At 35.7% G+C, this 210,108-nt stretch overlaps 17 protein-coding genes, 1 long non-coding RNA gene and 4 other non-coding genes across 58 annotated transcripts; 10 read left to right on the top strand and 12 right to left on the bottom strand.

Moving 5' to 3' along the window:
- Positions 1-1,577: 1,577 nt before the first annotated feature.
- Positions 1,578-5,456, bottom strand: LOC136412603 (cytochrome P450 6k1-like). Its single transcript, XM_066395717.1, has 7 exons — positions 5,398-5,456; positions 4,729-5,342; positions 3,862-3,891; positions 3,570-3,796; positions 3,245-3,460; positions 2,944-3,195; positions 1,578-2,884 (listed from the first exon to the last, which is right to left on the bottom strand). The coding sequence occupies exons 1-7, from the start codon at positions 5,398-5,400 to the stop codon at positions 2,715-2,717; spliced, it is 1,512 nt and encodes a 503-aa protein (XP_066251814.1). The 5' UTR covers positions 5,401-5,456; the 3' UTR covers positions 1,578-2,714.
- LOC136412413 (uncharacterized protein CG43867) lies at positions 1,604-52,038 on the top strand. 13 transcript variants are annotated; one of them, XM_066395491.1, is made up of 18 exons: positions 1,606-2,027; positions 2,182-2,422; positions 41,306-41,368; positions 45,013-45,135; positions 45,282-45,464; positions 45,565-45,710; positions 45,888-46,089; positions 46,142-46,330; positions 46,382-46,496; positions 46,957-47,121; positions 47,179-47,402; positions 47,542-47,718; positions 47,771-47,932; positions 47,983-48,201; positions 48,290-48,520; positions 49,058-49,415; positions 49,725-50,629; positions 50,737-52,038. In XM_066395491.1, the coding sequence occupies exons 1-18, from the start codon at positions 1,960-1,962 to the stop codon at positions 51,199-51,201; spliced, it is 4,236 nt and encodes a 1,411-aa protein (XP_066251588.1). In that variant the 5' UTR covers positions 1,606-1,959; the 3' UTR covers positions 51,202-52,038. The 13 variants fall into 13 exon arrangements, with proteins under 13 accessions (XP_066251570.1, XP_066251588.1, XP_066251603.1 ...); XM_066395506.1 differs by having other exon boundaries at positions 45,282-45,479; positions 48,290-48,490; positions 49,163-49,415; XM_066395496.1 differs by having other exon boundaries at positions 45,282-45,479; positions 48,290-48,490.
- On the bottom strand, positions 15,755-17,014 carry LOC136412669 (cathepsin B-like). The gene is made up of 3 exons (XM_066395813.1): positions 16,625-17,014; positions 16,050-16,521; positions 15,755-15,993 (listed from the first exon to the last, which is right to left on the bottom strand). Exons 1-3 carry the CDS (start codon positions 16,961-16,963, stop codon positions 15,788-15,790), a joined length of 1,017 nt encoding a protein of 338 aa, XP_066251910.1. The 5' UTR covers positions 16,964-17,014; the 3' UTR covers positions 15,755-15,787.
- LOC136412581 (probable cytochrome P450 6a14) lies at positions 21,311-23,225 on the top strand. The gene is made up of 3 exons (XM_066395684.1): positions 21,311-22,499; positions 22,551-22,802; positions 22,879-23,225. Exons 1-3 carry the CDS (start codon positions 21,380-21,382, stop codon positions 23,046-23,048), a joined length of 1,542 nt encoding a protein of 513 aa, XP_066251781.1. The 5' UTR covers positions 21,311-21,379; the 3' UTR covers positions 23,049-23,225.
- Positions 52,039-52,480: 442 nt separating the features above from the next.
- On the top strand, positions 52,481-53,494 carry LOC136412718 (uncharacterized). Its single transcript, XM_066395891.1, has 3 exons — positions 52,481-52,734; positions 53,039-53,157; positions 53,212-53,494. The coding sequence occupies exons 1-3, from the start codon at positions 52,704-52,706 to the stop codon at positions 53,455-53,457; spliced, it is 396 nt and encodes a 131-aa protein (XP_066251988.1). The 5' UTR covers positions 52,481-52,703; the 3' UTR covers positions 53,458-53,494.
- A 41-nt stretch (positions 53,495-53,535) lies between these two features.
- On the bottom strand, positions 53,536-56,622 carry ArfGAP3 (ADP-ribosylation factor GTPase activating protein 3). 2 transcript variants are annotated; one of them, XM_066395696.1, is made up of 10 exons: positions 56,434-56,622; positions 56,074-56,265; positions 55,893-56,021; positions 55,619-55,732; positions 55,367-55,501; positions 55,115-55,308; positions 54,927-55,062; positions 54,500-54,853; positions 54,090-54,269; positions 53,536-53,879 (listed from the first exon to the last, which is right to left on the bottom strand). In XM_066395696.1, the coding sequence occupies exons 1-10, from the start codon at positions 56,503-56,505 to the stop codon at positions 53,862-53,864; spliced, it is 1,524 nt and encodes a 507-aa protein (XP_066251793.1). In that variant the 5' UTR covers positions 56,506-56,622; the 3' UTR covers positions 53,536-53,861. The 2 variants fall into 2 exon arrangements, with proteins under 2 accessions (XP_066251793.1, XP_066251801.1); XM_066395704.1 differs by lacking the exon at positions 55,619-55,732 and having other exon boundaries at positions 56,434-56,621.
- Positions 56,623-58,344: 1,722 nt separating this feature from the next.
- On the bottom strand, positions 58,345-61,416 carry ImpL1 (Ecdysone-inducible gene L1). Its single transcript, XM_066405364.1, has 3 exons — positions 61,263-61,416; positions 60,277-60,446; positions 58,345-59,572 (listed from the first exon to the last, which is right to left on the bottom strand). The coding sequence occupies exons 1-3, from the start codon at positions 61,286-61,288 to the stop codon at positions 59,430-59,432; spliced, it is 339 nt and encodes a 112-aa protein (XP_066261461.1). The 5' UTR covers positions 61,289-61,416; the 3' UTR covers positions 58,345-59,429.
- Positions 61,417-62,638: 1,222 nt separating this feature from the next.
- On the top strand, positions 62,639-68,182 carry Pka-C1 (Protein kinase, cAMP-dependent, catalytic subunit 1). The gene is made up of 2 exons (XM_066399002.1): positions 62,639-64,099; positions 65,271-68,182. The coding sequence occupies exon 1, from the start codon at positions 63,022-63,024 to the stop codon at positions 64,081-64,083; it is 1,062 nt and encodes a 353-aa protein (XP_066255099.1). The 5' UTR covers positions 62,639-63,021; the 3' UTR covers positions 64,084-64,099; positions 65,271-68,182.
- An 11,002-nt stretch (positions 68,183-79,184) lies between these two features.
- LOC136412692 (uncharacterized) lies at positions 79,185-97,528 on the bottom strand. Its single transcript, XM_066395860.1, has 6 exons — positions 97,369-97,528; positions 84,621-84,730; positions 82,791-82,907; positions 79,737-79,871; positions 79,562-79,684; positions 79,185-79,443 (listed from the first exon to the last, which is right to left on the bottom strand). Exons 2-6 carry the CDS (start codon positions 84,725-84,727, stop codon positions 79,278-79,280), a joined length of 648 nt encoding a protein of 215 aa, XP_066251957.1. The 5' UTR covers positions 84,728-84,730; positions 97,369-97,528; the 3' UTR covers positions 79,185-79,277.
- Positions 97,529-100,483: 2,955 nt separating this feature from the next.
- On the bottom strand, positions 100,484-102,689 carry fsd (fates-shifted). Its single transcript, XM_066395802.1, has 5 exons — positions 102,486-102,689; positions 101,584-101,727; positions 101,309-101,534; positions 100,843-101,258; positions 100,484-100,761 (listed from the first exon to the last, which is right to left on the bottom strand). The coding sequence occupies exons 1-5, from the start codon at positions 102,526-102,528 to the stop codon at positions 100,544-100,546; spliced, it is 1,047 nt and encodes a 348-aa protein (XP_066251899.1). The 5' UTR covers positions 102,529-102,689; the 3' UTR covers positions 100,484-100,543.
- A 268-nt stretch (positions 102,690-102,957) lies between these two features.
- Positions 102,958-153,249, top strand: Liprin-alpha (PTPRF interacting protein alpha). Of its 11 annotated transcripts, none has more exons than XM_066395580.1 (21): positions 102,958-103,487; positions 137,723-137,824; positions 140,046-140,210; positions 140,263-140,337; positions 140,395-140,511; positions 140,717-140,809; positions 140,916-141,203; positions 141,835-141,972; positions 142,456-142,847; positions 142,905-143,165; positions 143,412-143,700; positions 144,624-144,713; positions 146,668-146,822; positions 146,886-146,921; positions 147,260-147,461; positions 147,517-147,671; positions 147,722-147,924; positions 148,313-148,583; positions 148,789-148,945; positions 148,995-149,111; positions 149,171-153,249. In XM_066395580.1, exons 1-21 carry the CDS (start codon positions 103,239-103,241, stop codon positions 149,249-149,251), a joined length of 3,636 nt encoding a protein of 1,211 aa, XP_066251677.1. In that variant the 5' UTR covers positions 102,958-103,238; the 3' UTR covers positions 149,252-153,249. The 11 variants fall into 11 exon arrangements, with proteins under 11 accessions (XP_066251677.1, XP_066251715.1, XP_066251711.1 ...); XM_066395577.1 differs by lacking the exon at positions 102,958-103,487 and adding an exon at positions 120,148-120,471 and having other exon boundaries at positions 141,835-141,960; XM_066395587.1 differs by lacking the exon at positions 102,958-103,487 and adding an exon at positions 120,148-120,471 and having other exon boundaries at positions 147,314-147,461.
- Positions 115,762-115,834, bottom strand: TRNAA-AGC (transfer RNA alanine (anticodon AGC)). The gene has a single exon. It is a non-coding gene; the product is annotated as a tRNA-Ala (tRNA).
- On the bottom strand, positions 119,113-119,185 carry TRNAA-AGC (transfer RNA alanine (anticodon AGC)). Its single transcript has one exon. It is a non-coding gene; the product is annotated as a tRNA-Ala (tRNA).
- TRNAA-AGC (transfer RNA alanine (anticodon AGC)) lies at positions 121,381-121,453 on the bottom strand. The gene has a single exon. It is a non-coding gene; the product is annotated as a tRNA-Ala (tRNA).
- TRNAA-AGC (transfer RNA alanine (anticodon AGC)) lies at positions 139,576-139,648 on the top strand. The gene has a single exon. It is a non-coding gene; the product is annotated as a tRNA-Ala (tRNA).
- Positions 153,016-154,140, bottom strand: LOC136412710 (acireductone dioxygenase-like). The gene is made up of 3 exons (XM_066395885.1): positions 153,833-154,140; positions 153,498-153,779; positions 153,016-153,443 (listed from the first exon to the last, which is right to left on the bottom strand). Exons 1-3 carry the CDS (start codon positions 153,929-153,931, stop codon positions 153,318-153,320), a joined length of 507 nt encoding a protein of 168 aa, XP_066251982.1. The 5' UTR covers positions 153,932-154,140; the 3' UTR covers positions 153,016-153,317.
- Positions 154,141-154,669: 529 nt separating this feature from the next.
- Positions 154,670-155,595, top strand: Adi1 (acireductone dioxygenase 1). The gene is made up of 3 exons (XM_066395873.1): positions 154,670-155,021; positions 155,072-155,377; positions 155,432-155,595. The coding sequence occupies exons 1-3, from the start codon at positions 154,899-154,901 to the stop codon at positions 155,576-155,578; spliced, it is 576 nt and encodes a 191-aa protein (XP_066251970.1). The 5' UTR covers positions 154,670-154,898; the 3' UTR covers positions 155,579-155,595.
- A 471-nt stretch (positions 155,596-156,066) lies between these two features.
- Positions 156,067-157,718, top strand: LOC136412647 (methionine aminopeptidase 1). 2 transcript variants are annotated; one of them, XM_066395789.1, is made up of 4 exons: positions 156,067-156,285; positions 156,477-156,695; positions 156,749-157,267; positions 157,318-157,718. In XM_066395789.1, the coding sequence occupies exons 1-4, from the start codon at positions 156,123-156,125 to the stop codon at positions 157,548-157,550; spliced, it is 1,134 nt and encodes a 377-aa protein (XP_066251886.1). In that variant the 5' UTR covers positions 156,067-156,122; the 3' UTR covers positions 157,551-157,718. The 2 variants fall into 2 exon arrangements, with proteins under 2 accessions (XP_066251886.1, XP_066251890.1); XM_066395793.1 differs by having other exon boundaries at positions 156,170-156,299.
- An 18-nt stretch (positions 157,719-157,736) lies between these two features.
- cyp33 (cyclophilin-33) lies at positions 157,737-158,786 on the bottom strand. The gene has a single exon (XM_066395847.1). The coding sequence runs from the start codon at positions 158,670-158,672 to the stop codon at positions 157,767-157,769; it is 906 nt and encodes a 301-aa protein (XP_066251944.1). The 5' UTR covers positions 158,673-158,786; the 3' UTR covers positions 157,737-157,766.
- Positions 158,787-158,906: 120 nt separating this feature from the next.
- Positions 158,907-165,597, top strand: drosha (ribonuclease 3 drosha). 2 transcript variants are annotated; one of them, XM_066395566.1, is made up of 14 exons: positions 158,907-159,296; positions 159,473-159,653; positions 159,744-159,976; positions 160,043-161,352; positions 162,277-162,471; positions 162,530-162,799; positions 162,851-163,028; positions 163,076-163,307; positions 164,016-164,312; positions 164,367-164,528; positions 164,578-164,738; positions 164,793-164,938; positions 164,989-165,169; positions 165,230-165,597. In XM_066395566.1, the coding sequence occupies exons 1-14, from the start codon at positions 159,031-159,033 to the stop codon at positions 165,486-165,488; spliced, it is 4,071 nt and encodes a 1,356-aa protein (XP_066251663.1). In that variant the 5' UTR covers positions 158,907-159,030; the 3' UTR covers positions 165,489-165,597. The 2 variants fall into 2 exon arrangements, with proteins under 2 accessions (XP_066251663.1, XP_066251656.1); XM_066395559.1 differs by having other exon boundaries at positions 158,909-159,296; positions 165,227-165,595.
- Positions 165,598-166,515: 918 nt separating this feature from the next.
- Men (Malic enzyme) lies at positions 166,516-174,004 on the bottom strand. Of its 2 annotated transcripts, none has more exons than XM_066395650.1 (11): positions 173,754-174,004; positions 172,001-172,181; positions 169,318-169,476; positions 169,073-169,254; positions 168,781-169,013; positions 168,404-168,564; positions 168,208-168,355; positions 167,219-167,538; positions 166,992-167,162; positions 166,811-166,934; positions 166,516-166,758 (listed from the first exon to the last, which is right to left on the bottom strand). In XM_066395650.1, exons 1-11 carry the CDS (start codon positions 173,942-173,944, stop codon positions 166,643-166,645), a joined length of 1,986 nt encoding a protein of 661 aa, XP_066251747.1. In that variant the 5' UTR covers positions 173,945-174,004; the 3' UTR covers positions 166,516-166,642. The 2 variants fall into 2 exon arrangements, with proteins under 2 accessions (XP_066251747.1, XP_066251755.1); XM_066395658.1 differs by lacking the exon at positions 173,754-174,004 and adding an exon at positions 173,008-173,230.
- Positions 174,005-175,410: 1,406 nt separating this feature from the next.
- LOC136412725 (uncharacterized) lies at positions 175,411-203,801 on the top strand. 11 transcript variants are annotated; one of them, XR_010752425.1, is made up of 13 exons: positions 175,411-175,545; positions 175,860-175,968; positions 177,560-177,687; positions 179,422-179,558; positions 181,771-181,936; positions 181,990-182,160; positions 182,213-182,415; positions 185,820-185,956; positions 196,631-196,763; positions 199,077-199,242; positions 199,311-199,471; positions 199,524-199,729; positions 202,936-203,801. It is a non-coding gene; the product is annotated as an uncharacterized lncRNA (long non-coding RNA). The 11 variants fall into 11 exon arrangements; XR_010752429.1 differs by lacking the exons at positions 175,411-175,545; positions 175,860-175,968 and adding an exon at positions 177,085-177,232 and having other exon boundaries at positions 202,936-203,475; positions 203,506-203,801; XR_010752428.1 differs by lacking the exons at positions 175,411-175,545; positions 175,860-175,968 and adding an exon at positions 177,085-177,232 and having other exon boundaries at positions 182,006-182,160.
- Positions 203,802-210,108: the final 6,307 nt, after the last annotated feature.

Genomic DNA, 210,108 nt, shown 5'->3' with positions numbered 1-210,108 from the left:
CGTATATTTTGTGGAAAGAAGCTAACAAAAATGCGTAATTTGATGGTAAAATACGTTTGATAGCACGCACCTCATTATCGAACCATGTATTAGAAAGGGCCATAAGTGATTAAATTATTCAAGATACGTTCTTCACATCCATCTCACCGTTTTACACATCAGGTGTCTTGAGGGGTGCATATTTGTATTATCACCATATCATCAAAAAGTCTTTTCAGGTTATTCAAAAGGCTTCCCATCTGCCGATTTAGGATACTTCAAATATCTAAGAAAAGATTATTCGATTTATTATTTCAAGCATAAAATGATCATTGTATGCTCAAGATAAGAACTTCCAATTGACGGATGAACATTAGTGTTTCTTGGTCTTCAACGCTGCTTATCAAGGCTCACAATACCGGAATTTTCATTTTTAGCAAAGTTTTTCTTTTCTATTTTGATCTCTTGAAGAATAATGGTATTTCTTCCTGCTTTCCCGCAGCTCAATTCCTCAACCTATTTCTTGAAATTTAATTCAAATCTGACAATCCGAATATTCGAACGCCACTCGAAGAATAAAGCCCGAAATTCGGGGGGTAAGCCTTTTGCTCGGAAATATTCAATATGCCCTAAACGGTTCGGCGCGATTCCTATTATAAATCGCCGGCCTTAAAAGGTTTCTTTAAAGGAACAATGCCCCTGCGTTTTTCAATCGGGTGAACCCCTAAATGCTTAATTAAATTTGAATATTCACAATATTTGCAAAAAGGAGATAGATCTCATTTTCATTTCTCCTCAATCAATCTCTTTCCTTTGAAGCCTTTCTTTCAATATACTTGTCATAGCACATGATAATTAATGGTTTGCACCGATTTTTGACGATCTGATGGAAGAAACTTAAAGGTTTGGTTGAGTGCTAGCCTTTACTTTATAGTGGAAGTTATTTGTCTAGTAACGATTTTTTAATGTAATGATTCGGAATTTTGACAATTTGATGAATGAATTTGTGAGGTTTTGAGTCCGTGATCGTGAAATTTCCCGAATTTCCAACTAACACATTTCGATAAAGGGCTCCCTAAATATGTCCTTTAAATTGCACTCAAACTCGTTCAATGTTTTCCCATCCTCTGGGGGTTTAAAGGCATCTTGGGCCACTTATTCCATAAAACGATAAAGATTTCTCCGACCGATATATGTGTTTATAGCGTTCCGGAAATGTGGAACGTTCTGTATAAATAAATAAGGACCCTATCTGTCCCTCATGGCGCATAAGAATGTGTATAAGATATGCAAACTGGTCTTTTGTCACATCGATTTTCATAAATTTCGGTTGAGAGACGCACCTTTTATCGTTAGGCATGTATTTGGAAAAAAGTGTTCGGTTTTTATCGTTTCAAAGGAGATTTTGAAGGTTTGGCCATATACAGAGCAATTGGGTAATTGAGTGATTAAAGGGCTATTAATTTTTCGGGTAGGGTGAAAGGAAATGAAACTGGAATTGGGCCTATACAGGATATATAATCGACGTCCCTTCGGGAATATCAGGGAAGTGCAGGAACTTAATTTCCGAATGGACGCCGGAATTTAATGGAAAAATATTCTAACAAGGTTTTCTGATTGTTGCAGATCATTCAAGAACATGTGATTAAAATCCAATATCTACAAATGAAAGTAAAACCATGGAGGCCTTCGTACTACTACTGTTTCTCATGCATCAAATGTAAGCGGGTCATTGGCCATGCACTATGGTACTACCGATCTAAAGATGTGTGCACGCCGGTATATGAACTCTTAATGAAAACGTTACGTTCGACACTTAAGATTCTAAAGATACTCATCCATTCATCGAAGAAAAGACGTGCGATATTTTCTTCCTGCTGTCAGCATTTTTCTATTCGTAGTCCGTTAACGAAACGTGTAGTGTGAAATGCCTTCCGCTGGTGTTTCTAATGATTTTCAAATGATTTGGAGGTGACAAATATGGATCCAGCGAAGAAAAGACATAGTGGAGGGTACGACCCCTTAACTAGGCTTGGAGAGATTACTAGGTAATGCGCAGACTATATGCAGTGAAAAGTTTTGAAATTTTAACATTCACAAACGAAACATTTACGTAAACTTTTTGTCTCATTTTGATTTTCGCATTTACGCTCTGTATAGAAAATTTACAAGTATACCTAAACCACAGCAATTCCTTCTCAGGCTATCCCAATCGACTCCCTCGTCTCCAAGACTTCTCCCGCGTCGCGTTCGGGATTCTACCGGATCTGGTGGCGTATCTAGTTCAGTACTTCGTTCCGATGTTTTATTAGATGAACTGACCGCAGGACCTAGCGATGCTGCTGGCGAAATCAACTGGAAAGAGAGATGCCTCAAATTGCAATTTGAGCTGCATAGAAACAGGACACAGGCCACTAGAACCAGAGATATGTTGCGAGAAAAGGTAAGTCTTTGTACTTCGTAAATTAACAATGAGTGCTCATTTTAAAAAAATGTATAAACACACTAATTGTGAAAATGTGTTGACAGTTTTCAAGTCATAGTCTCGTGCGGGATTAAATTACGCGGAAATCGATAAAAATAACTAGGAAAGTGTATTAAGGAATTGTCCCTTGTAATTGGTGAACAAAACGTTATTTAGAACGTTGCTACGCGTTGAATAATTGACTTCTAACATATCAAAACTAAATATAAATTATCACATTAAAGGGCATTTCGGCCATTAATAGCATTTTTTAGTGCGTCAAGGGCTCAAATTGGAGAGGTATCCCTACTTTCGACTGCAAAATCAACGATTTCACCTCGAATTTTATTGGAATTGGAGTCTTGTCAGTGGGCACCACCCTGTATTTTGAGAGTATCGAAGATAGGCCTGTTTTCACCGCCAGTAACCCGAATCTATTGCCTGCAAAATAAAATGTAAATTAACCATTTTAACGTCCCTGGATTCATTTGTACACTTACCGATACAAATCCTAGGACCTTCTCCGAAGGGAATATAAACCAATCCATCAGAATTGATTTTAGATTTGTTTTCAAATCTTTCAGGAATGTATTTTTCCGGTTCAGGGTAGTACTCAGGATTGTAATGCAATCCAAACAAGGATATGTAGACTACAGTGCCCTTTTCTATTACTAAATCCGAGTCTGGTAGTTTGTAATTCGCAGAACATCGTCTATCCAGGAAGGGCAGCGTTGGGTACTTGCGCATGGTTTCTGGATCATCAACAATTATCCCTTGATTTTTGAAATCATTGCAGCTTACCACACACACACATATCCATATATTTCATTTCACTCACTCCCTCGTATGTCAATTCGCCGTTATATTTTTCCATGTTTTCAAGGATTTCCCTTCGCAAATGTTCCTGGATTTCTGGCTGGATGCTCAACTCATAGAGGGTGAAACTTAGCACGGAGCTAACTGTTTCAAACCCAGCAAAAAATAACTGTACAGCTTGTCCCGCCATTACGGTATCATCTGTGAAATTTCTTTCCTCAGATTCAAAATGTTCAAGTGCTGCTAGCAAATTTAACAGGGCGATAAAGACCCTGTTAATTTTACTAGTACTTAATTTTGCCCTTAGTACCAATGTCTATATGCGTTCCCTTTCTGGCAATTTTCACGATGATGTCTATCATGTCGTTGCGCTTAAGGGTAGGATCTAGTGCATCAGAAGCAATTTTGGTGTGCAGGACTTCCTTAAAAATGTCGTGGAATCGTTTGACGATTGTGGGGTCAATAAAGGGTATTCGTAGAAAGTTGGCGAATTTCGGGGTTAAAAAGTTTGTAAATTGTCTTATGGCGTTTGAGAGCCTAAAAGCATAAATGATCATTTATCTAGAAGCATGCCTCTGCTTTGAATATTGCCATTACTTTACCTAAAGTCGAACAATTTCCTTCCAAGATTCCTGCAAAACGAAAATCTTGATTATGCTCATTGATTAATAATTAATTTTGCGTTAAATTCGTGCAACCGTAGTAAAGTTTATATGTGAACAAGTAAAACGCTCAATAATTCTCATGAAGTTCTATCATGACTTCAATGGACTTTCATCAAAACAAAACTAACATTTTTCAGAATTGATCTAATCGCAATTTAATGGGGAAACAGCAGCTATGTGCTTATATTTTGTCACAAAAACAAAGTTTATGTTAACGCAATAGTTTGAGTAACTAGGCGGATGAAGATATTGGGATCGTAGCCAGCAAGATAGTGCATTGTTGACAAAAATCAAAAGAAATGCCAAGCTTAAATAAGATTATTATGAAGACGACTAATTAAAAAAAAACGCACAATATCTATTACTTTGGAGATTGATATTTCAACTATGTATTTCTTTCGATATTTGGCAACATCTCACATTTTTCCCGGCTGTGAATAATACATATATCCCCTGCTGCTCCTATTCAGGACATTGCGCCAATGACTAACACTGTTAATTAACGTGCTGTTGTTATTTACATGTAAGTGTAGGATTTTCCGAAATGATTTGCCTGTGAAGAATTTTTCGTTTAAATTTTACAATCCTTATAGTTTTCGAATTATAAGGTGTCCCATAAAAGAATGGACAGGAAGGCCTCAAGTAAAAATATGCTTATTTCTGTAGGTTTTTCTGATCAAATAAGTAGACATATGGATGGGGCACCCATCCTCATGTTATACTACCGATTTCAAATAAAATCTGACTTCTATTGATTAATATTGATGATATGTGCATTTTTTGAAACTCTCAACAAACTCTTACCTGAATTCTGCGTCTTCACTCTCAAATGACTTGGCATCTACCGCAAATGTTGATATGGCAATAATATTCGTCGAATATTTTGCACAAATCTCCTTGGACTCCATGTTCGGAACATTTTCAATTCGACTCAAATATCGGCACAGTTCTTTCCCCTCATTTAGGAACAAAGGGAACATTTTCTTGAGCTTTCCAGAGCTGAACACCGGGCTCGCGCTGTTTCTTAATTCCTTCCATTTGGGATTAGTAGCGAAAAACAAGAAGTTCGACATGACGGGATGGTGAAGACAGGGTGATACGGACCTATCTTGGAAATAGGAAGAATCCTTCTGCATAATCGCTTTTATGTATTTGGGGGATTTGATCACCAACACCGGCTGGTCGAAGACAAACACACCGAAGTAATCTTTGTTGACTTTCTTGGTCAGATCTGCTAACCATTCTGCCAGGATTTGTTTCATGCGAAAGACCGGTAGAAGGTTTCCGAAGAGAGGAATTGGCTTGATGTAGTAGACATTGCGTTTTTTCCAGTAATCAAAGTTTCGAGTAAGGAAGAGGTAAGGCAAAATTAAGGTGAGAGCCAGTAAGGCCAATGTGAGAAGTGAAAAATTCTCCATCTAAAAATGTTTAAATATTCTCAACGTTTTATTACCTAATATTCAATAACCTTACCATTTACGTGATTGTCTCAAAGGAGAATAATGTACTAAATTTCGTTTGATCATACGTGACCCCAAATATATACTTTTCCTATATTATCTTTGTATCAGAAAAATGGATGATTGTGAAAAAATTGAAGGGATCGATGTAAACAATGTCTAAGGTCAAAACAGAACCGGAGAAGTTTTTTTGTGTTTTTGCTAACATGATGAGAAACTATGAAAGTGAAATAGTCACTATTGCGGTTCTGTGCTTGGGGCATTTAAGCGGTATTAAGATCATATATAATTAAGTGATTTTCACAGAAAGATTCACGTTTATTTACAAATACATGTAATATTGTACATACTGCAAATTGTCTAATTATGCTCTGATACAAATCTACGTCACTAGCGAGGCTACTAATTAGTATTGATAAACAGTAGCTAGTCATGTTCTTAATTAATGGAATATTTCTCATCCATGTGCGAAGGTTCGTTTTTATATCACTCTTGTTTTATTTTATTTTATTTAGTTACTTTGGATTTGATAGATTCATTCTAAATGTTTACCGCTTTGACTAAAGAATTTCTAAAATCGTGATAACTTTCATGTGATCACTATTTTCGTGTCTGCTCTAGTGCTGTTACGATATTTTGGTCTTAATAGTTCCATCTCGACCTAGCAAGCTAAGAATATTTAATCAAAACTTACCTCCGAAGGGCCACGGGGGATGCGTAGTTCCTTAAAGACCGCATTAAGGTTCGACCGCATCCTTTTCAACCCCATTTACCAGACATATCCCAACTGTTAATTACAGGACCGAAAACGGGTACATACATTATTTGCCCTCTGGACATTTTATATGTTCCTGTAGGAGAACTATCAAACACGTCATTACAGACTGTATATTAAATAATTCATCCCCCTTTCACCCCCAAACGGCTTTTGACTAATTTCGCCCACGTGCGTCAAACGGCCGAAATCTACTGCGAATATGCACAGAATCGGGCGATTTACGCCACTTGGGCCAGTTTATGTTCCAATGCGGCAAAAGTTTTCTAATAACCCTCCGATAATTTGTTGCGGCACAAGAGTTCTAACGTAGGGCTAAATGGATATGTAATTGTCGATTTCCGCTCTTTTTTCCAGTAGTTTTTTATTCGTTGCAAAGTTAAATAATTATGGACATTTGAATGCAACTCCTTTTGGTCAGGAAAAAGATGAAAAAACTTAATTTTTTATTTTACTCGTTCATTTGATGTTATGTATCTTGCAAACTAGTTAGGCGGTTGGATAAAGATTTAGACATACCGTACAAAAGGCATAGACACAAGTTATCATAAATTTTTCCCATGAATTAGAAATGTTATAAAACATTCAGGCGGTTCCATGTATAGACGTATAATTTAAAATATCCACCTTTGAGAAATACCCCAATTTGTTAGTTTGCAGTCAATTTTTCTTTGAACCTCTATATGTTTTTCCGCCTTTCTTCATCTCAAAAACTGATTTTTGAGTGGTTTTTGAATGGCTCAATTTTATCTTCTGTCGCTGTGACTGATCAAATCGCTCCGAATGTTTTATTCCCGAACTCATCCAGCACGTTCTGGATACACCTAATTTTAACGCTCGCATGGTTTTGTTAGTTGCACTTCACATTCGAAAGGTGTTTTTGAATACGAATGTGCTCGTAGTGCCATTGGGGTTCTGATGTTGGCAATGTCATATATACGGATGGCGATAATGTAAAATAATTTCCAACCCTTCCTTGCACGGTTTTAAAAGGTGTGTCACATTACATCACTATCAGTATCGATTTCCTCGGGTTTCTTTCCCAACTTAAAGTACTCCTAGGTCCTCTAAATCCGAAAGTTTAAGACGGAGTACTTATTACTGCGGTTCACACCCCCGCCCTCGTTATTTATTACGGGGTATTTCCAGAAAGTCGCCCCCTTTATCTCGCGCAGTATATTTCGGCAGCAGTTATTCCTCCTCTAATGTTTTACGGCCTTCAGCTTGCTTGTTCCGTTCTTTTACTACCAACTGCTCCGGTGATATTTTCCCTAGGAGAAGTAATTTGAACGGTGACTTTACAAGCTCCGGTTATTGTTCTGGGAACAATCAGCGTAATGAACCAGTTCATAACTCGCGGTTTGTCTTGGAAACTTTGGAAATTTTCCATCTGGATAACTGCTCTGAAAGGAAATGCGCAAATCCATCATTATTAAAACGCTAACGATTCATAATCGCCTCGGCCCAGAATTTTACATGGAGGAACAAAACGTATTCATAATAGAGATAAATAGACGTTGCACGGGGGCTGTTTGCGTCCTTTTTTTCGGACAACGTCCATCAATCATCCTTTTCTCCGGAGATATTGCACGTGTCGACTTTAATCACTTAGCAGCTTAGATTCGACGATTTATCCACCAGCACAATTCCTGAAGAACAGCCGGAAATTATATAAATTTGGGGGATGTCGAAAATATGGATTGATGGATTTGTTATTGGTCCAAGATGTTGAGCAATACATCAAGGTAGAAGTGCATTTTCTGCAGGCTGACTATATTCAAATTACCACTAAGTTCTTTGATATTGGTAAATATATCACCAAATTTCGCAATATCAATCGCAAATTCAATTTTAATAGTCAAAGGTAATTAATCACTTGACTCGGAAAAAATAAGGGATGAAATTACAAATTCATCTCTCTGGTAGGGGTGAGTTGGCAAACCCAATATAACTGTCGTTTAGTGTGTACTTACTAGGGTTTATGTCCTACCAGGGCCCTATTAGATTTGCTTATCTTGGTCCAGGGACGGATTATCGTGCCCGCGCATAAGCCGCCTTCATTATTTGCAGCCCCAACGTTATTCTGCATAAAGAGCGCATTCGAGAGTTTTTGACGTTTTCAATTCCAATTACGGCTTCCCAAAAGTAAGTTTTCCAACATTACCAAAGTGGAAGGGGGGAGGGGTACAAAGCCTTATAAATGCTAAGGAAACTAAGCATTTGTTTTGAACATTAAAAGGTAAAAAAACTCCTATACAGGGTGCACATAAAGTATGGAATAAATCCCTTCTCTAGGTGTGAAAATAAAATAATAAAAAATGCTTGGAGAAGTGGACTTTAGTTTACAATTCCGCATATTTTGATTGGACAATATTTACTGTGACGTCATCGTTGTTCCAAATATGACGTCAGTGTTAATTTTTTTAAATGGTAACCCCTGTTTTTGATCATTTTACGTGAAAGGACACTTTTTTATGTACAGGACAAATTTTTTGATAAATTCTCAAAAACATATTTTTTCACGGTAACAGGAAAATACATTTTAACGAAACATAGTATTTAATAAGTAGGAATAATAAATATTTACTAAATTAAATATTCAAATTGAAACTCTTCTTGCGCCTGGCAGTATTCCAAATGGTGGATAAATTTATGCTGAACCCTATTTATTGTTTCTTGATTAATATTAGAGCATTCTTTTTTGATTCTAGTTTTTAAGTTGTCAATTGTTTCAGGTCTAGTTTTTTACACAACATTTTTCAAGTAGCCAAATAAAAAATAATCCAGAGGATTAAGATCTGGAGACCTTGATAGCCATTCAATAAATCCACATCTTCCAACCCGTATGTTGGGAAATGCTATATCGTTGAAATATTGCCTATCCTGAACTACATAATGCGGTAGTGCACCATTTTACTCGAACCATACATTTTCATCATGTGTCATTGGGTTATTCGGGCTGAGAAATAAAGTTCTTAAAATGGGGATTAAGTGTTCTAAAAATTTAAGGTATCTTGGATCGTTCAAAGTTTCTTCAAAAAACCCAACGATCTGATTTTTGACAATCCCGGCCCAAACATTAATTTTTCCAGAATATTGGGTGTATTCTCCTCCATCTGGAATTTTCCTTTGCCCAATAGCGACACTTTTGTCTATTCATTTCTCCGGTTGAGTCATTTGAAAATATATAAGGGTTATAAATAAGTTTCCGCCGTTTGATATTAAAAATTAGGAATTTATTGTGAAAGAACGATGCATTATGTTTTATTCAAAGTATTGTCCATCACTAGCCACTACTTTTTCCCATCTTTCTGGCAGCATTCGAATACCACGTGGGAAGAACTCTTCATCTGTTGAGATCATCCATGAATCGACCCAATCTTTGGTATCTTCGTATGATGTAAAGCGCTGCTCAGACAGAGCATGTGCCATCGACTGGAATAAGTGATAGTCAGATGGGGCAAGGTCTGGTGAATATGGCGAGTGGGGTAGAATTTCCCAACTAAGTGTTTCCGAATAGGTGTTTTGACCGGCACCGCAACGTGCGGACGAGCTTTATCATGTAGGAGAATAATTTTGTCGTGTCTGGAGTAGTAATGGACGCCTTTTTTCCTTGAATGCTCGGCTCAATCTCATTAATTGTGTTCGATAGAGAGTTCCAGTAATGGTTGTGTTCATTTTGAGCAACTCATAATATATGACACCAAGCTGATCCCACCAAATACACAACGTGAGTTTTTTTCCATGAATATTTGGTTTGGCTGTCGATGTTGAAGCATGGGTTATCATAATGGATCCATTTTTTATCGTCAGTGACTACTCGATGCAGAAAACCCTTTTTTTATGCCTGGCAAGCAGCATTTCACTCGTGCGAAATCGGCGTTCGACGTCTCTCGGCTTCAATTCATAAGGAACCCAATTCCCAGCTCTTTTAAATGATGCGAAATTGCTGGTTGAGTCACTTCTAATGTGAGTGCGCAAGTTCTTTTTGCGTTTGAGACGAATCTTCCTCCGATAAGACTTCCAATTCCGTATCTTCGTCCACTTTAGGTCTTCCACTGCATTCTTTGTCTTCCACGTGAAATTGACCATTTTTAAATTTGTGAAACCACTCGCGACAACTTCTCTCACTTGAAGCAGCCTCACTATATGCTTCTACAAGCAATCGATGCGCCTAAGCTGCAGATTTCTTCAAGTTAAAGAAGTAAATTAAAAGTTCCCGCAAAATGACGCTTATTCAGTGCAAAACTTGACACTATTGAACGAAACAAATTATGTGATGCTGATAAGGAGTCACTAATATTTCAAAGTGATGTTGTTACTAGATGACCAAACTTGCGATAGTACGTTTTACATCTGATAATTTCAAGATAATCTCCTGTTGGGGCCATGTTTTGTCAAATGGCGGAAACTTATTTGTGTTATGCCAACGTTCACATCTTGCTAGACGCGGAATAAGATATTCGGCGTATCAATTGTATGGTTTATATTATTTTTTCCCGGTAACGAATCGGCTCTCCAAAAGGGTCAGAATTGATTCGGTATCCTTTGCGACCAGACACCTTGTATCATTTTTTTTTGTCATTAAAATCTCATTACCGAGCCGTTAATTTCAATTTTAAAAATTACCGAAAATTAAACCTACATTCAACATAACTTTCGTACACTTTATAATATTTTCAACTTCGCGAGGGTAATTATGGCACATACCCATTAGGGTTCGATAGAATTGCTTTCGTCGGTCTGGGTCATCTTCATTTTACTTTTTTTAACTTTCATTTAACATTTTCTAGGAATGACACTTTAGATTTTAAAACCTTATGTACAGGCGAAATAGGAAAATCATAATCGCGACCAAGTTGCCGAATGCTACTACATGGATTTCCTTGTACAGTTAGTAAAACATTAAATTTTTTGTTCTTACTAATCGCATAATATGTAAGCCTCCGGTTTACCTTTCACAAAACCTGTATCTCGAAACTTTCTCTCAATTTTGCCGACTATTAATTGGTTTATTTTTCTATCCGGATATTTGTTGTTAAATAAAACATACCCCTCCTGTTGTGTTCGCACTTTATCACCATAGCCAATTATAAGAATTTCAATTTTTTGTGTTATAGATAAACGCGTCGCACAACTTTTATTTGAAATTAAACCTTTACAAAGTCTAACCAAAACTAACACACATGAAAATGTTGTGTATTAAACGAATAAAAATAACTTTCTATGAAAATGAATAAACGAACCTACCAAATAAATCAACAAAACTCCGATTCGTTCAGTGGTTGTCTATCTTTTATCGTTATGTATCAACAAATTTATTATGTAACGTAATAAAAATGTTTATGTCCTGTACATAGAAAAGTGTGCCCTTTCACATAAAAGGGTCATAAACGGGGATTACCGTTTAAAAAAATTAACACTGACGTCACATCTGGAACAATGATGACGTCGCGGTGAATATTGTCCAACCAAAATGTAATATGTGGAATTGTAAACTAAAGTCGATGTGTCCATACTTTATGTACACCTGTGTGTACCTATATATATTTAAGTGATATTTTATTATAGCGATAGTTAATAGTTGCTATATTTGAGGGAAATAACCATAAATATTCAGCCTAATTACGTTTAATTGCACAATAACGCTGAATTTGCATTCGAAAATGTCTATTCAAATGTCAAGTTTATTATGGAGCTGTCAAATTTATGTGTTTTCGGAACATGATGACATAGTTCAGTAATCGCGCACTGGATGCGAGTGTAATTAATGTCTGAGCGACTCAAGATAACATCGGCGAGTTCAAAGCTACTAAGCGCTTCATAGCGATTGCAGGGAACGATAAATAAAATGATAAAAGCAATAAAAATCGGTCACCACGTTGAAAGCTGAACAAGTAATTTTCATAAAAGCTTCTTTCGTTGATCATCTGTACAAGATGTGTCCTAAACATACGGCGTAAACTTAAAGAGGTATTTCTTGGGTAAAAATGTTTTTTTTTTTAATTAACAGGTACGCTATAAGTGAACATTAAGTCCAAAATTGCCTTAAAATCTTACCCGTAAGTGTTTGACTTCATTGCACCTTCTTAATTATCAGTCGGCAATGTAATACTTTCCAGTAATAACTATCAATTTTCCTTGAATAAACCATATAACAACATGCTTCAACGTTTACTAACATGTTGTTGTTAAACCGGTGTATAACATACCTACGTAAGTTTAAATTATTCTGGAGCATAACACGATCAGTCTTCCCACTTGCTGGTCTGAAGAGTTTAGTATCATCTGAAACCTCAATCCCGCGGAGCTCTTCAAAGACTATGGTACATCATTAATAATAATCTTAAAAAAATAGAAGGCTAAGAAGGCTGTCCGGGGGTAGACCGAAGTTATCAATGTAGCACCGAGATAAAGAGAAACTTGCCGTGACTCTTGGATTCGCTCCTCACGTACGAGTTTATGAACATCACTGACCTGCCGGAGATCCCGTCTCCACGTTAAAATTCCACGATCGCCTTTTTCAAGAACTTGTGGACAATCAGGGTAAATAATATCTAATTGTTCGTTATTTAGGAATGTATTTTTCGCATATTCTGAGAAAAGAGATCAGTTTAAGGCTGTCGATTTACGAGATATTAAGCCATGCATGTATCTTCAAATTCAAATACGGATTTATACGTAATTCTCTCAAAAACCTTGTAGAAAAAGTTCACGTAAAAGATGCGTATATGTTCCGGACGGTTCCGGAAGCGGTTCATTTCCGAAATGCAGGGTATTGAAATTTAGAAAGGTTCATAAGAACTTTGTTTCTTATTTTGACTTAAAGGAGTGTCCCGTTAAATCTGCGCCGTATGATTAGAAAACGCCCTATATAAACATAGAGAGGGTGCAAAAATTAATGATAACACCAGGAAGCATATTTCGCAAAGACAAAGTCCTCGATGCGATGGCATGCGTCACGTCCAACTGAGATGAACGATGACATAAGTGAAATGTCAACGGGCCTAAGTAAACTTATTCGTCGCCTGTCCCCCTCTCCCCTGTTTTCCAGGGGTTTTCCAGGGCCCAGGTGTTTTCGCGGCAGGCATCTCGTCCCGGTTACTTTTGATGGGGGTTGAAAATATCCATCAGTCAACGGGGGGCTGTTCCGTCCTCTTGAGCGTTTCAGCAAATTTATTCCCATCATTCGCTGTGTTTCTCCATAGGAAAAATGTTCATAGTTGGCTTGACAATTCTCCAATTTGTTTTTTCATTGTAATTTCTAATTTAATCAGCATTATTTTGCATGCAAATCCCCTCCTTCCGGCGACATCAACGAATAATTCAATTTGAGCTACAACAAAAATAAACCATAAACAAAACATCGAAGGGGTGTTTTATATTCCGTAGCACTCCCTTCGATGCTTTTTACACTTTTTAGTAAATCCATTCTCTCTCGTGTCTACAACTGGAGCGTAAAGAGGAAAAATATCTCTAAGAAACGAGAGCTGTTATGACTCGGAGCTTCAAATTTTAATACCTTCCTCGTTTCGTAAATAATGTATCATTTTTGCCTCAAAGTTGGAGGTTTCAGACACATTTATTGTTTATTTCGATCCCATTTGCGAGCCAAGAAATGCGTTTTGAGGGACGTTATACTTAATATAAAAACTTTCACAGGTCTAATATGAAAATTCCCGAGATATCGAATAAATATAGACGAGAATTTTCATATTGCCAAAAGATACAGAGGGCCCCAGAAACATTGGCCAGATAAGTATAGCGTGCTAGCGGATAGAACAGAGCGATTCAGCTAAATGTGCCTTATAAAATACTCACTTGGTTTCATTCCACAAGATGTGTAAGTATTTTTTTATCGTCTAAGTGAGGAATAAATCTAGTAGTTTCTGATTTACTGGCTTTAAATTGCTTTAGGGAGGTTTTTAGGTATGATAAAGTCATTTGAAAAGCTATTTTTACTGATGTTTACTATATCCATAATTAGTCACAACTGCATATATTAATGAACAGATTGTTTCATTAGTGTGATAAGTAAATCGCGTTATACTTTCACGAATGCCTCGACACAATGTGATGACGAAACGTTGAGGTGAGAAATATGGTTTTTGTTTATGTGCAAACAAATTTTAAAAGTCGCGCGGCTGAGAGTACCTGGAACTTTATCACAATAATAAATAATTAAATCAGAACCTTTGAATGACATTGCAATAAACTGGGTGAACTCATTCAGTTCGTTCAAAACCGCATAGTGGAAGGTAAAAAATTCTCACGACAGATCAAGAAGGAGAAATCTCCCTCAAAGTCGTTCCCCTTGAAGCTCGTAAAGGGTATGGAATTTAATTTTTGGCCACTGTTTATGAATCATCCTGTATGCCAAACGAACGTAAATCTTTCATTCGTGGAATTCAAAAGGCACACAAGACATTGAAGAAGAAAATATTTACCGAACTATTTATACAAATGACTGCTTGTTAGTGCCCCAGATAAAGTAGTTTAAAAGATGTACGTTTGATTACATTTCTGGCTTTTTTTCCATTTATGTGCATGTACTAAAGAATTTAAGATAAAAGAGAGTGTTAAACTCTATTAAAAAGTGAGTGGGAAACGGAAATTACTTGTTGAAATTTAATACTAAATACATCAAATTATCTTAATCAAATTGAAAACAATACGATTTTCAATATGCCTACTATAGTTCTCCAAATCATCTTAAATGAATTTACTCATCAAATAAAAAACAGTAAGCGTCACAATATGGAATTACATATTCTCTTTTTCCAATAAATGGTTTAATTGAGATTCAATCGAGATTGGATATGCATTTTTAGGAACCCTCATTTGAACAGAGACGAATTTGCAAATAAATCTCAAGCAGTCTCTATAGCACTTAACCTCAAATTATAGGCCAAATTGCTCAATTGCAGTTAATCTAACCGGTGGAATTGTTCGAGTGAAATATTTCATGAATATTTGATTATCTTATTGTGCTTTTCAGTAACTTCAATGGACTCTCCAGGTTTAATGGCCGCGGAAATTGAAATAAATTCTAGCGTTGCATAATGGTACTCGAAATTAATGTCTTTGTTTCGCGATTTATGCCTTGAATATGCTTTTTTACTTCAAGAAGAAACCCCGTTTTCTTTCCTCTTGGATGGAGTAATGGTAGTTTTTATCACCCCTAAAATGAAAGCTATTAGAATCTAATTTAGGTGAACCCACACGATCAATCGAGGCAGAAAATTACTGTGTCGTAGACCCAAATCCTTTTTTCTTAATAATTCCTGCCCTAAAGACCGATATCCTGCATTATTCATGAGTTTTGGCCGGAGCGGGATTAAATTAATTCTACAAATCTGCTCGATTCATTTACTTTAAATGTATCGGCGCTTCCATTTGGATGTTTGCTTCATTAATGGAAACCGTTTAATGGGATATTTATTGCAGGCTTTGTGGGCTGGATTATTGGACAATATTTCGTAACATCGAGGAAGTAGAAACAATGTACTCTATTCGCAACGAAAAGGGAGTCACTTCTTCATATAATAAGCACATAGAGAAGTGACTCCTTTTTCGTTTTAAATAGTATATAATATAAATACATGAATCAAATTTATTCAAGATAAATTTATAAACGGGGCAAACTGGCAGCAACGTTGCTTTCAATTCCGCAATGATCCTCTCCTCTGAAAAATTTAACGTATCCATTATCACCCCAATCGGAATCCCAGGAATTCGCGATCAACCAATAGTTGGTGCCCTTTTCAACCCCCCACCCAAGGATCTTGATAGCATGGGCTCCTACCTCCTTGTTGCTGGTTGCTTGGTAAACCCCTGAAAAAGAGAACTAATTTTGAGACGTACTTTTTCGAGCGAGTTTCCGCTCTTACCAGATTTGTAACTCAGAAAATCATCATAAACAATAAACGCAGCTTCCACAGGACCATTCTTGTAAATTTCCAATTGCATTTGTTTCTCATTGGAAAACGTATTAATCTGATCTTGGCCGAATGTGAGAGAATCTTTGTAGTCCAAAGAAGAGTCGTAGCAAGATCTGACACATTCAGGGGTGTCAAAGTCTAGGGAATCGCACTGGGGCTTCGTACCATCTACGTGATGCTCGCAAGGTTCCAGGGAGTAGTCTTTGCATCCTTGGGAAGCATTGTACAATCCTCCGGTGACGATACCGTCGGTGTGCCAATAGTGCCAGGGAGCGTCGACATAACCACCATTGCACCCTAATCCGCATTCGGTCTCTCCATAGCAGCAAGAGTTGAGATCCTCAGCTGACACATACACTTGATTAGCTTGATCTGAGTGGATACAGAGTCGGTCTGACATGGCTTCAACAGCAGCGAAAGCCTAAGCATATTGTATACTATCAAAAAAATTTGCATAATGTACGGGATGGTCTAGATTAAAATTTCAATGCTAGCCTTTAAGCGATAATTTCGATACAACTCACCCAACATGATCCACAACTGGACTGATCTCTGATCTGCTTCAGAGAATCGCACTTGCTCCACTGCTCACGAGCATCGAACTCTTCAGGCACATCCTCACTCTCATCGTGAGGGTTTTCTGAATCAATATTGGTGTGTAACCTCTTGCTGGGCAGCACACCATTGGCGATTTTCTTAACCCTTTCCCAATCGTGGACCTCGAAATTCTTGCCCGCCTTCCAGGTGGTAGCTTTGTTGTTGATTTGGGCGATGTATTCCTCTGAAAGGGGATGGAGGTCTGCCTCCGCGTAGCACCAAGAGACCACGGAGGAGAAAAGGAGAAAAGCTGCCAGAAATTTCATTTTTGCTAGAAAAAAAACTGTCCAAGGCTTTAATTGTTTGGTGGAGCGGGATGTTATGGGTTGCTTACCTCCTGACTGTTAGCCAAGCAGAGATTGCACAGTAATTTATACTTAAAGTTGCTGGCGCAGTTGGATAAATATCAGGATTGATTATCAAAAGCACTTTAACTAAAGACGATTGACTACTTTAGATTGAAGTAACGATATACAACATGCAGATAAGGGTGATAAGATTTACTGTGTGAAATGTGGGAAATATTTTTCAAAGTTGGGTCATTTATAAGTGGAGGATCAAAGAAAAACAGGATTGATGATGGCTATTAAAGTGTGTCTAATGAGAATTGTAATTATAATAGACAAAACCTTGTCAGGTTATCAAAGAGGTGATTGACCTGCAAATTGAGAATTAATTTCAGGGTTGTAAGGTTGTACCATCAGATTCTTCGCTTAATGAGGATTTTTTTTGTGGATTCATCATAAAATTTAATTGAAATTTCTACTATTATGTATCATAAATTTACAACAGGCACTTTAGCCCTATCTTATCCATCCACTTTCACGTTAATATTGCAAGAACATGGAAAACCCTCTCCAAAAATCACTTAAATGACTCTCAAAAATGATCGACAATTGCTTAACTTTGCTTGATATTTTTTAGCCTCAGCAAAATGAATTATCCGCCAGAAAATCTTGCTTCAGCTTAGTTAGTTACTGCCTGGATATTGCCAGGGAGCAGGCAATTTAATAATGGATCCCCATTAGAGTACATTAGACGAAATCCTTTGAGGCCTTATCTCCGGAAGCAGAGGAGATATTAAAATTGCCTCGCTTATTTGCTAATGAACGCACAAAGGAGAGTATACAATTTAAAGGAACTCTCCCGTTCCTACCAGACAATACATCACTTTCAGACAATCAGAGAGGGAAGTTTTCGTCTTAAAAGCCTTAATTTGAAAACGCATAAAACAATCATAAATATATGACATTTTGCCACCATATGTCGCCCTTAAAACGGCAATAAAAGGGATATCAAAACTTTCCCGGTCAATTTTATTTTATGTGACACTATCGAGAGTCGTTTTAGAGAGATTCTCCATCAGGAACCGTAAAACTAACATCATATACGTATAGGAGGAAATCCTGGAATATTAGAATGTATTAAATCTGGCTGCAATATCCCGGAAAATCTCGGATATGCTAATGCAAAGGTAACGGTCCTCTTTGCATTTGAATGCGTCCGGACTTTATTATTTTCATGTGGAGCTTCGTACGTTCAAATGATCGTAAAACTTTATACGTACTTAGTTTTAGATTGAGATTTTCTGCTCAAAATTGTGATGGAGATAAGAGCAAGAATGGGTTTACGGACGCAATTGAAATTAAGCTAAAAAGGTAGAAAGAGCGAAGGAAGAGGAAAAAGTTTGGACTTGGCAACATCACGACCCTCGTTTATTTTCAAACATGTCGCTTCATTTGTTTATGTTTCTCAGGGCCTTCAACAGCAGCTAAGCTAACATTGGTGTTGAATGGAAAACACCATTAACCCTAAAATGCTACTCGGGGTACACCTGTACCCCAGAAAGGAAAAAATATTCTACTATTTTTTGCTAGCTAGTAACACTGATTTGTCCTTCACAGTAGTTTCATATCACCGGTATCCCGTCTTGACGCGGGCTTCGTTGGTTTGATTCGTTTGTTTATACTTTAAGTGTAGATTGTTTGGAGTACACTGGAACCCCAGGGTGCTCTTTGTATACTAAAAAATATGGGTAGCGTTCTAGGGTTAAAAAATGTCGTTCAATAAGACTGCCTGTCGCTTAACGACCTGTCAAATTTGTTATTTTTGCCAAAGCTCTTCAAGTTTCGTAAGATATGCCAATCAAGAATTCCATTTTTACTAGCACATATGAATGTCTATATCATCGTTATCTTAAAGCTCTCTTTCCATCTCATCTGGTAAATAATTCAGTGATTGATCGACACGTGTAAGATCGGAATTTCTGCGAGGGGGAGCTCAGACAAAGTGAAACAAATTCCAGCGGCGTGAGAAGTCATAAATATCCTAAATGCATTGCTGCATTTAGATAATCCGTCCCAAAGGCCAAACTGACGGCCACCACGACGATAAATCCAATATAAACCCCCTCATGTCAGAATCAGTGTTTGTCAATTGCCTACTTACCACTGAGTCATTGTTTAGGGGTAAGCAATGGGGGGGTGAGAACTTAGGAAGTGTACGGTTTTATTGAGAGATTTAGTACTAAAGATCACAGGTGGATTATTGAGAAAACCTAAAAAATTTGCAAGTTTTTTCAGGATTTTGAGGTTTATTGGCAATTACGACTTCAACGGTGATAAAAATACACTCCATAAACTATCACTTTTACGCCTTTTATTATATGTATAAAACCTTCTCAGCTCTTTATTCTTCCACCCATTTACGCTTTATTAAACAATAAATTTTTATATCAAGTGAGAAAATGCTTGAATTTGAAAAAGTTTTCGTTAATAATACATAAACTTGTTATGTAAGGGCATAAACATGGGACTTGCTTATACCTTTCGGAATCGGCTTCTGTACGATTTTTAATTTAAAAAAGCAATACCCTCAAACTAGCAACTTCAAAAACTCAATTTGCTCCCGCGGATTAAAGTAACGCTACGTTATTTTCTTACTGACGTTTCGGATCGTAAAATAAATTGGTTGTATATCAGCGGATATATCCAACTAGTTTTATTGTTCCTGGATAAATCCGCGTAAATATATAAATAAATGTCGAAAGGGATGTAGCTAAAATGTCTTGAAAGACAAAGAGAAATCGAAATCTAAAAAAAATAAATAAATAAGCAACTGATGGATATAGTGATCTCAAATGGCCTTTCGTTGTACTCTGAAAACTCTTAAGTCTTCTCAAAAGGGTCCTGTTTGATGTTTTGATCGTCTTATTTTATGGATTGTAAAAACTTCCATTTAGTCACATATCGTTCTTGATTTGTGCTTGAGGTATCAAATACCTTTGAACCTGTATTTTAGTGAGTTGATTAATTTTTCATCAAGCAATAATTGGAGTTTGTGAAAAACAACAAAGAACGAATTTCTTCCTCGTAAAGAGCACTTCATCTCGAGTATTGGGCCCTAAGCAAGATAAATTCAATCAATATTTCCAGCAACAATAAACACTGTTTTCCTACGATTCCGAGATAATTAAACGGGGAATTTATTTTCGATTAGGTACCGCAAATACCCCACCGATAACAGTCCCTTTTCTTCGCAATGAACAAAGAGTGAACAGAATTTTCCAGCAATTGTTGTTTTTTCTTCGATTGAAAACTAAATTTCTGATTCCAATGACAAGCGGCCGAAAAGGCACTCGATGTGTACTTTGAATTAGTCGAATGGGTCCCGAGACACGGGCGAAAATTCCGGCCCTTTGCCCTTGCGTCAGCCCCTTTGCTTTGCTTTCGCTCTGATCACCTTATTTCACGGTTCGCAAAATTCCAATTGCCCATCTTTGCTCCTACCTTGTATACATATATTTCCGGGCTCGGGTAGAAATAATAAGAGAGACTCCAGCTGAAAGCACCCCTAGCTGCCTACTACAATCAGCTGACATACTTCAAATTTTCCGTATTGTAGAAAATATTCCCGAGACTATTTCTGGAAGGAATGGCGGAGGCGCCTATAATCTTGTTTGTTACGGGTAGGGAATGAGATTGAATGAAGAATGTCTGAATTTAAGAAATCTTCCAGTGTATGGGGTTAAGCGGTCTTAAGGCGGAGTCGAAACACCTTCGAAAATAAATCAAACTTCCACCGGGTTTCCAGAATTTCCAAAAAAAGGTTCCAGGGAGATCTTTCAAATAGTCTGAAATTTCTACATAATTCTAACATAACGAAATGTTGAAAAATCACCTTATAATTGAGATTCTGCCTTAACTAGTTCATTAACAATGTGTATAAAAAATCATCAATTGCGTCTGGGGCTCAATGATTACAGTATTGTAAACTGAATATTTTCTTGTATATGACCGTAATTTGTCTAAAAACAAAGCGATTAATTATGAAAAACATACTAAAACTAATTATTTATTCGTTGTTTATAGGGTATACCAAATATACAACCATTTTAAATTGTATCACCATCCACCCGTTCTATCATACCCTATGCGCCTCTGTATGAAAACTGACATCATAAGAGTGTCTTTAATCTTATTGTGAAGGGTTCGAAAGTCAGATTAAATGTTTAATATTTTTATTTTAGAAATAAACCACTTTATAGAAATATATCTGGATATGCTCTCATTAATCTGCTTTATTACAGTGTTGTTCGAAGCGGTTATATTTAACAAAGCTCAACTTGACTGTGGACATTTCAAAAAAGTGTGTGAATCAGTGATCATATCCTAATTCCAGCAATGGAGCTTCATGAAACAAAATTGATTCTAATAGCCCTCGTATTATTTATTCTAGCAGCTATAGCAGCTTTTTACAAACATCATTTCTCCTATTGGAAAAGACGGGGCGTAAAGTACCTAAAACCAATTTTTCCATTTGGAAATGCCTCAAATTTCTTCCTGGGAAAAGTCAGCTTTGGGGAGATTTTTCAGGAGTGGTACTTGGATATGCAACGTAAAGGATGGACTTTTGGGGGGGCCTATTTTTGTGCCAAACCTGTTTTCATCCCCCTGGACCAAGAGCTGGTAAAGAAAATCATGATTTCCGACTTTATGGTATTTCCCAATCATGGAATGTACGTTAATGAGAAGAACGACCCGTTTTCTGGACATATTTTCAATTTGATGGATTATAAATGGAGAAACTTGAGGGCTCGCTTTCCGGCTGCCTTCACTACATCTAGAATGAAGAGAAATGTCCTGATCATGGAGAGGATTAGCAGAGAATTTGTCTCTTTAATGGAGCAGCTTAGTTTGAAGAACAAATCTGTGGATGTCAAAAATGTCTTAAGTAAATTCACCATTGATGTTATCAGCGCTTGTGGATTTGGCATGGAAAGCAACACCCTCAAAAACGAGAACATCGAGCTCACAAAGCAGGCGAGACCCTTTTTCGATAATCAATGGAGTCGCATCTCAAATACTCTAGTCATGCTCATCCCAGTGCCCATTCTATATCTGTTTAATTTTAAACTCTTCCCAGTGAAAACCACTGAGTATTTCATGAAATTGTTCAAGGAAATCAAGGAACATCGCGAGAAAGAGAGCATAAAGAGAAACGATTTGGCGGACTTATTGATTGATTTATGTGACGAAACAAAAGATCATCCGGATTTCAGTGGCAAGGGAAAAATGGCCCCGCTGACTTTTAACGAGTTTGCCTCGCAGATGTATGTATTTTTCGAGGCGGGATTCGAAACTTCTTCTTCCACCCAGACATTCGCTTTATATGAATTAGCTGTCAATCCGAAAGTTCAGGAAAGATTGCGAAGAGAGATCGATACGGTGCTGGAGAAGTTTGGAGGGCGCATTGGGTACGATTCGATTAGCGAGATGAAGTACTTAGATATGGTCATCGATGGTAAAGCATATTTTGGTTAAGATCTTCATAAGCTCAAAGGAATACTTACAGAAACTTTGAGGAAATATCCGATATTTCCGATCCTGCCCAGGAAGTCGATCAGGGATTACCAGATTCCGGGCACGGACATTGTGATTGAAGACGATACCTTGGTGATGATCACCAATTTCGGAATTCACTATGACCCGGAGTATTATCCAGATCCCTTGAAATTCGATCCGGACCGCTTTTTACCTGAAAATAAGGCCACTCGACCGCATTGCGCTTTTCTACCATTTGGTGAAGGACCAAGAATTTGTGTTGGTAAGACACAATGAAATGAATACAATGAAAAGTTCCAACGTGGCAATTTTTGATCATTACATTTTGTGTCTTTCAGGCAAACGTTTTGGTATTTGGCAGTCAAAAATAGGTTTAGTAAGCATAATCAAGAATTTCGAATTCACGTTAAGCAAAAAAATGAAGATGCCCTTTAGTTTCGACAAGTCCGGGCTTATCTTGAATGCCAATGGAGGAGTGTGGTTGGACTTTAAGAAAATTAACCAATAGGAAAATTTCATTGCAAAAACAATTTCATATTCAGGGAAAAATTCAACTTTCCAACAAGTCCGCAAATTTTTAGATACTTTGGCTCTACACGGCGAGAAAATGAAAAAAGTTCTTGGTATAAATTTGTTTGTATGCTAATTTATTAAAATTGCTATCATAAAGTGAGGTGAAAAATTATGGCTGTTTTTTTTTTAGTTTTTGGAGAGGCTGGAAATAAGGTTTCGCATCAGAGTTACGAATCCGCATTGCGTAATTAGTTGTTGTTGCCCATATTACATTCATAATATTATGTATTTATTCTGAATAATATTTCTGTTTAAGAAAGGTCAGATATTGATAGCTGACTATAGCTGACAAATATTCGGGTTATAACAAAACATAATATTTCTTTTCATGTTTCTTTATTATTCAAATTGGGGCGTTTTTCGAAAGAGATAAATTTTTGGGTCTTAAGTGCAAAGGTTATTAACCGTAAGAAACTAGATAATACAAGTATAACAGAATAAAATAATGAAAACAAAATTTTACGTAACTCCGTCATGATTATAAGTTAAAAAAAAAACAAAAACTTTAGTAACTATTCCTATTCATATATTTTATCCATTTCATCAAACATACAGGCTAACGACTATAATAACAAAATGCAATTTGAGAAAGATCTTTAATTAAAAAATACTTTCGAAATTACGAAAATAGGTATCAAAGTGACTATATTTTTGAATCAAAAAGAGACATTGCAACGCTCCGTTTTCAGACTTGTTTCTTGGAGCAATTCCTCCACAGATTTTCAAGACATCGACGCTCGCATTTTGAAAAATACGTAGATACCTCCCCCTTTGGAAATTATCTAACCCAAATTTTTGACATACTGTTTATCAGTCTAACTCTCCGATATGAATGTTATATTGAAGCCGAACATCAATTCATCAAAAGAATAATCTGAACGTGTTTTTAAGCAATTGAGGGTCTGCAGCCATGAAAATACAGTTTTCCATCGAGCTAGCGGTAAAGTTCCAATTTATAGAAAAATAGTTTGAAAAAGATGGGATCAATCCGGTCCACATAATCGCGTCCAAAAAAGCCTAATGCAATTGCTTTCGCAATCGCATTATTATTACGAACAGGTGTCTCAAAGCTGAAAATCAAATGGGGAAACTTTATCAATCGAAAGAGGTTGTTTTTGATCCTTAATAGTGTTGGACCTAACGTACATTTTTAAATTAAGAATAACAGTGCCCTCCTATTTCATCCTTAGAAAAGAATTATGAGGGCACGTAAACAGGGGAAGCTTTTTCAATTAAACCCAAGGGCTAGCTAATGGCTTCTGTAAGAGGGAGGGACTTTTCTATGCCATTTTTTATTCCCAATATTTCTCCCTTTCTTCATGTCCACACATTAAACATAATTCTCGATATAAGAGAGTTTATTTCATAATATGCTTTTTCGCAGAAGAGAAACGTTTTTGATGGAACCGGTGATAAAAAGGGACCGAATAACTCGATGTTGAAACCTCCCTCTAAATGAACCCTTCTGCAAACTGTATCAGCACATTACAAGGCAGAAGCAATGTAATTAATTAGCTTTTAATGTACATACCTGAACTGGGAAACGCATTGCGGATGTTCGTTTTATGCGTGTGTGGGAGGCGGGAGCGGAGGGCTCTAAAGTATGGAGACGAATATTTGGAAATTGCGAAGTATATATATATATATATATATAGATATAGTATATGGCAGATACGTCGAAATGTGTTTGTGTCGTGTTTAATGGGAGACTTTATAATTAATTCTTGTAAATACAAAAAATCTATATCACAGTTTGAAAATTTCTTCAGGATTCTTGACCCGATGGTGAAGGTTTATTGAATTTTTGATGTTGAATTAACACGTGGAAGCGAAGTAACGTTTTTCAAAGCAAAACAGGCACGTACCCAGTAAAAATTCCCCTATCCCAAAACGTCGAGTAAACGTGCCGTCTCTCTGAATGATCAATCAGCATTTCCTAATCCATAAATAGATATATTATTATCGGGAAGATCCCGGTGAAAGGATGATAACACGTTGTGAATGAGACGTGTTTTAAAATAAATTTGTCAATACACAGAAAGGTAAATCGAATTTTTCATCCAAATGTATAGCGTTCTACGTGACATTTTTATGAAAGGAAAACGTATAGTGCTAATTTTCCTGTTTCGTTCGTTCCCGAATGCTCTAGTTACACGAAAAACGGTAATTTGTCCGTTTCAGACGTGCGCCCCTATTGGAACCGGACTAGAATTAGTTTTTCGGGAACAATCAGACAATATGGGGAATGGTTTTTAATTAATTTCGTTGCAGCTGTTTATTCCCTGAAGTTATTCTTTGCGTCATCCTTAAAAAGTAAGTCCCTTTATTCCAAGACAGTTTCCTTTCCGGAAAGCTTTCCAGTTTATTATTTTCGATAAGCCGCTTACCCGGGGAACTTTCCGAACTGTTTTAGTGTGCGTAAAGGTTATTCCCGAATAAATCCCTTAATCTCTTTATGATTTCTTGGAGCGCACTCCAACGCTCCCATGGGCAACTTTAATGCGCCCGTTAGTTTTGCATAGGTATGGGGATTTTTATATGCGGAAGAGCCATCGAAGTTTGCCTTCAAAGTAAATAATTTCAGGCCTATGAGTCTTCAAGAGGCACAGAAATTTACTACGAACTTTCATTTTGGGCCGCTTTTAAAATCGTGAAGTCTTTAATTGCAGTGTCCGTATACATGTGTGTACGTCAGAAAGTAAATGGGACATTTATTACTTAAAAGAAAGATTTATGTATGCCAATAGGCCTCGTCGAGATGATATGTTGAGCACCATGGCAGATACTGATATTGGTTTCAGATTTGCTTCCTAAAGCCACCTCAGACACCGGTGTCTGCTGGTGTTTTTGTGATGCCAGGTCGCACGGTTGAATCTGTAAAACATATTATGGTGTCTGCCATGACCTATACCCGGATGGTGCAAAACATTATTGTAAAGTTTTATTATTATCGCGACTGCTCTTGAGACTGTTCCAGCCCTGTAACTAACTTTTTCCCTCGAACTCATTATAAAGCTTTAGTCCAGCTCTCCTAATTGAAAATTCTACGATAGGGCCACGGCAGTGTCTATTACCCACTTTATTAGGCGGTCCTCAGACCGAATTCTCAATATTGGCTCTGGCCCTGAATGGCTGACCATTCCTTCGCTTCTATTCTTCTCCTCACTTATAAAGTGCTGTACGAAATGGTGTGTATCATACATTCTTAAATTATGAAGCCTTGATTTTAATTCTTTCATACTAGCTCTAAACAACACTTTTCGGTCCCTGTAATATAATAAATTATTAAAAACAGCGTAGGAAACCTCATTAAACGTTCGGCCATAGTGCTCCATACCTTCAGGCATAATTTCCTTTGTTCCCGTAAACGAGCAAACTTCCCTACAAGAAAATTTTTAATCTGGTCTTTATTTGCTTCCTGTTTAGGCCGACTTGAAAGCAGGGATACAGTGAAATTAAAATTTAATTTCCCCTTCAAAGCTTACAATTCGGCAGATATTTTGGCATCACTCCTCGATATTATAAATTCTCATTGGGGACTCTGCTCGGCGGAATGTCATCAACAATTTAATAGGACCGGAATTAAGTTTCTGACAGTTTTCGCGAATGGCTTATTGAAAACTTTTATACACTCGGGGGGAGGTCTTTGAAACTTCGAACACGTATTGTCATTTTTGAGCTCTTTCCGGGCAAGTTCTGGAGTAGTTAAACACCCACTTTCCAACGTCAGGTAAAGCAGTCGTTTGCTTCGCTTTTGCAGTGAATTTGTCATTAAATTAGACAGGTCATGAATAAATTCCGAAGGTTAATTTATCCCCCTTTTTTAGACAGAAAAGGGTGCAATTTAGTCTGCAAGTCCTTGATATTGTGTTTCTGAATAATTCATCAAGATATTTCTTCTTGCATCAAATGAACTCATTAATCACTTAACCCAGCTTTTGCTGATACGGCTAGGAAATCCATGCAAGATTTCTATGTACTTAACGCGATTGGAAAGTTTGCTCTCGAAACTTGGAAGTATTTATCGCCTGAAAGTACATTTATCGAGACATAAATCGGGAATCTGGTTTACTCAATGAAAGCAAACCCAATTAATTGCACCCTCAAGCAAGGCGTGTCTGGGAATTAAACTTCCCCCGATACAATTCAACTGCAGAAATCGAATTTTTTAACTTGAGATTATATCGGACCCCAATTTTGGCGTTTTGTTCCGGGTTTGTTTCAGTTAATTTAGTTGGTCCGTGCAGGCAAAAGTTCTCAAATGGACAACATCGAACTGTCCTCCATGGGCATGTTCCTCGATATGAATTTTGCTCGTGAATTATTCAGAGGGTTGTAAATAACATGGGAATTGCCAACTTTGACGGGGAATTAAATTTTAATGTTCTAGGTCCGCTCTGGAGGCTCTGGATTGAAACGGAGAAGTGTATAAAGGTGAATGATGAAGAAATCGAGATTTTTCATCATTTTACACATCTGGAAAGTTCTCACTTCCTCCATTGAAAACAACATGCAATTTTCTTTAACCCCAATTTTCAGTAGTATCATGCTCGCTTCAGTCGGCTATTTTGTGACATTTTCATAAATAAAATGCAAAAAACAGTGACATGAGCAATTTATATTGTACGTTTTGTAGGGACAAAATGGCATTTTTGGGAGAATATTCACAAAAAAGAGGAATTAACTCTCTAAAAAATATGATATTAAGGGGTAACCCTGTTTTGAAAAAACTTAAAAATATCAAGTAATCCACGATGTTATGCATATTTTAGGAGCAAAATGATCAGATCAGATCAAAATCAGGTTAGAAAAAAGATGTCGGCAAAGTGCTAAAAAGCGAGCCTATAAAAAAATTTAAATTTCTGACATGTTCGTTTTTCACTCAATTCGTTTGATTTAGATCTTATTGTACAATGTACGTAGACCTATAGAATGATGTCCTGAGGCCCTGAAAATGCTGTCATCTGCAAACATCTTCATTTTTCCAAATTAATGTTTCTGGATAAATCTGGGATGCCCTGCCAGATATTTTTTGCCATGCTCTCCCACAAAATAGAATTGTCCGCTGTATTATCCCATTCGTATTATTTTTCATTGTATATCGAAGACCCTTCTTCCATAGAAAACCAATCCATCAGACCCTTCGTCTGTTCTCAGCACCGCGTCAAAAACACAGACGTTATCAATTACCGCACTATCCCCCGGATAAATTTTTGCAATAACCGTCTACCTGTTTACAGGATGATAAGTGCACATGATATGATGTTATAGATTAGATTCGGTAAAGCGCGCATGTCACTTTATATACGGCAGCAGCTTTCATCCAGAGTTTCGGCATTAAGCTGCCGGCTTGCGCTATCCACAGTCCGCTTTCCGTTCACGATCCAGAAACCGAGCTTTTCCGCGTTTGTTCCTTCTCTCTCTCACTCTCTGGCTCTAACCCGGTTCTGGATGTTTGTCAATCGTTAGGTTTTGATTTCGTGTTGACGTGCATAAGCGGCTTTTGGACGATGAGTGAAGTGCTGTGCTTCGTTAGGGTTGATGATGATGGGCTGATCGGAAGGAGGGAATGGTAAATTGGGGCTAAACTCTGGCATTGTTGCAATAATTTTAAGTGAATTATTTTGTAAAGAATCACGAACAAGAATAAATTTACGTAGGGTCAAATGCATTTTTGGTTGGCACCGTGGGAACAGGACCACATTAGGGGCATCAAACTACACGGATGGGTCTAGAACTTAATGGATCAAAACTGCATAAAAATATGGTTTTGAGCTTCCTTTGAAGTTCAAATGTTTTTCTTACCCCACCGCCACTGCATTTTCTAAATATTGATTAGACCGACCCATATTCTTCCCCGTCGGATCCCGTTTGTGTTGATGGCCCGCCACCCACGGTGTCAGTGGGCCAATGCTTTTTGCTTTCTACCAATTTATTAAATCGCAACTCGTCAGGTTGAAGTCTCGAAATTTCGTTCCCCTTAACAAAAAATGAGTCCTACATACATTAGAGGCGAAATGGCGCCTATATCGCCTTGAGTGGGAGTTTAGCACACCAAATTTAAGATAACCATAATACGCTAATTAGATGAGAACAAATTACTAGTTAGCCAAAGTTTCATTTCAGTGAACCCTTCTCAATCGTTATTCAACATTGAGGTAAGCTTGTCACATCAATCAACCTCTTGGTTAATTCGAATCTTAATCTGGTGTTATGGTGGAAATGTCGGATATTACCTCTCAGGTTTGTTGCATAAGAATTATTTTTGATAATAGCAATCAAAAGAAAATCATTAGAGAAAAAAGACAAAAATTGCATGTGCAATTTAAGAATCAATGCATATGGGAAAACATAGCTGAACCCCAGTAGCAGATATGCATAACATGCATTTTAGGGGAATACGCCATTGATGGAAGGTACACCAAGCAATGTAAACGTTCTCTATATAAAATTTGAATTTTTCACTTAATTCGTAGTAAACGCAATAGCATAAGAATCAAACGCAACTTTCCTGACGGTCTTTGACCATTCTGATATGTAACGACAATAACTGTCAATGGGACAATTCGGTGCTGCGCCCCTTGCCTTTATATCCGCTACTGCTAGAACCATTGCATCCACATTTATAACCAATTTTGAAACTTTGAAAACGTCCATTGTAACTTACAAGTTTCTTATCGATGTTTTCCGTCTCTCTCGTGTACGGTTATGTCACATAAATCGCGCTTTATTTTTAGCGCCTTAATGCAAAGAGCGACAAACAATAAAACATTTACGGGGGACGGTTTATACTATGCACTAGGCTGATTATTGTTTTTTTATTACTTTATCTACAGTTATACTCATTATTACTTAATTAATACCATTTTTGTCATTAATTCCTCTAGATTTTTTACTTTAAATAAACTAACTTCTGCCTCGGAGCACTCACTTACATTAGGACTTTAACGCGCCACTTCCCGATTCGTTGTAGGGTGCATGGAACACATCCGACACTTCAACGTGGGGCGAGTGATGTACATTTTTATCTCTGCAGAGGAAATTGGATGATACTCGTCCACATTCGTATTCCCCGCTAAGATACGAGGTGTTTTATTGGCAAACTAAGCGCCACGAGAGTTTCGTTTGATGTAATGGCCCGAACGCATTTATCAAATTAAACGTAAACTGTTTGAGGAGGATCGAAGAAACTCTGAACCTTAATTTAAAACCACGCGGCTTAAATTAGCGCCTAACTCGAACGTATGGTGGTGTGGTCCTGAACAGCTTTGCAATTACCAACAACTATTCGGGGAAATAACTAGCCAAGGTGGCATGCCTAATGCGATTATAACTTAGATTGAGCTTGGGGGAAACTGCATGCAACTGTGCGCAAATAACTCCGCAAAAACAAGTTAAATTGCAGAGAGCCTTGGTTGGGTGCCAACAAAGTCAAAGGACTAATTATTGTATTTTGGATGATTAAAGGCTGATCTGAGAAACAATCGAATTTCTAGTAAATGTTTGGAGTTTGCTTAACACGTTTGCATATTGCCAAAGTTTGAAATTTAGAGTGCAATTTATTTGGAGTTATTAGTCTTAACTTTGATGAAAAGTTCGTGTAATGAGGGAATTAATCCCCTTATTCCTTTAACAACTGAGAAATCAGAATCTTTCTAAATTTGATGATAAAATTTGAAATTAAACGAGCAACCATTTATAAAACTTGGAAAAATTTTTAAGTTTGAAAGACCCCTCGTAGTTATCGTATCGAATATTCTGGACACCATTTTATTTTCTGTCTCACTTGTCGACAGCAGCATCATATATAGCCGTCCTTCTTCTCGCCTCATGCTTACCACGAGCCCGCACGGAGCGGTACCTTATATGCGAGGCGCTTGTAATGTACACACAACTTGATATTTAAAAAAAAATCAATATTACTGACGAATTTAATCACTGCCATGAAATTTAAAATCAATTTAACAGCTTAAACTTTTCCAATCAAGTGTCATTTATTCGGAGGATGAGTTGACATTATTTGCTGGAAACTCAAATAAATCGCGACGGCCAACCCTTTTCTCCTCCAAGTCGTATCATGAATATTGAATTTAAAACTTCCTGAGCGGGCGAAAGTTTTCTAAAGTCTTTTCGCTCGTTTTTTCCTACTTCTGTTGGCCAATTTAAATAAAATCTGAGGGGAAACTACGGGGAGAAAATTGCTTTTATTAATGATGTTTACCGCCACAAAAAAGGTTTGATCCACGAGGGAAAAGGATTTTCGAGCAAACTTTGTTTATCTTTTTAAAATTTTTCCCTATTTATTAAATAAGATGGAGTCTCCCTTTAATGATTTTTTAAGCGCCAAAATGAGGTATTTTCATAAAAAAAATTTCCTAAGTTCTACCTACTTATGCCGCCTCATTCATCTAATCCTGGAGCTCACTACTTCCCAAGCAATCTCAGCTGTCTTAAATTATATATTAACACTTGGATGAGGTCCAAGTTTTAATTTATTGAAGGAAATTATAAAACACTGCTTCCACTTCATGGATAGTTTTTAATGTGGTTGTTTACCTGTTTGTAGATAGCGGAAACGTCTACTCATCGAATAAATACTCTTTTTTCGGAGCGGAAGTTTCTAATTTTGTAGAGACTTGATTGCTCCAAAACGAGTCAAATTTTAGTTAGGCAAATTGTACGCGAAGCTCCATTTGGCTCGCCACTGAGGCATCATTATTCAAACATTTCAAAGGGCGGGTTAAGTGCAACACCGTGTAAGCTGGAAAGGACACAAAAATCATAGGTCATTAATTATTTAAGTAAACCTTTGGGGAACAGCCATTTATTACCGTTGAAAGGGAGAGGGCGGTTGGGTAATGCGTTTTGAAAGCCGCAAATAATGAATGAACACTGGATAAATTGGCATAATTTTGAGTGAATATAAAATGGTAAAAAGTTAGTTTTCCAGGCCGGAATTTAAGATGATCAATAAATGAATCATTCTGAAAAATTGGATGCCTGTTTCTCAAAGCTTAAGATGTACAGAATGCTTATATACAAGCTCCTACAATTTTTTAACTATTTTATACTATATTAAGGCTTAGACAAATAGGAATCCAATTCGCTACCCCTAGATTACCTTACGCTTTGAGTCTGTCAGCCAGTTGGTTAAGGTAGATAAGAGAATATTTGCGTAAAACTAGATTTTAGATAACCGAATTTTTGACTTATTTATAGAGATCATAGGTAATAATTCAGGACCGTAATGAAAGATCGTGACACCAATATTTTTTGTGAATAGAAACATCAAAATTCCACAAATCAAATGCAATTTAGCAAGTTCGATGGAAACATATTACGTGGCATAATTTAACTTGAGAACCCTGCAAAGGACGGCAATGTGCTCACCCCCATTTGTTTTACAAATCGTATTACTTCTCCCTTTGAACCTAATAGACCCTAATAAATTAATCATAACTTCGTTTTACTGGAAAAGCCTGCTTTTAGCTCCTGTTTAGCAGAAATTGGGATTTGAAGACGGTTCGTATTTAAGTAAATTTCCTCCCTTTTTCGATACACTTCGTGATGTATCACTTCAATAGCAGCTCAGGCGGTCTCCCTTATTAAATATTTCAATGTATTAGAAAAATCTGCGCGATGACCTATTTTTCAGGTTTTTCCCTTTGTTTGCCAAACACGTTACAAATGAATTTAAAGGTCGCGAACAAACGGGGCAACAAAATGGGGCTTTCATTGGGGATTCCATGGTAAATTTAAATACGCTACGAAAGGTACGAGATAAAAGACAACATTGCCAGTAGCTATTCTATGTCAGAAGTTAATTAAGCTGTTTAAATTATCTGCCTTCTTCGTTATGGCTCCCCCAGCAAAATTCTAATTGGGTTCAAGACGAACGGAAAATTAAATTTTTCATGGTGCCCGGCGAAGTGATATTCTTGAGCAATTATCGTACCTGCTGATGTAAATTTTCATTTATGTCTTTCAAGGGGAATTGTCTGCTAAAGCACCGATTTAAAATTGCATTTAAGGGCCTTGATGTAGTCGAGTTTTATTCAGACAGTCTTAATCGGCTTTACTGCAAGTTTAGTTAACCGATAGCAAACATTTTAAATGAAATGCAAACAGCTTTGGATTTAGCAGAAGCGACGGAAACGGATTTTCCATAGCAAGAGGTTTTTTTTTTCATTCAAATGATTACTGTTTAGCCATATAAATTCGATAGTTGAATTTCAGATGCTTATTAATTTTTTTGGCTAGTTCAATTTGTGCAGTTAATAATTTGCTGCACGCTAAAACCACAAAAGAATTGATTAAAATTTAAGCCTCGCGGCGTAAAACGTTTGTTTAAAACTCGATACATGTACGTATGCAGTTCCTACTCAAAAATTGATGAACTACCATTGTATTTCAATTTTAAAGCCATACGTTAGCCTTATGAGAGCTATATGTCACAATTTACTGTTTTGAATTAATCACTGTTGCCAGGATAAATTGTGGTATCCACCAGGATAAATGAATGGGTTCGTTGTTTATACGGGATCATTCAAGATTCATCAAAAACCTCGTTAAAAAATAGCCTGTGGCAACTGCAGTTTTGAATCGTTGAAAATTTGAAGCTGCCCCTTGTATGTTTATAGTCAATGTTAGTGCTAGGTTTCGATATACTTTTGCTTTCTGTCTCACTCGCGTGCAATAGCGAAAGGGGTATAGTCTTGCTTCGTTCCACTACACGCTTAGCGCGTAACTTACAATCCACAATACATTATACAGGGAAAGATTCGTGAACATACAAAGCTGATATGGGTTTGCAAGAGGATAGGATGTCAATTGTCCGATTGGAAAGTTACCACAGAAATATTGGACCAAACGGACAAGTCATATTGAATTTGTCTGGAGATTTTTGAATTTGACCGTCAACTTCAATAATGACAGAATGAATGGCATATATGACGCAAATGGTAATGACAGTTGACATTTTTGATATAGAACATAAAATTGACCAGTAATTCACTAGAAAAATATATGAGTCAATAACATATATTTTCTTGACCGAACATTCTACAATAATAGTATATAATGACATAATAACCTGAAAATGAATCACAGAATATACCATATAAAGATAATCTGAAGTGCTCCGTGGAGGGAATGATATGGATTTGTTTATTTTGGATCCAGGATGTTTTAACCAAGTTGTCAAAAAAACTTATTAAAAAATAATTAAACAGTAACAGCCTTGATGAATATGCCCATGGTTCAGATACTTTATTCGACAAAAATATCTCAACGGTGATATGTGAATAGTAATATGTGTCTTGGCATTTAGTTGTCACTTGATGGGAGTCATCTATTCAAAATTCTGTGTGTCATACAGGCCCATGAATTGCTTTGGTAAATTTTGGAATGTTCCCATGCTTCATCAAGTTTTAGGTGACTCAAACGATTAAAATCATAAACAAAAAATCCACAAAAGTCGCATTATTGTAACTTGAAATATGGCCCTATCGTGACTAGTCGAGATTAACAAACCCCTACAATAAGCATCGGGGTGGTTTTTTTTCGGTCAACGTAAATACCGATACACATGCATGGTTTGCATCAAATATGTAAATTAAGCGTAAGACAAGTATAATGGAGGGGTTGGTTAGCTTAATTTCGGATGCATTTCACGGAAGGGTTGAAACTATGTGGGGCAGCTTAATTAATATTAATGAAAGAGCAATTTAGGCTGACACGAACGGTTAGACGCCGCTATCTATATATGGTTAAATACCTTCGCGGAAATTATGGCTTTCGAGTGAGGTGATGGGTGGATGCTGTTCAAGTCAGGGTGGAACAATCAGGCTTTAGATGAAATGAAACAATCATATTTTTGAATATTGCAAACGTAAATTCCCCACATCAGCTGGTGCGGGTTGATTCGCACGGCACAGAAATTTGAACGCCTGTTTATAATTATCATGTATTATTCAAAATCCTCTTTCCGGACAATTCCAAAATTAGGAAAATTCCACATTTTAAAACATTGTAATTGTCACAAATCAGGAAAGTAATAAATGAGTAACTTACATGTACATATTCTAAGAATTCATTCGCCGGTACCACTGATGCCTAATTCTACTGCATTTTGAAATGTGGGGTATATAAGCTCAATTTCTGTTTTTTTTTGGACCTGAAATGTGTAATAAAAATTCATCTCAAAATAACGATCTCCACACATTCACCTCGTATAAATGCGTATTTTGATTGGCTCTGTGTCCTCATTGTCGGCACTTAAGCCTCCTTTATTGCCGGCGGCACATAATAAAAAACTTAGCGGAAGAAGAAATTTAAATATAGAGCGGCACTAATTTTAAATTTGTGAGTAACTAAAAATAATGTCAGTCAGTCACCGATATCACTCAGTTATTCTTTGAATGCGCATATTTATCTGGTATTTACGGAAGAATCCAGTTAACAAACTTAATTAGCAACTACGTTTAGAAATCAATTTATCAGAGCGGTAAACTTTTCAACTCCCTGGGCGAACCATTAGGGGTATTAGAAATGAATGGATGGTGTTTTGTTTCCTTTAGTGGTGTGAAATATTAACATCTTATGGGAATAATAAAATTATTACGCCGGGGCGTTTCTGAGGCAGAAATAGCAGCTTTTCATTAGGTTAAAACCAAACGAGCAGCATCAAATTTCAGACGATAAAAACATCTCGATTTGCTCCACCATCGTCACCAACCCCCGAAAAAGGGCAGTGATTCGTGTTTACAAAAGTGTGTGAAATGAGAAAGTGCGGAAAATACGGCCGAACTACCCCATAGAGGTGGCGTAATCGAGCGTGCATGCAAAACAGGGCGTCGAGGGCTTATCTACACATGGTGCAGCCGAGCAACAACAACAACGGAGGCTCCGACATGGACTCGCTCGAGGACATGCTGCGGAAGGTAAATATTGTCCCTGTTTTTAGCTTCTCCTTTGACCCTTTCGTGAGCTCACATCGCAGCAAAACCTTAAAAAACATATTAAGAAAAATGCGTGATCCTTGCCCCTCATATTACAACATAAATATGTTAGATTAACATCAAACACGGTCGACTACACGAGCCTCGAGGTACGCAATAATGGGTCATTTACATGGACATGGGCCTGTTTATGTTTTCCGACGAATAATGCCACCCCCCACGGCACTATAAATTTTCGCCTGGATCCAATTTCTTGGGGATATGGTCGTGATCTACTACGTGTCAATTGCAACAAATGCTTGACAAAACCCACACGTTTCCCCCTTCGATATATGGGAATGTTTTGAGTTTTGGCAGCATGAATATATAACTCATGTTTAGATAAAATTGTTGACTTTCGGATGTAAGTTCGTGACGTGTATTTTTAAAGTTTGGCATCAAGTTAAAGCCCAAGTAATAAAGGGTGATCATAAAAATATCCTCAAGTACGCGTTGAAATATCAGAGTATTGGATAACTCATTTTGTTAATCTGTTGTCAGTCAGACGATTTAATGATCACCCATTATAAGCTTACGCGTAATTAATGATAGCATTCACACACGTTGAATAATAAATTTTGCATCGCAAACAAACTTTGAAAAATAGTCAAACCATTGCGGTTTGTAATTTCAGTTGAGAATTCTTTCAAGTTTGGAAACGACCCTCGTAGCATCGTGATTCCTGAGAGTACGAATATCGAGCCATACTTTTAGTTTCCATTTCATTCATAAAACTACAATTGGGTATAGCCATCCTTGTTCTTGTGACACGCTTAGCGCGTAGCTCGCATCTCTCAATACTTAAGTACAGGGGGCACTTGATGAATTCACTTAGTTGGTATGTAAATGTTCAAGTTTTCATTACCTATCCATCGTTTCATAGGTTAGTGAATTCACTGTTGTTTTAATCGTACTACGTGAATTGCCTACAGAAATTGGACGTTCAAATTCTCACATCAATATTGCTTACATTAGATAAATTCAATTAATTTATGCAGCATTAATCCAAACGTATGAAAATACCATTGAAGCAGTAATAACGGGTAAATTGACACGCTATTTATTTTTATTGATACATCAAGGGTTGATAAATGATTATTGGGTTAGGATTAGTCCCGAGGGAGCAAACTCTGATGCTGGAGCCCCTTGATAATGGTCCCTTATTATTTGTTTCCAGTGCTTGTGCTATTGAATCAAATATTTAGGGCGCAATGGCAATATTTCAATGTCTGATTGAATCGGGGGCCCGTACAATACAGTGCCAGCCCATTGTGGCTCTTTGCCAAATTAATAGATTTATTTGAATTTCTTATTTGCGGTATTTGGGGGATTTAATGCCGCTTTACACGCTCAGAACATTTTTTGTTTACCCCTGTGCAAAGAAAGGACATTGTTGTTGAGATGAGTGTGAGGGGTTTTATCATGTCATCCATGCCATTAAGATGCAATAATTTATTCTTTTATTGTTTGCAAAATGTCTTGAAAAATATGCCAATAAAGAAGGATTTTAATTGATATGTGTTCGCTTCCATTATCTAAATGCTTCTGTAAATACGATCCCTGCTCAGCCTTAAAAGCTCTTGGATTAGATTATATTTGATGTATTTTCCATGGAGAAATTTCATGAAGGGTGGTTCATATGAATAGTATAGTAAGTTAATTTAAACGGAAAGCTTCCCTTTGATTGACTGCGATCTCTCACGCCATGAGGTGTTGCAAACGTAACAAAAGTCGAACATTCCATGATGAAAAAGCTTAAAATTAATCCAGAAGAATAGGTCTATTTGCGCTAAACGCGATGCAAAAACGCATTTTGCATGCTGTGTGATGCAGGATACAGATAAGGGTTAATTTATTTAAATTGCCCCGCAGGTAGTCGGAAAGTAGCAAGTTTTTTAAATTTAATAAATGAGTGTGATTTCGCATATGCGATAGATTGTATTTGTAGAATATTCAATATTACTTCTAGAAATATGTCGATGTTGAATCTTGACAATATGGCAAAGAAAGTTATTTCTTAGTTATTGTTTTTTATGGCTTTTTCTGTATTGATGAAATATGGATTATTCAACGCGAAAATTACAGTTATGTAAACTACCTAAACAGCTTAAAAATATTTTCCATGAAAATTCACAATCTATTCGTCACAGTTTTTGTACTGACTTATTCAGTTTCTTCCATTATGTATGAAAACCATCTCTATTGATTTCTCATCAAGCCATTTATCTCGATCTCTCCCACCCCGACAAAAAAAGGAGCACATTTTCAAATTTAAGCAGAAGGGTCCATTATATTTGATTCGAGTCAGCAAGATGTTTCCACCAAGGCCATTGTTTACGTTTACCCGAAGAGCCCCATTGGAAATCTCGACGCTTAAAAGTAATAATAAATCAAACGAAATGGGTTGCAGTAGATTCCACCAAATATATATTGCAGCCTTCTGTTGACCGTAAAGATCTTCCGTCCGAATATACGAGCGATATAAAGTGTCTGATCGAATAAGTTTCCAGGGATACTTTGTAAGGGCTGCAATTCGGCCTTAAGTTGCATGTGTAATTTTAGTCGCTTTTGCCGGAACAAATCGGGAGTAATTTTTTTATTAAAGCGGCACGGTGCTTTTCTATTATCGTCTTGGAACAGGCGAGGTCAGAATACACCAGGGGGTGGCTTATATCTCCTACGTGACAGGAAATTTAAGACGTTTTGATTGCTAAACAAGCGCAACACGTGGCATTGCATTTATCTATAGTTTCGGTTAACGCAATTTTATAACTTATGAAACGAGTTTAAATAAAGTTACTAAAATAGCTTAGAGGTGAAAAATTGCCCTTGTTTAAGCTCTCCAAGATAATTGATTTTATGTTAAAAATTGCCATTTACACCTCGATGTTTAGTCTACAAATAACTCATGAACAGCTAAGTGTTCTGGAACACTAACAGAAAAAGCACATCCTGTAATTAGGGTCCGAAGCTCTTAATTATGGGGGGATGAAAATATGTTTCGAATTTAATTGAGATGGGTAGTAACTGGCTGAACAATAGGGACATAAAATGATCCCTTTTAATCCAAGGGTATTTATTGGAAAATCTTGAACTTTAAGCAGAAATCGGTAATGTGTATGTAATCTAGCGTTAACTGATTTATCGTCCTGATGCGGCAAAATGTATTTCCAAATCTTTTAGAGCAAATGTAAACAACAGTCTCTAGGGTGAATCTAGCAAACTCGCGTAAAATTTAACAGTCGCTCTCTTGCCTTCAAGAGCTTTTACGATTTGGGTGTACGGCGGCGGACATAAATTCCAAACCTTATTAAATGGACTTGAGAGCTGGAATAGTTTCAAGTTTACGGGTATGTGATGTTGGCGAATTTAGAGATAAACATTCTTGTATTTTCCACAAGTTTTAATTCCGAACTATGAAATGTCTTTCTTGATAATTCGGCGAGGAAAATTCTGTTCTTCGTTACATATTAATAAACAAGTCTCTGTTTATCTTTATGTTTCTAAACCCTCAAGCTGTGAATCCTCTCTGTTTAAACAGCGTGTGAAATCTTATCATCCATCCAGTAAGCGGAAATAATACGCTCCAGAGTGCCATAGTTCTCCGTGCCTAGTCAAACTTTCCGGCCAAATTCCGGGCTATTCAAACACACGGGATAACAACTCGGATCACTAAATATTGTTAAATATACACCCCTAGGCGTGCGATACGAAAGCCGGAAATTGAGCACTGGTTTATGGGGATTTTCTTTATGCAGAGGAGTTTTTTAAAATTGAGAAAAATCCGTTATATTAGCGGATATTTAGGTGAAAAAATAACAAAACATTATGCTGGGGTTATACCGCGCACAACGCAGAACATAATGCATAAGAATTGCACAAAAAGTTAAAGGATTTAATATGTATATAATACTTACATATGCGCTATAAAAAATATAATAGATATCACCATAAAGCCACCTTTCTATTATGTTATGCTTTATACTGTGGTAAACCGGGCTTAACAAAAATCCCACTGAAATTTAATATCTCTCAAAATTTTTACCAAAAAATGTCACTGAAAACACGGAACGAAACGTATTGTCATAAAAATTGTAAGAAGTGTCCATGTATAATCCTGAAATTCTATGCCTGGCGCCCTCGCATATTTGAAGTTTCAAGCTTGAATCTCGCCAGTGCGCCTAGAGATGGCGACAGAAGTTATAATGAATTTTGATTTGAAATTGCATTGATTGTAGCTAGAATTTAATTATTCAGAATCCAAAATCGTGTTTAGGAGCAATTTAGACCTTTTAAGAACTAATATTTTTTACAAAACTTTATTTATGATTGTATAGTATACAAATTTATAAAGCCACATACTTAGTTTGACTTTATAAGAAATATGAAATACTGAATTACACATAGCAATTTTTGACTTAATACAAAGTGTATTCATCCCTAAATTTGAGAACTGAATAATTCAGGACTCTGAAATTGATTCAAGGAATTCTGTGCCTTTCGACAATATTAGGGAACGAAAATGGCAATAGCTCCAATTAAAAGCCTTAAAGAATTCATTACCAAATTCAAGACTTCAAAGTGCGTTTGGAAAATTTATTCTCATCTAAAAAAAGTCAAGACAATTAGGCGAGGTATATTTTAAAGTTTTATGTTCATATTTCGAAAATTCCTGGCAGTTCTAACAATCGAAATATAGCAAAACTGGGGATTCAATTATTTAAAACCTCGAAAAAATATAAAGACCTGAGGTGCCTTAAACTTACCTGCGGTATTCAGGAACTATCTGAAAATGAGTTGCACTACAAGGAAGTAAACGTACTGCAATTGTATTGCGAAATTGGCTGGACGCAATGAACGAACACAGGGCAGAAACGGTTGAGATATGCAACCAGGGATGTCGCTGCCATAGACAACATTTACACCTCAGTTGTTTTAACAGTTTTAATTAAACTCCACCTTCATGTGCGTACGTTATTAAGCGATTATCTCGAAATCTAAGGGTGTTCCCTTCAAGATGATAATCTCCCATTTAATCTTAATAAACGTGGCGGTTTCACAGGATTTCATCAGAATGAATTCCTGCAGCGTGCCCTTAATTAAATTCGGCTACCATTTGACGGCAATTTAGTTTAATGAGGAGATAAAGCCTAGAGAGTTGACAAAACTAATACATATTCTATGTTTGTTTCAGCTTTCCGAGCTGGAACAAAGAGTACTGGAGGCTGAAGGGAGAGCGGAAGAGGCGGAAGATAAGGTAAGAACCAACGTTATTCTTGTAGCCAAAGTACCATTAAAGAAGGTATTCCAAATTCGAGGGTGAACATTGCATGCGATGTTCAACCATAAAAGATACGGGGTTGGTTTTACCTCCCGACAAAATGCAATTCGGGTCTTGTGATAATTCCCAGTGGTTCCTGAGTTTGTTTTACATTCTGTCTTAGTTTAAAAAGGCATTTAAAAAATTATATCACATTGGCACTTTTAATCGTCTACTCAATAGTATAATTAGATGGCTATCAATTTCTTGCGGTTGCTGACATGTTGCAAGAGATGTAGGTCACCTTGTATAAGAGCAATAATATTTAGCGTCTATAAAATTGAGATATCCTGTACATGGAAAGGGTACTTTTACTTCACCATAGTGTCAAGATATTTGCCACATTCCTAATGTACAAAAATATACTGGAAAAATAAGAAAATAAACACATTTTCTCTGCTTCTCTTTAAAATCGCCCTTTTTTTTCAATTATAATGGGCATCGGTTAAAAATGACAATCAGAGCCAGCTTAAACGCACGTGCAAAAAAATATCACTTCATTATATGGGGGCCACCCCTAAATACGTTCAGCGTGTAGAGGGATGAAATCGGCCCGAGGGTTGCCTAGCGACCGTTTCTAACTTTCGCTATCGCTCTTTTATTGATTATTTTTCGTCTCGACGTCCGCGACGCCGTTGTCGGCAATGGCGTCTTTCAGCTGACAGAAAAACATAAGAAATTCGCGTTTGGTTTTCATTTTGCGGGTTCAGTTTTTCGGTTCTGTTTGTGGGGGTTATTTTCAGTTGGATGGAGGCTTTTGTAATGTAAGTAGGTAGTTTTCTATCATTGTTCTATAAGTTTAAAAAGAGGATGCAATGTGTAGAAGTTTTCTCTCTCTATATTCGAATGTATCTAAGAATAAATAATTGCTAAACAAATTAAAGAGATATAAACAATAATAAACTCAAACAGATTCAGTTAAAATTGCCGCAAATGGAGATTTTGTTTTGGAATGTATTGATTAGATAACTGACCTCCATATTTCCGTGATAAGTTATTTATAGGCGGGTGTCGGGGAGCGTTGAAGTGAACGTTGAGAAATGATACATAGATCAAAACAGCAAAGAGATTTGCACGAAGAAATAACCATCGTTAAGAGATGACTCTGATAGAAACTCTTCTAATCAATTTCCTGCTGAAAATAGAACTGTCATTAGTGCCCAAGTTTAAGGGCCTCTATAACTTGGAGTTGTGCCAAACTGCGGTTTTCTTTGTTTAGGCTGTAAATGCACTTTATGAGCTTGATAATTTACGTAAAGTTGTCTTTTTAGACACATTATTTTGGCTTGCTTTTGCTATTAATTTGGCAACAGGGAAAGCTCCCCAGTGACCCCTTTTAGTGCACCGATAACAACGAATGAGCAATGACTAATACGGACAACCCTATTTCATTTTTTCCCTACCAACTCACCCTCCATATTCGACATATGATGCAAGCAACTTTCACCAATGGTCCTTATTTAATATCCCATATTATGCATAAATCCTACCCATTATCACTGTCTATTGTTCGCGTAAATTTTCCTAATTAAACCATTATTTTTTGGTGATAATCGTCAGAATCATGGACTCAAATATTCATGACGCATTCTTCTCAACCCGTGGAGCAAAATCCACGTGTTGCCGCTTATGGCGCTCCTTGTGAAGTACACACAAACAATCCCAACCAAAGAGGCGATGACCGATGCCTACAGAAAGTTGGGGTTCTCTCGGGGAAGTTTTGTGACAGCAGCGCCGAAACGTCGCCGTCGGGACGCTCCTGCCGCATCTCAAATCTCGATTTAGTTCTACAGTTTCGCACCACGAGAAGAGGAAATAGGATTTTACTGCTTTTGTGTGTATGCGTGCGTGTGTGTGCTCATAACCATGGGGTTTTTAGCCGAAAAAAACCCGATGTGTCTCGGTAAGCCTTCTATCTACATTCAGTAATAACCAAAAGAAACACTCTGTATATGTATTTTAATTTGATTTTCTTTTCTGTAAAAGAAAAAAAATAAAACGGGAAATTTGGGTTTGGAAAATTCCAAAGTATTAAAATATTGTGATACGCCAATGACGTACTGCGTATTAAGCATTTTAAGCAGTAACGAACGTATAGTACCTGTGGGGTAAGGTCCACGCGAACATAAATTATATCCATAAACATTTTAACACATATCTCCGATTTAATCAGCAAACTCTGCATTCGCCATTTTATCCAGAATATGATACATTTTTCTGCCAATTTAACCATTATTATAAGATAAAAATTAATTACGACGTTGACATTTTCATGAGTTATGGGCCCTATAGATTGATCTAACCATTAATCCTTTAATTGGCCCACGACTTTTAACCTATGAGTAAAAAAAAATTCCTATCAAACTTACTATTCGCAAAAAAAAACACTCTTAAAGCTGGTGAGCTACAAACTTTTTTGCCTCAAATTTAATGGTGGAGATCAAAAGAATAGTGTTTATTGCAGTCAATAATTTTAATTAACGTTCTTTAATTGAATTTAACAACATGTGTGTGCGTGACAGCCGGATTCGTATAGGAGCAAAGAAGACTAATTCCGATTGCTCATAACTGGAGTTTATGGGTCATTACACTAAGTGCCGTACGTCTGGATTATTTTAAGAGCTCGCCTCTCCGCTTTTTTCCGTCTGGATGAATAAAATCTTCCTGGCAATAAGTTCTATATTCGACAAGAATATGTGCATTTTAAATGTTAATAAAGAAAAGAAGTATGGTTGGAATTTACTTCAGGTATTATTGAGCTTTACATGAAAATGCTCTTTCCCAATTTCAATAAAAATTCGGTGAATATTGCCGGTTTATTTCCCATTTGCACAACATAACCGTTTAAAAGCACATAAAAGCACGCTGTTCTCGATTTTAGAGTTTACTACGCTTGGTTTGGCTAAGTGATGTCTAAGTCTAAGGCCCTTAAACTCTCTTCAGATCAATACCTCCACGAGTGGAGCACAATAATAAATCTTCTACAATTGCTTTTGTGCATGGCAAATCTCTAAACCTTTAGTCGCAGGGAACTTTTAATAAATTCTCATGAAATTTACAAACTAAAACGGATTTGACATGGATATTTCCAGCTCTAGGGATGTTATCATATATTACTTTTATCTCACCGCGGTATTTACACAATCGAAAAAATGACAAATCAATTAATGTACTGTAGACAAACAGTCTTATTCTGACATGAATCAGTGGAGAAACGTGAATAAACCACAATGATAAAAAATATAAACAGCTACTTATTGGTATCCTCAATCATCTCATTTATCAGTTCATTGATGAAGTGTACGAATCTACTACAACAAAACTGTGCTTATTATTTTTTTCGGTAAGTCACACTCAGAACTGATTGTAAACACTTCTTTGACCCTTTAAGGACATTACATTAACATTTCACATGCAGATCTCGTATCTGTGTGGTGTGGCAGATGTTCAAGTTATACGACCGTTGGGGGAAGAACTCGTGGTGGTAATGTCATGAATAACTCCGAAATTCGTATTTTTTTAAGGAGGATTTTGCAATGTTTTTTTTATAGTTGTTTCAATAATGTGTATGTTGGTTGCAGGTACGAATAATGGAACAGAAGCTGGCATGGTCCTCTCAGAGTGACGCCGGCAGTGCGCAAATTCATCGACTGGAAGGAGAAGTAGAAGAGCAGCGACAGCTGCGGTTGCAGGACGCCAGACAGGTTGGTTTTGTAACCCGAACTAATTCAATTTTCTTCACAATAACAAATTCAAATAACAAATAACTGGGCGGAATATTTCTACCCTAAATTTTACTTACAAGATTTGCAACATTATAATTGCTTAGCGTATGGTTGTTCCTATATAGGTGGAAGCAAAGGCTGCTCGCATCAAAGAATGGGTTACCAATAAACTCCGAGAGTTGGAGCAGCAGAACCAACACCTCAGGGAACAGAACATCAAATGCAATCAACAGCTCGAGCTCCTAAAGAACCATTTGGCTCTGGCCGATAGGCGACGTTCCGAAAGTGGATCGCCAGAACCGCGTCAGGTAAATAAGAAAAAGGTACCTATATGCAGCTATTTTGAGCAGTGTTTGTGTTGGTATTGAAATTCGACGAAGCATTGATGAGGTATAATTAAATTTTTAGTTACCACTGTCGACCACTTCCACCTATAGCAGCACCAAGCACAGAAGGCATCAGTCTGTTTGTATATCAACAAATACCAATTTTGAGCCTGCAGTGCCGAGTACTCTTGTAACCAGTGTTAATTTTGGTACTACTAATAATTCTAGGTAAGAATTAGCCTACAATGTACAAGCAGTAAGGTACGAACTCGAATTTAATAAAACGACATCTGTTGGATATTATCCATATTTATTAAAACAATTAAAGATAACTATAGACAGTGTGATGCTAATACCACTCTGATTTCTAAATTAAAGGAAAATATGTAATATTCTGTTGCTTAGCATGGATCCACTGGCAGACGAATTGAGGGCTGCGGTGGATAATCTGAGCATCGCCAGGATTCCTAGTAGTAGCGCTAGTGATCCCGATTTGGCCCATGATTATGCGGAAATCTACACCCCAAGCAGGGAGAAAGTCCCATGGCCTAGAGCCCCTACTCCCCCCCTACATAGATTTCCCAGTTGGGAAGATCGAATATACCAAGTAAGGCTCATTTTTACTGTTATTAGAAAATGTATAACTTCTCTCGATTAAGGTGGCAGCTGATGGTCTGACCCTAACAGGAACAACTCCAAGCGATATAGGTCCAGAACAAGCAGGTTATCAAGACATCCCCGTCCCTGTGTACGCTACCGTGAAGGGTAGGGCTAGTCAGATTCGCTCTATGCCCTTTACGGGCGATTCTTCCGATGACTCTAGTGATGGGGAGGGAAATAATACGCAAGTGAGATTTGAAGACTGCAAAGTTTTTGTAGATTTTAAATTGGTATTACAGGCAGTAGATGGAACTAATACTCATAGCAGGAGTTCAGGGGAAACCTCAGCTTCAAGTCCAGGAAAGAGGACTGGGTCTAGTAGCAGTGGCTCTCCTAGCAAAAGCAAGACTAGAGGTAGGAACTGATTTTTTTCTTGTATTGCGTATTGTGTAAGAATTAGAAGTTAAATCGGCTTAAAATGACGCGAATTCCTTCGACAGATTCTTGAGAGTATCTGAACCAAACAAATTCTTTTTCGCCAGGTTTTGACTCAAGTAAACACTAACCAATCTGATTCACACGTAATAATTTGCCATTTTTGACGTTATAAAAACGCTCATTTGTTGGAGAAATAAGGAACAGTCACACAAGATAAATTAGGAAACTCGCCGTCTTTATCACTCTAATATTCTTCATAAGGTGCTCTCTCCCACGGTTCAATGTTTTTTTTTTAAATAACACTTTTTGAATTACAAGTTAGGCATTGATTCCATTTATGAGTAAAGAATTGTGTAGAGACGTTGGAAATTGTCTAATTTTTAAATGGGTTTTTTTGAGATTCTAAATGTGAATTTTTGGCATCCTAAACTTTCAGATATATCTTTCGAGTCTGGATTATCGGACGATTACGCCGTGCCTCCAGATGCGCTCAGTTGTGATACAGTTAGTTTAGAGTCCTCAATGATGCTCAGAGCTTCCTATTTCGACAGTCCAAAGAGAATTGAAAGTTTAGAGAAGTGCGGGTCTCTAGCCAAATTAGGTAAGAAAAAACAACTTTCCTGACGTAGTATTTTTGCACAACATTTTTCTTTGCAAGGTGGGAAACTGAAAACGTGGCGGAAAAAATGGTTCGTGTTAAAAAATGGAGTATTAACTTACTACAAGAGTCAGAGCGACATCAATAGGAAACCCCAAGGGCAGATCGTTTTAGACGAAGTGTGCCGGATCACGAGGGCGGAGGGCTCGAACACCTTCGAAATTGACACTGGGAAGAAGACGTATTACTTAACGGCCGATACGATTACGGCCATGGAAGACTGGGTAAGGGTCGAACTTAATTAAAAAAATCCCTTGTGATTGATGGCTGCAGGAGCGATTAGGCTAATGTTCTCCGAAGTTGGGTTATCTTTCTTTGCTGACATTTTGGAAAAAGTACCTCCTTAAATCAATTTTTGTTTAGGTGAGATTACTCCAGAACGTGCAACGAAGAAACGCTACGAAAATACTGCTTAGTAAAGAAGAAAATAAACCTTCGGTGCAGGGATGGGTGACCAAAGTAAAAAACGGGCACGCGAAGCGCTGCTGGTGTGTTTTAATTGGGAAGATGTTTTTGTACTTCAAATCTCCTTCAGACACCGTAATTACTCGCAAATTAATTAGATATAAAATTAATAACAGTAATTTTTTAGACTCCGCATGGGCAAATCAACATGAGAGAAGCTCGAGTTGAAGAAGTGGAGCATTTATCAGACTCAGATTCTGAGGAGAGGGACTCGGAACAGCCAGATTTAACCATAGGAATTTTTCCCAATAACACTGGGCCCACATATTTACTATGTCCAGGGAAACAGGTATATGCAGTTCTTTTAAGCAGAAACCAGAAAGTAAAGTTAAATGTCAGGAAAGAGACGCTTGGCTGTATCACCTCACAGTGGCAAGCGGCGGAGGTCCGAATACGGGAACTCAATATGAGCAGCTCATTCACAAACTCATGGAGGTTGATGGGGAGCCTAATTGCGTCCTCTGGAGACACCCAGTTCTACTGCATGTGCCTTGCACTAAAGATGGTGCCGTACCGTCCTATTTTCCATTAACCAGCCTTCCGACTGAGGCATTACAAGTAAGAATTCGTAGTCAATAAATACCTTACTAAAAAGAACTCGGATAAAAATTTTTAACATCTAACCAACGAGGTGATTTTCCTACAGACTGAAGCAATAAAACTGTTCAAAAGCCTCCAGCTCTTCCTCTCAGCTGCTGTGGACCAGGCGGGAATCGATTACCACGTGGTTCTGGCTCAGAACGCCCTACAACTCTGTCTGGACATGCCGGAACTGCAGGCAGAGCTCATTTGCGCCCTCATCAAGCAAACTAGCAAGAGCGCCCCATTACCCAAGTTAGGAGTGCAGGTACCCACACAAAAATTGTTTAAGAAAGGCGTAAGTCGAGCTTTTTTTCTTTACGTTGATATTCAATTTTCCGAGTGATTATGTAGCAGTTTGGTATTATTTGCAGTAGTACAGGAATGCTGTAGATTTTAAAATGTAATATACAGGGTATAGTCACTGAAATGTCTGAATCGCCACAGGTACCATGCATGTACATCCTAAAATTTCAAAGTAAATTAGATTGTTGAGAAAGTTTTAGAACATTATGTTTTTGCATGATTGTAAATTAAAATTTCAATGTGCTAGATCTGAAATGTTTTCATCTACTCTTTTCTCATAAAGAATGTTGGTGTTTCTTTTTATTCTATTATTTTCCTTATCTCCATGCTTCTCTCTCCTAGTCATTAGAAGATGCAGTTAATCTATGTTATTCATCGTTCAGCTTACAATCACACTTGATCGCAGCAAGGACAAGCAACAAACATCACACGTATCCCACATTTTCTCATTATCTGTGCCTTGTTAGCATTTTGCATCCGTTCTAGTTTTTCTGTGCCCCCCGAAACGAAACACCAATAATCTTTTCAGCAACTGCTGCTTTGCGCCACGCAAAGTCTGTTCTCGTGCGAAACGAACACTCCAAGCATAAACAGTACAGCGTCTGATGATCAAATCGCATTGTCCAATATACAGGCGGCGCAAGAAGAGAAGTTCCGGGAGCACAAGGAGTGTTTTAAGGAGCACAAGGACTCGAAGGGTCCTCCAATGTACACGTTGATGCAGGGCTGGCAGTTACTAGCATTGGCCGTCAGCCTGTTTGTGCCCAAATCCTCCAGGTTGTTGTGGTTTTTGAAGCTGCATTTACAGAGGAATGCCGATAACAAGACCGAGTGCGGGAAGTATGCTTCATATTGCGAGAGGGCGTTGGAGAGGACCATTGTTGCAGGTAATAAGTTATAAGAAAAGATATTCAACCGAGTAAATTCTACGAATTTTTTTGTCAAATTTCGTCGCACCTAACAAAACTTAAGGCCTCTTGTACCAATCTGAACCATGACTGCTTGCGTCACTTCCCTTAATTATCTTACCAGCCTTGATCAATTTTAAACAAAAGAATATTGTAGTATTGCCATTTTTACAGATTGGGTTCAGTGCGTATAACTCGAAATTTTAAAAATCCACTAAAAATAGATTTGTCCCTTTAGTATCCTCTAACAGGTTAGTTCAGGTAATATACATAAAACTACTGCTGTAGGTGGCCGAGAACTTAAACCGAGTCGCATGGAAGTCCTAAGCATTTTAATGAAAAATCCCCAACACCACTCTCTGCCTCACTCCATGCCTGTGCACTTACTCAACGGCACTTACCACATTACCAGCTTCGATGGTTCCACAACGATCAAGGAGTTCCAGGACACTCTAGCTCATGAAATTGGCTGTAGAATGAATAATGGTTTTTCCCTCTTTAGCGATGATCCTATAGAGAAGGATTTGGAGCACACTTTAGATCCCAATGCCAAGCTTTGCGACTTAATTTCCAAATGGGAAATCGCTCTAAGGGAAAAGGGGCTGGGAAAATTTGAAAATAGTAAAGTAATTAGGATGACCTATAAAAATCGGCTTTGGTGGAAGAATAGCGCGCGATTGGAAACTGATAAAGAACGGCTGCTGCTTTGCTACCAGATTAACAAACAAATTGTAGCCGGAAGATTTCCTTTGAGCAGGGATTTGGCACTGGAACTGGCAGCGCTAATGGCGCAATTGGACGTGGGAGACTGTCCTTTAGGAAGTGCAAAAGCGGCAAGTGCCAACAACACCCTCAATGCCCAGGCAACTACTTCAACCGTTAAATCAACCCCTAAAGCTACCGTGAACGGGACTTTTAGCCCTCCAGCGAATCTGCACACTTCGTCCACTTTAAGCGCCCTGAATAATGTCCACGGGATCTTGACCGCCCATTCCAATCAGGCACTTAACGCCATTGATAAGTTTTATCCGTACCGGTACAGGGACCAGTTAAATCCAGATGGGCTGGCGGAATTGCAAGCGAAGCTTTTAGCCAAATGGAGAGCGCTCAAAGGGAGAACTCAGCTGGATTGCGTGAGGATCTATTTGACTTGCACCAGGAAATGGCCCTATTTCGGAGCAACATTATTTCAGGTAATAATAACCGAATGCAGAGCGATTATGAATAAACTATAAATAAGATTTGTTTCCAACTTGTTACGTATTGAAACTCTTTATTTAACAAGAAAATATGTCTTTAGGCCAAACTAAGACAGCAAGACTCTCCAATGCTATGGCTTGCAGTCAATGAGGACTCAATAACCGCCCTAGATTTGGCCACCATGCAGCAGCGTCACCGCTACCCCTACACCAACGTGCTCACATTCGGAGGTTGCCAAGAAGACTTCATGCTAGTCGTCACCCAAAACGATCAGCAACCGTCCCAAAAACTCATTTTCACCCTCAGTAAACCGAAGATTCTCGAATTGACGCTTTTGATTGCCGACTACATGAATTTACTGATTACCAACCCGGGTACTCCGTTATTAGGGACCCTCAGCAGGGGCACAATGGTGTCAGTTAATCAATCGGTGGTCAATCAATCAATTATCAGTCAGACTTTGGTTAATCAATCGCAGCCGGACATTTTGAAATCGACCCCTGATCATGGAGTGCAGCGCGCAGAATCGAAACGTCGCACGCACGTCGATTCCGGACTTGCGTGATACTCGGTCGAACACTTGGCGTGTAAACGGTTGTAAGTATGAGTTCGTTGCGAGAATACAACAATAGTGGTTTTATTTAAATGGTGATTCTGTTGAGCTACACAACCAACGCTAATCTGCTAGCAATTATAACGTCACAAACATTTAAGGAATATTGCATAAACAATGCTATAACTGCTATTAATTTAAAGACAACTTGATTACTAATTTCTATGGTAATTATGTGTTATCACAGTACAAAAACACCGAAACTACATATATAGCAGTCAAGTTAAATACTATAGCTTTAACTAATAGATAGGTTAGGATATGCATAAACTCGTGTTTTAATGAGACATCACATGTTTAATTACTTTAAACGGGGACTGTTCCATGGATAAAATGTATCGAAATATCTAGTCCTATTTATTAATAAACTAGTGAGCATGTAGGTATCCAGTGCGATACTCTATGAATGATAGATTATTAGTTATATGCGAGAATGTGTTTGACAATATTTTTGAAGTTGTGGACTTAATTTTTGCGTTCAGTTTTTTTGCTTTCAAGTGCGTGCTTAAGTAAAATTCGCTCTATAGACCTCTCTTACAATTTTTAATTACGGTTCTGAAAATAATTACCTACCAATTAGTAGTTTCTGACGAGTTGGTGAATATACAGATACGTGTTTATTTGCTTGACTGATTAAACGACTCATTTCTGTAAAATACTCACCATCTGTGTACTCTTTTACCTATAGTGTAACTCGAAAATTTTAGATCGAATTTTATATAACAAACCTCGTTTGATATGGAATATCAACGTGTAAGTTACCTTTTATAAATATACATGTTAATTTTAGGTGGGGTGGTTTTACTTGTCTCTCCACAAAAATTGACCTCGGTGCTGCGAAAACCATAGATCCTAATTGAACAATAAGTGGAACAAGTACCGTACGTTTACCACGAAACATTGACACTCTGTATTATAGCTCGGAAAAATACCCAAAATTATAAGTTAGTGTCAACGCTGTACTGCTTCAACAGTAACATTCTTTGCCTCTAGTTGGCTGAAATGGACATCATGTGACTGCTACATCTGTTTACAGTGTTGTCACAATGAATAGAAAATCTTTCGTCGATAAGTTGATCAAAAACTATGCATTTCAATTGCCGTATTGAAATGTTCGTACATTTCCTAAGTAATTTGAACTAGCGAAGACAACACGTAGCCTGACGTCTTCCTCGCTGATAAACACACGTAGCGTGGGTATATACAAATTAAAGGATGCGCTTGGAAAATGTTTTCAGCATCAATTTTCCGAACTATTTTGAATACAAGGGTCGCGAGCTTGCTCGAAGCGAGACGGACGTCTTACTTAAAATTAGCGGCGAGTTTTACGGTTTATGAACAAAGCGCTTACTGTCCAAGTATCGCCTTGGCTCTAAAGCCAGCTAAAGTGAAAATATCGCGTGCCGAGTGTGCTTGTAACTTATACCGATTATTTGGTCTTTCACACAAACAAAATGCCCTCGGGATCTAATTCCAACCTGTCAAGTAAGTCACCTGAGCCTTGACCTATTTTAAACTGGAATAGGGGTATAAATAGATATTTAATAGTGCAGTTTAGAGACTTTTGTATTGCCCACGTAGAGAAATCGATAATAGTGTCTTGGCCTAAAACTTCGCCGATTAAAAATAAATGAGATTAAAATAACTGTTTTGCTTAATTTTCCTGGGAAGGCGAGTTTAACGCACTAACAGCGCGTGTTTTCAACTTGTCTTTGTTTAATAACAAATCGTTGTTTGGACAATAATACAAAGCAGAGTGGGCGAAAGGAATTAATGTGGTTAATTTCAGGCACAGACACTGTATATCCAGAACATTTATCCAGATTACATAGGAGAGTGGTACCGAAGAAACGCAAAGGGGGGTCGTCGAGGTATCGCACCCAGCCTGTGACCTTTTCAGAGATAAAAGTGAGTTATGGTTGTATTCACATATTCACAAACTACTAAAATATGCGATTTTAGGAGGTAGATGAAGATAACTATGACAATGAAGAAACGTCTTCATGCCGAACTGCATCTTCACAAGAGTTAAGGCACTTGAATGAAAAATTTGAGCTCTTTAGAAGGGCTAGTGACTTGGCATTTCCCACTTGTAAAGAAGATCCCTCGGAGTTGATCCTGAAGAACAAATCGACGAAATCTAGTTCAAAATCTTCTTTAGAGATAATTTCCCAAATTCAGCAAATTCAGTATAAAGATAAAATTTAATTAGTTTTCATAGGTATTAGAATGTTACGTATTTTTATATGATTAAAAGGACAAACACTTTGAATAGCAATTAAAGACTTATCTCTTCCACCTCTGTATATTTACAATAATCATTGCTAATATTTATTTACATGTCATTATTTCTAGGAAGCTTTAACACATTGGATATAGATAACGTAGGAAAAATTATACGGAAAACTACTTAATCAAGCTTAAAAAGTCCTAAAAGAAGGCTTGTCAGATTTTTTATTCTTGTTCCAGAAGATAAAATATATTATTAAATTCCGTATAAACTACACTTTTATAAAACCTAAATTAACCAAAATTAATAAAGTTACAAAATAATGTCCGCAGGGCCTTTGTTTACATCAAGTAATGGCTGTTTTAAGCCAAGTCGGCTGTTGCTAATATCCGTAGCGGTCCTGCAACACAGGAAATCACGAATGGTGGAGGGAAAAGAAAGAAGAATAAAATGGACAAAGTACTAGACAAGAATGAGGCAAATGTTGGGAAAAAGTGAACAAGTTCTGAAACAAAATATTGCCTCTAGGCTCAGAAATATCAAGGCAACTCACAGTAGGAGCTAACGCCGAAATCACCTTGCGCTTAATCAAACCTTCAACTGGACTTACCTGTATTGAAGAAACTAACCCATTGGCCAATGACCCCAGTCTGCCGGCCACCCTGGTGACTCCTTGACGTACACTTTCCTTGACGTCTTCCAAGTCATAAGCGGGCATGTGCATTGAAGAACCGGCTCTGGATTCTTCGTTTCGTCCAAAGAATTCGGCAGAGGAAATGCTGTTTGATCCCTATATAAATAAATGGAAAAGATTAAATTATGCCAGATTGTTGTCGGAATGTATACATTTTCGTTCCATATTTTATATCGTCCGCAGGATATTTAAAAAGTACAGACACATATTATTGATAGAGTGGTATCAAACGAGTTTGCTTTCTACCTGACATTTTTCGATTTCAAAACGACTCCTTCAAATTTGCCAAAAATTTACATTTAAAGCATTTTCAAAGTCACCCTTACCTGGAATCTATTAAGGGTGGATTTCGCCTCTGAGTCCGTCTCTTCATCCCCGAAAAACTGGGCCGAAGATATCGCTTTAGCGTTTCCGAATTTTCTCTGAGCCTCATCAGTGCTCACATCAGGGATTTGGTTCCTTGGGGGGCGGTTGCGAGATTTTTCTGTGACAGTTTCAATCGGAGACCTGCGCCCACGTTCTGGAGGATCGTCTACTACGACCCAACTATCTTTGTTGCTCAATGATGAGGAGGAATAGACACCGGAGCCATTAATGTAGTCGTCAAAGTAGTCGGGTCCGTCGCTTAGGGTCAATCGTCCTAGGGTGTCTATTGTTTTGGAGGCTGAAGCTGGTTTCTCCTTTTATTAATTATTTAAGAAAAATGATTGTGTTTATGAAGACAATTTTCTGTAATTAAAAATTCCTATCTACCTGTTCGATGACTTGCATATCCCCAATTGCTGAATGAGACACTCCTCCTCTTGATCCTTTAGAAACACCCATTCCCAATCTCTCCACTTGGGCCGCCTTTTCTGCAGATACATTTTTAGCTGTTTCTTCCCTCTCCCTTAAAACAGAGAGTATCAAATACTGTCTGGCAATTTTTGACTCTCATATACTTATAGGCCAGCCTCAATGCAGCTTCAGTCCTCTCTGCCTCTTCTATTGCTGTCTTTGTCGCTTTTTCCAGTGCAATTCTGCCTTTTTCTTCCTCCTCTGCAGCTAGTTCTGCTTTTTTTTCTATTGCTGCAAAGTCAGTTTTGACTTTTGTTGCCCCCAAACCGCCTCCTAAACCACTGCGTTTAGCACCGAGCTAAAGAAACAAAATGCAATAGGAATTTTTCCTTTGATTCCTTGTTCTTATCACTTACAGTGGATTTTTTAGCTGCTGGTTTTTTGGCTCCAAGAGTAGACTTTCTAGGCTCTAGCCCACTGCTTGGAGAACTTAAATTTTCCCCAGCGGAATTTGGAGTATAGGCTGGTTTGGACTTAACTGAGTCATTTAACTATAGAAAATACAATTTTAGCATAAACATATTATTATTTTGTGTGTACTTAGATAAGTATAAATTAAACAACAAACATGCATTTTATTTTTAAAAAAAGTAGTGATAAAAGATTACTTTTACTCCCTGTGTATTGTCAGAAAAATTAATGGTTCCAAAATCCTCATGTTCAGCAAAAAAGTCTGGTTGTGACTTAACTGTAGGTTCTTCCTTTTCATGATGGAAATGCAGCTGAAATGTAATTTGCAAAATAATGCACAACTGTTACCTTGCCATTCCTGTTATTAGATTAAAAACAAATCACAATAATTAAGAAAAAAGGTGAGTATTGATTAATTTCACATGTTAAGCAGTGAATATTTTTCAAAGATTCAAACAAATTACACATTACCTGATCATTTGTCTTTAATGAATCCAATGCAGCTTTATGTAGTTTCTCTCGATAAAGCTGTGCAGCTCTGGAATTGTATTTCTTTTGACTATCATTGGTGTTGCAATTATGAAGGTTGAAAAATTGCGTCTGTATAGAGCATTATTACTAGAGAGCAAAAGAAATCTTTAATTAATCTTACTGCTGCTGTATTTCCACCTAGCTGCATCTGTCTTATCTGTAATGGGGTCCAGTTTGTGTCCAGTTGAGTGGAACGTACGAAGCTCAAGTGAACTCCCAAACTCCGGTGCACAGCAGAACAATCCAGACATATAAATATACCATAAGTAACACTGGACCATGTTGGATTGTTTACTCCACAGTCAAAGCAAACCTACAGGGATTTAAGATTTTAGTTTTTAAGTTTAATGATAAGACAAACGTTTGTTTAAAATATAAGGAAGTTTACCTTTCTTGGGGAGTTTGAATTTCTATGGTAAAAAAGACACGTCATGGAAAAGAGATCATCTCCAGATTTTTTTTCATTTTTACAAAAACTCACCTTGTTGGCAGGAATTGTCCTTAATCTATGGAAAACCGCTTCGATGTCTTCTTTTGATAGTTGAGTAGTCATTTTATATTATACAAATTAATCAAAATTTAATTAACAATTTTCTGTTTTCACTTCTCCAGAGTTTCTTGCAAATTCTTACCTTTCTCCAACCTCTCCAACTTGGCAAAACATCAGTTTTGACACCTATCATTGTCAACAAAAAAAATCATATTAAGATTATAGAGTCCTTTACATGTGCCATAGAGATAGTACGTCATCCAGTATGCGGAAAACTTGAATGTTAATGAATAAACAATAACTACACTTAATTCCCAGTTTGACTAGTCATCCTTTGATGGCGCCAAATCTTCAGTTTTTTTCGAATAATACATTTTCGAAAATCTCCTACATAAACATCAAATTTACTTTCGTCGTTATGGATAACTTTGCTCCTATTATTTTTCGTCCACATTACCTTCGATTTAGCCTAAATGTAACGGTTTTTTATTTAATTAGCCATTAATTTATTTTATTATATATATGTATATATTATATATGTATTATCTTTGGCCTACAAAATTGTACATTTGCACGAAAATTAATATCAATCTTACTTTATAGAAGTTTAAAACACCTTTGTAGATGTAATTTCGATTGCATTCTCTAGAAACGTTCATACCAGTTCCATTGTTCCATCTTGCAGTAATTTCTCGAAAGGTGTTTCTCCTGCAAGATTTACATATTTTAATCAATTGTCTCGAATTCCTATCAGATACAATTTTTGGCTCACCTGAACTCTTACCACAAATATGAATGTTTGCTGTAACTATATTAAAAACAGTGGTCGTTCCTAGAAACAATTCCGCAGCTATTTCACGTAGTTTTGCTTTTATGGTAATAATCAATTATAATTGCTCTCAATTTTTGAGTAGTAGATTTTCTATGCAACATTATTATGATTAACTTTATGAATAACTATTTCTTATTTGACGTATTGCCAACCAAATTTGGTTTGTGCTGTTAGCTATGTTGTTAGCAATATTGCTTATTAATCGGCATTCATCTAATTCTTAACCAAAATGCAAACAAAAGCAACACTTGTTACACTGTTCCAATATTTAGTTGTCACGATTATTCAATAAAGGTACATATTTAAATGTATGACTCGAAGAAATCTTCAAGCAAAAACAATTCAAAACCGTTTTTAAAACGTCAATAATTATATTTTTCCACTTTAACAAATTGAATTTACAAAAAATTTCAATTTAGATTACTTCAAAAAATAATTGCTTGTTCTAAAAATATCGTAGCCCTTAAGGTCAAGTATCAAATTATGGTTGTATAGGGATAATTTTAAACTTTCACAAGTTTAGTTACTAGCTATTACAAGTTAATTATTAGTTTGGTTTATACCTAGCGCCACGATTCAATAAAAAACCGGAAAACGACGGCAACCTAATGCATTTTTTTTTAGTCAAAATAATAGTTCTTTTTTAGCCGTAGCCAGAATCAATTGAAATTAAATATGAAAAGATTCACATTACCTGAAAAACAATGAAATTAGAACTGTCTATTTAAATTATCGGCAAAAGCAATTTAAATAAAAAAACAATCATCTTAGCTACTGCTGATCGACATCGTTTACGTTTCGAACCCTAATGATTTTGAAACCAGAGTAACTGAACTTTTTTTGGTAATTTTTTTTATAATTTTTACTATCATTTGGTCTTTAATAAGCCAATAGCGTACATGACAATTTTGCACTAAAAATATGAAGTAAAAATTGAGTGCCTTGATTTCAGCGAGATTGGGTTCCACAGTAGGCGTACAATACAGTATAGATATGCCGCGGTCAAAAACGTTTAAACGAATTTCCGATAAATCGACGCTACTCCGATCAACCAAATAAAACCACAAAACTGGAAATAAACCCTTTATTGCCATACCACTACGAAAATACAATTCTGCTTTGTACTTTGTGGCTACCGCAACTACGGAAAATGTAAGAACGATATAACTAATATAGAAAATACTGACGTCTAATAACTATTTAATTTTTCTAGTAATAAAATTGTTAAGTTATACAATACAAAAAATTCGTTAGTCAGTTCAGGCAATTCTAGCTGGAAACTGCACTTTATGGTGTACTTTAATTATTTTTAGCCACAAAAAATTCAGACATTTTACAAGTAGAATTACCATCATCTGGGTTTAAATTGCCGAGTTTCCACGTTTATGTACGAGAGCAAGAATAGAAAATTAAACTGCAGGTGGTAAAAAAATTAGTCCTATCTTACAATTTGATATGAACACATATTTAGAAACCTGTTAGTGAGGTTATGGCAGAGCTGGCTTCGAGATTCACCGTACTTTTACTTTATCGACGAAACTATTTGAACACTCTTCTAAAGAGAGACTCATGGACACCAACCACTACTGCACCCATGAGCAGCGCTTTACACATTAAACGTATTCACAACACAATACTTAAATCTTATATGAGAAACACCTTCCGTTTGTCGGTTAGGGGACTATATTAAACGAATAAGTACAAGCGCACCACTAGACCAATAATCATCGGACAATGCCGACAAACAACAGAAAAACAACCTGGAATATTAACACCCTTTTGTCAAGAAATACCTAAACGTAAATGCAATATTTGTTAAGAAAAATAAACACATACTGTGGGTCAATTTAGGACCATTTTGGGTCCAGCCAGAAACTGCCTTTGATTCGCACTTGATATTCGAGAACTTTTTGTTACATTTTTTGCAAATTTCTGCCTCGCCCCAAAGTGGACAGCAATTGCAATTATCCTTAAGCTAAATCCTATTATTACATGTAATTTTTGAACTTAAAGTACACACGGAATTAGATCTGGCTTTGCGATACAATTTATATTTTTGTGTGTATGTCATTTAAAAGGAATTACGAATCAAATGACAGCTAAAATACAAGAAAACAGTCCGTACTGTTTCCTTGTATTTTTGCTCCTGTGAGAATTAAGCGGCCGCTTCCGCTTCCGTTACTTCACCGTTCGCCTCCGCTTCAGCGGGTGCGTCGACTTTCGCCTTCTTTTCCGGCGTGGACTCGGCTTTGCCGTCTACGCCATCACCGGTAGATTTCCTTTTGATGGAACACTTCTCTGAAATATGGTTAATTTTAATGAAAATTTATGACAATATGGTGGATTTAAGGGAAAAAAAATCAGAAAAAAATATTCATTGACATTTAAATTTTGAATCGCTATTCGTGACAATGTGAAATTTCAGTACATCCACAAATACATCAATGTCAGAGAAAACAAATTAATTATTTATTTCACACATTCTACCTAAGAAATGAGCAATCACATATTCTGGCTTTTCAAAATGACATAATATTTATATTTAAGATGATAAGTGAAGGAAAACTAATATTGTTTGCAGATCTTAATTGAAGGTAAATAAACTGACTAAAAATGCAAATAATGTAACTCAACGGCACTTTAATCTGAACTTAAAATCGCCCATGTTTTATTAATAGAAGCAAACTTTCAGATTACTTGGATACTCAAAAATAAGGTCAATATTTGCAGTTATAAATATCTAGATTTGTGCAGTTTGGCAAATCCCTCAGCTCTCATAATCTTGCGCACAGAGGGCCACTAACTTTGCAAGTATGACAAATGAGGAATCATTTGTTTGGTTTCTGCCAACACTAGCAAAGCTCTTCCCTAGCGGTTTAGTTCACATCATCAGGAAATGAAAAACTGACACATAAAAATATATAACAGGTAAAATTGTGACAAGTTTGCAACAAACCAATTATACTTATCAATTCCAGCAATTGTCAATAGATATTTCTAACCTGTGATAGGTTCCTCCTCCTTTTCTTCAGAATCTTTTGTGGATTCCTCTTTTGAATCACCATTCTCGGTCTTTTCTCCATTTTCCTCAGCTTTAGCTTCATCAGCTGCAGGTTTCTCGGCTATTTTTTCCTTCTCCTCAACTTTCTTCTCTTCAATGATTTCTTCAATACTATATATAAACAGTTGACATTGTTAAATTATGACTTTACTTGACCATTATTAATGTTTAAAGAAATATATTATCCAGGGGCAAATCATTGAAATATTTTGATGTATACTCTAGAGATATTTCAAACTATTTTAGTGTGCAAAAATTGATCAGCGATTTACCTCTCATGCATTGTTGTCACACTAATAGCAATCTGAGATCACCTTGTTTAGTTATTTCTAAATATTATCTTGGTCATTACACATTCCATCATTTTTTTATTCAATAAATAATTTCAATTTTTAGAAGTAGATAGATTTTAACGAAGCATTCACCCACAAGTCTAAGGGACTAAGAATCGGAAAAATCAAATTAAAAATAAAACATTTCTATCAGTATAGAAATTATCTACCAAATAAAGTTGTCAATATCTGACCCTGATATTTGTTTATGTCACTGTTTAACAACTGAGCATTAAGATTTCAATAGTGCTTGAAATATGGGGCACTGCTTTTTGCGATATATTTGCACATGTGTGGAAAAAATGGGTCATCAATTAGGCGCCAAAAAGCACGTTTTTCTTAATTAAAAGCAACAATCATATATAAAACCGACTGAAAAATTAGGGAAGGAGATCATTAGAAGGGCAAAAATTACTTAAATCAACCATCAGGTAAAAATAAACGAAGAACCTGGTTGTAACGGAATTTAACCGGCTTTTCTCATAACACACCGCGGACCCGCCATTTTGCCGTGTGTATGCCGCCAAAACAAAGACCACTTTCCACGTAAGTTTTCCCCGAAATTACGAGCAACAAACCGAAAATTCTTACTTACGTTTTCGAGGTTTCAGTGTCTGCCATTGTGGAGGTGATTTTGGTTTTTTTTTCTCACGCTTTTCCCAAAAAAATAAGCAAAACTACGGAACGTGCACGCCGACGTACTACAACGAGCGGAACCGTAAAGAAAAAGAGAAAGCGATTATTCCCGAAGCGACGAATGACGCATGGGCAAGCTGGCTTTGGTGTAATATGATTGGTCGGCTAAATCAAGGTGAACGATATCGACTTTTTCCGGTCCGTTTCGACCCGGAAATTTTCCACAATTTATTTTTTGAAATTATTCATTATGTATTTACTTTAAAGTGGCAGGGATTTTTTTTAACACAGGGAAAGCACTAGGAGAGCAGCTGAATGGGGATGTACTTTAATTGCATTAATTGATACCTATATAGTTAATTGAAAAGACATTTAATGATGATCCGATATGCTTCACTAATTCTTCGTCGTTACCGCATGTTTATATGGTATTTTAGTTCTTTCTTGATCCTAATAATAGCATATAAAAAATATATTAATATAGGAATTTAATTTGAAATTCCTTGGAAGAAAATCATGAAGAAAAAATACAAGAAAATTGAATTTCAAAGAACTCGGGAGAAAATCGATAAGTGTCTCTCAGAGCCATCTATTAAGTAACTACAATACTTACCCCCTATCCAAGTTTACGTAGATTTCTCACAGGCATATAAAAATAGAAATAACAATTTAATCGATAAAATATATAATGAGGCGACGTGGGGATTTTTATTAACTCAGGAAAAGCACTAGTTGTAGAAGATTGAATGGAAGTGTTTTTAATTGCAAAGTTTAATGTATAGTTAATTTTAAAAATATCTGATGACTCAACATACATAATCGAAATTACCGTGTATTTACTATATTGCATTTATGAGATTTTTAATTATTATTGAATCTAATATTACAGACTAAATTCAATTAATACAGGATTTCAATTTCAAATACTTTACTAGCAAATCTTCAGAAGAAAATGTAAGAAAATATCATTTTAACGAACTCAGTGAGTCGATAAAAGTCTGTTAGAGCCATCTGTTAATCAGTTACAATACCGCGGTTTATATACCTTTCTGGTAGACATATAAAAACAGAAATCCTTAATTAATAAAAAAAATCAATAATTTTTTAATCAAATGATACTTCCTTGGCTATAATTTAAATTAATAACTATTAGGAAACGATATAATGATATTCATTCTTTAAGATATGATGTTATAACAACGAAAATTAATGCAAATTTACACACAAAATAGTAGCTTGGTGAATCACGTGACCGCGCAACCAATAGTAAACGTAATGGGAGACATGAAATTTCGCCAACCATAGAGACATCTATTTTTGACGTTTCACAACTTATACTTGTGAAAGTCACTGTTTGAGGCCGTGTCCTGCGACCTTCTCGTTCGTATATCGAAAATTTTATCAAAACGAAGTTAAAATCGGAACTTGGCAGGTAATCAGCCTCCACTGCAGCCATTTTTTCGTTCACCTGTGGAAATTCAATTAATCGGAACGAAATAACGGTAGGGCGAGTGGTTTTGCGTGTAAAATACTCGTTCGGGGTACGGGGAGATTGGACTGCCTAGGAAAATGGATGTGCAGGGTGCGTGTTGACATAGTACGTAGGATAATAATTAGTGACGTTTGTGTCCTCAACCGCTCTTTTGCAACCGATTTGGTGCTTTGGGCGGAGTGCGTAAAGGAAATTCGAAGCCCTGGAAGGTTTAAAAGTGCAAACCATGGGCAACAATGCCGCTACGGCAAACAAGAAGGTCGATTCCGCGGAATCCGTCAAGGAGTTCCTGGACCAGGCCAAGGAGGACTTTGAGGAGAAGTGGAAGAAAAACCCCACGAATACGGCGGCTCTGGATGATTTTGAGCGGATCAAGACCCTGGGCACAGGGTCCTTTGGTCGGGTCATGATTGTCCAGCACAAACCCACCAAAGAGTACTATGCCATGAAAATTCTTGACAAACAAAAAGTGGTTAAGCTCAAGCAAGTTGAGCATACCCTAAATGAAAAGCGCATTCTGCAGGCTATTAGTTTCCCGTTTTTAGTTAGCCTCCGGTTTCATTTCAAAGACAATTCCAACCTCTACATGGTTCTGGAGTATGTGCCTGGCGGGGAGATGTTTTCCCATCTCCGGAAAGTGGGACGTTTCTCCGAGCCCCATTCGCGATTTTATGCTGCTCAGATAGTGCTCGCCTTTGAGTACCTGCACTACTTAGATCTGATTTACCGGGATTTGAAGCCCGAAAACTTACTTATAGACTCGCAAGGGTATCTAAAAGTCACAGATTTCGGGTTTGCAAAGCGCGTCAAGGGGCGCACCTGGACCCTATGTGGCACCCCTGAATACTTAGCTCCTGAAATTATCCTTAGTAAAGGTTACAATAAAGCTGTGGATTGGTGGGCTTTAGGGGTATTGGTGTATGAAATGGCAGCAGGGTATCCCCCATTCTTTGCAGATCAACCTATCCAGATTTATGAGAAAATTGTCTCTGGAAAAGTCAGATTCCCCTCACATTTTGGGTCTGACTTGAAAGACCTTCTAAGAAATTTGTTGCAAGTTGATCTGACTAAGCGCTATGGGAATCTGAAAGCTGCAGTGAATGACATTAAAGGCCACAAATGGTTCCAAACCACAGATTGGATTGCCATATTCCAGAAGAAAATTGAAGCTCCCTTTATTCCTAGATGCAAAGGACCAGGGGATACCAGCAATTTTGATGATTATGAAGAGGAAGCCTTACGTATTTCCTCCACTGAAAAGTGCGCCAAGGAGTTTGCTGAGTTTTAAGGATTATTTCTGTTGTGTAAGTATGTCTTTGGTTTTTAGGCTTCTTAGGAAAATCTGCAAACAGATGTTTGCAGTAGGGATGTAGAGCTGCACATTTAACTGTCTCAAATTATAAGGTTTATTTTAAAGTTTTTTTGGCTACATAAACCATCTAGTGTCCTAAAAATATGAAGGGAGTTGCACCCATTTGCTGTTTCCATATGTACCTTGAAAGCTATAAATTCACTTGCTCTTGATAAAACCAGGCAATTATTTGCAGTATTAGTGGAGTATTATTAGCAACCATAAAGTCCATTATTTACTCATACAAACTAAAGAGCCACTTGATCTCGGAATAATTTTTTATTTGAGACTGTCTTTTCTTATACACTAGCATGATATATGGATACACTGGCTAATGAATAAATTTCATATTTTGGTAATATGCTTAATCATACAAAAAATCAAAAGCTTTAGTGGTGAAGATACATTATTAGAGTCACTTCTGTATTTGCTTTACATATCATGGCCAAATTGTAAGATCTCTATATGGTCTTTTTATGAGGTATGACTAATATGTATGGCTCTGTATGGCTAATTTTAATGAGATTGTTTCAACATTGTATTTTATATAGTGAGTGAATAATATATGTTCTGACCTCTCTATCAACTTGGGTGATTCTGTGATAATTGAGGTAATAACAGTTAGGAAATAGGTTGAGGATCTTTATGGGCAAGTTGCACTACAGATTTGAAATCAAAATAAGCAGTGCATTGACCAGAAAAGTTCCTGAATTGTTCACTCAAATTCTTAAGTCAGAATTCCATTTTTAAGTAATGTTTGTTTTTCCACTTTTTCAAACAAGTGAAGCCTTCTACAAAGTTAAAATACAATTCTCACAACAGTGATAACTGGGAATGATAATTATTGAACATATCATAGCATTGCTATGTGTAGACAGCTGAGACATATTGAAGTACTGTCATGTAAATATAAATCCAAGTAGCTGTGTACTGTATGTAAACTTAGCTAATTTCCATAGAAATCACTAAGAAAATATCATTTGGAACTTAGATTTAGCTGAAGACAAAAGCTGAATTATAAGTGAACATATGCCTTCTGTTAATCACTGTTAATTTTAGACTTGTGTTCCTTGTTACTCTTAACTATTAACTCAACATTAACACTACTTATCTTCTCTTTGCAGTTAGGCCACCCTGTTCTGTCCTTCAAAAAAATGATCTGAGTGTCAATGAGATCACTGCGAAACGCAAGAACGTTCCGTTTATCGTGTATCATGTGATGAAGGTTTTTAGTGTATTATATTTTAAATCTACTTTTTATTTATTAGTTTACGTGTAAATATTGTATCATAGCATCCTAGCACTATTTACATTAAATAGGGCGAGCAAAAGTAAAGTACGTAATGTAAAGTGCAACGCGTCTATATGGCGCCCCCCCAACAACATATAGTCGCAGTAGACGAGCTACTTATACAATCCTAAGTCATTATGATAGTGAAGCTTAAATTCAACATGTTGCGTTCGTTCAGAGAAGCCAAAAAGCCATTTTAAGATAGGTCTTGTAGTACTGGTAAGGGATTTGTATGAGGTGGCTCACATAAAGCAGCTTTTCCGCGGTATTTTAGTTTAGCAAGTACCTGCCTTAGCATGTTTGAACTTGAAGATAGTCTTCCTGTGTATCTACTTATCACCAAACGGTGTGTAGCCAGGTAGAAATGAAAGTCTTTGATCGCTTGCGTGAGGCACCTTGTACCAAATAGGTATACTGTTTTATTAAATAATCTGCATACAGTTTAATGCTAACTATTTTCGGTATTATGTTGGTGTTTTTGCCTGGTAAAAGAAGCAACTGCCCTTCGTACTTAGCTGGTAATAAAACGTGTGCAATATGGTTTTTTAAAAACCTTTGAAAATTCGAAATGGTGAGCATTAAACCGCGGCTACATTGTGAACTATAATAGAATCCTAGTCAATTTATTGTTATGTTTAATTGTGAGAGGCCAAGATTCATTTCGCATGTGTAAAAATAAAACATTGGCAGATTTAAAAAATATTTTATATATAATTCAAATTGTATTTATAGACGTCAAATGAGATTTTGCTATGGATCTGAAGGTAGGTATTGTCCCCTGGTCTAGTTATGGTTGTTTCATGAGAAAATTTGAGAGAAACGAGTCTCACAAGTTTCTCATTGCCTTATCAGATTTTGCTACAGGAATTAGCTCATAGTGTACTGCCAAAAAACCAAAGATTTTCTAAAAATAACCGATTACTAATAGTGAGATATAAAGGACAGCGGAAGCAGTCCTCACGTCAAGAAAAGGGTAAACAAACCTGCACGGCATTGAAGGCTGGACCCAGGTCGTATGAAAAATTCTAATTGAAAACGGGATGGGAGCTAGATTTCTCGTTAACCCGGGCTTTCATAAGACTGAATGTTTTGTTTAATTAAATTTTACACACAGGAACAAAAGGGATTATTAATTAGCATTGCATAGTATAGAGATTGGGATTGAAAAAAGAGTCGATAAAGGCCATCACTCATCCCTTTGGGTCTTAATGACCAAAACCACACTCACTGACCTAGCACTTGCAACGTGCAGAGTAGAGGGAAAATCGTTAATTTTAAGATTGCGCGCGTCTATAATAGGATTTCCTTCGCATGCTTCAAGGTAGAAGTCGTACAATGAACTGGAAGAAATAAAAATAGCTCGTTCTCTCACCCAGCCAGCACCAATAAATTCCGAAACGTGGGTTACTAATTTATGTGGCCACCAAACAACCTAGCGTGTAAGTGTTGCGAAAAACAACGGAAAAATGTCTTGTAGAACTTTGTGGAATGTCTGGGAGAGCACTTAACCATCTGCGAGTCAGCCAACTCGATATATAGTTCTTAAATTCGAAACAGAAACAGAAAAGGACTTGTGGCTCTCCATGAACACATCAATCTTTAAATAAAGCCATCTAGAGTATTCGAAACAACTTGGCAAGATATGAGGTTTTTCAGTTGAAAATCGCAAACCTTTTATTTAATCTATGAATAAATTTTGCTTTATGAATTTCAATGACAGCTGCAAGTTCTGAGCTTTTCTAGCCGCTGCTCTTTGAATCCTTCAAATTCTACTTTCTATCTTCGTTTAATGTTGATAGTTTCAGGTACTTGGAGCCACTGTGCAGTTTTTCAAGTTCAATTACAAAGTGCATTTTTACTAATTCACCCTAAATTATAGACTTTCTGCTCACGTTGGCAACCGCGCAATCGGCGATGGCGATCACGTGATACACATCTTTGCCAATACGAATAGGCGAAACCGAACGAGCGCGTCATTCAGTATTGCCATTGTTATTTTACTTGGGAATTTTCCGCGCGAGAATTCCCTTAGTTGATGATCAGATCACGTGCTCATGAAGTGACCAAATTAGACCAGTGACAATGATCGAATTAGATTAAAGTTAAACATCAAATTGCGATTTATTGGTGAGATATTCACACATATTTTATGGCTTAATTACCTAAATCGAAAAACGTACATATAAAAGTTGCTATTTAGTATCAAACTAGGTGACTAGAGATAACGAGAATAGGAAACCTTGTGTTATTGTGTAAAATAAATAATTCGTCACGTCACAAAAAAAAACGTCTTTACGTGTATAAAAAAAGTGCAGTAATAGGCGCTTTGTTACGATTTCTTTTTGGTGAAAAATTTGGCTTTATCAAATTTCATTAGTGCGATGTGCCCAGAGTGTTAACAGAAGAATAGTTCAGTTAGGTCGGTGGTTAGAGAAAACATAAAATGCTGTTGTATTATTATTTATTTCCCTGTATACCCACGGACCGAGTTTTTCAATATTGTTATATAGAATTTTATTATCTAGAAAGCCTTATCTGGAATTATGTAATATATAGAGTTACTTTTGTGCATTATGTTAACGTTGTCACCACGGTACAACATTATTTACGAGTTAGTTTTGTTGCTCAACTTCAAAGTCAATTTATGTTGTTAATTTTTTACCTAATCCACTGTTTAGTCAAATAGCGATGCGCAGTTATAATAATTGTGATAAATTTCAATAAAGTGATTGGTGTAAATGTGAATTCGCTGTTTGACTCTATTTTAATTTCCATCAAAAAACAATCAGTCTCCAAACGACCACATCGACCCATAGCAGTTAGACCATAGATGGTAAACGCGTCGAGCAAATCAAGATCGTTCGCATTCTTCAGAAAATGCTTATCTCTGCTGCAATTTACATTGCTATTGCCGGCATTTCCATTATTCAGCTCTGTTGTGTAACAGCATTTTCTATTACAGTTTCGTCGAAGAAAATTTTATGCCAGTGCATTGCGTAAAAATAATTGGTTATTTATAGTAATTACCAATTACTCTACAAATTTAAGATTATGATGTGAAGTGTCTAATCAGCCTTTGTTTAGCTTATTAACGAGGGAAAACATGGTAATTAATTACGAGTTAACGTATGTATCTAAATGCTTGTGTCAGTCGTTTTTGCTGAGGGGCCAATTCCAGTTCAAAATGTTTAAAGTGATTGAACAATTCTGTGAAAATCAAAATAGGACTTTTGATGATGATTTGATTGCCTTGAGCAATTCTCATTTTGGTTCAATACATTAGTGGGCAATTAGAAAATTTTTGCAAAAAATCCAAAAATTTCAGCTTTTCGATATTTTAAATATCGATTATCGAATTGGGGAATGTAATTTACAGTGGCTCACAAAAGTATTTATACAGTTAAAACGTTTATGCAAGGTGCAACATACGAAGATAGTATCAGAAGTACCCGACCTGATATATGTATATACAGTATGTCCACAGATAGAGGGCCCAAGAGGACAAATGGACCAAAAATGTCGTTTTTCGATAAAAAGTCATTCTGGATAAGTCTCTGCTTCTCGAAAAAATACGATTTACGAAGATAACTTTGAACTTTTTTATACAGGGTGTACAAAAACTATGAACACATTAAATTCTACCAAGAATAAACTAGCTTTATTTCTCATTTTGGAGCAAAATGGTAAATAAAAAACAGATTTCAAATCCTATTCAAAATTTACATACAAAATTCCACTATTCCAAAATAGTGTATAAATAATTCAAAATAAAAGTTAGTAGATATTACTTATTCAAACACACCTCCCCTGTATTCGACGTATTTCTCAAATTTGATATTGTGATTTTGTAGTCATGCTTATTGTGCTAACGTGAAATGAGGTACAAAAGGTAAAATTAGAAATTGTTTGAATTGTTGAAATTGTTGAAAATAAAAATAAAATTTGGAACACTCAGTTAAAATTTTGTATATAGACTTTGGGTAAAATTTGAAATCTGTTTTTTATTTGCTCCAAAATGAGAAATAACGGTAGTTTACTTTTAATAGTATTTCATGTATTCGTAGTTTTTGAGCACCCTGTATAAAAAAGTTCAAAGTTATCTTCATATATCGTATGTTTTCAAGAAGCGGAGACTTTTATCAAAAATTACTTTTTGTCGAAAAACGACATTTTTAGTCCATTTGTCCTCTTGGGCCCTCTATCTGTGGATAAACTGTATATGGCAATTTTTTTGTTAAAAATTTGCATATATTACTAAGATCTAATCTTAAAAAGCTTATGTTTAAAGTTTAAGGATACTACGTTGATTTGTGTTTGTTTTGGAGCTGTTTTTAGTGAATGCTTTTAAAGATTTTGTAAACATGGAAAAAATTGGTCATCGATACGTGATTCAATACTTTATTTTGAAAGGTCTTTTTGCATCCAACATCAAAGTGTGTTCTCTCTAGGGGAATCTGGTCCTTCGTTAACAACCTAAAATATTGGGTGGCAGAGTTTAAACGTGGTCGTACTAGTTTCCAAGATAAACTTCGCAGCGGACAATCCAATGAGGTGATCATTCCAGAAATTGTAGTGAAAATCCACAAAGCTGTGCTGAAAGACCGTCGATTAAAATTACGCAAGTTAACAGATATGATATGTATTTCAAAAAGTACTGTATTTTGACCGAACAAACGGATATGAGAAAGTTGTGCGTAAGATGGGTGCCCCGATTACTCACAATTGAACAAAAAGAAAGTGTTTGACAAAATTTCGCAGCAATAAAATCTAGATTTTGCGTCAATTCATAACCATAGATGAAACATGGGTCCATCATTTCACAGTTGAAACGAAAGGGTAGTCAAAACAATGGACACAAACGGAAGAATCGGGCTCCAAAGAAGGCGAAAACCGTTCTATCTGCAGGAAAGGTGATGGCATCAGTTTTCTGGGGTGCACATGGAATAATTTTTATTAACTATCTCTCTAAAGAAAAAACAATAAACGGAGAATATTATACAAATCTATTGCAGCGTTTGAGTGAAGAAATTAGGAAAAGCGACCACATTTGGCGAAAAAGAAAGTTTTGTTTCGTCAAGACAACACACCAGTGTATACTTCCGTCATTGTGATGATCAAAATTAATTAACTTGGTTTTGAACTTTATTCCCACCCACTCGATTCGCCAGGTTTAACTCCCTCAGATTATTTTCTGTTTCCAAAGTTGAAAAAATTGCTCGATAAAAAAAAATTAATCAATAATGAAGAGGTAGAATGCGAGGTTACTGCTTATTTTGAAACATTTGAAGCTTCTTACTATAAACAGAGTATAGGAACCATAGAACATCGCTAGAAAAAGTGTGTCAATCTTAACGGAGACTATGTTAAGAAATAATGGAATATTTTCTATTTTTCTTTTAAGTGCTAGTTCGAGTACTTCTGAGACTATCTTTGTACCATCATGATGCCTTATTTTTGATATACAGGGTGGCAACGTTTTATAGTTTTTAAAGGACATTTTTAACAGTTTTTATAATTTTGTTTTCGTTTATTCTTATTTTAAGTAATTTGATTAAATGTTGCGAATTGCTTCAGATAATTGATAACTAAGCCAGATGATTTCTTTTCCTTACTTATAACATTGATATTGATCCATAATGTCGTTAATAAATGTTAAAGTTCCCACTCCAGGTGCTGACATTGCATCCCAAACCGTTGCGTTAGCACCACTGTGTTTAATCCTTAGTCCACCGATTTTTTGGGTCCGATTCAGTGTTACTCTTACTCTAAACTTTAATTTTTCTATTGGACCATTTTTTCAATCATTCTTATCTTTGCCCTTGTATTTGATGACAAAACTAAGCCATTTTTCCTAATTAATATTGGAAATAAATGGATTGTGACGTGGTGATCTAAAATTATACCCCGCAGAATAAAACATTCTTTTCATGTTTTCGGGATACACATTTTTTCCCATTTATACAGACATCTGCATAGCTAACACTAGTACAGTTCTTTTCGGTTTTAAAAAATTTTTGAAATGACTTCGAATTTTTCATAAATTCAACACATGAAAACGGTTAACGTTATGAAGAATATACAAGAGACTTTTTCACAGAAAGATGGAGCATTCAGAAAATTATTTTTATTGAAAAACCAATAGTGTATCATATTTTTTGTTTAAAATACTCAGAGTAACGTCAATGGGGATCCCACTGGTGAAATTAAAAACATTGTTTCCCCTTTAAAGATGTATCCCACACCTATTTTAAGCTGGCTGATTTTTATAAAAACATTTAATACCGGAACGGACTTATTAGGAAAAAACTAAAAAAATAATATTTTATCACCCTGTATGTCAGGCAAGAAACCAAAACAGATCCATGTTCATATAAACTTTTTTTAAAATCGCCTACAGATTCACCACTTGAATTTTTGACATATTATTATGAAGCACCCTGTGCAACAATTTTTTTATTGGACACATTCCTCTTCATTTCTTAGTTTTTGAAACTGTAAGAATAGTTTTGTGAGCCATTATACATGAAAATCATTCGGGCAGCATTAAATGCTGACGAGTCAGAGTAAGTTGGGTCTTTGTGGAATTACTTATTCACCTCCTACTATAAAATACTGAAATCTCTTAAATTTCATTTGTTGTTGAGGACCATTTGAACCACTTCTATACGAAGAAGCTGCTGGCAATTGAACGTAAGAAAAAATCCAAATCGATTATCTATTATTGGCCGCAGCTTCATTTCCAGCTTTAGTAAGGACGGCAACCAAATCGGATCCCCGATTTAACATGTTCACAGGTGAGTCAAAGTTATTTTTAGAGCACAACGATGACTTAGATAAAGCATGTAATTTTTTGGCATGAATGTGCCATATTTTTTTCTGTTGCATTTGCAAGCTGTTATATTCGCGTATAATAGGGAACAGGAAGGAATTGGATTAATTTCACGCTGTAACCATAATAATTATTCATCAGATGCAACCCTGTGGTAAACACAGGTTTGCCAAAAACCGTTAATGGTAATAATAATTGGAAAAATCAGACGCAAATTGTTGCTTACATACTACCAATTCAAGGCTTAATAAAAAATGATTATACCTACTCTAATTTATTGTTAATAATAATGATTAAACTTTAGTTTTTCAGCAAGTTAATTTCAAAACAAATAGAAACCCGTAACAACCATCATGGGACGAATTTGTCCACGTAACTCGCATGACGAGCTTTTTACAGCGATCGCAAAAACTTTGCATTTTAAAACCTTATAATTAAGCAAACAGGTTTTATGTAACTGACTGTTGCGTGTGTTGCTATAGGTTAGGTCGACAGAGAATTCCAATGGGTTTGAGGTATTTTATTCGGCAAAAATTAGAATTCGTTTAATATGAATTTATTAAAGATTTTACGTATACAAGGCGTTCGTGTTTGGAACTCGTTCAATCATGAGGATCTTGGTAATCATGAAAGATACGAGGACAGTTAAATTGGAGCAAGTTGCACCATTTGGAGTTCAAGAATTTGCCATTTGAAAAATTCCCGTGAATTTTTGCAATGTGACGATGTCATATTTAACAGAGACATTTCAATTTTTGCCAACCATCATCAGCTTTGTTTTTTCTTATAACCACTATCTTGGATTTTCACATTTTAGAATAGTTTTTTCTCATTGCGATAATGTATCACATATTAAGGTTGAGTCTTTTAACTGTGGTGGAAATATCAACAATCTTGTTATTGCAAAGAGTGTCTTGGAAATAATACCCATACTTTTGTTTAATAAAGACATTTTTGACAGTGCGTCCGAATTCGTCCAACTTTGTTTTCTCTTACGAACGCCATCTTGGATTTTCACATTTCTGATTTCAGCTTGGTTCAATCTTGCAGTTTGATGAAAATGTAAAAAATACCCTTTTTGTGAAGAGCGCCTTGGCATACCAGAAAGTCAACAACCGGCTGAGCATTGAACTAAACCTTAACATGTGACATATCAGGAGAAAAGCTGAATCAAAAAAATGTGAAAATTCAAACTGACGCCCATGAGGAAAATCAAACTTGATGATGGTGATCAAAAATCGACACGTCGGAATTCATATATGACAATTAACCGACCTCGTATCTTTTATGATTACCAAGATCCCCGTGGTTGATTTCCAGAAACAGATGCCCTGTATATGCTAATAAAGCCTTGGATTATGTGAGGCCGAGAAACGCGTTGTCAGTTTATGTTTCTTGGAATTGACGCAATCTGAGGAAAATTGAATTAGAGTTGTTTTGTCGCATTTGTACGGTTTTGGAGATATTTTTAGAGCAGCAAATATTGAAAGAAAACAAGATGCATATATATAGTATAGTGACGGTCTTGATATACTGAGGATCTCTCCGAAAAATGCACATAAGTAGTGTTTGTGGATTTTATTAACTAAAACGTGATGTAACTTATGCACACAACACACACGTTTCTAATTTGGTAACTGAACCGCTTAAACTGGAAATCCAATTCTCTCATACAGATCTTATATAAATTACACGAATTAAACCGAGCCGGCGTGACAGGAATCGCTCGAAATGGGACTGAATCCATTTGCATTTTGAGATTAGTTTCCAAGTTTTTAGGTATTGTAATGGAGGCGCCCAGTAAGCTAAACATCCACTTAAGATAATAAAGCCAAGATATTAACAGATATGAATATTCCCAACGAAATTAAAGCGAATATTATGTGATTCAATACTAGTTACTTACCGGTTTTTTCTTTAATTCTTCGACACCTCCTTGCGGCTTCATTGTTGTTCGAAATGCCACTAATGACAGCAGTTTTGTTTTCGTTTGCCATTTGTTTCTGTTACAACTAGATTGGCGGGAGATTTGAAAATTACCGACAAAAATCCAGAATTTCCAGTTTCAAGACAGTTTTTCATGTTTTAATCCTACAATTATTGAAACCACTGTAATATAGTGATATACATAGGAAGATGAGGGGCTAAGGATGATTGCACACAATTTTTCATGTAGTTCCAAGAAAGTGTTCATTGGTGAGTATTAGCAAGTAGTATAGTTTCAATGATAATGACACCAGTTGCCAGCTGGAGTTGCCTCTGAGAAGGTGCCTTAGATTAGGACCACAATAGATTTGATGAGTCAGGTACCAGCCCATACAATTCAACGCAAAGAAAGCTTCTCAGTATCGTAATGTGGAGAAATTTTCCGCAAATATCTCCTAAATATTCCGATATAAATTGTTCCTCTATCGAATAGTATCCTCTAAGGGCATTTTTCTGATTCCGAGCATGTCTTCGTCCTGAAACTCCGGCTCACAGCCTAATGGAAATTCGCTATCGATTTTATCCATACACAAGCTAAATTGAGAAGTTATTACGAATGAGCCAGATGACACTGAGTTTACGTAAGCAGGATAATTGTTATTCGATATAGCAGATAATGTAAATCGAAACGAACCTCCTCCTGACGTGTCATATGCCCAATGAAGTCTTAGGTCATGGAGAGGTTGAATTGAAATGTCTATTTTTGGGGTATTTCTACCGTATTATGATCATTAAGGCGACCAAAACTTCCTGTTTAATGACTCCCGTAGCGCAGGTATCTGAGTCCACCTGTCATTAGGTGATAAAATTCTATATGAGAATTGTGAAGAATTCTATGATTCATGTCATTCCTGGGAAATAAGCCAATGAGAATGGGCAAATTATCATAAACTGTTGATTTTATGGTCTTTCTATGGTGCTCACCTACGTGGACATACAATATTGCAGCAATTATCCATGTACCGAAATAGAAAATAGCCATAAAGCAGCCAAGTTCATTTTCTAAGATTAAAACATAATAATGGATGATGATGTGTTATTATTGGCCACCACAGGGAATGCGAGGTTGGACAAAAATAGACGTTAATAATAATCGAAATGATTATATTTCTCTTGAGGTGCCAAAATAACTACTTTTCTGCACTAGTTTTCCCTGAGTTTTGCTCAGCTTTCTGTGCACAAAGCCATTGTAGCAGATCGCGGATATTGTGGAATACTGGTATACAAAGTGTACGTAAATAGATTTGGTCTCGGCCTTAACCGAAGAAGCGGTCTCTCCATGTTACCACATCGATGACCTAATTGTGCACGTTTTGCACAAGCGGATGCTCCTCGGGGAATTTTTGCAGGTAGGCAATTTTTGCCAATACTGGGGCTGATTAAATTAAACCCAAAACGACTAATAGAAGAACGTGTTTTCTTTGGCTTTAGTAATAACACTCTTGAGAAACTGAGATCGTTTTTGTTCTTTTAATACTTTAAGTGTGTTCTCTCGGATGAGACAGTCTTCATCATCAACAGTAAACAAAATAACCATTTGTCTCTGATTTGTCGATCGTTTCCAATCTGCAGCGTAATATCACTGACGTCAATGCTTTATAGTAAATAAAACTGATCATAATACACCTACTATTCCATTGATATAATGCGATATTCTTATAGAAGCCCCAGTTATTGTTTATACAGAATGAGGTGCATATGAAAAATTGTGATTGCATAAGGATACCTGACCGAGTTAAAAATAGGTGTTTAGCATTAATTTAGTGGAGTACTTCCCGCTTCTCTCTGCCGTTTAGTGGTACCATCACGACATTCTTCTATGCAACTGCTGATACCACTTTACCGATTCGATGTGAGGAGAACGAAGCATTGGGTATTTATCCTCCTAAATTAATTGACTAAGAAATATGTGCAAGTGTAGGCAACTGGGTATACGACATTATTGAAGAAATTGTTGGTGGCGCCATCAATGAGCCGCAGCGGGAAGTTATGTACGGAACACTTTCACCGATTTTTAGTTACGTCATCAATAAACGAAAGATCATATATAGGTATCAAATTTCACAACTCGACTTATAGAGGGCCACATCCATTCTAACAGCATGAATATTTATTATGAAATGTGGAATAGCCAAATTGAATACGTTTAATATCTGCATATTTCAACATATGAGAAAAAAATATTGAAACAGGTCAATTTTAGATTCTGAAGTTATGTCCTGCAACGTAAAAATTTTATCCCTAAATTCAACCTTTTTTGAATGACAATTGTAACTCTCAAATTTTTAAATTGGAAGTGTGAATGTGTAATATCTTAATTGAAAGGCATTTCCATTCTTCATTCAAAATTGCTATGGTTTTAAATGTTTATATACTATTATAACACCGTTATGCAACATACGTATACGTTATGGATAATGTAATAAAGTAACAAAACAAATTAATTTCAATCTACTATGAAATACTCAAAATTCAAGCCTCGCACCTCTTGGCAGTATCCTAATCGTAAATAAAAATGTTTACAAACGTTAATCGTCTGAGAGGTAACCGATCTAATCGCAAGTTTTATTCTTCTTCTTAAGCCAGTTAAATAACGCGGTTTAGTTTTGTATACTATACTCTGCATGTATCAGTATAAGAAAAAGTCTAATGGAATAAGTTTAAGTCATCGTGTTAGCCAATCTAGCGCTCCTCGCCTCCCTATTCACCGGTTTGGAAACACTAAATCGAAGTACACTGAAATTGATTTTTCATTTGTTATTTTATCACATTACTAATAACGAAATAGTATTAGTTATTAAGTTTTTATAAAGAATTTTGCCAATTATATAATTTTTTTCTATTATTCTTTATAATAAAATATAAAACCATAGCAATTTTGAATAGAGAATGAAAATGTCCATACTTTCGATTTAAAAATTCGGGGGTTGCCACTGTCACCCAAAGAGGATTAAATTTAGAGATGAAATTTTTACGTTGCATGATGTAATTTCAAAATCTAAAATTGATGTGTTTCATTATTTTTTTCGCATATGTGGAAATATGCAAATATTGAATTTATTCAATTAGGGTGTTCCACTCTGTATTTTATTATTATTTTATTTTTTATTATATTTTAGATTTTTCTATTACAACACATATTATTCTTTTTCTTAATTGAAACAACGTTTTTTCTACTCTAATTTTATTTTCTTAATTTCTGTACACAGAGACACAATACGATTTCTACCTAATGCAATCAAAATTAGGACGATTAAGATTTTTCTTCACAAAATTTTAAGTGTTTGTAATATTTTCTTATTTCTAAATACTTTTCAAGTTCATTTAGTGCATGTCTAACAAGAAGAATAGAGTAATCCGTCAATTATTCATTATATTGTTTAATTTAATGCAAAAGCTCTTAAAAAAAAGCGAAAATGAGGATTTATTGGCTCTTTTCAGTGTTCAGGTAACAAGAGAATTGCCTTGGTTTGCGGAGAAAAATACCCCTTTACTTCTTTAAGAGCACCTGCTACAATTTATAAATAAAATTAAGTTTATTTTTGCCTTTGGGCAATTTTATTTTATGCGGCAAAACCACTCCAAGCCTATAATACTTAGTATAGTATAATATTCCGAGGATAATTGAGTATTAGAAGAATGGAATTAGAGTAGATTAACCTTATCTAACGTATATTTTTGCGCAAAACTCCTTTTCAAATTTTTGAAAAGATGAGTTTCACGTAGTGCTTAAGCAGCGTCGTCACTTCGGCGTCTTCGACCAGGGCCTCCAGCAAAATTAGCGGCAGCCAGACCCATCAAATGTTTGGCGGCCTGTGATCCAGAGAAGCCTCTTCCAAGCCCCAAATCGATGCCGCGTTTAGAACTATAAGAAAAAAATAGAAAAACAACTTCAAATGATTAAATTGGCTCTAAAACCGAAAAATCATGAAAACTCCGGGTCACTCTACCAGCAGTTCGATCTCCCAGGTAAATTTGCCAGCGCCTTGAATTATCGGTTCTAATGCGTTGGTTATTAGAGATATTTTCATTGAGCCTACACAGAATTAAATTATATTTTTCGCGGATGATGGTGTAATTTCGATAGTTTGATGATATATTGCTATGTATATTGAAATTGTTGCTCTTGAGCTTGCCTGGCTGAGAAACGCACATAGAGCTTAGTATTCTATTTACACCTGCAGGCTACACTAGGTGGCTCCCTTGAAGATTTAAATTAAAATTTTAGTGAAACGGTAATATAAACCTATAGCAGCTAATCATTTACATAATGTTAGAGAATCGATATGCCTGCATAGCAAATCGTGCTTGGATCGTTATAACTAGATCAAAGTTCATCTTAACATTGTTCTCCTTGCCTTCCCCGGAGGGCTGTAAAAGAACCCAACACAAATCCGTTCAATTGTGTTCGGATTCAATAACTCCGATAGAGAAAATAAGGAAAAAGGGAAAACCTTAAACTATCACAATTGAGCAAACTAGCTGCAATACTGGTTGCAGGACAATAACTGTCAAAGGACCAATATGTGGAAACTATCAAGGGATAGGTAATTGGAAAGTCTCTATGTTGAGGGTGAAAATAGAAACTGGAGTATCAGATTGACTGAGAAAGGGAGTTTTCTATATTTGTTTGGCAGAATAAAAAACTTTTTTGAGTAGTTTAGATAAGTTTTATTAAGTTATAAGAGTAACAAAAATAAGGTTTTATTGGAAATATCATGTTCAGTGGTGAGTTCTGAATTGTGGCTCATTAGGGGGCCCTCTCATGGCTGCAGCAATTCCTAGCATGTGGCTTAAGGCAATTCGTCCTGAGTATCCTCGCCCCATACCCAAATCCATGCTACGTTTTGTGCTATAAAGGACTTTGATTAATGAAGAAAAATAACGCGAAAATATTGTTTTTTGTTCTGGTCTGAAAGAAAAACTGCGGAATTAGTTGTTTAAAATAGATATATAATTCCCATCATCAAACATTGAGCAGTATGTAAATTGAGCAATGGAGATCTAGATTCATGTGAATTTTTCTCATTTTCCCAGTCGATTTAGCTCGGTTCGCAACGTCATGAGGCAGTTTTCAATGCTTCCTGCATCCGATTGGCGGGTGCCAAAGTCCAGACCTGCTTTCGAGAGGATTTCCGAACAATCTATCAGGGAACCTCTCCTTTCTCTGGGATAAATACGCTGTTGCTCGCTGAAAATTGCAGGAATAAGAGAGAAAATTGTACATTAAAAGTGTTTATTTTGTGAAAGGAATAGGTATATTATAACATCCGTGCTTTCGTGAAACTTATCCTAAACGTGTCCAGTACCGTAATGCATATTCCTTCTCCCCAGTGTGCCCTCTTTGAGACCCAAAATCGACCCTCCTCTTCAACATACTATCCAAGCTGAATCTATCTATTTGACTGTCCCGCAAAGAAGCTATTTGCGACCTGAGAAACCACTTTAGAACCTCAAAGCCGCAACTCTTATGCAATAACAAACCTTTTTCCTATATCCTCAACATTAAGAGGAGACGTTAACCTCAGTTCTTCCTGATATTTGCGGAACCAAATGTCGAAGGCCTCTTTGCTTAGATTGAGCAAATCGACCACCGTTCGCTGGTCAATACCGTTTTTACTGGAAAATACGGATTACTGATTGTTAATTAGACGTTAATTATGGGGTATGTTTAGTCTACATGTTAGTGGGAGCGTGCCAAATGGGAAATTATCGGTATATGTGGGAGTATTGGAACCGCGAATTAGAATTATGAGAGTCTGTTTCGAATGCTCTATTTTACGGCGTTATTATGTGGTTATATTAAGCTCTAAAAGCAAAGACTTTTCGGGCAATATATAGCGGCTTTTTTCCGCAATAATAAATGGTGTTTCAATCTCCAGAGATTCTAAATGTTTGTCTATAAATTTTTTCAAGGGAAAAAAATGTGTGATCGCCGTTTTTGATAAAATAAAGCCCCAGTACAACCTTAACTCCCTCAGGTAATACAGACATTATGGCCCATTTATCTGAGTGTTTCTTTGCAGTTTTATAAAACTTTTTTTGATGTACAAATCAAAACCAACAGCAATGAGTAAATAAAAAATGAACCCCATTCGACATGCTCCTATAAAAACTCCTTTTAGCCGTTTTCTGCCACATTTTAAACCTAAAAAGCGATTATAAAAATGCATAAATTCTAGGTGTATACGTACATTGTTTTCAGCTTCGCCACATTTTGCACAAATACATAAAAGCACACGTAAAGGCCGTTTAAGTCCGATAACGACCGGACAAACACACTGACCACACAGTTATTTGACTTTTTGTTAAGTCAAGCTTTGCGGAGAATATTGCGAGCTGTGTAGTTTCCGGACACATTTTATTTTAGTTTCTTAATTAAAAATAATGGTTTTATGAACTTTTCGATTTGTAATTAAGGATAAATATGAAATTAGTTTAAATCTCACAATTGCGGTTTAAACTTCCGTTTAAGTCCAGTTAATTAGGTAAGTTCCTAGCAGATGGCACTAAGGGCGGTAACATCTTTAGAACTTTAATTGAGACATTGAAGATGGCGCCAATCATGAGTCTTTTGTTCTTGGAGATAAAAATTCCCATTCACCATATTATTGAAAATTTTTTAAAACTTTCAGATATTGAAAATCTTTGTATAAAAGAGTTGATATTAGTAATTTTTATTAATGAAATCAAATTCTACTATCTTTCGATTAATGACTTTTTTCGTACCCATTGCACCTTGTAATGGAATGAAAACAGGTACATTTCCTCCCCTACCTACTGATAGGTCGATGAAATAAGTTTCTCCTTCACCGTAAAAGCTTTCAGTGTTTGGTATTTTGATAAATTCCATGTTAAAATATTTGCAGACATCCAATTCTGAAAAAGTTCCCAACAACCAAAAATAGGTAAGTAATTAAAAGGTAATAATACAAGAATGGCTGATGATTTTCTCACCGAAATTTGCATTTAATTAAGAAACATAAGCTATCAACAAACGCAATTAGTACTGAATTGAGCGATAGTATTTCCGACACAAAAGGTAAGAGTAACTGCTGCTTGAATATTAAATAAACAAGATTTAAAAGGCAACACAAAGTGTGTTGGATTGATAAATAATGGCCTTTTACAGAAATTAATTAGAAGTTTAATTTTTAATTAACTCTGGAATCTAACTTATCTTGACATATTGGAAATAAAAAAATTCTGGATACAGAGAGTTTTCAGACGAATTTCATTTTCATTTCATAATTTTTTCCTCATCTCACTGCTCGTCCACACTATCGCCAGGCTAAAGCCTCGTTTTATTAATATAGGATTTCTCTGCAATATTTTCTCCATTGATCGAATAATACTTCATCTTTCATTCTTATCGTCTCATAAATAGAAACCAGCGAGGCACGACAGTGTAACCTTCCACGGAGGCGCATTTTGGCAAATTGATTTCCAGGTTGTTCGGTAAATATTTTCCAGATTTTTGTCCGCTTATATCTTGCAAATTGGAAGTCAACTTTTCGTGCCTAAATACGGAATAATGTATCATGTAGGGAAGAGAATTTCAAGACCTTTTCATCACTGAAACTAAACTGGGAATTAGAACTAATATACATATGTGAAGGAAGGAAGTTTAAATCGTATATGCCGGGAAAAGCCCTGTTTTAAAACTGGTTATCTCACTCATAGTTATAAAATTCACTGAAGTATCGAGTAAAGTTTCCTTAAGTTATTGTAAAATCCTAAATTTATTTTTGGTGCTTTCCACGCTATTTGCTCATGTCATAAAATTGAGGTCCTCTACATGCACCAGTGTCTTTGAATCGATCGAAAAAATCGATCAATTTCTATATTTTTCCATTTTTTATGAATTATTAACTTATTTCCCTCATTCAATCCTTTCAATTATTTCTAAGTTAATTTTTGTTATAAGATGAATCTTTATAAATTCCTTCATTGTTTCCAATTTACATCTGGTTTTAATGGTGGATTATTGTAATGGATTTCCATGAGTATCTTCATGTCATTCATATCACAAGTCTAATTCCCAGTTTCCAATAATATTTAGCCTTCAATACGCACTAAACCTATGGTCACTATTAAACCCATAACACTTTATATCGTCAAGTTACGCCTAGGAAATAAAACCGGCCAGATATTGGCAATAACAGACGGTAATTAAGGAAAATGTTCATTTTACTGTTGATAAGTCATGTTCCTAAAATGAACTTTAGAAATGTTGTTTTAGGAATTTGGTAAGTAAAAAAGACTGATTTTGGGAATAAGCTATAAAACTGATATTTTCAATCGCTGAAAAATTCATTTTATTTCCAACATAAGCTACATGAGAATCAATTACTGTCATGTTAATAATTCATCGTTTAAATCGATTTATCAAAATGTTTGAAATTCTCTAAAGTTACACGAGCCAGCTAAATTTAGACTAAAAACATAAATGTGATTAAAACTGACACATTATCAACGGTTACCAGACGAATAGAGTACTAAAAACAGAGGAGAAATCAACATTTTGGAGGTACTTACTTTTCTAGTTCGTTATTCTGAATGAAGGCCTGTCTTATCCTCTCAATAGCTTGCTGGAGGTTTACGTAATTGGCGTTGGGCTCTTCTAACCCCATAGGAGAATAGTAAGCAGAGTAACTGAAAATGAGATGAAATGATATCATTTACGCTGAACGTCACTGTACTTTTTGTCACCTAAATCATCATTAATAACTACAATTGACTCAAGTTTAGATTGAAAATAAATCGCAACAGAATATACAGGGTGTTCCTAAATATGAGGTACATTGGAAAGAAGGCAATTCTTTAGCTTGTTTCTTGTATCTAGCTTGTATAAATACATATAGGTCCGTAAATGCTTCGTTACCGATCTACAGAGCGTTGAAATTTCAAAATTTTTTAAGTTTTTTCATTATATTTAAATTCGGCATTGTTACGAAAGTATTTAAAGAACTTACTTGATTAATTTAAAAGAGTATTTAAAAAACTTTTACACATTACAGTTTACGATTTAAATCTTTTATTTATAAACATATGTATGCGGAAGTTATTATTTCAAATGCGTACTGATAAATTAATAAAAACAAGATAATTAAAAACAAGGTAACGGTCGCAGATATGAGAAAACTACAAGAGACAAAAAAATTTCTAAACAAAATTTGAAATTCATTTTACATTTTAGAATCCACCAGAGGTGTAACACAAAAAAATTAAGAGGAAGAAAAGAGAGCATGACCCCTGAAAAAATATCTTCCTGTAGAATGTCATAACCATCCTTATCCAACGATGTTAGTTCGACGGGGTAATTTATATCTCAAATTTGAGTTAGATATCTCAAAAACTGCTGGAGATATAATGAAAAAACTATAAAAAATTTTAAATTTCAACACCCTGTAGATCAGTAATGAAGCGTTTACGGCCTTATGTTTATATGAACTTTTAATCATGAAATAAGCTAAAAAACTACCCTCTGTCGTATGTACCTCATATTTAGGAAAACCCTGTAGTAACAGTAGTGTCACCGGTATCAATTTGTTGAGAGGTGTATGTATGGTTGCCTACTTTCAGGATCATCTACACTGCCTTCAGATTTTATTTAGAGTCACAGCATACTTATTTGCTAATTCTTATTGTGTGACCAGTAATGCATTTACAAAGTCGTAACCTTTGCGATCAAAAGTTCAAAAACTCTTCTTCTATGTACGCAATTACCGAAATTCCAAATTTAACTTACGAAATTGAATTTGAGTTGGACAATAGGGATAATAGTTTAACAGTTTTCGAGTACTAATCGTATTAATCCCATTTAAATTCTTTCCTTAAGTGTTCTCACTAATGTTAAACAATATTAAAACCCCAATTGCGATTTAGCATTTGCCTCATATTCCCGGAGGGTCAGATTTAATTCATAAACTTCTGTGTGTTGCCCTTAGGAATTAGTCACCAGATTCCGGGTTAAAACTTTAACGCTGCCATAATATTTGCCTGCTTCCTTTATGCCCCAAGATTATTATTATTTGTCCGATATCTGCTTTTGACCTTAAGGAATGAATCGTTTCTGGCTTTCATAATACGAAATGGCTCTTTAAAACATAATTTTCAAAGCCAAAAAGTTTATCACGCGTCAGTTCCAGGAGCTCTGAAACTTAAACCAAATTTTAATTTCTTGCCTTATACACCCTCACCCCTTGTTAATGATCCCCATATTATCAGTTAACTGAGGATTTTCACACATGATTTAAAATCTCATTAAAAAATACTGACTGTAATTGCTTTCTCATGTTGTTGCTTCAGACATCTACTGGTACCCAATAAGTATACGTATTTTTAAAGTCTGCGGTACATTCTTACCTAGCAGGGTAAGCTGCAGCGAAGGCCGACGTTAGTTCCAACACTAACAAAACTGATAGGGTCGCCATGATCAAGGTGTTACTGCTGTTTGAGGGCGAGGGTCGCATTGTCTGGAAAAGAATAAAAATGTCCTTCAATCCACCAATCATTGCCTTAATAGACTTTATAAACGTTGAAAAGTTCCTACAATGCCTGGCAATTAGTCCCGGCAAATTGTGCTTCATATTCAATTAACCCACTACTCCACTATAATGGAGAAAGGCTCAATTCAACAGCATAAAATTGACCACACAGTGCGTATAATGCCTTTAATTAAACAAAAATCAGAGGTGGCGCATGAGGCATGTTTACCCTTCTATAAGCTTGCTTGAAGCTAATAACAGGAATATCACCCTTAATAAGCTTCCAGCTTTGCCTAAACTTCCTGTGTTCGCTGGTTGCATGTATGCATGCATTTTTGATGGCTTTGTGCCTTCAATCCCACCAATGATTCGATTACATATTATGCAAATTTCGCGTTTAAAATCGTCCATATTTCATCTTTGAAAGCCGCTCTAATAGAACGAAAAGGCCATGTTAGGAGATTGCAATAAAATTGGGAATGTAACTGGGATTTATTGTGGAATATATAGCGGTAATGCCACCTATTTTATGCTTAGGCGATATGGTTAGGAATGGTTTTGTTTTAAAACATAAATCTAAAGAGTACTCATAATATAGTATGTAAATTCTTAGGGAGGGTATGTATGGTTGTCTAACTGAATGCGGTGTTCAGATAAATTCGTGCCTAAATTGTAACACTCTGAAATGGCTTAAAATTTATTTTGTGGTGGAGATTCGAGCCATAAAAAGTTTAATACAATTTTACTACCTGCTGCAGTTGCTGCGATGAATTTGCAATCAATTTCATTTACTGTAAACAAGGTTTAAGCCAGTTGCAGCCATCTCATTGACTCCAAGAGGTACAAAACCATAAAAAGTGAGTCTAAAAGGTAAGTCCTCCATTTTAAACGGCCTTAACTATGCGCAAATGTTTAATCTTGCGATGAAAACGGAAGAGTGGTATTTTCGTGGCAGACATTTCTATTTGAATGTAACAGGTACAATTTGAAATCCTCTTAACCGTACAAATCCTTTTGAAATTGAAATCGGGGACTTCCCTCCTGCATAAAGCTTATTCCTCCATTCTTAAATACAATGTTTTTTATTTGGAGCGAAATTCGAATGCTATTGGCAAAAATGAGATCAAAAGCACCTATCTGGATTGATGCCTTTCAACTATTCAATTCAACTAATCGATAAAACTATTTAGTAAAGCTCTAATATGATAATTTTTGTGAAAACTGCTGCTATTCACTATTCCATATTGTCAAGAAAATACATGCATGCCTGCTGAATTCGCCGAGGAATTAATAGATGGCGCCGAATTTTAGGTACTTAACTAACGTATTCACCATATTGTCTAAAACAATTTTAATTGAGATCGATTATTGTCTCACGCTAGTACAATAAGGTTGTTTAATCAGTTCTAAAAACTTGCTGAGCTGTAAACCATTTTTCCCATATGTCCAGTATTTGCCCCGTTTTGTCCAGTACGTGCAATGGGACGGAGAATTACCATAAAATGCCATGTAAACAAATTGCGGCCACTCTACCGAAACCGCTTACGTATTTATGTGTTGGATATGTAAATGTGTATTTGAACATGATAATTTGATTAATAATTATTCCGGTGACCGAAATACGTTTGGTGGAAGTTTGCTGGTGCATTGACTGTAGCTTAGCAAATATTGTAATATAGTGGTCTCTTTTGTATTCGATTCAAATCCGCAATAATTCAGTCTCAAATAAGCCCAAACCGAGTACGAAATGTAGTATTCACAAGGGTTTAAAGAGGAGTAAAAACGAAAGAAAATCAACTATTTTACGCCATTCCTAATACTAATGGACGCGGTTCTCATTTTTTCTTTCTCCTGAAATTGCAGCAAAGAACAATAATTACTTCCCACGTTTGTTAAAAAAGCGGCTAATTACCTCAAAGTTAAGGGAGAATAATCGCAGATAAAAGCCGGATATAATACATTTTAATTTCTAATAAGAGTCTCTAGAATTTCCTTTCAATAAAATAAAGATCGACGGCTTTGAGCTTATCGGAACTGTTAAGAAGGTGTTGGGTTACACGGTTGAAAAAAACACGAGTGCTTTTGAATTTTAACAGAGCTTTCAGGCTAAAATAAGCCCAATAAACTTATATCGAAAATATTGAATCTTCAACTTTCCCTCAGCAAGTTCAAATTGAGTCTAAAACTATAAAACTGCCTCAAACTACTTTAAATTAAATGTAACTGACAATTTGTATACTTGCACGAAGTATTACGGATGTATTCTTTAATTGTGCATGGAGAAAATGTTTCTGAATAATGAGAAAACCAATACAAGCACGTGCAATTCTTAAATGAATTTGAAGCTTCAATTTTATTTAGTTGAACATACTTATAGTAAGTATTATAAGTCTCTTTGAGAGATGTTGATGTTGATTAAAACACCAGTAAATAGTAACGAAAGCATATTAATTCTGACAAAATTATGCAAGGTCAAGTGTTAGGGATTCATAATGAATCAGAATACTAAACTTTTACTTTGTATACATCTAATTGATTATAACTCACAAGAAATTTGGCAACCTTAATGAACGGTACTTCCCACAAGACACGCCTTTTGGTAAGCCTCTTACAATTTTAAAAACATTCAAATTTTAAACACCTTTTATATACCGCCTATAACAAAGATTAAATCAAATCTGTACTCAAAACTAATCGGAACAGCGTATATCATTTATTTGTATGTAGGGTTGCTTAGCTTCAGGGAATCCTATATTGCGTTTAAGTTATATTTAACTCTAAATAACATATTTTGTCAAAGATTTCTGTGTTACTATCATTGAATTTTAGTAAGGTCTGGCTAATAAGACTTTATAATGCCGATTTTAACATAAAACGTAAGGAAATTCTATTTTTTAAATGAAATAATATATTTTAGCAAATTTTACAACTGTAAACCCAAATCTTTTCCTCAAAACACAAGCGTTTTAGCTTATTTTGGGCTCAAAGGATTTTGAGCGCCCGACACGTTTATATCAAATCCCTCTTCGTATTCTCTAGGGAAAGCTTGAATTTTAATACTTGTTGCTTTTAGAGGGAGTGCGTAAGCTTCAGAAGAGAGCTTTCGGAAAACTCGTTTCCCCTCATTATTTTTTTATATTTAGCGACATATATGCAATGTAAGAATGCATATAGGGAAGAAAACAAAACGGGGAATTTAGGGCAAAACAGTTTATTTGTTTGAAATCAATTGCGTTTTGTCTGCAAAGTTGTCGCAATTGTGATTGATTTGGAATGAAAGCAAATATTTCGCTGTTGCAGTTGATGTTCCTGTTATTTTGCATTTGGTTAAGGCGAGAGACGAAGCAACGATATTGAAACTTCTATACGTGCAAGGCGGTTTAATGCGTTGCCTGCAAAACTCTTCATCCCAGAACGGCAATGGCAAAATCAAAGAAATTCCATAAAACCCAATGTTTATCACAGGAGATGTTGAAAAAGCACTTTTTTATTTCGTTGCATTTCGCAATCAAAATTATAGCTTTGCCGCGCTGTTATGACCTCAAAACCGTATAGAAACGAAGCTTTTTCGATACCGTTTTTTGAAGCTGGGTTGTTGGGAACATTTTCTGTCATATCACAAATCTCTTTCATAGGGCACATTGGTACACGTCCATTTCTGCCCGTATCTCCAAAGTAGGTCTGATGCAACAATGAGCTATTATAAGAAATTTATTTCTTGAAATATTATTATTCTAGAATTCGAAAATTCACAATTTTGTCGATACTTTTTGTATTACCATTACAACTAGTTCATTTCTCACAGATGGCACTAGTAGCATTCAACTTAAGTCGTTGCAAGAAAGAGAGCGCATCAAGCGATATTCAACTACTACATATGTGACTTTTATATCCACAATTTTATCAAAAATTTTCAAGTTTGGAATGAATTACATACTATTTTAAATTAGTCCACCTCTTCTTTATATGCCAAATTTTAGCGTCCTAATCCATTCATATAATTGTTGGAATTCCCTAGCAGTCCCTACATTTATCTGAAACGAAGAGTTACATATGGAACATGGATTTTTTAAATACTTACAGAACGACAATTAATTTATCCTAATCGCATGTATAATTAACAATCCACCTCTATAAAGCTTTCCATGAGCCCGAGACACCTACTTCGTTAATTGGTCCTAATGCAGGTATATCCCACTAGCCGGATTTTAATTAAGGCACTAAACTTTAAGCGGTGTAATAAATTGTACGAAACGTTGTCATTTTGCAAGTGCACGTGGAATTTTCGGACGTTAAAACTTCAACAGGAAGCTGACCTATCTTTGTATCTATAAGCTACAATAAACTTTTACGCTCCTAATATTTCTCATGTGTTCGCGATATTAAAGCTTTCCTTTAATGCCAAATTATATTAGCTTCTCCCTATAGTATATATTACCGACAAGAGTCTTGAAAGGTTCACTTTTAATCTTTCCCTTTTGGGAGGAAATTTTGCAAAAAAGGTATAAGGCATTAGGCACTTATTATGAATACACAAATGGGTGTTGTATGGGAAATTAGGTCCTTGTGGTCATGCAAAACACGTAGTCTCGTTAAAAACAGTTTTAAGGGGTGGCGGTTAAATGATGATCTTCATTAAAACTTTTATCTGACGTATGGGGAATATAAATAAAAACCATCACCCAGAATTAATCACAACAATGCATATCACGTCCCCAGTATAAAACTTCTAAAATTGTGTAGGGAGGTATATAGAGTGGCCGATTCCAGGTCTCGACTCCAGTGAATAAATGCAGAATTTGCTAAAAAATCATCTTCTATAGCGAAAATCACATGCATGTCAGAATTAGAGGCACGTAATGTGAACTTTTTTCTGCAATTTGCATAAAAATGGGAAACATGTAGGCACCTGCAGTAGTTTGGTTTGTCTGCCTTGCATATAATTAGGTACGTGCACATTTTAAACCTCGTTTTTCCCCTCTTTCATAACTGGCTAAGATATGAAACACACATGTATGTGGCCCATGTAAAGTCATTTTACTTCGTTGGGTTGTTAAGTTGATTATGTTTGTTTCACTGGAAAATCCCCGTAGGCTGTAGATTTATTCTTACATGACTCAATTTAGCTTTTCCGTTTCTCAGACCCGTAGAGCTTATTAATCAAACTTAAAAATCTAATTTTGTATTATCTATATCAAAAAAATAACTTATCATGTTTAAAACAGTGGTATTTATCAAATAGATTCGGAATTTAGTCATTTGTGGTTTGAATCTGATGGCATTATGAGTTAGCCCTTTCTGACGTTATTAATTTGAGTACCTTGGCAGTTAGTAAAATATTTGTAAAATGAAATAATATTAATACATGAACATTATTAATAAGTTATGAGAATGTTCATTTTATTTATTTGTTACCTATTTATTACTTATTATAAACGGCATCGTTGTTTTTTATTCTTTTGCGTTAAATATACTGAAGAACGACTGGCAAAGACAACTGCATGTTCTAAAATTGAGATAAATTGAGGTCCCCGGTGAGTGGAAACATTCCTGGTGTTTCTTGATTCTGTTTCATATTCCAGCCTTGTTTAAAAAGACATTTAAAAAATTATATCATGTGGGCACTCTTATTTGAATATTATTTGTAACGATGCCGAGATATTGCAAGGCAAATATAGGTTATTCTGTACAGGGGCGATGATATTTAGCGTTTAAAAAATTGAGGCATCTTGTAGATGGAAAGATGGGTCCATCATATTGTCAAGATACTTGTCGCATTTTGAGTATAAAAAATATTAAGTGAGACGATATCAGTATTTTCTTATTTCAAAAACTAGTGAGATACATCACTAGTGAAGCTAACATTTATTGAGTGAAAGTGGGTGTCGTCAAAAATTGTTTTCTCCTTTTGTGGTGAAAGTGAAAGCTGCGGAAGAGGGATAGATTGGAAAAAATTTGGAAGAACGTTGATTATTTCAAATTCCTAACAGCCTTAGGAATAGCGAGAAGACACTGTTTTTTTTTATAAAGTCTGCAAGTGCGTTTGAGCCTGCCCTCCGTGTACGAATAAAAACTCAGAATTTTTTCAAGAACGGGGATCAATATCTGCATACCCGAGGCAAAATATTGCAACAAACTTATTTAATAGTGGTCGAGTAATAATCTAAATTCCATTAATTTCTTGCTATAAAGTGAGAGAATTAAGATAAAACCTTAATTTCGATTATTAATAATTTTCGTTAATATAAAAGTTAACGTTTTATCATACAGTTTGACAAGGATAATTTTTCTGTCTTCAAATTAAACAAAACTGATTTTGAAACTGCAGCGAATGCCAAGGTAATTACTCGTTTTCTAATTGGACTTTGTCCCTTCTTCCTCATCTCTCAGTACATAGCTAAAATATTCACTAACTTCAGCAAAAGGTTAACAGGAGAAGGAGGAAATCAGTCCCTTCTTTCTGATAACGAATTCATTCTGTCTTTCGCGGTTAATGCAGCCTAGACGTTTCTAATTTTCAACTTTTGTTAGAAAATTGTCTGCTTTAACATGATGACTCAAATAATATGTAGATATTATTCCATTATTATTGCCGTATGAAAACATAATTATGAACACTACATGTGCACCATTATCGAATAGTTTAACTGCATGATGGCATTCCTCAATATGGGGCCATTTATGGATGTATAATTTCGCCTAATAAACCCGATATTATTTGGTATTTATGTTTGCATTAAGGGGTCACTCTATTGTTTTAAATGGTATGTATCAATATATATGTTAATGTTGCAGGGTTATATTTAAATGCCCGAAGGTTGAACACCTTGTTTCTGTTTTACTCTTTCATAATTAACAAATTTTGTAACGACTGCAGCCCTATTCTGTTCAACAAATCGACATTGTTATCCTCTTCTGTTCTGCAGTTCGAACAATGGATATAATATACCATTACAGGGTCCTGGCTTCAAATTCTTCCATTAATTAACCAAATAATTAATAAGCTTATTGAAACACTTAAGAGAATGGAAAAACAGAAAGACAAATAATACGGGTTATTATTGATATATTTTGACAGACTGCTTGTTTGCTTTCGCTGAAGGTATCTTTGCTCAGTTTTCATGGAATATCTCGTTTGTTCTCTCTTATCGTTTAATAATGGAACAAATATGGAAGTTAAACAAGGAATTTTCGTGTCTCACTCAACGGGTGTTTACGGTGTTTGTCCAATGCAAACTCGTCATTTCCTCTTCTATTTTTCTAATTTTATTTTCACCAATGGTTCTCAGGATTCGCAAGAATTCGCGAGAATGAATAAACTCAGCGAGAATGTAAAAGAAGGTCAAAAATATAAATGCGATTAAACGTATCATTTTCCTAGATAATATGCAGTTTCTTAAAGGATGTACACTGGTGTGCAAAAGCGCCAAGGGTTGATTAGTAACTCAGGTAATGTTTTTTGGAAATCACAGATGTCAGGCCTTCTCAGGATACTATATCAAGTCTTCAGTGAATACAATTGCAAACACCTTATGTTGAAACCTTTTTGGGATTCCCCTATTTATGTGAATCTCATATTTATAGACCTATGCAAAAAATATCGGTCTTAACTATCATACGCATTAAAATATTGCGTAATTTTATTCTATAGTTAATTAAATGATTTAACGTTTTCGTTTAAAGTAAATATAACTTAAATAGTAAGGTTAAATTGTATATTGATGACTTTTAGTCGAAATAGATAGAGCTCATTGTACGACAGAAATGCAAAACAGGATTTTAGCACTTAGAAATTAAGGGAAAAGTTACAAATTCATTCAAAGTGTATTAAAATGTTCCGCCAAAAAGATTAGCAATGCTCTAAAATTTGTAGAAAAACTGGAAACGTATAGGAAAAGAAAACCCCCGTCAATAGATGATAGACGAATACAGAGGGTGGCGAAAGTGTCTCCTTTTTTAGAAAGTTCCTAAACTAACTAACAGACAGATCTCCAACCGCCTAAAATTTCCAAGAGAGTATGCCGGTTGGTCCTCGTTTAGATGGAAGAATATTTTTTAACCAGACGAATAAAAAATTGTTCTTTTTGGTTCTTCCGAACAGTTAGAAGACTACCGCAATCTGAATACAACCCAAAGTATACCTTGAAAACTATAAAACGTGATGCGTCCTCCATAATGGTATGGAGTTGTTTTTCGTATTGCAGTACAGGTTCGATATATCGTATTGAGGAGATCATAGACCAAGTTGTCTGTGTTGATATTTTGGAAAATGTAATGTTTCTTTACGCTGATGATAATATGCCCATCAGATAGGTTTTTATGCAGAATAATGATCCTAAAAATACGAGTAGAAGGGCAAGCACATGGTTTGCCGACAAAGGGTGACTTGGGGTGAGGTTTTGAAGTCATTTACTTAATCTCCGGATTTCAACTCTATTGAGGGTTTATGAACAGATGTTAGAAAAAAAGTTTCTGCGGCATAACCAACCAATAATGAAGATGTGTGGAAAATTGTCCAGAACACTTCGAATGCAATTTCAGTTAAGAATTGCTTAGTCAACTCAATGCCAAGGAGATGTTTAGTTGTTATTGCCCAAAAAGAGTAAAATACAAAGTATTTATATTAGTTTACTTAAATAAGTTTTTTTTTTTAATTTTAATACTTTCCTTTTAATTCCTTTTAACTTTTAAGAAATACTGCTATATTTTGAAACATTTATTTTTAATAGAAGAATTTTTTTTTTTAATTTGAATAAGGGCTTTTTCCATAAGTTGTTTTTTTTTGCCTTGCATAATTAGTGAAGTTTTATGTTTCTTAGAAAAAACAATATATTATTGAAATTTGTTCAAAACTAAAGGATTCCTTAAAAAATACCTGCGCACTGCTATTACCTTATTTTGCACATGTATGTATGTATGTATGTAGGGTTGCCTACTTTTAAAATTATCTGCATTGCACTCACGTTTGTTTTTGCTTGAGGTCGCCAATAGAAATCATTGTCTAATTTCTCTACCCTAAATAAATGTCACGTTATTGGGCAAATTTCGTTTTATGCTTCATCCACTATACAACGTCATTTTTAATAATTAAATCTGCGATTACTGTGATTATCTGGAGCACCAATAAAATGAGATTATGTGTATAAAAGCGGGGTAAAAAACATGAGAAAAAATTGCTAGGAAATGAGTTACAGAATTAGGACAAAGAGCTTCCGCTTCACACGTCCTTCCTCTAAGAAAAGCCTGAATTGCCATTTTTTTACAGTGCTGAAGAGAGGGAATTTTATAATTCACAAAAAAAATAAATACCACAAAGTGCGTATGCAAAAAAGGGGACGAAAACGATATTGGTAATGTTAAACGTGGAATTTCAAGCTATATAGTCTCTCAAGTCAAATTTCCCCTTTGATTTTTTTCAATTGAAATTCTAGGCGCAGACACAGACACATGTGAAAGACTGAGCTTTATTTAAACATTCAAGTGTAGGATGCTTCATACTTAAACCCTACAGGAAACTTTAAATATCCTCTAATTTGAAAAGGTGGTAATATATCTCTATATATTTCCATCTTTTTCCACGAATAATAATCAAAAATTTAGCTGCACTTTCACCTACTATACATCTCCAAAGATCTTCCATTTATAATGCATAGTACAAGGTATGTGTTTACTTTGATGTTCGAAAGGCAGTTAAGCTGCAGCTGCCACGCGCGGTGCAGGACCCCTAAATAGAGTCATTACCGTAACTAGTTATTTGGCTAGCATCAAACTTTAATTATCTAGATAGAATGGTGTACGTGTATACCCTGCATGCTTATTTATCTCTAAGAGTTCACCTCTACAGGGGAAGAACTAAATTCTTGTGTCAGAAAGGTTTTATGGAATATTTTAAGTGTAAATGAAAGAGAAGAATAACCTTTTAAAACTCTGAAAAGCGGATTGGAAGTTCTAATTTTCATATCAATTCTTAAGGGATTTTAAGCCGATTATTTTTGAACATTAGGCAAAAATAAACCTATCATACATAAGTGTGTGTTTATTCAGTTGATTAGGTTCAGAAAAATTTATGACTTTTGCAATATTTAATTGAATTAATTTTAAGCATTAGTAAGCTTGATAACATGTCTTTCACAGACAGCTTACGCCACTTGACATCCCGCTGTGCTATTCTTAACGACCAAAGCATACCGCCTTGTTACCATTTATTTTGGATATATGAATAATGTCCTAGTGGGTAAATGAAATTATGCAAAAATGCTTTAATTGAAAAATTTATGTAAAATGAAATGTTTTGGAAAAAATTGCTGCCGAAAGCTGCTTGATGTCATTATTAAATAATGAATTTCAGTTTAAACTAAGCACTGGTGCTATCTTCAGTATGGTTAAGGTGGTAAAATAAATAAAAAAATGAATCTCAAAGCTTCAGAAATTTACCACATATCAACGATGGAACTGAAAAAAGAATATAATTTTTGAAGTGTTTCTCATTGAGGCTTAAAATTTGAAAATCCCAAAAATAGGAGTAGGCTTGAATCCTTTAAACTCTCCTCTATTATTGTTTAACAATAGCTTTCTTAAGGGAGAATATATTTTTACACGTATAAGAATAAAAACCTTCAAAGAAAACGACGATTCTACAAAGAGGAAACATTATTCCGGTGGTCGTATTTCTTGAAAGACGATGATGGCATCTGAGCGATGTTTCCAGTCTTGTCTAGCTATTTGTTCTCGTGGAAGGTTTCTGAAATATTTTCAGGAAATGGGAGTTTTACCTTTAAGTCGGCTTACAACAATAAACCTAGAATATTGAGGCATTTGCGGGAATTTGAGGGAGAAATGAGCATTGAAAGCTCGTTTCTGGCAGTTAAAATAAACTCTGAAGTTATGAAAGGGGGTTGAGGAAGTTTAGTTTATCTGGAAGCGGGGAAGCTGACCGGACGTAACCAAAAAGTTGCTTGTCCAGGCAGGCGAATGCAGAATTTTGAAACATTTCAAAAGAGATTAAAAATCATTAATTAAGTGAAATAAATGAGCGAACTTTCGGTTAAAATCACATCTACAAGAACACGTTTTCCAACAGAGTTTTACGGAGGAATAATGAGGGATTTTGATGGGGTTATTTCTATACTAACTTATGGTCATTATGGCATTTAAATTCATTTTAATTGGAAGAAAATATGTCTACAAATTGCCACTAACTACTTCCTATTAACTTGAACTTTATGAAGGCAACCATTAAAGTTTAATAATAAATGTGAGCCGGAATTAATCAGCATGTAAAAGCCAAAATTAAATGTTCACTCCATCCTTAAAGGCCCGTTTTCCAAACTAGAAATTAAACTTACGATTCAATGCAATCCAGAAAATTTTCTTAATAAAATTGAAGTAAAATAAATACTCCCTCCATTCAAAAATAAGTATCCGATTTCAAAGATTTTTGTTCAGAAATAACTGTCCACTTTTGCAAAAAATATTTATTAACGTTAAAATAAATATTAAATACTTATTCTGTTAAACTATTCAGTCGCTAAATATTCCTACCACTCACATTTCATTCTTCGGTGATTTGATTTTTAGTTTCTTGAACAAGATGAATATTACATGGCAGGCTAAATGGCAGCTGGTCTTAACGAATCAAACGGTCCTTTCCCCAATGGGGTATTTTGTAGTTGTTACCGTCATTGATTAATCTTTTTTGCTAGTAAACAGATTTAGTTTTTAATTTGTTGGGATGGCCAAATTTTTGTTCTCACCTTCCATATTGTTTTTAAAACGGTATTTCAAACTTCAGACTTAAAAGTGTACAAAATTGGATGTGTATTAAAGGTAAAAGAACTTTAACATAACTTTGCTTATATTATATATACTGTTACATTTATGAAGTAAACAACAACCATTAAAAAAAATTCAAAATTTATCAAGGCAAACTTAATTTCTGAAAAAAGGAAGTCGGACCTTCATTTCCGAAAGGAGGGAGTATAAAATTCCTGCTCTTCATCGCTGTATAGAATGCATCGCTCTTCCAAATTGGAAATTTCATAATTAGCCCGAAACATATTTTTGCACATTTTCACCAACCAGTGGAGGTCCAGATTAAAAGTTCATGTTGCTGCTTTGTTCAGGGTGTCCCACAAAGAACATGTAATAAATGAAATTAAAATTACAAAACTCCCGTCCCTCTTCATTTTAAAGAATGCATAGATCCAATAATTTTAATTAGTCAGCAGTTTTTTGAAATTCAGTTTGAGCTATAAATTAAATGTTAATGTTAAAATTAAATACAATAACAACATTCCAATTGTTTATGAATATGAAAGAGCGATATCAATAGATTTATCTCTATTGATTGTTTTTGTGCCATGCATGGCTGCAATTTATGCGTTTCGTGTGATTTGGTTTAATTAAAGCTGATTAAATAGTAATTTATACAAATTATGGAATAAGGGGCAGATTCCTTGCAAAACCTTCCAGCAATAGAGAAAAATTATGTACAGGAAATTTGTTTTTATCTTTAATATAATTTAATAACATTCAACGCTTGCAATGAAATTGCCCAAATGTTTACAATCAATTATCCTTTAGATCTACAGGATTATTTTCTTTGCAAAAATTTTGGAAAAACTTACCGAGTCTGTAGACGCTGCTGCTGTCTGCGTACAGCTGTTGGCACAAAGAAGTGGAGGTGCAATGGAGCTGCTTTCCTTCACTCTACAGAACAGCAAAGCGCTTTCCAGAGTATATAAAGCGTGTCCCGCAGGACGTCAAGGACCGCCTCTTGGCCAATGGGAAAGTCGATCGCGGTTTTAGACTAGTTAATAGGTTATTTTAACATTTAAGGCACCTACGTATTTAATTTCAACGCATATTTTCACACTGTCCCCGTGTGGTATATATTATTGATGATGGGGTTTTTCGAAAATTACCAAGCATCATTTTGAGCGATATGATTGGCAGGTTATTAAGGTTTGAAGGTATTGCGGTACCATATGGTTTTGGTTACTGTTTTTGAACGAACAAGGCTCCTGGCGCAGAGAGAATTTTTTGTCAGTCTTTTCTGTTTTAATGATGACCTTCCCATAATGAACTTGCTGGAAATGCGATATGGAAATTATTAATTCCATCGGGGATGAAGAAATGAGGGTATGAAGTTGAAGGTGTTGAGTGTATAATTTAATTATATTTTAAGGCAACAAGATCTCTTTAAGAATATTATGCCAACCCAAAACTCGCTTTAATAAGTTGACAGTTTTGGGGCTTCATTATTCTAAAACTATTGGAGCTTTGTGGTAGGAAACTTGCAGATTTAAGAGATTTGAAGCATTTAACTGAATGTTTAAGAACCAACTTCGTAGGTAATTTAGTGGTTAATTCAATGGATACGGAAGGACAAAATTTAATGAAACTTTCCTATAAAATTTGCCATGGAACTCTTTTCTATTATTGTACCGATTTCTATAATTCATTAAAACGGAAATAATTTCAATAGCCCAAAATGGGCATTTTTGATCTGTCTAAGTGAAATTCAAATAGCACCATTGCAAAAATGGGTTTTTAGCATATCACAAAAATACAGAGAGATCATTTAAATTTCATATCTAGCCAGCCGTGACATTTTCCATAAGAGAAATAGAAAAAAGTAGATCGTAGCTTGATTATATGCCGCAAATGACGTTGAAATTAATTTTTGATGAAGGAGCTGAGTGAGGTCATGTTGATTTACTTAGTTTTATTGACATACGTTTTTTTCTTCAACAAACTTTACAGCTGACTAGATATGAAATTTAAATGATCTCTCTTTATAAGTAATATCGAAGAAATATCTGAAGATTTGAAACAGAATTTCGAGCTTTTTCAAACAGATTTCATCATCAAAATGTCTAATAAACTCAAAACAATTTCGATATCTTCTAAATTTTTTTAAATATTTTATTATAGTCATCGATAATATATGTTAAGTTACCTAGGCATAACTCAATTAAGTTAACTGCAAAAGCGTCTCTTGCGAAGACACGGAAATATATGAGAAAACCTGACGAAATGTTGATCAAAATGAAAACAAAATTCAAGTTTTTAAAGCAGATCTCATAACGAAAAACTTAAACTTGCTAAAAAACGTATTAAATATCAACGCCAGGTAATGAATTTCGTTACATTTTAATTAAGTTTACACCGAAAACCCATGATTTAATTGCACTCTCCGCAAACCAATGAAAATCCGTCAAAAAAATGGCACTCAACTGTTTTTCAGTAAAAGGTGTAAATTATTATATAATTCCGTGTAGACAATGTCGATAATATTACATGAGTTCTATATATGTATATCCACTTACGCTAATTTAACATTTTATGCACAGCTAAACTAATAAATGGTGTTTGTATTATTTTGTTAACTCTAAACATTTATCATCGGCATAAAAACCTCTTTTATATTCATCTTTAATAAGACGCACTGCTGTGCGTTGTCTGAATACTGCTCAGTTGAATAATTAACACAATCCCCGCAAACTTCAAGAAATATGGCCTCAGAGGAAAATTCGTATAATAATAAATACTCAAATCAGCTTTTTGCATCCTAGAGAATATTATATATCCCATTACGTTTAATAGTATACGTGAGAGTATTTCTAGGCGAATATTACAGTTATAACTGATACAGGGTGGGATTTAATAGACTACAACAAATATGTACTTAACCCGGATTTATTAACGCGTGTTTGGGAGATTGTAAGATTATGGTTGAATTCTTATGTTTTCGGCTCTTGAAAATTGTAATGAATATATATAAACGAATCTGTAATAATCACTTCCAATATTATTCCATATGAGTTTCGTGTGTGCCACAAATTGCCAATAACTCGAATGCCATCTGCGCAATTAATTGTTTATCCGCCCCAATTTCGATGGAACTATGTCACATACAGTACCATCTTGATAGCGTTTTATTTATCGTCATGTAATTAATTAATCTCGATACTACTTCAATTTGGATTAATAATCGCATTGTAATTGGGAATCTGGATGGCAAATATTATGGCGCGTATAGAAAATTCTTCAAACTTGTCGTTGACATCATGTAGGAGATAAGATTTCAGGTAAATATTTGCTAGGTTTTGGGTAGAAAAATGCCTAACGCTTGTTTTAAACCTGGTAACGAGCCATTTTGTGACTGTGGGGGATAATAATTTAAGCCAGGATTGAGGATTTGCCAATGTACAATTACCCTTAAGGGAGCTATGGGTAATGATTTAAGTGTTGCTGCGAATTCTCCATAAAATGGACTATGAAGGTGTGTTTTCACTTGACACAATGCTGCATATAGTATCTTCCATAATGTTGTGGAGATTTTAGTACATAATTCAAGAATAGGTGGTATACCTATACTTAGCTTCATGACGACCATCATTTACATTTGGAAACGTAACGAAACAACATTTAGATATAAATTTAAACAGCAATGAGTCTCATAAACTACCTCCCTCTCTGCCCATACCCCCAAATGGAATCGTATTACTTTCGATTCAGTTCACCTCACATATTACTGGTAATTTTTCAAATGGTGTAACGAATCTATTGCAGCTTTAGTAGTGTAAGAAATCACACATTAAAACAAATGGGAATATAAAGTGCTAGAAAAATGTTCGTATTCACCATCTAGTCAAGAATTGCAATACAATTATTATACTATCTTACGATTGCTGATTTTGAGGAATATGTATTAACAATTAACACTAATCTTATATGTTGTTTTAAAAAATATATTTTCAATAAGAACAAAACACAGAAATAGCTTTTTCTCTCTTATTAATCCTCATTAAGCAAAACCATATCACGTCCGACTGGATACAGGGGGTGCCACCAATCTAGCACTTTTATATTGATCACCGGGTCTAGAATCACTGTTACGCTGTCAGCGCCCCCTCGTAGATTTGAGGCCGTAGTTGCAAATATCAACTGTAGTCTGTAGTATCGAAATTTCGGGGATGAAGATAGCGTTAAGGAGACCGATTTTAGGACAAGACCTGAGACAAACACGTACGAATTTATGAAAATATTTAAAATTACAAATTCTAATAAAACACTTTATGAAAAACAATATTTACCTAGTACTGGCTGCACGGGATTAAAGTGCAAGCAAGAGACTTCCAATAACCGGCAATGCTCATCCGGATTAGCAGAAATGTCATCTAAAATCTCAAGCAAATCCGGCACTTTCGACGTTCCTTTGGAATGTGACAACGGATTCAAAGTCTTTCTTCTCATCTTAAAGAAATAAATAAAATTGGAATTTTTCGTTGTGTGCCAGACCACATGGCACTCATAATTTTTCAATGATTCTGGATGCTCTTCGAACGTCGTAATTGGTTTGATTCTCTCAACAAATGGTGGGTACATATAAAAGAGGGCACGAATTACATTTTTTCTTAAACCATATCTTCGAATTAAGCTCTCAGGTTGCAGAGTTTCAGGCATGGTAGGTACGTTTTTGTAGTACCGTCGGTATAAACCAAACCAGAATCTGTTAAAGGAAAATTGGTGAACTTAAAAGAAAATTTTAAAAATTCTTACCTGGCACTGCAGACAACTTCAAAGGAGGTCTGGCAAATTGCAGCAAAAGTACCCACATCCTCAGGTCTAATGTACTCTGAGATTAAATACCAAATATCTATTGGATAACCATTGCCAGTTATTTTCCTCTCATTGGAAGAAACAGTTTTCTTCCTTCTTCGCTTTTCTACTTTCTGTATAACAAATGAAGTAGTTCCATCTTCGTTGGTTACTGGGACAAATGTCCCTGAAATTAATTTTTGTCCAAATGTTTTAAAGGAAGGAATAATACAAACCTTCAAAGTCCTCTTCATCTTTGTCATCCCAGCTTTTTTCAATTTTCTCCACTTCATTCTTTAATGCTATATTTACATTGTTTGATGATTTTTTGATGCGCTGTTTGGGTACTGTGGAATTGGCAAAATCGTTTAATGTAATATCTGGAAAGAAATATAATTATATGACTATGCATCTATCATTAAAATTAGTTCATCTGTTATGTAACTTAACTTCATTTCAATTTTGTTGCCTGAAGATGGCTTAGAAATGCTGAAACTAAGCTGCCAAAGAGAAGAATAAATATACTAGCACTAAAAACATTTCAATTTATTGTCCATTTTCCTACTACTCAGAATTGGTGAAAGGCCTTCAGTCCACTCTGTGTATTTACCCTAACAGCTCCATGATAAAATACAGAAGAGTCCATTCCCAATTACAAGGGTTTAGGTTATCAGAACGCACCACTTGGGGAAATTTAAGGAAAATTGTTTAGAAAAGGATGTTTGAGCCATATTCTACCCCTTAAAGCCTGCTGCTAATTGGAGTCCTTGGGAAATTTATGTATGTAACATTCATTAAAGAATTTCTCCTCAAAAATCACCATACTTTCAAGTATTTCAAAACTTGCATTAAATATGACGTAAAATTATGAACTTAATTATAATCTTAACCGAGTGCCTAACATTGTTGCGTTTTTTAAGAGTAAATTTAGGGGTGAACTTTTGACCAGACTGAAGAGGATAAAGGGGCTTAGTAGACATAAAATCCTATATGTTTCATTATAGCTCAACAAATTTCAACCTTATCAATATACCCACTGCTCTGTAAATTACCAGTAATTTCCACATTTTTCCAGTTTTGTATTGATAACTATAACAAAAAACACCAATAAGATTCTGAACAGATATGCAATTCTTACCTCCAAAACCCCTTAAATATCCCTTCTTCGACTTCTTTGGCATGTTGAACTTAAAACTGAGATTATTATAGTAAAAATTATAAATTCGAAAAAGCGCGGCATATTAAAAAAAACAATTATTAACTAAAAGTTTCATCAAGGGTTTGAAAACTTGGTAATCGAGGTCCACAGCCATCGCAATGTTTTGACAACATATGTCAAAATCAGCAGATGAAAGCGGAACATTGTTGTCTAGTTGTATTCCGATTTACGTATTAAAAATAAAAAAATATGCATTTGGAAATGTGTCAACGAATTGGAAATGGAATTAATTTGATTCAATTTAATACACTTTGTAATCGTTTAGTAATATTTGATAAAAGAACAATTTTAGGTAAAATGATTCTCTGGCCCTCTGTTGGACGATAGCAGAAAGTCATGTGCAGAACATTGTCTTATCGGCCGAAAATGGGCTTGTTTGACATGTCGGACCTCGTTCATGGCTGTCAAGCGATCATCAATTTCTTCTTGTGTATTGTAGTTAGAAATAATGGGAATAAAATTTAAAGGTGTGTCGTTGTAAATAATAAGAGCTAATGTGTATATTTGTAAATAAGCACTTAATGACAACGTGTTCGTGCGAGTATGAGGCCTGGTCTCAGTGTGTACGACTGTCGTTTCGCCAGCGAGTATCGGACATTTAAATTCGGGGGCTAAAGGGGTACGTTTCTAATTGCATTTCCGTCTAAAATCGTGCGAGAATAAACGGAAAAAATGTGGAATATGATGTGCGATGTGATGCCGACAATATCGGAGGACAGCATTAGCCAGAGGAGTTCGCAGTTTTCCGGTGAGGATGCGAATTTCGAACAACTAATGGTGTCTATGCTCGACGAAAGAGACAAGTTGATGGACAGTTTGCGGGAGACACAGGAGCGTCTCGGGGAGACCGAAATAAAATTGACGGAAGTCGAAAAGGAACGGGACTCTCTCCAGAGACAAATAGCAGCAAATTTGCCACAGGTAAGGCTCTGACAGGCGCGGGTTCAACGCCGCTTTTTACTTTTAGGCCCATTATTGATTCTTTTACAATTTCTTTGATCCTAAGGTCCGATTGCCCTAGAATGCCATAGAAACCTTGACAGAAGACCTATTTCCACTCATAGTTACTCTCATCCTAATGTCAGAGACCTCCTCATCTCCAAAGTGGAATGTCCAATGGTCTTTCTTTGACCAATGGGCAATCCCCCATTTAGTCATCTCTCTCCTTATCATGATGTTTCCTTGGTTACCAGAACAGCCACACTTTTCAGTCATACTTAAGTACCTATATGAGGAAATAACAGATGATTATCATAACTTAAACATAAATGCAGATCCTTGATTAAGTATTTTACTATTTGCCATCAAACATCTGACTAACAGATAAATTGACTCCAAACGTACTTCTGATGTTTCAAGTATTTTTTAATGATCACCCATTAGCTTAATTTCCTCAATTGTTGAGCACTTCATGTTTCTTGAGTATTGAAACCTGAAGGGTTCGTGAGTTTATTCCTTAATGACAATGGACAGTTTCGTAATTGCATCCCCAGAGCTCTGGACATCCACTTTTCAAAAATAATAGCATAAAGTGAGGCAAAAGTTAGCATCTAACTGCAGGACAAATAGTGGAGATACTTTTGTGTACATATTTAAGGTACTTTGAGGCATTTCTGAGGTGTTTGGGGGACAAAAAAAAATAGCTATCCCTATCTACTATTAGCTTTTAGCTTAACATGGAACTTAGCTAAAGTAATTTTTCAATTGTGTCACCCAAGGCCCCAAATCCTCAGTTACACCACCGTTGATCTACATCTAGTAATATTTGTCCATTCTAGTTCTATTTTTTGCCCTATTTATTCTTTTTGGGTGAAAATTATTAGATATGTAGAATTACTTGGAGATTATATGTCAGAGGACACATTAAGAGTGTTTTCTAGCATGATATAAGGGAAAGGTGTTTAACTTTCCCTTATATCATAGTTTTCTTGATAGTTTCAAATTGAGTATTCATGTGGTGTCAGTATGAGGTAACGCAATGAAATGAAGAAAATATTCTGAAAATGTGTACATATGAGATTTTTTCTCATTGGTGTGGTGCTGGTACACATTGTTGATGAATCTTTATGCACCATCCAACTCCCTGATAAACTTGAGAGGGCCAGGGAGGTGCCAATCTCGTTATTGTATTAATTTTTAATATTGTTTCATGAAAACAAGCAAGAAATACATCACAAAATATATTGAACCTGTTTGTATAATTTGGAAACTAATAACTTAGCTATAATTCTATCGAAAGCTTTCTTTTTTAATAAAATCATTCTTTCAGCGCTAACATTTCTTTTTTTATTGAAATTGCTTAACAATGGTGATGAAGAAGAGAGGTTGGTTAGGGGCCTCTAAGGGTCTCATTGCAGGGCACTAGCCTCTGCTTTCTTATGTATTTTTCTGTACATTTTAAAAAGTAATTCTAAAAACTACTGAACTTACAGGGCCATTCTCTGTATGATTTAAGGTACGTAGGTCATTCATGCAGTACTGGTCTTATGGGAGGGCAAAGTTAGGCGATGGCCTAGGGCAGCAAACTAAGAAGGGTAGTGGACTTTCCTGGTCAGTTTTTCTTGGGGGCAAGGGAGCAGTAATTAAAAATTTCGCTCGGCGCGCCAGACTGGCTAAAGTCAGTTCTGTATGCCAACATTGTTCTACACGACATATCCCAGCATTCAAATCTGCTATTATTCATTCACGAAAACGTGAAATTAGAACATGAATTTAGTACATATTCAGCCAGTACAATCAATGCAAATGTAACTCTAGATCCATACATTTTGTCACCTACTTTAATGCAAACAATTAGGTACCGCCTCACAAAAGACACATATTCGGTCTATCAATAAATACAGGGAACCAGTCTAGTAAGTTCCTACATTGCTTTATCAAAGCTGAAAATTTACATGGTTTGGAGGTTTCACTGATATTATATGTTTTTTACAAACAGAATCTCTTAAGAGTGTTCCATAGTTCTTCTTCTTGCATATCTGGCTTCTCTTAGTAAACGGATTTCTGAGATTCAGATTTTATTCAATTATAAGAATACTGGTACCGACCTTGGGGGGATTTAGATTAGCTGGTGGACTTTCTTAGGGATAGAGGCAGTGATTGGAAATTTCTGCCAAGGCGCCAGACTTACTAAACCCGGCCCTGTCTAGGCCATAAAGCAAATTTTTCATGTGATATAATGTGTCTCAGATATCCACAAAGATGATAAGTTTCTTCATAATATCCCCATTTGCACTTGCACCCCTCACTCATCACAAGCGTTAGTTATGATCATTACACTGCTCAACATAATCTAGGGACAAAGGCAATTGTTGAGAAATCCTCATATTGAAGAATAGGCCAACATGTTATTCATAGATGAATCTCGGTTTGGATTTCAACTTGATACCCGAAGACAACGCGTTTGACGTGAAACACGACGGTTAGAACGAGAGAAGCATTTTCAGGAAGTCTATAATTTTGAAGGAGTTTCTATGATGCTACGAGGTACTATCATCTTGCATCATCGAACTGAGCTCGTTTGTCACAAACACTGAACCAAGTGCGGTACCGAGACCATGTGCCTGTTATATATAGTAAAAGGTTAAAGTATGTAAATGGTTCAGAATTTAACGAAACTGTACTTTGAAAGAAGAATATTATTTTGCGATGAGACACGTTTTACATATGATTGTTTTCATGTCTTCTACCACTATTAAAAAAAGTGAAATTAATTTCTCCTAAAGAATTTTTTAAAAATCGCATTTGAAAAGCTATACTCCGTTTTGGTAGGTACAGGAATGATAAATTATCTTTTATCTTGAAAACGGCTACTTGAGCCGCAAAGCACTAAGAGGTCTTTTTTATTAAGAATTGATAGAAGATTAAAAAATATATTCTTATTTTAAAAAAGTCAGTGGTGTGCTATTTTTTTCATTAAAAATGTCCCATTGAATGGCCTCACGAACGCCACTGGTGTAGGTGGAAATATTCTGTCTACTCCAAAACACGCACATTTATCCCGTCATAGCGTGTCCCTAATTTCATGTCCGTATCCCAAACCGTTTTTGAAATATTTAAAAAATAAGAAATTTAACACTCTATATTGGAAACGAAGCGATTTCGGACTTAACATTATTCGACCTAAATGTTTGTTTTTATAAGCTTTACATCCCCTCAAAGATTGTCGGTATGTTTATGGAACACCCTGTATAAAGATTATAGCCAAAAGTATGGTTATTCCTTAGATGCTTTTGAGCAGTGTGTACTCGCTTGATGGCTCTTCTGTCGTGGTTCTTTTGACATTAACTTAAATGGCTTAAGAACACACTTCTTCATCCACTCAAGTCAGGCCTGCATGCCCTATCGCTGGCAGCAAATAATGGTTTATTATTATAGCAATTTTGGGTAATTAGTGGTAGTCAAAGGCGAGTATTTTTTACTAATCAGACAAAGTAGACTATTGAATTTTGGGACGTTGATTTTTCCTTCACGATTTCTACTTGATACTTTGGTGTTTCTGATCCAAATGAAGTTAACAAATGGATCAAGGAATGCAGATATTCGGGCTTATTATTAAGCAATTACATTGCCATTGTAATGCAGAAGTAATAGTGGTGGGTTTGTTGAAGCGTGTAAAGCATAATGGGCTCAAATCGAAATTTAATTACATGGATTCCTAGACTACTCTGTTTGCGTTTAGTCAAATGATTTCGTGTGATATTAGTTGTTGGTTGGTCTCTTTTTACGTGAGATTTCAGATCGTTTTAAATTTAGTAGTTTTCTGTTATTGCGAAGATACACCCGAATTCAATGGCTATAATTGTCACAGCTTCTTCAATTAAATTCAAACTAAACATATACTACATAAAATTGTAGATAGTAAGATATTCGTTCTAAGAGCACACGTGGCACCATTGCTCAATCAACCTCGGTGTTAGTGGATTTTTAGTTTGCGGCGCCTTTAACAGATGGCGTCACTGATATTATTTCCTTTCATGCATCTATGCCTTTAGCTAATCTGTTGCCGACCTAAAATCAAATTTTTGAAATTTTGGCTTCAGCTTGAATTAGTTATTTAGTGAATTAATCATCACGGTTTTTGGGTTAATTACACGTTTTAATCTAGAGGTGTTGACGTCTGATTTATTATTCATGAAAATTAGATAGACAGACAGATTGTCTCGTCACTATTTAATAAAGAATTCAATAAAAAAAAACCACCACAAACACCCTTATTGGTTTAAATTCAACACCTTAATTTTTAATCAATATACAGTGAATCACATTCAAAATCGTGCACTCATTTAAATTATATGTATTTTTATTAAAATCATAAACCTTTAAATAAACAATGCTTATTTTCATGACTATTGATAACCTTTTGATTGTGTTTTTAAAAGTATCAATTAAATCCATAAACATCAAGTTACCTTCCACAAAAAAAATGTTATCACTCGCTTTTGTTAGCTCTCAATCAAAATCGTGCAGTTGGTCTGTTCGGTGATTAAGTTATAGGTATTTTTGTTGTACTTACAAATTCAATTAAATTAGTTTATTAAGTGCCAATCGTTGAGAATTTTGTTCAAAATTTGTTAAGAAAATCTAAATAATGAGTGGAAAAAAGCAAACGATCATCGAAGAAAGAAAGCTTGTAATTTTTCATTATAATCAAGGCAAAAGTCAAAGAAAAATTGCCGACATACTTAACAAGAGCAATACTATTGTTCAGTCAATAATAGAACGGTACAAAAAGTTTAATCGCATATCCAATAAGGCCCGAATCAGCCATAAAAAGAAGTTAACAGCGCAAGATGAACGTTGGATATTGAGACAAGTCAAATATAATCCAAAAATGAGTGCTCCTAAACTTGTAACTGACATTGAAATTAATTTAAACAAAGCGGTAAGTGCGGAAACTGTTCGTAAAGTTTTACGAAAAAATGGCTATAATGGCCGAATAGCAAGAAAGAAGCCTTATGTTAGTGAGAAAAATCGGAAGCTACGTTTAGAATTCGCTAAAAAGTATATGCATAAAGACTATGAGTTTTGGAAACACGTTATCTTTACTGACGAAAGCAAATTTAACGTATTTAGATCGGATGGTAAAGTTATGGTATGGTATTTAACGAAGAACTGAAAAAGGAAAATTTTCGCTCAACAATCAAACATGGGGGCGGATCGCTAATGGTGTGGGGTTGTGTAGGTGCTTTAGGTGTTGGCAACCTCCATTTTATAGAAGGAAATATGGATAAATTCGGGTACTTGAACATTTTAAAGCTAAATTTTAAACTAAGTGCTAAAAAATTAGGAATACCAGGAACATTTCATTTTAATTAAGATAACGACTCGAAGTACAGCGCCTATATTGTTAAAGAGTGGTTGTTATATAATTGCTCACACGTCATAAAAACACCTCCACAATCTCCCGACTTGAATGTTATAGAAAATGTATGGAATGAACTGGATCAGCGAGCTCGCAAACATATTTCTAATAGAAGTAACTTGAGGAAAGCTTTAGAAGAAGAGTGGACTAAAATTAATGCAAGCTTTACAGAGAAATTAATTAGATCGATGCCTAATAGGCTAAGAGCTGTTGAAAATAATAAGGGTTGTCCAACGAAATATTAACGCAAACATTAAACGATAAAAATGACTAATTTTTAATAAACGTTTTGAAGTGCACGATTTTTAGTGCGACTATTTTTTGGCAACAAATTGATAAAATATTTAATTTTTGAATTTCTATAATTTTGCTTGATAAAATATTCATAAAGTGGTCTAATTAGAGATTTATCTGCAATCTAGTAATAAAAAAGGTAAAGGTATTTCGCAGTTTATTGCTTTAATCTATTAAAGTTCTTATACCGATGGACAGCACGATTTTAAATGAGACTCACTGTAAAGGATGGTCACAAAAAAAATCAAGCAGGCATTACAATATGAGAGGCGTATCTGGGCTCAGTTCATCTGTTCCTCAAATGTTTGATGACGTAAATTGCTTAATCAAAGTTCTACGTTTACACTTCACGGCCTACTGCGTGTTTTTTTTTAAATGATCACTCGTTATTAAATTCCGAAATTGCGCAAAGACATGAAAAGTTTCCGCATATTTTTGCATTTTTTAAATCTAATTAAATGCTTTTTCGTTGCAGGTAAGAATGAAATAAGGCCAAGTTGATGCAGTATACGCGGAAGGCACCGCGGAATTTAAAACACTTAAATTTTGAGCCGGGGACGTAATATTAAAGCGGTAAGTCTTTGGATTGAACACGTTCGCCCTATTGAATATGCATTGGTAGGATTTGTCTTGTTTTGGCCTTAGTGAGTAAAAGCGCCCCTAAAAGCTATAAGAAGGAGAGATCGGTAGGTACCCAAAATTAGTGCAAGAAAATACCATTTACGTGGGAATACGTCCAAAAAACAGAAATTTTGACTATTACGATATTTATGGCTTGCCAAATGTTGAAAAATTTTTCTGTATATGATGCGCTCATGAAACTACACGAAAATCGGCACTTTTCGATACCCTTGACCAGTTATTAAGAAACTTCTCCTTTAATTCATAACCTGGAAAAAGTAGACCTAAAGTAGAGCTTATTACTTCCGCGCGGCATACAAACGACGTGATTTCGTATGAATAAATCTCCGACCTCGGGTACAGTTTAGGGCCATCTATTAAAATAAACTTTTACGAGCATCCTGCAAAATTACGACCAAAAAATTATTAAAGTTGTTCTAATAAAAGTCCCTTCTTAAATCCCCGAGTAAGGGGTATTGTAAGTGTGGAGTTTGTTGAAAAATAATCAGGAGTTCTGGGGCAAAAATAGCTCAGATTTCCAGGAAAATCGAAACAGTCCAAATTACCTCAATTACTCTTCTAACGAGGAAATCTAGGGATCTTTCCTGAGTTTACAGAAGGGGATTAAACCTGGGGAGTACAACAAAATTATAAACTTCTACAAATGCAAAAAGCATATCCAATTTAAGCGGCTCAGCGTTGTGCTCTGGTCCAGTTCACGAACATGTCCTTTTAGCCTTTTTTTGTCGCTTTTCGCCATCTAAATGTAAAGTAGGTGCTACCGGCTTTTGGTCCCGATATATGCTTAGCGCGACACACATTTTTCATTTTTTTCCCGCAAACAACTACATGTTTATGTGGAGCAGGGTGAATAATATATCTCGGGATATGTTACAGCCAGGAAAGAAAACCACTCATGGCCCAATTTCGAAGCAATTCTTGGTCGGAAGTTTCACTACCGTATCTCGGTTTGTTATCTCAAACAATTTTAGTCTCAATAGGAGGGTGTGTGACTGTCCATTGGGAAATTTTGTGACCGCAAACTTTACTTGGATAGTTCCGTGTACTTCAGATCGGAAAAACAAAGAAAACATTAGACCCTTATTGCCTTTCAGAATCAATTTGGCTGGAGAAACGTGCATGGAACAGGTGCGCCCTATAATTTATCACGCCCGATTGTATTCTAATTAATTACTCCGTAATAGGCCTATTGGCAGCTGTGAGTAGCTTCTCGAGTAATGTCTTAACTTCCGAAATGCAAATGGATCGAATTTGGGGGAATTTTGAGAAAAAATTTTATTTTAACCATCGCGAAATGAAGGTGCCTTTGTATAATATGGATTAAATGGTGAATGCGTTAGTTACATTTTAAATTGAGATGGAAGTCAATTTTGCTTATAAGTTTTGGATTATATAGTGAATGACCTATATTTTAGCAAGGGAGTAAAAAATCATTGTGATTTTCAATTTTCAAGGATTGAGAGATTTAGAAGAATCAATGGCTAAACAGTTAATCTGACCTAACCGAATAAAATTTATAGATATTTTGCCCACAGGATGTCTAGTATCGTGAAAAAAATTTGTTAAGATGTTTTTTTTTTACAGTTATGTACTTTTTAAGCATTGGTTTTCAACCTTAATAAACCACACGATACTAGTAAGATGTCACAGGTGTAATGCACTATAGAAATGGTAAAAGGAAATTTACATCGGCGCCCTTGGAAATTTTCCTTTAGAGCTCTATCACGGATTAAAGTGTATTTTTCTCGAGACGAAAGTACACATCAAACAAAACCCCAAATCCAATCAGTGGTGTTCTCACGGGGCCGGTTATCGATAACCGTCTCCCTACTATATTTCCGACCTTTAGCGTTCTATAAATCTTGTCGGAAAGTATATTAGCCCCGATATTACCCTTTGCTCCCTCAGCCCGTCCGTCCGGCCCCTCGAGGTTCAAAGGGCTCTTGTTTTCCATCAAAAATTTCCTCGGCGTTTTCATTTCGTCCAGCCCCGCGGGCAAATTGGGAAAGCGAGAAAAAAGCTCTCGGCGGGCGAAACCGGACAAACGGGAGAAATGTTCGCGTTAAACGACGGGGAGCGAATAACCTGTCTGCAACTTAAAACCTTTGAAAAAGAGCCTGCAAATTTGATCAAACAATATGGCCTTGATGGAAAGCTCTCTGCGGACCAAAAGACCCAAAGCGTCTAGCCAGTTAAATCATGTTTCCTGCGGGGAGACCCTGAAATGTTTTTCGGTCTCTTCGTCTGTCACATACATCATACGTTGTGGGTAAATATTTTTGAGAGCTTATTACTTAGGCTTCCAGACGATGACCAAGGAATGGAGAAATATTATACCATCAGTTTCGAACCGATATTGATATTCCACCGCCATGTTGAAACGCAAAACTTTGTTTAGAAAATGATGAAAGTTGCGAGTCAATGCATAAGTTGAAAACCCGAATCTCTGGAAGTTAACACAGAACGCGGCCAGATTCTGGAAGAAGTTTGATGAGTTTCATCAAACGTGAAATGGTGCGCAAAGTTTGAGACTTAACTTCCTGCATATGGAATATATTAAGTTTTACAAGTAAAACATGAAACTTCTAGATGGCTAAGTACCTAACACCCTCTTACATCCAGGTGCGTTAGCAAATTAACTTAAGGGTACAAATCTAGCCCTCAGTTTGGGGGCAGCGCAGACCCCGAGATAAGGCGCTCGTCTCCAGACCTTTCTGAGGTCATAGTTAATCATCGAGATTAAGCTCAATTAAGGGCTTTTATATCTCGCGAGTCCGTTGTAGTTCAAGGCTTACCGGAGGCTTATTGAAATCCTTATTTCTGTTAGAGATTAGAGCTATATTTGCTAATTGGGAAATTTATTAGGGGGTTACGACGCTTAGATATAAATTAATAATTATTGACCAACGAATAGCGATTCTATTGTTTTATATTATAAGAAAATGAGCATTTAAGGCTTTTCCGTACGATATGTAATTAATTATGTAATAAAATATGCAAATTTTTCAATGGGAAGTATGTGGCGCCATCTATTAATAAGCAATGTTATTTTCTTTCTACCGATCACGAGTCGAGGTTAAAATGGTTCCTTCACCAAATTGGTAAGAAAAGACAAATAATTCAAATTCAAAATTTTGTTAATCCATATGGCCAAATTAAATTATGAAAATATGTATCAAAGTGGCTCCATATCTTAGAAGTTTAATTGAATTACAAATGTAAATTGAATCTTCCGGCAATTCGTGGCAACGCGAGTTTCAGCTATCCAAAGAAATCTGGTAGCCAATAACATTAATTTTCCGGTGGTATCGTTTCAAAGTTTGGCGGCGAGATAAAAGAATGATGAATAATTAGTCTGGCCCAGATTTATGCACATTACACGACGCTGGAAACCCGTCTGGCACGTGCGCCTGGATGCGTCGTCGGGACGCCGGGACGCGTTTCCCGGTAAGTCGCCGGTAAGTCACCGCGAGGAACGGACGCGAATTTCCGCGGTTTTCCCGAGATTTTTGACGTCACCATGTGTGACTCGTTTACCCTTAAAAGTTCCGAGTTTTAAACCTTTACTAATTTCTGTGCAAGAACTTATTATATTTTTGAGGTTTTAGTGTCTTCTCTGGAGCTATAGCGGTCTCAGGTTTTTCCCATTAGTGTAAGATTTTTCCGAAGGGTTTTCCTGAATTTCCAAAATCAATTGTAAATACCTCCTAATGCATCTGACAGCTCTATTGTAGCAAAGTCTACCTGTAAACTTAATCGCCTCAGACTCAGGATGTTCTCGGCCATTAATCTTCTTTCTAATGAGTGATGAATATAGCGGGGGAGTAAGGGGGTGGTTTTGGATACATAAAGTCATCATTGTTATTGAAAGCTCTCGGGAGAGCAGTTAGGGCTTAACTCATTGTACGTGGTCTCGTGTTCTGACCTCGCACACCATTAATCACGTTTTCTTTTCCGTCAGATTTCTCAGTACGTACTCGAATCCTAAAAAAACCCTCGTTTGGGAGTTTGGAGGTGGAAAGTATACAGGGTGTCCCAGATAAGGATGAACAGCATGGGGATCTTGGAAACGGTAATAGATACAAAATGGTTTAAATTGGGAAAAAGTTGGGCAATTTAAAGCAAATTAATAATCTGTTTTTATATCGACGAAATTCCGAATGGTTACGAAGATATCCGGAAAAAAACGAATTTGGCGGTTTTCGTTTTTTGCAAATAACTCTTATACGGTTATAGTTAGAGGAATAAAAGTTTTACATTATTAAAGCACTTTTTTGAGAACTGTTTAGCAGTGTTGCCAGTTTTCTTGTTACATCCTTACTTTCGGAGAAAAATGAGTAAACTTTTGATTTTCATATGGGCGTGATATCAATTATTTATATTTTCAAAATCGTCATAAAATTCCCTTTTCAGCCATGCATTACATTTAATATTTTTCTCAGAAACTCTATGAGTTATAGCCATTAAAGCATTTTTTGATAAGCATACCTATGCCTGGAAAATAATGGTGGTTTATTTGAACATTTGTTATAATTTGAGATTTTGATTCGATCCAAGTTTAGCCGCATTGTTGTTATTAAATACATAATTTGAAACAATTATTTTTTTAATTTTAGGGTGATACCAGTAATATATTTATACTTTTAAATAATGTTGACGTTTCCACAGCATTCATTTATTTAATGTGCACCATTACTATAAGTCAAAATCATGGCCTACTTATCAAAAAATGCTTTAATGGCTATAACTCATAGAGTTTCTGAGAAAAATATTAAATGTAATGCATGGCTGAAAAGGGAATTTTATGACGATTTTGAAAATATAAATAATTGATATCACGCCCATATGAAAATCAAAAGTTTACTCATTTTTCTCCGAAAGTAAGGATGTAACAAGAAAACTGGCAACACTGCTAAACAGTTCTCAAAAAAGTGCTTTAATAATGTAAAACTTTTATTCCTCTAACTATAACCGTATAAGAGTTATTTGCAAAAAACGAAAACCGCCAAATTCGTTTTTTTCCGGATATCTTCGTAACCATTCGGAATTTCGTCGATATAAAAACAGATTATTAATTTGCTTTAAATTGCCTAACTTTTTCCCAATTTAAACCATTTTGTATCTATTACCGTTTCCGAGATCCCCATGCTGTTCATCCTTATCTGGGACACCCTGTATAGGCAAATCCTGCGTATAAATATTTATTTACGCGAACATATGGAGACCATTTTTTCATGTAACTTCAAGCGCTGAGAGGGTCGTATATCAGGGGGTTCATAAAGTCAAGTCAGGACAAACTTATGGCGGTCTTTGGGGATGTTGTTGAGGGAAATGCGTCGAGGTGCGTGAGAACTTAGTATACATACCTAGTTAGAATTGATTTGAGTTTTTAAATAATTGAGAACTACAATAGTAGAATAGGGGTAACAAACATTGTTAGAGACGCATAGTATGAAGTACGTAATGAATGTAGGAACAAGATTAAGAAGGGAAGTAAAAAAATCTAATAAGAGGGTATAAAGTAGATGGTAGTTTAAATTGTTAGTACATGCAGCATGTGTTAGGTACGTATAGAATTTAAAAAATCTATTACAAGTACAAAGTGAATTAAGAGGCCACCTTCATTCGATAAAAGTGGTTTATATGCGTTAATTCCATTAAGACCATCCATCCATTGGCCGTTAATTGATTTTTTTTAGTTCCTTTGTGTATTAATTCCGAACCAGCGGACATTTTAGCATGTTAGTTATGAGTGGTTTGTAGATTGCCACAACTCTTTTTATATAGAACCTGAAGTCAGTGAATAAAAAGAATGATCCCCTATAGGTAATAAATTTTTTTGATCGTGCTTTTAGAATTTTGAATAAAGTTGGGTAAAAAGGCGTAAAAAAAGATTGGAGGCGCCGGGTATCGATCCCGGTACCTCTCGCATGCTAAGCGAGCGCTCTACCATCTGAGCTACGCCCCCTATATATGTTACCAGTTTTTGTCTTATTTAATGGTTGCATTGACCCAGATATTGTTTAAAAAATGTCAGCATGTAAGCAATGTCAATACAACCGGTATAATTACACGTAAGGCGAGTCAACGCTCTCTTTTAGCGGGCGTAGTTACGATGTGGTTACGTTGTGTAATTCACCGGTTAACCTATTTTCGCTCAGAAAACTAATTAAGGACTGAAAGTAAAAAACATGTTCGAAAATCAAAATTCTCAAAAAAAATGCTAAAAATTTGTTAGAAAACACAAAGTTGTCAAAGAAATTCTCGAGATAACGAATTGTAAGGTCATAGTTAATTATTGAGATTGGATCCAATAAAGGGCTTTTATAGCTCGCAAAACTCTTGTCGATTGGGACCTACAGGAGGTTTATTGAAATTATTATTTCTATTAGGAATTACGGTCATATTTGTTCATTGAGAAGTGTATTAAGAGGTTCTGCCAATAGGATGATAAATTAACAATTTTTGACTTCATAATCATATATGGTATCTGGTTGCTGACATAAAATATTCTGTTGCTTGTGTTTCGTGAAGATTATTGAGTCAATTTGTTTGTGGTGTCATTAATTCCATGGATGGATCGTTTGTTCAGAAGACATACAGGGTATTTCAAATTCGATCCTCACCATTGGGATCTCGGAAACTAGAGGAGATACGAAAAAGTTTAAATGGGGACAAAGTTGCGCAATCTAGTGCTTGATCGAATACCGTTTTCAAAATTTTAATTTTCCGAGTACTTCCGAAGATATCCAAGAAAAACTAAAAATAGGAGAATCAATTGTTTTTTTTTTAGCATTACTTGATAAAGAAGGTTAAATCCGTAAGCACATTTTCATTGCCACTTTTTCTCAGCTACACAATGACATATTCAAATTTGCGATCCGACGTTTCGTCTTTCGGCTACCATCATCAACTTTATTTTTTCTTATGGGCGCCATATTGGATTTTTCGACAAAAAAATAGTGCGTTTCATTCTGAATTCATTGATATAGAACTTCTTATAATTTACTTTTTTAAAAATCGAAATATTTAAATAAAAAGAAATATTACATAGTTGGCCTTGACTCCATCGAAAGACTTTCTTTTGTTCGCACTATATGACAGAACTTCTCAAACGAATTTAGAGCGTGTGCAGATTTCCAATGAAAATGAGTTTCCGAAGTGAAGAAAAACGAAATATGTTAAGACTTTATTACAAATTTGATAGGAACAGTACGAAAACAGCTCAAATGTATTTTGAGTTATATCCGGAAAGACAACAACCGCATAGAACATTATGTAAAACTTTGGACGAACATTTAGCTGAGTTTGGTACTTTTAAAAAACCTAGGATGAAGTATGGAAGCAGAATGGAAGAAGATACTAGAAATAACTTACTGGCAGAGACAAAACTAAATTATTATTAAAAGTTACAAGTGCTCAAATTGACGACCTTCCTCTTGCATACATAAACGAACACGTCTATTTAAATTAGTGACAGCCCTAATAATATTTCTCCTTCTGATTGCTCTACATTGTGTAATGATGTTTTCCCTAAGTTCTTCTATTGTGTTATAATCTCGATTCTTATATATTCTATTTTTCAAAGTTCCCCACAAAAAAGTATCCAAAACTGTAAGGTCGGGGGACCTTGCCGGCCATCTTACCGGCCCCGAATTTCCTATCCACCTATGTGGAATTCTATGATTTAAATAGTTACAAACGGCCCTAGTATTATGTGGAGGGGCCCCGTCATGCTGAAACCAGTATCTATTGTGATTGGCAAGGGGCAACGTATCGACATAATCTTCAAATTGTGTTGTCAAGAACTGTAGATATGTTTCACCGTTTAAGGTTCCGTTGAAAAAATAAGGTCCGAGTATTTGATCGTTACAAATTCCAGCCCATACATTTAAACAAAAGCGAACTTGTGGTCTAATTTCTCTAAAGTATCTAGGGTTATTTTGACTCCAAATATGTTCATTATTTCTATTAAATACACCACAATTTGAAAAAGTATTTTCATCGGTCCAAATAATGCTTTTTAAAAAATCTTGAGGATCATTCTTATTTGAGAGCCAATTCCAAAACAACATTCTTCTCTCAAGGTCACCAGGATGTAGTTTATGGGAAATGTGTATTTTATAACATTTCAAACCACTTTCTTTGAATGCTCTCCAAGCGCTAGTATGTGGCACATTCATATTTAACGAAACTTGATAAGTTGATTGTGGAGGATTTGCATTTATTTAAAACAAGCAAGAAAATGTTATATTTTTTTTAATATGAAATTTAGTTATACCTCTGCTAGTAGGTTATTTCTAGTATCTTCTTCCATTCTGCTTCCATACTTCATCCTAGGTTTTTCAAAAGCACCAAACTCAGCTAAATGTTCGTCCAAAGTTTTAAATAATGTTCTATGCGGCTATTGCCTTTCCGGATATAACTCAAAATACATTTGAGCTGTTTTCGTACTGTTCCTATCAAATTTGTAATAAAGTCTTAACATATCTCGTTTTTCTTCACTTTGGAAACTCATTTTCATTGGAAATCTGCCCTAAATTCGCTTGAGAAGTTTTGTCATATAGTGCGAACAAAAGAAAGTCTTTCGATGGAGTCAAGGCCAACTATGTAATATTTCTTTTTATTTAAATAATTCGACTTTTAAAAAAGTAAATTATAAGAAGTTCTATATCAATGAATTCAGAATGAAACGCACTATTTTTTTGTCGAAAAATCCAATATGGCGCCCATAAGAAAAAATAAAGTTGATGATGGTAGCCGAAAGACGAAACGTCGGATCGCAAATTTGAATATGTCATTGTGTAGCTGAGAAAAAGTGACAATGAAAATGTGCTTACGGATTTAACCTTCCTTGTCAAATAACGCTAAAAAAAATAAAAATTGATTCTCCTATGTTTAGTTTTTCTCGGATATCTTCGGAAGTACTCGGAAAATTAAAATTTTGAAAACGGTATTCGATCAAGCACTAGATTGCGCAACTTTGCCCCCATTTAAACTTTTTCGTATCTCCTCTAGTTTCCGAGATCCCAATGGTGAGGGTCGAATTTGAAATACCCTGTATATGATTATGGTGTAATTTTATGTAAAATACTTATATGAATTTTTCAGGAATAAGTTGCTATATATCAAGAGATTCCGATAAAATTTTCGTATAGTTAATTTTTTAATTTTAAATTCTTAACTCATTTAACACACAACATAATTTTTTTCACTCTATCTTAAAGTAAAAATTTTTAAAAAACTTGGAGGCGCCGGGTATCGATCCCGGTACCTCTCGCATGCTAAGCGAGCGCTCTACCATCTGAGCTACGCCCCCCATGATCATTGCGTGATAATATTAAAATGTATTATACTCAAACCACGTATTGACACACTTTCAATAACTATCAACATACTAAATTTACAAGAACTGCTTAATGTACGGCGATAGGTGTGGCAACCTTACACTTGACCAGTGTGTAAGACCGAAGGCTGATTCAAACAGTCCAGTAATATTAACTTTTATTATATTATTATGCTTTATTGCATCAATAATTTAGGTTCGTTAATATGTATGAAGGAACAAGAATTTCTTTGCAAATCCAAAAATACCATCTATATTTTGCACAATTTGCAATACAAAAAACTATTTTTAGAGTCTACATATGTCCATTTCGACGTCCATTCGAACGTTCGCTCGCGCTACATAATCTCACGATTTACCCTCGACCAATCCAGTAAAGGCTTCTACGGATGTACATAAGTAAATTGGGCAGTAATACAAATTTTCTGGTACTTGCTCGTTTTATGTATATAACAATAATTTCCAAATTAAAAAGCCTCCGTTCCAGAAAACTAAACGCCGTATTCAGCGAGTGCATCCAGGTAAAACAGAATAGAATTTCCCCTGCAATACCAATTGTAAGCTCGTGTTGAAATTTCGCGTTCCTATATATCATCCCCCTTTTGCGACAGCAATTGCCTTATATGCAAACTAGTTCGCTTGTAGGTCAATAATTTAAGCCGGTTATGGCGACTTTCGTTATTAGCTTTCTTTGAATTGAATTTGCGGAAAGTTTCATCTAATGCTATTTCCCTACCAAGCAACAATTTAGTCCTCAAATTCTCTCTTCATAGTGTTGGCGCAGCCTGCTGCAACACTAAATAATTCCAGTTGCCCGACAGAAAATCCTCACCATAAACTGACTTGTTTTGCCCCTTTTTTCCCGGGCCCTTAATCAATTTATCCTGTTATTAAATTTCCTCATGAATTCCTATTAGAGAGACTGTAGAACGCTGCAGCTCCTTTGAGACGTCTTTCTATGCAGATGATTGTTCTTTAAGTCGGTCAAAATGTTCTTCTCGTTGAACAATAACCTCAACAATCATGCTACCAGTGCGTTGTACGGGAATGTGAATAATAATAATAATAATAATAATGTTAATGGTAATAACCCGTTCCATAATGCTCTACCTACACCCTCTCCTTCGGCATCCCCGAGCACTCCTGGAACGGTTCCGGGGGGTAATAATGGGTATCGGTTACTGTCAGCTCAAGGGATGGAAACGTTGCAGGCGTTTCTTAGAGAGCACGGGAACGAGTGTATTAAACAGTTTCTAAAGGTAAGTTGCATTTATTTTATATTAACGGCTTTGAGATATCTTGTTTCCTCTTACTTGTTAAAAGTATTCTGCCACATGACTTTATAATATGAGCAAAAGTGAAGCATTTCTTATGGTTCTTCAATCAGATATTGAGGGGGTGACTGGGAAACGAATAAATGACGGTAAAGTGAAAGAAAAATCTATTTATCCTTTTCTGTCACCAATTCGGTCCCAGTTCCATTTGCCCAAGTTATATCTGCTTACATTAGTAATCAGGCTTTCAGACACTTTGATAAAATAAGAAAGATTGTTTGACTAGAAATTTTTATAAGGAAATTAGTCTGTGGGTTCGTTCAAAAATCAACCCCACATACAAGATGTTCTATATGAACAATTTGAATTCGAATATCTTAAACTGAACGAAAATTGTTTTCAAAAATTCGATCTTCATGAAAACCTAAATTACTTGAAAACGGATAATGATCACTATACATATGTAGAGAAATGTATTAAGGTGCTGTCCCTTGTGATTTATAGTTTAATATAAAGTATATTAATACACAATTATTATATATTTTACGTCTGATATGTCGTTATGTAGAAAACTTTTACAGTACTTGGTATACAATTGATTTTTATTTTCTAAATTTAGTATAATTAATCGCTAGTTGCACATTGGTTATGTGCTTCAAAAATACGTGATAATCATTGGCATGGTATGATTTTACAGGCATGAAAAACGTTGGAAAAATTGATTAGGTTTTTCTATAGATTTTACTTATCTGAATTCCTATTTGATATGCCTCTGTTTATCCCAGAATTGATTTGAGAATTTAACAAAAAAATGCCTCTCCATCATTTTGATAAAATTGTTTTTGCATACAAATCCATAATTTTATCCTTTTAAAGCCAAAATATGCAAAAAAGTGGAGGCGCCGGGTATCGATCCCGGTACCTCTCGCATGCTAAGCGAGCGCTCTACCATCTGAGCTACGCCCCCATGGTATGCTAAAGTTTTAAACTAATTAATTATTCGTCTAAAATAATTGACCTGGTTTGAACGAGACACCGACCTTCAGGCGATGCTTCTGATTTAATAATAACAAAGCGCAGCGAGTAAACTGAACTGCAATCAGCTCAAAACTTTCCAAAATACCTGGTAAAGATTTTACATGTAACTTCTAACCACTCATTAACGCAATTTTCCTGATTATTTCCAGACAACACGAAGGTCATTAACGTTTTTGATATAAACTATAAGAGAATCGTGCAAACGGAACAAAAACAATTTGGTCTGTTTTGTCTTTCTTAATGGATGTTCTCGTCGCATACCAAGCTTTAGTTAGCAAATAGGTGATTTTTGAATTATTTAATGCAAATAATTTTTTTAACACAACTTTATCTTCTCCGTCTTATCTTTCCTCCTACAGAGAAGAAAATCGACCTTGTATACTATAAACTCTTATTATCTCCATCAGCGTTGATTATCCTTATAAGATTAAAATCATCCAAAACGATTCTGTTTTATTTAAATTAGCTTGATCTAAGCTACACCTACTTCCAATCTTCCCATACATAGGTATAGGGTTTTGAGGCGGGTAAATTATTCCTCAAGCATCAAGTGTATGAAAGAGTGCTCATGTATTATTAAGGGTTCCATCTCCGAGTTGACGTTGAATTTGAAAACCACCCAGGAGGAGAATATTTGATATTGGAATGTAGCAGAGTTTATATCTAACTAATTAACAGGGTCATTTATCATATCAAGCTGAGTTTAGCTGGCTATGTAATCGGCGCGAAATTGAAATTAGATGGCTTATTATAATTACCTGATGCAAACCAGACCGGAACGTTCCAAATCATTACCCTAATACGAATTTAAATGACTTTATTACCCTGATATTAGTATAGAATATAATGAGGTTTATGATGAAATAGTGGAAAAATCGTCAAAAAACTTACTACAATGCAATATCGCAAAATATACAAAACTTTAGTTTCTGTTTAGCAGAATAAGGCTTTATACGTGACTTCCTAGCTTGAAACTTTAGATAATACTTCCTTTTCCTTTTTTGCTTTGTATATACTACACGAAGTTGCTCGGACATTATTTTGCATAATGAGACTATATGGCTCTCTCTTGTATTGGTTCAGAGCTTGCACTTCCGTATTACTGAATGGGATTGCCCCTAAAACAAATTGATGCATGTTCGCTTAAACTCAAACCAACAACTGTCGTATTAACAAATTCTTCTCGCACAACATTTGCAACGAAAAAGCAAAAACGTCTTTGTCTCCTAATTGCTTCTTAGATAAAAGAACACTCTTTCCTAAAAGGCTTTTGTAATGAAATTCTTTGCTTTTATTTCCGAAAAAAAATCTTAGCTCCATTTACAGGGACCTAAATTACTCGAGTGAGTGCCGAGACAAATTTTCCGTTTCGGGTAATTTACGAGCAGTGGCTCCATCTCTGTTATGCGGTCGCATTAAAACTTCTTCCTTCGTTAGATTTAATGTCGGCAAACATAAGAAACTTAACTTCCTAGGGTGAAGTTTCTAATATAAACAAATTAATCTCACCGCCTCATGTGCAGGCCTCGAGCAAATGTGTGGGTAAGAAAATTAGATTCCGGTTCATCTTTACTTATCGGCAACAGTAGAAGATAGATGACGTGAAATTGGACGTGGTGAACGCAATTCCGAAATGTATTCTGGAAGGCAGAGTTGACCCTAGAGGCTTTAGTTTGGGGATGTCATCAATTTGGTCATGTCAGGCGTGTCCTTCGACAATATGCACTGCGGACTATTTCGATTAAACTGCGACGAATGACAATGAAAAATGTGTTAAACTGCACAAACTCTACAGCCCGTAAATTCCCATATCTATCTAGAAATTGATTTAAACCCAATTACAGTGTTAAGATCCAGATTTACAAATAGAATTGAAATCCATAGGGAAGGCGGGATTAAACTTCAGGATCCAATTTCCGATTCTGAATGGTTTAACGCGATGAAATATTAATAAGATAGAATGAAATTACCGATATAAGCTGTCGCATTTCGTGTCTGGTAACTAAGGGGGGAATTTCCCTAAAAACGATTCGTGTGATGTAATACAAGTAGATTGAATTGTATTGTAAAAAGGTACACTGAACGTAAGAGAAAGCGTACTGAACATAATAAAGGCAAATTTTATGTAGGAAAAGTGGTAGCAAATATAATTTCGAATGTAGTAGTGCAAAACAATTGACTGCAGTCGTATACGTGTCCCGTAAAAATCTGGTAAGCTACGTTCCAAACAAACACTTTTAATGTTTCGGATATAATTTCTGTTTTTTTAATGATGTTCAAAATTTTGACGTTTTGAACGATAGGTTTATGTAAAATTAAAAAGCACACTAACGCACAAAGTACTCAAAACTTCCCCAATTTTTGGTCAACTAGAACTGTAGTAGAAAGACTTGTTGAAGTAGTATAAAACAATCAAAATTTGCGTGATAATTCTATATAGTGAAGACCTGCAGTGTCAACAAAAACAAACACTCTCTCGCCGCATGCCGGCAACAGTATTGAAATGCTTTTTCCTGCTTGCCGCAGATAATAAAACCTCAAGAAAAACGCCTCCTGAGGGACTCCCATAAACCCTTGAAGGGTCATCTAGTTGAGTAGTAAAAACTTGTTGAAATCAACGTAATTAAACTAAGGGACACTTTCGAGCGAGTCAGGGCTCGATGGCCTCCGAAAGGGGGAGAAAAAGTTGTTTAATTTAGCGGAATGGGTCTGAGAAAAGCAGGTGTTGAAGTGTAGTCACTGCTTTAGGGATGTAGTAAATTGCATTAGTTACATTAACAAAGGTGGTTTCCATGAACAATCTGAATCGGAGATTAATAGTAGATTTCTTCAATTAATGTCTTGTCTGACTGAAATAGAAAGTGCAAATTGTCAAATTCCACGCGTTGCATGCGCCATCTAGCGTAATGCGTCACCTAGCTCTCGTTGCCGTTATGTTATGAAGCCAACACCAATTTTTTTTACCATTGCCCCACATAGATAGACCTAAATATATAAAAACAACCTAGTATGTTTTTGGTCTTATATCTAAATTGCAACTTTATCGGTTGTTGTTTACTTTGGAATTAGTGTTCGACTTGCTGTTTCAGGTCATCTAGATCAGTTGGGGCACGTTTAATACATTTATTTAAACAGGGTGGTATAGATGGACTACGGCTATGAACTGGGTTCAAGATTTAATGAGATTAGTAAAGATATACCTAAGAGGCAAAATTTTCTGTTTATTTCTAGAAAATCTCCAGTGGCAACTTTCCAATTTCGCAGAAATATATACCTGCTGCATTTTTTATATATTTAGAGTGACAGTTGAGGCCGCCAAGGCCATCAGGCTAGGGCCCTTATCAAAGTTGTGACAGGCCAAAAACGTGCTCCTAAATTCAGCCGATGAGACTCGCTCAATAGACTCGCTCAATAGACCCTCGCCATAATTTAACCCAAAAATGTGTCTTTTTTCAAACCTAATTATTATAGAAATATTTTTTCGACTTGTTGCTGCGCGCATTAAAAGCGTTTATTAACGCTGGGGTTCCTGGATATCGAACCTTTCATTACGACCTCGGGAAGGTGAGCGGAATATGTTTCTGCCACAGTATTTACCTAATTAGCTCTATCTCGCTTGCACCGTTTGAAAGCGGTTTTCAAAACATCCGATACGGGGCTGTTAACGAGTTTCTCTACACGTAGGCCTTCCTTTAATTAAGCCCGAAACTAGGAGGACGTGAAGGATTATGCCGGGATGAAGAGGGAGCAGTCAAAGGCCATTTATCGCCCTTTTAAAATATTCTGCCATCTACCTGTACAGACGAAAACGCTTACTAATCACCACAGAGGAAATTTTGCTAAAACGGTGATTTATAGTGCAACCTGAGAAAGCAATATGCGAGGTCTTTTAATGGAGACTAATGATTTTCATTTTTCTTCGCCATGAATCTACTAATATTAACAGTCTTAATTTAAAAATCTTTTAGTTTGTGTATTTCACATAATGGAAACTAATACTGTGAGAAACTGCTCAAGAACTGCTGAAATGCTGAATAAAGTCCTTAAAGGAAAATGGAAAATGAAATTAAATACTGTGGAATCTGTTATACATTAAGGTCAAAACGAACGGAAAATGATGTTAAATATTAAAGGAAAAAATTTCATGCGTAATTCGAAATCGCCAAGCTTGCAACTTCTTTACAGGCCATGTAAAGGCTAAAAATAACGTCACCAAGGAATCTACAGCGCCAAGACCTGTAATTTTACAAACTCATATTAAAACATGGAAAAATACTCAAAACGTGTTTTTTTTTCAACTTTCAAACTTTCAAACACTTATTACGGCTCAAAACTGGAAAAGCATAATTTTCTGGCACGTTCATTTTCTTTATTGAACTTGAACTCTAAATTTCCTCAATTGGTAAATACCACCGCTATCGGTCAGAAATGAGAAGATAAATCCGAAGCGAACAAATCAAATTTCCAGCTTGATGAATGACAAATCGGCATCGGTAGGAAGATAAAGGGCTTCTATTATCGAATCCTATACTACTGGAATTCGATATCATTAATTAGTTTCGTCTGTCCGTTGGTGGATAAAAATGAATATTTTTTACTGTTAACCCTCAGGTGCTGTTAGAAAAAGCCATTTTTCCCACATTTTAATAACATTTACTTAGTTCTTACACGTGGATGTGTTCGAATCGAATTTACGGCCTTCTGGAGGGATGCATTTACGTCGTGTCCGATACGTCTTCGTAAATTTCAAATTGCAAGAGCAGACGTGGTTTTTCCATTCCATAAAGTTCGAATATAAATTCGAAGGAAACTGTTCTGAAAAGGGCTATTTGGAATGTGTGAGTGATGAATTGGGCCCAGGCAGTGTATTATGGAGGTGTATTTACGCTTTTTCAAGTTCAAGATTATTACTTCCTTGTTGTTTTAGTTTACTTAACACTAACTCAAACATAAACATTCTTAATATAAATATTTATTTCAGCTGCAAAGTCAACACAACAACTGGAGGTTTTCGGCAATTTGCAATGCAAAAACGCACCTCTGGTCTCAGCTACAGAAGCTGACAAGGTACTTTAAAGGTCTTATTGCGAGTCTCAGCGGTCGTGATCACTAATGTAATTGTCGAGAGATCTGTAAAGGAATTAGGAGACAAACCAGGCAACTTATCTAGCTACTGCAATTCCCGGGAACGAGGTTAAATGGATTATTGTTTTTTTCCCATTGCCTCATTCTCTGGATGGGAAATTGCATTAAATTAAACCCCTCAGAGAGTTGTAGTGGAATCTCAGATTATTACTAATGAGTGTGTCGTGTTTTTGTCACTTTAGTGTAAGGTGCACCTGCTCTCCTGTTGATTAATTTTGTCTCAATTAATTTTTTGTTTGTTGTCAGTTTATGCCCTGGCTTTAACCAATTTCAGCTAGAACTGAAACTGCAATGATAGGAAAAAATTTAAAACTGATACTTCCTTTCGCTTCACCATCGGTTCATCTCTTCCAGGTCTCAAAGTTAATATAGTTAAAAAGATTATGGTTTCCTAATTTTAGCAAATAAAGTGATAGTTTTCGTAATGGTTTTTATTCCTTTTAACTATTTTTGAGACAACAGAATACTTGAGACCTCAATTTAAAGTAAAAAAAAGTAAAACGAATGCCTTGGTGAAACATATAAACTATGGGTGAGATGTATAAAAGTCTTTCACCAATATGTTAAGAGTGTTAAATAAAGTATAGTGAATCTTTAGGATTGAAATTCCCGATTGGTTTTTGGAACTTTTTAGATCCTAAATATTTCATGACAAACTAATTAGGGAGAAACCAGAATTGTCAATAACATGCTTTACTTTCAACAACCTTTTTCATAACCAATTCGAACATATTTTTAATGAATTAATGTTCATCATAATAGTGTTGAATTTATCCAATGTCGCGAGTCTTGCAGCATTTTGCACGCATGGCATTTGGACCATAATTCCAAAACATTTCATTGTACACGTACCGCCACAGTGAATTTTTATGCAAAGGTACACCCACTGAGCGAGAACATTGACTCATTTTATTTGTACCAGTACTTGTTGTGTTGACATTGATGATATTTTTTAAACAAAATTTGAGTCAATCTATGCGTTTTGGTGCCACGAAATGCCTTAAAAACACGTATCATTTACAGGGGGCGTAGCTCAGATGGTAGAGCGCTCGCTTAGCAAACGAGAGGTACTGAAATCGACTCGGAACCTCCGTGATTTTTTTGCGAATTGTGACTTATAAATATAATAAAAAATGTTATATACAGGGTGTCAATTTGAAAACTTCCCACCCCTATTATGTCGAAACGGGTAGATTTTTAAAAAATCGCCGGAACACATTGATTTTGTTATCAAGAAGGAACAATTTTTATGTAGAATTCACACAATTTCCTAACCATAAGACATGTTTAAATAAAAAAGTCTTTGCTTCAAGGCTATCAAAGCACTAACAGAAAAAATGAATTTAGAATAATCAAAAACATGTACTTGATAAAGCAACAGTCAATTGTAACAAATGAGGTACCAAAATGTAGAGAATGAAAAGTTCTTTAAAATAATGTATCACTCAACAATATTCTTTACCATTTAAGATATTTTAGAAGGTGGCTCTGGGGAGTAGATGATTGAAAGAGGCGCAGTAAATTTTATATAAAAATTGTGCCCCCTCAATAACAAAATCAAAGTATTCCGGCGATTTTTGAAAATCTCTTCCGTTTGACGCCCTGTATATAAGAATACATTATTTTTGCACTAGCATTGGATTTTCTAATAGAAATGTATGTAAATTAATGAATAGTGATATCCGGACACCCTGTACTAAAGTATTGGCGTCGGACTTTCGGTATTTGTCTTTGTGAATTGTTAATAGAGTTGCCTAAAATCATACTTTGATTGTATCTTATATAAAAAAAGTTCTAACGTTTTCCATAAAGATATGGACACAGTTCATTCCCAATATTATTACAGAGTGTCCTAAAAATGCAAATCAACGTTCCACTTTGTTTTCAATAATTCAATTTATCAATTTTCGAGCGATTTAAGCTTTCATACAGCTCTGTTTTCAAGGAATCATAACTTTTTTCAAAATTCTTTCACAAATCAATTCTGGATATTACGTGCTTTTTGTTAGGACTCTCTCTGGAAGTTTTCATTTCGTTCTATACCGAGGGCAAATTGGAAACAGACAGAGAACTGGAGACAAACCGAAAAAAAAACATCACGAATGTCCAAAAAGGGACAAATCGGGGCAAATTTCCAGAGTAAACGGTGCGGTTTCACGTATAGTTTGTCTGACCCGTTGTGAAAGTTTTATTTGTGGCCAAATTGGTTAGCGAAAAGAGAAAAAAATTATTACAGGGTACAGACCTAAAATCGACAGCCGGCGCCTCCAATTTTTTTCTCGCTCTCTGCGCATAAAACAGAGCGTCCATTTTCCGTTTCGAGCACTTTTGCTAAATGTCGAAAGCTGTTATTTCACACTTGCAGCCCTCAAAGAGCAGGAACCGTGTCGTAATTCGAGAGGGCTGCAAAGTTCATATCTAAGTGTTCACATGAGGAAGTTTTATGTTTTAGTGGTTGATGTATTTTTGGTAGAGGAGATTTTCTCAAAAACTGGAGAGGTTGGGTAAGCAATTCTATGAAACAATCCCCGGCACTGGGACACAAGAACATTTGTGCAATTAGGAGAAATGTAAAGGTACCCTAACAAATTACTGCATTATATTCTGCGTCATATTGGAGGGGGGATATCGAAAATGTAAGTAATCTACATATTAAATTCCCAAAAGGGAGTATTATTATTAATGCATACTTGTTATGCCGGATTAAATTAAACTCGATAATTAATCACTTGATATGCATATTTCGAATCGTATTGTGTCGAGTAAATTATATGTTTATTTATCACTCTCCTAGCTACTTATTTTTTAAGATAAAATGTAGGGTGTTAGAAGTTTCCATTGTAATTCCATGCAACTTTGTTTTAAAAATTGCGGTCTTCGTGTAAAACCCTGATAGAGGTTGCGGTCACAACTACAATAATAAATCTCAGAACAATACCGTTTACTATTCGAGACACTCCTCCCGTCTAAAATCTCGATTAAACTCTTTTCCGAGATAAAGTGACAATGAAATTCAAACTGAAAGTGGCACGGCATATCCCATTATCGGGCTTATCGCAAGACGGATCTAAAATGTCTTCAGCCACAGGCATTCGAGTTATAATTATTGTTGTTTCAAGTGTAACGTAGAAGAGGAAGAGTATATCCAGATTTCAAAAAAGGTTAAGTTAGAATCTCCCTCTGGAAGTAAGTAATAAAAATTCAAAATAGAAATTTGCAAGGAATCTATCGCCTTACAATTCGTTACATCCGCATAATTTTGTTGCTTTCTTCATACTCATCGTACCTACTCCTGCGTAAACGCTCAAAATTCCAAACTGAAACTATGTCTCGTAGAAAATAAATCTATTCAATTTAGAATAGTTGAGTAACTTTGAGATGAAACAAGTTTTTGCTATAGAAACATAAAAGTTTTATTAATGTGAAATTGCTCCAATTGCAAACATTTGTTCATAGTGTACATTTTCTACGCAAACTTTGACAGCAGCATGAGTCGTGCGAAAACTCCGCCTACTTGTTTCGATAGTGTTTGATAGGAATTTCAATTCGCGAAGGATAGAGAAGACGAGCAAACGCTTCTACCACAGTTTTTTCCGTATTTTTTTATTCTTTTCGAAATTAGAATTTCTTACGCGATCAGGGAAGATTTGAAGATAAAGGAGGATGAATACCTATTTTTTTACCAATATTTAATCACGGTACTATGTCAAATTGTCTTTCTTCCTTAGGAAATGGGAATCCATCACTCTATCTTCAAATGTATCTCCCCTGAAATTTATTTGGACATAAGCTCTTATGAAAGGCATTAGCAATAAGTACCTTAATAATAATAATAATAATAATAGTAATAATAATGAGTGCCCCTTTTTCCGACCACTGATAGAAAGTTACAGGCCTTGAAAGGGACAATAAAAAATTGTGAAAGCTTAATTAACTTAGAAATTTTCGTCCCCCTTGAGCCCAAATCGATCACGTAAGAAATTCATCGTTCTAGTACACTTTCTGGTCGGAATAACCACACATTTATCCATTTCAATAATTTTATCTGTAACGAGAGTTTGAGACAAAAAACTTATTAAATGTTTATAATAATCGCAAACATCACTGATGATAGTAATGGTTGCCAAAAAAATAGAATTCCAATCTTGCGCGATTTGTGAAACAGTTGAGCTAACAAGACACTAAACGAATTTTGTGGTAATTTTTAAATGAATTTGGAACAGTGTGAACCTTTGGAATTTTATTAATTCAAGAGAATTTTTTGTCCATTTATGAAAAAGCATTTAATTGTGCATTGAAATGAAAAATCGAGTTTATTTATGATGCAAAGCTCCTTGCGGTATCTGTGGCACATAATCACAAAAACGCCTTAAATTCAAGTTTTTTAATTACATTTAAAAAATTTGCTACATTTTGAAACTTCATCCAAACTCGTTCGTCTTTGGCAGAATCAATCAGACATATTGAGTAAATCTGTGAATTTTTCGAATTTTTTGCAGTTCAACTTCTGAAAACAAAAAACAAAATGACTATTTCAGAAATATACATTCTAGCCTTTTAAACAAACTAAATCTTTTAGCTCTAAAATAGAGTATGTACACATAAAATGACAGATTAAAATTTTTATATCATTTTCAAGCTGTAATTCAAAGGATAAAAATTAAATTCCCTCTATGTTCATGCCAAAACAGACCATTTCCTTAATTTTCAATTAAGTCTTGCCTTAACAGCAGTTTCTAGTTGTTTTTCGGGTGCAAGTCAATAAAGCTTGTTACTTCTCAGCAAGATTCAAATGACCCTAGTTTATGTAACGAAGAATTATTAGGGTTTCTGCACATGTTCAATTATGCCAGGTTTGTATTTCTGGATAGATTGCCACTTACTTTATTTAGTTTTAATCAGTGTACTTTTATTATTATACCCGACACTAAGTAAAATTTCCTTCGTAATCAATTAGCACATTTTGCTCTCTCATTTACATGCATACAAATTCGGCACCGGTTAACGAGTCAAAAGAGATTCTCAAGGTGCTTTTTGAATGCATAAACAGGGCCCCAGTGGACACACGAAATCCCGGAAAACTCCTGTTTTCAATCGTCGACAATTCAATTTCGGTCGTCTGAATTTTACTTGGTAATTCCGGGCATTTTAAGAGGAAAAACTAGGAATTTCGTTTTCGCAAGCTGTATCTGTTCGCTGTGACATGGGAATTTTGCATTAAATGTGGAGACATGAAATGCACTCGCAGTGTCAATAATATCCTCAACTCACAATTCATTTATCTCGGTCTTAGTTTTCAAGAAAGTCCAAACTCTCTTGTCTTTGAAGAAAATCAATTCCACGTATCTTATCTCTCCGTTAACTCGAATTCGCAAAGATGTGAAAAGTGCCACTTTATTCTCCGACACACAATCTTTAGCCAGCTCGAGAAATATTTCCGAAAGTCGATGAGCCCTTTTGACCTTCATGGACTACGTTTTCCAGACGTTAAATTTAATAAATTCGCTCTTTTTTTGCTTTACATAACAGGAGAGGGGGGGGGGGGGGGGTATTAACACCATGACCATTGTTTCGTTCCTTGGGAAAACCAAAATGACCAGTTTTGAAATATTGTTATTTTCTGGCGGGCAGAGGGTCGAGATAAAATTGGCAACAGTACATTAAGCCCTGGACTCGAGGTTTGTAAGAGGTAAGCCAAGGGAGACGTGAAATTTCAGGACTATTTATAGAGTTTCTTGGAAATGATTTATGGAGATGATTTGGATGCGGACTAGCGATTCCTTGAAATTTGAAGTGGAAAGGAGCAAATTTTCCGCCCTGCTGAATCAACTGAGTAAGCACTTACATTACAATTCTCTAATACTTCCCAGGTTGAAGAAATAAGGTGATGAGTCGATCAGCATGATCTATAATACGAATCAAATGTCACCTCAAAATATGAAACATAACCACATAAGGATGGTTTCTTTTGCAATCCTACCATTTCCCCGGCAAATTATGGCTAATTTAAAAAATGACTCCACTGCAACCTTATTTTGTTAACTGTCCGCATTTTTTTGTATAGGGATGACATTGTTGGATTTTAAGTTTTATTTTTCGATGTTTCGTGGATCAGTTACTGAACGAAATTTTAAGGGTTTGTATTAGCAGTAAAGGTCCGAAAAGCTTAGGAATATTGTTCCTTGTGATTAGGAAGTTCATCATATTCAGTAACATACATGGTGTTTCGTTGAAAAATCGAATTTCCAGGACTTCAGAATAAGCGTAAGGTCATAATCTGTCTTTAACACGTTAACCGCCCAGCGTACATTTGAATTTTTAGTCGATCGGGCCCAAAACAAAACTTTATTTCAAAATGATTTTTTGATTACATTACTGTCATATATATTTGACTTTTATTATAAAAATGCCAAACATCAGTAAAAACACACTTTTAAAATGAAACCCAACGTTTGGGATTCGGAGCCGAATTGACAGAAAAAGTGAAACCCATCATTTGGGCTTCGTGGCGGTTAACGTGTTAAAAATTCGCATTCTTGTGTTCAGTATCACATAACTTCAGGGTTTTCCTATATTTTATCCTACTTAGTTTCTGACTTATATCCCACATCACCATCGACTTGTCAGTCAAAATTGAGTACCACCTCAGAACTGACTAACTCCATTTTCAAAGTGACACAATGAGCTTATTTCCAAAGTAATGGACGCCTTCCCTTGCTGTGTAGTCCAACTTCATTCAACATACTATTTACCTAATTTTCCACACTTTGCGACAAACTATTAAGCAAATTAACCCTCGTTTTCACTGGGAACCTTGAGGGTAATTTATCATCTGCGAACGCATTAGATTAAATCTCGAACAAATTACACATTCAGACATAATAATCCGTTGAAAGCAAAATAGGAAATTCGTGGAGAAACCATCTGTCTTTGGGCTGGAACAATCTAGCCGAGGAAGAATAATATAAAAGAGCCGAAAAACGGTTGATAAATGAGTTTTCCATTGACAGCTTAAGTGCACTAATGAATGGATCGGGTTGAAATATGGAAAATTATGATCGGTCGGTGGTTCTTGAAAGAGTTTGGCGTTTGACTAATTAAAAAATGATTTTCCGTTCGGATTTCGCTCGTGAAAGGAATTGCCATGTTGGATGGTCTCTAAACGCTGAGTTGATGGATGGAAGATTTGATTTTCCAACGGCAGGATAGCACTCAAAATGTCAGTTATTTCGCTTCGTTTCTCGATGGCCCTTAAGGGCATAAAAATGTGCCTGAAAATAGATCACCCTAATCCGTTTAAAGTAACAACTGCTGTGCTCCTCTAAACTGGCAATTTACAATTTTGACCTCTCATTCACAAGTTTTATCTAAGCTGCCAACTAAGAGTTTGTGTCAAGTAAATTCCGAACAAATCTCACCCGATAAGTTCTTTTTTGATCTTATTCCTCATTTCCTTAGACTCGCTTTTTCATTGTCAATTTTTATGAGGAGGAAAAAGCAAATGCATTAAAGCATGACAGATTATGATAAATCGAGGTAACATGAATAAAACCGACCGGATTTCGGGGTTATCCTAGCAATGAGGTTTTGTTAAGATCTGCTGTTTTATTCCATTATAACAGATACCAAGCCCGCATCCATATTTATGCCCTAATTAATTATGCGCGACTGGGTCATTGTGCACCAGTAATGAAGCACTCGAACTCCTGCAGGTATACACATATACAACCCCTGCTTAAATTAACGAGGGTTCCTTCCAGAGAAGGTCTGATTAAACCTGCTAATCAATGCCGGGGACAAAATCCTCCCGCGAATTTTAAACGATTTAAGCCGCATCTGGCTTTTATGGTGGACACTTTTTTTAAGGGTCTATTTATGTGATGTTTTCCCTCCCCACCTTTGCCACACGTACGTGAAAAGCAGGTACAATTTATTTATTTTGAGGGTGCTTTTAAAGCAGAAATTTGGAACTAAATCCCTCGGGAGTGCGAGGCACTAGAACGAGTCATTTTGAGCGGTCCATAATTATTATACCTGTTCAAATATGTATGTCTTGTAAGGAAGAGGAGGGTTGGGGAATGAAGCCGAGTGTCTAATAGTCATTTCAATATTAACTACCATAGAGTAATTTGAACCTTTATGAGGTCAGTTTTGAAGAGATGTTTTGGACCCTCTCGAGAATTTTTTTTTCAAGGTTCGAGGCCCTGTGATTCACCCGTATGGCAGAAGATTTGAAAATGCGTTTTTATAAACAATAATTTTTCGTTTCAAGCCGTCTCGTGTAAGACGCTAAATAAATGATATGACAAATCTCGAAGATTTACCACTTTTAAAACCGAAGTCCTCCAAAGAAAAGCCAACGTAAATTAATTTCCTTCAGGGTTCAGTGCTCAGACTCCTATTGCCAGGGGCGTTTGTAAGGATAAAAAAGATCTTAAGAACTAATTGTATTACAAAATGCCGAGTTTCTGGAATTTAATAAAAATGTTCTTTAAATCTTCCTGAAATTATGCGATTCGATTTCTTTTTAAGCTTTTTTAATTTCAGCCTTCCACATACTACAAGTCAAGACTTTTCTTTGTTAATTAAGCGTGTCGAAACTTCCCAACAAAATCCAGTTTTGGAGGTATTTTATCTCTCCCGAATGGACAAACTCCAATTAGCAGCGTTGCCGTCACTCCAATTACCTCCCAGACTTTGTTTCCCAAAGGTCAGATTCCACCCGTCATCCAGTTTCGATTGGTTTTATTTATTTCCTCCCCATGAAATCATAAACTCAAATGAGGGGATGGGTACAGAACAGTGTTTATGGAATGAATTAGAATTGTCGTAATTCACAGTGGTTCAGAGTGATTCTTAGAATTTGAGTGTGCATTTAGTTATATACATATGTTACAATCTGCAATTAGTGCCCAATACAGTGCTCAATACAATGCAATACAGTGCTCAAAAGAATCTAAAAAACAAGCATACTTTTGACTATAATTTTTATTTAATGACATTAATTCAAAATAAATTCACATAAAATTTCTCTCTAATCGTCCTGTTTCACACCAATCGCGTTGTTTTCAGGTGTCAGGTCGAAATCCAAATTAACACCCATCCGAATAATACATTGGACCATTCTTCTAGACCCCAATGTCAGTTTTCCTCAGCTCAAACCAAAAGTAGAGAGGGATATTCTCGACGCGCTACAGGAACTCGTATTGGATGACGAGTGTAGACCAGATTCATGTAATCGATTTCTAGCAGTTTGGTGCGAAATCAAGATTCCCGTGTATCTCGTGTAGGTTTCCATTTAGATTCCTAACTCTAGCTGTTCTTATATGCCTAATTTGAAGGGCCAGAAAATCATTTTGCGCTGCTGCCGTAATACGCGTACGATGTATACCTATACATATACTGGGCGTTTAAAAAAATGCGGCAATATTTAAGGGGGTGATTGCCCAGGCCATTTTATTAAAAAAAGTTCCTATAAACATAGGTTCGTAAACGCTTCGTTACCGATCTACAGGGTGTTGATCTTTCTTTAAAAAAACAGTAAAAATTAAATTTTTCCAAAACCACTTGAGATATTATAATGAAATTTTAGACGTGTCAATAGCTGTGGGAGACGTATACTTTGCAATACAAAACGATTTTTAAATCTTACCAGTAGCGCACGTATTGGCATATCACAGGCTATTTTTAAAGAAAAAAATAGGATGCCGCCGATTTCTCTTAAAATGAAAAATATTTTTTAATTCCTTGATCAATTGTGAAGAAAAAAGCTCTCTTGATATTTTATCGTACGACACCCCGTTTTGGAGTAAAAAAAAAAAATTTTAGTGTGTTTTCATTTATCATAGATTTTTTTTTAATCATAGGCAAGCACCCCTTTAAATATTGCCGCATCTTTTTTAAACACCTTGTATATGTCTTTCTGCCTCATCTTCAGTTTCTTGGTATTGTGTTCACAATCGACTAATGACCAAACGATATCAATTTTTTTTATCACAAACATATCAACCACGAGGATTTGTCAACAATTGTTTTTTTTCTCCAGATTATTTTGAGCAGTACATTGTGAATTCTTAATTTAAAACAATTAACTTCCTGACAATATGGTGAATCCACATTATTCTTTATGTTTCATAACAATTTTTAAAGTTATGTAGTAATAGAACTAAATGATAGAGGGCGCTACATATTTCTTCTAATTTGCGATTTTTTTGCCTTAAAGGGGACGCATGTGTTACGAGGATTCATTATTCACCCTCTTTTATGAGCGATGTCATTTCTTGCAGTAAAAATAGTTCTTGCTAAAAATACCATTGTTCTCCGCGACTTTATGGTGAAAGAAGACCATAGTACTTGAATTTAATGAAATTAATTTTAATCTAAGACGGGCGAGCTTCCAATTAATATCAAAAAATAATTCATGTCTCGTGACTAACCGAAGTAATCCTTGAATTTATGGGCTCCCTTCTTCCCAACATCAGACGATAGTAAATAAGTTTGAAGTCTTGGGGTATTAACTCGTCTCCGGTTAAAAAATATCCCCCCAATTTGAAACTGTCTCAAGTCCAAATTAAATTGTTCACAGATAAGGAATTTCACTGTTTCGACTCGCGTTTTAATTGATGTAAAAAGAAAAATGTATTCACAAGTTTTTATCACCGAGAGGCGTTCGAGGGGAACCGTAGGTTTACCTTAACTTTGAACCCTAATCAAAATTCATTCAAACCGTCCTTAAATCTGAATTATTCAATATTCAGAAGGGCTTTACCATAGTTACGCATTCGATTAAGGTCCCATAATTAACAGGGGAGATTATATTACTCTAGATTGATTACCTTTAGGCTATTCCCACATGAACCTATTTCTAACCCTTATTTTCCCCTTTATATTGCCAATTAAATGATTTTTGTGTATCGAAGAACTATGGTTATAGCTCAATTGACGATGAAATCTCGTATAGTCTGGTTTTCCAATAAGCAGCCTCGGAAAATGTTTCATGAATGTTTCCGCAGTAAGGGCTTCGGTTTATTGACTTTTTTTTCTTTATTTACAGGAATTTGCCACCCTTACGAAAGAACTGAACTCGTCGAGGGAGCAGCTTTTAGAACGGGAGGAGGAAATCTCTGAACTGAAAGCGGAAAGAAATAATACGAGGGTAAGTGCCGATGATATCCCGTCGATTCCTATATCTACCCCATTTTCTAGCTATAGACGGTGCTTTTATGCCGTGTTTGCTCGTGTGAGTGGCATTACAAATGACAATCATTTATTATATGCGAATTTAGCTCTCATTTTAAGATATTTTACAGAAGAATCACGCAGTATGTAATATGAGCTTTCCAATTAGATATGCATAGGACTTAATAGGGTATTAAAATCTGCCCCGAGGGCGCACGTTTCTATTAGTATCTTCATGTTGTATTGCTATTAATTCATTTTGAGCCAACCCCATGAAGTAATATTATCAAAGGGAACAATTAATACAAGTCAAGATTGAAAGATGGTATGGTATTTAAAACCTCATAAGAAGAAATTAGGTTTTCAGAGAATTGTCATTCGCCAAATTAATAAGAAAATCATCATTTTTTTTCTCAAATTTACACTGAAATCAAAACTTAGACCTCTCAATATTGCGAAAATAGGAATCTGGTGACTAGAAACTAAAAGAAATATTACAACTCGGGTTATTCAGACTTACAGCACCCACCGGGACGATTAATTTCAAGTTTTCTTCAAGGAGATTGCTTCAGAGGTTCTCGAGATATCAGCGGTAGAATAAAAACAGATTTAATTTGGATTCAAGTATGCAAAAAAGAAGTAGGTAGATGACTTAGGGGAGCGAGAACTATCCAACGACGATGCTACTACGTTAGGGAAATACTTAAAAACTATATACTATATACGATACTTAAAAAATATCTATTCAAAATGGCGAATAAAGTCGGAAGAGAAGCATGTTTTTGACGACCAATTATTGTGAAGTTCGGACGATCTTAACTTGAAAAAGAGCAAAAAGTAGATACTCTTCTTGGAAACCGTGTATATTCGATTAAATTAAAGCCCTTAAAGGCATGACCTAGGGCATAATTTTCAACGCCGACAATTAGGCGGTTAGACTAAGTACAAAGCCATCGGTGTCATACAATCCATCACGCGTACAAAAGGCACAAAGCGCAAATTAGCTACATGTATCGCATTGTCTGTTCGACGGAGGGGTGCGCGAAAGGGTCCTCTGAAGAGCCACAGGAAATTTCGTTTTGTTGTGCATGTCGGAAAAGCCGGGAACGCGACAAAGTTTTGTTTTGTGTCTCCGGTTTCGCGTTTTGCGGATGTCAGACGCAGCACGTTCAGGAATTCAGAAGCAATTAATTTTTTTCTGGTCATTTTTTCCTGGAGGGACTGCGAGAGAATCCAATAAAGACATGATTGAGTTTCGGGCCATTCGAGAAAAATATTGAAATTCTGCTAGTGAGGTTTGCGCTATAATTACAATGGATTTAAACTAGTCTGAGCGTTATTCGTATTCTGTTTGTGACTCCGGATTAAGTTCCGCTAGTAATTTAGAATTAGGAGAGATTTGCGACATCAACGAGAAAAGTTTTAACAAAACCCAAGATATAAATTTCAATAATCGTTTGATTTAATTAGCCCCGGAGAGTGTGTTTCACACGACTTTAATTATTCTATTCGTTGTCACTTTTAAAGGATTATTTTCATTGTTGATGAAAGATGAAACTATGGTTGAAATATAACTGGAATTACGTACATCGATATGGATTCTGTTATGAAGTGAAATTGATAAATTTTATTGATTTGAGTGAGTAGATTTAATATAGATCAAGTTTGAGTGTATTTTAATATGCAGTTTTGTAGAAGGGTTATGACTGTGCACTTCTTGTAGGTACAGGGGGCGTAGCTCAGATGGTAGAGCGCTCGCTTAGCATGCGAGAGGTACCGGGATCGATACCCGGCGCCTCCAATAGCTTTTTATTTATAATATTTTTATTTACAAAATATATTCGAGGAGAGTTGTTAAACTGCAAATTCACGTACATTTAACTCCCTATACCTTGAACAATCCGAGGCATTACTCCAAATCCAATCACTCTATTGAGATGTAAATTACCAACCAGTCTCCTGATTAATTTAATATTCCGGTACAAAGCCAGACATCTTTTATTAACCCCCAGTATCGTATCGCAACTGTTCGTAATTCCAAGACATTGTTCTAACCCAGTTATCCTCCCTAGGAAATCAATCCAGATCTAAGGGGACAGCTAAAGGTGATTAATGTCTCTCAACAGAACTATAGAACAATAATTGTCCGTAAAAATCGCATAGTATACAGTGTTCTGCATTTTGTTTTCAATTTCTAGCTGTTACTAGAACATTTGGAATGTTTGGTTTCGAGGCACGAAAGATCGCTCCGCATGACGGTGGTAAAGCGACAGGCAGCTGCACAGTCTGGAGTGTCCAGCGAGGTAGAAGTCCTCAAAGCTTTGAAGAGTTTGTTCGAACATCACAAGGCATTGGATGAAAAAGTAGAAAATTCCTATAATAACGATCTATATTTGTGTAAAATGTTTGCTTTAGGTGAGAGAACGACTGAGGGTGGCATTAGAACGAAACTCGTCATTAGAAGAAGAATTGGCCACAACCAAAGAAGAAGTGATTATTAATTTAATATTAAGAAATTCTCTATAGTTCCTACGTATTCCTTTTCAGTTACAAAATGTGAAGCAAGGTTTACCTCCCTCGAGCACACCTGCAATTGAAGATAAACCAAAGGAGAATGGGCAGGTGGATGTGGCAGACCAAGTTAGTACTAACAGTCATCAGAAGGTATGAGGATAATTATTGTGTGGTTCCACTTTATTACCTTAAATTTTGTAAATTCGGGCATGTGTGTTTTTTCTCAAGAACTTAACTTTACACTCCAATGATTTGGGCAAATTTTGATGGTACTATTTTTCTCTGCAAGCACTTAATTTATTTCCTAATGTTGCCTGTGTGGTATAAATGTACAGCATGTTATTGTGGCACGCAGGCGGTCAAGCCACGACTGACCAATGGCGGAGTCGAAGGGGAATCTGCAGAAAGTGCCCGGATCGCTGATCTGCAACAGGCTTTAGAACAACAAGTGGGTATTCAAATGCTTGAAAAGTTCTCTATTCTCTCGCACTACGTTTTTCTAATATAATTTAATTTCTTCAAAAATTTCTCATGAAAATGTTGATATTTTTTAGACCAGTGAGATCGGGACGTGGCAACGTCGAGTGGCTGAAATGCAGAACCGCATGGGGGAGCTCGAGGAGAACCTCTCCAAAGCACAGAAAGAGCTGCTCAAAGCACAGGACATGAACGTGAAGTTGCAGCGCGATTTACGGGAAAATGTAGCTCAGAAGGAGGACCAGGAGGAACGCATTGCTACACTGGAGAAACGCTACTTGAATGCGCAGCGCGAGAGCACCTCTCTACACGATTTGAATGAAAAATTGGAGCAGGAATTGCAACACAAGGAGGCGCAAATTAAGGTATTTTTTTGTAATATTAGGTTAGGTATAGGGGAAATTGACTATATATCTAGATTTAGTTTAAATTGATATAGTGGAAAAAACTATGATTGGTAGAGTAAGATAATCCATAATATCCTAGGTTGCATATATCAAATTTCAGTTCCACTATTTTTTATTTATACAATTTTTTTAAAAAAAGGTTCATTCACCAAACTGTCGAGAATCCCCAGACATCAAGTTTTCCTTCCTGGAGACTACTATAAAATAAAGTAGGTTTATCATAGCTGCATTAACGTTTACACTTACCATATAAGTGCCATTTAGTTTATCTAAGTAATTAAAACTCGATTATACACCTATCTAACGCCAAAAAAATCCCTTCCCGTTTCATTATCACCCAAGTATACCAACAAGTTCAAGTGAATCGTTGAAATTCAAACAGCCGTTCGATCGAAAAACTGCCAATATCCTCACACGTTTACATTCCTCATTCATACTTATCAATAATAGAAAAAAAAACAAGTAAACAATAAATTAATGTATCAGATCTAATTCAATGACTAATAAGACATTAAAGTTAATGCATCAAGTGCGCACCGCAATGCAGCATGTAATCGGTTTAATATCGGACTTGATGTTCATGTTTCAGTTGCACGAGGAGAAAATTGCGGCTATCCAAGAGAAGCTGGAATTGGCCGAGCAGAAATTGGCCCAATACTCGAAGCTTCCGGAGATGGAGGAGCAGCTTAAACAGCGCATGGAGGCGCTTACGCAGGTGAGACCTCAGGTACGAGGCTCTCAGCTCACTTATTATCTATCTCTCTATTTCTCTGTTCTTTCGTGGTTGTTTGTCCCTTAGAGCACAGATTTCCCTATGAAAATAGTCGAAGGTTCTCGGGGAGTTTGCCAGTTTTACCTGTGTTTACCTTCAGCTGTTTATTTGTATGTGCTAGTATATAAAATTATAGGAAATGGGTGTTTTAGATTTGAGCGGTGTAATGTTTAGGGCAAAAGTACAGGATATCCTTGCAGTTGGTTCAGCCAAAGCCAACATTACACAGCTCTAAATGCAATAGAATATATGTTAGTTGGAAAGTGAGCCTTGAGCTAGATATCCTTTAATGTCAATGCACCTCTGCTTGCATCCCCTCTCAAATTAATTAACAGTCTCACCATTAACATTAAATTTGAAATCCTTTAGATTGTTATAGAATGGTATTGGTTTTATCATTATAAATATGTGGTAGGATTATATTCTTCTGTTGGTCAGGCTCAAGAACGTCACGGATCGGCAGAGGACCGTATCCAGCGATTGGAGGCCAATCTGGACGAGAAAAACGCCGAGTTGGTGAGACTGAATCAAAGACTGAAAATGAACGAGGATCACAATTCTCGTTTGTCTGCCACTGTTGACAAATTACTGTCCGAGTCCAACGACCGGCTACAGGATCATCTGAAGGAGAGAATGCATGCGCTTCAAGAAAAGAATAATCTTACTCAGGAGTTGGACAAGACCAGAAAGCTGATGGAAGACGTGGATCAACAAAAGTCTGAAATCATGAAAGAGCTGGCCAAATCGCGGCTGGAAATCGACAATGTAAAGCGACAAATGCTGCAGCAAGAAATTGCTTATAATATTCAGCAAACTGATGCCCTAACTAGGTACATGTTTTGTTTTCTGTTATTCTCTCTGTTAAATTCTATGTTTTCTTTGCTTAGGTCTCTTTCGCCGAATGCGGTAGATCCCTCGAATTTCTCCCGCAGTGCAAGCCATTCCAGCTTCGATACGCATTCCCTGCCGCGACGACCCAACAAGAGTCGCACCCCCATTGACGAAGAACCGAAAATGAGCTTCGGTTCTCGCTCTATGACAGAACACGAATGGGAAAAGATGCAGCAGGCCCACGTGCTGGCCAATGTTCAGCAAGCTTTTGACGTGTCCAGCGACGCCGAAGGCGACGATAATGATAGCTTGTTCAGGTATATTTTTCTGGGGTTCTAATTCATTGTTGTTTCAACTAATTACATGCTTCAACTTGAGAGAATTGAAATGAATTACTTTTTGGTCACCATATTGTCAAGGAAAATAGTTTGATGGCACATTATTACCTATCTTAGCATTTAAATTCTTCAATATTCTGAAGAAATGCGAAAAGAATCCTTCCGCATACTTTTAGCGCTGTTTTCACAATAGAGATAACTTAATATATTTGTTTCTTCCAATAGTACCGCCGACATGCTTTCTCCCTCCGGCCACACTGACGCCCAAACCTTGGCGATGATGCTCCAGGAGCAGTTGGATGCCATAAACAATGAGATCCGCCTCATCCAGGAGGAGAAGCAGAATACAGAGGCGCGAGCCGAGGAATTAGAGTCCCGTGTGGGTAGCATGGAGCACATGAATCTGTTGGCACGAGGTCGCAGTTTGGAGCGACAATCACCCCCTGTAAGCGGTAGATCCACTCCCAAGTCGAACCACAGTCCCCAGAGGGACTATTTACATAAGTATCACACGGTGAGCTGGGTTTCTCCTACTCCTACTCCCTCAGTCTGCTCAATCTTTGGAATTATTATTTAATAAACGAGTATGATAATAAGTTGTGCTCATTAATATACGTGTCACGAGTAAGAAAAATTAAAGTACTTTAAAATTTTGCCTTCATTTTAATGTGAGTCAATATTAACAGATATTTTAAGTGTAAATCTGTGTTCTGTTTTGGTATGTATAATCTTTGGACCGGAGTTAATACTAAATTTAATTGTATCAAGAGTTATGCGCATTATCATTTTCGAGATTAAGTTGCCCAAGTTACTCCATTTGTTCTACATTTACTGTTCCATCCGTCATTAAAGCGATCTAATATCAAAAACAAATGTCTTTATAAATCGTAGATACTGATGACATGGGAAACATACAGAGAGCTCATTTAAATTTCATATTTAGCCAGCTGTGGGATTTCACACAAGAGAAAGAGAAGATAACAAATAGGTCGTAGCTTGATCATATGCCGCAAAATGATGTTAAAATTAATTTTTGATAAAGGAGCCGAGTGAAGTTGTGTTGCTTTATTTACTTTTATCGACGTACGTTCTTTTCTTCAACAAACTTCACAGCTGACTGATATGAAATTTAAATGATCTCTCCGTCTAACCAATTGGAACGCGTTATATACTTGCCACGTGGTCAGTATCTATCATTTTTTGAGATTTATATTTTTGAAGTTACGCCTTTTTAATATCGAATGGACGAGCAAATATAGAGTAAGTTGAGTAATTTTTTAATTCCAACAATGACCATTCTGAGTAGTTTCCAACTGAAACCGAGGGAGTACGGTCTTGAAGGCAATACAAAATGGAAGCGCGTTTGAATTAAAATATGTTTGTTTTGAAAGTGATTAGTTATTTTGTATTGCCGATGTGATCGGTGTGATGTTGTAGGCCCCGGCAAGTATGTCTCCAGCCCATTTGCAACAATATCACTCGACCTTGAGCCCAGGCGCTTTGTCAGAATCGTTACCATCCAGCCAGGTTTGTGACAGAACCCACGTATTACGATCGTCTTGGCTGAATTTGACAGTATATTTATTTTCCTGAAATTGTTGCTTCGGATATTCCCATTTTCAGATGGTTTCAAATGAAAGTCATTGGCACAGTGTTTTTTCAAGGGCTGTTAGTATATTCCCAAAAAGTGATTAAAGAGTTCACTTACCCATACTCCTATCTGAGATGTCTCTAAATTTTTATAAATCAATTTGAAAAACTTATCCCCCTAAAATCAGGATTTCATTCAATTTTTGCAATTCTTTTTGACAATCAATCAACGGGGCTCCACTTTTCTGACCCTATGTCATCCTAAATTGCCATTCACTGTTCATACTTTTCATAGTACATTTTTCAATATATTCTTTTAATAAGCTCTCAAGAAACCATCTGAAAAGCTGTGGACTCACTGAATCCAATTCAGAAGTAACCACCAAAGGCTTTTTTCCAGTCCCCTTCTGTTGGCTTTAAATCACATTACACTAAACACCACACCAGTATACAGGGTGTTCATTGAACATACGGCAATAATTCAAGAGATTATTCATGGGACTATTCTAAGAATATTTTGCCCTTTGATAATTTTTGAAAAGCCTTCTTGTTCCGAAGATATAGGGCAAGAAATATTTTCGACTATACCAATTTTTCATATTTTTGAAATTATTAATGTAATGGGACTATTTGGAATATTCTTAGGAACTATTTGTTTTATCCATATCACATACAATGCGTTCAGTCATTTGTTCCTGCTAATTTTTTTCCACTTATTCCATTCTGTCAATGGCTTTTGCATACATTGGTTCAAATCCCTCAACTACTAACGCTGATTCTTTTGACCGATAAAGCTAATTTCTCAAGAAATGCAATAAGGAATTTTTTCAGTTACCATGTGTGTGCTGAAGAAAATCCACATGAAATACTTAAAGATCGTTTTCAACATCAGTTCTCTTTGAACGTTTGTATTGGAATTGTGGACGACTGGCTAATTGGACCGGTATTTCTAATAGGAAGACTGACCGGCGAGGTGTATTTCAACTTTTTGGAACACACACTACCTCAGTTTCTGAAGAATGTAACATTGACAACGAGAAATGCAATGTGGTTTATGCAAGATGGTGCATCAGTGCATTTCACTGTGAGGTTTTGAGAGTAACATACGAAAATCGCTGGATTATATGAGATGGGCCTCCCTTATGGCCTGCTTGATCTCCGGACTTAAAGCCCTTGAATTATTTCTTATGAAATCATCTAAATTTATTAGTTTATACTACTCTAGTGGAAAATGAGGAAGATTTAAGAAATCGAATAATTGATGGGTGTAACTTAATAAGAAATCACCCTAGTATTTTTAAAAGAATTCAGCAGACAATGAGAAGAAAATTAGATTCTTATATCGTAGTTCCATTTTCAACAGTTCTTATCGATTAAGAAGCTTCAAATGTAATGTTTAGTAATAAAATGTTGGTATAGTCGAAAATTTTCCTCGTACTGTATCTTTGGAACAAGGAAGATTTTCAAAAATCATCAAAGGAAAAAATATTATTAGAATAATTCAGGGAATAACCTCTTGAATGTTTACCATAAGTTTAGTAAATACCCTGTACAACACATATAACCATTGGCTGTACTATGGATACTTTTAATTTTCCCCCTTTTTACTTATATATCTCTGTTGCGCATGACACCATGGATGACTACAAATACAGTTTCCCGCTGGCGTATTGTGAATAAAGGTTGGAGGTACCCCACTCGCTTATGAACGCTTTATACCAGAAAAACACCATAGATTTTAGACAAATAGGTTCAAACTCTACATAGATTTTGGGCCTGTTTCCCTGAGCTCAGATCGTCAGTTCAACTCACAATTCTTGACTGAATGTGACGATTATTGGGCTCTAAATATTTAAAACCTCACAATGAATCATATTAATTTTTGGTCCAGCTGCAGTTAGCTGCTCTTTCTTCGGAAATGGGCAGGGATGAGATGCATTTGGGGGACAACAGCAGTGGCGGAGGAGCCTCTCCTTTGACGGCCAGGTCTCTTCGTTTAGAGCGGATGGCTCAAACTATTGCTCACAGCCAAGAAGAACTAAGAAGGTAAACTGAAATAATTTTTTTATCATTACAGTTCGGAATAATTTTTTTCCTTTTAATGCAAAGACACGGTCGAGCCCTATCGCCAGGAATGAATTACAGGTTAATATCGCTATTATTTATACGGTTGGCGATGTTTTATTGTCGGTCTGTGTGTGGAAATTAATAAATTTTCGTCTGAAGCCACAATTCCACGTACAGAGCGGTAAAGCATGTTTGTCCCCCCACACTTCAGCGAAATACTCTAGCAGTCATTATTTACAAATTCAATGCAGATGCAAATGTTGTTCGGGAACCCTCAGTAGATATGTACGTCATTAATTCTTATCGACTTTAAGTCCAACAGAAACACTACATATGCCTTCGCTGACGTGTAATGTCGCTTAAGTGCACGTCTTCTAGCTGTTTAGTTTAGACAGTAGCGTAGAATATGTGTTTAGGCCAGGCCAGAACACTCACACGCCCCCATCACCTCTGTCCTCTCGTCATAGCAGCCAGGAGAGCCTGCATAAAAACGCGTACAGCACCGCCTCTGGATTCAACAGGGACGCGGCAGCGGCGGCGGCAGCAGCGGCGGCAGCAGCTCAGAAGAAGAAGGGCATTAAAAGCAGTTTAGGGCGGTTCTTTAGCAAGAAGGAAAAAGTGAGTTGCGTGTATATAATCTGAAGATTTTCTGTTTAAATTTCATGTTTCAAAGGTTAAAGGGAAAGACATTCCTGGCACTGAAAGCAACTTGAGCCTTAGCCAGAGCAGTATCGCGCTTCCGGATGGTGATCTCAGCAGTGATTCGATGAGCATCTCTGGGAAAGTGGGACAAAAAGCTGTGGAATTCGATAGGAGACAGAAAAAGAAGTGCGTTTTGAAAAACTCAAAATCACCATATAAAATATGATATTTAATAGGGAACGAGATTACCGGCATGAGTTATTAGCCGAGGCCATGAAGGCCGGGACGCCTTTCGCCTTGTGGAACGGTCCTACCATCGTAGCTTGGCTGGAATTGTGGGTGGGAATGCCAGCCTGGTACGTGGCCGCTTGTAGGGCCAACGTCAAGTCTGGTGCCATTATGAGTGCACTGAGTGATACTGAAATCCAAAGAGAAATAGGTTAGAGCCTTTCGGGGGTAATACAATGAAAATTATCAATGATTTTCAGGAAATTTGCCTCAATACAGAAGCATACACAGTGCACACATTTCACTTCAAGTTGTATGAGTGCAAATTTGTCCAGAATTATAGATATATGTTCATTGCACGATTTGTGTTTAATGAGAGAATTTCATGAGTCAAATCTTGCATATTTATCACTGGAAAAAGTTTAAAGCACCCTCAATTTTCTCGAGGCTTTCAAATTGCTTCATCACATCTGTTCAGTTTTCAGTTCGGTGCAATTTTCAGTGAAAAGAAAAAGTAGCACAAGAAAGTGACTGAGCTGTATCTCATAAACTCTCATTGATAAACCACGATCATATTCATATGAAAGTCCCTTTTTCAGGCATAAGTAATCCGCTACATAGGCTTAAGTTACGCTTAGCAATTCAAGAGATGGTATCTTTGACGTCACCAAGTGCTCCCCAAACGTCTAGGACAACTTTAGCGTTCGGGGATATGAATCACGAGTGGGTAGGGAATGCTTGGTTACCCTCTTTGGGGCTACCCCAATACAGAACCACCTTCATGGAGTGTTTGGTGGATGCACGGATGTTAGACCACCTTACTAAAAAGGATTTGCGGGGCCAGCTTAAGATGGTCGATAGTTTTCATAGGTTCGATTAAAGATTGATCTTTTGAGAACCATTTGCATTAGTTTTCCCTAAAAAGACGTTAAAGTGAATTCTGAAAAGTTGCGAAAAAAATATATTGCTGTAACCAGAATACGATAGAAAATTGTAAATTTGATCTTAACTTCAATTTAAGGAGAAATTGTGCAAATGGGGATCAGTGATGTTAAAATATGAGAATTTTATTTAGGACAAGTCTGCAGTTTGGCATATCATGTTTAAAACGATTAAACTACGATCGAAACGTGTTGGAAGAGAGAAGGAAAAACTGTGAAAACAGCAACAGTGACGTGTTAGTGTGGAGTAATGAGCGATTAATTAAATGGGTGACCCAGTTAGGATTAAAGGTCCGTTTTAAATTAATTATAAATTGCAGAAATAATTTGTTGATTTCAGGAATATGGTAATAATTTATTAGAGTCGGGGGTGCATGGTGCTTTAGTGGCGTTGGATGAGAGTTTTGATGCCAATAGCATGGCATTGGCATTACAAATCCCCACTCAAAACACTCAAGTGAGTACTTTAACGACTTTTAATGTTTTCCAGATACTTATATGGAAACTGAATTTCAGGCTAGGCAAACATTAGAGGTAGAATATAATAATTTATTAAGATCGGCAACTAACAGGCGGCCGGATGACATCCGCTCTTGATATGGGTGGACGGTAGGCGTGTCGAATTAGAAATCCTATTTTTGAATGAAAAACATCCCTCGACCATGTAGTGTTCCACCACAGGTCAGTGCTACCTCTCTCATAGTTATTGAGCGCTGAAAATTGCCCGATTGTTATCATAGAAGCTGACATGATGCCTTTTGACCAGGCGATTATTGTGCTTGAGAAGTGAAAAGAGTTGTCACAGGGTGTCCCGATAATTACCATAAAAGCAAAATATTTCTTGCATAAACCAACCACTTCAAACTGTAAAATTGAATATTTTATTTTTGGAGGTCTCTGTTGAGGGACAAAATTAAGGGACACGCTGTATATGCGACTTTAGATAGTTAAGAACGCAGTATATTAAACGTGACTATGAGCTTTAAAACCGAGAACAAATACTTGTAATGTGGAGACTATAGTATTATAGATATATATATAAGCGCTTTAGGGCATCGGAAAATGTCGTTTGCTCGTAGATTTCCTAAAACTACATCGATACACCTCAAACATGCGCCATCCACTGATTTCCGCAAAGCATTTGACGCACTTTTCGATAAGTGGTTAGTTCGGATTTCAGATGAAAGTTTGCACTTGAAGGGCTTTACAGATGACCAAATGACGTACACTCAAAATCGCCTCAAATCTTATTCGTTAATGTTTAAGTCTGTTCATCTAGGAAGGGTATGTTGGAATGTCACTGCAAGGTCATTCGAAAACCAAGTGCGGACGGAACCATGAGGAAACAGTATACACAGGCCCTTATTTTCCAGTCTTTACCTTTTTCTGCCATTCGTTGAAAGATCAACGTTACCTCTATGTCCTGCTGTATGTGTTCAACAAAGTTGGAGTCTAAATTTCAGTTGGCTATCTCCAGATTCCAAGAGCGTTGCCTCTAGGGTTCAATCCTCAAATTATGTTAAGTGCGTTCGCATCAGCATAGATAAATCGTCATTTATTGCTGCCACACTTCCCTTATATCTACCGACCTGGAAGATGCAATCATTGATTTCCTAATGTATGACCATTGCAAAATTTGATATATCTGGCAAAATTCCCATTTTAACGACATTTTCCGATCACACAACCGTATTATCTATCCCACTGGTTAGTCAAATCCGCGGAATCGGTGGTGAGTCCTCATCATTCTTTAGTATTATTTTAGTTCGATTATCATACGCATTTAATGGTTCTATTACACCATAGTTATTGTTAGGGAACACTCGTGTTTAAACCAAAATAATAATCTAATTTATTAGTTTTTTTTACCGCTCCATGGAGAGTTACCTTAAAACAAACATCACATCAATTTCGTCCAAAGAGGAGGGAGTTTTGTGCGTGAATTGTGTTTTTATCTCATTTATTTCTAATGTACTCCTACAGTCTTGCCTAACGTTCAAACTAGCTCTGTCGAATATCTTTAATAGCGTGTTCAGTTTTAATAGAGTGTGATATTGATTAGATGTCATGATATAATAACATTATTGTAAATACAATACTAACCTAATGTAATGAGTGTGGCAGCAGTCAGTATTAATCCATGCGTGCCTGCAGTACTACATCCATTTGGAAAATAATCGATTCCGGGCGCGTTCGGGCTGAAGCGTCCAGAACAAACATAATGGTGCTGTCGTCTCTTCAGTTGGCTTCTTTTGGGAAAACCTGTGATTCTTCAAGTTATTACAAGTTCTCCCAAACTATCTCGAATATTCAGTATCATTTTGCCGTAATTATAAGGTTGAGTCATAAATAACTTCTGTTTTTTATCAGTCATTTACTTTGCTTTCATTAAATAACAAAATAATATTAATTTCAGCAAAATATGTTTTATTATACATCAAAATTACTTATGTATCTAAACTATTTTTCGGCACAGTCACCAAGAACATTAAAACATTAAGACATTTGCCGCAGTGGGGAACAAGTTTTTCTATACCCTTTTCATACCAAGTTGCCGCCTGTACACTAAGCCAATCTTGCACCCACCATTTCAATTCCTCGTTTGTGTTAGACCGCTGTTTTCCCAATCATGCTTTCATTTTAGCGAGCAAGTGAGCGTCGCTTAGTGTTAAGTCAAGACTGAGCGGAGGATGGTCAAACACTTCCAATTAAAAGTTCTTAAGCAACTCTTTACTCTGTAGTGCTACATTGGGGCATGCATTGCCATGAAGTAGGACTACTCCTGATGATAACATGCCTCTCTTTTTGTTTTGTATGGCTTTTTTTAATCGTCATCTATGCACCGCTGTTATTTATGATCTTCCCATATCTTCCTGGCAACTTATCAATTCCTTGCTTGTAAAATTCAGTTGGATTGGACTGGAACAAATTTTGGACTGTCTAACTAACTTATTCTTCAAAATTGAAGATTGTTTCGTTGAAGAAGTTTTGTAAGGAACGGACAATGGGGTAGTTTACTGGAGGAAGGTCCGGGGTGTAAGGTGGGTGTGGTAAACCAGACCACCCAAGCTTAAAAATGCTTTCTTGAGTCATCCTTGCTATATGAAGTGGCGCATTATCTTGTAAAAGAATGACGTTTTGACAAGTGCAGGAAGTTTTTACTGGAGTTTCTTTTGCAGCTTTTAAACGTACAGTGAAGGACAAAAGTATTGACACAGCGCGATGAAAAATTCTGTCGTACTGTTTTTTAGAGCAATTTTTATTATTTATATATTTATCTCTTCTTTTATTTTAATTAGCAGCAACTTTTGAGGCATTTGTTGGAAGATTGAGTTGTAGTTTCTTTTTATACCTCCTTTCCTTAGCAGATAGTTTTCTAAGTCGTCCATAATTTGAGGTTTTATTTTAGGAAATTAATCGTCATTTTCAAACCTCTTTTATTACATTTTGGTACTGTAAAATAATTCTTCTTTACTATATGGGCCAATAACTGAATAGGATTAGTCTACTCTCTTTTTTTGTATGGAGAAGAGTGTGATAGGGTTTTCACCAAGCTACTGTATTTGTCTGTCTTTTGCGGATGATATTATCATAGTTAAAACTAATTTTTCAATCCCCTGTTTTATAATTATCCTATCTAAACGGATTCTCGATTTTTATTACGAAAGCAGACTTGTGTAGCGATGATTTTCTTTTATTGTGTTCACTGAGACTGGGATATACCGCCACCTACTGTCGAAAGGGTGGGAAGTGGTAATGCGGAATTCCCCGAGAGGTCTACTCATTAAAAACCTAAAAAATTCAACACAATCCTTCTTTGAATCGGAAACTGCCCCTGAGGGATTTATCGCCGTCATTGCGAAAAACTTTTTTGTAGTGAAGCACGCATTGGATCCTAGACCCGTCCTTTTCCTGCGGGGTACCATTCATTTGCTAACCACGCCCGATGTCGCTTATTTCAGTGATTGAACGGCAACCTGCACACCAAGGTGGTACATGGTTAGCTGTCAAAATACTAACTGAACCTTTATCTATTTAGTGAACGCAAAAACTTGTTTCTCTTGGTAGCTTATAGTACCTGCAACGGCAGTTCTTTACGAATCGACCTTATAGCTAGTACAAATACTGTTAATCTAAGCTCTGGTTAATAAATAAGTTATCCCCCTTAATAAAGTATTCATTAACCCGGCAACTCCAATAATAATATAACATATTTCAAGCTAACGTTTCATTACTGTATTGTGTATACGCTGAGACAGTTGTTTCCGTTAATCCATGTAGAACTAAGAGCCATCAGTCATTATACAAATAAGTAGCGAAGTTTTCTGTATATACTATACAGGTAATGATAAAAGTATCGGTTTAATATTTTATACTGTGTATTATATTTTTTAGTTATATTGTTACTCGTATTTGTTTTGTTAATTGAATATACATACATCATATTGCTTAATGATATTGTTGTTGAATATACATAATATTAAATCTCGGAGAATAGTTTTAGCGTGATTGGAAATGATTGTCATCAACTGTATATGATTAATTATAGTGTTATTTTATGTATATATTACATAATATAACGAACAACCAAAGCAGCTACGTGTTTTTTTATCTCTATTGCTTACAATCTTCTACTCATAACAATAAAATTAAATACTTTCTCCTAATCGTCGTAAGCTCTATTGTAAAGTCGCCTCATGTAATCCTTCCTACAGTTCAGCTCATCGTTGGGTCTCTTGTACGCCTTATAGCCGTAGTCTTTTAGAAATCGCACTCCCTTATAGACTTCCTACAAAGCATTTAACACTCTGACCATTGATCGTTAATGTCATAAAGCTACTACTTTAGTTTCAACTACGAATCTATGATAGCACCCTCCTGGGATTACCACCAAATCTCCGGGCAGTAACTCGATTCTCAGCCACTCGTCGTATTTATCTCGCACGTCAAAATACCCACAACCAGCTAAAACTAGTCGAAATTCATCGTGTTCATGGAAATGTTCTGTGATGTGTTCCAGAAGGTCCTGATCATCCAAGATCTCCACTTTCCTTACGTGATGGTTATCCTTTTGCTCCATGAGGTTCTTTAGTAACGGGTCTTCCGTGAAGTTGTTGGTATCAATCTTGGACATTTTTGATGGCTCATATTAATGGATTTAAAAAAACATGGACTTACTTGGTAGTATTCCACCCCACTGGTTTTATACAGTTCCTCCAACGTCACATATTTGGGAGTTAGGTTTTTTTCCTCGGAAAGCAGCCAAGCCCTTACCATTTTCAGTGGTTGGTTTCAGCACCATTTATTAAGAATAAATGTGACTTAATAGGTAATCAGGTGATCAGGTATTGTTGCAGCACGCAGGAGACCGTGTAATCATGGGATAATTTTGTATGCAAACAATACATAAATATGTCATAAAATGTTTATTCCTATTGTATCGGAGATAAATTACCATGGAACTTGTTGGTTAATAGTTCCTGTGAATTTGACAGTGCGAAATGTTGTTAAATAAGAAACTTTACATATATTTTTACATTTGTAATACTTGCTAAGATTTGAAAAAAGGCGGAAGTTGTGGTAACGACTCTAATGAAACATGACTACATAGTATAACAGCGTGTGACGTCACGTAGTATGCGCATTTAAATTATATTTAACAATGTTTGTCTAATTAATGAAGTGTACTTTGAGTGTAAGCAAGCCGTAAGAACAATTACGAAAATACATGCTCTAGAAATATTATTGATTCTTTTGTCTTATACAGAGATAGTTCCAACGTAAAAGTTATGGTAGTGTGTCACCAATGTTTAATTTTGTTACGTTGAGTTTGAGTCGTGTTGTTAAGAAAATAGGTGTGACAATATTTTCTTAACGGCTGATTTTTCATCAGTTTTGTTAAATTTAAATTTTCAGGGTTTTATAACGTATCAAAGCAAATGGCCACTTTGAATAGTTCGTATGCAAATGACCCTTCGGGAACAAATATTATTATCTTTGACAGCAATTGTAAACTTAGGTTATGCTTCAGGTGCATCTTTATGTTTATCTATTTTTAGATAATTTAGTTTAATTAAAACATTTATCTCAATTTAAGTTAATTACCCGTTTATCGTCAACTAGGTTAAAAGTTAAATTACATTTCATCAGATAAACCACATCCTCAATCTTAGCTATACTCCTTATTTACCCCAACGTTTGTTAAATTATTTATGGAGATTTCTGGATACTAAATCTCCAAAAAATGGTCTTAGCCTGGTATATGGATAATGACGACTATGACAAAAGAGAGGAACATCACAAAACCCCTCCAGAATATGTCTCACTAAAGGACTTGTTCCAGATAACTGGTGTTGAATATTATCAGGTTAGTTGAGGCTACAACAGATGAATAACTTAACACCACATTCCTTGTAGTTAAACATTGAGACTCTCCAAACAGATGGAATCCTAGATAAACTAAAAAAAGATAGAGGCTACTCATATGAAGATGAAGTCACAATGAAACCCCCCTCTGAAGACACGGAAGAATTTGAGAAAAAATTAACGATTTTCTTCACAGAACACCTGCACACAGATGAAGAGATTCGACTATGTATTAAAGGATCTGGATATTTCGACGTGCGGGACAATGGAGATCAGTGGATTCGAGTAAAAGTGGTACCAGGCGATTTGCTTATTGTTCCTGCTGGGATTTATCACCGATTTACTTTGGATACAAATGTAGGTTAAAAGTTGAAAACTTTACAGGTAATGACATTTTGGACTATTATGCAGAATTTCATTGTTGCCAGAAGATTCTTTGTTGGGGAACCTGTCTGGACACCACACAATCGCCCTGCAGATAATATGGATGCTCGCAAACAATATGTGAAAACCCTCACTGCTGGCAGATTTGTTAAAACACACACACCGTTTTGTTGATATAACTATAAATATATTTTGAATCCATTGTTGTTAAATTTTTAATAACACAAAAACAAATTAAATATATTTTTTTAATTAAAGCCAAAAGGGAGCTTTACATTCCATTTCCGAAAGTAACATAACATAACAATATTTAATTATAACGATTTCCATTTCCGTTTGTAAGACCACTTAACTCATTTAAATATCTGTGCACTAAACGGGGACAATAAAGTATAGGTGTCAAATCAAGAAACGACAATGTAAACAGATAAAATTGTGGCGCATGAGGAATGTCTGCTATATTACCATATAAGAAACTCACAAAATATTTGGCAATTAAAAAATATGCAGTTGTTATCTAATAACAATTATTAATATAATTAATTGACTTCTGAATACTATTATAGTAATAATAAATTAGGTCCCAAATTTCATACAAATTATTGTTGGCATTACATATGACAAGTAAGCAACTTGGCAACGCTGAACGCTGCCTCCTGTCACTGAAATTTTTTTAGATAACTTTTCTTTTGGTTCTCAATTTATATTACTTGGAAAAATGGAAACACCGGAGAGAAAATGTGAGACCTCGGGCTGTGGAAAACGCGCCAATTTGCAGTGTCCTACTTGTATAAAACTGGGAATATCAGGATCATATTTCTGTTCACAGGAGTGTTTCAAGTCTAACTGGAAAACCCACAAAGTTATTCATGCACTTGCAAGTAAGTGAGGTTAGGTAGGTATGATAGAACATTGTGAATCATAAACTTTCTTCACTAAAAGAACTCTCTGCTAAACAAACCATGTGGAGCTATATTTCTAGATATCTCAATTTCTTAGGTATTCTATATAAATAATATTTGAGCTCCTTTATCTTAACACAATACACCCCTTTTGTATTTATCATATATAGAAGGCGAAGGCAATGAAAAGAAAGATGACAGTTACTGTCCATGGCCTTATTACAATTACACAGGAAAACTGAGGCCTTTCCCGCAAACCCAAAAAAGAATGGTACCATTAGAGATTGGAAGACCTGATTATGCAGATCATCCGCAAGGATTCCCTTTAAGTGAGCAGGCAGTGAAGGGGTCAGCTCATATTAAAGTCTTGGATGATGAAGAAATAGAAGGTAAGTTACCTACATCAAGAAATTTGATTGAATGTAATTTTGCTGCTTTCCAGGCATGAGAGTGGCTTGTAAATTGGGCAGGGAAGTACTGGATGAAGCTGCTCGAATATGTGATGTTGGCATAACCACTGATGAAATTGACAGAGTCGTTCATGAAGCCTGTATTGAAAAAGAGTGTTATCCCTCCCCATTGAACTACTACGAATTTCCTGCCTCTTGTTGCACTTCAGTGAATGAAGTAATTTGTCATGGCATCCCAGATACTCGCCCTTTGGAAGATGGGGACATATGCAATGTAGATATTACAGTCTATCACAGAGGGTTTCATGGAGATTTAAATGAAACCTTTCTGGTTGGAAACATCAACAACAAAGTTAAAGATCTAGTCAAAGTGACTTATGAGTGTTTGCAAAAGGGCATAGAAATAGTGCGCCCTGGAGAAAAATATAGGGAAATAGGAAACGTTATTCAAAAACATGCACAGACACATGGATATTCTGTGGTGAAGAGTTACTGTGGCCATGGGATCCATAGATTGTTTCATACTGCTCCCAATGTTCCTCATTATGCCAGTAAGTATGTTAAATTTAGTTTTATAAAAAATATTCAATTTTTATTACAGAAAACCGTGCAATAGGAGTTATGAAACCTGGCCATTGCTTCACAATAGAACCAATGATTTCCATAGGGTCATGGAAAGATGAAATGTGGCCAGATAAATGGACTGCAGTGACTAAAGATGGACAGTGGTCTGCTCAATTTGAACAAACCCTTTTAGTAAATGATACAGGATGTGAAATTCTCACAAGAAGAAGAGAGAAAAATGGCCAACCCCACTTCATGGATAAATTGTAATATAATCCTTGTTTTTGTAGTTGCAGAAATAACATTTTTATAGTTGTGTATCCTGTGAGTTTGCTCTTTAATTCACCCTTTATTGCTGTGAAATTAATTCAACTTCAACTTTATTTATCCAAATTGAACTTTAATATTGGATTTTGAAAATAAAAATGAAAAACAAAAGGTTTTTTTTTTAATATTTTCTTTGCAACCATTTATTTTAAGATAAATTCACTGCACTTCTCCACAAGCAGAAATAATGACCTTTTCAGAAGGTTTCCCTCCTTTACTTCCACACCTCTCCATTCTCTTTACAACATCCATCCCACTAATCACATGTCCAAAAACCACATGTTTTCCATCTAGCCAATCTGTCTTTGCAGTGCAAATAAAAAATTGGGATCCATTAGTATTTGGGCCTGAATTTGCCATTGACATGGTCCCAGGACCTGTGTGCTTCAGCTCAAAATTTTCATCTGCAAATTTCCTCCCATAGATTGATTTTCCTCCAGTTCCATTGTGATTGGTAAAATCTCCCCCTTGACACATGAAATCAGAAATTATCCTGTGAAACACACTACCTTGATATCCATATCCTTTCTCATGGGTACAGAGACATCTAAAATTTTCTGCTGTCCGGGGCACTACATCTGCTCGTAACATTATTGTTATCCTTCCAATCTCAGTTTTACCAATCTTTATATCAAAATAAACTTGGGGATTTCTAACTTTCTGGGTAACTTCACTTGTAGCTGCTTCTGTGGAAACTTCTGTTAATGTTTCTGGTTCCACCATTTTATCTTTTATAGTTTCCCCTGCATGTTTCTGAAGCCAAGTGTCATCTGACCATACTGGTCTTGTTGAGCTTTCTTTGATCTTCTGAGGCTTAGCCAGATTGACTCTAATGGTCCGACCAAATAATTCTGCATCGTTCATGTTGTCTACAGCTGCATTTGCGTCTTCAGTGGATTCAAACTCGATGAAGGCAAATCCTCGGTGCTTTTCTGATTCGTAATCCAGTGGTATTTGGATATCGACAATGTCGCCAAATGGAATAAAAGCGGCTTTTAAGATTTTTTCGTCGATTTCTTCGGCTAAACCACCCACGTAAATGATTTTCTTATTTGTTTCACCCATTATTTTAGTATAGATTTATTGGTTTACTTTATTTTCAAAAGAAGGTCGAGTTTGTTTTTATGGGGTATTCGAAATCAAGCATAAAAATGGTCGCCTAATATATCTATTTTCGATTTACAATAGAGAATTTAGCAAAACAAGGATAAGAACAATATGTCTGCCATTTTTGATCTTTAATATCTATGCCAAACTTACAATCTAAATGTGAGGTTAGTTTTCCGTCTGATCTTAAGAGAGGAGTTGTTGAAGTGAAAACTGATTTTCTATCGATTTCTCAGTAATATTCAATGAGAATTTTTATTTATTCTCTTAATTTACGCAGTATTCACTTGGGTACTTTATAAATACTTCTATAATAATGAGCAACCGATGGAATTTTAACCAACAGTCACCTCCACCTTCTTTAGCTTCATCTGCATCCTCATTCTCAAGGCCTCAAAATACTGTTTCTCCCAATTCCGTTGACCCTCCATCTAACGCGGTGTTATATGGTCAGTGGAATTATGCCACTTGGGCCATGAGTAATTACAGGGGACCTCCCACAGGAATTGCAGGATACCCTCAGCAAGAAAATATTTATGGCCCTCCTGTAACAGGCACCTCTGGCCAGATTTATCAGTATGAGTAAGTGAAAATGCATTCTCTTATTGTAACGCTGAATTTATCTTCATTCTAACAGAACAGAGCAGGCATTTATGTATCACATGCTTTTGGGTAAATCTGGTATTGAAGTGTTACTTTATAATTATAAATTTCATGGGAATTGATTAACGTTTGTATCATAATAATTTCTATTTAAGATATATATCATCTAGTCAGTTCTGTGTACCACCTCCAGCTCTTTATAATCACACTCTTTCTACCTATGGACAGTTTCCAGTAGATCATCAAGTTGCAAGTCAAAACTACAAATTAAATGGCACCCCTAATCCTTATAATAGAGGATCAATAACATTAGATAATGCTAGTGGTTCTTTCAATGTAAGTTTATTATATTGATTTCTGTTTTTCTGCAGGAATTTTTGCCAATAATTCAGTTAATACAATATTATGCCAGATTTTGTCTTACAGGTTTCAGCTTCTACTAGTTATAATGAATCAAGCAGTTCAAGTAGCATTGTAAATTCGGCCAATTGGTCGAGAAGATATAGGAGCCGAAGCAGGAGCAGGCATAGAAGTAAGAGTAGAAATAGCAGGTGGAATGATAGAAGTAGAAGAAGTAGAAGCCTGGAAGGTCAGGGTTATTCAGATTTGAGCAAAAAGTTCCGAAGTAGGAGCCCACCAAGGTGGAGAAACCAAGCTAGGTAAGTGGATTTTATTAGTGTTATTTAAAAATTATGAAAGAGTATTTTCCATATTTACACTTTTAGAAGTCGTAGTCGAGACAGGCCTTCTTGGTCATCTAAACCTTCTAGACAGAATGATCGCGAAATTGAAGCATTACAAAGTGAAAAAAATGCGATTCTCAAGCAATGGAGAAACAACTATTGCCACACCCAACAAAAAATCACTGAGCGGCTGGAAGAATATGCGAAAAAAAATGAAGATATAATATCTTTGGAGAAGCAAATTTGGACGAGGTCTACTCCAGCAGAACTGTATTATCAGCGAGATGAGTCAAAATTTGGTGTGGTTAAAGGGACAGAGAAACTAATCACTCTTTGCAAAACTTTTGATAACACTTTGGTGAATAGAGCTGCGACTGTGAATATGTTGAAACCAAAGTATGAGCCTCCTCCTAGAAAAACGCGCACACGCATGTGTAAGCACAAAACTGAAGTGAGCAGCAGCTCAGACTCAGATTCCAATGACAGCTTCACTGATGAGGAGGATTATTGTATGGAGGAACTTCAAAGAAAACAACAGCACCCGGATCGATTAGATCCTGAGATGTGGTTTAACGATCCTGGAGAAATGAATGATGGTCCTTTGTGTAGATGTTCCTTGAAGTCCAGAAAATCTGGGATTCGACATGGGATTTACCCAGGGGAATTGCCTATACCTAGATGCTCAGTTTATGCCAATAATGCTGAGAAGTTATTTCATTACAGAATCATAATCTCACCTCCAACCAATTTTCTTATTAAAGCCCCCACTATTATTCAACACGACGAGCACGAGTATATTTTCGAGGGGTTTTCCATTATTTCCCACGCCCGCCTCCCCAATTTGCCCCCATGCAAAGTCATAAGATTCAACATCGAATACACGATTCTGTACTATGAAGAGAAATTCCCCGAGAACTTCACCATAGCCGAAATTGACTTATTCTCAATATTCCTCTTCAAGGAGCTATTGGAGTTGGTAGATTTAGATATCGTGACATCACTGAACAGCGAGCATTGTCCGCAATTCCACTTCCTACCACGATTTGTACGTGAATTACCAGACGGAGGCAAAGAAATACTTTGCATGCAAGAAGTGCTCAAGTATTTGCTGGATAGTTCAGTGCCTTTAATTCAACGCACGGAGCTCGGGAGTATGGTGAAAATGTCCCAGTATGAGTGGCAAAATTTTGCTGATGAAATGAAGGGGATGATTGTTAACTACCCAGGAAAGAAGCCTTGCTCAGTGAGAGTGGATCAGCTCGATCGAAACATCGACCTGCAAAAAGAGGGAGATTTTAAGTTTCCTGAGATTGTGCACTTTGGAATCAGGCCTCCACAGTTGAGCTATGCAGGTGTGTGTTTGAGTCAATATAGGGTGGTTAAAACTTATCGCAGCATTTTTCTTATTGTAAAATGTTTATCACGGGCCTAGTTTGAGTATTTTTGGAAAAAAATTCTTCAGTACTTAGGCGGAACATCTGTATATTTCTTGAAAGTACTACTTGAAAATATAGATGAACCAGGAAATGTTAATACTTATGTATATCATTGAAGTAACAATAGAATTGCATGGAAAACTGCAAAAATTCCTTAGACGTGAGCCCGAGTAGATACCGATTTTTCTATGTAAAAAACAATCATAAAACACTTTACACATGTTTCTAACGATCCGGAAATTGTATTGATACAAAAGCCAGATGATTAGTTTAGGACTATGCTCCATAAGTTTTTCCTTAAAAATGTTTTATAGGGGCAAAAAGGACAAATATTGCATCTCGCAAGAATAAAGTTCACTGGATACTATTTTTTAGAGTTAACTGTCGCCTCAGTAGATCCAGTCATCTCTATTGCCTATTTAATGTCAAAAAAGACACGTTCAAAACAATAATAAACGCTTCATCCACTACGTGGCCAGTTGTTGATTGGTCTGCACTTGCAGGTGACAAATCGTTTTACAGAATTGCAATCGATGTTATTCTCGTTGCTTTTGTACTCGCCTACATACATATTGTTGATTGTTATTTATTTCTGTTTGTGATTTTTTGATGTCCTCATATATTTCAACCTTCAGTTTATTGAATTATTTTAATAATAAGCTCACATATCGTTGTTCATTACATTTTAAGAGAGCCTAAGTGCAGCCCTGTTCAATAGTTTTGCTGTGTCTGTGTGCGTTTGTTTGGAACATGTCCACCTTGAAAATAAATAGACTTTAATGTCTGTCACTTTATGTTACAGTTTCTACGAATTTAACAAATAATTTCTTCCTTGAACAGGTAATCCCGAGTATCAGAAGGCTTGGAGAGAGTATGTCAAATTCCGGCATCTCATTGCTAACATGTCGAAACCGACTTTTGACGACAAGAGAAAACTGGAAGCGAAAGAAAATAAATTACAGGAAATGAGGACGCAGGGTCAAATGAAACGGGACGTAACTGTAGCAGTCTCTGCAGAGGGATTTTATAGAACTGGTATTAACTTGTTCCGATAATGATTCTGGTGAAGTAAACAAGATTTTCCCTGTCTCAGGTATCATGTGCGACATTGTGCAACATGCAATGCTAATGCCGGTGTTAGTATGCCATCTGAGATTCCACAATTCCCTGAACATCCTGGAAAGCTCATTAGATTATAAATTCAAAAATCGAGGTTTGCTGCAGCTAGCCTTGACTCATCCTTCATATAGGGAAAACTTTGGGACCAATCCAGACCACGCGCGTAACACTTTAACTAATTGCGGCATCCGACAACCGGAATATGGAGATAGGAGAATCCATTACATGAATACAAGGAAAAGGGGTTTGACATCTTCTCTCATATAGTCCGATCTTTCAATCTCTTAAATTTTAGGAATAAACACGCTCATTAATATTATGTCTCGTTTCGGAAAACAAGAAGAGACTGAGTCAAACATAACGCACAACGAACGTTTGGAATTTTTGGGTGATGCGGTGGTTGAATTCTTGTCGTCCATTCATTTATTCTTCTCGTTTCCAGAGTTGGAGGAAGGTGGTTTGGCCACTTACAGGTATTGAGTTTAACATAGTTAAAAAGGTTTTCACGTACTCTTTGCAGAGCTGCGATAGTTCAGAACCAACACCTGGCTATTCTGGCAAGGGTGCTGAAACTGGATCAATTCATGCTTTATGCACACGGTTCGGATTTGTGTCACGATCTAGAGCTGAAACACGCAATGGCCAACTGTTTCGAGGCCCTTATGGGAGCGTTGTTCCTTGATGGAGGTATCGATGTTGCAGATCGCGTTTTTTCCAACACCCTTTTCAAGCAGGACCCGGACTTACTAAAAGTAAGGGTCGTTCTATTAATCTGACTTGTTATTGTTTGGTTCACAGTTTTGTTTTGCTTCAACATTAGCCACATGTAATATTTGAGAAATTATTCAGTTAAAATTAATCGGTAAAAACATGGATCGGCTGCGGATGTGAAATGGATGAGCTTTTCACCGAAAAGCATGAGTAACATTGGATAATAGTAACAATGTACACATGCGTTTCAATTAAAGCCAGCCATGTATACACCACCTTTAGGAATTCGAGTAGTTGGGTTGAATGTAAGTAGTGAGTTTGGAGGGTATTGGGAGATGTTGTGTAGTTGCGTAGAAGTTCCGAGGTTTAATAAGTTAAAATCACCACATAGTTCAAACTAATCCGCAACGATAACCTTTTCCCTCATTGAAATCCGTTGAGTTTCATAGTAGTAGCAAAAGAGTTATGCCAAAATCAATGAATTTTTATGAGAGGGCAAGAAAGGGGTGTGCAAGGGCCCTTAAAATTTGGCATTGCAACCTTTTGTAAATGGCTAATATGCTAGTGTCAAATACATGAATCTGGAGAGTAGATCGTTCCTTCAGAATGAAGTGCAAATGGTTCAATCAACAGTAGGGAAGCGTGCAGAATGTCTCCAAGAAAGTTCTTCTCTCTAGTTTCAAGAAGCTGGTTCTTGATAATAATGTCGTTGTAATAATGCATCCGTGTTGAATCTGCCCCCCTTTTAGGTGTGGGTTAACTTACCACCCCATCCCCTACAAGAACAAGAACCGACTGGTGACCGTCACTGCATTCAAAAATTTGATATCCTGCACAAACTAACCGAGTTCGAAAAAAGCATCAATGTAGAGTTCAATCACATAAGACTGTTGGCCAGGGCTTTCACCGACAGAAGTGTGGGGTACACTAATTTGACCATGGGATCCAATCAAAGATTGGAATTCCTGGGGGATACAGTATTGCAATTGATTGCGTCTGAATATCTCTATAGATATTTTCCTGAACATCATGAAGGGCATTTATCTGTAAGTTGGAAAGTGGATTAAAAAAAGCTGTAGACTTATATAGCTCTTTTATAGTTATTAAGGAGTTCTCTCGTAAACAACAGAACTCAAGCAGTGGTGTGTGATGATTTGGGAATGGCTCAATATGCTCTTTATAGTAATCCGAAACCGGAGCTTAAAACGAAGGATAGGGCCGATCTTCTGGAGGCTTTTATTGGGGCTCTGTATGTCGACCAGGTAAACAAACATCGAAGGTTAAGTCGAATACTTGATGTGAGTGTTTTAGGGCATGGAATACTGCGAGCTTTTCTGTCAAGTCACCCTATTTCCGAGGTTGCAAGATTTTATAATGAATCAAGACTGGAACGACCCAAAATCAAAATTGCAACAGTGTTGTCTCACTTTGAGAACCATGGATGGGGGAGAACCTGATATACCAGTTTACAAGTACATACTATAAAACATTTTTCCAAATATACTAGCTTCATGACAATATTTCAGAGTTATTGAGTGCAAAGGTCCAACAAACACAAGGGTGTATAGGGTAGCAGTATATTTTAGGGCAAAAAGATTGGCGAGTGCAATGGGGCACAGCATTCAGGAGGCTGAAATGAATGCTGCTAAAAAAGCTTTGGAGATTTCGCACGGTAAATAAATTGGGTCTAATAAACGAAATATTTAAAATTGTGCTGTTCAGACCTCTTTCCACAGCTGGATCATCAGAAAAGAGTTATAGTAAAAAGTATGCGACGGCAGAGGAAGAACAAGTCTATTAGTAAAGAAAGAGACACGAAATCTCCAGAGAGTTATTCGAGGCGAAGATTTAGGTCAAAGAGTCCTGCTGGTCGCAAAGGTGAAGATAGACGGAAATCTTCCAGGTAAGTCAATGCTAATTATAAATTAAGCAGATACATTTAAAAATATTTGTTTTTTAGAAGAACATCAAAATCTAGATCTTCCATCCGTTCTGTCACCCCGTCTAGTAGTTATAATGAGGATGGCACGGATTCTGATGGTTCAACTGCCACCACAAGCACTGTGAAGTCGGTTAAATCTGATAGGAAAAATAAAAAGGCTTCAGATAGCAGGAATATGCCTCAAAAGACCAATTTTGGAAGGTTAGTTGCGCGTAACGAAAAGTTGGTTGATATCGATATGGTTGCGAAAAGGGAAGAGTCTTCTAGTCGACTTAATTGAGATTTTGCAATCTCCAGCAAAGTATCTATTAATTATGTGATATCACTGCATATTATGACTATTTTTTTTCAATATGAGTAGTTATTGTGGGTCTGTAATTTTTGCTATTGTGGAATATTTTCTAATTTCTATTTTGTGTATGATGAATTTGAATGAATATTATAGTCCTAGTCGCTTTAAGTTCATTTATTGAAATGTTGCCATGTGGTTTTTAATATTGAGAGCTTAATAATATCAGTAAAATTGACTTTTTTTAACATTAAACCTTCCAACTAACTTGCCATAAATCAAAAAGTAAATGAAATAAAAATAATTAAAACTATAAAATCCATAGAAGTAGTTCAGTGACTACCATCAACTACAAACATGGATCCAATCTTTTTCAAGGTGTCAAGGTTCTTTGTTAACATCCCGTATTTCGGAAAAAGCAATTTCAGCTATACATTTATAGCAACTTTTTTTCTTATTTTCATTCAAAGGGTATCCTCTTAAATTTATTCTATATGTTTAGAAAATGTGCTATACAGGGTGTACCAGCTAAACATAATCATTAGATGGCCTATAATTACAGCTTCAAGTATTATAGGAAAAGAAGATTCCATTTACACCTTGTTCTATTATCAAAATTGACTTTCTATGTAACTAATTAATATTAGCTATCAGATCTTGAAAATGCCTTGTATACTGATGGGTTAAGGGCGTAGGACCCTTTAAGAATATGACAATAATGTGAACATTCAGCTACTGAAAGACCTTTAACGTTTCAATAAACGCTGTGCTTTTCTAAATGATTTCGTTTCAAATATTAGGTAAAAAAGATTACTATAAGTTTGTTTTTGAAACAACATCTATTTAATAATCACTCACTTTAGATCTTAAAGATCGACAATTATCCAACAAAAATAATTTTAAAATCACTTTTCCACTTAATCTAAAATATGTTAAGGGTAATTATTGTTCCAAATAATGTCATAAAAACGTTATGAACTTATATCAAACCACAATTTTTAAGAAAATTCATATAATATAAAAGAGAACAGGCACAGCCCCTTTATTATTAAAAGTAAAACATATGAAATTTATTGTTACTTCTATATGCACAGGTAATTTACAACTTCCTGGGCAACAAATCGCCGAAAATATTAACGATAAAATTACAATTTGGGATACGAATATATACTAGGCAATGCTGGAACGTAGTTGGTATTGTACATTTGGGCACGAACAAACGCCTCTTTGTCTTGAGGTTCTGGAAACACTGAGGCATTTCCTGACAAAAAACACATATGCATTTACTGCATTACTAGGGATATTAGTTAAACCTTTTTTATAGGCGTATTCAACAAGTTTCGTCGCAATCCTGACGGAACACTCAGTGACCCTGGATAGAGATGGGTAGATGCTGCCCTTCTCTAAATCTTGCTCATTTACCATTTCAGATAGCGCCTTAATGAGAGAAAAGCAGCTTAAAGGTACATTCTAGACAAAATGGGAAATTCTTACTTTTGCAGCCATAAGGAAATGATCCTCTCCAATGGTTTTGATTCCTGCACACATTACTCCTAACCCAACTCCTGGAAAAATATAGGCATTATTGCCTTGTCCTGGACAGTGCTTCTTGCCATTTACAGTTACAGGATCAAACGGGCTGCCGCTGGCAAACACACAGGTTCCCTATTAAGAAATATTACTGGAAATTACATTTATTTTTTTAAGAGAATCACGATTACATTTGTAAAGTTATAAGCCTGTTCAGCAGTACATTCAGCCTTGCTTGTGGGATTGCTCAAAGCGAAAATAATAGGCTGCTTGTTGTTTTTGAGCATTTCCCGAAGAATTTCTTCCGAAAAGGCCCCAGCTATAGCAGCAGCTCCAACCAAAATCGATGGCTTAACCGTCTTGACGACCTCGGTAAGAGTTTTGATAGGAACGTGTTTTTGTGCGTAAGGCGCTTTATGTTCAGATATACCCCCATCTGGACGGTCTTTCACGATAAGCCCCTTTGAGTCAACCATCCAGATTTTGCTTCTCGCCTCCTCCTCACTAGTACCTATACAAGGAAATTAGTCATCTTCTTATATACAGGGTGTCCAGGAACAACTTCAATAAAATGAAAGGGGTGATTTTACATACAAAATTATGAAAAAAAGTTCCTATCAACTTGTGCCCGGAAATGCTTTTTAAAGAAGCTACCGCTATTTAAAGATGACGACCTCAAAATGGATTGGACTCACTCTGAACAAAAGACTAACATTATGATATAATGTTAATACGATTAATAACTATTGACAAATAAGTCATTGTGTGTCTTTGGTTCTCTATGTGCCTTTGGTTCCGATTTAATTAAATTGAAAATAAGATTTAAGTTTATTATTAAAATTGTCAGTTACCGGATTAATTCACAATCTACTATTTTACGTTTGTTTATAAAATGGTTTCATTTACTAATGGGGAATATGCATATATGCACTTAGTCTATGGGGAAGTTCGGTGTAACGCTCTAACGGTAGAACGAAGATACCTTGAAAATTTTCCTTATAGAAAAAAATCCGTTTTTAGGCCGCTATCTTTAAAAAGTAGTAGCTTCTCTAAAAAGCATTTCCGGATACAAGTTGAAAGGAACTTTTTTTCATAATTTTGTAAGTAGAATCACCCCTTTCATTTTGTCGAAGTTGTTCCTGGACACCCTGTATAATAAATACAAAAAATCAATACTTACCTTCATCGACCATGGCCATAACGCACAATTGTGCGATTCCCAGATTCGCCTCTCCGGCACCTTGGAACACCAGCACATTGTCGCTCAGTCTTTTCTTGGTAATTTTCAATGAGGCCAGTAAACCGGCTACAGCAACACTAGCAGTACCCTAAGACAGCAATTAATTTTTTGGGGAATTAAAAATAATAAAAACAACCTGAATATCGTCGTTGAAAGTGCAGTAACTGTGTCTGTATTTTTCTAGTAAACGAAAGGCGTTCGAGTTACCAAAATCCTCGAATTGGACGAGGCAGTTTTGGCCGTAACGATGCACTATAGCTTGCATGAATTCTTCTATGAGATCGTCATATTCCTGACCTATATAGAATATAATAGAAAGAATAGGAATAAATTATATGAGAGCGAAGAAATTAAGCCCTAATACATTTCTTTGAGCCACTCTGTATGTCTAAAATTATGTGCAGCCTATGCATCCCCCTCCGTTTTATGTATTTGTTTTAATTTCATTTTTGCATTTAAACCGTTCTTCGATCTCTAAGTTGTAGATATCAATTGCTCCATTCAGGTACCTACCTCTAACTCTTCTTTGTCGTAATCCGATATACAAAGGGTCACTCAAATATTGCTCATTGTTGGTACCCACATCGATGGTAATGGGTAAACATTGGTGCGGTTTTATGCCTGCCAGAGCAGTGTATAAGGCTAATTTTCCAATGGGAATTCCCATGCCACAAGCACCTAAATCTCCCAGACCTAGAATACGTTCGCCATCTGTTACAACTATGACTCTTACATCTGTGGATGGCCTAAAAAAAGCAAAATGTTGGCTGCTTCTGTTGGTAATAAAGAGATTGAACTCGCTCACCAATTTTTAATTACTTCATAGACGTGTCCTTTGTCGTAAATCGTTATGAAAAGTCCCCTGGGCCTTCTGAATACTAAACCGAAGTTTTGACATGCAAGTCCGACGATTGGTGTGTACACTATAGGCATGATATCATGAACGTACTCTCTGGCAAATCTGTAGAACAACTTTTCATTACGGTCCTGAAATCAAGAAGGCGGTTTTGAGATTAATAATGTGTATTTTTACTACAGGGAAAGACTTACCAATAATCCCATAAGGAAAAGATATTTGTTGAGAGGATCATCAAGTCTATCCAAGCACACTTTGCAGTGCTGCACCTGCTCTTCCTGAGTCTTCACACGAGGTGGTAACAGACCGTGGATGCCCAGGGCTTGTCGCTCTTCAAACGTAAATGCCAAACCCTGTTAAGGTGAATTTTATGTGCATCATTTGAAACCACATATAGTATTTTATCTTTGATTTTCTTTGGGAGAATATTGCTTCACACACATGAAGGAGTTTTTGAAGCGGTGAAATTGTACACTATGCTCAGTTAAAATTAATTGAGAACAATATTTATCTTTGACTAAAGGCTCTAAAATATTAAGACATTTTTTTTTTATTTTGGTGACAAATTTTTTATCATTTCCAGAATAGAAGAAAAAGAATTCTAAATACTTTAAGAGGTCTCTTAGGCAATTTTACCTGAGAATAGTGTACACTTCTACCGCTCCAACAACCTTTTGTGCTGTGTGAGGCGTTATTGTAAAAACAAATAAATAGAAGAAAGAACGAACGATGTGCCTCAAATATTTAAAACATATTCTCATATAGGAGTTAATACAGAAGGGTATTAACTTAATGGTTTTCCATCGACAGAAAAGAGTTTGAAAAAGAATCTTTAGATGTTTCGTATGTAATTCGTAAACTTTACATTATATAATTTAAGAACGTTTATAAACAAAGATCACAAGGCAGTCATATAAACATTACTGATAGCAGACACATGTGGGTTTCTGCGTGTATAAATAATACAAAAATACGAATTTCGGTTGTGATATATTTACCCTGCCAAGAACGTCCCCTAAATTCTCAGGGATAGGCACTTTGCACCTAACTTTTGGCACCAAATCCCACCACAAGTCTGTCATGGTACATTAAACGAAATTAAAAGCATGACTGAAGGAAATGAGGGCGGCAATGGTCCTTGGAGAGGCATTTTTGGTGCCCTACTATAATAATGTTAGGCGGTCAATCGATAGTTTAAATCGCAGACTTTTCACGCAAGCACATTGTGCAAAAGGAAAGCCTATCTATGATGGAATGTAAAAACGGTGTGCTGATCATAATTTGCCTCATTGAATTTCTCAAATATTGGACCCATAACATAATACAATTACGCATCTAGCTTCTCTAGAATCAACGCAAATGAAAATAATTGCAACAATGGGATGTTTGTTACTAAACGGAGACACATAACAAAGGATCCACCACGAATGACTCAATTACAACAAAGTTACATCAATCTGCTAATAAATTATTGTAATTCTAGAGGACCTTTGCTCGGTGTATGGCGATTTGCGATTTTCGGACCTACACATTTGACCTGTGGTCGTTGTCTACACGATACTTTATCAATTGCAATATCCTGGGGCAAAAAGCCTGTTTAGTCTAAAAAATTTGAATAAACAAAACAGTAGCCTCATGAATTCCTTATAACCGCTAATTTCCAGTTGAATAAAGACAATTTTGTGGGTTTATTAGATATACAAAAATCTTTGGCCTTCGCACATGTAACATATAAGTATAAATAGGCGAACGTTAACAAAGACGCATGCTTTCATTGGGTAAAAGGGTTGCTGGTGAATGTGTAAATCGAGGATAATGATGTGTTGCTTAAGGCCAACTAGATGATAATGACCAACAAATTAAAGGAAATTGCTGACGAATGTATAACAAGGTTTCATCTAGCTATAGAACTATGAGCTTTAAGAGCCACATTAGTCATGAAGCGTACCGTAGTTCCAGTTTTGTTTTTATTTTTATGTCTTGTGGAATATCTTGAGATTACCTTCAGTGTAAAGTTCAAGTTATGTATAATACTTCGAAACACATACAGCAGCAGTTTAGAAATAAAGTTCACTCTAAACCCATAATTATCATGCTTATAAACTGATGCAAAATTACGCGTATTTTTATCATTGTCCTTTTTAATCTGAACTCTACTGCCTCGACAAGGTGATAGTTAGTCCTATGATAATCTCATGGTTTTACACTTTACAGCCAGATTGATTCAAATGTATGTACTTGAAATTTCAAGTCTGTCTATCGAATATAACCCATGGCGACGAGGTGAATGTAGACGCAGGCTTTAAGAGCGCCAGCACCTAACAATCTCTAGGCAATTAATTTAATTATTACATGTTAAGCAAGTAGGTAATTATTTTATTGTTTTGCAAGTCTTAACTTAATAATCAAAAAATATTCCTCTTATGTTCTCTTATTTATAATAAATCTGCTAATCGTCTTATGTGCTCCGCTAAGGTCAATCGAATGATTTTGTAGTTCCCAGTATATTCCACCTTTCATGTTGGGTTCCATACTCATGTGTGACGTCAAGACCGGATTCTCATCATTGGTATTGCGAATGAAATGTTATGAATGACCGATTTAGATTTTCGGAAAAATACCAAGAAGACTTTTAAAAAGTTATTAAGGACTTTTTGGATATACCTGCATTGTAATATTGACAGAATGGCGGCAATAAAGTAATTTATGCCAGTAATGTAGATAAATAATGCTGCAGCTGTCATTGATTATTTCATAGTCATCAATTATTGCAGTGATAATAAAAATTCCTGTATGATGCAATTCGCGCTTACACTAGACGATTATTGCAAAAATTGTTGCAATACATTTGATACGTAAGTTTACATCAAAACTGACCTTATTTAATCCAGGATTTTTTAGCCGGTCTAATCCGCTCTCCGATCCAGGAATGAAGGTGTCCCCATTTCCCCACTGTCCCAGTCTGTCTTTCTCCATGACAACGTTATCCAGAGCTACGCTGTTCTGCAATTTTGAATCGACTCTTTTCCCTTTCACCTCTTTGGTGGTGACGATACAGCTGGAAATTACGGAGCCGGTGAGTGAGTGACTACAAGCGCACCTTGTCCGTTTTTAAAATATCGCTGAGTAATAGTAAAAAGTATTACACGATGGCAGGAAACTTTCCTGCTTACTCTGTTGACGCGTGCGCTTGCTATTTTTTTGGGGGGGAACGGTTCAGGATGTGCGTCGCGACGCTGAGCGTCAGGTTCCATCAGCTGTTAACCTTGTGACGCAGCGCATTTTCATTTTTAAACGGTTTGTAGACTACGGTCAGAAGGTGGATGTAAGGTGTGAGTGCTTATGTGATGATAATTGAGGATCAACCCACATAATCAAATTTTAAAACATTGGCAATAATCATCTTCATCAGGCAAATTTAATCGCAGATATTTGGCATTACGTTATGATTACCTAAAGTTTGTGGAATGTTCTTTCCAGAAAAATTGCTCCCGTAGATTCTTCACAGTGCAGTGAGCACAAAGTCCATATTAACGTGGTCAGTTTCCGAGAAAAATGTAAACTTCTCATAACAATTTTAAAATTATTTAGAAAAAACGTATTGTAATTTATTGGCTTTGGACAATATTTAGAGAAATATTTGGTGTATTGGAAACACAATTACATGATAAAATAACTTTTCCGTGAAGCCAAGTTTAAGAAGGGTTGGCACTCCTAGAAGCACATACATATGTAATTGAGCGAAGCTTCACACATTAATCCCATTTTTCAAGCATTCTGGAAGATCGGATTTAGGCATTTTCTTATCACTGTCACTGAGAATCCTTATGCTTCAAAACCTTCAGGTTAAATTTATTATACCTGCGGGAGTAAAAACTACTTACCGGCATCCATTATTCCCGGTTTTCATATTTTTCTGATTCGAATAACTGCAAGGTGAAGTTACATTTGCAGTGTTCCCCATTATCATCCAACCACACAATAATACAAAGAAAGCTATTTCGACGCGCTATAATAATAAAGTAATTTCTTCACTCCTGAGCACAAGACTTTTAACAAGTGACTACAGATTTTCTCTGTATTTCCTACAACCAACGAAGCGCAGCCCATATGGGTGTGCAACAAGGAAACATTAAAAACCGTATAATTGAAGAATGTGTAATTGCAGAAACTTATTATGTGTGTTTCCAAATGTCTAATTTATCGTTGCGTAAGACTGATGAAGACTAGTTTAAAGTTTGGTTTGTTATACATGTATATAGTAAATCTGGCGCCCTGAGCGAAATTTTTAATTACCGCCCTCTACTCCCAAAAAAAATCGTTGACTAGGAAAGTTCGCCGCCCAACCTCGTTCCCTCATAAGGCCTGTACTGGGCATGTGTACTTTTTAGTAGTATACTTGAGGCACTAAATATTAGCAAAAACTCTTTAGATTTGTAAATAAACTAAGTTCTTATCATATTTTAGTATCTCCTCTGAATAGTTCTATCGAGAAGTACGATGTTGGTCTGCGTCCCTAAATGTTGTAAAACCTGAATTGGTTTCCGCTTTATGGTCTTGACCATTGATTAACATTTTCCCACGGAATTTCAAAATGTTTTCATCAAATCTCAAACTAAATAGTACTTACGTATAGGCAGCATTTTCCGTGGTCTCGACGCCCAATGCGGAGCTCTGCTGTATATGCTTAAATATCCTGGTGCTCATTTTTCTCCGCCTGATTACCTTATCACTTCTAGTATTTAGCTTATCACAAATATTAAAGTAATTGTAGAGAGTTTTAAGTAACTTGCTGGAATTTATACCCGAATTGACAATCATGTTTGATTCTTCCGTAATAATAAGTTGTAAGGTTATTTGAAAAAAAGTCTTATCAGGCTAATAGCTTACGAACTGGCGAATTCATGTTTTAATATGGAATAAAACAAAGTTGAAAATTGTTGTTGTTGTGACGACTTTAGTAAGTACAATACCGGGGATAATTACATCATTGCAAGATTTTTGCACTTTGCCAACTTGATCTTATAGTGTTGTTTAACTACTTCTACAAACTCCCCTGTAAGAAGTACATTCACTTTAATCACGCCACAGTATGCGGATGCATCAGATGATTTAGCTAGTGATTGATACCAAATCGCAACATAAAAATTACATGATGTTTACCATGAAATCCAAATCACTAACTACGGTGATGCAGATTTTTGTTGGTCTATTGGACCGATAAACAGCACATCGAAAATTTCGACATTTTTTGAAAAAATATCAAAGGGGTGGTACCAATTTTTTGCCAGTTATCAAACTTTGAACCGTGACAACTCGGGCAAATGTGAGCGAATTTCCTTAAAAAATAGCTCAAACGAATTGTCTTGGTGGGATCTTTAAGACATCATAAATCGTGTATCGATATCTTGTAAAGTTTTCGAGATGGAAAATCATTTCGGTCCTTAGTTTTTTAGATTTTTTGGTGTAAAAAATGGAAGATTGAAAAAGGTGCCTTTCCGAGGCTCCTTGATCCTAATTGAAGTATACATGATTAATATATGATACATATGAGTCCATTAGATCGATAATATAATAAAGAAAGAATAACAAGAGATACAATATTATATATAATTAGTTATATTAATACTTCGAAAAACGTTCAAGGGGAGATGTATTTGTAGCATCTATTTAATATTGAATTTTTATGTGTGTTCAGGTTCAAACTGTGCTACAAATCGAAATAAATTTGAAACTCTAACTGTTTGGATGATATTTTTTCGGCCTGATAAAATTTAATAAATCGAGACACTAAGTTAATATTGATTAAGTTAATGTGATGTATATGCTATGGGAAATAATTCTGTTAAGAAATTGGGTATTCATAGTACGTAAAAAGAGGGATACAGGACTCCTTAGAGTATTTTTCTTTTGAGGTAGCTAATTAACGTTACTAAAAGATATGGAAGGAATCCGTATAATAGCGGAAAAACTTATGAGAAACATACATAATAAAATGCAAAATTTTAGAACAGACAGAAATGATAGCAGGATCAATTAGGATTAAATGGTGGATGCGAAAGAATAGAGATTTTTTTATGTGTGGCGCCATCTGGGAGTTTGGGTTACAAGTTTCTTCTTTGTGTGATTTTGCAGATTTCTTTTTGGTGTGTTTTTGCAGATTTCTTCTTCGTGTACACTTGTAGATTTCTTGTTTGTGGTAATTTTCTGTACATGGTGCATGACAATAATGACATTTTTTTATAATTGTACTGTAAGAGTTTTTTGTTTGTTTATTTATATCGAAATGTGGAAATTAACAAATTAACTTAAAAGCGTGCGTTTGAAAAGAAACTGTAGAATTTAAAATTGAAAAACACAACAATAAAAGTGGTGTCATCTTAGTCGATCCATAGAATATCCGTGGAATTAGAAATTAAGAGGTAAGAACGAAAAGAAATTCATTGTCAAAGGAGTTTTTAGTAATTGTCGACTTTCAATAACTATTGTAGTATTCGCAGATTAAATAAATTTGACTTTTTTCTAACGCAAGGAAAACTTATTTTGGGTACCGTCGTAAAGCAGCTTTTTGATAAAGATCATATTGTTTTGATTCAACTTGTACTTGTAATTTGAGGTTGTCTAGTGTGTGTTGCAAGATTGGTGAGATTCCAATACTCTTGTGTATAATTAATGATATCAAATATTACATTCTTCGTGGAATGGTACGTACTATAGCTGCCTGTCTTCTTTTTAGCACAAAAACTGCAGCCAAAAGATATGAAATTGTCGTTCCAATCAGAACGCGGCGAAAAAGATTCTATCAGCCTCGATAGTGGAGGCATTCCTGACGTTGATGTAAAAAGGTAAAAATTTGAATTTTTACAGTGCTAGACTTCAGTTAAAGTTATGCAACTGAAGAAACTTGTTATCGAATAAACAATTTACATATAAAATGAATTGAACCACTATTACAATACAGTATATCAATTTGAAAACGAACCTTTAGCGATTACAGAAAATACGTAAATGTACCAAAACACGTCGATTTTATTTTCAAGGGGAATATTCTTTTAGGGTTCTTTAATAAATTGCATGCATCCACTAATGGAGTTTGAATTATACCCCACTTGAAAGGTGTTTTATTTACCTTTCCAAAAATATATATTTTTTTTTCATTGAGAGATTTTTAAAAAATCACGTCCAAAGTATAAACAAGCTTTATTATCAATTGTATTGGAAAAAAATTGTTTATTAAGATCTTAATTATTTTAAATAGCGTTTATTATTTGTTAAATAAGGATAAAGTTAATCACTTTTAAACTTTAATATTTATAGAAGCCTTTACTTAATTTCCTTACACGCAGCTGTAATTCTTCCAAGTACGTTCAGTTAAAGTTTAACATGAATTATTAAACAGATTTCACGTTCATTTGTTCTTTTACTTTTTTGTAGTAGAACTTTAACAGTGGATAGGATAATTATAAAATAATATAGGCCCATAAACGAATCGTTTTAAAGATACCGGTGATATATTATTTTTTAAGGGGAAAAATAAGATACATTTCTGTACGTATTGATATTTAAGTTTTTAGATGATTTTAATATGTATATAAGAATACATAATGTAAAGGTACTAACGATTTTTGTGACGATACAGGAGTTATGTGTATATCATAGAATTGTAAATTTGGAATTGTTGATGCATATGTTATGTGAAATAATTGTGTCAAGACATAAGGTATTCATAGCGGGATCAATTAGGATTAAATGGTGGATGCGAAAGAATTTTTTAGGCGTGGCGCCATCTGGGAGCATGGGTTATAAATTTTTTCTTTGTGTATACTTGTAGATTTCTTTTTTGTGTGCTTTTACAGATTTCTGTTTCGTGTGCATTTGTAGATTTCTTTTTTATAGGAATTTTCTGTTCATCGTGCATAACAATAATGACATTTTTCAGTAATTGTGCTGTGAGAGTTTTTCGTTTGTTCATATTAATTGAAATGTGAAAATTAACTTAAAAGTGTGCGTTTGAACGGAAAATGTGGAATTTAAACTTGAAAAGCAAAAAACAAAAGTGGTGTCATCTTAGTCGATCGATAGAATGTCTGTGGAATTAGGAACTAGGAGGTAAGAAAGAAAAGAAATCCATTGCCGAAGGAGTTTTCAATAATTCTCCATTTCCAATACCTATTCTAATACTTACAGACCATACAAACTATTAATAAATATCCCTTTTTTCTAATGCAATCAAAACTTAATTTTGGTACCGTCCTAAAGAAGTTTTTTCATAAAGATCATTGTTTTGCCTCAAGTTGTACTTGTCATTGGAGGTTATCTCGTGTGAGTTGCAAGATTAGTGGGATTCCAATACTTTTGTGTTTAATTAATGATATTTTGAATATTACATTCTTCGTAGAAAGATACGTACTATAGCTGCCTGTCTCTTCCTTTCAGCACAAGAATTGCAGCTAAAAGATGTGAAATTGTAGTTCTACTTTGAATGCACCGAAAAAGATTGTACCATATCTAGGAAAGTGCAAGTTGCCTGTTAGTGAAAGTATTCCTGACGGCGACAGAAAAAGGTAGGAATTTAAAATTTTTATGGTGTTAGATGTGAATGAGAGTCACCATGCAATTGATGAAAATAATCGTTATCAAAGAAATAATTTATATTCAAAATTGTATGAATATTACAACAGTGAGTTAATTTGAAAATGAACCACTTTTGATATTTCTGGGATTATAGAAAATGTGTTAATATACAAAAATAAGTGGATTTTATTTTCAAGAGGGATGTTTTTCTTTGGGATTATTTTATTAAATTGGAACTACTTTTTAGTAGAGGTGAAAAAAACCACTAAGATTTAAAATGGGTAGCAAAGTTCAGTGATACCTAATTTGAAAGGTTTTTTTAGGAAAAATAATGTTTAAAGCGTAAAGAAGCTTCATTATTAATAGTATCGAAGAAAAATTGTTTATTAAGATGTTAACTATTCTAAAGGGCGTTTATTATTTGTCAAATAAGAATAAAGTGAATTGTTTTTACACTTTGATATTTATAGAAATTTACACTTTAATTTGCTTGCATGTAGTGGTAAGTTTACTTAAGCTTTGTTGTGAATTATCATATGGACATCACTTTTAATTTGTTTTTTTCCTTTTTTATAGTAAGACCTTAAAAGTGAATAGAATAATTACTTTTAAGAACGTTCCATACCAATATAGGTTCATAAACGTTTTGTTTTAAAAATATCGGGTGTGGAAAACTTTAGGAGAAATTTTAATTATTTTTCATAACTTTTTTAAAATAAATTTACCTAAGAACTATTAACGTTTTGTCGTAATTATTATTTAAGTGTTATGGATCAGGAATATGTAGTAATTTAAGATAGAAAATGAACTATATATTATTTTTAAGGAGATTCGGTAGGTATTAATATTTAATTTTTTAGATGATTTTAATATGTATATAAGATAAGAACACATAGTGCTAAGGTAATAATGATTTTTATCACGATACAGGAGTTATGTGTATAAAATAGAATTGTAAATTTGGAATTGCTTAATGCATATGTTATGTGAAATAATTGCGTTAAGACAATGAGTATTCATAGCAGGACCAATTAGGATTAAATGGTGGATGCGAGAGAAGAGATTTTTATGTGTGACGCCATCTGGGAGTCTGCGTTGCAAGTTTCTTCTTCGTGCGGTTTTGCAGATTTCTTTTTGGTGTGTTTTTACAGATTTCTTCTTCGTGTAAACTTGTAGATTTCTTGTTTGTGGTAATTTTCTGTACATCGTGCATGACAATAATGACATTTTTTTATAATTGTACTGTAAGAGTTTTTTGTTTTTTTATTTATATTAAGTGAAATGTAGAAATTAACTTAAAAGCGTGCGTTAAATGAAAATGTGAAATTTAAAATTGAAAAGCAAAATACAAAAGTGGTGTCATCTCAGTCGATCGACAGAACATCTGTAGAATTAGGAACTAGGAGGTAAGAAAGAGAAGAAACTCATTGTCAAAGGAGTTTTTAGTAATTGTCGACTTTCAATAACTATTGTAGTATTCGCAGATTAAATAAATTTGTCTTTTTTCTAACGCAAAGAAAACTTATTTTGGGTACCGCCGTAAAGCAGCTTTTTGATAAAGATCATACTGTTATGATTCAACTTGTACTTGTAATTTGAGGTTGTCTAGTGTTGAGTTGCAAGATTGGTGAGATCCCAATATTCTTGTGTTTAACTAATGCTATTGAATATTATATTCTTCGTGTAAAACGTATGTACTATAGTTGCCTCTCTTTTCTTTTCAGGACAAGAACCGCAGCAAAAGGATGTGAAATTGTGTGTGCGTGTGTGTGTCCACTCGGAATGCAGTGAAATGATTGTGTCATCTCAGAAAGTGGAAACTGTTTGCTGGTGGAAGTATTGCTGATGGCGACAGAAAAAGGTAGGAATTTAAAATTTTTATGGTGTTAGATTTGAAGGAGAGTTACTATGCAACGAAAGAAAATAATTGTTACAAAGAAGTAATTTATATCGAAAAGAATTGAACGAGTATTACAACAGTGTATTAATTTGGAAACGAACCACTTGATATTTCTGGGATTATAGAAAAGGTGTTAATATACAAAAATAAGAGGATTTTATTTCCAAGGGGGACTTTCTTTTGGGGTTTGGTATTCAATTGCAAATACTTTCTTGTAGGGATGGGAACAATCACTAAGATTTTAAATAGGTTGAGTGATATCTAATTTTTTTATTTATTTTTTTTCGTTTTATTGAAAGGTTTTGGGAAAAATGATGTTTAAACCGTAAAGAAACTTCATTACTAAATGTTTTGGGAAAAATGATGTTTCCTTATTAAAGGTATTCAAGAAAAATTGTTTATTAAGATGTTAATTATTCCAAAGGGCCTTTATTATTTGTTGAATAAGAATAAAGTGAATTGTTTTTAAACTTTGATATTTATGGAAGCTTTTACTTGAATTTGTTTGCAAGTAGTTGTAATTTTTGCAGGTAAGTTTGCTTAAGGTTTTTGTGATTTATCATACAGCTTTTACTTCGATTTGTTCTTTTGCTTTTTTGTAGCAGGACTTTAAGAGTGCATAGAATAATTACTTGGAAGAACATTTCATACCAACATAGGCTCGTAAACGTTTGGTTTTGAAGATATCGGGTGTGGAAAATTTTAGAACAATGAGGTTATTTTCATAACGTTCTTAAATTAAAATTACCTATGTACTATTAACGTTTTGTTACAAAAAAGTGGGCCACTGTATTTAGTATTTCATGTTGTGTTTTATTATTGCAAGTTCTAAAATTGAAGGAATTCTAACCTAGATGACGATTCGCGGTTTTTTTTGCGACGTTGCTAGTTCCTCCCTTTTCTCCCAAAAGGAAAATGAATGATTTAATTTTCATTTGATCTTTGAATTTCACGGTTAAATAGCACATTTAACAAATTCATTGCTGAGGGAAATTATTTATCATCATATTTTAAATAGGAAAAACCATCCCCGAGGTGTTTCGGGCAGTAAAAGTGTCAAAAAGTACCTAATGAACCGACGGTGTATCAATTATTACTATTGGGTCATGAATATTTGGATTTACTCGATTTAAATAGATCTTTTGATAATTATTATGAAAGTTTGGAAAGAAAAACATGTGTAGTAAAGGATACCGAGGAAGGAATAGTAATAATTGATACATGATCGATTTATTAGTGGTTTTTTAACACATGTAGTGCCCGAAACAACTCGGGGGTGATTTTGTCTAATTGAGATATGATGATGAATGAATTTCTGGTTTGGGGAAGGTGTGAACTGGTGTGATTTTGAGAGAAAAGGGGGAATTGGGAAATTTTTGCAGGGGAAACTGGGGATTTTGATCCGGGTTAGAATTTCTTAAAATTTTACGATTTCTTGCACAAGCCGGCAACACTGTACGGCACCGGGCCCAAAGAGGGCCCGGACAAAATGACGGACGCGACGCAAAGTTACGTGGAGGCGATTGGCCTCCAGGTAACTTGGCGAGGAGTCGGCCAGTTTGGCCGACCCCTCTTTGGGGGTCTTCAACCTCGTTTTTCGGATTCGGCAGAACGACAACGTCGACATATCGGAGTCATCCCCTTAGAGAGCGGGGGAACGCGGGAATTATTCATGGGGCCAGCATGAATAAGGCCTTTGTTCCCGGCGCTCTCCGAAAAGATGGCGGCGACATGCGCCGCTGCCGTTAACTGGTCTCGAATCCCGAGTAGAAGAAGACGAAGGGGGTCGTGAAAATCGCGAATGTCTATACACTTAATTTTCTGGAAGCGGTAGGGTTTTCGCGTGGCTCCATCTTTTAGTTGTCGGAAAAGGAAGTTAAAATTGTAAAAGACGAGAATGGGATAACCTCTCGGATCGTCAAGAGTGTCTGGAAAAAGTAAATGAAGATGTAAAATTTTGGAAGTTAATTATTAAAAAATAAAAGAATTGATTATCTACTGGATTCAAGATTAGAAGATTGCGATCCACAAATTTACAAAGTAAGAAGAAAGTAAAGAAATACTGGATTTTTCCATAAAATTTACTCTAACAGTGGAATTTGAAATGGTACCGTGGATGGAGAAATATTACAACAAAGAGGTAAATTAAGGATCTAAAAGCATACATTTCCAGGAAGCAAACGGAGGGACGTATTAAAAAAGGGAACACAGAAAGAGTGGGTCTGGAACAAGTACCTTTTTGGTTAGGTTTACGAGCACGAGATTAGTAGTGAGGATTTTCAAGAGAAAACCTAAAAGGATGGACCGAACGTTTAACCTACACATTAGGAAGAAAGAAGGTCGGTTGCTCCTCAGATTTGATATAAATAAGATTAAACCATTAAGATTATAGAGGATTTCCTCGACAGATCAACAATGACCAAGGAGCCAGAGGTAGACACACTTAACTTTATCCAAAATTTGTAAGGAAAGTTGGATTATTGCTCGTATCCATCGATAGGAAAGACACATTTTTGAGTGGAGGACCGAAAAGAATCTAGGTTAAGAGCAAAAAGATACCAAGGTAGTACATTGTAGCTTTATCGAAGAATAGTGCTTTATTTATTTCTTCTTAGCGAAAAGGATATGATTTATAAGGGAAGGAAAGAGGGTGGTTACTTGGATACATGGAATTTTGAAAGACAAAAATAGGAAATTACAAGAACAGCAAAAGTGAAAATGATCGAATAAGCTGACTGGGGCCGAGTAAAGGGAAAAAGAAAGGCAGCCAAAGTATTTTTTCACAAGGAAGGAGATATCGAGATTTGGAGGATTGCAAGTAAGTGGATTATTAGGAGACCGCTTTTTGTCTTAAGAGGAATAGGAATTTCTTAGTTATTTTGATGCATCAGAAGAACATTTGATTAATTTAAAAGGAATTGTGTGAAAAATTGTAACATAACTTATGGATTATTTTGGAATTGAATATTTGAGAAAATAGAGTATTTAATTGGAGCACCGTACTACCGGAAAGGGTAATTTTATTTTGAATTTGTATGTGAGTATAGTAGGTAGGGTGTTTTATGGATATTTGGAAAATTCACCATTATAAGTATTATTTGTCTTATTGGAAATAATTTATTTAAAAGGTAAGAGACAACAGAAGGTATTACACATTGAAGATTAAAATTGATTTATGTAGAAATGGTGAAAATATATTGTTACATTAGTAGATATTGTAGGAAATTAAATTGTGATTATTATTTAAGTGTTATAGGTAAGGAGGATGTAGTAATTTAAGATAGAAAATAGACTATGTGTTTAGTTTTTTAAGGAGACAAAATAGATACATTTCTGTAGCTATTGATATTTAATTTTTTAGACGATTTTAATATTTATATAAGATAAGAAAATATGGTGCAAAGGTATTAGCAATTTTTGTCAAGATACAGGAATTACGTGTATAAAATAGAATTATAAATTTGAAATTGTAGATGTATATGCTATGTGAAGTAATTTTGTTAAGATGTTAGGTATTCATAGTAAGTAAAAGTAGGGATATAGTACAGGATTTCTCAGGGTATTTTTCTTTTGAGGGAGGTAAAAGATACGGAGGGGAGGTAGGTGGAAAAATGTACGAGAAACATGCATATAGAATGTAAAACTTTAAAGAAACACTGGGTAGGATAGCAATTAGGAGTAAACGGTGGATGCGAAAGAAGATGAGAGATTTAAACACAAAAATAGGACTTTATTTGTTATATGGAGGGATAATATAAAGACATGTAAGAAGAACGGGAGGGAATGCAAATAGCTGCATAAAAGAATGGAGAAATTTGTTAGTAGATTATTTGTTAACAGCAAAGATTATTCCTCCTGGATTTCGAGGATAAGACTAAGAAAGAACATTTATTTCAGAAGGAACAAATGAGCATGCATATTAAAATTAACGATATTAATAAAGGTATTAGGTAACTTATGGAAAACTTGTTTAGAACGATAGAATAAGGGAAGTTATATTATTTTTTTAATTATATTTTATTAGTGTTAGTATGTAGTCATTGCCAACTAGGAGCTTCCTAAAATTGTAGAGGAACTTTAGGGCTTAGAAAAGCCATTGGGGCGATTTTTCTCGGAAGATCTTTGAAAAAACACTGGTTTTTAAGGATAACTTGGGGATTCTGGGACAAAATGGTGAACGAGATATATTCACTGGAACCGTGAAGTTAGGAAAAGTAATTACAGGAAAAAACCGAAATTGTGAGGTCTAAGTGGAATTAGGGACGACGAATTTGGAAGATTTAGTGTTTTGATGTTTTTGAAAATTCCTAAAAAGCTCGGGAAGGGGGTCGGAGCTGGTCAGGGAAGATAAGATTTTTTTCTGAAAGATGAGGAAAATTGGAAAAAGATTTGGAGGAAAAAAGCACTCAAGTGGACCATTCAAGTGAGAAGTAAAGATTGCACGGGGGTGCAGTATTCATTGGAGAAGATATAAGAGAGAAGGTGGAAAACAAGATTGGTTTATTTTGAGAAGGGTTTGAACAAGTGGAATCGTGTGTAAAATAAAGGGATGAATTTGGACGATATGGCAAATGAGGTTTTCTTAAGAAAATATTAAAAGGAAGATGGATTATAGAACGTCATAGATTTGAAAGATTTTTAAAGAAATTATTTTAATTGTTTCTAAATTAACATTATGTATGATAATTTTTTATAGTGTTGTTTACGTATAAGTAGGATATTTATTAGTTTTAACTTTTGTAATTGTAAACTAAGGTAAAAGAGATAATAGGATGCTCCACATAATTTGCACACAAGTGGGCCAAGTGTGCAAATTATTGGGATAACATTAAACTGGCACCAACAGGTACTATCACGGTTCTAAAGGATTTATTAGAACTGGGAATTTGCTAGTCTGCTTTTTCGTGTTTTTACTTCATTTTATGATTGATTAGTATGTTATACTGTGTTTCTTGCAGGAGTAGGCTCTTTACGTAGTCTACATACTGTGCTGGTGAGATATAATTTGTATTATTTCAGAATTTTATTAGTGCTTTAGTCTTGTGTGAAATAGACTGTTAGGACGTAGGTTCTATTTTAATTGTACAGGGTATAGGGAAATAACTTTGTCAAATTTAACCGACGATCGAGAACATTATTTGGAACGGAGAGTTCTTTTGAACAGGAAAGAGAAACGTTTGTAAATTGACGAATTATTATTTAGAATTAGAAAATTAGAATGGCTAACCCGAACTAACCAGGATTAGAATGGGAAGTACGAAGGTAGCAAAGTTATTTCCCTAACACTGTATATTATATTTACGGCGGGTGCGTGTAATCCCCGGCGAGTTGGAATTGACGAAGCTAGAAACGTAACGTTGCTTTTGTATTTAATGAGAAAGTAAAGCAAATAGGGAAATTACCGTGATATTTGAGGAGATTTAATTTTTGGACGTCGTCGTAAAGAAGGGAACTATTAAACTGAGTCATTTAAAATGGCCATTCGAAGTTGAATCATTAGTAGTCAGCTGTGGAATTTTACACGAGAGAAATAGAAGATGAAAAGTAGGTCGCAGCGGGATCGTACGAATTTGAACGACAGGGCAGAGTGAGGTTATATTGCTTTATTTATTACTACTTTTAACTTTGAAGATTTCGATTAAACATTTAAGCAATTTTTTAAGAAAAGAGGTCGAATTGTTTAAAAAATGAACAATAATTGTCGAAAATGTCGTCCATTCACTTGAACGTACAAGTTTACCAGAACTTTGATACTTTTGAAGACAGTGTCGAAATTTCTGTGGTGATAATTGGTCACTGCCCAAATTCGTGCTTTGAGACTTTGATTACGTGTACTTACGGGGTAAAAGTGTTATTTTATAAAACTGGGAACAAGAAGCAACCCAGAGGTGTGATGTGCGGGGGCCAAGGTGGGTAGATATGCTTAGTGCACGAACTTATTAAACGATCGATTGAATTCTGGAAGGTAAACTAAGGTTATAAGAGCTGTGGTTATATTATGTTGAACATAATCGTGTGGTAATTTGTCTAAAATGTAAAGCAGCTTTTTGATAAAGATGTGATTGTTTTGAGTCAACCGGTACTTGTACTATGAAGTTATTTAATGTGAGTTGCAAAGATGAGATGCAAAGATTCCAACGTTCTGGTGTTTAACTAAGAATATTGAATATTATATTTTTCGGGGAAACGTATGTACTATAGCTGCTTCTCTTTTCTTTCCAGGACAAGAACTGCAGCCAAAGGATGTGAAATAGTGTGTGTGTGTTTGTGTTCGTCCCAAATGCAGTGAAATGATTGTGCCATCTCCGAAAGTGGAAGCTGTTTGCTGGTGGAAGTATAGCTGACGGCGACAGAAAAAGGTAGGAATTTAAAATTTTTATGCTGCTAGATTTGAGGGAATGTTACTATGCAAAGGAAGAATATAATTGTTATCAAAGAAACAATTTATATTCAAAACGAATCGAAAGAGTATTAAAACAGTGAGTTAATTTGAGAACGAATCACATTTGATATTTCTGGGATTATAGAAAAAGTGTAAATATACAAAAATAAGGGGATTTTATTTTCAAGGGGGACATTCTTTTGGTGTTTTTTTATTAAATTGCAAGTACTTTCTAGTACGAAGGGAAAGAACCAGTAAGAATAAAATAGAGAATTTTAAATAGGTAGCAAGATTGAGTGATACCTTATTTGAAAGGTTTTTTTAAAATTTTTTTGGTTTTCTGGAAAGGTTTTGGGAAAATTGAAGTATAAGCGGTAAAGAAGTTTCGTTAAGAAAGGTTTTTGGAAAAAATGATGTTTAAACCTTAAAGAATCTTCGTTACTAAATGTTTTGGGAAAAAGGATGTTTCCTTATTAAAGGTATCAAAGAAAAATTGTTTATTAAGAGGTTAATTATTCCAAAGGGTCTTTATTATTTGTCGAATAAGAATAAAGTGAATTGTTTTTAAACTTTGATATTTATCGAAGCTTTTACTTGAATTTGCTTGCATGCAGTTATAATTTTTGCAGGTAAGTTTGCTTAAGGTTTTTGTGATTTATGAAACAGCTTTTACCTCGATTTGTTCTTTTGCTTTTTTGTAGTAGGACTTTAAGAGTACATAGAATAATTACTTGGAAGAACATTTCAAACCAACATAGGCTCCTAAACGTTTTGTTTTGAAGATATCGGGTGTGGAAAATTTTAGAACAATGAGGTTATTTTCATAACGTTCTTAAATTAAAATTACCTATGTACTATTAAAGTTTTGTTACAAAAAGGTGGGCCAGTGTATTTAGTATTTCATGGTGTGTTTTATTATTGCAAGTTCTAAAATTGAAGGAATTCTAACCTAGATGAAGATTCGCGGTTTTTTTTGCAACGTTGCCAGTTCCTCCCTTTTCTCCGAAAACGAAAATGGATTATTTAATTTTCATTTTATCTTTGAATTTGACGGTTAAATAACACATTTAACAAATTGATTGCTCAGGGAAATTAATTATCATCCTATTTTAAATAGGAAAAACCATCCCCGAGGTGTTTCGGGCAGTAAACGTGTTAAAAAACACCTAAGAAACCGAATTATTACTATTAGGTCATGAGTATTTGCATTTATTCGATTTAAATGGTTGTTTTAATAATTATTATGAAAATTTGGAAACAAAAACACGTGTAGTAAAGGATACCGAGGAAGGAATGGTAATAATTGATACATGATTTATTGAAGAAAGAAAACCTTAATTTGCCTAAAAGCAATAATATTGATAAGGCGGCCCGCCAAACGTATATGCGAGGTCAGCGTTTTTTAGTGTTCCTTTGGATGTGTGTTCTTTTTAAACAGTTAGTCCGTAATATATCGTGTTGTAATCAGGTGCTCCCTTTTTTCTTTTTCTCACCCACTGAAGTAACCCTCAACAGGTTATGGGCCCAGTGTGCGAGTGAGAGTAAGTCGCGAGTGTTGTAGTGAGAAGTGTCGGTTTGAGCTTTTGTTCGCAATTATACGACTAATTACAAAATTAGTGTATTATCTGCCATAAAAAAAAAAATGGAGATCGACAAGCCTAGAATCGAAAAACTACGTGATTCCGAAAACTGGCAACAGTGGCAGTTTGTTATACAAACGATATTAGACAGTGAAGATGCGTTAGACATCTGCAATGGTACTGAAAGAAGGCCTGAAGAAAATGAACTGGACTATGAAAAGAAATTTAAAAAATGGATCAAAGGTGACAGGATGGCAAGAAAACTGTTCGTCACAACTGTGGAATCCAAACCGTTACAACTGCTGATGAATTGTGCCACAGGAGAAGAAATGTGGAAGAAATTGCACAGCGTGTACGACTTAAAATCAGATGAAAGTTTATCCCTAGTGCAAAAGAAGTTCTTCGAGTTCAAGTGGGACCCCAATGGTAATGTTGCACACCATGTGTCAAAGCTGGAGCAACTGGCCAGCAAAATGAAAAAGCTGGGAGGCGACATTCCTGAGTCCATGTTGATCACAAGAATTCTATCAACCTTGCCGTCCAAGTTTAACTATTTTCATAGTGCCTGGGATTCAACTCAAGCTTCTAAAAAGACCATTGAGACCTTAACAACTCGTTTATTAACTGAAGAATTACGTTTGGAAAAACAGCGGGAGGAAGAGGAGGAATCCACAGTCGCCCTGTTATCTAAAGTAAACCTAAAAGGTAATTTTCTCAAGAAGAAAAAGTTTTTTCAGAAACAGAAAGAGGACTCTAACGTGTCGCGCTGTTCCTTGTGTCGGAAAGTGAATCATGAGCGGAAAGACTGCAAAGGTTGTTTCTCGTGCGGGTCAAAAGAACACTTAATAAAAGACTGTTCGTCAAAACAAGGTGATCAATCGAAAAGACAAGCTTTTGTTGGGAATACTATTGTTAATGAGAACAGTGACAATTATTGGTTGATAGACTCAGGTGCTTCAAATCATATTTCAAATAAGCGTGAGTGGTTTTATGAGTACAAGGAATTCCCGGATCCAGTAGCAGTTTACATTGGAAATGGTGACCAAGTACTAGCACTAGGTCAAGGTAACATAGATGTAGAATCTTTTGACGGCAAAGAGTGGATAACGGCAACATTGTATGACGTGTTATTCATACCAGATATGGCTAAGAACTTATTCTCGGTTAAAACAGCAGCTAAGAAAGGTATTGACTTTATTTTGAAAAATAACGGTTCACAGTGTTTCTTTACTAGAAATAATAAAGTTATCGCTGTTGGAGTCGAGGCCGATAATCTTTATCGAATTAAATTACGTGTGATCTTGCCGAAAATCGTTTGTGCGGCGACTATGAGCAATACATTGCAACTCTGGCATGAACGCCTATGTCACCAAAACAAAAAATATGTGAAATGCTTTCTTAGGAACTCTGACATTGCATTTACCAATGACAACCTTTTTTGTGATGCTTGTGCTTATGGCAAACAACATCGGGAGCGTTTTAGCAGAAGGGAAGATATTTCAAATAATGCAAGAGAGCTTATCTACTCTGACGTTTGTGGACCTATGAGTGTGCAATCTCCTGGACAAAAACGATATTATGTTTTATTTAAAGATGATCATAGCAAGTATCGTACTGTTTATTTTCTACGTGAAAAATCAGAAGTAGAACATAAACTAAAATTATTCTGCAATGAAGTAAAGACAAGATTCGGAAAAGACATTGTTGAGTTACGTTCGGACGGAGGAAAAGAATACGCCAGTAAAGAAATATCCGTTTTTCTGGGTAACAGAGGAATAAAACATTCGATCACTGCTCCTTATACCCCTGAACAGAATGGAAGCTCTGAAAGAGACAATCGCACCATAATGGAGGCAGCTCGCTCAATGTTATACTCCAATACTAAAATTCCTCAATATCTATGGGCAGAAGCCGTTAATATGGCCGTATATGTAATTAACAGGACAGGACCTACAAGATTAGACCGAAAAACACCATATGAACTTTGGTTTAACAAAAAGCCAAGATTTGACGACCTCAAAGTGTTTGGCACTGAATGCTTTGTCCACGTGCCGAAACAAAAGCGTCGTAAACTGGACAAGAAAGCCCTTAAAGGATATCTTGTGGGTTATCTCGAAGGTGTCAAAGGATATCGTGTGTGGGTACCAGAGCTCTATGATGTAGTGCTAAGCCACGATGTTGTCTTTAAAGAAGAAACTCTCTCACCTACCACGTTTGAAATTGAAGATCACAAACAAGACGTTGAAAACAAGGATTTAGAAGAGACCAAAGAGGAGGTACCAAAAGTTTTGCCAAAATTACGTGACAGAAGCATGCTAAAAAGACCTGATTACTTCGGAATTCCTGTAGCTATGTTTGCTGAATTTGAACCAACAAATTTCAGAGAAGCAGTTTCTTCAGAGAACTCACAAAACTGGATAAAAGCGATGGAGGAAGAGATGTGCTCTTTACAGAAAAATAATACGTGGCTACTGGTTGATGCACCAGAAGATAAGAAAGTTATAGGAAATCGTTGGGTCTATCGAACTAAGCACAATTCAGATGGAACAGGTGCTGATCGTTATAAAGCTCGCTTGGTCATAAAAGGGTATTTTCAAGAAAAAGATATCGACTACTCAGAAACTTTCAGTCCAGTGGCACGTTTTGATACTATCAGAACAGTGTTAAGTGTAGCAGCACGTGAAAAATTAAATTTAAGTCAATTTGACGTTAAATCAGCTTTTCTTTACGGCAGATTGGAAGAAGAAATTTACATGCAGCAGCCTGAAGGGTTTGAAGATGGGACAGAAAGAGTGTGTAAATTGAACAAAGGCCTATATGGACTAAAACAAGCCCCTAGATGTTGGAATCGGTCATTTAAAGATTTCCTCATACACTGTGGCTTAAGGGAGAGTAGTGCGGATTCATGTTTATTTTTCAAAGAAAGTAATGAAAATAAACTGCTACTACTTCTATACGTCGATGACGGCCTAATTGCAACAAATAGCCAAGAAGAAGCCAATCAACTTCTCAGTCAATTAACTTCCAGGTTTGAAGCAAAAATTACAAGAGAGGTAAACAATTATTTGGGAATTGAGATACATCAATTAATGGATGGTTCAATTTTTATCAATCAAGCTGGTTATGTTCAGAAAATTTTACATCGTTTTGGAATGCTGGAAGCAAACGCTGTATCAACTCCCATAGAAACTGGATGGAAAGCAACTAAATCTCCTGAAAAAGAAGACAATTTTCCATATAGAGAAATTGTGGGAAATCTAATGTATTTACAAGTAGTGACTAGACCTGACATTGCGTTTGCAATTGGTCTTGCCTCCAGAGCACTAGATAAACCGACGAAAGCGCATTGTCAACTTGTTAAAAGGATCCTCCGATATATAAAAGGAACAGAAGATGTTGGATTGCTTTATTCCAATACTGGAGACTTCATGACCTACAGCGACGCAGATTTCGCAGGAGATGTCGAGACCAGAAAATCTACTACAGGTTCATTGTGCCTCTATAGTGGTGCAGCGGTGACATGGCGTAGTAAAAAAACAGCAATGTGTTGCTCAATCTACTACGGAAGCGGAATATGTGAGCGCGGCTAGTGCGGCCAAAGATATGTTGTGGATGTTACGATTGCTAAGTGAAATTAGCGAGGCAAAACAGGAAAACACTTTGTACATGGATAATATGAGTGCGATAAAGTTAGCCAAAAACCCTGAGTTTCACGAACGTACTAAACATATAGATATTAGGTGTCATTTTATAAGAGATCTTTATGCTAAAAGTACAATAAAAATAGAGTACATTTCGTCGGAAATGCAAATCGCTGATTTGTTTACAAAGGCCTTAGCAAGACCAAGATTTAATTTTCTAAAAGGTAAATTAGGCTTAACAAGTTTCGAAAAAATTCTATCTTAGTGTTGTGTTGTTTATTGCTTTATTCTAGTTAAGTTTTAGGGAGAGTATTGAAGAAAGAAAACCTTAATTTGCCTAAAAGCAATAATATTGATAAGGCGGCCCGCCAAACGTATATGCGAGGTCAGCGTTTTTTAGTGTTCCTTTGGATGTGTGTTCTTTTTAAACAGTTAGTCCGTAATATATCGTGTTGTAATCAGGTGCTCCCTTTTTTCTTTTTCTCACCCACTGAAGTAACCCTCAACATGATTGATTTATTAGTGGTTTTTTAACACATTGACATGACTGCCCGAAACAACTCGGGGGTGATTTTGTCTAATTGAGATATGATGATGAGTGAATTCCCGGTTTGGGGAAGGTGTGAAAATGATTTTGAGAGAAAAGGGGGAATTGGGAAATTTTTGCAGGGGAAACTGGGGATTTTGATCCGGGTTAGAATTTCTTAAATTTTTAGGATTTCTTGCACAAGCCGGCAACACTGTACGGCACCGGGCCCAAAGAGGGCCCGGACAAAGTGACGGACGCGACGCAAAGTTACGTGGAGGCGATTGGCCTCCAGGTAACTTGGCGAGGAGTCGGCCAGTTTGGCCGACCCCTCTTTGGGGGTCTTCAACCTCGTTTTTCGGATTCGGCAGAACGACAACGTCGACATATCGGAGTCATCCCCTTAGAGAACGGGGGAACGCGGGAATTATTCATGGGGCCAGCATGAATAAGGCCTTTGTTCCCGGCGCTCTCCGAAAAGATGGCGGCGACATGCGCCGCTGCCGTTAACTGGTCTCGAATCCCGAGTAGAAGAAGACGAAGGGGGTCGTGAAAATCGCGAATGTCTATACGCTTGTTTCTTTGGAAGCGGTGGGTTTTTCGCGTGGCGCCATCTTTTAAGGGTTCGGAAAGGTAGTTAAAACGGTAAAAGACGAGAATGGGATAACCTCTCAGATCGTCACGAGTATTCCGAAAAAGTAAATAAAGATGTAAAATTTTGGACGTTAATTATTAAATAATAAGAAAATTGATTATCTGCGGGATTCAAGATCAGAAGATTGGGATCCAGAAATTTCCAGAGTGAGAAAAAGTAAAGAAATACTGGATTTTTGGATAATATTTACTCTAACAACGGAATTGGAAATGGTACCGTGGATGGGAAAATATTACAACAAAAAGGTAAATTAAGGACTTAAAAGCATACATTTCCAGAAAGCAAACAGAGGGAGTTATTAAAAAACAGAACACAGAAAGAAATGGTCTGGAACAAGTACCTTTTTGGTTAGGTTTACGAGCAGGAGATTAGTAGTGAGGGTCCTCAAAGGAAAACCTAAGAGGTTAGATCGAAAGTTTATCCTAGATCTTAGGAAGAAAGAAGGTGGGTTGCTCCACTGATTTGATATAAATAAGATACACCATTAAGATTATAGTGGATTTCCTCGACAGATCAACAATGACGAAGGAGCCAGAGGTAGACACACTTAACTTTATCCAAAATTTGTAAGGAAAGTTGGATTATTGCTCATATTCATCGATAGGAAAGACACATTTTTGAGTGGAGGACCGAAAAGAATCTAGGTTAAGAGCAAAAAGATACCAAGGTAGTACATTGTAGCTTTATCGAAGAATAGTGCTTTATTTATTTCTTCTTAGCGAAAAGGATATGATTTATAAGGGAAGGAAAGAGAGTCGTTACTTGGATACATGGAAATTTGAAAGACAAAAATTGGAAATTACAAGAACAGCAAAAGTGAAAATGATCGAAAAAGCTGACTGTGGCCGAGTAAAGGGAAAAAGAAAGGCAGCCAAAGTATTTTTTCACAAGGAAGGAGATATCGAGATTTGGAGAATTGCAAGTAAGTGGATTATTAGGAGATCGCTTTTTGTCTTAAGAGGAATAGGAATTTCCTAGTTATTTTGATGCATCAGAAGGAAATTTGATTAATTTAAAAGGAATTGTGTGAAAAATTGTCCCACAACTTATGGATTATTTTGGAATTGAATATTTGGAAAAATAGAGTGTTTAATTAGAGCACCGTACTACCGTAAAGGGTAATTTTATTTTGAATTTGTATGTCAGTACAGGAGGTAGGGTGCTTCATGGATATTTGGAAAATTCACCATTATAAGTATTATTTGACATAATTTGTTTAAAAGGTGAGATAACAGGTGTTATTATAAATTGAAAATTAGAATTTATTTGTATACACATAGTGAAAGTATATTATTTTTGAATTAGTAAATATTGTAGGAATTGTGAATTACATTATGATTATTATTTAAGTGTTAAGGATAGAAAGTAAACTGGATATATTATTTTTTATAGGAAAAAACTAGGTACATTTTTGTAAGTGTTGATATTTAATTTTTTAGATGATTTGAATATTTATACAAGATAGGAAATGATAGTGGTAAGGTACTAATAATTTTTGTGAGCATATAGAAATTATGTGTATAAACTCGAATTGTAAATTTGAAATTGTAGATGTATATGCTAAGTGAAGTAATTGTATTAAAATATTAGGTATTCATAGTAAGTAAAGGTAGGGAAATAGTACTGGATTTCTTAGGGTATTTTTCTTTTGAGGGAGTGGAAAAATGTACGAGAAACATGCAAACAGAAAGTAAAACTTCAAAGAAACTGGATAGGATAGCAATTAGGTGTGAAGGGTGGATGCGAAAGAAGAGTAGGAATTTAAACATAAGAATAGGACTTTATTTATTATATGGAAGGATAATACGAGCATTTGTAAGAAAAATGGGAATGAATGAGAAAGAATGTATATTAGAAAAGTAGAATTTGCCAGTAGGTCATTTATGTATTTATAGTTCATAAGAAAGTAAAGATTGTTACTTTTGAATTTTAACAGTAGAGGTGAGGAAGAACTTATGTATATTTGAGAGGTAAATAAGAGGAGCTTTAGAAGGAACAAATGAAAACGTACATTAAAATTAGTGATATTAATAAGGGTATTAGATAATTTACGGAAAACCTATTTGGAATGATAGAATAAGGGAAGTTATTACTTTATTATATTTTATTAGTATTAGTAAGTAGTGATTGTGAACTGGGAGCTTCTTAAAATTCCAGAAGAGCTTTTGCAGGAGCTAGAAAAGCTATTTGGGCAATTTTTCCTGGAAGATCTTTGGAAAAACACTGTTTTTTCAGGATAACTTGGGGAGTCTTGGACAAAATGGTGAACAGGATGTTTTGACTGAAATTGTGGAGTCAGGAAAATTGACTATGGGAAAAAACCGAGATTGTGGAGTCCTAAAAGGGGTCTAATTGGAACTAGGGATGATTAATTTAGAGGATTTAGGGATTCGGTGCTTTTAAAAATTTGTAAGAAGTTCAGGAAGGAAGGGAAATGGTCGGTGGAGATAAGATTTTTTCCTGAAAGAGGAGAACTGGAAAAAGACTTGGAGGAAAAAAGCATTAGGCAAGTGAAGCGAGAAGTAGAGATTGGAGTACGAAGGTGCAGTAGTCATTGTATAAGACAGGAGAGAAAAGACAACTAAGAAGATTGGTTTATTTCGAGGAGAGTGGGGAAAGTGATAGGATGAATTTGAACGATAAGGGGAAAGAGGTCTTCTTAAGAAGACATTAAAAGGAAGATGGATTATAGAACATTAGAGATTTTAAGGATTTTTAAAGAAATGGTCTTAATTATATCTAAATTAGAATACTATTTAGGGATAAGTAGGATATTTATTAGTTTTTAACTTTTGTAAATGTAACATTGAAAGAGACAGTTAAGGGGACAAAGAAGGGTAGGTCGACGTAGCCTTTTTAAAATGATAGGACGCTCCACATAATTTGCACACAAGTGGGCCAAGTGTGCAAATTATTGGGGTAACATTAAACTGGCACTAGCAGGTACTTTCACGGTTCTAAAGGATTTATTAGAACTGGGAAAGTTGCGACGGTAGAGACAAAAAGAGGTGGCGAGTTTGCTAGTTTGTGTTTCTATGCTTTTGAAGAAACACGGGAAAGTATTTTATATTTGTGCGTTTTATACATTATTTTTAAATCGAAGAATTTTTTCACGAGTGCTTTGGTCTTTCGTTAGAGAGATTATCATTTTATTTTAATTATACATGGTGTCGGGGAAATAACTTCGGAATAGGAAAGAGGAAGAAGATTCGTAAACGTAACTATTTTGATTTCTTTGGAAAAAGAGAGACACATTTGAAGAATTGGCAATGTGTCTTTTAGTTTGTTTCATTTGGATACTTGTTTAGAAAAGGAGAAATCAAAGTAGGAAAGTTATTTCCCTAACACTCCGTACAATTAGGATAAGTGGGTGTCATCGTTAGTTACTTGTGAAGGACGACGAAATTAATATTAAATTGCAACATTGCTTTTATAAGCAAGGAGACGAGGAAGTAACGAAAAGAAAGAGGACGGGATGATTCCCGCGCATTTTCGGAAGTTATCGTACCGAGGGAACCATCAGAACCGACATCTGCACCGAAAATTGACGTTCGAAGTTTGCACGAGAGAAACGGAAGACGAAAAGTAGGTCGCGAGGAACGCATCGCGTAGCTCGACCATTTTCTGTCAAAAAGAACTTTTTGACAGAGCGGAGAGAGGTTACGTCGCCATATTTACTTTGTATTTCGAAGACGTTAAGGCGTATGACTAATTTTTAACAAAATTAGTCTAATCGTTCGACAAATGAACAATAATTGTAGAAAATGTCGTCCATTCACTTGAACGTACAAATTTACCAGAACTCCGATACTTTCGAAGACATCGCGGAGAACCGGTGGGGTGGTAACTGCACACTGCTCAAATTCGTCCTTTGAGACTTTGATTAGGTGTGCTTACGGTGTAAAAGTGTTATTTTATAAAACTGGGAACAAGAAGCAACCCACCCAGGGGCGTCAGGCGTGGGGGCCGAGGTGGGTAAATATGCTCGGTACTGGAACTTATCAAAGGAATGACTACATTCTCGAAGACAAACTAAGGTTATTCGAGCTGTGGATGAAGGAATTTGTCTAACAAGTAAAGCAGCTTTTTGATAAAGATCAAATTGTTTTGAGTCTTATATTCTGAGGTCATGTAGTGAGATTTGCCACGATGAAATGTAAAGATTCCAAAGTTCTCGTGTTTAAGGATGTTGAATATTAAATTCTTCGTGGAAACTTAAGTGCTACAGTAGCCTCTCTTTTCCTTCCAGGACAAGAACTGCAGCCAAAGGATGCGAAATTGTGTGTGTGTGTGTCTACCTCGAATGCAGCGATAAAGATGGTGTGATCTGGGAAAGTGCAAGGTGTCCAGTAAAGAAAGTATTCCCGAAGGCAACAGAAAAGGTAGGAATTTAAAATTTTTATTGTGTCAGATTTGAGGGTTAAGCAGTTGAAGAAAATAATATTGAAAAGAATTGGAAAGAGTATTCTAACAGGGTGTTAATATGAAAACGAACCACCTCTGATATTTCTGGGGTTATAGGAAAAGTGTAAATATACAAAAATAAGTGGATTTTATTTTCAAAAGGACTTTCTTTTGGGGTTTTGTATTAAATTGCAAGTACTTTTTAGCAGAGGTGGAAACAACCACTAAGATTTTAAATAGGTGAAGTGATACCTAATTTTTTAAAGAATTTTTTGTCTTTTTATTAAAAGTTTTGGGGAGAAATGATATTTAAACCGTAAAGAAGCTTCGTTACTAAATGTTTTAGGAAAATTAATGTTTAAACAGTAAAGAAGTTTCATTAAGAAAGGTTTTTGGGAAAAATGATGTCTAAACAGTAAAGAAGCTTCGTTACTAAATGTTTTGGGAAAAAGATGTTTCCTTATTAAAGGTATCAAAGAAAAATTGTTTATTAAGATGTTAATTATTCCAAAGGGCCTTTATTATTTGTGGAATAAGAATAAAGTGAATTGTTTTTAAAGTTTGATATTTATCGAAGCTTTCACTCGAATTTGCTTGCATGCAGTTATAATTTTTGCAGGTAAGATTGCTTAAGGTTTTTGTGATTTATGATACAGCTTTTATCTGGATTTGTTCTTTTGCTTTTTTGTAGCAGGACTTTAAGAGTACATAGAATAATTACTGGGAAGAACATTTCAAACCAACATAGGCTCGTAAACGTTTTGTTTTGAAGATTTCGGGTGTGGAAAATTTTAGAACAATGAGGTTATTTTTATTTATAACCTTCTTAAATTAAAATTACGTAAGTACGCTTAAAGTTTTGTTACAAAAAAGTGGGCCACAGTATTTAGCTTAGTATTGCATGGATGTGTTTTTATTATTGCAAGTTCTAAAATTGAAGGAATTCTAACCTAGATGAGGATTCGCGGTTTTTTTTGCGACGTTGCCAGTTCCTCCCTTTTCTCCCAAAACGAAAATGAACGATTTAATTTTCATTTGATCTTTGAATTTCACGGTTAAATAGCACATTTAACAAATTAATTGCTCAGGGAAATTATTTATCATCATATTTTAAATAGGAAAAACCATCCCCGAGGTGTTTCGGGCAGTAAACGTGTTAAAAAACACCTAATAAACGGAAGATGTATCAATTGTTACTATTGGGTCATGAATATTTGTATTTACTCGATTTAAATAGATCTTTTGACAATTATTATGAAAATTTCGAAACAGAAACACGTGTAGTAAAGGATACCGATGAAGGAACGGTAATAATTGATACATGATCGATTTATTAGTGGTTTTTTAACACATTTACTGCCCGAAACACCTCTGGGGTGGTTTTGTCTATTTGAGATATGATGATAAATGAATTCCCGGAACAGGGAATTTGGGGAAGGTTTGAAAATATGATTTTTTATTTTGAGAGAAAAGGGGAGAATTGGGAACTGTTGGCAGAGGAAACTGGGGATTTTGATCCGGGTTAGAATATCTTAAAATTTTAGGATTTCTTGCACAAGCCGGCAACACTGTACGACACCGGGCCCAAAGAGGGCCCGGCAAAGTGACAGACGCGACGCAAAGTTACGTGGAGGCGATTGGCCTCCAGGTAACCTGGCGAGGAGTCGGCCACTTTGGACCGACCCCTCTTTGGGGGTCTTCACCCTCGTTTTTCGGATTCGGCAGAACGACACCGTCGAGAACACATCGGAGCCATCCCCTAGAAAGCGGGGGAACGCGGGAATCTTTCATGGGGCCAGCATGAAAGATGCCTTAGTTCCCGGCACTTTCCGATAAGATGGCGGCGACATGCGTCGTTGCCGTTAACTGGTCTCGAATCCCGAGTAGATGAAGACGGTGGGAATCGGCAAAAACGCGAATGTCTATACACTTGTTTCTTTGGAAGCGGTGGGTTTTTCGCGTGGCTCCATCTTTTAAGGGTTCGGAAAGGAAGTTAAAACGGTAAAAGACGAGAACGGGATAACCTCTCGGATCGTCACGAGTATTCCGAAAAAGTAAATAAAGATTGAAAATTTTGGACGTTAATTTATTAAAAAATAAAAGAATCGATGATCTACGGGATTCGAGATGAGAAGATTGGGATCCACAAATTTACAGCGTAAGAAAAAGTAAAGAAATACCGGAATTTTGGATAATATTTACTGGAACAGTGGAATTCGAAATGGAAACGTGGATGGGGAAATATTACAAAGAAAGAGGTAAATTAAAGACCTAAAAGCAAACATTTACAGGAAGCAAACGGAGGGGCTCACGGAAAAACAGAACACAGAAAGAAAGGGTCTGGAGCAAATACCTTTTAGGTTAGGTTTACGAGCACCAGATTAGTAGTGAGGTTCTTCAACAGAAAACCCAGCAGGAAGGATCGAACATTTAACCTACAAATTAGGAAGAAAGAAGGTGGGTTGCCCCACAGTTTTGACATAAAATGATGGAACCATTAAGATCATAGTGGATTTCCTCGACAGATCACCAATGACGGAGGGGCCAGAGATATAGACAAGGAACTTTACCAAAAACTTGTATCGAAAGTTGGATTATTGCCCAAATTCAAGGATAGGAAGGATAGATTTTTCACCGGAGTAGTCGGATTCAAAAGAACTTAAGTTAAGGGCAAAAAGATAGCAAGGTAGTACTTTGTAGTTTTATCGAAGGACAGTGGTTTATTTATTTCCTCTTAGCAAAAAGAATAAGATTTATAAGGGAAGGAAAGAGGAAGCTCACCAGATGGATACATGGAACTTTGGCAAGAGAGAAGTAGGAAATTACGAGAACAGCAAAAGTGAAAATGATCGAAGAAGCTGACTGGGGCCCAGGAAAGGGAAAAAGATAAGGGCCAAAGTATTTTTTCACAAGGAAGGAGATTTTGAGATTTGGAGGATTGCAAGTAAGTGGAACATTACGAGATTGCTTTCTTATGTTAAGAAGAATAGGAATTTGCTTGTAGTTAATAAGTAATTTGTGAGTTTAATTTTGAAAGTTAATTAAGAATTTTCTAGTGTCTAGTGATGTATCAGAAAGATATTTGATTAATTTAAAAGGAAATGTGTGAAAAATTGTACCATAACTTATGGATTGTGGATGGACTTGTGGAATTGTAATTTGAGAAAGTAGAGTATTTAATTGGGGCACCATATTACTGTAAAGGGTGATTTTATTTGGAACTTGTAACTTAGCAAAGTAGATAGGGTGTTTGATTGATATTTGGAAGTGTAAGGTGAAAGATTCACCATTATAAGTATTATTAGAAATAATTGAGGATTAGATTTTATTTATATAAACATAGGAAAAGTATATTATTTTTAAATTAGTAGATATTGTAGGAATTGTGAATTACATTGTGATTATTATTTAAGTGTTAGGGATAAAGATGTAGTACTTTAGAATAGAAAGTAAATTGGATGTATTATTTTTTATAGGAAAAACTAGGTACATGATTTGTAATTGTTTAGAAGATTTGAATATTTATATCAGATAGGAAAGCATAGTGTAAAGGTACTGATGATTTTTGTGAAGGTACAGGAATTATGTATTTGAAATTGTCGATGCATATGTTAGGTGAAGTAATTCTGTTAAGATATTAGGGGTATTCATAGTAAGTTTAAGTAGGGACATAGGATAGGACTTTTTAGGGAATTTTTCTTTTGAGGGAGGGAATGTAGGTGGAAAAATGTAACAGAAACATGCACATAGAATGCAAAACTGGAGAGAAATTGGAAAAGATAGGAATTAGAAGTAAATGGTGGGTGCGAAAGAAGAGGAGGGATTTAAACATAAGAATAGGACTTTATTTATTATATGGAAGGATAACTTGAGCATATGTAAGAAAAGTGGGAAGGAATGTATATTGGAAAAGTAGAATTTGCCAGTAGGTCATTTGTAGTTAATAAGAAAGTAAAGATTATTTCTTGTGAATTTCAAGGATAAGAGTAAGAAAGTACATGTATTTCAGAGGGAAGTAATTAGAGCTTTTAGAAGGAACATGTAAATTAAAATTAGTGATATTTATAAGGGTATTAGGTAACTTGTGAGAAACACGTTTGGAGGGATAGAATAAGGGAAGTTGCATTATTATATTTAATTAGTGTTAGTATGTAGTCATTAGATATGTGTCAGCTAGGAGCTTCCTAAAATTGTAGAGGAACTTTAGGGCGTAGAAAAGCCATTTGAGGAATTTTTCCCGGAGGATATTTGGAAAAAGTCTGTTTTTAAGGATAACTTGGGGATCCTTGGACAAAATGGTGAACGAAATTTATTCACCGAAATTGTGAGGTCTTAGAAAGGATGTAACCGGAATTAAGGAAGAAGAACTTGGGAGATTTAGCAAAGGGGAAGATTTGAAAGAGGCTTAGGAAGGGGCCGGAACTGGTGAAGGGAGATAAGATTTATTCTGAAAGATGAGGAAAACTGGAAAAAGACTTGGAAGAAAAAAGCATTTCCAGCAGTGGACAAGTCAAGTGAGAAGTAGAGATTGGAGCACTGTGGTGCAGTATTCATTGGAGAAGAGAAGAGATAAGAAAAAAGGTGGAAAATATGATTGGTTTATTTTGAGTATAGTGGGCAAAGTGATAAGATGAATTTAAACGATATAGCGAATAAGGTCTTCTTAAGAAAGCATTGAAAGGAAGATGAATTTGAACGATTTTTAAAGAAATGGTCTTAATTGTTTTTAAATTAAGATATTGTGTACATACGATAATATTTTTATAGCGTTAATTATGTATAAGTAGGATATTTATGTAGACTGAAGGGGCCTTTTTAGGAAGCCTCACATAATTTGCACACAAGTGGGCCAAGTGTGCAAATTATTGGGGTATTATTAAACTGGCACTACTAGTAGGTACTTTTACGGTTCTAAAGGATTTATTAGAACTGGGAAAGTTAAGAAAAAGAGAGGTAGGGAATTGTTCGTTTACTTTTCCAAATTTGTACTACATTTTATGATTGATTAGTATTTTATACTGCGTTTCCTATAGTAGTAGATTCTTTGTGTAGTTCACGTACTGTGTGGGTGAGATATAACTTGTATTATTTTAGAAATTTATTAGTGCTTTAGTCTTGTGTGAAATAGACTATTAGGACGTAGGTTCTACTTGAATTGTACAGGGTATAGGGAAATAACTTTGTCAAATTTAACCGACGATCGAGAACATTATTTGGAACGAAGAGTTCTTTTGAACAGGAAAGAGAAACGTTTGTAAATTGAGGAATTATTATTTAGAATTAGAAAATTAGAACGGCTAACCGGAACTAACCACGATTAAAATAGGAAGTAGAAAAGTAGCAAAGTTATTTCCCCAACACTGTACATTTACTGTACGTGTATAATTCTTGGCGGGTTTCGATTGACGAATTTTAGGTTAGCATTAGCAGTCAGCCGTGGTAATTTACACGAGAGAAATAGAAGATGAGAAGTAAGTCGCAATTCGATCATGCGATTTGGAATGACAGAGTGGAGTGAGGTTATATTAATTTATTTATTACTATTTTTAAGTTTGAAGATTTCGATTGAAAATTTAGACAATTTTTTAAGAAAAGCGGTCTAATTGTTTAAAACATTGATAATAATTGTGGAAAATGCGGTCCACTAATTTGAAAGTTGAAGTTTACCAGAACTTTGATACTTTTGAAGACATTGTCGAGAACTTGTGTGGGGTGATAATTGCACACTGCCCCAATTCGTTTCTTGGGGCTTTGATTACGTGTGTCGATTGTCTCGGAAGTAATTTTTGAAAACTGGGGACAAGAAGTAACCCATTGGTGTAAATTGGAATTGGTCGAAGGATTCCAGATAACATTCTCGAAGATGAACTGAGGTTATACGAGTCATGGCTCCATCACCTGGGACATAACCCCATCGTACTTTGTCAGGGTGTGCGGATGAAGGTATTTGTGGAACAAGTAAAGGTGCCTTTGGAAGTATTTGAGGATTATTTGTATTTTAGATTTGCATAGTTTGAGAATTTGCACATTCCGAGCTATGAAAGTAGGTATTATGACTGAGGAGTGTTGGGAATGATGGATTCAGAAGATTATTATGTGTATTATGTGGTGTCTCATTGAACTAGGTGCAATGAATTGTCATTGTTTCAGATTCCGAAGGATGAAGTACTCGGAACACTTGCATTTGGTGATAGGTGCCAGGAGATAAGTCGAGGGGACAATGTCTTCAAGAAAGCATTGGAGGTTTGAAGCTCCTTAATTAATTTTGTGAGAAAACAGATGAAATGCATACAGTAACTGAGAAAGGAAAAGGGAGAAATGGAAGGATCCAATGGTAGGTAAGTGATAAAAGTAAGAAGTAGTGATAGGTCGAGGGATTTGAGAAGAAGAGTATTTTGTGAGGAACGAAAAGTGAATTGTACTTTTTCCTCTAAATTTGAGAGTCGAGTAGATGTGTAATTGGTACTCGAGCAGTACAGTTTGTGATATTGTGTGGTTCTTTAGCATTGCTCATGGCTCGTGTAAGTAGAAATGGTGGATTCTTTTGAATTGTAAAAGGGGTTAAGGGATAAATAAATGGAAAGATTTGAAAGTACATTGCAGGGTACTAGTTTCTTAATGAATTTTTGAGAGAAACATATGAATTTAGTAAAAGTGCAAAGAAACTTTTCGTTCCTAGATAGGAAATGAGTGTATTTTCGATTTTATGATTATGAAAAGTGTTATTTTTGATAAAAGATGAAATTTAAAATTGAAATAACTAATTTTCTATGGTTTATGTATTATTTAACTGATTTTTGATAACATTTCTGTTTATAATTTACTAACTGGATAGTATATTTATTAAATTTGTAACTCTTTTTGTATTACTTTTGATGACTCGAAAGAGTACTTGTCGAGGTGATACATTGGAGTGGTGGTATATTTGGTAACTGTATATTATTTATTATTATTATTATTTTTTAAGAAGCTTTTAGAACTAAAAGAAGGGTGTTTCTTCTGACTGCAACTAATAAAAGCAGAATTGAAGGATTTTGTGTGAGATTATTTCTAAACCTGTTACCCGACGAATAGGAAAGTGGTCTTTTGGGATTGGGGAGAGGATTGTCTTATTTTGTGGAAATGTAGTAACTTTTTATAGGTATTGTCTATATTTTTGGAAACATTCCCCGCAGTATTATGACTGATTTAGAGCTTGTACTTTGATATTTTGTATTTATTTATTGGATATTATTGGTTTTTCTATGAATGAAGAAGATACATGGTCTGCATTATATGTATTATATTGAGAGATGAGTAAAGTGTGAATAAAGACATGTACTCTTATTTATAATTAGAGGATAGTTTAGATATTTAAAAAAAAGTGACACATTAAAGGGTGGTATATATTGATTATTAAATTGGATTTTGAGGGTCAGGGTGCACTGTGGAAATTTGGGGATGTAGGGAAGACAGAGAAACTAAAGTAATTTGTATTTTTCTGATTTGACTGTCTTTTGAGAAATTGAATAACTTTGAATTTTGAAGTAAAGGGGAGATTATTCTTTGACTTAAAGTGTGTAGTAGATTTAGGGGGACATTTCCAGTGTGATTTTGAATTTTTTAGATTTTCACGGGTGTTAGTATTAATTTGTAATTATTTAGATAGAACTATTGAGATAATTTTTATATTTCGTTATTTCTGAGATGATGTATTTTTTATTTATTTGTCTGATACTGCGGGGAAAGAGATTAGATGATTTGGAAAGTATTTTAAAAAAGGGACATTCTTGGGGAAATTAAGGATTCTACTAATAAAAGGGGATAGAAGGAGATGGGAGGATTAAGGGACATTATGGAGGGGAATTGGGGGTATTACTAATAAAGGGGGCTGAGGGATAAGGGACAGGAGTATTTGGATACTATAAAAAAAGGATGAGGGACAGGAGTATGGGAACATTAAAAAAAAGGGATGAGGAAGAGGAGTATGGGAACATTATAAAAAGGAGATGAGGGATGGGAGTATTTGGATATTATAGAAGAGGGATAAGGGGCAGGAGTATGGGAACATTTTAGAAAAGGGATGAGGGATGGGAGTACACGGAATAAGGATGAAGGATAAGAGTGTATTAAAAGGGGATGGAAGAGATTAAGAGGAAGGATAAAGGGGGGACTAGAAAGGGATGAGAGATAAGGTGAGTATTATGAAGGAGCAGAGAGGATTGGCAGGATAGGAGAAGAAGACGATGCTGAAGCAGAAAAGGGAGACTAGAGAGGATATAGATTTTAAGAAGGAGGGGGAATGGGGGCATTTATGAGGGATGAAGGAAGGGGGGCTTTAAAGGAAAGGGAAGGAAGGCTAGAAGGTGAGTATTTTAGAAGGGATGAAGGATAAGAAGAGCTTGGGAAAAGGGAGGATAAGAGAGAGGGGGATTGAAGGCTATTGGAAGGAAGGTGGGATTATGAAGGGGATGGAAAAGGAACGAGGAAAGGATGGGGGAGTGGGATAGGGATGAGAAGAGAGGGGACTAGGAAGGGAGCTAAGAAGGTGCGAGTGGGGAAAGGGGGACTATAGGGATGAGGGAAAGGAGTATTTGAATTGGGAAGGGAAAGGGATGAAGGATAGGAATTTGTGAACATTAGGGAAAGGAGTATTGATATTACAGTGAGGGAAGAAAGTATTGATACAATCGGGGACGAACGATGAGGGATAGGAGTACTAGAACATTGGGGGAAAGAAGTATTGCTATTATTGGTGTGGGAAGAGAGTATTGATACAATGGGGGACGAACGATGAGGGAGCGGAGTATTCTAACGGGAGATGCTGAGGAAGAGGGATAGGAGTAAGCTAACTAGAGATTGAGAAAGGAAGGGATTAAGAAGTGAGCTGGGGGGAGTAGGGATGAGGGACAGGAGTGTGTAGATATTATTAGAAGGGATGAAAGAAGGGACAGCAGAGGGATGATGAATAGGGGACTAGTGAGAAGGGGATTATAGTGCTATAGCGGGGATAAGAGATGAGCTGGAAAGGGTGAAGGGGAGAGATTGGAAAGAAGGGATGTGTCATTTAGGGAAGGAAGTATTGATATTACTAGAGAACTGGGATGTAGTAGGAGGATATAGGGAAGGATTCGGAGATATTTCCAAGGGAACTCGCAAGCAAGATTGTAGGGATTAGAGAGAAGGGGAGAACTGATATTTGGGGAGATGAGAGAGTAAAGAGAACTAGGAAAGGGATGGATTAAGAGATAATAGAAGATGTGAGCGGGAGAGATAGTGAAGGAACTATTATTATAGGGATGGGAGACGGAGATGACTGAAGGAAGTAACTGAACTTTGATAGTAAGAGAGCTATTTATGAAGGATTTAAAGGAGAGCTACTATGATTAACTGTGTGAGAAGACTATTTAGAAGGGACTAGATGATTTAATGAGCATAGAAAGGATAGCTATGAGAGATATTTTAGGAAGAAGGGAACTAGATAAGGGATTTATATGAACTGTAGAGAAGGAACTACTAGAAGAGACACTGATGGGATATTATTATGAGATTATATTCCTGACGGATAGGGAATTACTGAGAGACGGATGATTTAGGGGAGATGAGAAGCGGATGGATTATTAAAAGAACTGTGAGATTTATAGAGGATGGTGAAGTATTAGATAAATGAGAGAGAGATATGAATGTGTATTGATAGCTAGATGATGGATTATTAAGAGAAGTATGAGGACATTGATATTTTACTAGATTAGAAGGATATATTGATGATTATCGAGAAGGATTATAGGTCTGATGACTATATTATAAGAAGACTGTAGATATTACAGCGTGGGGAATGAGGAGAATAGAGAGATACTAGTATTGAATTTGAGAGAGATATTAGGCGATGGGGATAACTAATCTAACTTATGAGAACAGAGGAAAGCTGAACGAACTATGGGAACGATGGATATTAGAGGATTTCATTTGATTGTGAGAATAGTAAAGGATGATATAGATATTATAAGTAATGTATGATATTTGTGGAACTATTTGGAAGTAGCTAGAGAGAAGTATTGATTCGAAAGGAAGGATGGATATCAGTATTTCTTTGGATTTGATGGAAAGGGGGGAAGTATCGAAACGTGCAGAAGATATTATGAAGGGATTAGATTGATATAGGATAGTGTGAAATCACTGGAAGATATGAGATGGTGGAAATAAGTACTAGTATTGATGATTGAATCGGACTTATTGAAATAGAAAGAAAACAAGGAGATCTGAACTAACTATCTAAAACAGTAACTTCTAGTGCTTTTAGGAATTAACAAGAAACCTGATCATTTGTGTGATTTCTAGGATTATTGGAGAGATAGGAACTAATTGATTAAATCACTACTTCGAAGGAATATACTGATACTTGAACATTTGTGTGATTTCTAGGACTTCTGAAGAAACTGCATAAATTGGAACTAGATGATTAAAATACCATTTCGAAGGAATTTACAAAAACTTGGGCTTTCTAGGATTCTGAAAAAGAAACACAATAAACCCTAACTAACCGATTATACAACTTTGGAAGATAACAGCTATTTTTGAGATTTCTAGGATTCTTGAAGAGTGTGAATCAACTGATTAAAACAAAGTAATTATAGGAACTTGCATAATTTAATGAAAACATAGAAAACCGAACTAGTAAACTAAAACAACAAATTTTAAAAGAAGATAGATTTAGACTATTTCTAGGAATTTATAGTGATTCAACATTATTTTAGGATATTTGAAGAAAACTGGATTAACGGACTAAAACAGCACTTTTTGAAACTTCTTAGGAATGTACGGAAACTACCTTTTAGACACTTTTCACGACTTTTCTATGATTCTCAAAGGAGATTGAATTAACTGACTAAAGAAGATAAATTGCGACCATTTCTTGCAATTTTAGGATTTATAGTAACTCTGCTATTTTTCAGTATCTCTTCGTGATGACTTGAAACGAGACATGAGTAATCGACTAAAACAACACTTTTTGGGAATTTCATAGTAACTTGTAACTGAATATTTTCTAGGAATTAACAGATACGTACAGGATTTGATTATTTAATTTATGTCTTTGAAATTTTAAGGGATTTCTGGAATTGATGATATTTCTTAGAAAAGACAAAATTGACTCGAAGTAAACAATTTACAGAAACATACTTTTTGTACAATTTAAGGGATGGATGGATTAAAGGATATTTTCTCGGGTTAGCTAGGATTAGATTATTTCTTCGTAACTCGATGATTTTCTAGGATTCTCAAAGGAAATTGAATTAACTGACTGAAACGGTACGACTAGGAATTTACAGGAACACACTTTTTGTACAATCTGAAGGAATTCTCAGGTTAGCTAGGATTTGCTTATTTTATTTCCTCGTGATTTTATAAGAACATAGGAAACCTTAACTAATCGACTATTCTTGAGAAGAAGGGAGAAGAGACGAATTTGGAAGTTTTAAAAGAAAAGAAGGGAAACATAACTAACAACACTTTTCGAGTAACTTGATGATTTTCTAGGATTCTTCACACTTCTTATAAATTTGGAAGTATTGGGATTTTTAGGGATTTTTCAGTATTTAGACGATTCTTCATAATTTTATTAACTTTAACACTTCTAGGATTCTTAAAGAGAACTGCACTTTTGGACATTTCTTAGGAATTCACAGTAACTTTGTCATTTCTTGTACTTTTCATAGATTGTAACATTTTTCACATTTTGTCGATTTAGCTAGGATAAGACACTTTTTTCGATTTTCGCGTATTTTGAAAAGAAACGAAACTAACCGGACTTGTAACAAAAGAATACTTTTCTGTGATTTTAGGAATTTACTATGATTTGGACATTTTACAGAGATTTGAACTTTCTGCAATTTATATGGATTTTGTAGGATTCATGGGAACTTTGTACTTTTTAAGGATTTCTAGAATTAGACTCTTTTTGCATTTTGTATGATTTTGATAGGAACTTGAACTTTTTAGACTTTTGTCGTGTCTTGGGAAATTACTATACTTTCGACACTTATCGATTATAAACGACTTTTCGGATAACTGTGCTTTTCACGGTACTTTTTAGATATATTCTATGATTTCCACTTTTTGTAATTTTGAAGAGACAAAGGAAACCCGAACTAACTAACTAAAACAACACTTTCCTATGATTCTTCATACTTTTAATAACTTAGTAATTTTTGAGACTTTTAGGGATTTTACGGTACTTTTAGCATTTCTACGATTCTTCGTAAATTTAGATACTTTTCGTCTTTTGTAGAGAATTTCACACTTTTCGACTATTTGTACATTTTCGTGATTCTTAGTAATCGAGATGATTTTCGGATTTGCTAGGATATTTAGACGCTTTCTTATATTTCTAGGAATTTACAGGAACTTGCACTTTTGTAACTTTTGATATTTTTTAAGGATTTCTAGAATTAGACACTTTTCGACATTTCGTGTGATTTCTTATAGAACAAAAGAAACTCTAACTAATCGGAACTAAAATAAAAAAGAGAACTTTTTGAATTCCTTGGGGATTTCACAGCTTCTGACTACTTTTATACTTTTCTGTGTTTCTTAGTGAATTGGGATTCTTATTGTCTTTTCTTGTATTTTAGTAAATTATGATACTTTACAAGATTTCTTGCGATTCTTCAAAGAACAAAAGAAACCCGAACTAACCGAGAATAAACAACTTTTGGAGTAATTGTACTTTTCATAGTACTTTTGATATTTTCTGTGATTAGTAATTTTAAACATTTTCAGTGCTTCTTCGTGATTTAGGATACTTTTTCGAGTAACTACATTTGTGCTCTTATGGGACTTGATGGATTTGCTGTGATTCTTCGAATATTTTGAATTTCTAGAGTAACTTTACAAGACAAGACTTTCTTTGGATTTTAGAAGGATTAAGATACTTTAGTATATTTGTACTTTTATGGGATAATTAGATATTTCTTGGATATTATAGGATATTTGCATATTCTTTGACATTTCTTGTGTTTCTTAAAGACTAGAAGAGATTTAAACTAACCAACTGTAAACAAAAGAACACTTTTCTGTGCTTCTTCGTGACTTTGTACTTTTACGTGATTTCTCGGATTCTTAGTAATTTAGATGCTTTGTGCTTTTATTGCATTTTACGTGTCAGCTAGGATATTTGGATTTCTTATAGAACACGCGAGATCTATACTAACCGACGATAAACACTATTTTTGATTCTTTGTGCATTTATAAGACTAGCAAACCTAACCGACTAAAACATACTTTTTCGTCTTTATTTAAAATTAGACACTTTGTGAAGTTTCTTGTATTATGGGATATTTGCATACT

This window comes from Euwallacea similis, chromosome 1 (genome assembly GCF_039881205.1).
Source record: "Euwallacea similis isolate ESF13 chromosome 1, ESF131.1, whole genome shotgun sequence".
NCBI classification, from domain to species: Eukaryota; Metazoa; Arthropoda; class Insecta; order Coleoptera; family Curculionidae; genus Euwallacea; species Euwallacea similis.
The sequence above is the reverse complement of the archived record's forward strand: the minus strand, read 5'-3'. Positions and strand labels throughout refer to the sequence as shown.

Coding starts and splice junctions, on each gene's coding strand:
- cyp33 (XM_066395847.1), bottom strand. CDS start 158,672: ATGGGTGAAACAAATAAGAAAATCATTTACGTGGGTGGTTTAGCCGAA.
- LOC136412603 (XM_066395717.1), bottom strand. Junction 3,461..3,569: donor GGGAACGCATATAGACATTG/GTACTAAGGGCA, acceptor GAAATTTCACAG/ATGATACCGTAATGGCGGGA. Junction 3,196..3,244: donor TATGGATATGTGTGTGTGTG/GTAAGCTGCAAT, acceptor TTGATGATCCAG/AAACCATGCGCAAGTACCCA.
- ImpL1 (XM_066405364.1), bottom strand. CDS start 61,288: ATGGCAGACACTGAAACCTCGAAAAC. Junction 60,447..61,262: donor GACACTGAAACCTCGAAAAC/GTAAGTAAGAAT, acceptor GTTTATATATAG/TATTGAAGAAATCATTGAAG. Junction 59,573..60,276: donor GGAGGAGGAACCTATCACAG/GTTAGAAATATC, acceptor ACCATATTTCAG/AGAAGTGTTCCATCAAAAGG.
- LOC136412669 (XM_066395813.1), bottom strand. CDS start 16,963: ATGAAATTTCTGGCAGCTTTTCTCCTTTTCTCCTCCGTGGTCTCTTGG. Junction 16,522..16,624: donor CCAGTTGTGGATCATGTTGG/GTGAGTTGTATC, acceptor CAATATGCTTAG/GCTTTCGCTGCTGTTGAAGC. Junction 15,994..16,049: donor TTTTCTGAGTTACAAATCTG/GTAAGAGCGGAA, acceptor TCTCTTTTTCAG/GGGTTTACCAAGCAACCAGC.
- LOC136412581 (XM_066395684.1), top strand. CDS start 21,380: ATGGAGCTTCATGAAACAAAATTGATTCTAATAGCCCTCGTATTATTT. Junction 22,500..22,550: donor CTTAGATATGGTCATCGATG/GTAAAGCATATT, acceptor GAATACTTACAG/AAACTTTGAGGAAATATCCG. Junction 22,803..22,878: donor AGGACCAAGAATTTGTGTTG/GTAAGACACAAT, acceptor TGTGTCTTTCAG/GCAAACGTTTTGGTATTTGG.
- Men (XM_066395650.1), bottom strand. CDS start 173,944: ATGATTGTCAATTCGGGTATAAATTCCAGCAAGTTACTTAAAACTCTC. Junction 172,182..173,753: donor ACGGAAAATGCTGCCTATAC/GTAAGTACTATT, acceptor CGTAATTTCCAG/CTGTATCGTCACCACCAAAG. Junction 169,255..169,317: donor TTTTCCTTATGGGATTATTG/GTAAGTCTTTCC, acceptor TCTTGATTTCAG/GACCGTAATGAAAAGTTGTT.
- LOC136412718 (XM_066395891.1), top strand. CDS start 52,704: ATGCCCTCGGGATCTAATTCCAACCTGTCAA. Junction 52,735..53,038: donor ATCTAATTCCAACCTGTCAA/GTAAGTCACCTG, acceptor GGTTAATTTCAG/GCACAGACACTGTATATCCA. Junction 53,158..53,211: donor TGACCTTTTCAGAGATAAAA/GTGAGTTATGGT, acceptor ATGCGATTTTAG/GAGGTAGATGAAGATAACTA.
- drosha (XM_066395559.1), top strand. CDS start 159,031: ATGAGCAACCGATGGAATTTTAACCAACAGTCACCTCCACCTTCTTTA. Junction 164,313..164,366: donor ATCATGAAGGGCATTTATCT/GTAAGTTGGAAA, acceptor GCTCTTTTATAG/TTATTAAGGAGTTCTCTCGT. Junction 164,739..164,792: donor CCTGATATACCAGTTTACAA/GTACATACTATA, acceptor ACAATATTTCAG/AGTTATTGAGTGCAAAGGTC.
- LOC136412647 (XM_066395789.1), top strand. CDS start 156,123: ATGGAAACACCGGAGAGAAAATGTGAGACCTCGGGCTGTGGAAAACGC. Junction 156,286..156,476: donor AGTTATTCATGCACTTGCAA/GTAAGTGAGGTT, acceptor TATCATATATAG/AAGGCGAAGGCAATGAAAAG. Junction 156,696..156,748: donor GGATGATGAAGAAATAGAAG/GTAAGTTACCTA, acceptor GCTGCTTTCCAG/GCATGAGAGTGGCTTGTAAA.
- LOC136412413 (XM_066395473.1), top strand. CDS start 1,960: ATGGATCCAGCGAAGAAAAGACATAGTGGAGGGTACGACCCCTTAACT. Junction 47,122..47,178: donor CGGGTCTCTAGCCAAATTAG/GTAAGAAAAAAC, acceptor TTTCTTTGCAAG/GTGGGAAACTGAAAACGTGG. Junction 50,630..50,736: donor TCGGAGCAACATTATTTCAG/GTAATAATAACC, acceptor ATATGTCTTTAG/GCCAAACTAAGACAGCAAGA.
- Liprin-alpha (XM_066395572.1), top strand. CDS start 120,202: ATGTTCTTCTCGTTGAACAATAACCTCAACAATCATGCTACCAGTGCG. Junction 137,825..140,045: donor CGGAAAGAAATAATACGAGG/GTAAGTGCCGAT, acceptor TTCAATTTCTAG/CTGTTACTAGAACATTTGGA. Junction 147,462..147,516: donor TCTTTAGCAAGAAGGAAAAA/GTGAGTTGCGTG, acceptor CATGTTTCAAAG/GTTAAAGGGAAAGACATTCC.
- ArfGAP3 (XM_066395696.1), bottom strand. CDS start 56,505: ATGACTACTCAACTATCAAAAGAAGACATCGAAGCGGTTTTCCATAGA. Junction 55,733..55,892: donor CATTAAAGACAAATGATCAG/GTAATGTGTAAT, acceptor ATTACATTTCAG/CTGCATTTCCATCATGAAAA. Junction 55,502..55,618: donor ACAATACACAGGGAGTAAAA/GTAATCTTTTAT, acceptor TATTTTCTATAG/TTAAATGACTCAGTTAAGTC.
- Adi1 (XM_066395873.1), top strand. CDS start 154,899: ATGGTCTTAGCCTGGTATATGGATAATGACGACTATGACAAAAGAGAG. Junction 155,022..155,071: donor CTGGTGTTGAATATTATCAG/GTTAGTTGAGGC, acceptor CATTCCTTGTAG/TTAAACATTGAGACTCTCCA. Junction 155,378..155,431: donor GATTTACTTTGGATACAAAT/GTAGGTTAAAAG, acceptor ACTATTATGCAG/AATTTCATTGTTGCCAGAAG.
- LOC136412692 (XM_066395860.1), bottom strand. CDS start 84,727: ATGCGACCCTCGCCCTCAAACAGCAGTAACACCTTGATCATGGCGACC. Junction 79,872..82,790: donor CAGAATAACGAACTAGAAAA/GTAAGTACCTCC, acceptor CGTATTTTCCAG/TAAAAACGGTATTGACCAGC. Junction 79,444..79,561: donor GAGAAGGAATATGCATTACG/GTACTGGACACG, acceptor TGCAATTTTCAG/CGAGCAACAGCGTATTTATC.
- Pka-C1 (XM_066399002.1), top strand. CDS start 63,022: ATGGGCAACAATGCCGCTACGGCAAACAAGAAGGTCGATTCCGCGGAA.
- fsd (XM_066395802.1), bottom strand. CDS start 102,528: ATGCCAAAGAAGTCGAAGAAGGGATATTTAAGGGGTTTTGGAG. Junction 101,728..102,485: donor ATATTTAAGGGGTTTTGGAG/GTAAGAATTGCA, acceptor ATTTCTTTCCAG/ATATTACATTAAACGATTTT. Junction 101,259..101,308: donor GAAGTTGTCTGCAGTGCCAG/GTAAGAATTTTT, acceptor TTCCTTTAACAG/ATTCTGGTTTGGTTTATACC.
- LOC136412710 (XM_066395885.1), bottom strand. CDS start 153,931: ATGGTAAGGGCTTGGCTGCTTTCCGAGGAAAAAAACCTAACTCCCAAA. Junction 153,780..153,832: donor GTGGGGTGGAATACTACCAA/GTAAGTCCATGT, acceptor AAAATGTCCAAG/ATTGATACCAACAACTTCAC. Junction 153,444..153,497: donor GATTCGTAGTTGAAACTAAA/GTAGTAGCTTTA, acceptor AATGCTTTGTAG/GAAGTCTATAAGGGAGTGCG.